The sequence below is a fragment of the Macrosteles quadrilineatus genome, unplaced genomic scaffold (genome assembly GCF_028750875.1).
Source record: "Macrosteles quadrilineatus isolate MER2022 unplaced genomic scaffold, UCM_ALF_1.0 Scaffold_7__1_contigs__length_78375512, whole genome shotgun sequence".
Classification (NCBI taxonomy): Eukaryota; Metazoa; Arthropoda; class Insecta; order Hemiptera; family Cicadellidae; genus Macrosteles; species Macrosteles quadrilineatus.
In genome coordinates, this window is record NW_026542600.1 from 77,107,842 (window position 1) to 77,396,199 (window position 288,358).

The 288,358-nt window shown below is 35.4% G+C and overlaps 5 protein-coding genes across 7 annotated transcripts in view; 3 read left to right on the top strand and 2 right to left on the bottom strand.

The window, feature by feature from the left end:
• Positions 1-2,205: 2,205 nt before the first annotated feature.
• On the top strand, positions 2,206-162,886 carry LOC128998208 (E3 ubiquitin-protein ligase RNF220-like). 2 transcript variants are annotated; one of them, XM_054424230.1, is made up of 10 exons: positions 2,206-2,290; positions 3,011-3,124; positions 3,752-4,205; positions 152,015-152,217; positions 153,492-153,644; positions 155,735-155,867; positions 156,595-156,778; positions 158,926-159,124; positions 160,967-161,041; positions 162,295-162,886. In XM_054424230.1, the coding sequence occupies exons 2-10, from the start codon at positions 3,011-3,013 to the stop codon at positions 162,364-162,366; spliced, it is 1,587 nt and encodes a 528-aa protein (XP_054280205.1). In that variant the 5' UTR covers positions 2,206-2,290; the 3' UTR covers positions 162,367-162,886. The 2 variants fall into 2 exon arrangements, with proteins under 2 accessions (XP_054280205.1, XP_054280204.1); XM_054424229.1 differs by lacking the exon at positions 2,206-2,290 and adding an exon at positions 2,312-2,487.
• Positions 162,887-167,139: 4,253 nt separating this feature from the next.
• LOC128998693 (transcriptional adapter 2-alpha-like) lies at positions 167,140-187,177 on the bottom strand. Of its 2 annotated transcripts, none has more exons than XM_054424937.1 (6): positions 186,971-187,177; positions 179,716-179,812; positions 175,286-177,033; positions 173,461-173,759; positions 170,896-171,116; positions 167,140-168,237 (listed from the first exon to the last, which is right to left on the bottom strand). In XM_054424937.1, exons 3-6 carry the CDS (start codon positions 175,907-175,909, stop codon positions 168,221-168,223), a joined length of 1,161 nt encoding a protein of 386 aa, XP_054280912.1. In that variant the 5' UTR covers positions 175,910-177,033; positions 179,716-179,812; positions 186,971-187,177; the 3' UTR covers positions 167,140-168,220. Both variants share the same exon structure in this region, with proteins under 2 accessions (XP_054280912.1, XP_054280913.1).
• A 6,529-nt stretch (positions 187,178-193,706) lies between these two features.
• LOC128998229 (OTU domain-containing protein 5-A-like) lies at positions 193,707-219,665 on the top strand. The gene is made up of 9 exons (XM_054424268.1): positions 193,707-193,974; positions 203,898-204,043; positions 204,391-204,547; positions 204,988-205,143; positions 206,472-206,628; positions 208,771-208,982; positions 212,130-212,261; positions 216,065-216,227; positions 217,876-219,665. Exons 1-9 carry the CDS (start codon positions 193,846-193,848, stop codon positions 218,031-218,033), a joined length of 1,410 nt encoding a protein of 469 aa, XP_054280243.1. The 5' UTR covers positions 193,707-193,845; the 3' UTR covers positions 218,034-219,665.
• Positions 219,666-239,205: 19,540 nt separating this feature from the next.
• On the bottom strand, positions 239,206-253,447 carry LOC128998098 (dual specificity tyrosine-phosphorylation-regulated kinase 2-like). The gene is made up of 3 exons (XM_054424093.1): positions 252,269-253,447; positions 247,854-248,136; positions 239,206-240,601 (listed from the first exon to the last, which is right to left on the bottom strand). Exons 1-3 carry the CDS (start codon positions 253,295-253,297, stop codon positions 240,165-240,167), a joined length of 1,749 nt encoding a protein of 582 aa, XP_054280068.1. The 5' UTR covers positions 253,298-253,447; the 3' UTR covers positions 239,206-240,164.
• Positions 253,448-266,460: 13,013 nt separating this feature from the next.
• LOC128998062 (membrane-associated protein Hem-like) overlaps positions 266,461-288,358 on the top strand; it is a 45,292-nt gene continuing 23,394 nt past the window's right edge. Inside the window, exons 1-9 of the mRNA XM_054424030.1 lie at positions 266,461-266,925; positions 272,743-272,847; positions 276,938-277,081; positions 280,165-280,307; positions 281,237-281,398; positions 282,235-282,350; positions 283,422-283,632; positions 285,474-285,570; positions 287,394-287,556. Coding sequence (XP_054280005.1) covers positions 266,821-266,925; positions 272,743-272,847; positions 276,938-277,081; positions 280,165-280,307; positions 281,237-281,398; positions 282,235-282,350; positions 283,422-283,632; positions 285,474-285,570; positions 287,394-287,556 — 1,246 coding nt within the window. The 5' untranslated portion in view covers positions 266,461-266,820. The remainder of the gene's footprint in view (positions 266,926-272,742; positions 272,848-276,937; positions 277,082-280,164; positions 280,308-281,236; positions 281,399-282,234; positions 282,351-283,421; positions 283,633-285,473; positions 285,571-287,393; positions 287,557-288,358) is intronic.

Genomic DNA, 288,358 nt, shown 5'->3' on the forward strand with positions numbered 1-288,358 from the left:
AACAGACCTCCCCAAATGCGCATTGGCAGATACCCGTTCCTGTTATGAAGCTGCGACTTTAGGCGGTCGACACACGGGAAGACTGAAACCCAACTAAAGTTGAATCATAGATTAAACATACTCTATGTTTTATTTATGGTTGAACCATTGAGATAAATAGATTATACAGTAACTGGGGCCCATTTCATAATAAAGTACAAACTAATATTATTAGTAAATCAGCTGATCGCCCAATGCAAATCTAATGGAAATTACAAGTTACAAGTTGTAACTTGTAACTCGTAGTTTATTATGAAACGGGCCCCAGGAGTCACTACTCTTTTGTTAAACATCAGAGCAAAACGTGCCACTATTTTTACAGGTTTGATTACAGTGTTTCGTGTTGTTTGGTTGGCTGTGTGGTTATTTGTTGGGTGTTGGGATGCTGTCAAATTCCAATTCATTCTAACCCAACCATACTATTTATTTGGGGCTATCCGTTATTTCAAGGACTTGTATCAAAAACTTATTTAAGTTATTGCCCGTTAAAACCTGTGTATTTAAAGTTATTTTGAAACATTATAAATTGTTTTTGGTAGTAAAAAAATACATTATATTAGAACATCAGTATTTCACTTTAATACAAGCAAGAAAGAACAATTATAGAAAAACTGGGCGTTGATTCGACGAGTGAAACAATATAAGTTTTACCCAGTAATAGGCCTACCTCCACTCTTTCTAAAAAAAGCACCATCATTGTTTATTTTTCAAACATTTCAGTCCTTGAACACCCCAATAACAACTCCCAGACCTGCCTCCCAAATCCCTTCCTGATTACCCCCCTAAGGCACATTTTTTCACCCCGACCCCTTGCCTTTTGTTCCTCGTAACATTTGCCAAACTTTGGTAAAATCTTTTAAATAAAGACAAGAAAATTTGTTTTGCAGTTTTAGTTGTTTTTTTAGTTTTACTGAAGAAAAATATGAATGTTCAAGCGAATTTCTCATAGAGGGAAACACCAATAACTACCCCGGTTAACTATTACCGGTACCGTACAGTAGGTCTCGTGGTAAAACTAGGATGTAAATATATTTAAGAACGAGTTTGCGAAAAAGTATGTTTGGGAACGGTGTTTTTGGTGGATTTTCATGGGTAAGCAATTGGGGTTACTTATGTATTCCCTTTAAACTATAAACTTTTGCAGTTTAATTTACTGTATTTCCAAACGATTTAGTAGATCTTAATAGAAAAGAAGAATGTGGTAAATTGAGGCATTGTTTCGCACTTAATGATCATGAAGACAGTAAAAAAATATATAAATTTAAAATTCCTATGTTATTGTTTTGGACAAAAGGCAAACCGTTGTAGTTTCTATGCTTATGTTTAGTTTAAATTTGGCAAAATAATTCATTTCATATTATTCTAATTGAATTTAACTAAATATTATCTTAATTCCTCTGTATCCGAAAACTAGGTAATCAATAATGTTATTTAAATACAGAATAAATCTGACATGTTTAACGAAATGTGTTTGTGAAATTCCAATCAAGCAAATGAAAATTTGCTTAGTCTAGTACTAGTGCAGCGGGGGTATTTATTATTGTCTCATTAACAGTAGCTGCAACGCTGCAAGAGACAAACAAAAGTCGTTCCTCCAGGTTTTCAGTTTTAATAAAACCGAGATAACACTTGCTTTAATTAACTAAACGCATATTTCTTCCTTATTTTCTTTCTAATAATGAGTGATGGTAGACTGGTGGTGAAGAAAAATATGTGGATTGGTGAGATAAGGTCATGAGCTCAGCAAGAGGCGAGCAGGCTATGATAATACTCTTATGCATTCTGAGCGGTTCCTTGGTATATAGATTATTCTGTGAGTTTAGTACCATTAGAATAATCATGAATAAAATTATATTTTCATTGTGGCTTTTATAAAATTGAAATCACAAACTAAAATAAACATTGGAAAAAAAAATTGACAGGTAAAATTGACACAGTCTGAAAGGTTCTACTAGTATCACTACAAGTTTTTCACTGTATTCGTATTGGTTATTACCGTTTGAATGAATAAATAAATAGAGTCCCACAGTTGAACTTTAATCTACGAATATACATAACAATTAATTATGCCTTGCTATAAATTGGCATGTACTGTGAATTCAAACGGTTGCCAGAGTTTACTTTGGTTCCCAATAGAATGCGTTGTTATGCCAACTTTAGCTGAACGTCTGTACACCATGTTTAACCTTCTCCCGCTCTCGCTCCTGTCAAAATTACCCAGAATGCACCACGAAACAACATGAGGGAGTAGGTAAGTACTCATGGAGTTTAGTGTTGTTTTGGTTGATTCCGAGGACGGAAACCCTCGTAATAATATTAGTTCTTGCCGGTCACAAGATTCTTGTGCTTTTAATAATATCTTAAAATTGTTTTTACTCTATCATAATGATATACATACCCTATTTATAAATACTCGCCTGTTGTCACCCTTGGGGAATTCGGTTAGCTGTACGTATGTTACATATTTTTAAATACTTAATTAAACCCTCTTGTCATACATTACTATTTGAATATAATTTACCTAATTTTTTGTAGATTCAAATTCAATCCACAGTTTTTAACCTTCTTACTCCGTAATCTTATGTTTTAATTCCGGCATCTGTTAGCAAACATAACCTCCAAACTGCCATAACCTCTTTTGTAATATATTTCTGTTTTTAGATATATCTGCTGATTTAAAATTTAAATCATGTAATATTCGTAATTTTTCTTTAGAAAGCCATTATTGAAAATAATGTTACATTCATACTCTTTACTCTTCATAATTCTGTGTTGCTATACCTTATATTGTAATGTTATGATTTTTGATGAGGTTAAGTTGTCAAACAATATAAGTTATGCATTGCAGGGATTAGTTTTATTTTGCAATTTTTAGGATAAAAGTAAAACTCGATCTTATACTTCTAATTATAAAATTGCCTTTTTATTTTAAAGTGTCTGCAACTCAAATTGTTTAAACCTTATTTTTCAGATGGAAAATTCGGCTTATGCCCCTAACCCTTTACCGCCTCCCGCTTTAGTAGTCTTCTCTCAGGCCGGTAATCTGCCTGAGGCCCTTAGAATGCAAAGACCCTTCAACACACAGGTTAGTAAATTTATATTTAATTTATTAGTTTAGAAAAAAATATCACCAATGTTAATCAATATAAAAATCTTAAGCTATTAATTTAAGAATCCCCTTGGATGTCATACAGATGCAATTCTGAATGTTACTTATTTCTCAAATTTAAATCTAAAATGTCTACTTTTGCTATTTAATTGGTGATACATAATTATAATTTACAGTAGAGTAAGTTTTTGAAGCAATTCATAATTTAGGAATTTTGACGTTGGCAAATTTAATATAGGCTAATTAATTTTAAAAGGAAAATTGACACTTAATTATTTGTCAGTATATTTTAAACTTGTATTTTATTTAAGAATATGTTTTGCAAATAAAATAATAAAACATGTATTGTCACTTTTGTCATGAATAAGTTAGTCCTTTTTTATTTTAGTGTGCAGTAATGCATTCTACAGTTGCCTAGAAACAAATTAAGATGGTTGTATAAAAAACTTACTATTGAGTACAACCATTTCACTGGCGAAATGTAGAGGGATATATCAGCAATGCCCTTACATTTGCTCAGTTAAGTTTACTTATACTTTGTGTTTTGACAGTTGTTATGTAGGTATGCAGAAAATTATTTTAAATTTAATTAATTTTTTGCAGGCACAAGAAGCTAAGGATATTCAAGTGCCATTCAGTACTACAGGGTTCGGGCTACGGCTTATGGACAGTTATCCTGGGTTGCCAGCCCATCTTTTGCACCACTTGCAACCTCAGTTTCATCTCCATCCGGCTTTGGACCCTCGCTCAGTTCCTTTCAGTCCCGCTTTTCAGCCGATAACTTCGGAAAATAACAAGGCTTTTCCTTCCGCGTTCGCTCCTCCGCCTTCTAAGTGTTTAAAAATGGAAAGTGGTGAAAATAATTCAGAAATGTTCTATCAAAGAGACAGAGCAGAATCAAGTTCTCCGGCCAGTGCTTCAATTTCCCCCACTCCCCCTGTGTCAAATAATACTAAGGAGGAAGTAGACAACAGCACCCCAGAGGAGCGTGATACAGCTACTCCGAGTTCGGAAGTAACAGAGCGGTCAACTCCAGATGAAGGCAGAGGTTTCAGACGTAAGTTATGAATATTTTTTTTAAGCATGGCAAATTTGTAGTGGTTTCAAGATGTATAGACTAAGGCCTACAATTTATCTACAAATTCATTGGTTTTAACAAGTTTTTATGGTTTTTTAACCAGATTGAAAACATGCAGTATGGAGACAGATTTTTCAAAGTTGTCCTACTGCAAAAATAATGTAGCGTAGTTGAAAAGCTTGTCAATTTTACTTTGCATTTTTTTCATGGTGGGATGTAATTCACAGCCATATCCATCCAACTACCTACCGGTGCCTGTAGTTTAAATACTTTTTGTATCTTTTTACTTCTTTACCTTTTTAAATACCTATGTTACAAATGAAAGTGACTGATATAATATATAACTTGATATTTAATGTATTTAAAAATATATTTTTAGATTAATATTTTTAAGTAGTTTGCTATAGCCTAGTATAATTTATTTGCGATTTGGGCTTAATAACAAACTTAAAATGTTAAAAGTGCACATTCATAATGCTATTCAAAGTCTCATTGATAAGGATTAGGCCCCTAATCATTGATGTTATACAAATGTATGCCGTCTTAGTATAAATTACTGGTACCTATCAATATCACAGTAAAAAAGTAAAAAGAAATTTTAAATTAGGTCCAGGTAAGTTATTGACCAAAAGAACCAAATAAAATTTTAAATTTACAGTTTTCCAGTATTTGAATTATTCAATAGATCTAGGCCTAATGTTTTAAAATTTTGTTAGTTTAAATTTTATCTAATTTGAGGACTTAAACAAACCAATATTTTATTCATACAACATAATTGAGTTAACCAAATATTCCGCTAAATTTGTAATTTAACAAAGGTATTGTAAGTTATGCGCCATTTAAGTTTTGTGTTTGTAGGCAATATGACGCTCCTAAATGAAGTCAAGTAAGAAAACATACAATTACTCTAAGATGCATTGTATCATCTTAAAATGCAGAAATAATATAATACCCAGCTTAGAGTGTCTAACCATTATCTGATACTTGAATTCTTGAATTCAGTTCATATTTATTTGTTTTGTTCATTTTGACATATTTCATTATTTTCTCTTTGCTTGAAGACGTTTGTATTAAAGAAAAATTAGCAATGTTTCATGTCTTATTTATCATAACTCCTCAAAAAAAAAAAAAAAAAAAATCTCAAAAATTATATATATATACCCCTATTACATAATATTTACAGAATTTATACATTTATAGGTACTTTAAAAACTTTGCCGTTTAACGGATAGGCATGGCGGACATTATTTTTATCCTACCATGTCCACACCTGATGTGAAATAAGGCCATAAACTTTAAACTCTTATACTCCATTTTAATTTCTTAAAGTGACCTTGTAGCAGAAAATGGCCTAAGAAATTATATTAACTTTTAAATGAAAAGATTGGAAACAGGCTCATTTAAAATAATGATTACCGGTAAAACTGTATTCCCTCATTTTATAATATTTTTACAGTCTTTTAAGTAGCCATCTGATCTGTAAATTACTTAATCTTTATAACTAATCTAGCTTTTAATAAAGTTTTATATGTTTTAATTAAAATGCATAATACTAATTAATAAAGCAATTAAATTTCTTGGTTTTGTATCAATTAAATTTTGAATCCAAGTTTCATATAATAAACTGGGCAACTTACTTATACACAACTACCGTACTTTGAGATCTTAAAATAGTATGTGAATATAAGTAACAACTTACATCAAAATAATTCATTAGGCTTGATCATTAATAGCCTTCACCATACTAAACCCTTTAAAATAAATTCTAAAATACATGTCTATTTTGTCAAGGCCTATTAGTTTTTTTATTTTTTATTTTATATTAATAAATAAAACAGTTTATAATAGAACTTGTACCTATATCATTATAAAAGCCTTAATGATTTGAGCATCAAGTATAATAAATTTGGATGGTAATTGATTAATTAAATATTAAGTATATATTAAGATAGGCTTACAATTTAATATTTTATAAGTTTTTTGTTTTAAAATTGATGAAGAAATACCTAACAATTTAAAATATTGTTTGTAAATATCCATGACCAAAATACCATTATTTTATGGCTTTAATGTGAGGCATTGTTACATGTATGATTAGTACTTTTTAGGCATTTTTAAAAGTAATATTGATTCATGAATCTATTTAAAAAAATATCTATTATTTTAAAATAAAAGTGTCTTTTATTTTAAAATAATGATTAAAGTTTGTGTTAATTGTGTAAGATTTTCGGCCAAAATTGCATACCATAATTATTTAGCTTATTAGGTACCACCAAGCTTATCTATTCAACCTAAAGTTAATTTTTACTGCCCACAACTGGTCAGAATATTTTTAACCATTGGCTAATTTGAACAAGTGCGAGTTAAAATATTGCCTTAAATTTGCTATTTTAGATTAGGAAACATAAACCTTAGTACCACTACCAGTGTTGTATTGTCATATAAATTATAAAATAACTTATACCTAGAATTGAACTCTTAAGTAACAATTTATAGACGATCACTTAGTCTGTAAAGTTTAACTGATAGTTTAATTAATTGTTCATGATTATAAACGACTTATTATTGGTTCTGTTTTATCCTGCTTTATTAAACCAAGTTAATGGCAATTTTTAGCTCCAACATTCTTTTGTCTAGGCCTATGCGTTACCAATGTTTGTGGTCAGTAGCATAAATTATTAGATTTGATGGTAAAAATAAATAGAAACTAGGCTTTATAATGTATTTAGAAATCCACATTGCTCTTTTCCATGCTCTAAACTCAAAAGTTCACTTGTGATTTCTCGTGTTCAAAGTCTTTGTTAAAATAAAATGTTAAATATCACCTATAATGTTTGTTTAGTAAATCAGTTTTTTTATAAACATTTGTTATGAAAGTAAAACAAACAGGAATTTGATTCCTTCCTCATAAACAATTGCATATTAGGAAATCATTTAAAGTCTTAGTTTAACAAGTTTAATAAGTAATTAGCGGTAACTTATTAACAGTATTGGATATTTTTATCTCGTTAAGAATTTGCAAATAATGATTGTATTTTCTTATAAAGACACTTTGCGGTTCCTTATATAAATATTCCAGTTGTTACTTTAACTAACTAAAAGATCCATTTTCTTTGTTTTCTTTATTATTTAAAATTAAAATCTATATTAATATATAAATATCCTCAAACTTTTATTGTATTGGACTATAGAAATGTACTGTAATAAAGCAGGCTAAACAGATTTTTAAATATTTCTTATTATTATTTAGTTAAATGTTGCCAGTAAGCAAGATAAATATCGAGTTAAACATGATAAAAGATTTGAAATAATAAGAACAAAATAATGTACCCCGTTGTTGTTTAATTTTTATAAATTAAAAGCTGTAGGGTATGAAAAGAAAAAAATATCAAAACACATTTAGGTAGGTAATATTTTTATTTTATTATTTTACGTTATTCAGTTTGACGCATCAATGTAATATCTGCGATTGTAATTATTAATACATAATTATCATATACAATAACTTTTCTGAATAATAAAATACACGTTTATGTTCTTGGTTGAATTTCGTATTCATTCGTATTTAATATGATAACTCGGTACACAGCGATAGCGGCGGGTTGAATACGCCATTTTTGCGACGGCGGCGCTAGTAGGAAAGTAATACAAATTACAGAAAATTAATTTCGATTGATTAATTTAATTTAATTCAAACTGTTTGGTCAAAACCTTTTATGAGATGAGCTTGAGTACTGTATAGAGATGTTTTATATCTAATACATAAAATCTTAATATCATAATATCTTAGGATCGTTTTTAAATGCTTTGTTTATTTTCCACTGCTCAGTGTTTAGTATTAAATAATCAAATGGAACACAAGTTCTAAAAGTTTTTTTTTTCTTTGTCCGGCGAGGAATTAAATATGCTCTGGCTGGATGACGGATCACAAACAAAATGCTGATTCGGGAATTAAGTTTTTGCAGTAGAAGAATCTACACTCGCAAATAAATAGAGTTCAATAAAATAGTTGCTTTAAAATTGTAGGTACGGCGGTATTTAAACTTTACGGTAGTTTGAAGGTACGAATGTTTTCGAAAAAGACGACCACGAGTTTCAAAACGCGCTTGATGTATAGTTTTTAGACGAATCAGAAATCAGAAAATCTTATTACAGAGCTTACACACAGAGTATGGTCACGCATATGGTAAAACTTGACTTAAACTTACGAAAATTTATAATTTTTTTTTTAAAGAGGTTGGCGGCCTCTTTTAACCGTGGATCGTTAACAGCAAGGCAAGGAGTGAGCCGGTAAAGGTGAACTGTACTGATAAAATGTTATCTGCAGTGACCAGGATCCGAACCCACGACATCGCTGCCTTGGGCCCGAAGTCCACGACGCTACCGACTGAGCCACCGACTCACTAAAACAAAAAAAAAACACAGCAAAACAATTTTTTATTTGTACCGGTACTACGATTTGTTTAAAGTAATACTGCATGGAGCAACGCTGTTAAAGAAATCCTGTTATTTGACCCGCCTCTCGCTGTATCGATACTGTTCGCTCAATTAGATTTCTAAAGTTTTCGCGTCTAAAATGGTGCTGAAAAAATAAAATACGTTTTAAGTTTGATACATATTGTTCCTTAGTTGTTTCTACAAAATTGCCTGTTGATAGAAAATAAAAATGGACAACGAATAGTTTAACAGTGCATGTATTTCAATGTATTCGTAATAGAATAATTTCTTAGATTTCTTAGATTCTTCTTCTTAGACATCGTAGTTTATGTTCGAAATTTACTTGACGCATAAACTGATTTTATAATTCAACCAAAGTGATCTATTCCTCAAAATGTAGTTTAATTAATAGGTATGCCCTGCCGTATTAAAAAGTTTAATTTTCATAATATCAACTGCGCAAATAATGTATTTAATATAGCAGAAAATGACATATGTTTCAATAAAAATAAATATTCATACACAAGATGCCTCTTAGAAATTGAAAATGCACTAGAAATAATAAAATACCCTTTGCGAAATGGTTAAAATATGCCTATAGTTAGCCTACTTTAGGCAGTTTGTAAAAAAGATCTGTGAGACCCCTAAGTTTTTATTTGCGTAGTTTCTTCCTTGGTTCATGCACGGATAACCTAATACTTATTAATTGATGTACCGGTAGAATATATGTAAAACCATAATGCTGCTTTATTAACCACTTCCGTGAGCGCAAAATTTACGAAAATTACTAATGTGTATTTTTAGTCGTCACAGCTATACGCCACAAAAGTGAATTTAGCACATGACACATCAAGAAACCTATTGATTTAAAATATCAAATGCTTAAAAAAAAGGTTGTCTATTATCCATTCCGTGTGCATTGTACCACACAACATGACTCTTCCTTAAGTATGTAGGGATGCGGAAAGTTTTGTCTAAAACAGTTACATTTTCTCGACGGTTGCATATAGTTGACGCATCCTTTATTTTTTTGTCATTAATATTGTTTAATCTGTAATAAAATATTGACCAGTGTTAAATAAATATAATACGCCACACATTTGAATTGCGAAGTTATATTGATGTAATAAAAAAAGAGCTCCCCATAGATTTGAATTCGTACAAATAAAAATAGTACTGCAAGTAAAAATCGTCTTAGTTTGTTTGTTTCTCACATCTTACGTTAATGTTGATTGTTCCAACAGGGCAAAGAGCGTGTAATCAGGATTTGTATTTCAAAGTTCCGAGGCTTGAACAGAACAAGTTTAAGAGGCTGATTGATTTTAATTAATTACTACGATCAGCTTCCACAGAATCGGGCGTCTTAACGTATTAAAATCTTGTTCAGTTCTCTTGTACTTCAGTTTAAGAACCTTTTGTTGTTGAATCCAGTATCAGTGTGAGGTAAATTTATAATACTTTGGGCTTAGAAATTTGCATAGTCCAACATTTGTAGCAAATACACTAAAACGGCATGAGTTTGCAATGAGCTGTAACGGAAATGCGAATAGTTTTGTAAACACTATCCCTTAATTTTTCGAATGATTAGCGCAATTTTAATACAGTTTATAGCACAGTTAGATCGTAAATATTTCTGCAGGTAAGTTTAGGACCCTAGAAGCTGTATTTCATCATTTGGAAATGCGTTAACGTGAGGCATTGCTACGTGTATGATTAGTATTTATAGTAATTTTTAAAAGTAATATTGATTCATTAATCAGTTTTTTAAACCTCATACATTCGATTAGTTACCTGACAGCTCTAAGGGTAAGATCTGTGGTCTAAGTATTTTGTATATCACATTCAGAAACAAATGATTGAGCTGATGATGAAATATATATTATATACAAATAATTTATTTACAAATGTTTTCATTTATAATTTTCATAAAATACAAATGAAATGCATTTATTTTTATTGAATAGACATTTTAGGTTTATTGACATTAATTAAACCCCAATTTAAAATTCATACGAATATTGAGACTTTTTATTCATGATTTGAACAAAACCTAGTAGTGTGACATTTCAAATACAACACATCAATTATAAACAACTTTAAACAAAGATTTTTACCATATGCTTGTAGCACATGCTAGGATATCGAATTAAACTTTTAATCCTAATCATTGCATTACGAATTGCATTTGTACCATGTTATAATACAGGGTTATTCAAAGATATAGACCCTACTGTTTCTACTTCATGACTTTGTATCTCAAAAGGTATAAATCTAATAGACATAAACTTAACACTATTAAAATGTGGAAATTTCAAAGTTTTTTCAAACCATGGTTTTTTAAGTAACAGAAAATGTTATCGTAACAATGGGCAGCCATTTTGTTTTTCCATCTGTCTTTAGTAAGATACCTACCACCATTGACTATACACCTCTACCAGAGGTATATAGGTAGTCAATGGTGTGTATTGTAGAAATGGTGGTCGCCGGAATTTTACCCCCTTGGGCAAAGCTGACGTCACTATGACGTAGTAACCTTAGCGCTCAAAAGTTTGTTCGTGGCCGGAATTTTACCCCCGCGGATTTGGAAGTCTAATGAAAATAGGCAGAGCGTGATTAGTTAGATTAGCAATAAAACCGGAATTTTACCCCCTGTCCATATAACTAGCGGTTAGACAACTGAAGATGTACGGGCCGGATTTTTACCCCCCGGAATTTTACCCCCTGGCCGGATATTTAAATTATTAAGAATGGTTGATTTTCCTATTTCTGTTTTTATTTAATTGTAAACATTTTATTATTAAGTAGCTTATCTTAATGTATATGTAACATCTTTATTTATTTATTTTGTAATCTATTCTAAGTAAACATAATTTGCTGTTTAATTTTGATGTAAAATAAACTGAGTAGCTTATTTAAATGATAATTGGGTGAACACTTCGTGGTTAAGAAACGATAAGGCAACTTTTTGTTATTATTACAATACAAACGAAAAACATTGTTTACCACGGTTGTATAATAAATCGTTAAATAAATCTTCGAATCAATTACCATTCTGATGGCTGTTTATACGTCATATTAACCAACAGTTAGTTTCAAACATCGAATCCTGATAGGCCTACTCGAATCTCAAAATTAAAATTAAAAACCTGTTCGATTAGTTGATGTTACAAATAAATTAAGATAGGCTACTTAATAATGAAATATTTACTATTAAATTAAAACTGATGAAGATAATTAACCATTGTCACTAATTTATATATCTGGCCAGGGGGTAAAATTCCGGGTTAAAAATGAGCGGGGTAAAAATCCGGCCCGTACACTCAAGGTTTTTATAATTATAGTTTGATGTGTTCTGATTAAATTCACAACCGTGAAAATATACGTTTAATTCCGCGTTTAATCCATAAAACAATTTTTGTTACACTGACTACCACCCTGTATATTTACTTATAATGTGCCTGGTAACACGACAACTCGAGTAAAACCTTTCGATTCGAAAAAAAATTGGTACAAACGTGTAAACCTACGTTTATGGGAAAGAGTACTCGAACCGGTATGATCGCACCATGAGAACGGTATTTAACGGGGGATTTTATGGCATAGAAAATTGAGCTTTGCCATGTCCGCTCCTCAAAACGTAAACTTTGAAATTTTTCATAACCTAAGTATACAAATAATTTTGTATACTTAATCGTTTTTGTGCGCTTAGTGGGGATAACGTTCCAAATAAATTTAAATTTATAACTTTATTGTTGTTCTTATGAAGGATAAGTAAATGGTTGTAGTTTGCTTGTTTCTCATTAAACTGTATTTTGGAGAGCGAGCTGGCGTAGTGGTTAGAGCACAGGACTTCAGTCCCTGAGGTCCCGGGTTCGATCCCCGCCAAGTCAGCAATGGATTTGATCTAAGTGATGATGCCGCAACCTCTAGGTCTAGCCTGAAGTAATGTGAAAAACAATCCCAGGCTCGTGCCTAGCGTCCTAGGACAAAAAAATAAACCTTATCAAATTTGACAAATGTATTTGTTTAATACTTAAGCTATTAACATCTTACTAAAATTATCCTCATTAGGTTCCCTGCAGCAGCAAACCTAAGTACTTATTAAACATAATGCTATTTAAATAGGGGATCAATTTGATATTTTTATGGCATTTTCGAATCAGGCAAATGTGTTATGGCTTGGTCTGCAGGTTTGCTGTTGTGTGTGAGGGTCGGTGCCGGTAGTGAGGGTGCGATACCCGTGGGACGACCGACTGTGGTCAACGGTCAGTCAAGGTCCGGAAACTGCGGCTACTCGATGGTCACTTCACCTCCACACCTGACACCTCCACCCCCTACCCCCTACCCCCTACCCTACCACTCTCGGACGCGACAAATTGAAATGTCAACTGCGATAGACAGTGCGGTCACACCGTTAATCATCCAACTGTCAAAAACGTCACCGATCTCAGCGTGTTGCCCGATTAATTCCTACTTTCTAAATACGGCAAGATTTTAATCATCTGGGATTCATGGTGTTTAAATCTGCCATTGTGCTGTACGAAACAGAATTTTAATTCAGCAAGTGCGCCGACTTTGATCACAAACCAATAGTTCGCTCGATTTCGAGCAACATGCGTACTATTTGCTTGTAGAAGCTCATCACGTGTACATGGGACTATGATTACCAAGTGCACCGATATTGATCACAATCCAACGAGCATCAGGTGTAGCTTGCTCTTTTTGTATAGAACCTACACGTTACAGTTGTCTCTTAATGACCAAGATCACCGACTTTGATAACAAACCAATATTTCGCTCGATTTCGAGCAACATGCGTACTATTTGCTTGTAGAAGCTCATCACGTGTACATGGGACTATATTACCAAGTTCACCGATATTGATCACAATCCAACGAGCATCAGGTGTAGCTTGCTCTTTTTGTATAGAACCTACACGTTACAGTTGTCTTTTAATGACCAAGTTCACCGGCGTCGATCACTAAACAAATATTTCGCTCGATTTCGAGCACCAGGTGTAGGCCTACTATTTGTCGTGGTGAATGAGACCTAGCGGTGAGTGGTTTTGGGCGTGGATTGTTGTCTAATAGCCCATAAAGCGTAAAGTGCAGCAAGCAAGCAGCAATCCGTGCATTTATGTTCCCTCTCCACCGTAAAATCACCTACCAACTCTTGCCATTTTATTCCTTAACATGCATACAAAGTGTTGGATTGTTTTAGAGTGAAATGAACATCTTAAGTTGTATTACTGTATTTCTTTATCATATTTATTCAGTCATAGATATATTTTATTATACTCTTTTTCAGTATCAAACACTTTCATGTGTGTCGAGAAAACATTGCAGTTGAGATTAATTTTAGTCTAACGAAAATAATTGTTGCAATACACTCCAATTTTAACTATGAATTCTCCTACAATATATCTAAATACTACAAGAAAATACAATTTAGAAAATAATTTTTTGAGCTTTGAGAAATTACGTAATCGTACTTAACCAGGAAATTGAAAGCAATACAATCTTCCAAGAAGAATCTATCAACACAATGTGTGATGAAGTGAAAATATTATTTTTATGTTATTTGGAATATATACGACTGTATCTACTATCTCCACGACCGCGACCTTTTGAAATGGAAAATCGTTAGTCATTCTTAAATATGTAGATTAGGCAGTGGATTGATAAAAAGCCAACTATGTGTATTACAACCGGATACATCACACCCTCTTACTCTTTGACAGATTCTTGGTTGTACTGTAAATCGTATTGGAACATGGAACTGCGGCTTTAAACCCAAATTCAAACCCCAAAACGAATGATTCCTGTGTTGATGATGATTATCTTTAACACCCCCTATCTTTATAATTATGACCCACGACTCATGGTATGCTTCGAGTTCTATCTTGGTATGCGATAAACAATAATTTGCTGTATTTCGGGATCAGGTATTGTCATTTTTGCCATTGTATATTGTTAACTCTTAAGATGGACAATATGTTTGTTAATCTCTGTTGATAGTAGGTTTACTATTTCATTTTCAAATCTTTCAAAACCCGTTCACTAGATTTATGCAAAATTTATTCGTAGTGGTGTAATTTCATCGTAGTCACAACTACAATTTATCGAAGTTCCCCGAAAGTCATAAATATTCGACTTTCCATTCGTTTGCGGTCCCATTGTACTCGGGCGGTTTCCAATTTCGAACTCGGGGGAAAGGTTAAAGCGGCAGACCGCAATGGAGGCCGAAAGTAAATTCCGGAATTGGCTGTTTGAGCTTAACAAATGGGGGCGCCACAGCTTAGGTGTGAATAGAAGCGTACAATTAGTACAATTGTTGGCTACCGAACCTTGGGACCATTAATCTTACCTTGGGGGACAAATTGTCGGGGTGACCTACAGTCTAATCTGGGCCCAGATAACAGGATAACTGGAGTGTGATTGGGATTCGAGCACCCTTCAATGAATTATGCAACGAGCGCCTTGTCCGTCCACTTTTTGCGAAACCCAAACTTACTGTCTGGCTTTTGTGACGAATACAAGATGTTTTCCAAATCATAAAACATACGGGGATGTTTTTCGTGGAAAAAACTGTTTTATAAGAATCATCAGATTTGAGCGAATTTTCTATATGGGAAGTAAGCTATTATCGCAGGTCTCATGGTAAGACACATGGGACCACTTTACTTTTTTTGTTTTGACCAAAATCACCGTCCGTTCAAATTCATACAACAGGGTGAATCTCGTCAGGTGTCCACTATCTATTTCAGACATAGCGTTGGTCCTAAATGATGAAATTAAAATGTTTTCTACTAAGCACACTCCAAGGATAACTTGTAATTATTTTAAATGTTTCCATATACACGATGTACCAAAACAAGGGGTTCACTAGTTCAAATCTAACAATTAATTATCAAATACAATCATATTCCGTATTGTACATAATTTTAAAGCTCTTGTGAATACAAACATTTTGGTGGGATCAGAATTTGAATATATTTTTTCATAAAAAAAATGGCGCCTCTTTATGTAAAAAATTTGGTAAGTACTATTTTGAATACCCAAATTGTTTCTTGAAAATTCAGATGCCTCTACTCGGATTAAAATGTTGCATTCGTTATGAGCCAAGCTGTATTTTTTTCTATGCAATATTACAATAATATCACAAAATATATTTTTTTAATATTATGACTTTTTAGTAAATAGTTAAACTAGATATAATAGTCAAAACTAAAAAATTTCAAATCTTTTCATATGTCAAGTTGCATAAAATGACAAAGGTTTTGCAATTCTATGAAACATTTAAACGTTATCCGATTATCTCTTATAGTTTTCGAGTTGTCAAATAAAAACAAGGTTTCCCCCTATGAAACGTTTGCAGAGCCGTTGGTATCTCTTTGGGCATTATGACACATTATTTTTATAATTATCAACATGCGTTTTATATGGGAAAACATGTTTTTATTTGATAACTCGTTAAAGTAAGAGTTACGGATAAGGTTTAAATTTGAAAGTTGCTTGGAATTGCAATACATTTACAATGATATGCTCTTTGTAATATGACACTATTTGCAATTTTTAGGTTTTGACTAAGTAAATATTTAAAAAAATATTTGTAAACATTTTTGTTTTGTGCTATTATTGTGAAATATTTCATAAAAAAAAATTTAGGTTATAATGCAGAAATGCAAAATTTTAATCAGGAGCCGAGTTACCAGCATTTTAAGCAATATATAGGGTATTCAAAATAGTACTTAAATTTTCACATTAGGAGACACCATTTTTTAACTATTAAAATCGAGTTCGCAGACCAGCATGATCGGACCAAGGAAACTTGAGTTATATGGGGTAAAAATTGGGGTTTCCCATTTTAAACCCTCAAAACATAAAACTTTCTATTTTCTCTCTAAACTATTTTGAAGAGCTTAAAAAAATTTTTCATCAGCTTAAAGTGTTTTTGTTACGAAGAAAATTCAAAAAGTTGTTACTTAAAATTACCATGATCTTATGAAGAATAAGTAAACTGTTGTAGTATGCTTGTTTATGCATATATTTTGATCTTGGCAAATTAATTTATTTCATACTAAGGTATTAAAATGTTGCTATAAAACACACTTCAAAACCGTCACTATAGCAGCAAACCTAGGTACTCATTAAACCTGATGTTATTTAAATAGATTTAAGTTAAAATCAAACAAGGAAAACGGAAGTTCGCTTAATCTGCAATTTCCATATTATTGTTGGTCCCATTTTTACCTTACCCACCCACATGGGCCTCGCCTGCCTGTATTATAAAACGAATCAAGGGGTGAGCTGATACAGTACGAGGTGAACTGTACCGATAAAACAATTACAGTACTTCCTCCTGTGGCTGTCTTTCAAACCCACCACACTGCTGCCGGTTTCGAAAGCCAGAGCTACGCCAATGACCCAGCTAATCTATTAATTTATTGCTAGCAAGGCAATTGTGCAAGTAAAATCCGTGTTTGTCCGTTAAATGTTGAATACTCTTTTCGGCTCAAAAATCAATTCATACTGTAATTGAAGAGTTTAATGACAGAGACAGCTTCTCATGATGTTGGGAAGCTTTCGAGATGGGAGGCGGGATGTTTTGTTAAATCCTTCTAAACACTTCATAGATATTACTTGCATTTTGGTGGTCTTTGAACAACCAAAATCTCCTACGAGACCTTGTCAACACAAATCAAAGCTACACTAACGCCACAGAATATAGATCTATATTCTGTGCTAACGCTAAGAAGAAGGCGATAGGAAGGCAACGAAATCGGTTAACCACTGAAGCGCATAATCTATGTTCAAGAATTGGTCAATTTCTAATACACTTTTTCGGAATAAGATCTTCGCTAGTGGGCAAAGTTTATAATATATCAACAATGTATTAAAGTTTTTTCGTTCATTTCCACCATTTCCCTTTTTACATTTTATTCGTGAAAAGAACGGGACGAATCCTGGTGACGTTTGTATCCAGCGTTGTTCTTTTGTCATACCGCATCATTAACTTATAAAACAACAATAAATTGCGTCTGAATCTATTTCTCTTGAAATCAAACCTTCAAATTGAAGACATGCACGACAGCTACTCTGCTACTCTGACCATTTATGAATCGCTAGTATATTTCGGTTCCGTTAGCGTAATTGATTCTCTACTCTAAACAACATTACATTCGTAACATACAATTTCCATAGGACGATATTAAATGCATATACTGTAATTGCTTATAGTGTAGATGACGTTTGCTGGCGCAAGACCGGTTTTTAATTTTTGTCTCTGAGTTGTTTTAGTTTTTCTTGTTAGTTGTTTGAGTCTTTGTGTTGTTTTCTGGGTAACGGAGTCCGTCTAAGTTAACGATTTTAAACTGGGTTAGCGAATTTCCAGATGAGCCAATTCCGCCTTTCCCGCAGAAGCCCATTGGATCAGTGCTTCAATAGCTGTTTAGTAGGGCACCTACATCCCATTTGGCATTTGTAATGCCATTTAGTAGCTATTTGATCGCAGATCGTACTACATTAACTCTCACAGCTAGTTTGATGGTTTACGAAATTACCACTGTCGCCTCATATTTGGTTTACTTAGTTTACATAAGTAGCTAGGCTGAACATCACATAAAGAACTCAGCTAACAGCGCCCTGTCAGGACGAACCTAAAGGCGAGACTGGAGACTGAAGCGTATTCGTGACACCAAGTGCGACCACTGTTCTCAGATCTTCTCAAGTACCTACACTCTACGTCTACACCCTGTACGTCGTGAAGGATAGGTTGCCATCGCAAGTCGGGAGCTAACAAGGTGTTACTGCCACCCCGCTATTGTATGCTAATCTATTGCTCGCAAATTCCCTCAATCCTACAACCTATCATATAGTTCAATCTTCTACAGTCCGCGGGAGCTTTCGGCATTTGAATACATTATTTAAATAGTGCTTCGCGTGTGATGTTATCGGAGCATGCATCAGGTGTTGCTTTGTTACACCGTTTATTCAATTCCCTCGGTGATCTCGCGTATTTATCGTGTTACTTACAATGGGGCCTTGTTCTACTCCGTGTCGACCATTTACTTTGTAGCCTATCGTGATTGTTCCGAATGTACACATGTTTCTCAGATCACATTAGCCAGCAGAAGTTTTAAGTTGTAGCTCCGTAAGAATTGAACTTGTATAGAAGCACCTGTGCTTGATCATGTTTGGCTGTAGAATGAATACGATTGTTTCGTTATGTCTCCGATTGGGTCTGATGAATACTGGTGTTAGTGTTCGCAATCGATAGCCAATGTAACATGTTTTAAGTATAGGTTTGCGGTTTCAAACAATAATTACAGTATAGATTATGCCGCTGAGGCTTTCCACGATGTGGTGTCCTGTGATAGTAGGATCGACCATTTCCGCCCGAGGAGACTGAGCGAATGCTTCCAGGTACCCTTCTTTTGATGGCACTAACCCGTATTCAAACCAAGCAATTAATTATTCGAGTATACTGGTTTCTAAATTATATGGAGCAAATCTAAAGTAGTAATTGAAGCCGATACATCGAAACTGGACCGGCTATATCCAAACTGCAAACTTAAAAAAACTATATTATTTATTATATCGCCCTAGATTGAAACTTCTTGGTCCCATCTTCGACGCCTATCAATGTCTTCACTAAGGACAGCGCTAAGTATGTACCAAAGACAAGTCAAAAATCACTATTCCGTACACAAACCTTGCATTCTTACTTGGTGTCGACTATAGCATGATTACATCGACTGTTTAGTTAAACAAAGTTTTGTAGTATTACAGTTTACTTACAGTACAGCTATTCATGATTGTATTGACTCTCGATCCTGCATCGATTAACTCTTATTATATCAACTAACATAAGTAAACCGTAACACCTTTGTGCAGCATTGTGGTAGTCATCTACTGTTAATTCGGCAATTCTTTCGAAATATGGATGATGTTGACGTGTTCCTACATAAATACCCTTTGTAGTTATTGGGCTTAATGGATACACTGTGTCGAAGGTTGCACCTTTATCTCGGAAGAGTCCTTGGGGTAAGATAAGAAAATATAAAATAAAAGGAGCTTTGTACCCATAATTTTAATTCCAAGCACCTAACAAGGATAGTTCTAGATTGAGTACTTTTTCTCGAAGAACTATTGTATTGTTTTATAAATATCTTAAGCATTCGTCGTTTATTAGTTTACCATTTTAAGTCACAGACTAAGAAAAGAATTATTCTTTTTGAAGTTTTCCAGTGTACGCGTCTAGTGGACCTCAAAATAGTTGTATCAGATTAGTTTATACAACGCCGATATGAGGTGAAGATGAGTGAATGATGAGTGTTGAATGGATGACACGATAGCTTTGTTACTTGCCAAGATCAGCTGGGTTTTCAGCCAGGATCAGTTATTAAATAAAAGCCTAATTTAGAGGACAGCTGGGTCCAGTTTTGAACCATCAAGAAGCTTTTTTTATATATATAAAAGAGGTTGGCGGCCTCTTTTAACCTTGCATTTGCCCGTCCACATAGACTAACCGCCCGTGCGTGGAACGTTTATAGCAAAGCAAGAAGAGAGCCAGTACAGTACAAAGGTGAACTGTACTGATAAATCTTTTGTGCTTCTGACTATTCTTAAGATCGAGCTAGCGACGTTCTTATACAAGGAGACCACCATATCCACTTAAGAAGAACCCTGCTTTTACCTCGAACCCAACTTTCCGCTGGAGTTATGATCACCAGAGATACAATGCAGTATCCCCTGAACTGTTTCGTCCACTGCAGAGTCGGCCGATTCGACTGTCCCGAGTCCCGAGCCGCTATTATATGTTAAACAGATTAGAAGCGAGCCGCAGCAGCCAACAAGCTCTCGGAATGTGCAGTAGCAGTCATCGAATATTTTTGGCGTTACAAAGCAGCATTGTGTGATAAATCAGACGTGGTAATTGAGTTATTAGGAAGGGTTGAGCACGGAACCGGTTTGCATGGTGTTGAATTCGCACTATATATTGCCCAGTGCAAAGCGCAGCTGCCCGCCACGCCGCGCACCGCCTGCGCCACCAATGCTTTGCTTACCGATTACGAACATGACGCGAAAAGTGAGTGATTTTGAGGTTAATTTTTGAAAGAAGTTTGGTTAACTAACAACACGGAAAAATGTTCTGACTACGGTTTAACAATGTGATGGCTTCTGAAGTAACCATATATTACATGTATCCATAGTTTTTTTGGCGTTTACGTCGTCAGATGAATTTCTCTGCCAGCCTCTCGAATCTACCCAGCGCTGATGATGATCTTACTCACAGCAAGGGCCAAACGTCTGGCAATGATTCTCATCGCAGAAAGAGTCGATTATTTTTTAACATCGCCCGCAAAAACCTCCTATATGCATGGAAATTATTTTGTACTTCGTCGTACTAACTAAGACGATCTAAATTATTACGATTGCGATTCCTGTCATGCGTTGCAAGCTGTAAGTTGAACACGATTGTATAAAAAGTCTTAAGATCAAGACAAAAGATTAAGATTACTAACAGTCCTTTCTTGAGGTTCATCATTTAGCAAGTCTATTGCCTAATCACAGTTGAGGCCCAGTTATCATTCCTCAAAACTTGTTTTTTAATTTGGATTGGCCAGGCTGAGGCAGTAAGTCGAATATGAGTCCCATACAAAGAAAGAACAGACGTGATTCTCGAGGACACCCTTATGATTGTTTCCAGCTGGATCAAGTTTTTAACTCTCAAATGGTGATTAAAACGTACCAAAGATCAGAGATAAATACCCCCGCCGCAACAAACCTGCAGACTAAGCAAAATTCTGATCATTGTAAATTGATATATAATAGAAAATTAAGCTCAAGTTGGTTTCAAATAATAATAGGCTGTTAGTCATTAAAAATATATTTTTTATAATTTTTTACAGTCTTAACTTGCGTGGTATTTATCATTTTCGACCTTTTGAGGGTGATGCATAGTGAGTTGTTGCACACAATCATATAAATGTACTTATTTACACTTTCGCCCAAGTTTTGGATTTTAAGTGCTTATTATTAAGTGCTCTTATTATCGTTAAATATTGGCTGGAATGTCCATTACCATAACCGTGCATTTTAGAAAATCTAATCTAACATAATTTCTTCTCAGCAAACCATTTAATTGAGTTTCCGGAGGCCATACACTGTATTTCCTTTGAAAAACTGTAGTATTTACAACTTATGTAGACTGAAAAACTCTCGAAGCCGTGGAATAGTCCATTCGAGACGTCTTTATCTCCTTCTAATGGATGTACCAGACACTTGGCCGAGAATGGGCTGATTAAGATAGAATGCTCTCGCTGTCTTGCTAATTATATCGCAGATTTAAAATCAGAAACACAAATGAGCCATTTAATCAGTAAAATGATTCATTGGAGTGTCTGTTTTCTTGTAACTGCATGGATTGTGTTAAATGAGAAATATTGGACGAACCTGATTTAAATACACGTAGTTTCGATTATTAAAAAAAAAACATACACGGGATATTGATACTACATTTTTACAAAATAATGAAATACTGTATAAATTTGAAGGAGAGTTTTTAGTGTCGACGCCAGTGAAAGTTTGTTTGACAGTAACGCTTTTTAAGGGAAAGTGGTCAAAACCTGTCCCAATTTTGTATACTTAAATAAATACTGACGTTTACCATTCCAACTTAGAACGTTAACATATATAATCTATTGGTATTGTTATAAATCGTTGTTGGACAGTCCCGAAGAAGCTTTTTGCGCTTGAAGATGATTTTCAGTGTGCATGCAGTACATACAGTTTATTACTTTTGGAACACTTGAATATTTCTTATGTAAATTCCTTTCATGTCAACTAGGGATTTGTCTAACAAATCAGTGATATTTTCTAATTAGCTACATTAGTGGGTTTATACTTCAACGTATGCAGAGGTCGTTACAGTTCGGTTTATTCTACCAACAGCTACAAAGTGTTAAATTTATCTTCTCTAAAGATTACATTTTTCTAGTTGTGTAGCCTACTCTATATTCTGAGTAAATAATTGACAAGTTCATATATAATTATGACTGTAGTTTCAAATTACTAATATGTATATTATACAAGTGCGCCAGTTGTTTTATTCGAAAACTATAAGATATATCAAAATAAGTTAAAATGGTAAGTGCTTTGGATTGTTTATTTAAAAAATTGTAGTCAAGTCGAAAAAAATATTTTAGCCGCCATTTTTCCAATATGGCCGCCAACTTTGATTTTTCTTATGGAACACCCTGTATTTTATGATGTATTCCGGTAGAAAATGTAATTTTAAGACAATTTTACTCTTGTGGTTTTTTTCATAAACCTAACCGTTTCAAAGATAATAATGGTTAAAGTTTTGAAATTTCGGCATGAGAAAGAGTTTCGATAAAGGCCTAAGCAAGCATGCCAGCTGTTTTATTCGAAATTTCAAAACTTTAACCATTATTATCTTTGAAACGGTTAGGTTTATGAAAAAAAAACCACAAGAGCAAAATTGTCTTAAAATTACATTTTCTACCGGAATACATCATACATAAAATACAGGGTGTTCCATAAGAAAAATCAAAGTTGGCGGCCATATTGGAAAAATGGCGGCTAAAATATTTTTTTCGACTAATTTTTAAAATAAAAAATCCAAGGCACTTACCATTTAACTTATTTTGATATATCTTATAGTTTTCGAATAAAACAGTTGACACACTTGTATCAATCACCCTGTATATTATGTCCAAATGATGACGCTCATATGTCGTACAGCACTCGGTCGTTTGGTGACACAGTATTGTACTGTGTAGTCGTACGTTTTGTGAAAAGAACCGCCGGACAATTAAGATCTGCACATCGCATAGTGGTGCGTTTGCACGCTTGCATCATTTTATAGTAAGGCGCTCCCCTTGCAGTGTTCCGTTGAGGCATGTTGATTTTTAAAGCTTAGTCAAAACTATAAGAGGAGAAAAATTATATTTATACATATTTTATATTATAAATCCCATATTTTACGATGTTTTGGTTGGTATCACGTACACGGATATAATATACAGTACCGTAAACTATATATATGTAGTCGATGACAGAATTCGTAAATAGAAAGTCTAATTTATAGTCTTAAAATATTCTTTACCAAAACCACGAGAACCGCAATTAAATGTTTGCTCTTTCTAAAAGAGGAGATTAAAATTTTAATTATAGTTGTATGCCATCTCATAGGCCTAAAGTCATATTTTCATTTCAAAGACAAAACATGTAAAATCCCCTGCAAATCCAATTTCATATATATACTTGAAATAGGTTCCTTATAAATAAAACCGTAATATCATTTAAATGAAGAATAAATCTGACATGTTATTTATATCATGTGACATAAATCTGACATCCAAGCAGACGAATGGAAATTCGTTTAGTCTGCAGGTTTGCTGCGGCGGGGTATGTTACTGACCAACACAAGTCATGTCAATCATTGCAATCAATCAATAATCAATCAATCAATCAATCAATCATGACATGTCAATGTCATGTCATGTCATGGTAAGTTATGTCTTTTAAGCCAGGGTCAGATATTAAAAACCCCATGCTCAAGGACAGACGGGTCCAGTTTTGAACAATCAAAACCCACTTTTAAAAGAGTCAGCTGTTTAGTTGAACCAAAGTGTCCTGTTTTGATACTGAGAAGAGTGTTATTTGTCATTGTGCTATACATTACAACATTTTTGTTCGTTAGAAACTGGACCCAGCTACAGACTCAAAATTTGCCAGTTGTGTGTGTATGTGTGTATATGTATATAAGGAAGCATCATCTCATTCATTCAACACTTAACCTTTACTCGTCATCACCGTCAAATACGCACCCAGTCTAATCCGATCAATGGTAGCGACCAAATACCGACAGCATTGTACCCCAATGGTTCGTGTTCAATTTACCATTTACGATCTACAGCCCCGAGTCCCAGACACTCGCTAGACAAGTGTAAGGTGCTTTTAATTTTAGATTTACGGCGCTATCTTGTCGCATTTTATTCAGGTTTTATTCTTGTGATTTTGTTCGCCGGGTTATGTCCCAAACCGTCTGTCTACATTTACGATGTCTCCCCGTCGCCTGCAGGATTGATATTTTGTTTCTTCATATCTGGAATTTCATTAAACCTACGCGAGTTTTATCGCTGTTTCATTTAATGAGCGTTATACAGTTTTACAGTTAGTGTTCGCAACCGCCCACATATTAGACAGTTAAGCTTACAGCTTCGGAAGAATGTTATAACATCGTTGTGGGTGAGTTTTTTTCTTGAACTTTAGATTAAAATGTCGTGTGTAAATTTGCAACTCCAATAACCATCGTTGTTTAGTTTATAAAACAAGTGTGTGGCAATAATATGTTTTTCGCCACACTAAACTGTCTAGACTTTCCACGCATGAAATTAGTCCGGAAAACAGCTGTTTGCCGCTTGTAAATGGGGTTTCATTACGTGCTACTGTGTACTGTAATAGTATTTTACGCAACGATTGCGTAATAGTATATTACGTTACTAGTCCGGAAAATAGGTGTTTACTGGACGAGTGTGGTCGTTCCCGTGCGAGACGGAGTCGAGTGTGGGATTCGAGTCCAATAAACACATTTTGGACGAGTGACTTACGATATTTTACGCCCTACACAACTACCACTACTACTCTAACCCCCCCCCCCCCCCACTACTCTAGTTTTACTATTTTACTCGAAACTAACTAAACAATGAAAGCTGTACAAATCCTTATGTATTCACAAAAAGACTAACAATCGCTACTCATAACTAGAAGTTATGTATTTTTTCTATAACCACTCATTGCCATATACAATATAATCAACTGGTTGGTGTCCGGTAAAAATCATTACATTACAGTAGTACCGTACGTAATGAAACTCCATTTGATTTTGATTACGCTGGCGGCAACAGTGTAGTGTGGCGTAAAGATATCGTTAGCACTATTTACGTTAGTTGCGTACACTACTTTACCTACGACAGTGTTTTTATTACTAAATAATAGATATCAGTACTCATAACTTCTAAGAGAGGTTATGTTTAGTTTAGATACTCTAATTTTCACTGACAGTGATGCAACGAAACATTGTACAAACACTAATTACACCACTCAACAATTAAATTGGCCCGAACAGCTGATTAGTAGAAGTTAGAATCATTACAATTTTACTTCTTCCCTCTCAATCCTTGAATCTCATTGGTCCGTTACCTGTGTTGTTATGAGTGAAACTATGCTGTTATGAAAGTAAACAATGCTGTTATGTAACACTTTTCAATTCTAAGAACTGAACCGAAGCGTCTACTGTACTTTAAAAAACTGTCGTAGGTATTTAATTTAATAGTATTTAATAATATTTATAAATTTAGTTATAATTTATAATCTATTTAATAGTTTTAATTTGTTTTGCCAGAAACATGAATTTTGAACAGGGTTGTTTAAAGCCTTTAAGTATGCAAAAATGGTGTAAATACCTGCATTCATGCCATTTACATAGCTGCAGTAAGTATCATTAAGTGTGGTATCATTATAGATATTTTGAAGGATCTGACTTCAATTATAAGTCGATTTAAATAGCGGGGTTTAATACCATAATCCCTTTGGGAGTCTTGATAAGAGGTTATACTGTGCCTTCTTATTTATTTGAAATAACTTTGGGTGTATGTAGTGAACATCTGTTGATTTAAACTTAATATCGAAAATAATTTGTGTTCGTATAACCAGTGACATCTATGTGATATAATAGTAGACGTAGAGATTCCAAACCAATAGAAAAGTTGTTATGGTAAAAAATGTAAAACTCGAATAACGTTTCATTTGTGAAGATTCGCATTGGTTAGGTGTCCAAACTAAGTATTTCCCCCAACTTCTACAAGAATATATAAGCGTTAACACGATTTGAAGTTGAATCGGACTTTAGCTTCACCACAGAGAAGTGGTTTCCTTGTCTTAAAATATGGGCTTTGTATTTGAATGCCATCAGTAAACGTTTTCATATCAATATCCATAACTAGAAAGAAGTAAAAAGGAAAGTACTAATAATAATAGCTTTGAAATAATAGCTTCACACTTGAAGAAAAAATCTGTTGCGTAGATAGTTAACAGTTAAGTTTGTTATGCTTGGCTCCTTATCGAAATGTATTAAATATTCGTTGGGATATTTTTGTAGACACTGCACTACTACACACAGTGGCACCACAGAGGTATTGTAGTGGCAGGGTGGGATCGTGGCACCCTCCTGTTTGCTTGTCATCCCGCTACAGATATGTGTCAGTCTCCTCATGAGCCATTTCCAGGATCCCGTAATCCCCCATCCCCCCGGCTCACCACCCTCGTATCAGATTATCACCTCGATCTGATCGAACTCTTCTACCCCTGAATCGCGACAATTTATACCGTAATCTGGTTTGTTTTGAGCTGGCTGTTTCCCTCGTGCGGGCTGCCGCGTGTTAAAATATCCCAATTTGGCCCTTTTGTTGTAAACGATACGTTTAGCTCTTTATCGGTTGAACGTGTTTACGTTATAAGAGTGGGGTAGTTAAATTACTTTTAACAGTTACAAAATTCTCTTGGAAATACTACTGCATGTAACACTTGTGTCGTCCATAAATAGAGTTTAATTCCCCAAGTTTCTTTAACTAGTTAGGCTTATATTATTGAAGGGATTATTTCGTATTTTAACAGCCCAGAGCAGAGGCAGTATTTGAAATATTTCGCCGTGAATATCGATCTTCTATGTCCGATGGATCACCGAAGGTATTAAGAGATGGTATTAAGGTATTAAGGTACAGCAGGTATTTAACCTTTTTATTTGTTTTTGCTGCACTTACGAGATCTCGCGATAATTTACCCTCGACGTTTGACATTTGATGTCATTAAAACTAATATCTTTATTTCAGTAACTAAAAACTATGCCTAAACATTGTCAAAATCGTAATTAATTTAGTAACAGTGTATTAAAGATTTGATTACTCTTGCAGAAGACACTATACAGTGCTATAGTCCTATTATAAATAACTCACAAAACACTATTTAAACTAACTAACATTGTTTGATCAATATCTTATTCTGGAGGTGCACTAAGAGAAATGGCTAGAGCCGTTAAATTTTGTTATTCCGGTCTATTTAAATCCGTTACCGTGGAGTATAACAGTAAATTATTTACTTTGAATTTTAAAAGGAATGGTCGTAGGAATGCTTATGTATAAAATTATCGCGACTGCAGTTGTCACGTAAAGATCAATTGAACTAGGAACTAGCAAACAATACAGCTGATTACTCGACAGATTGCTAAACAACTGATATTTTAAGATTTTACTTTGTCCACTACTGTAAATGATAACTGAAGAAAACAAATTTATGCGAAGTGTATTTTAGTTGAGTTTTAATCTGCAGGAAATATTCCTAATCTTTATGATCCCACAAAATTCATTTTAGAAAAATACAGTTCAAGGATAAAACTTTTAGATTGTTTGTCTAAATGTCATTAAATTAATGTTTGGTTAAATTTTGTAATATTGAAGTATTTTTTTTTTCCTCCTATAACAACAACTGTTGATAAAGTATAATGTGCAATTTGTGTGCCAAAAGTTTTTGAAAGCTCGATCAACATTTTTCTCTCGTTGGAAAAAACCACTTAGCTCACTAGTTGTACAACGATAACGATACTACTGCTTCAAAAATGATTGTTTACGTATACTCGCTCAGAATATTTACCCACATACCAATTCTAAGTACATTTCCTAGGCAATCTCTAGCACCCCTCACTGACCCTCTTAATCAATATGTCGTCAATTTACTCTTGGAAGTAATCAGTACACGAACAGAGCAGATTTCGTCCCAAGTCCACACGCCGTTGTTGTGTCGAGTGAGTTATGTGAGTAATTAGAATGATTCTGCAGATTGAAACATTTATTTAACAACCCTTCTGCTAGGGTGAGGGACAGAGATCGCAGCTAATGTGTGGTGAGGCGAGCAGATGTCGAGGGATGCTGTGTCACGGTCGTGTGTCAATCATTTCTTTGTAGAAGATTGTAGCAATGTCATAGTTGAATTTAACTAAATGTTATCTTTGTCTAAATTGTAGTATCAATCGAAAACTGTGCTTTATGTACGGGTATTTTCAAAACGAGAACCACTCCTTTACGGTGCGTTGCGGCGGTTAGGTTAGTTTAGCTGATAAAAACAAATAAGATAGTATTCGATAAAATAATAGTTGTGTGTAATTCGGGACAAATTTAGAAAGACGTCAACTAAGATTCGTGTCCTCATTTTATAAACGCTCCTTACCTTTAGAAAAAAGGAAAAACTTTTGCTAAATCATTTGTCATTAACACAAACTAAACTAACCCAACCTAACCTAGCCTATTACCGTTAGAAAAAGGCAAATATAGTAAATACTACCTTGTTTGTTATTGTCTTAAAATAAATTATCCCAACAAAACCTAGCCTATTGCGTTTAGAAAAGGCAAATTTTGAAAATTCCACCTCTGTTGTCATTTATTATAATCTAAAATATACCAACCCAACCTAGCTTTGCCTAACCTAACCGCCGTAGCACACTGTATCATAGCGGCGGCCTTCTTCTTGAAAACCCCCTATGCTCTAAAATGATTTCCCCCGAAAAATTATTAATTAAAATATGTTCTGCTTGGGAAATTAATGGTTGTTTTAAAACATTTCATTTCGGCCACTAAGTAGACACCATATGTATATTGACCACCTGTAGCACAGTTATATTTCGCCCACAGAGTCGTATCGCTTTTCAGTACTACCTATTTCGAATCTTGAGCATTTTCATCATTAAACATTTTACTCGAAGTTCACACAATTATTGTCAGAACTTCAAACTGAAAAGTCCAAGCTGCATTTGTAAATCTGCCTTCTAACATCTCACATCCCTGGAATACAATTAATTACAACCAACATGGTACGTCTATTACCTTTTGGGTGCCGAAGTATTAGAATTACCATCCTTTATGGACCACGCTGTAGCCTATTTTTGATTAACAAAAGCAGAGTTGATTGATCTACTTAGAGAGTCTAAATGTACGACCTAAAATTAAATTTTCCCCCATAGTTTGTGTTACTGTGTTGGTCAATGTAACATAAAAGATGCAACTTACAATAGTTGTGCAACTTAAGCTTGGTTTCGTCAATAATTTGGCATATTTGACAACAATCAGATTTTACATAGCCCACTCTGCCGGTGGATCAGTTCAAGTTTATTTTCATTTTAACCCCCTCTAACGTTAGGCCCAACTTTAGCTGTACTTTCTCTAGAGACCTGAGCACTAGGAACACTGTGTGTAATGCAAAGGTCAATTATTGGTATGTGGATGTCATATTTTCGTAATTAATAGTATATTCACAGTTTCTTTGGTTTAAACCCTCATAGCTATATCAGAATATTAAGCTACAATTACACTGATGATGTCAAATGATTCTAAAGCTTGAGAATATTTGTGATAAAAATGTTTAAGAATTGGACATGTATTTATAGACACTACAATATCAGCTTGTATAATATTGTTTGACGGATTACAACCTGATTAAGCCTTGACGCTGTTTGAAAATTTTACTAAAATAATAATCAATAACAGAGTTTAAAGCGTTTAATTAATTTAAACCTTATGATTTTCCATGCAAATTTGTTCTAGCATAACAATTGTTTACGTCAATATATTATTTTATATGTATGCATACACTATATACACTTCGTTGTAAAAACAAATAAAATGTCAAATTCTATGGTTTTAAACCAAATACATTGCATACCAAGTGATAATACGAAAGGGAAGCAATAAATATAAACTTTACATTTATTTTATCAAAGTAATCAATGTTACTTTTATTTGAAAATATTTTCAATTAAATATTGATGGATATGCAATGGCATTAACTATGATGGTTTTCTAGGATTTTGTTCTCCCAGTGAAGCTACATGAACAAATTATCATACGCGGCTAATCGCCGAGCCATGGAAAAACAGTTCTATATACGAAATCGTTTAGACAGCTGTAGCTGAGTGGAATATTGTTCCCCTAACCTAAACGTCGCCGGTTCGTTGTCGAGAAAAGTTACTAGCTTTTTGATTGCTCGAAACTGGATCCAGCTGTCGTTAGATCATAGGAAAAAGGTCCTGTTTAAAAACCAGTTGATCTGAGCTATTAACAAAGCTGTATATCAATAATCCAACATTCATCCTTCACTCATCTTCACCCTGTCGTGAAAATCTAATCTAATTGTTACTATTTCGATCCTAAACACCTGATTGTGGTCTACAACAACGTTTACGGTTGACATGTTAACACATACATAATTTATGTTTTCACATTATATTATATATTACTATATCGCAGTCCGATGTCTGAAGCGTGGTTATTGTTATGCATTTCCAGATATGAATTTCAAGTCCCAAGAGCCCAACAAGACAGCTGTTCAATATCGGGCCACTTTATTCGCAGGCAAAGCCCGGATGAAAGGACGGGATAGTCCAAGATTTAACTTGTCACCCCGGCAATAGCGCATTCAAATATTTCTCGCTGACAGCCAGATCCTCCCCCTCTGTTGTGTTAAACAGATCTCCCCTCGTCCGACACTTCCCTTGTTTTGCTAACTACTTTAAGTGGCTTGAAACTCAGGTGGTTCTTTCAAAAGGTGCCTGCGTTAAGCCGCGTTTTCAAACTGGAAAAGGACTGGGAAATGGTTATAGTAAAGTTGTGTGCTGCGTTTAGGTCAATTTAATTGATTTTATACAGGGTGTCCCGGAACTCTCTACCAATATTTTAGGGCATTGCTCCTGGGTAAGAAACATACCTAAATATCATATTTAAATTGTCCGGAAGTCCTTAGTTACTCACACAGCCGCCATTTTGTTTTTTCCAGTTATTAATTTTTTTCTAAAGAATGGTTAAACATACGAAATGGAAACTTTGCACAAACATTAATGACAACTAGACAAAGCTACAAAAAAATTATGAAGATTTTTCAAATTCATAAAACAAAATGGCGACCATTTAAAATGTTGTTTCTTAAATGGCTCAAAAACCGTTGATTTTTAAAAAATTTTAAATGGCCACCATTTTGTTTTATGAATTTGAAAAATCGTCATAGTTTTTTCCACCTATTGGTGGAAGACAATCAACTTGGTAGATGCATCTATTTTAAGTATTTTTGAAGTATCGGTAGTCAATACTTTAAATAATTGTGTAATATGGTAAAATCGTTGGCAAAAATGTACAAGATTTAAGGTGAACCGTGTGCACTATGGTGGTGACTACATTATAGAGAATTCGCAATAGTGTTAAAATATGTACGGAATTTACATAACACTCACTTAGACGAGAAATTGCCTTCAAAATTAACATATTAAAAGACAGAAGTGAAATCAAAAATTTCTGTTAGCTTGACAACTCGAGTAAAATTCGGCCGAAACAAAAAAACGTAAAATTTTGCAAAAACGTGTTACTCACACTAGTGTTGTCTATGTTTATTCGAACGAATTGGCGAACTAGCATGATCGGAGTATTGGGGTTTATGGAAATCATCAGTTTTATAGAACGTGGTTTTATAGTGAAGAAATAGGTGTTTCCATTTTTGACCCTCAAAATCTATTATAATTTCGTAATTTATTTCCAAACAATATTGTTTAGCAATAATTTTGCATACTTAAGCGGGCTGTGCGCTTAAGATTACGTAGGGAATTCAAATAGACTGCAAATTTTAAAATTCCTATGTTAATCCTAAGTAAACTGTTTACTCTTGTTTATTGATACGTTATGAATAAATATGGTGGATCAATTTATTTCATACTAAGCTATTAACATTTAAATAAAAAAATATATATTACCTTCCCTCTAGCATAAAGCTTAAATAGGTACCCATTAATTATAATGTTATTTTAATAAGGAAACATCTGCCTATTAAAGACACTATTTTAGAGAAAATGCAATCAAGTAAATATAAATTATAGTTGCGGCTGAGTTTTCAATGAATACTGCTTATTTTACTGTAAACGCAACTTGTCAATTACAATTTGTGGAACCAAGTGTTGTACCTTGAAAACAATTGTCAATACAGTACATCTTGCGACAATAGATACAACTGTGTTAATAGTAAGACTTTCAATCCTTCTGAAGATCCGAGATTCATAACAAAGAATGAAATGTCTTTCTTACTCCGCCCGCCACAATCGTCTTAGGAAATGCTCCGTCTAAAAGCAAATGCGCAGATAAGACCAGAGGCCATTTACACGTAATTACCAGTCGCTTGTATCAGACCTATACAGCATATGCCTGCCCCAGTCTCATTAACACAGTTACAAGTCTTCTTTATCCGATTCTGACAGAATTTCCGTCCCATTTCCACCCCGACACTCTTAATATTATCTCGCTTTTTTAATTCCAGACGACAGTCTTCCTCCCCCTTTACGGCCGAATCTCGGCGACTCCTTAACGAAATTAAACGCCGTGTGTTTATGCACGCCGTCCGGAAAAGTTGATATCGCGAGGAGTGCTACCTCGCCACTCTTTATCGGAGAGAATTTAATTAAGCGAAATACGTCGCTTGTCCCTTAATTATTTTAGTCGTAGATAAAAGGTGAATCTCGCTACTAACGAGGTTATGCCGCTTTGATTTCCGCCAGTCTAGCCTTAATCCTGTTACCTCAGCCGGTAAAAGAAATCTTATTTCGCATTGCTTATTTTTAAATTTCGACGCTTGCCTCGTTAGCAGTGTTTACTCGCGAACGTTCCATGTACACGGATCACTTTGGTGTTTCAGGGCCAGCGCGGTCTCTACACTGTACACACGTCCGTTTGTAGACTCAGTTATTTGCTTATCAATGGGTTTTGTATGCATGCACACCAATATACTTTGATCACTAATTCGGATAAATAATACTTTTTTATTACTTTCCGAGATTTTTATATTTTACTTCAAAAGCTAACAATAACAACTTTTATTTAAACATCCGTATTTTTTTCTAAGGGAAGGGGGGAATTTTTTTCTCTTACGTATACATTGAATGACTTTTATGTCATTTTTTCATGCCACTTTTTTATTTACAAACAAACATTTTGGTTAGTTTTTATGTATAATCATTTAAACGTGTGTCCTCAATCCGAATTAAAATACTTTAAATCTATTCTGTGATAAAAGGTCAGGAAAAAATAAAAATGTTTTTTCCATATCCATTGGTAAATACATATAAATATACATGTTTTATAAACCTCTAGTGGTAACAGAAATTAGCTAACTTAAAATTACTTTTTAATAGGTATACATTTTTATGACCTATGATATTTTAGTTGTAAATTATAATACAATAGGTATGAATAACAACGTGTATGTAATTGTAAAGTTTTATAAAGAAATCGCAATCTATGTTTGGTACATTTACAGTAAATACATTATAAGTTCGCTTTAATAATTCCTTTAAAATCCTTTCAATATGTTTTTCAAATGTTATTTTGAGTTATGAGAATAGATATGAAAAAAAGATCGATGTAATTTTCGTTTGGTAAATATTTTTACAGCTATATGTGTGTAATGAAATTGAGTAAGTAAAATATTGGGCTAGATTTAATAATTCATTCCATTTTATTTCTTTTATCTATTCACTTGAAACAGTTGAAACTCTTTTGTGTAAATAAATATAACACAATTAACAGGAAAAAAATATTGATACAACAGTTTTTAAATAAAGATTATCCGCTTTGGTTCATTTAGTGCGGTTACAATTTGAATAAACCTTGAATCATTTCTTAAACTAATATGTTTTCCTCTCGATAATTACTTTCAATTTTTACCCTTGTTAATTACCAAGACCATATAAAACTAATATTACAGTCCAAAAAGGTTAACACTAAACCTTTACGTGACAACTGATAAACCTTGAATAATTTCTTTAGACTACACTTTTTTACTAATTACTGAAACCCTCAATTATTTTTCAGAAAATATAAATAAATGGTACCAGCAACACATACACATACTTGCTCCCATTAGCATGCCAACAACCGCTAATATGGGTAAGCGGTGGGAGTAACTATGGTATTTTTTGGGTAATATCACAAAAGTTGCAATAACTTTTGAACCGTAATTTTTACAGCATTAGGGTTTGTCCCATTTATTAAATTATATATTATAATAGAGGACCATGAGATACTAAAACTTAATCAAAAGTGTTCGAGCCATTTTCGTGAAATTGTATGGTAAAGAAAGTAAAAACTAGTTCACTAAAAAATCGGCAATCACCAAACTCTTCTTGGCTAACGATGAACTTTAATAATTTTATAGACTTTTTTTACTAATTATTTATACCCACAATAAGTACGTAGACTGTATGATACTACTACTTTACTCCAAAAATCGAACAACAACCGATAAACCTTAGATAATTTCACTGAACTGAGTACGCAGGTCGGCTGTGAGCGGGTAAAGTGCGCCAGTTGTCACTTGTTGGCAGACAACAGCCATTGTGGATAATCTAGCGCCTCTCCAGCGAGATTTTAACTAATGTCTGTTGCACCCCACTTTAAGTGACACCAATAACTTAGCCCCAATGTTGTCCGACCCTTACGACTCACGGCTTGTCCACCTAAATGTCAGTTTCCAACACGTGCACTGCTTCGTTCACTTATTTTGAGAACTATATTTAGCGTTGATTATTTTTTATATTAGTGTTTACGCCAGTGGTATTTTGGTTTATGTGACCTGTAAATAACATACATGTAATCAAAAATGTAAGATTACGCACCGAAATCCAAGATGCTAACCTTTTAGATTAGAATCACTCCTATGATGATATTTTAGTCATAATATTCGTCTGATATAGACCTATTTGATTATTATAGTTACTTACAATATTTTCGATCGGCTTCTTTAACAAAACTCGATAATAGCGTAAAATTCTCGGTTTGAAAATTATAATTTTTTTGTTAAATCAGTTGGTTTTTAAACTAGAAAATATAAACATCCGAATTGGAACGCAGATGAGCAGCAAGACAAGGGAAATTACCAACAAAAGGCTACAGAATCTGAAGAAAAATAAGAGAAAAAACATTTTCCAATCAAAAATCCTGCATTTGGCACGCCAAATTAACATTTATCGATTTTACCTGTGTATTAACCAAACTTTCCAGAGAAATAATTAAGAATTTGATGTGTGTTCACTCAATTCTTTCTATTTAAGAAAATTTACACGATTTTGGTGGTTTTCTAGACGAACACTATTAATTTTGCATTTTTACTGTGCATCCATAGGTTATAGGTTTCTCAAGTTTCATACAACGCATACTTACCTGATTTACCTGATTTGATGTGAATAATTAAAATAGTTCTAATACTTGACATAAAATTAAATGCGAGCGATATTTTAAGCTTACATATATGCTCCCAAAGTCTCTAATTCGTTCCTTTAACGTGTTTTACGCTCTACAAGTATCCTACATAATCACTACACTACGACCACTTTTTTGAACGGTATTTTAACCTCCCTTTTATAATATAACCGTAACCATTCTAGGGATGAACATCGTGAAAGTGAAACGCTTTAGGTATAAGAGGGTGTTAGGCGTAAGGAGCAAAGGGTAATATGTGGGTGAAAGGTGGTGTTAGACTCGCATACTGATGGAACCCTTAGCCCTTAGACCCTACAAATTGAGATTGGATAAGAATGATAGCATGTAGCCCGCATCATGCTCGGATTAGGCTAAATAATGGCTGGATCATCACCTCTGTGGGAGGGGGTACTCAGTGTCTTCCCCTGCCTCCAGAGATTTCAAATTTAAAATCCTGGGATACCTAGATTTATATATCTGTGTCACAAACGTTTTTGCAATCTATGAAATCGGTGAAATGGGAGATTGGAAAAACTATGTTTTCTAGCTTCATAAAACTACAGAAATTTTAACCTCATTGAGCAAACTTAGGAAATGAGGATTAAATAAACCGTTACTGACTAAGAAATGCAAATCCCACTGTAGTTATTTCAGTTAAACGTTCTTTATTTGTGTTGATATGTTTTTATATTTACTTTTACTGTGGAAATTTTTAGACAACTCTTTGTCAACTTATCCTGAACACATGTTAGCATTTGATTTCCTTACATTCAGTAATACCTACTCTCTTGACTTCTGGTCTGGCAATCTTCTTCAGCTAAAACATAATAAACAATGAATCGTCTTAGATATTTTGGCAGCTGTTTGTAAAAATTCAGATAACCAAAGGTTAAAATCATACTTTAAAACCCCCTTAGTTTGTTACAATAAAAACACCTGCACCTAACCCTTGTTGGATACAATATTTTAAAACTTAATACATTTTTGAAAACTGTAGGCCTGCTAAAAACTAATAAAATTCAACAAAATAATATAATTGTCAAAGTAATGCAAACAAATTGTCATTGAAATTAACCAGCTGTTGCACAGTATTAGAAGAAATCATTGCTAATTACGATTGAAAAGACTTATTGTCATTTCTAATAATTTGTTCTTATAACCACAGACGATTGTAATGTTTATACAATACTAGTCAGGGTATATTTGTTGATTAGATCTTATGTAACTATATTACCTGTTAGTTCATAGACAAAGTGTTCGCAGTATCCCAATAGAGAAATTGTGCATTCTATGGCATAACATTTCAAATTCTTCACCACGTTTTCTCCTACCTTCATGTCTCGATTGTTTGCATTTCACTCCTCCAGAAACAATCTGGAATAAATCCCTTCTCCCGTTGAAACAAGCCCCGTCAACCCACCATTTTAGATAAGATATTGTGATAAGATAATCTCCTCGAAACCACTTTTCAGAAATTCCATCGCACTTCACTGCCCATTTGCGAAGTTGTTGCGCCAAAGATCGTTGACAATATATTTATATTTAGTCTAAAACACCAACCCATGAAGTTCCCTGTGATATCATGAATACTTTGCGATTTTAGAGGACAAAACGTATCTCATAATATTAATGGATTTTAGGTTTATTGCAATTCGAAATGAATGTAATTAAGTTATCGACTTCGATGAAGATGTTTTGTTTCTATACCTTTTAAAGTCTGTTTAAATTGTCTATGTTTAGGTAAATTAATGTGTGTAAGCCACGCGGTTTTTGCCCCCTTTCATTATTCAACTTAATATCTATATAATCTAAATGTGATAAAAGTACGTTTGCAAAAGGTTTTAAAAACACACCACGTCCAGTTGACTTCTTTACTAAATTAAATGACATGTTTCTTTCCTAATTAAGTATTAAATTCGTATTTTTGCCACTTCTCTGCGTCCGAAGTTCCAATTTATTATTTTATTTGGTTAAATGCCTTGGTATTGTACACGTGTTTACGTTTATTGAACCCGGTTGCAATAATGTCAACTTGTTTTAAGAAGTATTAGTTAGCTCTCCTTAAACATTGCAACAAAGTTAAAACTTGGCCTTTTTTTGGGATCGAACCTGTTACTTTCAGATTATATACGAGTGGAAAGCTAATACTGCAGCTATTCATTAACAATTCAACCGAGGCATTAAAATTCACTGCAATCACCAGGCCTACTCTGGGGCTTTATGATTCTTTACCCTCCTAGAGTATGAGTGGCCGAACCTCGAACTCAATCCATGGATAACTTTTGTGGAAATATGAATATTTTAGTCTCCCAAATACATACTGTAGATTTAAAAAAATACATATAATCTATGAAAGCTATGTCATAAAATTATTGTTTTGATCTACTAAACACAATTTTTCTTAATGTTACAATTCGATTTCAACTAAAACCTGTATTGGTCCAAAAAGCCTCTTATTCTTGCAACCATTTTGGCAGAAAATGTTTTACTTATAGCACATGATTCTTTGCACAAATAGGCAAATACTTGACGGGAATAGCTGACCATTATTATTCTTCTCCTCTAATGTCATAAAACAAGAGTTTGTCTGACCAAGTTGCTCAGATTGTTGATTTCTTAAACATGTATTTCTTCAAAGTATTCAATTTCCAGCTTTCATATGAGCATGTTTGCGTCTATAATTCCGTGAATATAATTGATCTTCAGCTTCTTGAATGAATCTTCTAAAGAGCTAATAATCACGTTGGAATAACACGATTAAAAAGTTTTGATTAGTCTACAAAAATTAATCAATATATATTTAGTTAATTTATTACAGAGACATTGCGTTGCCATAAAAGTTATTGCTGAGACTTGTGTACTCATATAAGCTGTTTACATCAAAGTGCGTAAAAAACAATTAGATCCTGAGTCTTCATTTGTCATATAAACATCTGGGGATACATTAGCAATGTATTTGTTCTTTAACTTATCGAAACGAGTTACAACTTACTTGAAAAATAAAATCATCAATTCTCAATGTTTATGTTTGTTCACACCAAAACATATGTTTAGTTATAAATAAAAAATATAAAATAGGTACCATGCTTAGGTAATGCTGCAACATATACACATTATGAAATTCTCTGTGGAAATAGGCACGCAATTTACTAAAATTTCCAGCGAAACGTGGTCTTCCTATATACGATTGAAAGTATATATTTTTTCACCTAAAATTCAAATGTGTCATATTTACGTACGGATAGTAATTGTTGTTACTTCACTCCATTGACAAGTATGAATAGAAAAATCCCGTGTTGCTTAGACTCGAAATGCATTGATTCGATTCGAAAATTCTTTGAATCGAGTCGTTGCAACGAATTGAAAACTTTTTGAATCGAGTCGTTGCAACGAATTGAAAACTTTTTGAATCGAGTCGTTGCAACGGATTGAACACTTTTTGAATCGAGTCGTTGCAACGAATTGAAAACTTTTTGAATCGAGTCGTTGCAACGAATTGAAAACTTTTTGAATCGAGTCGTTGCAACGAATTGAAATCTTTTTGCTGCTTCGCACACGCCTAGTAATTATTGTTAAGCAAGTCATGTATAGTTTGCATTTAATCTTCCCTTTACTTCTAGCTACATGGCATCGTATATTACTCACGTTTTCTCTCATGTTCCAGGTGAGTTTCGACGGTTTCCTATTGTGAGTAAGCATGCTGTTTAGTTTAACAACCTTCTAAATGCTAAAACCAACTTTTAAATATAAAATTGATTTAAAATTCGATTTAAAAAATTTAACATGGATGATGACTGTTTTCCGTTCCTAATTAATGTAGTATTAAGTTTGAGCGCTTTAAAATTATTTTGAAAAGTATCCAATAAGACTTCTTAACTCCCAGAGAAACGTAAAATAATAAAATGTATCAAACGGTTCGTGTAATTTTTTATTTTGGTGGTGCATCAATGAACATAATTATAATTCGAATCAAAGCCCGTGCTTTTTTAAAATTTTTATGTGAAGTGATGGTATCACTACGTTTTTATTCTTATTTATACGAGGGTTGATAGCAAAACTCCCAATTTTCATCGTAAATTTGATAAATAATCCGAAAATATATAGCCTAAAGACTAAGAATATTAAGACGTCATCGTGTACGCTTTAATAGAGGTTCCCTTTTGTATAATGTCTTCTTCCTAAAATTATTTGGAAATTTCATTGCGACGTTAGCATGTTCCAATTGTGAGAAAAGTTACGATGGATTTTAAAAAAGAAATCCTCATGCTTAAAGTTGTCTGTTTCATTTGAATCGCGTTTTGCCAATGTCCATGCTGTATATCCCATGGCGTTTCGTGTTAAGTTGTGTAGGATGAACTATCAAAATAAGACAGATTAGTTGAGATAAGGCCGAGTTATAAAGTCGTATGTGGATTCTTGTTAAAAAAAAAAAAAAAAAAAACAGGTAGGATAGCCTTTTTAGAATGGGGATTCTTTCAAAACTTCAGCCCTCGTAGTGCTGTAATGTAATTAAATGTTGCCGATCAATTATTAAAAACGAGTAATGTCCAGTGGTCGAAACTCGACCAAAAATATGTAATGTACTCACTTATGTTAATGTTTCACCCCACACTGTAAATAAAACATGTGATTTGAGTTTCTTCCATTTGTTTTCATTTTCTGTTTATATTTCGTTGTTATTTCGTCACCAGCATGGCAACGCATAAGATCCATGTAAATTTTTTCAAATTTTTAAACTCATTTTTTGCGCTTATCTTTGAGCCTATTTAAATTTATAAAGGGATTCTGCACACCTACAGGAAAATAGCTTTCTAACGGTATGCGTAGATTTTCCCTACGATGCACACGAGCTGAGAAAAAAGGTTTTAAAGAAACATGCTTGCCTATTAATATATAGATTGTCCAATGAACTTTTGGAGGTTATTTCGAAAGAAAGTTTTAAATAAACTATAAAAACGTTAAATTTATAATACAAATTTGTTTAAAGTTTATTCTATTTCAACTGTTTTGGCCATATTTCCCTGGTGTTGGTGGTTGGTTGTCTTAATAACAACATATCTGTGTTTCGATTAGAAAAAATCATGATATTTCAACTAAAAATATAAAATTATTACACATTTGGGTCAAATGCAAAACACAGCGTTGATTAAACAAATGCATTCGCATCTTTTACTAAATTAAACTGTTCTTGAAATTGGAATCATAATTTGAAATGTGAGTCCTTAATCCTTAGACTCACTGAAATTATTTAATTTCAAGATAAATAATCACATAGATATCATTATTCTTAAAAAAAGAAATAAATTATATGACTGTGTTGCTAGCCCAGTAGTTCGGTTTTGGTGCTAGGGGCGGCGGGTTGGATGCCCAACATATCCACGAAAATTGTAGGCATACGGTGCGTTTTCTCGGTAACCCGGACGTCCCTACCCCGCCCATGTTAAATTCTATAACTTCAGGTGCAGTTATTTTCCCACAAATATTTCTCAATCATCACTGAGCTTTTATATCACTATATTGTAGAAGTATGTTGAATCTCTAATATTTGTGTTTAGGTGTGTTGTAATTTTGTTTTACCATTCTTTTTAAAAAACAATCTTTTACGAATTTTTTATAAATTAAATTGTTATTTTCTTATAAAGTAATACTCTAAGATTTATGGAAGTTCACAATGTTCCTATGTACATATGGAATAATTTTGCAAAATGTGGTTAAGATCAGCAAATAGGGCAAAAAAGGGTGCCAATACATAAACAATGTTGTTTTCGGAAACATTGGAAAAACTTGCCATTTACAGAAATTTATCTACTTACAAGTAATCGAATATCCTCAGTTAGAACATGCCAGCTCTATAGCTAAGGTAATCTTCATCTAGTTCCACATCCTCTAGCCTTCTTTTCGGATTGCTTCATGCTTGTCGAGCTTTTTCTATCTCTCTCTTCGCCATCTCTACAACGCGGACTCACTCATAATCCACTTGAAGACCAAACACAGTATTTCCTCCAACACGCTCTTTCCCCAACACACCATCGTTGAAACTCAATACAGCAAAACAGCATCCATAACTCCTACTAGAGTCTCGTGATTTACAAACGTTGTTTTGGGAAGTCGAGTCCAAAGGCTATTGAATGCTTCATTGCAGTTATGAGTTCTGCCATGCACACATCTCATCAGTAAACTAGGTTCAGATAAAGCTTGGTAGACTGGTTTTATTACTTTCATGACAGCCTCAGGTAGAGAATTGCTATGGTCTGGACAAGGTAGTCTTCTGGGTGCAACACTGTTGTACTTGCACCACGAATCAGCCTCAATAGGACAACGCCATGCTGGGGCTCAGAGTCTGTGGATATTTGTGAAAGTATGTGGCCCGTACAGCTTGTATCATTGTTTCTAAGGATGAGAACTTCTTATTGCAATACCGTAATACTGCTGAAGATTATGGATGGTATCTAAGAGTATCGGTGGTATCAACTAACTGTGAGTCTACCACGTCCCGATAAGTACTTGCCGTCACTGAGTTGTTGCTTTTTGTAGGCCTTACGTAAATCCGTAAGCTGTGTGCCCTTTCTCTTTTGAATATATCCAACACATTCTAATTTAGATATCTGGAGACAATATCCATAGGGTTTATTGCTTTAGACCATAAACTTTGCTGTCACCATCACCCAAAAAGTTTACCTACCGCACAGGAATCATATTTTTTTGTTAGGAGACCAGCAACTTCCATGCCTCCACTTGGACCCTCGTAGTTAGCTGAACAATCAGCATGACCCCCTTCATAAATAATTTTATTGTACCTAAAAAAATTAGCAGGAGGTTGCGGAAGGTTCATTACTTAGCAAAACGATGCTTGCGTTTCCGATACTCCTAAGACCATAGACAAATCTTAGGTTATTTTTCAAATGTTTTCTCTCTGTTTTATGGAATTTCATAAATGATGACTGATGAGAGCATTTATTACAACTAATAACTAATTTATAGGCTATACCTTTCCGCTCTGCAGTATCTTCAAATTTACCTATCGAATCCTACGCTTTACAATTTCTACAGGACAGAAAGTTTGTATTTCTTTATTCAAGTCTACAATACCATTACCTTCTTCCATTATATCTTTTACATAGTCCATATTACTGGCCAAAGAACTTAAATACTTTAACTTTTCTTTTGACGAACTTGGCTTGTTTTCTCGAGTTGTAGCCTTCTTCATTTGAAGGAGTAAGGTTAGACTTTATACTTCCAGGTGGACTGTTGTTAGTGAACTAGTTGCTACGGTATTTTCTTTTACCAAAACGTTTTATTCGCACCGTTATTAGTACTAATATATGTACAAAATATTATATCAAAACCCAGATGAATAATTTCTTTTTAATTTTCACGTCATGTTGCCAAGCGTTTGCCATAGATTAATACCAACATAAATCTCGTTTCGTTGTTACCCCCAAGAGCACATATTTTGTGCTGTGAATATACTTAGTATTCACGATTATTTGGCCGTAATATTTTGTTTATTGTAATTACCATAGTAAATAAGCTCTAACATTATGGTTAAAGGTTAAGGGTTTACAGTAGTTTGGTTAGTGGTTGGTAATAGTTATGCAAAAAATAACCGAGCATGCGGGTTGCTACATCTGATGTGATCTTGGATATCTTATTCATGTTTGAATTCTTATATTTGTGTGTTCAAATCTGTGTTTGTCTCAATGTTAAAACCCTAGTTTGAATTTATTTTGTAACAAAGCAGTTTGTCCACACGTTTAGTTATTCGATGGTACATATATATTTTTATTTATTATAATCGTTTCTGGTTACATTCCTCCACATCTAATCACCAAAGTCAATAGTAGTTTTGACTATTAGTATGAGATATGCAATCCCAAATAAAAATTGCTAATGGTGTTAGAATATACTAAAACTATGTTTAATTGAGCCATCGGCTGTAAATTACTAAATAACTAGTGAATTGACAACTCGTTGAAATCTGTAACATCGAAAAAGGTTATTTTAATAACTGCTTTGTGGGGCTTAAGACATCATTGGGAGAAAATGAGTCAGCTGTGAAAGAGGAGCTTAAAATTCGTCCGCTGATTTTTCCAATGGAAATAGTCTCAATTAACAGATGTACTATTGCATCATTATTATGTGTTGATTGTGTTTTTGGATTTCACTACAAATTTACCACTTTATCGTCATTCACATAAATATATAAACAAGAGAATTCAAGTGATAAACAATTGTGATGGCGTAGTAATACACATTGCATCTAAATAACAGTAATGACTGTTCGTATGTAATAGCACAAACGATAAAGAACCACTTTTAGTAGCCAAGTTAACAAAGTAAACAATGTTTAAAATTTACATAATTCCATCTTAGAAAATTGTGCAGTGTGTCGACAAAAATTTTGTGTGAAACGGCCCGAAATTGTAGTTTTCGACCTTCGTTCATTTACTTTGTTAAACTTGGGTTAACTTTGGACTCTAGAGGCAAAATCTACTGTTTTGTCACAATAAATATCTTGGTGTCAAAACTTTTTGCAATAGTTCACGTATGTTCTAACGTAAACATGGGCTACAGCTGATCATTTATTTATTTATTTATTTATTTATTTATTTATTTATACCAACGGTCAAACCAATACATAAATATGACAAAACTTATATAAGACTAAAAAAAAAATAGACATTTTTGATGAAATTTTAGCCAACTTGAAGTACATTCAATAAATAGATTAACAATGATAACAGGAAGATATAAGATATAAAAAGATATAAGAAATAACAAGGTATAGATATAACAAAATATAGATATAACAAGATGATATAACGATATAACAAGCAACAACAGTGTAAATAGGAAATAAATATAACAAAATATAGTAAATAACAATATAAATATAAATATAAAAGTAACAATGAAGCATAACACGGACAAGAACAACAAAACAATAATGATAAATCTACGAGGAACGCAAGCTGCTAACGAGTTTTTTTTAAACGTTTCATTGTTCATGCTGAACAAGTCCAATTGACCAGGTAGGTTGTTTGCCAGACGTTGCAGACGAGGAAGTGCACTGTGGTACATGTACTGTGTTGAGTACTGCCGCCTCGCAAACAGCTGGGTATGGCGAAGGCTACGTGATGTGCGGAAGTCTAGTTCCAAGAGCAGGTCGGGAGCATCAATGGAGGATGTGATCAATTTCTTCAGGAATAAGACATCATTTACCTCACGTCTGGTAGAAAGAGGCAACAGGTTCAACTGGAGTTGCAGATCATGAACAGGAACAGCACGGTATTGCATCCCCAAACGTAGACCAACCAGGCGAACAAAACGGCTTTGAGTGTTTTCCAGCCTGGCGATCTGACCAGACTGGTACGGATTCCAAACTGTGGAGGAAAACTCAAGTATGGGTCTGACAAGATGGATATAAAGAGTTACCAGTGCCGATACTGAAAATCTGTCATGACTGACCCTGGTGATGAAATTAAGTGCTGAGTTGGCCTTCTTGCAAATGTAGTTAATGTGCTCTTGAGGATTGAGGTCAGGAGAGAGTATGATGCCTAAGTCTTTGACCTTTGAAGAACGTTGAAGTTGCTGATCTGCTAGTTTATACGGATGAATAATAGGATTATTAGATCTGGTGAAGGTTACCACAGAGCACTTTGAGACATTCAAAGACATTTCATTCATCTGGCACCACACTGACAGTAAATCAATACTATTCTGTAGAGCCTCGCAGTCTCTCACATGTGAAATCTCTCTGAAGATCTTGGCATCATCAGCAAAAAGCAGTACATTTGAATCCAAATGCTGAACCAAATCATTGATAAATATGGTGAACAAGGCCGGGCCCAGAAGCGATCCCTGAGGAACCCCGGAAATAGCAGGAAATGGTTGAGACAACGAGCCAGCCACTCGCACCTGAAGAAACCGATCCTGGAGGTAGCTCTCTAACCACATTAGAAGGGGTCCATTTATTCCAATGGCTCTAAGTTTAGCAATCAGATGTTTGTGGCTAACTCGATCGAAGGCCTTGGAGAAATCCGTGTAAACAGCGTCAATCTGGTGGGAATTTAAGAAGGCAGTAGTAACATTACTCTGGAAGGACAAGAGGTTCGTAGTGGTTGAGCGTCCCTTCATAAATCCATGTTGTTCTGCATTAATCACACTCTTCAGAGCGAACGACAATCTCTTCAGCACAAGCGATTCAAAAATCTTTGCTAACGTGGACTGGATAACAATAGGGCGATAGTTCCTGACATCAGCAGGAGATCCGGACTTAAAAATTGGAGTTACATAACCATTCTTAAGATTTGAGGGAAAGACACCAGCAGCCATGAGTGAGTTGAAATATATGGTGATATGAGGTGATAAAACACTGCTACAGAACCTCAAGACCAGTGGTGATATGTCGTCGGGTCCTGCACCTTTGCTTGTATCAAGTGAATTCAGCTCATCCTCCACCTCCGAACAGCTAACATAACATGATGAGATTGAGGTGATTGCGTTAAGCTCATAATCTGGTGGGGTAGATGACGGGGACTTATAAACAGAGGCGAAAAATTTGGCAAAAAGATTGGAGATATCCTGGTGACTATCAGCAACTTCAGCATCCAACTTCACTCTTGACGGCAGGGAGGGCAGTTTCTTAGTAGAATTCACATAACTCCAGAAGGCACGAATATTGGTTTTTATAGATGAATCAACAGTCTCGATGTAAGCTGAGTAGCATTCCCTCGTCATCCTCTTGCATATAGTTCGAACACCGCAAAACTGGAGATATATTCGGTCATCGAGACTCTGCTTGAAGCGCTTGTGTAGTTCCTTTTTCTTGATAATCATCAATTTGAGTTCTGAAGAAAACCATATGGGGAAGGATCTTTTTCCTATATACTTTGAAGGACAAGCATTTCTTATAGTATGACTTAGTTTGGAGCAGAAGTCGGAAAAGTATAACTCAGCATGCGTATAGTTGTCAAGTATTGGATAACTAATGCCCTGTACCCAGTCAAAAACATGGTGAAGATCACATTGTTTGAGATTAGGAAAGACGGCACTATAATTAAGATCATCAAGAGGGCAAACAGGGAGTTCCATTTCCAAGGCAGGGTGATGGTGTTCCACAGCAAGAAGAGGATCAATTGCATTTTGCACACGCAAATCTTCAGAGGAAAAGACCAAGTCGAGGAGAACACCACGCTCATTCACGATGCTGTTACACTGTCTTAGCTTCAGGAAGCTCATAGCATCACAAATAGGTTGAGCAGAAGTATCAACTTGACAAGTTGTAGGATCCAGCCAATTAACATTTGGTAAGTTGAAGTCACCAACAACCAACATTGGGTTTGAGTTCGGATTAGCGACAAACAATTCCTCAAGTATTGAAGAAAATTCAACATATTGAGATGAATTTTGATTAGGTGGTAAATAGACTGCACTCAGTACGAACAAAGAGTTTTTGAGCCTTACGGCAGTGAAGACAGACTCAACGCTCTGCGTAGATGGTAGGAGTTCCCAAGACTCAAAATCATTCCTTATTGCAACAATAACACCTCCACCACTTGATTTAAGACTTGATAAAGGCGATCTGTCACATCTATATACTCTATAGTTTTGGAAACCAAGTTCAGAATTACTTATATCATTAGTAAGGTTTGTTTCAACCAGTATAATAACATCATAAGTTGAGTTACTTAAAGATTGACGAAGGGCAGTGAGTTTAGTTCGTAGGCCATTGACATTCTGAAAATATAAGCTTAGTTTGGTTTGACCGTTGGACTTTCCCCGTTTTTTGACTTAATGACTTAAATCTAACGGTAGCAGCTGATAGTTGTGATTTTCGTTCAAGTCCTGTAAATCATTTAACTACGATAATTTTTTTTTAATTGTGATTTTTCATATAGTTGATTGTGATTGTTCATACTGATATCTCATGTTGGTAACAGAAAGACTGTATTCCCCTTTATTGAGGTATCTACTCATGACATACATAGCAGTGACAGGTTGACTGTATCAAACAGCCTAGTTAGGAACGTTATAGGAACGTTTTAGGGTACGCAGGGTAAATGATTATACAGGGTGTCCCGGAACTCTCTACCAATATTTTAGGGCATTGCTCCTGGGTAACAAACATACCTAAATATCATATTTAAATTGTCCGGAAGTCCTTACTTACTCACACAGCCGCCATTTTGTTTTTTCAGTTATTATTTTTTTTCTAAAGAATGGTTAAACATACGAAATGGAAACTTTGCACAAACATTTAGGACAACTAGACAAAGCTATAAAAAAATTATGACGATTTTTCAAATTCATAAAACAAAATTTAAAACTTTGTTTCTTAATTAACTCAAAAACCGTTGATTTAAAAAAAATGTTAAATGGCCGCCATTTTGTTTTATGAATTTGAAAAATCGTCATAATTTTTTTGTAGCTTTGTCTAGTTGTCCTAAATGTTTGTGAAAAGTTTCCATTTCGTATGTTTAACCATTCTTTAGAAAAAATAATAATAACTGAAAAAAAAACAAAATGGCGGCTGTGTGAGTAACTAAGGACTTCCGGACAATTTAAATATGATATTTAGGTATGTTTCTTACCCAGGAGCAATGCCCTAAAATATTGGTAGAGAGTTCCGGGACACCCTGTATAATACGTTAACTCAAATCTATGTTCTGCACTCCATTCTCCCGCGTCTTTCATTCTACAACCTGCTGGTTGTATTGCATTTTTCAAAGTCTCTAGACAAAGATGATTGAACTGAAATAGGAAAATTATTAAACATGCCTGAAATCAATTAAAAGTGTGCGAATTTGCTCAAAACTGAGTTTGCTCTTCTAAGTTGCAAACTAGCTACAAAATAACAAAAATGAGTTGTTACAACGCGAGACCAATATGTGGATGTCCAAAAACCGTGAATCGCCATTGGCTGTAATATCGTGGACCAGTGGTTCGGAGCCCACCTATCTAGAAAACAAAAATTATACCTATCAGAACGAGCAGAAACAATACGATGATAATAATTTAAACGTAAGGGGATCCGCTACTATCTACAACTTTATCTTTCACTTTTGTACGACTTTTTGTTCCTCTTTAAATGAATACTTGGCTAATTAGAAAGTTTTATAAGAAAAGTAGGATATATGTAAATACGGAAGGTAAATAAAAGATACGTCTTATAACACTTAAAACATATATTTACGCTTATACTGTTAGTACTGTTACTCACAAGACGGTAAATATACAAAAAAGATGGTAAGTGGTGATCGATTTCGATTGGACACTCTAATCACCATCAGACCCAATAAGCGAATGTTATCAATCATTCCTATTTTCAAATTCCCCTGCCATTTTGGAAAATGGTGGTCATTTTTGGAACAATGGAATCAATATATTTTCGATATATGTGTTAAAATATGGCCACCTATCTTCAGAATAAATCGGTAATGTGATTTTAGTACATTAGTGGTTTCATAGTCTTTTTAGAATCTAGATGCAATTTTAAAACTTGTTAACTCCACGTATTTTTGCTCCCAACAATCTCGTTTAGGAGCTACATTTTGCAGAATGTACACAGCAAGTCATTTTTTCTTATTTGTATCACGTTGTAACTCCTAAACGAGTAGCTCTAGAGAAAAAGTATTCCAAGAATTAAAACGTAAAGTTGGCGGCCTAACTTGACCAAATTTTTTTAAATAAAAAATCCAAGGCAATTACAATTTAACATTTTTTATATCTCTTATAAGTGTTGAATAAAACAGTTGTCAAACTTATATCAATCACTCTGTATATGCGAGTGACAGAGTTAGAAAAACACAAAATCCTGAGTTGACAGCGGACAAACAACTTCATCAATGCTGCAGCCAACGATTGAAAAATCAGAAAAATAGTTTGCTAAGATGTTATAATATTTCAAATAAATTGTATTTTTAGCCAACACTACATTACATTACATTAGTAATTTATACTATAACTTGAACCCACAAAATAAAAAACAATTAGTTGTCAATGGCCTTGTTTTATATTTACATGTATTTTCATGTAAAAATGTTCAGATTGGCATAAAAATTACATACAAATGTTTAAAACTGAATTCTGAATCTAAAAATATAATTTTTGATAAAAGTAAAAATTCATTAAATCATCCTATCATCATCCAATAAATCATTAATGGTGGCGGATCCCCTTAATATCTGTTTAAATATTTCAATCAAAACCCCACAGCAGGTAATTAAATGTAATTTTAGCTATCACCGGGGGGACGAACTGTTCCATTGGTAATGCGCAAAACTTCTGTCCCCTTGATCTTAGGTTCAAATCCCGCGAATCACTAATAGCTTAGCTATCCGATGATTCTGCTACCTAGACCTAGCCTGAAGTAATATGTAAAATGATTCCATTTAAAGGTTGGACAAAACATTTTCTCCGATGTCTCTATACACAATTTATAACAAAATAAAATAAAACATCTGTGTTTACCTCCAAATAATCTACGGTCCAGAAAAACAGAGAAAGAATGACATAAGGGGACGTGCAAATATGTGTATCACGGGCGAATGCACAAATATGACGATCAGAGTAAACGGACGGACAGACATCGGTTTTACAACCGGACTTTCTATTTGATGGTTACGTTTACGACCACTTTACACGACCCCCATCTCTCCCTCCAAAAACAACATTGTACATTCAACCGGCCTGTCTTTCTTCCCCAATACTTGTGTCATACAAAGGCCTCTGGTCTTGATGTATGCGAACAAACACAACACGTGTTTACATAGGTCGTTCGCAAAGGACCAAAATCAATGAGTTATTAAAGCAATTCTACACTGAGAAGTATTGTTTTTCTTCTTTGATAGTTTTCGTTTTCAAATACCAGTTTTTGGGCTCTCCGAGTGGTTATCCGCCTTCAAATCTGAAGGTAGCTAGTTCAGTTAAAAGCGAGATTGATTCTGGATGGAGACAAGCTACTAGAAGGGCTTGATGTTTGTTAAGTAATAAACATAAATCAATATTGTGCTCAGAACACAACTAAAGAACTATGAACTGGCTGTAACTTATAAATGAGGCGTTTGTATCAAAGTATATACCAATATACCTTTTGTGGAATTACACCTGGGACTGATTATCTTTTTCTTATTTATGTTCCCATAGGCCACGTGTCAGTTAGCACGCTGACTCTAGAAAAAGCATCCTAATTTTGATTAAATGACGTAAAAAATTATTGTAAATCTACGTGTATTCAAACAAGTTCGGGAATCAACATGATCAGACAATGGGAACGGGAACGGGGTGAAAGTGGGGGTTTTCCATTTTTGACACTCACAACATCAATTTTACAATTTCTTTCCTACCCATTTTGTTGAGCAAACAAATAATCTAGTATATTGAAGCATTGTTGTACGTTTAATTGTTAGAGAGAATTCCATTGAACTGTAAATATAAAATGTCTAAGTTAATCTTATTAATCTAATGAGTAAACTGCTTGTATTTAGCTTGTTTATGAATATATTCTGACCGAATTTAGCAATTTATTTTTATTTAATTCCTCTCACCAACATTTGCATTTGGCAAGAAATTTGGTAACATTTCCAAAACAAAACTCACCTTATTACCTCCCCTGTAGCAGCAAACCTAAGTACTAGTTTACCCTTACTTACGTACTTCCGCAGCTCTACAGGTTTTGGAGGCCTTTGGCTTCTGCTACAGTTCGCCTCCAATCGCCTCGATCTTGCGCCATCTCTTTCCAATTCCTCACTCTCAACATCCTCCACTTCATCAAGCATCTTTTTCTCGGCCTACCCCTTCTCCTAGTACTCGTTTACCCTAATGTTTGTATAGTGGGAATGAATCAGAGATATTTAAGGAATTATAAGTGAAAATCCAATTAGGCAAATGGAAATTCACCTAATCTGTACGTTTGCTGCGACAGGGGAATTTTAATAATCAACCTTTTGAACGAGTTAAATAAAGTTTTGTGACCAAGACTTTGGGTACACTAAGGTTCATCTTTCTTCTGGGGTTGGATCCAGTTTCATCTTTAGTTCATTCATCTACTTTATCAAGAGCTTGTATGGCGCAAATCTCTGAGTATCGTAGCAAAATACTTGAAGATGAAACGATGTATTCAAACGTGTTTATTATAAATATAAATGTACCCCAAGAACAACAACTGGCATAGTTAAGACATTTCGACAATGAGTAGGCCTACTTAGGTTAGCTAATTCAAGAATCCTAAACTCTTTAGGGTAAAATGAGATGAATAAGATTGCGAACTTTAATATCTGAAGAAGCGATTTGCAGAAATTAATTTATTCCGGAGAAACTTGGTATAAAACTTTTAATATATATCGGCAATCAATATGCGTTTAAGTAATGTACTAAATTGTCTCTCTTAAACTGAAGAATATTATAATCAGAAAGGAAATATATGATTTTTTACTCCTAACAAATACACAAGTTTAAAAATAGATTTTGGAAGTACAAACTCCTCCCAGCAGCACAAAAAGAAAGCAATGAAGCAATAAAACGGTTGCTCTTTCAAACTTTTTCAACACAAGCACTCAACTAATTATACTACGTATGTATAAAACTGTTTATAAGGAGTAATGCAATTATCTCTCCAAACCTTATATTAGTGTTTATGTGTCTACTTTTAATCTTAAATTATAACTATTAATATAAATATTTTAAAAGTTTTTAATTTTAATTTATTCTTTTAACAATTATTTTTATATTTAATACCTGGTTCTGATTAGTTTCCAGTTTTAACTTGAATATTTTAAAGTTGTGTTTAAAATTGAAGTTTTTACCGGGATCATATAATTAATTAACGAATTATAAATCCATTTGGTCGGAAAATATATATTTTTTTTAAGAATCGAATGAACATTATTTTATGTCTCATTTTCTATATTTTGCGGCTGCTGCTCCAACCTAAACTGAAATAATTTTCGATTTGATACAACGCAAAATTTAAAACATTAAAATCATGAAAGAACATCGACTTATATATGTTCAGTTATGACAAAGATAATTCATAATCAAACTAGTATCTTTAACCATCGATGTAGACAATTTGTATTTTAAAGACGTAATCAAATTAATGTTACATATTTTTATAAATTGTCAAACTTTATAGTTGCCAATTTAACATGTAAATCTATCGAATCAACCAAATTTGGTCTCAGATCTTTAATTGATACAATCTGAAAACATGTTATTGAATATTGTAATACACACATTAATTTCTAATGGCGTAACTAAATGTGATAATAATAGTTTGTCAAAGATAAGGGGCAATAATTAACAGATTTTTGCGGGTTTTTCAGATGGTGTCGAGACGGGCCTGAGACGGACGCCGTTCCAAATATATGCATTCTCCCGGACTCTATGTTAGTTACTACACTTTCAATAAATTTAATTTTTATACTCGCATTTTGCTTCAACCTAACTATTTCTGCTCTATTTTTGCATTTGTTTGTGTATTTAAACCGCTTATGTATATTACACTTACCCCACTTCGTGTTCCCTTGCCTCTTTAAACTTTAAAATATTAGTCGTTAACTATTGAAATACAAATTTAATCGTAAATTAAAATAATCATTAATACAGTACAACAAGCAGTTAACTCAAATTGGAAAACCATCTTAACACCTTAATCTATAAAAAATATTGTAAAATTGTTCATACATAGTACATTTTATTGTCAGATATTGTATTATTTTAGTTTAATATGTCGACATTAATTTATGACTATATGTTATTCAGAAACACAATTTTTATTGTCTTAATGAATTGTAGAGTATTCTATTTTTTTATATTTCACAACATACTGATAATTGCGTATGCTTTTGAAAGTCAAAATACAATTTTAAAACTTGAGACACATCTCATTATCAATGAATGTGTATATTCGGTGACACATATAGAAGAAGTTTTTAGTCAAACGATTTAATAATTTTAAACCTCACATTTTTGCACATTTCTTATACTGTTTTCATGTACGTACTTTTACTCCAGACCGTGTAAACCTGTTTTAGAAAATCAGTTTTAACTTGTAAAACATTAGTTGAGGTATATTATTTGTAGAAGCCTGTTTAACGTTGTGGTTAAATTCCAAATTATCAACACTGTAATTTTTTTACATTGTTTTAGTGTTCTTTATTTGGTAGGGATTTCATTTCGTAGTTAATACACTATTGGAATCAAGTGAGTATGTCATTGGGATTTTGAAGGTAGGAGTTTTTTCCTCGAATCAGTGTGAAGCTATCACTCTATAAATAGCCGGTTAAGTTCAGATTTTTAAAATTAGTGTATCTACTTGAATTGGATTTTTACAGAGACAGATAGGTGTATCATGTATTATGATGAGTTAACAGTGCAATAGGAATATAATCCACGTTTTCTACACTACGTACATACATTACTAATATATACACATTTTTAATATTATAAAATACTTTTAAAAAGTATTAACATTAGTGCTACTCAAATAAAAAAAATGTAAAAATACGTCGTCCTTGGTTTTTTTGTGTGTGTGTACGGCAAGCCAATCACGTGATGCAGATAGAAATGGATAGATCAACACTAAGCAGACAGTGTTAATAAATCGTAATGGTTAGTAATGCACAGTAATGGGTGGTAATAAATCAAAGTGTTTAGTTATGGATAGTAATAAACCGTAATGGCTAGTAATCGGTAGTAATAAATCATATTGGTTAGTTATGGATAGTAATAAACCGTAATGGCTAGTAATCGGTAGTAAAAAAATCATATTGGTTAGTTATGGATAGTAATAAACCGTAATGGCTAGTAATCGGTAGTAAAAAAATCAAAGTGTTTAGTTATGGATAGTAATAAACCGTAATGGCTAGTAATCGGTAGTAAAAAAATCATATTGGTTAGTTATGGATAGTAATAAACCGTAATGGCTAGTAATCGGTAGTAATAAATCATATTTGTTAGTTATGGATAGTAATAAACCGTAATGGTTAGTAATCGGTAGTAATAAATCATATTGGTTAGTTATGGATAGTAATAAACCGTAATGGTTCGTAATCGGTCGTAATAAATCATATTGGTTGGTTATGGATAGTAATAAACCGTAATGGCTAGTAATCGGTAGTAGTAAATCATATCGGTTAGTTATGGATAGTAATAAACCGTAATGGTTTGTAATCGGTCGTAATAAATCATTATGGATAGTAATGGTTAGTAATCGGTAGTAATAAATCATATTGGTTAGTTATGGATAGTATACACCGTAATGGTTAGTAATCGGTAGTAATAAATCATATTGGATAGTTATGGATAGTAATACACCGTAATGGTTAGTAATCGGTAGTTATAAATCATATTGGATAGTTATGGATAGTAATACACCGTAATGGTTAGTAATCGGTAGTTATAAATCATATTGGTTAGTTATGGATAGTATACACCGTAATGGTTAGTAATCGGTAGTAATAAATCATAGTGGTTAGTTATGGATAGTATACACCGTAATGGTTAGTAATCGGTAGTAATAAATCATATTGGATAGTTATGGATAGTAATTAATCGTAATGGTCAGTAATAGTGGTAATAAATCGTAATAAAATCCAAAGCAACAAGTTATTCGCGGTAGTCTTAGCACCAGAGGACCGATAAAAAAAGTGCAGCTTATGCAGTTATATGTTTACAGTTTTTATGTATGTGTTCAAACTTTTTTTATGTCAAAATTTACTGTAATAGAAATGGAGAATATGATTTTATTTATATTTTAAAGGGAAAAAACCCCTACATTTATTTTACTATATTATATATTATTCTACTAAACTTGATATTTTTAGTTAATAAAAACCAAACGTCCAATTAATGTATTTCTTATCCAAGGATGCAAGAACAGGTATTCAACGTGTGATTGATTATGGTCATAGAGTAGCCTACTTTTCTTTGATTGAACCAATGTTATCCAAATACACAGTTAGCCGTCGAATATTGAGATTAAAATCCTTTACAGGTCTGTTAAGAAATGAAGAAAATGTAGGCATTTGTATTTGAAGACTATTAGAATTCCTAGTTTTTTTTTTATCTTAATGTTTAGTTTAATTGGTTCATACATTTGAATTACAGATGCCACTTCTTTAGTTTTTTTTTTTTTTTTTTAAATGGTCCGGCATCAGATCCAAAATGTTACAAAACGTAACCCACTTAAATGGCGGAAAATACACTTTATAAATGTGGACAGGGTTAAAACAATTCAAATTATAGATTTTCCATTGTTTTATTGTGTGTTAAAGAGCACAAATTCCCAGTAATCTTTGAGGGTCTTGAACCTTCATCATAAGACCCTGACTCGATGTAGCTCGCGATCATGTTTTTCAGGGCCGACCTATATTTTCCACGCATACAAATCCTACAAATATTTTGTGTAAACTTGACAATCTTAAAACAGGTGGGGTTGCTGGAATTCTACCCCCGGAAATTCACCCCCATGAAAAAACGCCTACGTCATTTTAACCTCACAGGTCGATTCCGTATCCCGAACGCCGCGTCTCCCCAGCGCCGAGCAGGCTATCTGGCATAATCTGACAGTTTTGACAGCCGAATTGGAATTAACAAAAGCCACGAACTGCGGTAAGGTGTGTGCCCAATTGAGCATTGTAAACAATCAGCACTGGAATGGCGTGAATTTTACTTACATTTCATTGCAGACATGAGACGTTTAGAATTCTAAATTAACATTTAATGAATATTTTTTAGTTCAGCTTACCGACTTTCGTGCTTCTCGCACTAAATCTTGAATGATTAACCTAACCTAACCTAACTTAACCTAACCTTTACTGGTTCACAGATTAAACTGATTGATACAATTTTTAAATAAAAGGTATTAACCCTCGTCACTTCTGCATCACTGAGCAGAACCTTTGGTAATTTATGGCCTCGGCGCTGGGGATACTCATTTGCCCTCGGCGCTCGGGAGACTCGGCGCTCGGGAGACGCAACGCACAGGTCTGGGGGTAGATTAACGGCCGCGAACTTTTAGGACGGGTAAATTATTATTTATATCAATCAACTCACATTTCACGGTTTACTTAACAGATATATTTAATCAATATCCCAATAAACCTGACACCGGAATTTTACCCCCGGAAATCTTCCCCTTGGTCGGCTACGCTACGTATCGGCCAAGGTTCATTGTCGTAGTTGATTTTATTTTGGTAACCTAACCAACCTTACCTAACTTAACCTAACCTAATACTGGATATTAGAAGGTAATGATTAAGCAAAGAGCCGTTGATTTACATAAACTAATTAATAAAATCAACTAGCCTACAACAATTAATCTTGGCTGATACGTAGCTTAGGCGACCATGGGGGGTAGATTTCCGGGGGTAAGACAAATCACTTTATAAGCAAACAATTACATGTTGATTATTAAACAATATATTGGGGAAATTTTCCAGTCGCGGGCTGTTATTCGAGAGTGTATAGGCCCCGCCCCTAGTGACGTCAAAATGACGTAGGTGGTTTGTTTTTCATGGGGGTAAATTTCCGGGGGTAGAATTCCGCAACCCTGTTAGGCTGGCTAAAATGTGTTATCCTACCACCGAGGGAGTATTTCTAATTGTAGTTAAAGTATTTAGAGGTCGGGTTGTAATAGTTTTGTGTCACACAACCAAAGTGATATTCTCTTTTTGTCGCGGAAAGTAGGATCAATCGCTTTGAGTAATTCAAATCGCAGTTGCTACAGTATATAGAGGCAATATAAGGTTAGCTACAACTAAACCACATAATCTGAAGCAAGCCTGTTGAGATTTTTCACACAGCAAATATGTGACACTGTCGCGTAAAGTAGGACCAATCGTTTGAGCGAGCAAAGCACGTTTACACGGACCGAGTGTTTATGGCCGGATTTGCGGTTTCAATTGCGTCGTGCGGGCCTATTGCCTATCTGCGTGTTAAATCACCTCCGCCATCTGCGTGTAGCGCCACTTTGTTCCACAGGTTATTAGAGCGAGTGAGTTATCACAGTGCCACCCTACCGAAGGAATTTAGATGATAAATTCCTCTTCTGTCCAGTAATATCCTTTCTTTTTCGTATATACGACGAAATAAAAGGCCTTTACAAATGTTATCACTGCCAGTATTTATGAGAGTCACCCCCTTCCGGCCACTAACCGCCTCGGCGTCGTCTTACCCCCCGCACTCTTTCGCGTAATATTCTGCGAATTTATGTGCACCAAATATTAGGTGGTGGCGGGGCAGCATTGTCGCGCTCTTATTAAAATCACCACTTGATGGATAGTCCGTGCTATTGATGTACCCCTCTTTGTTGCGGTGTTATTGGAAAAGTGCACAAATAATCAATACGTTATGTAATACGATAATTTATATGACATCCGTGCCTCTGTTGGGGAACCTAGGAAATAATATCATAGATAATAGATACGACATGTTATACGATAATTTATATGACATCCATGCCTCTGTTGACCAAGGAAATGATATCATAGATAATAGATACACGACATGTTATACGATAATTTATATGACATCCATGCCTCTGTTGGGAACCTAGGAAATAATATAGGTAATAGATACGACATGTTATACAATAATTTATATGACATCCATGCCTCTGTTGGGAACCTAGGAAATAATATCATAGATAATAGATACGACATGTTATACGATAATTTATATGACATCCATGCCTCTGTTGGGGAACCTAGGAAATAATATCATAGATAATAGATACGACATGTTGTACGATAATTTATATGGCATCCATGCCTCTGTTAGGAACCTAGGAAATAATATCATAGATAATAGATACGACATGTTATACGATGATTTATATGACATTCATGCCTCTGTTGGGGAACCTAGGAAATAATATCATAGATAATAGATACGACATGTTGTACGATAATTTATATGGCATCCGTGCCTCTGTTAGGAACCTATGAAATAATATCATAGATAATAGATACGACATGTTGTACGATAATTTATATGGCATCCATGCCTCTGTTAGGAACCTAGGAAATAATATCATAGATAATAGATACGACATGTTATACGATAATTTTTATGAGCTCTCGATGCTTTTGTAGGCTACGTTATTGGGGGACCTAGGAAATAATGTTATTGATGATAGTAGGGACGACATTTTATACGATAATTTATAAGAGCTCTTCATGTTCTTGAAGACTCTTTATTGGGAAACCTAGCAAATAATATTATAGCTGATAGTAGATTCGATATGTTATACGATTTGTTATATGAGTTCTCCTTGTACTCCACGTTTTTGGGGAACCTATGCAATAATATTATAGGCAGTTCAATAACTACATAGGCTTTTAAAAACTACCATTTGTTGGTTTTTTTGTATTTATTTATTTGTGTCTTGACGCCTTTGTGATCGTCTTTTGTTTTTAATAAATACAAGCACTTGTAACATGCATAACTATTTATTTATAACTGAAAAGTAAATATTATGATAGGAACAATGTAAATTATTAACATATGAAATAAATATAAGAAGTACAAAAGGGAAATATATAAGTTTTTTTGCAAGGGAACGGCCCAACCCCTGGCCTCTTCCTATCAAACGTAGAATCTAAGTTTTATATAACTATTAATAGACCAATTACAAATGGGAAATGAGTTGAGAATCGAGCTAGCATGGAATCTAGCCAGCTACATTCATATTTGAAGGTGAGCACCGTAACCACTTGGCCGGATAGACAATTGGTTTTATGATGTATTAATCAGAAAATAAACTATATGACATATGCTATAGAGACATAAGTAATTTAAATATTTTAAATGTAAACTCCCTTCAAGTAACACCTCATTTTGAAGTGTTTACAAAAACTTAAAGAATGGTGAAAACTAGAGGTCGCTATCTCTTCTCTATCCAAAATGGTAGCCCGTCAAATGTTGTGGAAAATCAATGGTAATATTGGCCACCATTTTTGGATAGAGAAGAGATAGCGAACTCTGGTTTTCACCATTCTGTAAGTTTTTGTAAGCACTTCAAAATAAGGTGTCATTTGATGGGGGTTTACGTTGACAAATTTTTAGTTGTCCCCCAAATCCCTCCTTTTGGGGGACAGTTTCATTTTATGATTTTGAAAATTGTGTATGTCCCCCAAAAGGGGGGATTTGAGGGGAAACTCAAATATTTTAAATGTAAACCCCCTTCAAGTGAACACCCACCTCATTTTGAAGTGTTTACAAAAACTTACAGAATGGTGAAAACTAGAGTTCGCTATCTCTTCTCTATCCAAAATGGTGGCCAATATTACCATTACGAACCAATATTACCATTGATTTTCCACAACATTTGACGGGCTACCATTTTGGATAGAGAAGAGATAGCGACCTCTAGTTTTCACCATTCTGTAAGTTTTTGTAAACACTTCAAAATGAGGTGGGTGTTCACTTGAAGGGGGTTTACATTTAAATTATTTGAGTTTCCCCTCAAATCCCCCCTTTTGGGGGACATACACAATTTTCAAAATCATAAAATGAAACTTCCTGCTAAAATTGCACGACTACCAAAAGGATATCTCTGTATATTTACTTGGAAAAATATTAGAGGGGGGTCTTGACTTTTTATTCACTCTGTATAAACATAAACTGTTTGTTTGAACAGGCGTTGAAAATATTCTGTTTATTTGAAAATGCGTTAAAAATATTCGATACATTTTATGTTTGGTGCTAGAACTTACAAGTTAGCGATTGATTTTAAAATACAATGTACAGAAGAGGCGGTATTTTAAGTGTAAGTGATTCTATTTGCAATTCAGTGGTCGGATCATTCGTTGATTCATTGTAGAGTTGTAACTGATTGGAACGTCGGTATTCCAAGAACACCAGTTGTCAAGAGTCAAGCTGCAATTGGTATACTACTTGTACTCACTCGGTATACGTTTTAGTAAATATCCTTTTACAAGAATGCAATTAAAATTTGATTGATTTTGCTATAAAATCCCCGAACAGCAATACATTTATTTTAGGTTACGTCGCGTCGTTGACGTTTTAAAATAAAACTTGTGTACCTGTCGCTCGAATTCGAGCAATTGCGAAGTATTAAAGGCTTTATTTTAAAACGAATAACAGTTATAATTTCCGATGACTTTTAAAGAGTCGCACCAAAGGTTATGGAAATACTCACGATTTCCATAACAGTTGGATATAATCAACAATTCTTGTAAATATCTTATCATCTTTCTAAAGTTGATCTTGTTTTTTTAGTGTTTTCTACATATGTTTCCCACTCATATATATGCATTAGGTTGTCCATAAAAACTATTATAAATTGGAAAAAAAAACATTAACTCTATTTCTTCTTCTTGGTGATGTTCTGTGACTTTGCTATGGCTCGATAGTTTTCAAATCGGTTATTTCAATGATTGCTCAAGAAATGCAGCACAGTGTTAATTCAGTTTTCTTTTTAGTATATCAAATTGTCCAGGCTTTCTCGCTTTTTTCAATAGTAATATTTACGCCAACCCAAATTCAAATAGTAAATATTTTATTTCAACCTAGCTATTGAATGTTTGTAGCACACATTTCCTTAAATTGCAACTAAAATATTAACAGCAATTAAACTATCCAGCTGATCATAATGTAAACAAATATGTTGTGCATAAGTATAACATGGGAACCTTAAAAGCCACTAGGGCAGTGCCCAAGGGACTTTTTCAAAAATGTAAGGTCAGTTTTCAAATCTACACACCTAGACGAACATTATCAAATCTTAAAGCAAAAAGCCTTATTGTTCACAAAGTTTCATGTAGCGTATTAATAATATAGATATAGCCTAAGTTATCTTTGTCGTTTTACAGACATTAAACAGTTAAAATGTTAAACTTACTTTTTGTAGGCATATATTTATACACAGCTGTTTAACAAATAAAATTTGATAAGAGTATATTACACCATTACATATGTTTCATTATATTGTAAATTCAATATTGATCGATATAGGTAGATTCAAACACAGTTTTTAATGTTGCTGGGAAGGTATTGATATACTATTGGTTATGAGTATACATTTTATGTCTTTTCAATGTTCCATATATCTTATTGTGATATTTTTATTGAATACTTTTTCATTAGTTACAAAGAGTGTGAAGAAAACTGAAGAAAAGAAAGTGAATAAAATATTATAAAATATTATAGAAATAACATGCATCGCAATCGTCAAAATAACTTAAAATATAAAATAAGTAGCATATATTATCTCTATGATTAGTATGGATTTTTGTATATTTTAGATTTGTTATATCGCATAGATCACATTAAAATACTAACATAATAGTTATATACATAATAATACAATAAAAAAAATAATTCTCAGCTGTATATAATTGTGTTCCTAAAATAACTGCAAACCAGTGCTCGAAGAGATAGATCTTGTCTGCAGAAAAGACAGGGTTTTGCAATACGTGTTCATTTTAACTGTTTCCACATTTCCCCATTTGAACACCCAAACAACAGCCAAAAACTACATATCGTAGGTACATCTTATTATTCGAGTACAGTATCAGGAGCTAACGATTTATTGTCTCTTTCTGGACTCAGTTTCTAGAAGAATACTAAGCAACAATTAATTACCTTAACGTTTGCCCATGTTCTTGATTGGAGTTTTAGACCTAATTTATTTCGCCGTGTGGTGTGGCAAGCAAAGGGTCCCACTACACTAAATATTATCACTAATCAATATGTATTATGTGTCTATCTACAAATTACGTGCACTTATTCTACATCAATTGTCTTAATTTTTGTCTGATTTCGTAAATAGACCAATTCACATGATTCGTATCTCTTTTTAGTGGCAAGATTTAGTGTAGAAGACACTGCCTGTGCTTGTCGCTCCACGCGGTGAAATACATATAGGCTTACAACTACCATCAAGAACATAGGTAATCATTAAGTAAAATATTGGTCCCTCGCTAGTCTGCTATTTTTGACATCTAAAGAAAATCAATGTGGCAGATTTTTGTATTCTCTACTACCAATTTGCCAAAAAGGAGTAATGTCTACTTCTTTTATCAATGATTATACTAACGTTGTGTTTCCATTTTTCACGTGTTACCGTTACCAGTTACCGTTGTTTCAGTCTTAAAAGTTTGTACTGTAAATCATATGTATCGAGTAGTTTACCAGGAGCTAATCCCTAGTTATTTTTGACGATTGTACAGAATTATTGTTAGACAAATATTATCTGCAACCATTTACCATTACCAATCCAGTTACCGCTTGTTACCAGTTACCGTTGTGCCAGTCAGTGGTCAGTGATGGATTGACCAGTGATATCAGTGCGGTCGGGCTAATGCTACTCTGATATCAGGCTGACCTGTCCACTCTCGACACCCCCCTCACCCCCTTCTCTGCTGTCCACGCCAGATTAATAGCCATTTACACTGTTTGATAGGGGCTCTGCGCGACCGCCCTGTTAATCCCAGATTTGTTACGGGCTTAGTTACCGCATTCCCCTAATTAGTTTGAGTTTTACCAGGTTTTGCCACAATCCGGACCGCGTCGGTAAAAAGTAAGGTCTGTGATTTATGCACAGAAGGGGTTAGGATGCTTTGTTGATTATTTTGATAAACTCGATTCTGTATTGCTTTTTTTGGATTGAGGTTTTTCAAGTTGATGAGTGTGTATACTGTACTTCAGTTTTTTCGTATATATTTTTAACTTTGATTTTTCGGTAATTTCTGTGAAAATAAGAACAATGACCAAAAATGGGTGGGTTTATAGTTTTAACCGACGATTATCATTAATACTATAAATAAAAACGAAAATTTTCAAGTGGCTTTGAGAGATCTCAAAACATAATAAAAATAAAATAAAAATTTGTAGCTAGTCACTAGTGATGTGTCAAACCAAAACTTAAACGAGTTTCGGTTTAGACAAATGACCACGGTACTGACTATGAGTATATTTAATTGTTGTACCGTGTTCCTTTCCCCAAATCTTTATACTTAACATTATGATAGTATTTGTATAAACTTTATGCTAAGGAAATCATTGCTAAAAAAATATGGGTATTAGATGAAATGATCATTTAAATTCCTTTTTCTAAACATTAACGTGATTTTACTGCAATATTCTTTTGCTATTGTTAGGGCTTACCTTAGCAATCCTAATATTGTTGATCCGATATTATTTTCAAACCCGAAGGCTCATCTTCAGTCGGATAGTAGGTCAATCAAACTTCTATAGTAGTATCCACCCAATGGGTTTCGTAGAAAATATAACATTTATCACAATACAAATCATAGATGACACGAAAATGGTAATCCTACTATAGAAGTTTGGTTGACCTAATCCGACTGAAGATGAACTAATATCGAAACATATCGAAACTAATATCGGATCAACAAAATTAGGATTGCTAATGTAAGCCCTTACGATAGCAATTATATATCAGCAATCCTTAGGCGAAAATGACTGATGGGCTATTCTTTACTAATGCTGCATCCAATCTAACTTAATTTATACTCAGAAAACTTACATTTTCCAAAAATCAAACGAAAACCAGTTGGTAGTTTGAGATTATGCCAAGTTTGTAAGATAGCTTGTGCAGAATATAAGTGCAAAACAAGTATATTTATTGTATTTTTATAGAGAACTGAGAATCTTTGGTCTTAAAAGTAAAAAGAAATATTTTAATTATTCACTTTATCATTTTTTCATTACTAATAAAGTTCAGACGAATTTTCTTTAAGAAAGGTGATCTAAGTCTCACCCTCTCGATAAAAAATACACCGCACGTTTAAACTTTTGATTTATTTTATAAATAAGAAATCTATGGTATTACAGACCAATTCAGCTTCAAAAACCAAACTCTTTGTACAGCACACCATACCGAAATATTGTAAGTGCCAAACGCAGTACGATGTCTCCATATCATTTTTTAAGATAACAAACTCGTCATTGTTGAACGAGTGAATTGAAGAATAAACTAGTAAAGTTGTACTAATGAATTGTATTATAAACTAATGACTATAAACTAATTGTATGTTGAACTAATGAATTGAATAATAAACTAGTAATGTTGAACTAATGAATTGAATAATAAACTAGGAATGTTGAACGAGTTAATTGAATAATACACTAGTAATGTTTAACTAATGAATTGTATAATAAACTAGTAATGTTAAACTAATGAATTGAATAATAAGCTAGGAATGTTGAACGAGTTAATTGAATAATACACTAGTAATGTTGAACTAATGAATTGAATAATAAACTAGGAATGTTGAACAAGTTAATTGAATAATACACTAGTAATGTTTAACTAATGAATTGTATAATAAACTAGTAATGTTGTGAATTGAACAATAAACTAATAATGTTGAACGAGTGAATTGAAGAATAAACTAGTTATGTTTGACGAGGGTATTTAAGTTTATTAAATGAACTGAAATTGCAGGTTTGCTGCAACGGGGGCTTAAAAAATTATCTTATGAAGGGTGTTCTGTATTGTAAAATTGACTTTGAAAAGAGCGTTCCGTTACTAACTAAAATCACATTTCTGAATCCCCACAACATATTAAATCAATATATTTATTTTTATCAAATTATGGGTGTCAATATTTACTAAGAATCTTTAAAAAATATTTTTTAGAATAGGCATCATAAGGGTATTTATTACAAATTATTATTAACACTGTAGCAATCTTAGGGTATATAGATTTTTGATTCTAGAACTTTGTAATCATGAAATCATCGGTCCGCGTGGAAAAGGTTAGTTAAACGACTAAAAAACACTAACAGTTTAGTAAATCATTACTAGCAGCAACTTATAACAGAATTTTTACATATCTAATACAACTTTCAAAATCTTACCACGATATTTCAAATCCTTATAAGCAATTATTCGAATTCATAGATTCAGACGATAAAAGTTAGTGATGTCTGATAGCAAGTATTGAGGGGAGGTGAGCTTGTGTAAACGAAGGTATTTTATGTCTAAGCGTAAAATTCATTCGGAGTTGGGGAAGCGAGCTCATGTCTGCTTATTGCCCTCTATATATCACTGCAAACAATTACCAATTCGCGATCCGTCGCTCGAAATCCTTTCGTAAAGCGGTGGAATATTCCGGTAGTTGTCGCGATTCACCCCTCATTCTCTCCTCACAGTGTAAAAACTGCAAAGATCCCCTTGTAACGGTCTCATAAAATGTTTCGTGTCTCAGGGTTCTCTTGGTCCTTATTCCTGACCCTGGACAAGGCTGCGACAGTCAAGTGCCTAAGGTGTGATAGATCCATGCTTAAGATTCTTTTAAAATCATGGGAGAACCCATTCTGTTCTAATATTTTACGAATCCCTTCTTCAATTCGAATGGTCATGGCGCTCCTTCTCACGTTTTACCATCCCCACATGACAGCCTCGTGTACTACGCACGTAAAACATCGCCTCATTGTCTTTCCATTACACAGCGTATCCCCTCCTGGAAAATCACCGTTTACTGCTTCATACAAAAAGCCAGATCCGCGACTGTCACTGTTTAGGCTCCACTTATGTATTTACCCGCTCACAGACAAATCAGCCCACTTTGCCTTTATGTGGCTTTCGTCACGTTGCGGCGGCTTTTTGCTGACGACCATTTTAGCTTTTTCCGCAGTCACTTGCAGCCAATTGCAGTGCTGGACCCCCAATTAGCCTATAAGCTGCGTGGTTGCACCGCGCCAATCTTTACCTTTATGGCGCGCTTCTCTTATGACATTCGCACCTTGTCCTCTAGTACTACCTGGTGTTCGGCGTTTAGACGACTGAACACTTCTTGCTACTTTGAAAAGGCATAATTGTTACCTTGAGTTTTAGCTTTCTTTCACCATAAGACTGGAAACAACGGTAAAATTAATTTAATTGATTTGTTTTGGCGAATTTCTGTCAAGGAAAATAGTTGTTGACGTGTTAGTCGAAAATAAACTCGTTAAAAACTAGGTATGGAATTACTGTAGTTTTTGTTTTGTTTTGGGGTCCGCTAAGCCAAAACTAAGATTGTTTAACTTGCATACAAGCACATTGTAGGCACGATAACTATCAGAAACGTTCTCAGATTTTATGGAATTTGCATGAATGGGTAAAATATTCCCGTCGCAGTAAACCTACAGACTAAGAGAATTTCCATTTTCCTGGGTAGATTTACTCTAAAATATTCCCATAAAATGTTCAGATTTATTTAAGATTTAAATAACAATTATTTTAATGAGTACTTAGGTTGCTGCTGCAGGGGAGGTAATAAGGTTTGTTTTATTGAAATGTTGTTATAACCAAGCATGAAATAAACTCATTTGCTAAAATTAATTTATTTTTCATACGAATAACTTAATAAAATTTTAATTTACAGTTTTTTTATTTTGTTTCGTAACCGTTAGGCATACAACAGTTGTTGCATTCGTATTGTTGTATATATTTTGAGTTCAAATTTTTATGTTTTAGGGAGAAACCCCCAAAAGATTTACGAAAATGGGAAAACCTGATGTTTTATCCCATAAAAATCCCCCGGTACAACCCCGGTCCCATAGCCCGATCATGCTAGTTCGCGAACTTGGTTGAATAAACGTAGATTTACACGTTTTGTATCAAATGTAATTAAAATCGGATCATTTTACGCGATGTTATCGTGCTAACGGACACATATATAAATAGGCCTATAGATAAGAATTTAAACAGTGATTGTGTTCTGCCCTCTGAACACATGGGAACGACAAAGTAAATCGGTCCGGGTCTAGGTCGTACCATGAGCCATGCGGCAATAGTTTGTTCCCTGTATGGGAAATCTATAGAATAGCTTATTCATTATCTATAGAAGTTAATGAATTTTCGAACCAGCCCGATCCACCTGTAAGAATAGGGCGTTTCAGGGGTTGGTTTTACTCCTTTACAAATCAGTTTTAGACTATTTTAACAAAAATTTTTGAAAGTATAAACAACTAATTTAATCTTATTTTAGTAATGGATAAACCCCGAGGTATTGTCGTTGCGGTTATTCTGTTGTACGAAAATCGTGCCAAGTGGAAATCGACTGAGGCATGTGTGCAAATCGCGCCCGGTCTAGAAATTGTCTACCTCTCGGGACTGGCACAACAAGATTAACAAACAATGGGAAACCAAACCCTAAAATCAAAGATGTTATCGACTGTATGAAAAAGAAGCAGATAACTTAATGAGTGTGTTTATGAGGGATAGCGGATTTTTATCCCCCTTGAATTTTACCCCCTGGGCAAACGTGACGTCACAAACCAGGGGGTAAAATTCCGGCCGCGAACTTTTGAGTTTTGCGACATCAGCTCGATGGATTAAACGCGGAATTAAACATATATTTTCATGGTTGTGAATTTAATCAGAACACATCAAATTATAAAATTATAAAACCTAGAGTGTACGGCCCGGATTTTTATCCCCGGATTTTTACCCCCTGGCCTATAAATTAGTGAGAATTATAATTATCTACATTCTGTTTAAATTTAATAGTAAACATTTTATTATTACGTAGCCTATCTTAATCTATTTTTAACATCAACTAAATTTTTAGATTTTAATTTTGAGATTCGAGTATCAGGATTCGACCTTTGAAGCCAACTGTTGATTAATATGACGTATAAACAAACATCAGAATGGTAATTGTTTCAAAGATTTCTTTAACGATTTATTATGCAACCGTGGTAAAGATAGGCTAAATAAATAATAAAATGTTAAGAATTAAATCAAAACGGAAATAAAAAATAAATCATTCTTAATAATTTCTATATCCGGCCAGGGGGTAAAATTTCAGGGGGTAAAAATCCGGGGGTAAAATTCCGGGGGTAAAAATCCGGCCCGTACATATTCAGTTGTCTAAACGCTAGTTATATGGACAGGGGGTAAAATTCCGGTTTTTATCGCTAATCTAATTAATCACGCTCTGTCTATTTTCATTTTACTTCCAAATCCGCGGGGGTAAAATTCCGCCCGCGAACAAACTTTTGAGCGCTCAGGTCACTACGTCATAGTGACGTCAGCTTTAACAAGAGGGTAAAGTTCCAGGGGATAAAATTCCGGCGACCCACTTTGACCTCCCCGGAGGTTTATTCTTGAGAAAAGGTTAAAGACGCACCATGACGACGTATGTTGAAATTATTTCGAAATAACCGCCGAGTTACTATCACAGACTAGTTATGTTTTAAATAGGCTTTAATGCAAAAGGCACGGCGTAGTACCGTCCAACAATTCATGATTACTCAAAATGCATGACATTTGTTGTTGTTTAATACAACATTGAAAATTCCACGCGTAACAACAGCTGATAGACATTTATTTTTAAACATGATCCGTTATTTACGGACCACCCTTTATTAAGGTAAAACGTGTAACAAAATGTAAAAAAAAAATAAACCCGAAAAACAAAAAATATTGACGATGATTTTAAGCTGATTTTAAACACGCCTAAATGTCATTTAGCCAGACCAAAGCCTGAAAGTGTGATAGGAATCAGTTTGTTCGTTTAGCTTGTTTAGCGCACTCAAAAATGTTCATGAAAAAATCGATTTATATTCTTAGGGGTTTAAATTTTTTACATATGTTAAGTGTATTGGAACTTTTTGAACTCCAGGTAGAGGCTGTGCTGGGCGCGATTTACAGGACACAGTTTATTCTGGGGCAATGTGAGTCAACTTAGTCGGAATATGGTTTAGATTAATCCACCAAAACCTTGTGTAGCCTTCTAATATCAAAGCAACACATTCCTCACCTAAGTCTTAATTTACGGAGAAGTTCAAATGTTTTTCTGCAGGTAAAATCTCGAGTTGTGTCGCAGCGAGTTTTTCTGGGCAGTTTTATTTCAAGGTGAAGTCAAACTGTTTACAATGTGTCATGTCGCTGCGGTTTTTTCTGGGCCAATGTGTGTCATACCTGCATCAGAAGCTCACGCGCTCCGCAGCTGCCGCCGTTTCGCTCCCCCAATTTTATACTCGTGTAATATTCCTAATGACGGTCGGGATGGCTGGCTACAGATGCTTCATACTTGTTCAGATTAATGTGCTATGCATGTTTCCCCGCTCCCCGTTACGGACGTTCGTTTCATTTGCTTTCTGAATTACTAATTTGGTCTGGAGATGATCCTCTTATTATCGATGCCGTGCTGTGTGTTCCTTAACAATAATGTTAATGCAGCTTCTGTATTTTGGGTTTAGATGGGTTTGATTTAGATGAATTTATGTGGATTGAAAAATGTTTATGCAGGTTCTGTATGGGTCTTATTAAAAACTAAACATTCTAAAACAGATTGGGTTATATTGGGTGTATGGTCATAATTGTTGAATAAAACTATTTGGCAAACTACTCAATAATGGTGATTGATTGATGCATAGTTTAATTTCCTAACTTAAACAGTAAAAGGGTAAAAAATAAGATTAAAAAATATATAGGTAGTTGTTATAAGCAACTAATATTACTGTATAAAAGGTACATTTATTTTAACATAGCGGTCATTTTTTAAATCATTACAAAATCTACAATAATAATAAGAACAAACGTTGGGGTGTTAAATGGGATTCAACTTAAGCTCCATCGTAAAAGTTAAAATGTTCAACAAAGACAACAATTTAATAAATATTAATAACTTTGTTTTCTAGTTTGCAAAGGTATCAAACTATTATCAACAACTTTCTCATCAAATAAGCTTTAAAATTAATTAACAACCTTTAATTACTCTCTTATTTCACATTGAAATTTATACATCATTGTGAAATACATGGTCTTTTTTAGTCACTAAGATCATATCAGATAAGTTGGTGGATTAAGTTTAAAGCACTTTCTGTACAATGAAACTTCAAATTTCTAACGGCTGACTTGGCAATACAATTTTTAACGGGCAATACAAATTTAGGTAAAGACTTTTTACACGTTTCAAAATTAAATACAGTACTCCCAAACTCCTTATGTAAATCCGTGAAATAAACATGACTCTAACCATGGCTCCGGGGTTGAAGTTTATTATCATTGCGTTGCAAATTATTAAAAATGACAAATCAGTCAGCTTTACTTATAAAATAGTTTAATAAAATGAAATCAAATATGCCTAGTGCATATTATTATAAAACTAATATAATACAGAAGTATGAATTGTCAAGTAAACTTACAGCAATTAGATTTTTTCTTATAAGTTTGCCAATGTAATACTAATCTAAACTGCCCAAAAAATTTAAATTTACAAAATAAAACAGTTGGAAATGTTTTTAGAATAACCTGGCACCTCTTAAAGTAGGATTGAGGCCTCTTATATCGTAGTTTAGGAACAACTGACTTTGAAGCGTTTTTAGATCCTTCCCTAGTAAAAATAGAATAATGTTAACCAGGAAATTGCTCTTAATGTCTCAATAAAAATTTCCCTCAACCATCACTTTGTTACACAAGGATTTATTCATTCCACAACACCTAAACAGTTACAAAGTCCACTCAATATTAGCAAACACTCGAAATTAGTCAACAGACCGTTTTGTCATAATCGGAATGCGACAATCCCGTGATCGTTTTTGATAAAACAATTCGCAAAACTCCATTTTTGATGTCGTAAATATGAAAAAGGAGCGGATTGATATTTAGACCGCTTCATCAAACGCCGATGGCTGGGGCAGTTATTGTCTTTATTGCCATTAGTATTGATTTTAAAGCCGCATTATTGGATACGTTTGGTTCTGTGTTTTTATTGAGTGTGTGATAATTCTGTATTCATTGTTATTTTGCTTGTTTTGAGTTAGCATGAGTCCAGTAAGCAGTTTTGTCGACCGTTTATTAATTGCGCATTTCATTTTTCGCACATTGCTACGGATTGGTTAACATCCATTTGTATGTTTCGTAAAGCGATTATTGTTTTGAATGTGCAATCAGTAAGTTAGTTTAGTTGTGAAGTAGTATAATTTATGTAGTTAGTAAGCATTTAGTTTCTCACGTTGGATGTACTATTTTTGGTCAACACCCAAAATTAAACATCCCATATACATCCCATTTGTATGTTTCGCAAAGAGATTTATGTATTTGGAGTATTTGAGTTACGAGTATTCTAGTTTTATTTTAGTCTAGTGTATATAGTTTATTATAAATAATGCAATTTTCAGTTTTGTCAATAATTCACGTTAACTTTGAGACATCACGTGTAATATGCATGGAAGTCTATCTTAGTTCACTCAGAAATGTTTTTTCATTCAGACCAAACTTAACGTTAATTTAGCGTTTTTTATTACAAACTCCGCTGTGCATTATCATTCATGCGTTGGTCAATTGTTATATTAAAAGGCAGGCGTGAAAGGAATCATGTTTCAAACTCTATTTTAGATTATGCTCGACGTTTGGTTTAGGTATAGTATAGGAGAGCAGACTAGAAAACTACAAATATGATCAAATTCTTCTAAAGTTATAAATATAGGTCATATTTGATTACATCGCATTAGCTGAGGCATTGTCTACGATAAATACAAATTGCATGTTAAGTCTTATTGTACATCTTAAAATACATCAAGCAATGAAGCTGCAAAACAATCCACATTTTAATGTTCGCATCAAATATACACATGTGACATACTTTCGTGGGACTGTCCCACACCTACAGATTTATTTAGTGCTAAAATTATTCTTGAAACTTAAGTACGTATTTACATATCTACCTTGTGTTCACTCAATCTACTAAACGACGTATATATTATTGACAGACCAGCAAGAGGTGACCGGTTAGGGCGACCACCGGCCATCAAATATGCTCTCAGCGGCCCATCAAAGTTATGGAATTGCCCATAAATACGACATTCGGTAGTTAGTTGGCTAATCGTTGTCTACGGCACTATGTCCCACATGTTGCGCCTTTGACTCCCTCGTCTATTCTATTGATTTGATTGACCCCCGCCCCCACCTACCCCTACTTACATGATGTATGGGACTTAGATTTGGACACTGTGTGTTGACATACGTCAATATCGTTAACATTAGCCGGATGGACATATGGTCACCGGCATGCCATGTATATAGAGGAGTGATGGTTTGGAGCTTAGCATGTGGATTGGACCAGTTTAATGTGGTCGAATTCTAGGATAACGATCCCAAGTTAAAGAAGCACTGAGATTTTTATTGACTGCATATTTTTACTCAAACATTTGCTCGGTTGGAGTGTATTTTTGCGTGCAGGTTTTTGATATGTTTGGTATCATTTAGTTTCATTTCGTGTTTGTTTTTAGACATAGATGCAAGAATGTAATTCAGACATTCACACGAACTGTTTAAAGAGGGATAGAACACAATACCAAAGGCAGACAAAAACCTAACAACAAATCAGTGTCATAAAAAAAAATATTTTACGGACTAGTCAGCATTATTAATTAAGTTTCGCCTTTGTGAACTGGCATCTTCGCATACATTTTCGCGTCAGTTGAAACTTAACGCTTATGCTGGATGATGTATAATTTTTCAATTGGTGAGAAATATCGAGGCATATTTTTACGAGGCTGTGCTGTATTTTTTATCTTTTTTGCTTGGCAGATTCAACAAATCTCATCATTACTCAGTTAACTTATCTTTTTGCAACAATTTGTACGTAAATTGTTGAAATTCAGTGACTATTTTTACTGAGACACTGTGACTATAAGAGTTACATGGCAACTTTAATGTTTAAATAAGCTAATTAAATGTTACAGGGAAGAATATTTCTTAAATTAAATCACAGAGAAGGCTAGATACATTAACGATCTCTTAAGAAATTGTGCACTACATACCAGTTTTCTAATTCATAAGTTCACAAGGAGTGGTTGACATGATATACAAACTGACGCGATGGCAGTAAAACATTCGCCGGACTCCACCTATGAAGGCAAATAAAGTCGTAAGTTTAAGTTCATTCCTCGCCTGCGACTTATACGAGCGAACCTAAAGATTGTATCACAAAGAGCGCAAATTGTTGTAAACCGTCGTTTCATACTACTTTACGGCTCAATCTGCTCGCGATATTCAAAGTTGTTCGGAGACATGTCAAATAACAATGTCAGTTAAGAGGTAAAATATCGACCGGTAATCGGGCTTAACACAAACACGGCCATGTAAATGGAGAGGCCGGGAATAGATAAGTGCGCGGAAACCAGCACAATATATCGCCGATAAAAATCCAGTTCATCAGGTTATATAGCGCCATAAAGCGGGAACTGCGATCTCCGACAGCCGTCATTCTGGCCCGGTTGAGAAATATACGATATTAAACGGTGCAATCGTGTTGCCGAGAAGTCGTAAGTACAGCTGCGATTGGGCGCCGAAGAGGGAATCGTTCGTTTTGCTGACCAAATAACTGGACAAAGATAAATGTTCCGGGTAGGTTAAACAAAAGAATAATTTGCAGACGTCATATTGTCAATGTGTATAATTTGTGCATAATTAGTTATCCTTAGCGTCAATGATAATAGAAACGCTATTGGTTGGTGTTTCGTAATGGAATGGAGAAAAATAGAATTAATATATTGCCTGTGATTTATGAGAAGGAAGGTTTAAAACAGAACATTTGTTCAGTAAAATGACAATAACAAGAGCACTTTTGATATTCATTAAAATTGTCAATATAAAATTGGATTCTTTGATAGTACTGTACAATTATCGATACAAATTTTGCCTTAACATGACGTGTGTGTTAACTCATCATCACTCCTACTTTGTTTCCATAATAACAGTAAAAGATGCTTTTCGGTATTTCTAAGTTTGCTTTTTAATCCATAACTTAATATAAGAATGTTATTAATCCATTGTAAGTTTCTAATTTCAATTTCAAAAATTAAAATAAATTTTAATTTTGTATTTGTGCCGCATACACTTTCACTTTTTATAGGAGTACTGCAAGTAGAAAAACATACATATGACCAGTTGGTCATGACGGCTTAATTATAAATTATTTGTTAACTGCAGGTAACATAAATTGGTCTGTTTCATGCAGTAAAATTCCTATCAGGTCAAATAATGAATATCTGTATCATTAGATCATAAAGCGATGTCAAAAGCTTTTACAGAAACTATGTTTAAGCTCTTACTTTATTTCTCATCTAATGACAATTTGACCAAACGCTAAAGAAATCTAATGAGCCAGATAATTTATTTAATTATACATTCTTATATTTGACCCAAAAAGAACCGGACTTATTGAAACACTTGCTCAATTAGTCGGAATTTATTGTACACAGCATTGCTGGATGAATTCTGTGATTATAATATATTTCGTTGTTACAGGTAAGTTGCTGGCCTGAAATCTTGGTTAGAGTGAGTAGTAATGTTTTATAGCGATATAATTACAGTGGTTATGTTTTGGTAGTTAAGTATTGTAGGTTTAGATATAGAATAGTTTTATATGTTGTGGGAGGGCTTGTATTACGACATCAACTTGTATACTCGTATGGTCCAATAAACAAGTATAAATGTAATAATTTATACTACAGAACTATATAACTTCAGTAGGATTTAGCCTAAGTTAAAAAGAAGCCATTTCATTTCCATGTACATCACTGACATTTTATTAATAAAATAAATGAAATCATATCAAATATATACTTTTCATTTAGTTAAATTATACCTCTGTATCTCGGTCCTAAATAATTATTTTATTGAAACCTTCCGTAGAGCTCTATTTTAATACAGGAACTCGTCTGTAAAAAAATATACAAATACATAAATATTAATAATATAACTATTCTAAATATAAATTGCAATTACATTTTCTTTCGTACAATGTGCTTTTTGCAAGTTAACATACTTATAACCTAATTTAACATATTTTAGAATTTGAGGTTAACCAACAGTGAATATTATTTTCCCATATCCATGTTCAATAGTATTTTTAATACAAATTTTAATTTCAGATTTAACTTTCCTACATTATAATGGATAATGATATTTTGTACTTACAACGTCTACGAGATTTGCCTGCCATTTAATCTAATTTAAAATATTGAAAATATATCAGCTGTTGGATTAGTTTTGATTTACCGTTTGTTGGCTTAATTTTTCCCTTTAGTTACTCTTTTGATTCTCATTATAGATTTTTAAATTAATATTAATACGATAAAAAGATTGGTTTTGATTTTGCCACACAGTTTCATGCAAATGCACAAGAGATGTTCATTAAACTAAGCAATAATACGATTGAAATTTGCCCGTATGATTTGCATGGTAGGTGTGTGTAACTGGCTTTTTACGGTATATTCAGATACCCTAATTTTATCTTAAGTATTCCCTTTACGAAGCATGGGCAGAACAACTAGTATTTAATAAATAGGGACAGCATTTAATTTCCTTACTAGCCTATTAAAATTTTTTACTATTTCAATAAATCCTTACCCAATGAGAGTAATTCCAGTATTTAATGGACCTTATTAATTCAATTAATATTTTACGACGCCATATAAGTATTTATAATTAACATAACAATTTTATATTTACAATAATTTGTTGAATCTTCCCTTGATGGGTCATAAATATCGTCTGAGCATATCCAGTCATCTGCATTGTGCATACCATGAATACACTATTTTCTCTGTGTTTGTACATTTAAAGTATATTTACTGTCGTTCTCTAAAATATAAATTAAATACTATTACGAATATATGAATCTTAGGTTAGGATTTACAATTGACTGTTCAGAAAAATGTAACTCCATGGATGTAACTCCCATGGACAATTACTATATGAAATACAGCTTATAACATTATTTTCTTTCTTGAGCTCTAAAAATGGTTTATATGCATTTAGTTTGTTATTAGACTTCCAAAAATATATTAAATATAAAAATTCTCAATAAAAATCTTTAAAAAAATCATGGGCGGAAATGCCACTTAATTTCAGAATGGTTTATAAGCAAAATATATAATTTGTTTTGTTTTAAGATCACAAAGATAATTTTTACAAAGCATACAAACCAGAGGTGACTTGTTTTAGCTTTTTGTTCACTATGTAAATCCAACTTAAGTTGCTACTCATTTTTTGTGTTAGTTATTGGAGATATTTATTTTTATTTAGCGTAATTGAGATGGGATTTAATTTATTACTTTTATTGTTGGCGCTGTTTGACATTAAATTAGTTTTTGAAATATTGAGCAATAGTTGATGATCACTAAAGGAAGTTGTTTGTATCACTTAGATTTTCGCTAATAGATTGTTCTATTTCTATGGCTGATTTGCCACCTATTTTCCAATTGGCATCGTCTACATGGATGCAAATTTTGTTTCCCTTATTACCAGAAACGATTTGAGGTAATCCATTTATATATATATTAAAAATAAAAGTTCAAAATTGAGCGTTAATGCACCCCAATGGTGATTTAGTTTCATCTCTGATTTTTGCACAGCTAAATTATTTTGATTATTGTAAACTAGCTCAACATACTGTTTTCTGTTTTCAAGTAACTTTTAAGCCAGGATAAAACATGTTCTTAAATTTTTAGTTTTGATAATTTATTAATAAGTAAAGATTGTGGGCCACTGTCAAAAGCCTTAGTTGCATCTAAGAAAACTCCTACAACCTCTTAGTGAATCACTGTGAAAGTGGGGGAGTTTGGTAGTGTCCACTCCAGTGTAATCACTAAGTGAAGGACACAAGTGATTAGAGGACAAGAAGTGACAAATCGGACACAACAGGCGGGTAATGGCCAAGCGATGACGTCGGGATCAATCTCTTGACAAGGCTTTTTGCGCCTTGCCTTCAGCCTAATCTGTCCCATGGTAATCGTTCACTTTAACACCTCGGCGAACATAAGTAAACCAAACAAATCAGTTTATATTTATTGTACTGTTTACGCTAATCGGAGTCTTCTGGATATTGATTGATCGGTTGATTATTGTTCCAAGAATATTAAATTTTTTCTAGGTTTACAACACATTTAGACATACAATTACTTGAATCTCGGATTTCTATAGGATAAGGATAAGGATTTATAGAAATAAAAATGTAAATAGTTTTAATGCGATTTTTAAGTCTGGGAAGAAACACTTTTTCTCTTCACCTTCGACTGTTCACAGTATTTTAGGGTTGTCTAGAAATTTAGCTATAACAATCTTATAAATTATATGTTTCCTACTACGATTCGCAAAATATTTTAGAATATTTTCTTTTAATAACTGATGAGGCCTGGAAACTGATGTTTCTTTAAATTGATGTTAAGTGGTGGTGTGTTTCCAACGAGAACAGTAAATTGTTTTGTAAATCAAACCAGTAGCATACTGTACCATAATGTAGTCTAAACTAACACATTTTGAACCCAAAACTACCATAATCACCACAAGCCTATTGTATATCATATCTTCGTTGGGAACTCTGTAAGTAGATTTCTTATCATTTTGCAAAATCTGAAGGGTATATTTAGTATATATCTTATATCCAGGTGTGCCAAGTGTGGTTCTGTTTATGTCGTCGATCTTTCTCTTTTAATTATTTATAATACATTTTATGCTTGCTTTTTACTCAACTACTCCTAATGATGATAAATCTATAAGTGGGGGGGGGGGGATTTTATATCAAACATAATTCTACATATTGTTGATATTATGTCCACTCTTAATTTTCTGATCTCACCTTCACTTTTATACACACCTAATACACTGAACTAGTGTATATCATAGCTGAAACGTTTAAAAACTAATAATTAATAACAATACATTTGATAAAACTTAGTTAGCGATTGAGTCTACTTTATGTATGGAAAGGTTAAACAGATGTTTAAATGAGCACACATAATGATTGTGGATATCATCGGCCACAAGGGAGTAGAAGGGGCTCGAAACACAAATATCAAGGACGGGTAGAATATTAAATGATCCTCGCGTTAAAAGTTGCGAAAAGCAGTCCTGTTTTGCGGTTAGTTAGACTCCATTTGGATTGTTGAACACCTGAAAACTTAAATATAACTTATTTAAATCAGGTGCTGGTGAATGAGTTCGTTAAAGAAGTGCAAATGTTAGTCTATTGTAAATATAAGGTGCTTTGTTTAATTCATATAACTGTCTTAGCTGCCAGAGCTACAAACAATAAATGCAAATTTGTAAATCTGAAATATTGCACTACCTTAGGTAAATTTCTTGTCTACATTTTTTTATGGTTATGTTGGTAATTTGATAGATTTGTTAAGTAAGAACCTATCTGTGCATTTTTGAGTGGGTATTGAAATAGTGTGCCTAATTTGCTATGGGTTTAGTAATTGACCAATTCGTACCGTATTGATGTATAGTTTGTTCGATAGGGAAGTCAAAAACAACACATTACATATTTTTTCCTTTCGTATTCCTAAGACTTTTACATAATTTGTAAACATCATCAGAAAAATTACATATTTACAAATTCAAGACAACAATATTTCTTTATAAATACCTCGGTCTATAGAAGACCCAGGTTCAGTTAGTTTAACTGAACTTATTTACAAGCGTGCACGTATTACGTACCGAATAAAAGCATACTGTTTATTTGTCGTTTGGTAGGAATACTGGAGTGTGGCAAAAGTAAGTAAATGGAGCAATTAGCTACTTTGCGTGCTATAATCAGTACAAGAAAGCTCAATTTGTCAGGTAACTGTAGGAAAACTATATTGTAGTGCAAACGTTTGTGAGATTAAATACCCTTCGGCGAGTACATTCTAAAGCTCTCAGTATATCTTCAATATAACTAGAGGTTGGCTTTTGGGTTTTTTCTAAAATGTTTGCTCTTGAAACTCTTGAAAAGTAGTGAGGATCTCACGACAAATATCTTTATTACATTGGTATAATCGACTTAAAAATATGCCTACATGCCTATGTAATGTATAATGCCTACATTACTATGATGATAACAATAAAGTAGATATACTTATCTTTCTCTGACTATGCAAGGGATTTTTTAATCCGATTGGTAATCGACCCAATAATCAATTTAAATCGCAGTTTCTCCTCGTCATTTGATGCATTACTCCAATTTTCTGTTGACACCTCAACAGATCCATCTCAATAATCTGTGAAACTGAACTTATGATGGACCACACCTCGGCCAGATGACGAGAGAGGTCCTCGGTAGGGGCTCCTTGTCACCCCCGGCTCAGCTCTCGGCGTATCGCAAAGTGAATCGCTTGTAAAGAACGAGAGACGGGCCAAAGATTCTATCTCGACACGGAACAAGTGGCTTTTGAAATAAAGCTTCTCTGAGTCGTTGCTACTTTTCTGCCCCGAGATCAAACGTCACTCCCGCCGCCCCTAATTGCATTAAGCTACCTCCCCCGAGGTGAATTTTAATCTTTTCACATGCTTCTCATGAACCCGAATATTGTTTTCTGAAGGATTCTCTTTGCCTTTCGAGGTTTCTTTCAACCTTTATTCCTCTTCTTCGTTTCAAAGTAGTGCAGTGGCTCGAAATTCTAAATTAGCCCGTTTTTCCAGAAGGAGAGCTCTTCGTTTGAACATTTCCCTTTTGAACGATGTAATCCAGCTGATAAATATCTCTTTGCGTTCAACTCAACATAACTCGATTCAAATTTTATCTCTTGACTCGTCTTGGAAATTAATTGAGTTGACTTTGGAACTCGCATGTCAAAAACATAATAGTGAATATTGCCCTAAAAATGCGAAAACTATCAAATATTTTGTTTTTAACATGTATAACCTTAAATGCCTTTGGCAACGTACAGTATTTATAAAGTCCACTTCCGATTCTCTCGTGCTAAAGAGTGTTAAATTATAGCTAAATAAAATATTCAATTTTATATTTACATTGAACGGTATATCTTAACGGTTTTGCGACTGGTTTGGCACTTTTTAAATAATGACTTTTTATGACTTTCAAATTCTAAATAGTTTTCGAATTACTTTAATGGTGCCTCAATTTTCATGTACCTCAATTATCTGTGGTAAATATTGATTTACAGTCCTCTAGGTGTGGCAAACGCAGGTTTGCTGCGACGGGGAGCTACAACGCCACAAGAGGTGCTGGCTGATGCCCTGATAATCGATACGTCCGATTTCAAATTAATCACTTTACAAACATCAGTGTAGCTATGCAATCTGTTGCACTTGCACAGTGTTACATTTGATCCCGAAATTGAGCTGCTATGCTGGCCAATGTTCCCGTGTTGAAGCTGATTTTGCAATAATGGGCAAGGACGGGGAAGTGAAAACCGTATGAATGAAAAAAGTTTATAGGTTAACCTCATTGTTCTATTGTCAGTAATGTCACTTCTTCATTGTTATAATTACATTTTCCCCGCATTTGATTGAGTTTTTTCAGTTGAGAATCGTGAACACATACGACGTATTTGAAATGTTATACAATTAGTGTTTGAAATTATAAACTATTTGAAACCAAATATAAATAATTAAGCGTTTTATAAATCTTTAAGCGAATTCCATACTTGACTCGTGATTTAATAAAAATATTTTGTTCTCTTGTTATAAGTAAGTGTGGTCAAAACTAGTATTATTTTATAATCCATATGAACACTGTGCTACTTGCTAAGGGGGTTTCATGTGCAACAACTACTTTGACATTCTTTAAAATGTATACATAGCGCGAATGAATTTATCAATTATATTCTCAGTTGATTATCTATGAATCTATGCTAATGGAGAACCATAGTACTGAATTGGTGATTAAAAATATTTAAAAAATGGGGTGCGTTCTCTTTTTTGTTATCTAAATCGATTACCAATTAACTGTAAGCCTTGTATTGTATGCGAATAATTTAAAAGTGTAATAATTTCCTCGAAAGATTATCAATAACCTTATACTTTTTTTAGTATTAAAAAATAAAGAATAATGAATCATGATAACGTGTTAAATGATGTACAAATATAATATAATGTCTCCTAATGTGTTTAATATTCGTCCGGCATATTGGAGTAATCTGTTTAACTTAATATATATATATATATATATATATATAAACCCGTTTTCCTATAAGATAACTTAAATTCTTTAACAATTAGATATTGTTAACTTAGGATATGTAAATAAATAACCTAAAAACGAATTCTAATCCCTACGGTGAATATATGACCGATATGCTTTGCTATACAATGTTAACTACACTGTACAATCAGAAAACATTCAACAACAGTACTTTAAAAATCTTCACGAACAGGATGTGCGTCAGTTTGCGAATACGTAAACACTTCTGCATCGTTTACCCAGGGAGATTGGTTCTATAGTTAGAGTCCGGTAAGGTGTCGGATGCGTAGCCTAAGGTGTGTCACAATTTCACACCTTCCTTGGTCCCACAATTATTCGCCCCCCGAGCAAGATGTCAAAGAGCGCTCCGTCGCCGCCGCTGCCGCTTCAGAAAGCATTACACGATTCGCCAATGCTTCAGTTGACGTCGTGATTGAAATTTTTCCCGGGAGCCCGGGAACCGTTTTCGGCGGGATTAAGCGTTCGACATTCTTTTGACGCCGTGTTGAAACCGGCAATAAAGAGGGAAATAATACTGTTACGTCGCTTCGACCCCTTTCTCTCGAGTCGATATTCTTTAGCTCGGACGAGATAATTCAAACAAACTCTTTGTGAAAAATAATTACGCCGTTAATGCCCCGTTATGAGCCTTATCTCCGTCACCTTATCGTCTTGGAATTAATTATGCCGCAGTGACTACTCCTTCGAAAATAACCTTTTGTTTGTGACTAATTTTGTGGCTTTGCTGGTGGGGCTTAGAACCTCCGCGTCTTTAATTACGATATAAGGATAATGGAGTACAAAAGGAAAAGGAATATTATAAGGAGGTAAGCTGCTTCGGTTTGTAGAGATGGTTTGTCAACGCAACAAGTGGCTTGTGCCTATTGATTGAATGCAATATGTTCTCTTTATAGTCGTTAAAAACAATCAATCTGTGTTATTGAATTGTGTGTTTGAATTTTAAGAAATTGAATATATATACAGGGTGTTTGGTAGTCAGTGTCAAATATTTTAAGGCATTATTAAGCATGTAAATTGCGATAAACATACGCAATTTGGATAGTTATTTTTCACTCCTACTTCCGGCAACAGCAATTTTTATATTTTTCAAAATTTCATGACATTATCTAATAAAATCTCATATTTCTCAACTTTTAACCTACATAATGATAATTTCAATTGCATGTTTAGAATCGTCATTAAGTTTTGTATCAGAACACGTATGATATGGGACAGCTTAACCCATTCACAAGTTTGTTAATTCGACTTAAATAAAAATAAAAAATCAATAAAAGGGTGCAACAACTCTCTTAAGAAATTATTTTATCAAGTCGTGTTAAAAAATATAAAATAGTACAAAAAAACATCACGGCATTTTAAGCTCTAAAATGATATGCAATTTGTGACACGTTATGTCAGCTTCAGACTAAGGAGAGAAATATTGCATTAAACATAAAATTAATAATTTTTCATTAATTGCACTCACTAATTACCGTACAAAAACGTAGGGAAAGTTGTGTGCAAAAGGTATCTGTATAATTAAGTATACCCTAAGTAAACTTATAAAATCTAATATTTTAGTACATATTGAATGTCATAGTACATAGTCAAAGGGCTTTGAATTATTGAATACCAGGTTAGTATAGAGTATTTTTAAATGCACAAGTCAAAATTAATTAAAATACGAGAAATAATAAACGTTATGTTTGCAATTTAAGTTATTTATGACAGAATAAATTTTGAAAAGGTAATATTATTTAGTTTAATTGGAAAAACAACAGAAACATGGAAAAGCTGCACCTTAAGAATTTTAAATATATGTGGTTAAAACAACCTGACTTTACGTGTTCACCAGCTTTTCTTTATTGCTGCAACTGTATTCTTATAGGAAAGGGTTCCTCTCAACTTTTGTACAACTACTGTCAATTATACAGCTTTCTCAAGTCCTTTTCGCTGTATACATCTATAGTATTAAGATAGGCATAAGATCAGGGAATCTGGCTGCCCATGCAAAGGGTCTGCCGATGGGTCTGCCTCGTCAAAAAAATCCAGATGACTAAGTCTCTTACCTCACTTGCCTTCAGGTTGCAAATTAGCTGTTGTGATAAATTAAAAAATAAAAAATAATAGTGCTGCACCTTGTTGGTAAACCTATTAACTTTTTAATGCTATTAAACATCACAGAATCAAATTGTTTTGTTGAACCAGCTGTTAAGATTCTTTAATTTAATTTAAATATGAGTACTCATAAGGTTAACGTGGGAAACTCCAGAGCCTCTGGGGCTGGACCCTTTTGACGGATCTGCACCAAACTTCACACAAACCATCCTTGAATAATGCTTAATAATGCCTGAAAGTTTCATTAGAATCAGTCGAGCGGGTTCGGAGTCCATAAAGGACAAACAAACATACATACATACATTGGAGTTTATATATATAGACGATTCATCACAAACAACTGCAAACACGTTTACGGTCAGTGGGCGAACCCGGACGAAATCCGTCACAACGTATCGTCTTCGCCGCTGACTGATCAAGTTAGGCAGTGCGGCAGAAAAATGAAAATCAAATCGCATTAGCGATGTTATCCCGTAGGGCGGATATCGCTTCTCTCGCTGCCTCTTTGAAGACGGTAACCTCTCGAACAAAGGTTTCCAAACTGTGAAACCACCCTTCAATCGTTCCACTTGAGTCGAGCAGCAATAATCTCGTCATTGCTTTACACGTTTACAACATTGCGCTTAACCTATTTCATCTTGTGTAAACTGTGTGAGTCTTGACTTCAAAAACTTTGCAAGTTTCTTTTCGGGAACAAACCTTTCAGAAATATAATATGGTTACTAGCCCACATTTTGATAGTCCATTGCATTCCCGTTTCAAAAGTGTTACGAATTTGTGAGATAGAAATAAACTACTGTAGTAACACGTATCGAGTTTTTAACTGACGTGACCACAAAAGGACGAGTATTCCTTGTCTGTGCTAAAATCAACATAATTATATACATATTTTTATGAAACAATTTGTCTATGATCGTCATTTTTATAACCTCAACGGACATTATGGTCGTTAGGCAGGGTCAATAAAATTTCTTCGACAACTTTCCACAATATGGCTCTGCTCATTGATCGACGTACTCTTAAAAAGCGCAAGCCCAGTAAAATAACCTTAACATTTATAATTTTTCTGTGCTTTAGAACTGTATTGAAAGTCATAAATAACACTCTTTTTAGACATTTAAGTGCAATACAATACGAAAAAAATAGGGTTATTATATAATTGTAGTTTTGTCGGTTCATTCTCGGTTTGGTTTTTTGTAAGTATTATGAGTTTGTTAGTGGGAAATAAAATTTTAGTTACATGGTTAGTAATTTTTATGTTTTAGACTAACATAACACAATTACTCGTATCGGAATTTTGATGATACATGCATCTGGCTAAGATAATATTTTATAATCTCAAGAACCCTTGGGGCTAAGGACGGAAAAAAACTTCTTCAGTAACTTCCGACGTTATTGTTGTACATAATTGACCAATGTCTACACTACGAAACTGTATCCAAGTGCCATGGCTAATGACAATGTTAGCTATCCCAAGATTATGGCAATGTCTACACTACGAAACTGTATCCAAGTGCCATGGCTAATAAAAATGTCGGCTATAACAAGATTATGGCAATGTCTACACTACGAAACTGTATCCAAGTGCCATGGCTAATGACAATGTCGGCTATCCCAAGATTATGGCAATGTCTACACTACGAAACTGTATCCAAGTGCCATGGCTAATGACAATGTCGGCAATCCCAAGATTATGGCAATGTCTACACTACGAAACTGTATCCAAGTGCCATAGCTAATGACAATGTCGGCTATCCCAAGATTATGGCAATGTCTACACTACGAAACTGTATCCAAGTGCCATGGCTAATGACAATGTCGGCTATCCCAAGATTATGGCAATGTCTACACTACGAAACTGTATCCAAGTGCCATGGCTAATGACAATGTCGGCTATCCCAAGATTATGGCAATGTCTACACTACGAAACTGTATCCAAGTGCCATGGCTAATGACAATGTCGGCTATCCCAAGATTATGGCAATGTCTACACTACGAAACTGTATCCAAGTGCCATGGCTAATGACAATGTCGGCTATCCCAAGATTATGGCAATGTCAACACTACGAAACTGTATCCAAGTGCTATGGCTAATGACAATGTTAGCCATCCCAAGATTATGGATGGAGTGCGCCTACTCGTCTGTATTCAGAGCCGAGGTAGTGGGATCAGGAGACGTAAGCCAGCTAATATAAGAACCCTTCATCCAACAACATGTTTTATCGCGGTCAGTCCTAGTCTGGACACGTATTGTGTGTAGGGCGGATATCTGGGGAGGGAGGTCAGCGCTGCGCCGCTCCGCCCCTATCATCTTTTATTATTATTCTAGCTCGTTAATCTTGTCTCCTCTGCTCGGACCTCGACGGAAGTGTCTTTTACAGTAAACAACCCGTTGACAAAGCGGTTGCTGGATGGACAATCCTGAAATATGATGAGTTTTATGGAAATATACCGGATTGTCGAAAATACAAAGTTTTTTTGGCGGATTCCCCAATTCCCCCTATATAAGGGGGATATCGTATATTTCGTGGTGAGACGTATATCCGATTCCAATGCACTTTTTCGTTCGCCAAAAAATAACTTTTATGAATCACAATTTTTTATTTTATAATCTTTAAGAGTGAACATTCTTTTAAGCTCATAGCTAGTAGCATAATTCATAATTAGTGTTCTTATTACTTTAATAGGTGGTCTACAAAGGTTGTCTATTTTCTAACTTTAACTCTATGATAAAACTCTATAGTTCTGTAAGGGTGTTGTGTTGTGTTAAATTTGGATATAATTGAAACATAAGAAAATATGTATTATTATGTGAGTTGACTGCGATAAAACATTTTATTAGGCTCTAAATCGGGATTCTTTTTCCCATTACTTGATTTAGGCTAGGCATAGAGGTTGCGGAATTATCGCTTATTTAAAATCCATTTGTGATTGGCGGGATTTGAACTCGTGACTTCCCGGACCAAACTCCCACGCTGTACCACAACACCAGCTCGCTCCCCACAGTATAAATTCGTTTAAGCGCCACTTTAATTTAATGAAGGGTATACAAATTTGGGGGTTTACGTTAGGTTTGTAAGCCATTCACCGTCTGCTCTCATCACCAGGTCGGAAACGTGTTAAAAACTGTTAAAATTATCATTTTGGACTTCTAAGGTTGATAAGAAAAATTTTAATATTAATCCATTTAGACACATGAATACACTCGGTTCAAATAATCTAAACATACGATTCCTTGACTGATGACGACAGGGAAGTATTTAGTTTAGAAAGGTAGCAAATAAATCGAGATAACGCTTTTTTGACTTAACTTCAGATGGAAAAAACAAAACCTGGAGTATTTTATTTTGTACATTCAACGCAATAAAAGTCGCTTCTGCAATAAAGTTTTGAATGTAACATACTAGATTTATTTATTTGGCCATTTATACGTGTCAATGGCTAAATCCAATACAATCATGTCTGTGTTCGTTAGTTGACAAAAATGTTACGATTCTTGTTCCGTTTGATGGTACACAATCTGACCCAAGCTCTAGATCTGACATGAGTTACAACGTGCGAATTAGCTGGCTTAGCCGTGCGGTAGGGGAGGGGTGAGCAATATGCTAAAAGCGGTGGGATCAGTCGGCGGGCAGGTTGGCGGCGGAGGCAGGATGGGATATTGATAGTTCCCGGGCTCTCTCGCCATCTGAACCAATTATGTGGCGGCTAGCCCGGCCTTACTGCCGATATCGACATCGACGTATAAAAATGTAGCAAGAAACAAATTCCAAATGTATGAAACCTCAGATCGATGCATCGTTCGACGAAATGTTACGGTGAAATTGTACCGCAATAGTTTACAAACAATGTTAGTCTTATGAAAAATCTCGCCGATTTGCCGTTTTGTATTTAGATGTCACATTCAGAATAACGTTGGTTCCTTATCGACAATGGATAGTAATTTCGCTTAAATAAAATCGAACCGCTGACTGTATCGGTCGTTGTACAAAATTTAGTGCTCGCCAATAATTGTGTCAGAAGCTTTTACATAGGCTACGGGTAGGTCTAGGCAACCCCTAGGTCTAGCCTGAAGTAATGTGAAAAACAATTCCGGGCTCGTCCCAAGCGTCCTAGGACAAAAAAAACTTTCATAAAGGAACTTTCTGAGCTTTGTAAAGGAGCTTTTTTCCGCTTTGTATTTAGACGAAGTTCATAATAGTGTTGTAGATCAAATACATAATGACAATAATAATTTTAGTTCTTCATTGACATTCCCATCTGATAAAAACACCCCAAAAAACTAACTCAAAATGTATGAAACTACTGATTTATTTATATATTGTTCGACGAAAATTAGTGACATCAATTCGTAGCGGAAACCTTTTGGTGGTACAAGTTACTATGATATACTACAATCTGTACCAGTAGTAACAAAGCAATGTCTGCGTCTACCAGCTACCACCTCCATGGCGTTGCATTCTCTTCCTCGACCTGTAGCTGTAGCATACTCCCACTGTAGAACAGGTAGTTAATCAATAGCTCAGTAACTAGATGGTGATGGTACAAGTTACTATGATTTACTACAATCTGTACCAGTAGTAACAAAGCAACATCTGTATCTACCAGCTACCACCTCCATGGCGTTGCATTCTCTTCCTCAACCTGTAGCTGTAGCATACTCCCACTGTAGAACAGGTAGTTAATCAATAGCTCAGTAACTAGATGGTGATGGTACAAGTTACTATGATATACTACAATCTGTACCAGTAGTAACAAAGCAACATCTGTGTCTACCAGCTACCACCTCCATGGCGTTGCATTCTCTTCCTCGACCTGTAGCTGTAGCATACTCCCACTGTAGAACAGGTAGTTAATCAATAGCTCAGTAACTAGATGGTGATGGTACAAGTTACTATGATATACAACAATCTGTACCAGTAGTAACAAGGCAACATCTGTGTCTACCAGCTACCACCTCCATGGCGTTGCATTCTCTTCCTCGACCTGTAGCTGTAGCATACTCCCACTGTAGAACAGGTAGTTAATCAATCCTTCAGTAACTAGATGGTGATGGTACAAGTTACTATGATATACAACAATCTGTACCAGTAGTAACAAAGCAACATCTGTGTCTACCAGCTACCATCTCCATGGCGTTGCATTCTCTTCCTCGACCTGTAGCTGTAGCATACTCCCACTGTAGAACAGGTAGTTAATCAATAGCTCAGTAACTAGATGGTGATGGTACAAGTTACTATGATATACAACAATCTGTACCAGTAGTAACAAAGCAACATCTGTGGCTACCAGCTACCACCTCCATGGCGTTGCATTCTCTTCCTCGACCTGTAGCTGTAGCATACTCCCACTGTAGAACAGGTAGTTAATCAATCCTTCAGTAACTAGATGGTGATGGTACAAGTTACTATGATATACAACAATCTGTACCAGTAGTAACAAAGCAACATCTGTGTCTACCAGCTACCACCTCCATGGCGTTGCATTCTCTTCCTCGACCTGTAGCTGTAGCATACTCCCACTGTAGAACAGGTAGTTAATCAATAGCTCAGTAACTAGATGGTGATGGTACAAGTTACTATGATATACTACAATCTGTACCAGTAGTAACAAAGCAACATCTGTGTCTACCAGCTACCACCTCCATGGCGTTGCATTCTCTTCCTCGACCTGTAGCTGTAGCATACTCCCACTGTAGAACAGGTAGTTAATCAATAGCTCAGTAACTAGATGGTGATGGTACAAGTTACTATGATATACTACAATCTGTACCAGTAGTAACAAAGCAACATCTGTGTCTACCAGCTACCACTTCCATGGCGTTGCATTCTCTTCCTCGACCTGTAGCTGTAGCATACTCCCACTGTAGAACAGGTAGTTAATCAATCCTTCAGTAACTAGATGGTGATGGTACAAGTTACTATGATATACAACAATCTGTACCAGTAGTAACAAAGCAACATCTGTGTCTACCAGCTACCATCTCCATGGCGTTGCATTCTCTTCCTCGACCTGTAGCTGTAGCATACTCCCACTGTAGAACAGGTAGTTAATCAATCCTTCAGTAACTAGATGGTGATGGTACAAGTTACTATGATATACAACAATCTGTACCAGTAGTAACAAAGCAACATCTGTGTCTACCAGCTACCACCTCCATGGCGTTGCATTCTCTTCCTCGACCTGTAGCTGTAGCATACTCCCACTGTAGAACAGGTAGTTAATCAATAGCTCAGTAACTAGATGGTGATGGTACAAGTTACTATGATATACAACAATCTGTACCAGTAGTAACAAAGCAACATCTGTGTCTACCAGCTACCACCTCCATGGCGTTGCATTCTCTTCCTCGACCTGTAGCTGTAGCATACTCCCAGTGTAGAACAGGTAGTTAATCAATCCTTCAGTAACTAGATGGTGATGGTACAAGTTACTATGATATACTACAATCTGTACCAGTAGTAACAAAGCAACATCTGTGTCTACCAGCTACCACCTCCATGGCGTTGCATTCTCTTCCTCAACCTGTAGCTGTAGCATACTCCCACTGTAGAACAGGTAGTTAATCAATCCTTCAGTAACTAGATGGTGATGGTACAAGTTACTATGATATACTACAATCTGTACCAGTAGTAACAAAGCAACATCTGTGTCTACCAGCTACCACCTCCATGGCGTTGCATTCTCTTCCTCAAGCTGTAGCTGTAGCATACTCCCACTGTAGAACAGGTAGTTAATCAATAGCTCAGTAACTAGATGGTGATGGTACAAGTTACTATGATATACAACAATCTGTACCAGTAGTAACAAAGCAACATCTGTGTCTACCAGCTACCACCTCCATGGCGTTGCATTCTCTTCCTCGACCTGTAGCTGTAGCATACTCCCACTGTAGAACAGGTAGTTAATCAATAGCTCAGTAACTAGATGGTGATGGTACAAGTTACTATGATATACAACAATCTGTACCAGTAGTAACAAAGCAACATCTGTGTCTACCAGCTACCACCTCCATGGCGTTGCATTCTCTTCCTCGACCTGTAGCTGTAGCATACTCCCACTGTAGAACAGGTAGTTAATCAATAGCTCAGTAACTAGATGGTGATGGTACAAGTTACTATGATATACTACAATCTGTACCAGTAGTAACAAAGCAACATCTGTGTCTACCAGCTACCATCTCCATGGCGTTGCATTCTCTTCCTCGACCTGTAGCTGTAATATACTCCCACTGTAGAACAGGTAGTTAATCAATCCTTCAGTAACTAGATGGTGATGGTACAAGTTACTATGATATACTACAATCTGTACCAGTAGTAACAAAGCATCATCTGTGTCTACCAGCTACCACCTCCATGTTGTTGCATTCTCTTCCTCGACCTGTAGCTGTAGCATACTCCCACTGTAGAACAGGTAGTTAATCAATAGCTCAGTAACTAGATGGTGATGGTACAAGTTACTATGATATACTACAATCTGTACCAGTAGTAACAAAGCAACATCTGTATCTACCAGCTACCACCTCCATGGTGTTGCATTCTCTTCCTCGACCTGTAGCTGTAATATACTCCCACTGTAGAACAGGTAGTTAATCAATCCTTCAGTAACTAGATGGTGATGGTACAAGTTACTATGATATACTACAATCTGTACCAGTAGTAACAAAGCAACATCTGTGTCTACCAGCTACCACCTCCATGGTGTTGCATTCTCTTCCTCGACCTGTAGCTGTAGCATACTCCCACTGTAGAACAGGTAGTTAATCAATAGCTCAGTAACTAGATGGTGATGGTACAAGTTACTATGATATACAACAATCTGTACCAGTAGTAACAAAGCAACATCTGTGTCTACCAGCTACCACCTCCATGGCGTTGCATTCTCTTCCTCGACCTGTAGCTGTAGCATACTCCCACTGTAGAACAGGTAGTTAATCAATAGCTCAGTAACTAGATGGTGATGGTACAAGTTACTATGATATACTACAATCTGTACCAGTAGTAACAAAGCAACATCTGTGTCTACCAGCTACCACCTCCATTGCGTTGCATTCTCTTCCTCGACCTGTAGCTGTAGCATACTCCCACTGTAGAACAGGTAGTTAATCAATAGCTCAGTAACTAGATGGTGATGGTACAAGTTACTATGATATACAACAATCTGTACCAGTAGTAACAAAGCAACATCTGTGTCTACCAGCTACCACCTCCATGGCGTTGCATTCTCTTCCTCGACCTGTAGCTGTAGCATACTCCCACTGTAGAACAGGTAGTTAATCAATAGCTCAGTAACTAGATGGTGATGGTACAAGTTACTATGATATACAACAATCTGTACCAGTAGTAACAAAGCAACATCTGCGTCTACCAGCTACCACCTCCATGGTGTTGCATTCTCTTCCTCGACCTGTAGCTGTAGCATACTCCCACTGTAGAACAGGTATTTAATCAATCCTTCAGTAACTAGATGGTGATGGTACAAGTTACTATGATATACTACAATCTGTACCAGTAGTAACAAAGCAACATCTGTGTCTACCAGCTACCACCTCCATGGCGTTGCATTCTCTTCCTCGACCTGTAGCTGTAGCATACTCCCACTGTAGAACAGGTAGTTAATCAATAGCTCAGTAACTAGATGGTGATGGTACAAGTTACTATGATATACAACAATCTGTACCAGTAGTAACAAAGCAACATCTGTGTCTACCAGCTACCACCTCCATGGCGTTGCATTCTCTTCCTCGACCTGTAGCTGTAGCATACTCCCACTGTAGAACAGGTAGTTAATCAATAGCTCAGTAACTAGATGGTGATGGTACAAGTTACTATGATATACAACAATCTGTACCAGTAGTAACAAAGCAACATCTGTGTCTACCAGCTACCACCTCCATGGCGTTGCATTCTCTTCCTCGACCTGTAGCTGTAGCATACTCCCACTGTAGAACAGGTAGTTAATCAATAGCTCAGTAACTAGATGGTGATGGTACAAGTTACTATGATATACAACAATCTGTACCAGTAGTAACAAAGCAACATCTGTGTCTACCAGCTACCACCTCCATGGCGTTGCATTCTCTTCCTCGACCTGTAGCTGTAGCATACTCCCACTGTAGAACAGGTAGTTAATCAATAGCTCAGTAACTAGATGGTGATGGTACAAGTTACTATGATATACAACAATCTGTACCAGTTGTAACAAAGCAACATCTGTGTCTACCAGCTACCACCTCCATGGCGTTGCATTCTCTTCCTCGACCTGTAGCTGTAGCATACTCCCACTGTAGAACAGGTAGTTAATCAATAGTTCAGTAACTAGATGGTGATGGTACAAGTTACTATGATATACTACAATCTGTACCAGTAGTAACAAGGCAACATCTGTGTCTACCAGCTACCACCTCCATGGCGTTGCATTCTCTTCCTCGACCTGTAGCTGCAGCATACTCCCACTGTAGAACAGGTAGTTAATCAATAGCTCAGTAACTAGATGGTGATGGTACAAGTTACTATGATATACTACAATCTGTACCAGTAGTAACAAAGCAACATCTGTGTCTACCAGCTACCATCTCCATGGCGTTGCATTCTCTTCCTCGACCTGTAGCTGTAGCATACTCCCACTGTAGAACAGGTAGTTAATCAATAGCTCAGTAACTAGATGGTGATGGTACAAGTTACTATGATATACTACAATCTGTACCAGTAGTAACAAAGCAACATCTGTGTCTACCAGCTACCACCTCCATGGCGTTGCATTCTCTTCCTCGACCTGTAGCTGTAGCATACTCCCACTGTAGAACAGGTAGTTAATCAATAGCTCAGTAACTAGATGGTGATGGTACAAGTTACTATGATATACAACAATCTGTACCAGTAGTAACAAAGCAACATCTGTGTCTACCAGCTACCACCTCCATGGCGTTGCATTCTCTTCCTCGACCTGTAGCTGTAGCATACTCCCACTGTAGAACAGGTAGTTAATCAATCCTTCAGTAACCAGATGGTGATGGTACAAGTTACTATGATATACTACAATCTGTACCAGTAGTAACAAAGCAACATCTGTGTCTACCAGCTACCACCTCCATGGCGTTGCATTCTCTTCCTCGACCTGTAGCTGTAGCATACTCCCACTGTAGAACAGGTAGTTAATCAATCCTTCAGTAACTAGATGGTGATGGTACAAGTTACTATGATATACAACAATCTGTACCAGTAGTAACAAAGCAACATCTGTGTCTACCAGCTACCACCTCCATGGCGTTGCATTCTCTTCCTCGACCTGTAGCTGTAGCATACTCCCACTGTAGAACAGGTAGTTAATCAATAGCTCAGTAACTAGATGGTGATGGTACAAGTTACTATGATATACAACAATCTGTACCAGTAGTAACAAAGCAACATCTGCGTCTACCAGCTACCACCTCCATGGCGTTGCATTCTCTTCCTCGACCTGTAGCTGTAGCATACTCCCACTGTAGAACAGGTAGTTAATCAATAGCTCAGTAACTAGATGGTGATGGTACAAGTTACTATGATATACTACAATCTGTACCAGTAGTAACAAAGCAACATCTGTGTCTACCAGCTACCACCTCCATGGCGTTGCATTCTCTTCCTCGACCTGTAGCTGTAGCATACTCCCACTGTAGAACAGGTAGTTAATCAATAGCTCAGTAACTAGATGGTGATGGTACAAGTTACTATGATATACAACAATCTGTACCAGTAGTAACAAAGCAACATCTGTGTCTACCAGCTACCACCTCCATGGCGTTGCATTCTCTTCCTCGACCTGTAGCTGTAGCATACTCCCACTGTAGAACAGGTAGTTAATCAATAGCTCAGTAACTAGATGGTGATGGTACAAGTTACTATGATATACAACAATCTGTACCAGTAGTAACAAAGCAACATCTGCGTCTACCAGCTACCACCTCCATGGTGTTGCATTCTCTTCCTCGACCTGTAGCTGTAGCATACTCCCACTGTAGAACAGGTAGTTAATCAATTCTTCAGTAACTAGATGGTGATGGTACAAGTTACTATGATATACTACAATCTGTACCAGTAGTAACAAAGCAACATCTGTGTCTACCAGCTACCACCTCCATGGCGTTGCATTCTCTTCCTCGACCTGTAGCTGTAGCATACTCCCACTGTAGAACAGGTAGTTAATCAATAGCTCAGTAACTAGATGGTGATGGTACAAGTTACTATGATATACAACAATCTGTACCAGTAGTAACAAAGCAACATCTGTGTCTACCAGCTACCACCTCCATGGCGTTGCATTCTCTTCCTCGACCTGTAGCTGTAGCATACTCCCACTGTAGAACAGGTAGTTAATCAATAGCTCAGTAACTAGATGGTGATGGTACAAGTTACTATGATATACAACAATCTGTACCAGTAGTAACAAAGCAACATCTGTGTCTACCAGCTACCACCTCCATGGCGTTGCATTCTCTTCCTCGACCTGTAGCTGTAGCATACTCCCACTGTAGAACAGGTAGTTAATCAATAGCTCAGTAACTAGATGGTGATGGTACAAGTTACTATGATATACAACAATCTGTACCAGAAGTAACAAAGCAACATCTGTGTCTACCAGCTACCACCTCCATGGCGTTGCATTCTCTTCCTCGACCTGTAGCTGTAGCATACTCCCACTGTAGAACAGGTAGTTAATCAATAGCTCAGTAACTAGATGGTGATGGTACAAGTTACTATGATATACAACAATCTGTACCAGTAGTAACAAAGCAACATCTGTGTCTACCAGCTACCACCTCCATGGCGTTGCATTCTCTTCCTCGACCTGTAGCTGTAGCATACTCCCACTGTAGAACAGGTAGTTAATCAATAGTTCAGTAACTAGATGGTGATGGTACAAGTTACTATGATATACTACAATCTGTACCAGTAGTAACAAGGCAACATCTGTGTCTACCAGCTACCACCTCCATGGCGTTGCATTCTCTTCCTCGACCTGTAGCTGTAGCATACTCCCACTGTAGAACAGGTAGTTAATCAATAGCTCAGTAACTAGATGGTGATGGTACAAGTTACTATGATATACTACAATCTGTACCAGTAGTAACAAAGCAACATCTGTGTCTACCAGCTACCATCTCCATGGCGTTGCATTCTCTTCCTCGACCTGTAGCTGTAGCATACTCCCACTGTAGAACAGGTAGTTAATCAATAGCTCAGTAACTAGATGGTGATGGTACAAGTTACTATGATATACTACAATCTGTACCAGTAGTAACAAAGCAACATCTGTGTCTACCAGCTACCACCTCCATGGCGTTGCATTCTCTTCCTCGACCTGTAGCTGTAGTATACTCCCACTGTAGAACAGGTAGTTAATCAATAGCTCAGTAACTAGATGGTGATGGTACAAGTTACTATGATATACTACAATCTGTACCAGTAGTAACAAAGCAACATCTGTGTCTACCAGCTACCACCTCCATGGCGTTGCATTCTCTTCCTCGACCTGTAGCTGTAGCATACTCCCACTGTAGAACAGGTAGTTAATCAATCCTTCAGTAACTAGATGGTGATGGTACAAGTTACTATGATATACTACAATCTGTACCAGTAGTAACAAAGCAACATCTGTGTCTACCAGCTACCACCTCCATGGCGTTGCATTCTCTTCCTCGACCTGTAGCTGTAGCATACTCCCACTGTAGAACAGGTAGTTAATCAATCCTTCAGTAACTAGATGGTGATGGTACAAGTTACTATGATATACAACAATCTGTACCAGTAGTAACAAAGCAACATCTGTGTCTACCAGCTACCACCTCCATGGCGTTGCATTCTCTTCCTCGACCTGTAGCTGTAGCATACTCCCACTGTAGAACAGGTAGTTAATCAATAGCTCAGTAACTAGATGGTGATGGTACAAGTTACTATGATATACAACAATCTGTACCAGTAGTAACAAAGCAACATCTGCGTCTACCAGCTACCACCTCCATGGCGTTGCATTCTCTTCCTCGACCTGTAGCTGTAGCATACTCCCACTGTAGAACAGGTAGTTAATCAATCCTTCAGTAACTAGATGGTGATGGTACAAGTTACTATGATATACAACAATCTGTACCAGTAGTAACAAAGCAACATCTGTGTCTACCAGCTACCACCTCCATGGCGTTGCATTCTCTTCCTCGACCTGTAGCTGTAGCATACTCCCACTGTAGAACAGGTAGTTAATCAATAGCTCAGTAACTAGATGGTGATGGTACAAGTTACTATGATATACTACAATCTGTACCAGTAGTAACAAAGCAACGTCTGCGTCTACCAGCTACCACTTCCATGGCGTTGCATTCTCTTCCTCGACCTGTAGCTGTAGCATACTCCCACTGTAGAACAGGTAGTTAATCAATAGCTCAGTAACTAGATGGTGATGGTACAAGTTACTATGATATACTACAATCTGTACCAGTAGTAACAAAGCAACGTCTGCGTCTACCAGCTACCACTTCCATGGCGTTGCATTCTCTTCCTCGACCTGTAGCTGTAGCATACTCCCACTGTAGAACAGGTAGTTAATCAATAGCTCAGTAACTAGATGGTGATGGTACAAGTTACTATGATATACTACAATCTGTACCAGTAGTAACAAAGCAACATCTGTGTCTACCAGCTACCACCTCCATGGCGTTGCATTCTCTTCCTCGACCTGTAGCTGTAGCATACTCCCACTGTAGAACAGGTAGTTAATCAATAGCTCAGTAACTAGATGGTGATGGTACAAGTTACTATGATATACAACAATCTGTACCAGTAGTAACAAGGCAACATCTGTGTCTACCAGCTACCACCTCCATGGCGTTGCATTCTCTTCCTCGACCTGTAGCTGTAGCATACTCCCACTGTAGAACAGGTAGTTAATCAATCCTTCAGTAACTAGATGGTGATGGTACAAGTTACTATGATATACAACAATCTGTACCAGTAGTAACAAAGCAACATCTGTGTCTACCAGCTACCATCTCCATGGCGTTGCATTCTCTTCCTCGACCTGTAGCTGTAGCATACTCCCACTGTAGAACAGGTAGTTAATCAATAGCTCAGTAACTAGATGGTGATGGTACAAGTTACTATGATATACAACAATCTGTACCAGTAGTAACAAAGCAACATCTGTGTCTACCAGCTACCACCTCCATGGCGTTGCATTCTCTTCCTCGACCTGTAGCTGTAGCATACTCCCACTGTAGAACAGGTAGTTAATCAATCCTTCAGTAACTAGATGGTGATGGTACAAGTTACTATGATATACAACAATCTGTACCAGTAGTAACAAAGCAACATCTGTGTCTACCAGCTACCACCTCCATGGCGTTGCATTCTCTTCCTCGACCTGTAGCTGTAGCATACTCCCACTGTAGAACAGGTAGTTAATCAATAGCTCAGTAACTAGATGGTGATGGTACAAGTTACTATGATATACAACAATCTGTACCAGTAGTAACAAAGCAACATCTGTGTCTACCAGCTACCACCTCCATGGCGTTGCATTCTCTTCCTCGACCTGTAGCTGTAGCATACTCCCAGTGTAGAACAGGTAGTTAATCAATCCTTCAGTAACTAGATGGTGATGGTACAAGTTACTATGATATACTACAATCTGTACCAGTAGTAACAAAGCAACATCTGTGTCTACCAGCTACCACCTCCATGGCGTTGCATTCTCTTCCTCAACCTGTAGCTGTAGCATACTCCCACTGTAGAACAGGTAGTTAATCAATCCTTCAGTAACTAGATGGTGATGGTACAAGTTACTATGATATACTACAATCTGTACCAGTAGTAACAAAGCAACATCTGTGTCTACCAGCTACCACCTCCATGGCGTTGCATTCTCTTCCTCAAGCTGTAGCTGTAGCATACTCCCACTGTAGAACAGGTAGTTAATCAATAGCTCAGTAACTAGATGGTGATGGTACAAGTTACTATGATATACAACAATCTGTACCAGTAGTAACAAAGCAACATCTGTGTCTACCAGCTACCACCTCCATGGCGTTGCATTCTCTTCCTCGACCTGTAGCTGTAGCATACTCCCACTGTAGAACAGGTAGTTAATCAATAGCTCAGTAACTAGATGGTGATGGTACAAGTTACTATGATATACAACAATCTGTACCAGTAGTAACAAAGCAACATCTGTGTCTACCAGCTACCACCTCCATGGCGTTGCATTCTCTTCCTCGACCTGTAGCTGTAGCATACTCCCACTGTAGAACAGGTAGTTAATCAATAGCTCAGTAACTAGATGGTGATGGTACAAGTTACTATGATATACTACAATCTGTACCAGTAGTAACAAAGCAACATCTGTGTCTACCAGCTACCATCTCCATGGCGTTGCATTCTCTTCCTCGACCTGTAGCTGTAATATACTCCCACTGTAGAACAGGTAGTTAATCAATCCTTCAGTAACTAGATGGTGATGGTACAAGTTACTATGATATACTACAATCTGTACCAGTAGTAACAAAGCATCATCTGTGTCTACCAGCTACCACCTCCATGGTGTTGCATTCTCTTCCTCGACCTGTAGCTGTAGCATACTCCCACTGTAGAACAGGTAGTTAATCAATAGCTCAGTAACTAGATGGTGATGGTACAAGTTACTATGATATACTACAATCTGTACCAGTAGTAACAAAGCAACATCTGTATCTACCAGCTACCACCTCCATGGTGTTGCATTCTCTTCCTCGACCTGTAGCTGTAATATACTCCCACTGTAGAACAGGTAGTTAATCAATCCTTCAGTAACTAGATGGTGATGGTACAAGTTACTATGATATACTACAATCTGTACCAGTAGTAACAAAGCAACATCTGTGTCTACCAGCTACCACCTCCATGGTGTTGCATTCTCTTCCTCGACCTGTAGCTGTAGCATACTCCCACTGTAGAACAGATAGTTAATCAATAGCTCAGTAACTAGATGGTGATGGTACAAGTTACTATGATATACAACAATCTGTACCAGTAGTAACAAAGCAACATCTGTGTCTACCAGCTACCACCTCCATGGCGTTGCATTCTCTTCCTCGACCTGTAGCTGTAGCATACTCCCACTGTAGAACAGGTAGTTAATCAATAGCTCAGTAACTAGATGGTGATGGTACAAGTTACTATGATATACTACAATCTGTACCAGTAGTAACAAAGCAACATCTGTGTCTACCAGCTACCACCTCCATTGCGTTGCATTCTCTTCCTCGACCTGTAGCTGTAGCATACTCCCACTGTAGAACAGGTAGTTAATCAATAGCTCAGTAACTAGATGGTGATGGTACAAGTTACTATGATATACAACAATCTGTACCAGTAGTAACAAAGCAACATCTGTGTCTACCAGCTACCACCTCCATGGCGTTGCATTCTCTTCCTCGACCTGTAGCTGTAGCATACTCCCACTGTAGAACAGGTAGTTAATCAATAGCTCAGTAACTAGATGGTGATGGTACAAGTTACTATGATATACAACAATCTGTACCAGTAGTAACAAAGCAACATCTGCGTCTACCAGCTACCACCTCCATGGTGTTGCATTCTCTTCCTCGACCTGTAGCTGTAGCATACTCCCACTGTAGAACAGGTATTTAATCAATCCTTCAGTAACTAGATGGTGATGGTACAAGTTACTATGATATACTACAATCTGTACCAGTAGTAACAAAGCAACATCTGTGTCTACCAGCTACCACCTCCATGGCGTTGCATTCTCTTCCTCGACCTGTAGCTGTAGCATACTCCCACTGTAGAACAGGTAGTTAATCAATAGCTCAGTAACTAGATGGTGATGGTACAAGTTACTATGATATACAACAATCTGTACCAGTAGTAACAAAGCAACATCTGTGTCTACCAGCTACCACCTCCATGGCGTTGCATTCTCTTCCTCGACCTGTAGCTGTAGCATACTCCCACTGTAGAACAGGTAGTTAATCAATAGCTCAGTAACTAGATGGTGATGGTACAAGTTACTATGATATACAACAATCTGTACCAGTAGTAACAAAGCAACATCTGTGTCTACCAGCTACCACCTCCATGGCGTTGCATTCTCTTCCTCGACCTGTAGCTGTAGCATACTCCCACTGTAGAACAGGTAGTTAATCAATAGCTCAGTAACTAGATGGTGATGGTACAAGTTACTATGATATACAACAATCTGTACCAGTAGTAACAAAGCAACATCTGTGTCTACCAGCTACCACCTCCATGGCGTTGCATTCTCTTCCTCGACCTGTAGCTGTAGCATACTCCCACTGTAGAACAGGTAGTTAATCAATAGCTCAGTAACTAGATGGTGATGGTACAAGTTACTATGATATACAACAATCTGTACCAGTTGTAACAAAGCAACATCTGTGTCTACCAGCTACCACCTCCATGGCGTTGCATTCTCTTCCTCGACCTGTAGCTGTAGCATACTCCCACTGTAGAACAGGTAGTTAATCAATAGTTCAGTAACTAGATGGTGATGGTACAAGTTACTATGATATACTACAATCTGTACCAGTAGTAACAAGGCAACATCTGTGTCTACCAGCTACCACCTCCATGGCGTTGCATTCTCTTCCTCGACCTGTAGCTGTAGCATACTCCCACTGTAGAACAGGTAGTTAATCAATAGCTCAGTAACTAGATGGTGATGGTACAAGTTACTATGATATACTACAATCTGTACCAGTAGTAACAAAGCAACATCTGTGTCTACCAGCTACCATCTCCATGGCGTTGCATTCTCTTCCTCGACCTGTAGCTGTAGCATACTCCCACTGTAGAACAGGTAGTTAATCAATAGCTCAGTAACTAGATGGTGATGGTACAAGTTACTATGATATACTACAATCTGTACCAGTAGTAACAAAGCAACATCTGTGTCTACCAGCTACCACCTCCATGGCGTTGCATTCTCTTCCTCGACCTGTAGCTGTAGTATACTCCCACTGTAGAACAGGTAGTTAATCAATAGCTCAGTAACTAGATGGTGATGGTACAAGTTACTATGATAAACTACAATCTGTACCAGTAGTAACAAAGCAACATCTGTGTCTACCAGCTACCACCTCCATGGCGTTGCATTCTCTTCCTCGACCTGTAGCTGTAGCATACTCCCACTGTAGAACAGGTAGTTAATCAATCCTTCAGTAACTAGATGGTGATGGTACAAGTTACTATGATATACTACAATCTGTACCAGTAGTAACAAAGCAACATCTGTGTCTACCAGCTACCACCTCCATGGCGTTGCATTCTCCTCCTCGACCTGTAGCTGTAGCATACTCCCACTGTAGAACAGGTAGTTAATCAATCCTTCAGTAACTAGATGGTGATGGTACAAGTTACTATGATATACAACAATCTGTACCAGTAGTAACAAAGCAACATCTGTGTCTACCAGCTACCACCTCCATGGCGTTGCATTCTCTTCCTCGACCTGTAGCTGTAGCATACTCCCACTGTAGAACAGGTAGTTAATCAATAGCTCAGTAACTAGATGGTGATGGTACAAGTTACTATGATATACAACAATCTGTACCAGTAGTAACAAAGCAACATCTGCGTCTACCAGCTACCACCTCCATGGCGTTGCATTCTCTTCCTCGACCTGTAGCTGTAGCATACTCCCACTGTAGAACAGGTAGTTAATCAATCCTTCAGTAACTAGATGGTGATGGTACAAGTTACTATGATATACAACAATCTGTACCAGTAGTAACAAAGCAACATCTGTGTCTACCAGCTACCACCTCCATGGCGTTGCATTCTCTTCCTCGACCTGTAGCTGTAGCATACTCCCACTGTAGAACAGGTAGTTAATCAATAGCTCAGTAACTAGATGGTGATGGTACAAGTTACTATGATATACTACAATCTGTACCAGTAGTAACAAAGCAACATCTGTGTCTACCAGCTACCATCTCCATGGCGTTGCATTCTCTTCCTCGACCTGTAGCTGTAATATACTCCCACTGTAGAACAGGTAGTTAATCAATCCTTCAGTAACTAGATGGTGATGGTACAAGTTACTATGATATACTACAATCTGTACCAGTAGTAACAAAGCATCATCTGTGTCTACCAGCTACCACCTCCATGGTGTTGCATTCTCTTCCTCGACCTGTAGCTGTAGCATACTCCCACTGTAGAACAGGTAGTTAATCAATAGCTCAGTAACTAGATGGTGATGGTACAAGTTACTATGATATACTACAATCTGTACCAGTAGTAACAAAGCAACATCTGTATCTACCAGCTACCACCTCCATGGTGTTGCATTCTCTTCCTCGACCTGTAGCTGTAATATACTCCCACTGTAGAACAGGTAGTTAATCAATCCTTCAGTAACTAGATGGTGATGGTACAAGTTACTATGATATACTACAATCTGTACCAGTAGTAACAAAGCAACATCTGTGTCTACCAGCTACCACCTCCATGGTGTTGCATTCTCTTCCTCGACCTGTAGCTGTAGCATACTCCCACTGTAGAACAGATAGTTAATCAATAGCTCAGTAACTAGATGGTGATGGTACAAGTTACTATGATATACAACAATCTGTACCAGTAGTAACAAAGCAACATCTGTGTCTACCAGCTACCACCTCCATGGCGTTGCATTCTCTTCCTCGACCTGTAGCTGTAGCATACTCCCACTGTAGAACAGGTAGTTAATCAATAGCTCAGTAACTAGATGGTGATGGTACAAGTTACTATGATATACTACAATCTGTACCAGTAGTAACAAAGCAACATCTGTGTCTACCAGCTACCACCTCCATTGCGTTGCATTCTCTTCCTCGACCTGTAGCTGTAGCATACTCCCACTGTAGAACAGGTAGTTAATCAATAGCTCAGTAACTAGATGGTGATGGTACAAGTTACTATGATATACAACAATCTGTACCAGTAGTAACAAAGCAACATCTGTGTCTACCAGCTACCACCTCCATGGCGTTGCATTCTCTTCCTCGACCTGTAGCTGTAGCATACTCCCACTGTAGAACAGGTAGTTAATCAATAGCTCAGTAACTAGATGGTGATGGTACAAGTTACTATGATATACAACAATCTGTACCAGTAGTAACAAAGCAACATCTGCGTCTACCAGCTACCACCTCCATGGTGTTGCATTCTCTTCCTCGACCTGTAGCTGTAGCATACTCCCACTGTAGAACAGGTATTTAATCAATCCTTCAGTAACTAGATGGTGATGGTACAAGTTACTATGATATACTACAATCTGTACCAGTAGTAACAAAGCAACATCTGTGTCTACCAGCTACCACCTCCATGGCGTTGCATTCTCTTCCTCGACCTGTAGCTGTAGCATACTCCCACTGTAGAACAGGTAGTTAATCAATAGCTCAGTAACTAGATGGTGATGGTACAAGTTACTATGATATACAACAATCTGTACCAGTAGTAACAAAGCAACATCTGTGTCTACCAGCTACCACCTCCATGGCGTTGCATTCTCTTCCTCGACCTGTAGCTGTAGCATACTCCCACTGTAGAACAGGTAGTTAATCAATAGCTCAGTAACTAGATGGTGATGGTACAAGTTACTATGATATACAACAATCTGTACCAGTAGTAACAAAGCAACATCTGTGTCTACCAGCTACCACCTCCATGGCGTTGCATTCTCTTCCTCGACCTGTAGCTGTAGCATACTCCCACTGTAGAACAGGTAGTTAATCAATAGCTCAGTAACTAGATGGTGATGGTACAAGTTACTATGATATACAACAATCTGTACCAGTAGTAACAAAGCAACATCTGTGTCTACCAGCTACCACCTCCATGGCGTTGCATTCTCTTCCTCGACCTGTAGCTGTAGCATACTCCCACTGTAGAACAGGTAGTTAATCAATAGCTCAGTAACTAGATGGTGATGGTACAAGTTACTATGATATACAACAATCTGTACCAGTTGTAACAAAGCAACATCTGTGTCTACCAGCTACCACCTCCATGGCGTTGCATTCTCTTCCTCGACCTGTAGCTGTAGCATACTCCCACTGTAGAACAGGTAGTTAATCAATAGTTCAGTAACTAGATGGTGATGGTACAAGTTACTATGATATACTACAATCTGTACCAGTAGTAACAAGGCAACATCTGTGTCTACCAGCTACCACCTCCATGGCGTTGCATTCTCTTCCTCGACCTGTAGCTGTAGCATACTCCCACTGTAGAACAGGTAGTTAATCAATAGCTCAGTAACTAGATGGTGATGGTACAAGTTACTATGATATACTACAATCTGTACCAGTAGTAACAAAGCAACATCTGTGTCTACCAGCTACCATCTCCATGGCGTTGCATTCTCTTCCTCGACCTGTAGCTGTAGCATACTCCCACTGTAGAACAGGTAGTTAATCAATAGCTCAGTAACTAGATGGTGATGGTACAAGTTACTATGATATACTACAATCTGTACCAGTAGTAACAAAGCAACATCTGTGTCTACCAGCTACCACCTCCATGGCGTTGCATTCTCTTCCTCGACCTGTAGCTGTAGTATACTCCCACTGTAGAACAGGTAGTTAATCAATAGCTCAGTAACTAGATGGTGATGGTACAAGTTACTATGATAAACTACAATCTGTACCAGTAGTAACAAAGCAACATCTGTGTCTACCAGCTACCACCTCCATGGCGTTGCATTCTCTTCCTCGACCTGTAGCTGTAGCATACTCCCACTGTAGAACAGGTAGTTAATCAATCCTTCAGTAACTAGATGGTGATGGTACAAGTTACTATGATATACTACAATCTGTACCAGTAGTAACAAAGCAACATCTGTGTCTACCAGCTACCACCTCCATGGCGTTGCATTCTCCTCCTCGACCTGTAGCTGTAGCATACTCCCACTGTAGAACAGGTAGTTAATCAATCCTTCAGTAACTAGATGGTGATGGTACAAGTTACTATGATATACAACAATCTGTACCAGTAGTAACAAAGCAACATCTGTGTCTACCAGCTACCACCTCCATGGCGTTGCATTCTCTTCCTCGACCTGTAGCTGTAGCATACTCCCACTGTAGAACAGGTAGTTAATCAATAGCTCAGTAACTAGATGGTGATGGTACAAGTTACTATGATATACAACAATCTGTACCAGTAGTAACAAAGCAACATCTGCGTCTACCAGCTACCACCTCCATGGCGTTGCATTCTCTTCCTCGACCTGTAGCTGTAGCATACTCCCACTGTAGAACAGGTAGTTAATCAATCCTTCAGTAACTAGATGGTGATGGTACAAGTTACTATGATATACAACAATCTGTACCAGTAGTAACAAAGCAACATCTGTGTCTACCAGCTACCACCTCCATGGCGTTGCATTCTCTTCCTCGACCTGTAGCTGTAGCATACTCCCACTGTAGAACAGGTAGTTAATCAATAGCTCAGTAACTAGATGGTGATGGTACAAGTTACTATGATATACTACAATCTGTACCAGTAGTAACAAAGCAACGTCTGCGTCTACCAGCTACCACTTCCATGGCGTTGCATTCTCTTCCTCGACCTGTAGCTGTAGCATACTCCCACTGTAGAACAGGTAGTTAATCAATAGCTCAGTAACTAGATGGTGATGGTACAAGTTACTATGATATACTACAATCTGTACCAGTAGTAACAAAGCAACGTCTGCGTCTACCAGCTACCACTTCCATGGCGTTGCATTCTCTTCCTCGACCTGTAGCTGTAGCATACTCCCACTGTAGAACAGGTAGTTAATCAATAGCTCAGTAACTAGATGGTGATGGTACAAGTTACTATGATATACAACAATCTGTACCAGTAGTAACAAAGCAACATCTGTGTCTACCAGCTTCCACCTCCATGGCGTTGCATTCTCTTCCTCGACCTGTAGCTGTAGCATACTCCCACTGTAGAACAGGTAGTTAATCAATAGCTCAGTAACTAGATGGTGATGGTACAAGTTACTATGATATACAACAATCTGTACCAGTAGTAACAAAGCAACATCTGTGTCTACCAGCTACCACCTCCATGGCGTTGCATTCTCTTCCTCGACCTGTAGCTGTAGCATACTCCCACTGTAGAACAGGTAGTTAATCAATAGTTCAGTAACTAGATGGTGATGGTACAAGTTACTATGATATACTACAATCTGTACCAGTAGTAACAAGGCAACATCTGTGTCTACCAGCTACCACCTCCATGGCGTTGCATTCTCTTCCTCGACCTGTAGCTGTAGCATACTCCCACTGTAGAACAGGTAGTTAATCAATAGCTCAGTAACTAGATGGTGATGGTACAAGTTACTATGATATACTACAATCTGTACCAGTAGTAACAAAGCAACATCTGTGTCTACCAGCTACCACCTCCATGGCGTTGCATTCTCTTCCTCGACCTGTAGCTGTAGTATACTCCCACTGTAGAACAGGTAGTTAATCAATAGCTCAGTAACTAGATGGTGATGGTACAAGTTACTATGATAAACTACAATCTGTACCAGTAGTAACAAAGCAACATCTGTGTCTACCAGCTACCACCTCCATGGCGTTGCATTCTCTTCCTCGACCTGTAGCTGTAGCATACTCCCACTGTAGAACAGGTAGTTAATCAATCCTTCAGTAACTAGATGGTGATGGTACAAGTTACTATGATATACTACAATCTGTACCAGTAGTAACAAAGCAACATCTGTGTCTACCAGCTACCACCTCCATGGCGTTGCATTCTCCTCCTCGACCTGTAGCTGTAGCATACTCCCACTGTAGAACAGGTAGTTAATCAATCCTTCAGTAACTAGATGGTGATGGTACAAGTTACTATGATATACAACAATCTGTACCAGTAGTAACAAAGCAACATCTGTGTCTACCAGCTACCACCTCCATGGCGTTGCATTCTCTTCCTCGACCTGTAGCTGTAGCATACTCCCACTGTAGAACAGGTAGTTAATCAATAGCTCAGTAACTAGATGGTGATGGTACAAGTTACTATGATATACAACAATCTGTACCAGTAGTAACAAAGCAACATCTGCGTCTACCAGCTACCACCTCCATGGCGTTGCATTCTCTTCCTCGACCTGTAGCTGTAGCATACTCCCACTGTAGAACAGGTAGTTAATCAATCCTTCAGTAACTAGATGGTGATGGTACAAGTTACTATGATATACAACAATCTGTACCAGTAGTAACAAAGCAACATCTGTGTCTACCAGCTACCACCTCCATGGCGTTGCATTCTCTTCCTCGACCTGTAGCTGTAGCATACTCCCACTGTAGAACAGGTAGTTAATCAATAGCTCAGTAACTAGATGGTGATGGTACAAGTTACTATGATATACTACAATCTGTACCAGTAGTAACAAAGCAACGTCTGCGTCTACCAGCTACCACTTCCATGGCGTTGCATTCTCTTCCTCGACCTGTAGCTGTAGCATACTCCCACTGTAGAACAGGTAGTTAATCAATAGCTCAGTAACTAGATGGTGATGGTACAAGTTACTATGATATACTACAATCTGTACCAGTAGTAACAAAGCAACGTCTGCGTCTACCAGCTACCACTTCCATGGCGTTGCATTCTCTTCCTCGACCTGTAGCTGTAGCATACTCCCACTGTAGAACAGGTAGTTAATCAATAGCTCAGTAACTAGATGGTGATGATACAAGTTACTATGATATACTACAATCTGTACCAGTAGTAACAAAGCAACATCTGTGTCTACCAGCTACCACCGCCATGGCGTTGCATTCTCTTCCTCGACCTGTAGCTGTAGCATACTCCCACTGTAGAACAGGTAGTTAATCAATAGCTCAGTAACTAGATGGTGATGGTACAAGTTACTATGATATACAACAATCTGTACCAGTAGTAACAAAGCAACATCTGTGTCTACCAGCTACCACCTCCATGGCGTTGCATTCTCTTCCTCGACCTGTAGCTGTAGCATACTCCCACTGTAGAACAGGTAGTTAATCAATAGCTCAGTAACTAGATGGTGATGGTACAAGTTACTATGATATACATACAATCTGTACCAGTAGTAACAAAGCAACATCTGTGTCTACCAGCTACCACCTCCATGTGGCGTTGCAGTTCTCTTGCGTCTTCAGACTCTGGTAGCTGGTAGGGCATACTCCCAGACTGGTAGAGACAGGTTATGTTGTGAATCAATTAGCTCATGATAGCTAGATGGTGATCGGTACTAGAGTTACTATTGATATACATTAGCAGCATGCTGTTAGCCAGTAGTAACATAAGCTACATCTGTGGTCTACCAGCTACCACCTCTACTCCCACTGTAGAACAGGTAGTTAATCAATAGCTCAGTAACTAGATGGTGATGGTACAAGTTACTATGATATACAACAATCTGTACCAGTAGTAACAAAGCAACATCTGTGTCTACCAGCTACCACCTCCATGGCGTTGCATTCTCTTCCTCGACCTGTAGCTGTAGCATACTCCCACTGTAGAACAGGTAGTTAATCAATAGCTCAGTAACTAGATGGTGATGGTACAAGTTACTATGATATACAACAATCTGTACCAGTAGTAACAAAGCAACATCTGTGTCTACCAGCTACCACCTCCATGGCGTTGCATTCTCTTCCTCGACCTGTAGCTGTAGCATACTCCCACTGTAGAACAGGTAGTTAATCAATCGTTCAGTAACTAGATGGTGATGGTACAAGTTACTATGATATACTACAATCTGTACCAGTAGTAACAAAGCAACATCTGTGTCTACCAGCTACCACCTCCATGGCGTTGCATTCTCTTCCTCGACCTGTAGCTGTAGCATACTCCCACTGTAGAACAGGTAGTTAATCAATAGTTCAGTAACTAGATGGTGATGGTACAAGTTACTATGATATACAACAATCTGTACCAGTAGTAACAAAGCAACATCTGCGTCTACCAGCTACCACCTCCATGGCGTTGCATTCTCTTCCTCGACCTGTAGCTGTAGCATACTCCCACTGTAGAACAGGTAGTTAATCAATCCTTCAGTAACTAGATGGTGATGGTACAAGTTACTATGATATACAACAATCTGTACCAGTAGTAACAAAGCAACATCTGTGTCTACCAGCTACCACCTCCATGGCGTTGCATTCTCTTCCTCGACCTGTAGCTGTAGCATACTCCCACTGTAGAACAGGTAGTTAATCAATAGCTCAGTAACTAGATGGTGATGGTACAAGTTACTATGATATACTACAATCTGTACCAGTAGTAACAAAGCAACGTCTGCGTCTACCAGCTACCACTTCCATGGCGTTGCATTCTCTTCCTCGACCTGTAGCTGTAGCATACTCCCACTGTAGAACAGGTAGTTAATCAATAGCTCAGTAACTAGATGGTGATGGTACAAGTTACTATGATATACAACAATCTGTACCAGTAGTAACAAAGCAACGTCTGCGTCTACCAGCTACCACCTCCATGGCGTTGCATTCTCTTCCTCGACCTGTAGCTGTAGCATACTCCCACTGTAGAACAGGTAGTTAATCAATAGCTCAGTAACTAGATGGTGATGGTACAAGTTACTATGATATACAACAATCTGTACCAGTAGTAACAAAGCAACATCTGTGTCTACCAGCTACCACCTCCATGGCGTTGCATTCTCTTCCTCGACCTGTAGCTGTAGCATACTCCCACTGTAGAACAGGTAGTTAATCAATAGCTCAGTAACTAGATGGTGATGGTACAAGTTACTATGATATACAACAATCTGTACCAGTAGTAACAAAGCAACATCTGTGTCTACCAGCTACCACCTCCATGGCGTTGCATTCTCTTCCTCGACCTGTAGCTGTAGCATACTCCCACTGTAGAACAGGTAGTTAATCAATAGCTCAGTAACTAGATGGTGATGGTACAAGTTACTATGATATACTACAATCTGTACCAGTAGTAACAAAGCAACATCTGTGTCTACCAGCTACCACCTCCATGGCGTTGCATTCTCTTCCTCGACCTGTAGCTGTAGCATACTCCCACTGTAGAACAGGTAGTTAATCAATAGCTCAGTAACTAGATGGTGATGGTACAAGTTACTATGATATACTACAATCTGTACCAGTAGTAACAAAGCAACATCTGTGTCTACCAGCTACCACCTCCATGGCGTTGCATTCTCTTCCTCGACCTGTAGCTGTAGTATACTCCCACTGTAGAACAGGTAGTTAATCAATAGCTCAGTAACTAGATGGTGATGGTACAAGTTACTATGATAAACTACAATCTGTACCAGTAGTAACAAAGCAACATCTGTGTCTACCAGCTACCACCTCCATGGCGTTGCATTCTCTTCCTCGACCTGTAGCTGTAGCATACTCCCACTGTAGAACAGGTAGTTAATCAATCCTTCAGTAACTAGATGGTGATGGTACAAGTTACTATGATATACTACAATCTGTACCAGTAGTAACAAAGCAACATCTGTGTCTACCAGCTACCACCTCCATGGCGTTGCATTCTCTCCTCGACCTGTAGCTGTAGCATACTCCCACTGTAGAACAGGTAGTTAATCAATCTTCAGTAACTAGATGGTGATGGTACAAGTTACTATGATATACAACAATCTGTACCAGTAGTAACAAAGCAACATCTGTGTCTACCAGCTACCACCTCCATGGCGTTGCATTCTCTTCCTCGACCTGTAGCTGTAGCATACTCCCACTGTAGAACAGGTAGTTAATCAATCGCTCAGTAACTAGATGGTGATGGTACAAGTTACTATGATATACAACAATCTGTACCAGTAGTAACAAAGCAACATCTGTGTCTACCAGCTACCACCTCCATGGCGTTGCATTCTCTTCCTCGACCTGTAGCTGTAGCATACTCCCACTGTAGAACAGGTAGTTAATCAATAGCTCAGTAACTAGATGGTGATGGTACAAGTTACTATGATATACAACAATCTGTACCAGTAGTAACAAAGCAACGTCTGCGTCTACCAGCTACCACTTCCATGGCGTTGCATTCTCTTCCTCGACCTGTAGCTGTAGCATACTCCCACTGTAGAACAGGTAGTTAATCAATAGCTCAGTAACTAGATGGTGATGGTACAAGTTACTATGATATACTACAATCTGTACCAGTAGTAACAAAGCAACGTCTGCGTCTACCAGCTACCACTTCCATGGCGTTGCATTCTCTTCCTCGACCTGTAGCTGTAGCATACTCCCACTGTAGAACAGGTAGTTAATCAATAGCTCAGTAACTAGATGGTGATGGATACAAGTTACTATGATATACTACAATCTGTACCAGTAGTAACAAAGCAACATCTGCGTCTACCAGCTACCACCTCCATGGCGTTGCATTCTCTTCCTCGACCTGTAGCTGTAGCATACTCCCACTGTAGAACAGGTAGTTAATCAATAGCTCAGTAACTAGATGGTGATGGTACAAGTTACTATGATATACAACAATCTGTACCAGTAGTAACAAAGCAACATCTGTGTCTACCAGCTACCACCTCCATGGCGTTGCATTCTCTTCCTCGACCTGTAGCTGTAGCATACTCCCACTGTAGAACAGGTAGTTAATCAATAGCTCAGTAACTAGATGGTGATGGTACAAGTTACTATGATATACTACAATCTGTACCAGTAGTAACAAAGCAACATCTGTGTCTACCAGCTACCACCTCCATGGCGTTGCATTCTCTTCCTCGACCTGTAGCTGTAGCATACTCCCACTGTAGAACAGGTAGTTAATCAATAGCTCAGTAACTAGATGGTGATGGTACAAGTTACTATGATATACAACAATCTGTACCAGTAGTAACAAAGCAACATCTGTGTCTACCAGCTACCACCTCCATGGCGTTGCATTCTCTTCCTCGACCTGTAGCTGTAGCATACTCCCACTGTAGAACAGGTAGTTAATCAATAGCTCAGTAACTAGATGGTGATGGTACAAGTTACTATGATATACAACAATCTGTACCAGTAGTAACAAAGCAACATCTGTGTCTACCAGCTACCACCTCCATGGCGTTGCATTCTCTTCCTCGACCTGTAGCTGTAGCATACTCCCACTGTAGAACAGGTAGTTAATCAATAGCTCAGTAACTAGATGGTGATAGGTACAAGTTTACTATGATATACAACAATCTGTACCAGTAGTAACAAAGCAACATCTGTGTCTACCAGCTACCACCTCCATGGCGTTGCATTCTCTTCCTCGACCTGTAGCTGTAGCATACTCCCACTGTAGAACAGGTAGTTAATCAATGCCTTCAGTAACTAGATGGTGATAGTACAAGTTACTATGATATACAACAATCTGTACCAGTAGTAACAAAGCAACATCTGTGTCTACCAGCTACCACCTCCATGGCGTTGCATTCTCTTCCTCGACCTGTAGCTGTAGCATACTCCCACTGTAGAACAGGTAGTTAATCAATAGTTCAGTAACTAGATGGTGATGGTACAAGTTACTATGTTATACTACAATCTGTACCAGTAGCTAACAAAGCAACATCTGGGTCTACCAGCTACCACCTCCATGGCGTTGCATTCTCTTCCTCGACCTGTAGCTGTAGCATACTCCCACTGTAGAACAGGTAGTTAATCAATAGTTCAGTAACTAGATGGTGATGGTACAAGTTACTATGATATACTACAATCTGTACCAGTAGCAACAAAGCAACATCTGGGTCTACCAGCTACCACCTCCATGGTGTTGCATTCTCTTCCTCGACCTGTAGCTGTAGCATACTCCCACTGTAGAACAGGTAGTTAATCAATAGTTCAGTAACTAGATGGTGATGGTACAAGTTACTATGATATACTACAATCTGTACCAGTAGCAACAAAGCAACATCTGGGTCTACCAGCTACCACCTCCATGGTAGTGCATTCTCTTCCTCGAACCTGTAGCTGTAGCATACTCCCACTGTAGAACAGGTAGTTAATCAATAGTTCAGTAACTAGATGGTGATGGTACAAGTTACTATGATATACTACAATCTGTACCAGTAGCAACAAAGCAACATCTGTGTCTACCAGCTACCACCTCCATGGTCGTTGCATTCTCTTCCTCAACCTGTAGCTGTAGCATACTCCCACTGTAGAACAGGTAGTTAATCAATCGCTTCAGTAACTAGATGGTGATGGTACAAGTTACTATGATATACTACAATCTGTACCAGTAGCAACAAAGCAACATCTGTGTCTACCAGCTACCACCTCCATGGCGTTGCATTCTCTTCCTCGACCTGTAGCTGTAGCATACTCCCACTGTAGAACAGGTAGTTAATCAATCCTTCAGTAACTAGATGGTGATGGTACAAGTTACTATGATATACTACAATCTGTACCAGTAGTAACAAAGCAACATCTGTGTCTACCAGCTACCACCTCCATGGCGTTGCATTCTCTTCCTCGACCTGTAGCTGTAGCATACTCCCACTGTAGAACAGGTAGTTAATCAATAGTTCAGTAACTAGATGGTGATGGTACAAGTTACTATGTTATACTACAATCTGTACCAGTAGCAACAAAGCAACATCTGGGTCTACCAGCTACCACCTCCATGGTGTTGCATTCTCTTCCTCGACCTGTAGCTGTAGCATACTCCCACTGTAGAACAGGTAGTTAATCAATAGTTCAGTAACTAGATGGTGATGGTACAAGTTACTATGATATACTACAATCTGTACCAGTAGCAACAAAGCAACATCTGGGTCTACCAGCTACCACCTCCATGGTGTTGCATTCTCTTCCTCGACCTGTAGCTGTAGCATACTCCCACTGTAGAACAGGTAGTTAATCAATAGTTCAGTAACTAGATGGTGATGGTACAAGTTACTATGATATACTACAATCTGTACCAGTAGCAACAAAGCAACATCTGTGTCTACCAGCTACCACCTCCATGGTAGTGCATTCTCTTCCTCAACCTGTAGCTGTAGCATACTCCCACTGTAGAACAGGTAGTTAATCAATAGTTCAGTAACTAGATGGTGATGGTACAAGTTACTATGATATACTACAATCTGTACCAGTAGCAACAAAGCAACATCTGTGTCTACCAGCTACCACCTCCATGGCGTTGCATTCTCTTCCTCAACCTGTAGCTGTAGCATACTCCCACTGTAGAACAGGTAGTTAATCAATCCCTCAGTAACTAGATGGTGATGGTACAAGTTACTATGATATACTACAATCTGTACCAGTAGTAACAAAGCAACATCTGTGTCTACCAGCTACCACCTCCATGGCGTTGCATTCTCTTCCTCGACCTGTAGCTGTAGCATACTCCCACTGTAGAACAGGTAGTTAATCAATAGTTCAGTAACTAGATGGTGATGGTACAAGTTACTATGATATACTACAATCTGTACCAGTAGCAACAAAGCAACATCTGGGTCTACCAGCTACCACCTCCATGGTGTTGCATTCTCTTCCTCGACCTGTAGCTGTAGCATACTCCCACTGTAGAACAGGTAGTTAATCAATAGCTCAGTAACTAGATGGTGATGGTACAAGTTACTATGATATACTACAATCTGTACCAGTAGTAACAAAGCAACATCTGTGTCTACCAGCTACCATCTCCATGGTAGTGCATTCTCTTCCTCAACCTGTAGCTGTAGCATACTCCCACTGTAGAACAGGTAGTTAATCAATAGCTCAGTAACTAGATGGTGATGGTACAAGTTACTATGATATACTACAATCTGTACCAGTAGTAACAAAGCAACATCTGTGTCTACCAGCTACCACCTCCATGGCGTTGCATTCTCTTCCTCAACCTGTAGCTGTAGCATACTCCCACTGTAGAACAGGTAGTTAATCAATCCCCGAGTAACAAGATACCCTTGTAAAACGCAGATGGCTTGCCCCAATTTTATTACTAGTATAACAGGAGACCGGATTGAGCTTTAAACGACCGGCAATAACACCGAATTTATACTTGCACTAGTAGCTTCCACATTTTAAAAACAGTTATCTATTTAATTGCCTTTTTATTTTCTCGTCTGGCAACATTGTAATATTCTTTTTGAAATTGTTAAATAAGGTTTAAGGTGTAAACTAAAGAGGTAGAGTTAATAATTGCGTTCCGTCCATGTTCGGTTCTGTAAGATATTCTAGATATAGCAACCAATGATGAATTCCGGAATTTGAGATAACATAAAGTCCTTCGATTGAGGTGAATCGTTTGTATATTAAAGGCAACAAACCAATAATGTTTAATATTTAAACCATTAGTATATCCCGACTAAGTATTTGCATGCAATAAGACTTTGAACCAACCTAACCAAAAACATTGGAGTATTGTATAAGTTGGGCAAATGTACCCAACTAAAAGATGTCCTTAGGGTATGTTTACAAAATTACAGCAAAGGAACTATTCAATTTTCAAAGAGAGGAAATTTGAAAAATACATGGTGTATTTCTTTCATTGTATTTCGAGGTAATTTTTCAGCCAACTTTACTTCTTCAATCGGATGTGGTCAATTATTTTTGGGCGCTTGGTTTTTCTGCCTCATGTTATTAATTAAAACATAAATTTGCTTTAACAGTTTGGGCGTGCGCTAGCCTACTTCATACACTTTTCTGTTGGTTATTAAATCACCCTTTTTATAGTTTAAGGGATTTTTTTTAATGTCTTGGGCTGGAAAATGGACGGGTTAAATGCCCGAGATGTCCATAAACAATAATTGGGTTTGAACTGTTTCCCTTAAAAGAGTTTGTGATTCCTTACCTAAAATGCCACTCACTGGATTGACACCTAACAAATATTCTATAGTTGAATAGGTTTAAATAAATAACACTACAATTTGATAAGTGATCTATTTTCAAGCTGTCATACATGTTTTTGTTTAAACATTTTATAAAATACTTTATTGGAACGTATGAAAATAAACAGTTACATAGATAGATCTACATACCAAATAGGTAAAATCCACCTCACTAATGCCACTTAAAAACGAGTTTATTTTCCTTTTGTGAGTCAAACTAGTTCTCAAATTCTTTGAATCTGGATATTTAACCCAGTTCTATTTATGTTCTTTATTATTTATGAAAAGTTCTGTTACGTAGATCGCACTAGTGTATTATAAATGAAGATTCATGAGTTAAGCTACACCTTCTAGAGGAGCGATCGGTTGCGACAACAGACGATACAAGAGCTATTAGTACCCTCCAAGTTGAGGGGCTAACCGCAACTTTGCCAATAACTGTTGTCGTGACTTGGAAGTTAACTTCACATGGTATTTTTGTTTTACAACCTCTTCTCCCAAGTAATATACACCAGGATATATATCTTAGTATTACTGTACTTAACTTCATGCAACAAAAAACGGCTTAGTTATTTATAGACTATCCATAGAGTAAAAATAATAAGCCGGTGTCGAAAACAACAGTTGTACATTCAATTTGAACTGACCTTGACGAAACGATTTACTAGGCCTATACTATTCGTTTTGTGTTTCTTACTGATGATTGCAATGTATATTTTACAACTACAAATAGGCTAAAATAATTCCTTTATCGATATTTAATGTAATGTATTGCTGGATTTGAGCTTTTTGCCCTGTTTGTGTAGTAAGCCTAATCCATAATTAATCCAAATAGCTGAGTCAGCTGTTGATATTGAATAGCAAAACTAGATGGAATCCATTTTAAGTGCTAACATACAAAGGGAAAATATAAACGAATTATCTCATAGGCCACAATGTATATTAGAACCTCGGTTATCTTCTAATAAGTCACAAACACAAGTGATGACGTACATTTTATGTTATTGAGTATATATACAGAGTCTATGTTTGTACTATGAATCAGTCGGAACATAATCTATAATTTTTAAGTGGTAAATGATAAATGATTTAATAATATGTTATATATTGTATGTGTTATCTGTTTAGTCTGAAGATATTATGAATATAACATTTTTCATGTATTTGAAGACCTAAAGCTGGCTCGAATAGCTGTTTGATGTCCCATATTTTTTGTTTCTTTGATAGTTTTTCACATATAATATCCTATAGCTTACAATAAGTTGTCCAACCAGTTTGATTTAATTTTAAAATATTGTGTATTCTATTACATCAGCGCACTTTTTAGGTGGTTGAAAGCAAATATGTCCATTCTTAAAACTGGCTACAGCTTTAACACGAATGTAATGTCTAGTTCCCATAGTATTCCATAGCCCACGGTTATATATATATATATACAGTAATACGGAGTTTCCGTAAACTCGTGATTTAACATTGCTTGTTCCTTGGTTTGATTTTCATCTGTCTGGTCACCTTTGAATTTGAAGGTCGACGGTTCGATTCCAAGTGGGTATAAGACACCAAAATATATATCCATAAACAAGCAAAATACAACAGTTTACAATATTCTCCATAAGAATAACATGGGAATTTTAAATTTACAATTTTTTGAATTTTCTCCGTTACCAATAACCGTACAAAAACACTTTAATATACTAAAAGTGAAATATACTTTACATATAAATTATTTGTTTTTTGAGCTCTTTAAAAAGGTCGATAGATAAAATGGGAAATTTTGTGTTTTGAGGGTCAAAAATGAGAAAACCCATTTTTACCCCATAAAACCCCCCGTAAAACCCCGTTCCCATGGTCCGATCGTGCTGGTTCGCAAACTCATTCAAGTTTATCCCGCCTTACACCTTTCATCAAAATCGGAAAAAGATCACTCAAGTTACCTATCGCGTTCACGCATCAAAATGAAAAAGTAAATCGGTCCCGGGCCTAGGTCTTACCGTGCCACCTACGGTAATAGCTACTTTTCTATAGGGAAATTCGCTAAAACTTACAAAGATAGAAATTAAAATAAAATTCTGCTGTAAAACTAATAGTTCGCCGGTTGCAAATGCCGTGTGTGTGAGAGTGGTGTGAAGGGGGGGGGGGGGTGTTGAGGCCCGCCCGTCCACACTTGGGTACATGTTTACACTGTAGTTTACACCCGTAAACACCCAGACACGCCCCATATTGGCCCGATGTAAATCTCTCTCTGTTTGTTCAACTGTTACTGCTTCTGTACAACCAACACGTTTATACTATACTAAATGTATCGTTTCCTCCAGTTGACTGTTGATTAGAATCTTGTGTTTGCTCACTTGGCTTGGACATGTTTAGAAAAGTAGATAAATTATATTCCTTCAGCAATACACATGTATTGTAATTTAACTACATCAATTTAGGTAGGCAACATATAAAATACTCGTTCGGTTAAAATACAAGTCGCGCAATGAGTGCCACAAACCTCATGCTTTTATGTTTTCATAATCATCATCTTCATATGGCCACAAATACTCACAGTTCATAAACTCTTTTATAATATAAATACCCCCGCCGCATTAGAAGCGAATATTTGTCTGATTGGATTGTTGTTCAAATAATTTCTTGTCAGATTTATTCTCTGATAAATTATCAATAGATTTAACTAGTACTTAGGTTTGCTGCTACTGGAGAGGGGGGAAGTTTTTTACTATTATTTTTATTAATATTAATAGTATAGGATCAAATAAATAAAATTGTCAAATTTAATCAAGATATATCCATAAACAAGCAAACTACGACAGTTTACATTTTCTCCCTAAGAATAACATGGGAATTTTAAATTTACAAATTTTCCTCCGTAAACTGTAATCCTTCAACAACGCTTCAGTGTACAAAATTATTTGTTCTTAAACTCTACCCGATAGTTGTAATGAAAATTTGTAATTTTTTTGTTTCAAGCCTAAAAAAGTGAAAAACTATTTTTGAAAATGTACAAAACTCCATAAACTCCTTTGCCTCCATAAACTTAAATTAACTCCATAAACCTTATCTTGTTGATTTACAAACTCATTCCATTTGCATGCAAAATGTCATCAAAATCGGACGAAAATGACTAGAGTTATCGTGTTCAAGGACGTATACATAATATATATCTCAACGAATAGTATTTTTGGCCTCTGGGAACATCAAAATGAAAAAGTAAATCGGTCCCTGGTTTAGGTCTTACCTTGCCACTCTAAAAGGTTCGCTGAAATGATTGTTTACTAACCAGGAATATATTCAAAGTGATCAGAGAATTTGTTAGAAAATGTTACTTGAATTGTGAAATTTAGCGAAATAGTACTTCCAAATTTTTAAGTTTAGTTCAAGGGTTAGCTAGATATAGATATAGATGCTTTGGTAACATACTCACAATGGCTTATGGTGTCGAATAAGTATTAACTTTGATGTGGTCTATCATATAATGCCACATAACTTATTTAAATATTTAGTTATAACTTCCAGTTTTTACTTTTGCTCTAAAAACTGTGTCTAAGCTTTATGTTTATAGAGAGTCACTTATTGCCTTATTTCATGTTTAGTGGAATACGAGAAAGATCTTATTCTTGATTCTCTTATAATTTTCAACCCGCCCGTAGTCCAAGTATGATCGCAGATTGAGACTTGCCCGCCGCATGGCTGCTACCGCCGCGTTTTTGTCCGCCAGATCATTCTAAATTATGACATTCTTTATGTTGATTTATCCTGTTATCATGCTGCAGATCGCCCGCTCGCATCATTGTCCCACCGCGCGGTTTTTAGCCGTGACAGGCGACGCGAAATGAGCCAATTTAAGCTTAACGTCACCTCTCAAGCCCCGAGTATGAATTCCAAACACTTGTCACATTTAGGTTTTTGTCCGCGATTCGACGTATCGCCGTCCAGCGTCCGCCGTGGTGCCTGTGGGAATAATCCTTCTGGAACTTTGGGAAATTTGATCTGATAATTGCATAAATAAATACCCCCGCCACAGCAGACCTGCAGACTCAGGAATTCTCCATTTACCTAGCTATTTTCACTCAAATATTCCCTCAAAGTTTGACATCTTAAGTTGTCATGCTTAAATAACATTCATTTTGATGAGGACTTAGGTTGTTGTTACAGGGAATGTAATGATATGTGTGTTTTTTTTTTATTAAAATGTCTATAGATTAGTATGATATAGACAAATTTGCCGGATTTTATAAAAAATATATAATATACAATCTATACTAATATATGTACTAATACTAAATATATACCAATAGTTTCACGTTTTTATTAGTGTAACATTTTATTTTCCATGACGCTCATGGTGTTTCCAAACCGTAATCCAACCATGAGTTCATTATTGTATGATACATCTAATGGATTCATTTTAACCCTTTTTACAACCACAGCACTGCAAACATGAACTACGATTGATATTAACAATCAATGTCTACTTTTGACTCAATCGAAATCTATCTACTCTTACAATCGTGTCGTGATACAAGTTTACAGCTTCAACTGCTGATTATCTTTACACCGGCTGGAAATTGTTTTATTTCGGCAAAAAACACTGCAATTCATGTATATAAAATGAGTTACTGTTTTGGCATCACTAGGACGATACATTTATGCATGCATACATTTAGTATATATTTTGTTATTAGTGGTCCGATTTTTATTTTTTGATGTCGATTGTTTTGTAACATCTTAAGGGGGATGCAAGTTATTTTTAACTCTAGGAGTGGCGAGGCCAATTTTTTAAGCCACCCTGTATACATATCTCTTATTTTTATCATCATAAATCTTTAATTTTCAACACTCTTTCACCTTACAATTTATCATCCAATCATATAAGTAGTTTAACTGCAAACAAAACTTACTATACATATAAAATGTCAAGCTACATTTTTACTAGTTTATGTAAATGTGACAGGGTCATTATAAATCCGACGTAAAGTCCGGTCGTTATGTCCCAGCTGGTCAGCGGCAAATGTGTTTAGAATAATTAATTAATTAACCGTCCGGTCACTGGGTGGGGGTGGGGTGGCAAAAACCCGGTGACAAGCGAAACATGTGCCGCCCAGGTGCCCGCCCGCGCTGCGACACGTTTTTTGCCGCCCTAAGTTAATTGGTAAAAGATACAAGTTCAAAAAGAAATTATCCCGTTCGTGTTCATGTCCACTTGTGGACGTCCTCGTTAAATTCTCCTTACCCAGTTTGGGATTTAATTTTTGTATTTTTAAATCCAAACTTGGAACATTAACCTTAAGTACAGTACTCTTTAAAAAAATGTTTGTGCTTGCTTTTTATTTGTATTTGTTTGTAACAAGGGGTGCTGATATGTGAAACGAGAAGATGTACCGACTCACAATCGCGAAAATATTTATAACCGGTTTGGGATTTGAATTTTGTAATTATCCAACCTTGGAACATAACAAAAGTTATGTATACCCTATAGATGGATCTTTTGTAAATTCTGATCCTTTGGGTTATTTCTATATGTAGACTGATATAAAAATCTAGATTAAGAGAGTGTTCATGACTGACAATCGAAAAAGTTTATTAAATTGACAAAGGTTAGTTTGAAGTGAAATATGTATCCTCGACGAGATACAGCATTAATAATCCAGGGAAAATCGGTCATAATCCTAATTTTGTTTTATTAGTGACCGTATTGCGTTAATTTACACATTGAATATTCATTTATCTTCTTATCTGTAACGTAACTAGTGTTCAATCCTCTTTTCAGTTGTAATCTATTTTAACTTATTCTTTCTTTTATCAGTTGTAGAAAGTAAACCGAAAAACCCCAGTAGCGTATTCCTCATGTCCTTGTCGTCGCCAGATACGTGTAATACACATTATTGTGTATGCAACTGACACCAAAGAAACACAATTGGACACCAATAATTTAATTTCAAGTCTGAAGAAAGAAAAGTTTAAGGATCCGTGATATAATAAAACAGTTTGAGTAAGCATGTGTGGAGGGTGTAGGGATTGATATACAGTATATATTGCTGCATGTACGTTATACATTGATACATATAGAGTTGATGGATAGTCCTCGCTCAGTACTCAAAGATTATAGGTTCGATCCTGAGAATAACCAAACGTTTTGTAATGGTTTCAGATTCAGATTCAGATTCAGATTCAGATACACTTTATTCAAGATTTACATTTTACAAATATAAATGCAGAATGGCGTCAATAAATACAATTAATTCTATAAAATATTATCAAAATGCTCACTAAATGAGTAGTAACATTTGCTTAATATAAATATTTTCAATTTCTTTTTAAATGTCTTAATATTATTAATTTCCATTAAATCTTTAGGCAGAGCATAAAAAAACCTAGTACCTGCAGCAGTGGGTTTTTTATTATAAAACTCTAAATTATGCCTCTGGATGGCTGGTTCGAAACTGGACTATCCAAAAACGACCCTTTGTATTGACTACCCCGTATCAAACCATTTTGACTCGAACTACTATATATTTTAATTCTTTCTAAATGTTTTAATGTTTTACTTAAAATTATCTCACTTGAGACGTTGATTAAAGTTTGAGAAAATGTTTGAGGTCTGCGAATGAACAAAACAGAAGTGAGTTTTAAGCATGAATGGAGTGTGTATGGTGTGTGATAACTTACATTAACAGTACACATATTTCTTCTCGATGTCTCCATTTATATTTTTTTCGCGGGAAAGTACTTCAATTTAGAATTGAGAAGTTGTTTTCAAGTCTGAGAAAGAAAAATTAAGATTTGAAATTCTACCGAACAGAAGCAAGTAAGCATGTAGGGTGTAGGGTGTTAGCGGAAATGTTTGTGGTGTGTGGTGGGTAATGATACATACAATATAGGGCCTACGTGTTTGTGCCAACGCATTATGCACCGGTCGACCATGTAACAGGGCTAGTGGCCCGTGCCGACATATAGCTCCACCAACTACAAGTATTCATCCAACAAAATAAAAACCCACGCCGAGATCCAAAGTACTTTGTTTCCAAACCAGTAGCCTAATTCAAGTGTATCTTTCAAATGTTTTTGCTCCTGACTATAAATATCCCTTCAAAATTTGAAAACCCACAATTCACTCCCCGAACACCAAAGTACCTTCTTCATTGATAGGCTTCCACGGTCGTCACATATATATACAGTCTTGGTCTTCGGGGTTCGACCGCGTCCTTAGGTTATGTACACTATGTACAGAAACTACTACAAAGAATATGGTAGAATATGGTATAGAATATGGTACCACATACAGAAACTGTACATAGTGTACATAACCTAAGGACGCGGTCGAACCCCGAAGACGAAGACTGTATACGAAATTACCTTGTTTACAAACCAATAGGCTTCCTATAGATTATATCATTAAGTGTTTGGACATAAACAATGTTATGTTACACGTAGGCTATGTTAAATTCACAAACTATTAGAATTCCTAAAAAAAATAAATACCCCGCCGCTGCAAACCTGCCGACTAAGCGAATTTCTATTTACCTAGCTAGATTTCTCCTAAAATATTCCATTAAAATGGTCAAATTTGTGTCCTATTTAAATATTATTAATTTTAATGAGTACTTAAGTTTGCTGATACTAGTTAGGAAGGTGATGTGTGTGTTTCTTTTTTATTGAAATGTTGATAGCTTAGTATGAAATAAACTTAATTGCCAAATTTGATTAAATATATCTATAAACACTACAACAGTTAATTTATTATCCATAATCATGTTTAATTTCAACGAATATAGCTTGGAATTTGCATAATACTTTAAGAATTTTTATAAATATTAAATTATACTATAACTATCAATAAACCGTTTTAATATCACTCAATCTTATTTTATTTGTGTTAATGTTGGTACAGTAATGTTTGAATAATTTTTCGACCTGATCGGAACGAGATAGACAAAAACGTAAAACAGACGAGTTTTAGTTCACAAAATTTCCGTTGCTATGTTACTCTTGTTTTTGTCAGAGAATTCTATCATTTTCTATCAACCAATGAAAACTGCTGTTTTTTTGCCGATTGCACAACTTTTGTCTCCCGCCAGTATGCAATTTCAAATCACTAGTTTTTTAGAATACTGTTTTTGGCTAAATAATAATCGCCGGATAATGTTTTATATATGAAAATTAATCCTGAGAACCCCCTCTTTCCAATGGTATAAGTTTGATTGCAGTTTACTGATCGTAAAATTAAGTTGAAACACACCATGTCCTAAACGTCAATTTTTTGACGCTGCCAGATCACACTTCAATTTCCAACGTCAAAAAATTGACGGATACCAGATATAGGGTTAAATCTGTTTCTGTAATAGTTCCGATTTTTAAAATCTTTTTCCAACCTCAATGCCAAATGGTTATAAAATTGGATCAACAATTGTACTTGGTAGGAATGTATTTATTTGTATTGTTATGCAAAGTATAAATAAGGCGAAAAACGATCGTTATTCACAAGTAATACCCCATGGTCTTCGCATGGTTATGATCACTTGACGACCGTGGTAACATGTAAACAGTGCAACATTGGCTGGGCGCGGCGGGGTGCTATGGTGCTATAATCGCATAATGCCGTTGAGATGCGTTGATTAAGGCGGTGTCAACGGTCTGATTTACGTGCCACCGAGACCCAATTAACGACTCCTCTAAGCTCGGCGCTCACGCCGCTCAGGTGCCGCGTATTTACGCGACTTTGCATATTTCATCGGGCGCTGATCCATTTGAGCCAGAAATATTTTTCGTCGTTCATCATGTTAATGTGCGCGAGGCGGAGTTCGCACCTCCTATTTACAATTTTCTTTTATCACCTCGACAAACAGTGTTCCTCGTCGACTCGGCTAATTGTTAGCCTCAGTAATCCGGCTAGGATATAAAGTTCGTGTTTTCAAATTTTTCCAAAGTTTTGGAATAATACGGAACAAATAAATTCGATGAAAATGCTAAAATGATCTGCCATTATAAAATCTTCAAACTAGAAATTTGGGACAAACTATCAAACCCGTAGGCGAACTTAGTATTGTTATAATATTTTAAATTATAATACGACCGGGACGGGTGGCGTCGTCCTGTAATCCAGGTACTAGTAGGACACGAATTGTGGATATTTATTGGCATGCACTGTGGATGTGATACTCCCTGGTGTGGATTAACGTCCGCATGAGTGAATACTACGACTATCCGCATATTATCCTGAAAATTAGACCAATTCGTATATACCAAGACAAAAATGTGGTTCGGATTCCACTATAAACTGTAGGTCCCTTATGTTGCCATTAGCTGTATGGGCTATTAATTAACAGCTGTGTCTAAGGAATGTCGGCCTTAGTCACTAACAAGACTACAAGAACGCGCCACTCATCCTACACTCATCTCCATTCATACTTGGCTTAAAATACCTACTTCGTATGGTCGCCATTTAATAGGAAAGTATTAAAGTAAAGTTTTAAAGAATTGCAAGGTATTTATTTAATCTTGTATATTAACGCTATTGGTTGTCCCAAACCCTGGTCTTATCGACCTTTGTTAATGGCTACATAAATTGGTAACCTGGAATGGAATCTGGGTCCAGAACCCAACATGTGATCGAGTTTGGAAGGAGAACATTATAACCACTCGGTGAACTGAGTCCGATTCCGATCCATATTTGCAAATGGTTCCACATTACCAGATTAATATACAAACTCAGTTGTAGTTGGAAAAGCCTTTTAAAACCACTCAAATAACAGTATTCTATAACAGGAATTCTTATAACAGGAATTTTGTTCGTACTATTTCACACGGAGACGCCATCCCAGGTTCTGTAGGTCATGAAAACCTTTTTTGCATCGCGATAGAAAATAGTCACCATAATTTCGAAAGCAACACAAACTCTCCTTCACACACACGGGACATAAAAAAACACAATTTGTGTAAGGTTTATACACATCTATTGGTATGGGGTTCATATATTTTACTGCATGTTTGCGAGCTGGTCTAGTGGTAGAGCTAGGTGCTTCGGAGTCCGAGGTCCCGGGTTAAAATCCCGCCAATCAACAAGACTAGCCTGAAGTAATGTGTTAAACAGACCCGACCAGAACCTAGAGTCCTAGGATGTGAAAATAGGACATCAAAACCCCGGTATGTTTGAAGCAAAGACTCGTATTGAATTATCCACAAAACAATCAAGAAATAACTTGATGTGGTTAAAGTTAAATTATTTTTCAAATACATGTTAAAACACTTCTCTTGATGTTTTGTAAACGTTACAAGGTCAAGAAGTATTGATTTGCCATGTAGCTGTGCGGTCATTAGGTCGTGATGTGGTCGCCCCAGTAAGGGAGAGCCCCTGCTAGGGGTTGTATAGTGGCAACACGTGATAACTACCCTGACTTGCACTGCTATGTTAGTCACCTACTGTACTGTGGAGTAAACTCTTGGTTCTTGGCTGTATAATAATAATATTGTCCATTAAATATCAGATTAATTGTTACAAAGGGTGTTGAACCAGGAACCATTGTGCTCAGGAAGTTTGCTCTTTAACTTAAGATTAAGAGTGCAAAGCGTAACATAGAAAAATCTACTTTAACTTGTTAATTTGTGATACATATTTGCCTTCCCTAAATCAGCATTCCTATAGGAAATAACTTGACATTTTCAGGGAAAATTATGTTGAAAATCAAATCAAGTAACTGGAAATTTCCTTAATCAGCAGGTTTGCTGTGGCGGGGGTATTATTAACTTTATAGTATAATGCTGTATTCTTGTCTAGTTTTTCTATTCACATCTCAAACACTTTGGTAATCGAATTCAATATTCTTCACTAGTGGTAAAATAAAAAAGTACACATAGATTCATTCCTCTGTGATAAAACTCATGGTTGTCCCTAGAGAGGTCCGGGCTTTAAAATGATCGTAGTTAATAATCTTAATCATGTGTCATTTCTAATGGGATAATTTCATATATTTTTAACGTGCAAACTGAACGCGTGATATATGCGTGCATTAATTGTTCATACACTGTATCGTTTTGTATATATTTATCTCGTAAACTAGTTTTTTTTTTATTTATCTTTTCTTGTAAACAAAATTCTGTGTACAATATATATTTCCCCTTTTTAAAAGTAGCCTAAGTTTATTGTCTTATTGTGCGGATGATGGACTCAATCCCCAACCACAGGCATTAGCCCATTTGGGGATTATATTTCAGAAATCGTTGTTTGTACCATTGTAACTGATGTACAGTAATGAAATAATAAAGGATCCATTCATTCATTTGTCTCGCGCTTTTATTATATTATCATCGATAACATATGTTTATTGAATTTGAAACAGCTGATTAGAATCCAATTTTTTAGCAAGTGTTCCTAGTCTTGTGGTTAATGTCTTGGGCTTCAGTACTAGAGGGACGGGTTCGAATCCCGGCATATCTACAAAGGTTTGATGGGCTTGGCACGTTTTTCCCTAAGCGTTTGTATGATACCTTCTTCAAAAATTCCCCTGAAAAGATCAAATGGCCACACAATAAGACCTTAACATAGTCTTAACAAGATTTTTCCCCTCGATAGCCTTTACACTTAATTATAATAGTCTGACGTAACACGACCAGACCAGACCAGTCAGTTTCTTGGACTACAGTATTGTGTTTGTACAATTAGACGGTTTCAGTTGTCGGTCATTTCCCTCAATAGCTCCACAAGCATTTACACCTCTTGTGTTTTTACGCCCCAGAACACCTCTTGTTAAAGTGTCTAAGTACTGTTTCCGTGCCACTTTTTCCCATACATTCTATGAAATTATAAAAAATACACTAACATTATCTTTTCTAAGCCTGAATAATTGGCTTGGGTTGGGTAACCGGGATTTTTAGTTCCGTTTCGTTCCTAGATTTCTTATAAATTTAAATTGCATTCAATTTTGTATGCGTTTTGATAACCAGTAATAGATAGGTGAAACTTGTTAGCTTTATAAAGGGTGGAATTGATCGTATTCTCGTTAGGGGATTTTCAGTTAAAGATTGTGGTTCGGTTAAGATTACTTTTTATACTGTGTTTTTTTTAGTATTTCTAATTTTTATTTCCGTTATTTGTATTTAGATGTTTGTACTTGCGTAGATATATAATACATCCAATGAGCCGTATTAATAAAAAGAAGGATATGCTCAAAAGGAAAAGGTATGAAGTAAAAGCATTTGCTTCTAGTAAAAGGTGAAAGTAAAAGCATATCCTTCAAACCGTATTAATAATGATTGCCTTTTACTTCCGAGCAAATCCTTCTGCTCGGAAGTAAATGGTTCTTTAGGAACATCACATGTTACACGTCTGATCCTGTCTATTTTTGTCTACTGATATCCCTCGAAGGCTTAACTGTGCCAACTCCGTGTAATGGTTTTGCATCTGGCTTTAAATTTAATCATAACAAACTAAATGATAAAATCTAGAGTGTGTGGGCCGGAATTTTACCCCGGATTTTACCCCTAGAATCTTAACCCCTTTCTAGACATAGAATTTGGTTGATGATAATAGTTAGTCGGGTACATAATAAATTTGTTTATAGAAATCATCATATATGCTTTGTGATTAGTTTTATAAATATTTACAAACACAACATAAACAAATGAATACTAAACATATGTTATTTGTCACTTTGTAGATAGCATGCAGTACTGTATAACCACAGAAACCCTCGCCGCAGCTGCAGACTAAATAAATTTCCTTTTCTGGCTGGATTTCTTCTAAAATATTCCCTGAAAATTGTCAGATTTATTTCCTATTTAAATAATATTAATTTTAATGAGTACCTAGGTTTGCTGATTCAAAGAAGGTGTTGAGGTGTGTTTTTATTGAAATGTTGATAGCTTTGTAGGAGGTAAACAAAATACTCCCGCCACAGCAAACCTGCAGACTAAGTAAATTTCCATTTGCCTGATTGGATGTACTCTAAAATGTCTCCAATATCACATCCATTCCCTATTTAAATAGCTTTAGTTTAACTGAGTACTTAGGTTTACTGCTACAGGGAGGGTAAAAAGGTTTTTTTTTTATAAAATGTAATAGTTTAGTATGATAGAATGCAAATTTGATCAAAAATGCTCATAAACAAGAAAACTACAACAGTTTAAAAATATCTCCATAAAAATAACATGAAAATTTTAAATTTACATTTTTTTTATATTTTCTCCGTAGCCATTAGGCGCATAATATCGCTTTGATATACTAAATTAATAGTTTTTTTAAACTCTACAAAATGGCGTGGAAAGAAGTTGCTAAAATCTATGTTTTTAGGGTAAAAAATGTTAAAATCCAATTACCCTATAAAACCGCTCATAAACCATCGTTTCCATATCCTATTATGCTGATTCGCGAATCCCTTAGAATAAACGTAGGTTTACACGTTTGCACCAAATTTAATCAAAATCGGATCACCTTTGCTCGAGTTATTTTGCTAACGGGCAAACATGTATATGAATTTGAACGGAGGAGGTTTTTGGCCTCTGGGGACCTGAAAACGGAAAAGTAAATGGGCCATGGGTCTTACCATGAGACCTACAGAATAGCTTTTGCCCTATTTAGGAAATTCGCTAAAATTTAGCACCACACTAAAACCACCACACACCTTTTACTTAAACGTATAATCTGCTACTGATCAGATGCATCATTTTTGAAGGATTTACTTCAAAGAAAAAGTAAATGGTGAGTTTTATTAATAACCATTTACTCAAGTCATGAGCAAAACCTCAAATTTCTATAGATTACCTTTTACTTCTAAAGCAAAAGGTTTTGCTTTAGTTTTTATTAATACAGATAGAAGGATTTGCTCGAATTTTCGCAAGTAAAAGGTTTACCTCATCTTTATTAATACGGCTCATTATTACTTCATCGATTTAACATGTATCTACCATTTTAATTATAATATTGTAATTTACAATATATATAATATAATTATAAATATAAAAATATTATAATATAATATAAAGGATATTAATTAATATATATTATAGTAATATAAAATATAATATAATTTACAGGGTGGTCCAAAGAGAACTGACACATTTTACCATAAATTTTTATTTACAAAATTCTAATTGTACATGGTAACATTTATCTGTACATATGTAAATGTTGCCATGTAGTTGCAAATACAAATTTATCTTAAAATGTGTCAGTTCTTTTTTGGATCACCCTGAATAATATTATTTATAATATTGTAATTATAATGATATAATAATATAAAAATATTGTAATATAATATTATATTAATTATAATATAATATTAATTAATAATCTACAATTTAATTATAATACTATGCATATCAAATGTTGAACTGAAATTAAGTAATCCACAAATATATTCGTCAACTTGCTATTTAAACGTAGTACATGAATCATAAACATTCGTGATTTTCGTTATTGAGGTGTGTACTATTTTTTGTCTAATATATTGACATAGTAGCCTAAATCACGTATAGTGTTTGAAATTTGATAAATAATCAATGTCTTCTTTTAAAACCCTGTTGATTAAACTTACAGTTAATTACAATATGGACACTTTTAATTGGTTAAAATCATAACCACATTATAGTAAAACTTTGAATACGCATTAACAAAACCTGGAAAGAAAAGCTATACATGGAGTGTTTAGTGTTTGAAATCAACAATCAAACATTGTTGGATTCCCCTTTCTTGCTAGTTAATTTTTTTTTGTCTGTAGCAATGTATTCGAGTGTATTGTGTTTGTGCATCCTTTCAACACAATAAAAAACTCAACATCAAAAATAAAGAACTGTAAAGCGGTGTTGAAATCCAAACGAGAATATAAACCTCGAAATGATAAGCCACTGAGTGTCGGGGTGTCGGCAGGCAAAGAGGAGTACTCGAGTTAGAATTAGCAATTAGGTTGAGGGGAGAGGGCTTGCATACTGCTCTAATTAAATGCAACTGAAATAAATCGTGCAATGAGCACTCGAGTGGTTATCGATCCTGTGTTTGAGGTTTCTGACTTCCTTGGATATTAGTGGTCGAATTTTGTTGTTTTAGAATACAGTAACGGGGGAAGTGGTTAATTGGTAGTTAAAACAATATAAAACATACTCATATTATAATTTACTAGAAATGTTTGTTCGCATACCGAAAACAATTAATCACTGAAATAATAACTCTGCAATGTAAAAATTTGAGATAAAACTAAATTGAGATAACATATTTGAACATATGTGATTTGATTTTTTGTTTAGTTAAAGTGTTACTTGTACATAATGTTTTTCACCCCAAGTCATTGGAAACCGTTGTTATAAAATAAACAAATTCGTATTAGTACGAAATCGCTCTCATTAATTTTCATCGGGTAACCCAAGTTCTCATATCACGTTGATCCATTTGTTTTTACGTTAGGGTTTATCTAGGTTTGCTGATACTAGCAGAAAACTGCTTCCGTAGGATTTTAGTGTAGTTTATCGTAATAAGTTTTTATGAATTTTCTTACACCAAAAAAACGATTTGTCATTAAAGGTTCCTAAAAACTCTGTGTTTAAACTCTCAAGATTATTTCACTTATTCGTTGTAAAGAATTTCTATCTTGCGTTGCAGTAAAACTAAAATAACAGAGACCTTGTTAACTGAAGTCGGAGCTGCAAATACCAGGAATATCTTGCAAATTGAAGCAGTAAAATACAAGATATCACCTGCGCTTTCAATAGACACCTGCACTCGTCATTACACATCATTGCCTATTGTGCCTGGTTGCGTGCTGCGCAGTGGTGACAAGCAGTGCTTCTGCAGGTGCTGCAGTGGTCACTGTGGTAGCTGTAACGAGCAGTGCTTCTGCAGTTGCTGCTGTGGCGACAAGCAGTGCTTCTGCAGGTGCTGCAGTGGTCACTGGTCGCTGTCACAAACAGTGCTTCTGCAGTTGCTGCTGTGGTCACTGTGGTCGCTGTCACTAGCAGTGCTTCTGCAGGTGCTGCAGTGGTCACTGTGGTCGCTGTCACTAGCAGTGCTTCTGCAGGTGCTGCAGTGGTCACTGTGATCGCTTTCACAAACAGTGCTTCTGCAGTTGTTGCAGTGGAGCAGTGGCGACAAGCAGTGCTTCTGCAGTTGCTGCAGTGGCGACAAGCAGTGCTTCTGCAGTTGCTGCAGTGGCGACAAGCAGTGCTTCTGCAGTTGCTGCAGTGGCGACAAGCAGTGCTTCTGCAGTTGCTGCAGTGGCGACAAGCAGTGCTTCTGCAGTTGTTGCAGTTACTGCAGTGGTGACAAGCAGTGGTCTGCAGTTGATGCAGTACCTACATCTCGCTGCCGCAGTTCGATGTGCTAATTCAATTGGATACAACCTCGTCGCACAGTCGCTCAGTGCCCCTCTACCACTTTATATGGCTTAATTTGAAAAACCTGTAGTAGGGTTTACAGCTGGACGATTAGGAGGCTTTTATTTTCCAAACATCTTTACAAGTGGTTAAGAAGAGGCAGACGGTGCTCACGATTGTGACTGCATTCCGGCTAGCGATTACAACAGCCAGTTTGGCCGCGTCATTGGTACTCAGTTTACTATTACTATTACAATTGTTGATTCAATAGTTTAACCTCAGTTTTTGAAAATAGTGCAAACTACTGATGTGGATGTGAAAATTCCCAGATAGAACTCTTACACCAAATACTATATTGGGTTCCTTTAATTAAAAAAAAAACCAACGTATAAAAAAAGTATATTCCAAACCACGGAAGGTATGATTGTAAGCTGTTGGTAGTGATCGGGCTTTGGACAATTATCTGTTCAAGCTATGAAATCCGATCGGAAACGATAGGACGTGACGAATTGGAAAATTTTAAACTTTCAGAAACCAGTGTGTGGGCCAGGGTGCAGTTTTAAATTGAACAGTAATATAGACAGTGTTGTACATTAAAATTCATTGTAGTATACATAGCTATCAATCTCAGATATACGGATGGATACCTACTAGCAGACTTGTTTTTGGTCTGTTGTTACCTAGATGACAAACGTGTTATAAATTCTATAAATTCATCATATCGCACCAAAGACGCTGTTAGCCACATTGGAAAGCGCAAAATAATGCAGATTTCAATTACATTTTCATTTGTGCATTATCGAAATGCCCAACATATTTTATTTTGTCTATGTTCATATGGGTTAAGGTTGGTAATATATGAGTTTTCATTTGCGAACAAATCATTCACATATCAAACTAATATTCTTAACCACCACTACTTGGATCGTGATTGTGGTAACTCCAGATATATATGAGATAATATTTATTATAAATCAAAATATTAGTTTCAAATCGAATTCTCTATACATTAAATCATGACATATCAAGTTAAAGGTGAATCCTGACATTAAAATATAACCGTTGTTATTTTCTAACCTGTATGCTTCTGGGATAATGCATGCAGTTTAGAGGCTTAATCGTAATTTCTTATTTATATTAAATTTATTAACTGGGTGAATTTACTTATTCACACAGGAAATCGTATCTTTTCGACACGGTTGACAAGTCTCCAGTCTTCAGTTCCTCCTCAGTATGGTATGGTTTTACGTGGCTGTAGACAATTAACCTAGGAATTACAAATTGTACAACACACTCTGTCATAAAAAAAACTCATTATCTTTTTTTAATTTCCATAGAGATTTCTTCACAGGGATCGTCGCAATAATTAAACAGGTTAGATAAGGCTCAATTACTACGGAATCGCACTGTAAACAAAGACTCGTTTACCTCTTTCTCGAGCTATTAAACGTCGCCGTGTTTAAATGAAAAAAGGAAGAAAGTGCGCATTAACGATCTACTTTCTTACAAAGACTTTTTGTTTGTAAAGTTTTAATAAGAAGGGAAGAAATACCCCTTTGAGCAGCGTCCGGCGATTATATCTTTATTCGGTTTTTGAAATGCTGCAAAGTGGGGCGGCACTTATCACTTAGTGGTTGGCAATAGCGAGCATATGGCTCGGAAACAAAGGGGAGGGTTATTGCCCCCCCCCCCCTCTCGCGCAGTCTTTAATTATTCCTCTGATTACATTTTAGACACGGCCACTTTTCTGTCTGCAGAAATCTTTTCACCGCCCCCGCTTCTTGCCGTTAACTGTTATTAAATTTTAAGTAGATGTTGTACACCACTTGAGACCGTGTTATTGTTGTCACAGTCTCAGCTTAAGATCAATTACACTTGGCACAAGTTGACTGCGAAATTGCACTAGATAGTATGTTTTTATATCCTACATTTTAAGGATACCAGTGGTGGTTTCGTCATTCGCAAGAAGCTTGTAACAATGTGAATTAACTTATTAATTAAATTATTCAGTTAAGGATACACTTGGTTGTGATCAACATAGTTAACCAAATTTATACGATCAGTTTTCAAAATCAAACTCATCCATTCAGTCGGTGTAATTTATAACCTAACCTCATTAATATTTTAAAATAACATATTATGAATTTTTTTTTATTAGGGGAATTTTCTAAATTTTTCATTGTCATTAGGCCTACCTAATAAATTGATAACTTATCACCCCATTTGATTTCACAGTTCTCTTGTAAATAAAAAAACCCTATTACTAACTTGTTCAAATTATTTTTCTTTTTTCATTAAAACTGTTAAACTCGTTGGTTACCAGTCACTCAACTCGTCATCTAGTTAAGTAAGGCTTATTGCTTAAACTGAATGTAAAACATTACCCATTGCGTGTTCAATTTAGAGCATTCATAATTTTATAATACAAAACTGTTAGTTTCCGTTTTTAAGACTATTCCCAAGGGGTTGCCATACAAATTTATAACACGATAATTTTTTATCTATAAATTGGTGTCTGAACTAAAAATTTCCCAATTTATTTTACCAATAATTAATTATTAGTTTTAGCGCAATTTCAATATATTACGAACCTATTTTTGTTTGGGCTTGTGTGAACGTCGTACAGGGATCTATACTATATTAACTTGCATTACATAATTATTATATTTATCTATATAATATTTCATCAAAATATATTTTATATTTGTATTGTTTTACCTCAGTAGTTTGATTGGGAGTTTACTAGTGGTAGCCTTCTTCCCAGTATGTTTCTGCTGCATACAAATGCCCACCGCCTATCTCACATCTCCTTGACGAACGTTGCACAAGACACATAAATAAATTCTGTTTTATTCTCGAGTTAGAAAATCTCCATCACCCTCATTTACAATTGTAAAATGTGTGACCGTATAATGAGTATTCATGATTGTTCTTTCACCGTGTAAGCATTGCGATTTATTTTTTTTATGTGAAGGAAACTTTTACGTTTGATTACAAAAACGATGTGATTCCATGGTAAAATTTGAGCTTTGAATCAAAAAGGTTGACCTTAGTCCTTTTTCAGTTACGCCAGGATTTACAAATACATTATACATCTTTTATGCTCGTACATGGGTGTACGTTTATTACGTCTTTGGTACGATAATTCCATTTTACAATTGTTCTATAAAGGAAGTTTACGGTGTAAAATAAGTAGCACATCCTAAACATGCTTAAAAATTGGGACAGATTTTAATATAGGAATGGCAACCAACTGGGGTGGACACGCGGGAACTATAACATGTCTGCACTGGGCTTAGACCTTACCGTAGGCAAGGTTGCTCTGCTCTCCTAGGTCTCAGAACAAATATTTTTATTTTACAGGCATGCCAGTCCCCCTATCAATTATTGAGTTGTATCGTGAACACGAAAATCGTTGGACTATGTTTAACCAAGATTACCGAAATCGTGATGTGAAAGCCATAGGACAGGCATTGGATATATGCCAAATTTCACTGTAAAGGATTTACATTTGCTAAAAAAACATAATATATAGCAATTGAATACATCTATAATTATTTTCGAAATAGAAGCTTTCGGAACACGGAACATAATCAACAGAATTCTTGAATTTGTTCCTGCTAAATACTCTAGTACGCTAGTGTTACTGTATCTCTCTTTTCAGCCTAGAGATTTGCACATCAAATTGTCATTGCAGGTAATAATTGGGCTAATCATACATAAAAGTTTATCAAACTGATCTGTTGTCAGTCTAATAACCGCATTAAATTCTTATGGATCATTAACATGAAGCTCTCTACTCTAATTATTGTCTCCGACGCCCCTAAATTCTTCTTATTCATCCATCTCGTATCCGTACAGGTATCTATGGTTTTCTTTGTCAAATCGTGGGTAGACTAGGCCTACATATTTCCAAAAACTCTTGACACAAATTTAGGATATCGAACACACTGATTTTTAATTAAAATTGTTGTGGCGTTTCAGACATAATTTGCTAACTAATGCAAATAGACCACAAGCATCCGCAAAAAAATGGAAAAAACACTATCATATTCCAGTAGCTGTCAACGTGTAAACGGTAAAAGGCCAGTAAGTTGGCATTCCAGTCACTCCTAGCCAGTGACCTTCCAGTCAAATCTCAACTAGAATGCCAGCCACTGGCAACGTGTAAACGGTAAAGTGCCAGTAAGTTGGCATTCCAGTCAAATCTCAACTAGAATGCCAGCTACTGGCAACGTGTACAACGTTTATAAATGGGCCTTCAGGATCAACCGCAACAAAAAAGTGTAGCTTACTGATAAACCAAGCAGCAAACAGCCAAAGCTGTGTTTTTGGCGTTTAAACGAATTTCCAATTGCCTGATTACCACTAAAATATTTCCTTAAACATGTTACAATTATTCCCTTTTGTAATAACATAAGATTAAACGTTAGGTTTGCTGTTACAGGGAAGGTAAATAGGGCGTTTTGTTTAGTGAAATTGCATAGTATTAAAAAATAGGTAAAATTTGTCATATTGTATAAACTGTATCCCTAAAGAAGCAAACTTGAAATTTTCTCCGTAATTATTTACTTACAACAACCCTTTAATATACTAAATTATTTGTTTTAATATCTAAAGAAAGAAATGCAAAGTTGTATGTTTTGAAGGTTATAGTAGAAAACAAGGTAAAGATCGGATCCCCACTCCGCCAGAACAGAGCTCTTTAACAGTTCTGTGGAAAATGTTGTATAGTTTGCTATGGATTATATGCATTTCTTATATGTATAATTACACGAAAACTAGAAGATTAGAAATTTATTCTTAAATAATGTATATATATGTATAAAAATAAATTTAAAAATACAAATAATGCGAAAGTGAATAAAACTTATACCGGTAATTTTAATTCGATAAGGTAACATGCAATAACGTGATATTAGAAAAATAATGCAATGATACTTAATATACAAATGGTAACTTTTAGCACTGGAGCGTTCAATTTGAGCAGTCAAACGGTCCATAAAATCTGAGCATCTGACCGTAGCCTCTGTATCGCCGCAATGATAACTGCTACTGTTGAATTAAACCTCGTAAAAATCGAAGACGTAATAAAACAAATGGTTCCGTGAGAATGTGTAATGTGTGCGGCGTTGCCGCGGTACTGATGGAATCGTAACCACCACGATAAACACGCCAAATGAATAAGGAAACAAACGACGAGGGCTGAGCGGAGCGGCGAGGCGCATTCATCTGTCAACAAGAGCCAAGAATGTCGCCACTCTGCTCCACGCTCTGACCAGGGACTACTTTATGACGAGCGGATACTTGTGTTCGTAAATACTACCCGGTGTCACTCTTGTCGCGGCTTCTTCTACTGTTTAACTACCTAGCGGTTATCTGGTTTTGATTTCTTTGCCTCGCCCTCGAGCTTTATATCTCTTTCAACTTCCCGCGAGTGCATACAATCAGCTGATAGGAAAGTGTAACGCGGAGAAAAGTTTTTTACGCCACACTACATTATTTTGACGAACTTCCCATGCAAGGATTTAATTCAGGAAACAGCTGTTTTACGCCAGCCTAATCAAATGGGGTTTCATTGCGTACTACTGTAATGTAACGAGTTTTACCGGACACCTATCAGCTGATTATACTCTATACTGCATTTGGCAATGATTGTTACTAAACAAAAACATAACCTCTCTTAGAGGTTATTACTAGTGATTGTTAGTCCAACAGTTGGTGGTAGCCTAATATATAAGGATTTGTACAGATTTAGTAGTATGGCGTAAATTATCGTACGTAACTCGTCCAAAATGTGTTTACCGGACTCGTATGGTAATCACGTAGTCGACTTCGTCTCGCACGGGAACGACCACACTCGTCCGGTAAACACTTATTTTCAGGACTAGTAACGTAGTATACTATTGCAGATCAAGTTTCTTCACAATGTCCTGTTATCTTGGTGACTAGTATTTTATATTATAGGATATATACTTGTAAAATAGTTTTTCCCAGGTAGTATAGTAGGTAAAGTGTCTCCTAGAAAGGTTTTACATCGAAAAGCTCTGTATTTTACTGGTTAAGGTTATTGTAATGACTAAATTATTAAGTTCCCTTTTTATTTTTTATTTTTACTTTCTAAAGTCAATCAGATTGGGCAACGTGTTTGTTATTAGAGAGTTTTTGCATCTTCGTGAAAATCCCGTTAAACGCAAACGCTAAATGTTAAAAATTGCGTTTTGCGTTAACGTAATAGCACCGAATTTAGAGTTTTTTGCATCTCCGTAAAAAATACGCTTAAGGCTAACACTAAACGTAAAATGGAGCTGAAATTTTGTATTTATCATTACTTAGAGGTTAGGATTGTTTAATATACTTGGTTGCGATTGCTTTTGTAATTATGGATTACATTTTAACTTTATCAGCTTTAGGAGCAATCATTTTGGGTGAATCTCAAACGTTTATTATCAATATTGAATTAAAATCCAAGAAAAAAATATAATCACGCTTTAAAAATAAACTCAGCATACATTTCCAACATAGGTTAATGTTAATTGTTTGCACTCAACAGCTGGCTTTAACGTTACGATAAATCCCGTGAAAGCGGGCGTGCTATACGTTGTTGAGCCCGGTAAACGCTAAAAATTTAAGTTCAAAGTTTAGCTTATTTAGTTAACGTAAGGTGCAAAAACTCTCCATTGACATTTACTTACATCATAATACATACATTAACAAGCCCTTTATGTTTTCGTTACATCATGCACTCGAGGTTAACGCAGTATTACATTAACTAATTGTACAGTAACTAATTGTAAACTATCAGTTACAAGTATTAAACATTGTTTACAAACGAGAAATACGAAATACATGTTATTTGAAGGATTGTGCGTGCGTCACGATCAGTTAACAAGTTTTCACGTTTTGTGAGCTTTGATTAAATCCTGTTCTCAGCGACAACACCGACCACCTTTGACAGGGGTTGTGACCTTGTGTACTAATTTTGTTTCACCTGAGGATGGGATCAGGAATCGTAGTATAGAAACGCCCGCAATAACATAAGCGGTAACCAAAAGAGATACATTTTTTACTCGCCCACTTGTTTACTTTCCTCTCTTTCCTTGCACCGACGAATTGTTGACCTTGTCTATAGGGTGGCCTGAGCTGTGGCAGTCAAGTGCTGTAGTGGCCTTTGTGGGGACCTTCCTGGAAAGTCTTAAGGTTGGGTCCGATTTCTGAATGGACTGACGCCTTTCATTCATCTCTTGCCACCTTGCATTCTCCTACAAACAAACTTTGAATGAGTTTCAGCCTGAACCTCAGCCTTGGCCAAACGCCGGAGTATATTACTGTGTCACTCAATCGCTTTGGGAAAAATGGACAATTTTTTTTGCCGTTTATACAATTATATATTTTTACGATAGTTGTAGTATTCAGATAATCATGTATCGAACAAATTTATGTTAGTGAGTAGGTTTGCAACAAACTATCAAAACGTGCTCAAGAGGTGTATTCCTAAAATAAATATAAACAATGCAAAGAGTTTGCGAAATTCGTGTAGGCCTACCCATTGCCTCTTGTGACAGTTTCAAATATTTGCCAAGCAATTATTGCAATATCTCACGATCTTTGGGAATATGGTTTTTGTCTTCTTCTACAACATCCATTCATTCCAAAATTTGCAAATGCATACAACAAATGTTCATGCATTAGTCATTTTGGAATAAACGACTATAATATATCTATCTAAAAGCTGGGATTTTACCTAATAGAAAAACAACAAACAACATGTACCCATATCATTCCTATCACAAACTACAATAAATAATGCATTGCTAATGAAGTTTCATTTTGCAACACTCATTAACCATATTCAGCAGAACTTTGTATCCAAACTGTTGCTTTAAACATTTACCAAAGCCTTGTTGTTCCTTGATCCGTGAACTACTGCAACAACAATTGAACTACATATTTTTTATATACGACGATGTTTGCGGCTTACCTCGTTCCTGTAAAATAGTTAACTTCTTTCATACATTAAAGTGGCTGGTAAATTATTCTGACATATGCCTTAAATTATACACTTGGATATTGTTTAGTAAACTTTGATTCCGTAAGTAAAATGTAAATGTTATTTTCTCTATATTTTCATATTGTTACCAGATAGAAGTAACATACTGTAATTGCATCCTATCACAGTAACTATTGCTCGGCTGTCTAGACAAAACATGTGTCCCTATGTTACTTCCAAACCATTTATTTTTCTACTTTTGTTTTGTTTTATTAATTCGTCAACATGGTTCTTGTTTTAATCTATAAAGGGTTGCTATGGTGAATACATTTTGAACATATTCGACTACAGTGTTTAGCCGTGAGGACAACGACGTTTCAGTATAATTGTGTATTTTTATTGTATTATTTAGTAAATAGTAAGCCTCCGTTATGAGTGGTGGGGGTTCGATCCCCAACAAAGCCACATGCTACATGCTGCACGCGAATACATTTATTATATCCACTAGACTGATGAAAGCAAAGCCCTTGCCCCACCCGCAATATCACATTCCTCGTGGGTAACGCTTGTTATGATTATCATTTCCAGCCAAATTGATAATAGCCCCAGTGCTAATTTCGAGCAGAGTTTTGCCACAATAACAGCGGTCGCTTTGACCGGCGGGCGGGGCAGAGGGAGGGACTTCGATATTTCATTTTTAATTCTACTCGTGAAGAATTGCAATATCGTTTACACGAGCTTATGCCTTCCTTTCCGCTTCAGTTGTAGCGTCGACTGACGAATGGATTGATATGTTAAAAATTATCTAAAAAAACATTTAGAGCGGATTTTCCATATAGGGAATAAGCCATTACCGTAGGTCTCATGGTAAGACCGATTTACTTTAGTTTTGATGTCCCCAGTGGCCAAAAACACCATCCGTTTAAAGTTGAGGACAAGTATCATTGAATTTAAGAGTGTACAGTGTCCGTTAGCACGATAACTCGAGCATAAGATAATTAAATTTGGATGAAACTTGGTACAAACTTATGTTTATTCGAACGAGTTCGTGAACCAGCATTATCGGTCAATGGGAACGGGATTTAATGGGGCAAACTGGGGTTTTCTAATTTTTTACCCTTAAAATATAAAATTTCCCAAATTATTCCAAACAATTTTTAAGAGATTTAAAAACAAATATTTTAGTATATCGATGTGTTTCTTTTACAATTAGGTTATGTACAAATAGGTTATGTATAACATTCAAAAAGTGTTAAATTTACAATTCCCATTTTATTCTTAAGGAGAATAGGCAAACTGCGGTAGTTTGCTTGTTTATGGAAATATGTTGATCAAACTTGGCAAATTCATTTATTTTATATCAAGCTATTAAGTTATTATTAATACTTTACTAAAAAACCCAATCGATTACCATCCCTGTAGAAGCAAGCCTGTGCTCATTAAACCTAATTTTATTTAAATAGATTTAAGTAAAAATCCAATCATGCAAATAGAAACTCGCTTAGTCTGCAGGTTTGCTGCGGTGGGGGCATTTTCCCTCTTTTTCACGTACTTAAGCCTAGAAACTCACGATAGTATTACACTGTTCAAAATTAATTAACGCATAACTGGATTTAAACCAGTGGCTTTAGGAACCGATGCCCGCGCTCACCACACAAATTGCTTTATCGTTTTTAGCTTGAATAAAATTTAAATATATATATATATTGGCAATACTCGAGATTGACCAACGATGGATGTTAATGTCCTAAAGCTATATAATAAAACTAAAAAACCCCTCAGAGTACTCTATCTATTGTGCTTTTTTTTAACTTAAAACTATACAAATTGTTGATAAAAAACATCGACTTTTGAAAGTCTCGGGTTTGGCGTGTGTAATCTATAAGTAATTAGAATCCTTTGAAAAAAGTCGAAGCTAAAACAATATGTATCAGGAGCAATGAAAACTTTCACATAACCATCTGTAACATAAAATAAAACCTTAGCCCATCAACATTAGAAGTCACAAATGACCATAATGTTTAAAATAAACGTTATAATACAAATCATTTCAATAAAGTCTATAAAATCTTTAACTTTTAATTAAAGTATTTCCTATCAGCATAAAGAGGTTGAAATATGGAAACCGTTTGTTACAGACATTTTAAAATTAGTCAATTATTTAATAGTTACATATGAAGGACGTGTATGATATAATTTAAGTCCTATAATGTCAACCTCATGGACACCTAACTGATTTCATTTTTATGTATTTTGACAAACGTATAATTTGTAATAATTAATTATACGCTTGAAGGATAAGTGCAACAACGTTGTAAGTGTTTCTGTTTAAGTTCCAAAACCTTTCATTCAGGCGAAATTCTATGATGATATAAGTTCTTTATCCTTCAAATATTTCAGATTCTTTCTCCTCTGCAATATTCGGCTCTCGATCCAGTTTAGCCATTTCTAAGTGCAAAGGATTTCAAAAACGAGATATGAGATCTGCTCAACACATTTCCGTTGTCATTTTTATCAAAACGTTTCAACGCGATTTCTATCTCGCGGAAAATCTTCAAAAGAAGAAAAACAAGGCGGGACAGGAATCGATTCATACTGAGAACGAGAAGTACAATAAAAGCTCGAAGCTACGGAATGAAGGATAAACAGGAGTGGCTATAGGGTCACCTCCTCTTTGCCCCTCTCTCTTACACACACACACACAACTACACGCTCTGGGCGGATAAACATATCAGGGGTCAGGGGAATAAATCATAATAATCCTCGGTATACAAACAGTGATACTGACTGTCGAACATCCTACTGAACACTTGGGTACAGCGCCACAACTCAATAGTCTACATTAGTGTGTTCAATATCTACAAACAGCGATACTGGCTGCCAAACATCCTACTGAACACTTGGGTACAGCGCTACAACTCAATAGTCTATATAAGTGTGTTCAACATCTACAAACAGTGATACTGACTGTCGAACATCCTACTGAACACTTGGGTACATCGCTACAACTCAATAGTCTACATGAGTGTGTTCAATATCTACAAACAGCGATACTGGTTGCCAAACATCCTACTGAACACTTGGGTACAGTGCTACAACTCAATAGTCTACAAAAGTGTGTTCAATATCTACAAACAGCGATACTGGCTGCCAAACATCCTACTGAACACTTGTGTACATCGCTACAACTCAATAGTCTACATAAGTGTGTTCAATATCTACAAACAGCGATACTGGCTGTCAAACATCCTACTGAACACTTGGGTACAGCGCTACAACTCAATAGTCTACATAAGTGTGTTCAATATCTACAAACAGTGATACTGACTGCCAAACATCCTACTGAACACTTGGGTACAGCGCTACAACTCAATAGTCTACATGAGTGTGTTAAACATCTACAAACAGTGATACTGACTGTCGAACATCCTACTGAACACTTGGGTACATCGCTACAACTCAATAGTCTACATTAGTGTGTTCAATATCTACAAACAGCGATACTGGCTGTCAAACATCCTACTGAACACTTGGGTACAGCGCTACAACTCAATAGTCTACATAAGTGTGTTCAATATCTACAAACAGCGATACTGGCTGTCAAACATCCTACTGAACACTTGGGTACAGCGCTACAACTCAATAGTCTACATGAGTGTGTTCAATATCTACAAACAGCGATACTGGCTGCCAAACATCCTACTGAACACTTGGGTACAGCGCTACAACTCATTAGTCTACATGAGTGTGTTCAATATCTACAAACAGCGATACTGGCTGCCAAACATCCTACTGAACACTTGGGTACAGCGCCACAACTCAATAGTCTACATGAGTGTGTTCAATATCTACAAACAGCGATACTGGCTGTCCAACATCCTACTGAACACTTGGGTACAGCGCTACAACTCAATAGTCTACATAAGTGTGTTCAACATCTACAAACAGTGATACTGACTGTCGAACATCCTACTGAACACTTGGGTACATCGCTACAACTCAATAGTCTACATGAGTGTGTTCAATATCTACAAACAGCGATACTGGCTGCCAAACATCCTACTGAACACTTGGGTACAGTGCTACAACTCAATAGTCTACAAAAGTGTGTTCAATATCTACAAACAGCGATACTGGCTGCCAAACATCCTACTGAACACTTGTGTACATCGCTACAACTCAATAGTCTACATAAGTGTGTTCAATATCTACAAACAGCGATACTGGCTGTCAAACATCCTACTGAACACTTGGGTACAGCGCTACAACTCAATAGTCTACATAAGTGTGTTCAATATCTACAAACAGTGATACTGACTGCCAAACATCCTACTGAACACTTGGGTACAGCGCTACAACTCAATAGTCTACATGAGTGTGTTCAACATCTACAAACAGTGATACTGACTGTCGAACATCCTACTGAACACTTGGGTACATCGCTACAACTCAATAGTCTACATTAGTGTGTTCAATATCTACAAACAGCGATACTGGCTGTCAAACATCCTACTGAACACTTGGGTACAGCGCTACAACTCAATAGTCTACAAAAGTGTGTTCAATATCTACAAACAGCGATACTGGCTGTCAAACATCCTACTGAACACTTGGGTACAGCGCTACAACTCAATAGTCTACATGAGTGTGTTCAATATCTACAAACAGCGATACTGGCTGCCAAACATCCTACTGAACACTTGGGTACAGCGCTACAACTCAATAGTCTACATGAGTGTGTTCAATATCTACAAACAGCGATACTGGCTGCCAAACATCCTACTGAACACTTGGGTACAGCGCTACAACTCAATAGTCTACATTAGTGTGTTCAATATCTACAAACAGCGATACTGGCTGCCAAACATCCTACTGAACACTTGGGTACAGCGCTACAACTCAATAGTCTACATAAGTGTGTTCAATATCTACAAACAGCGATACTGGCTGCCAAACATCCTACTGAACACTTGGGTACAGTGCTACAACTCAATAGTCTACAAAAGTGTGTTCAACATCTACAAACAGTGATACTGACTGTCGAACATCCTACTGAACACTTGGGTACAGCGCTACAACTCAATAGTCTACATGAGTGTGTTCAAATAGCAACAATTTATCCTTCTATGTATTAGGGGGGAGTAAAAATTATATATCACCACTACACATAGTCTACTTCTTATTGGTTTGTTTGTCCTTATGGATCAGCTGAAGACAGTTGAAGGGTTAAACGGCCATTTATTGGTGTTGTTTCTTGTTATGTATCCTCTTCTAAGACTATTTAGAAAAAAAAAAACGATCTATTGATAAACTATTGTTTTCCCATTGTATCCTAACCAAATAGTAAAGCACAAATCGTAAATCCTACCAGGAGAATGGAATTTAATCTATATTAGTGCAATAACATGTGACCAACACAAAACACACAAAAACAGTCTTTTCGCACCATGAAGGTCTATATCAAGCCCAAGCTGATAAACATAAACTGGGGTTGTGGAGAACAGATTTAAAGGGCTTCTTGGAACAAAACTTTAGTATTGTCTAAATGTGAAACAATGTACATAACATGAATCATGGCTAAATCATTATATAACTAGAAAATCTCCTTTACATTTCATGCATAAACGTTTTCCATACTCTATGATAACATAGTGAGAAATGTTGAATTAACAAATGCTACAAATCTTTTGAGTGAAATTTTATAAACTATAAATGTAAACAGATGTTTCGAAATAGCTTTGTTATAACGTGTTCATAGTTCTTGCATTTTTCGTGATTCATACAGATTTTCAATACTGTAGTTCAACTGCACATCTTTACACGCTATAATGGTTTCACTTAATCAGAGTTCTTTAATAATTTCACGAGAAACAACTCCCCATTTATGTTCAACAACCGATAACACAATAAATTGTGAAGCTGAGCTTTAAATTTTGGACGGATTGTAAAATAGTACAAAAACATATCCAAAGATTAAGAGCTACACCATGCACTAAATTCGAGGTTTGCATTTCTCGAATCGGTCCAGGGAATTTCCAATGCAATAAATATCAATAAATAACTTAAAATAACAATATGGTTCTTAAATTGCATATCATAATAGTATACATCATTTAGTTCTATATTGAAATTAACGTTTTCTAACTATAATATCCTAATATCCTAGCTCAGTAAGGGTTTTCAAATTTTACAGGAAGCACAACTCCACATTTATATTAATCTACCCAGTACCCACAACACAACTTTGAAATTGTGATAAAGCTTTTGTAAATATTTTAATTACATAAGCGTATAAAAATAATAAAATCCACCTGCACATAGATCGTGGTTTGCATTGCATTTCCCAAATTAATCCAGGAATTCAAAATGCTGTACGTTGCAACAGATAACTGTAAAAAACAACTTGATTTTAGTTTTATAAAATTATATTTTGTTATAATTAAATATTTCAACTACTGTAAACAAAACTCCGATTATTTTTGACTGTACTTTTTACTGTACACGGCTTTTCTGAATATTTTTTGTGTGGGAAAACTGTATTTTTAGTGTAAAATATAAAAAGCTTTAAAACAGAAGAAAATTACATTTTATATAATTATATTTTATATAAGTTTAGGTTGAAATGAATTAAATCGTCGGTTACTTTTTATTGTACGTTTCTTCCACATTGCGTTGTCACACCTTTTGCCATGAACATACTGTAGTGGCAGTGTAGTGAGTGTAAAATACGAAAACAAAGTTTTATTGTAATAACTTAAATTACATTTTATACCATTTCATTCTAAAATAAATAGATTCCAAGTTACGTTTTACTGTACGTTACTCTTCACACTGCTGTGCTCGTTTTATTTTTTAAGAAACTGCATTGTAATTGTAAAAAATAAAAAGATAATTGCTTCGCTTTTATTTTACAAAATTGGATTCAACAAATGTTTTGTTTTAATTTAATAAATCGTCGGTTACTTTTTGCTGTATCTTTATCATATTGAACATGCTGTGTTGTCAGTGTGAAATTTGTTAAATAATATTTCCCGGTGAATTTCCCCAGGTGAAGGTATAGTAGGGGGTGCTGGTGGGGCGGAGTTGGAGGCGGTTCCCTTCGTACCGCCCCCAATGTTCCGCCAGTGCCGTCCCCGCCGACGAGTCTGCTCTTTAACATTCCTGCGCCTAGAAACTCTAGCACCTCTACCACCTCTCATAACCTCTCCTCTTCCCTCCGTCCAACTTAAATTAAACATTAAACTTAACAGTCCGACTTTTCTGGAAATTTAAATGAGGGGGTTAAATGTGGTTGCGCCGAATAATTTCGCGATATTGTGAAAGATAAATACGCCATGGAAAGTCGCAATACGAAGTAACTTTATTCCTCAAAATGTTACCGCGCTGTTTTATGGTGTATTTACCAGCGCAATATTCTCTACTCGTATTCCGGTATAAATTATTCCGATGAAATATTGCTTTAGACTTCACAAAACTGTTTAAGCCCTCGTTTAAGATTGTTTCAGTTTTAGGATTTTGAGTTTCTCCTCTAGTTATTTTACAGGGTTTTGATTTTGAAATTCTTTGGCTCACGTACATAAGTAAAAAATTGCCATAGTTTACTATCAAGTATAAATAACTTAATTTTACAAGTCCTATAAAAATATCGCTTATCTATAACCCTCCAAAACTGTGCATTCTTAGATTGGGAGGACAACTAACAGATCATCTCATAAAATACTGTACATTTAAATGTTATATGACCCTTCATAACACTATTGACTATGATTAAAGTAACTTAGTCGATGATAAGTAGGTAATCTCAAGGGCGTTCCATAACTTCTGTTAAATAGTTTCCCAAAAAGACTTGATGTTTCCTACCTTATTCCAGTTCAATATCATATCAGTTTAAATCATAGTGAAATAAATAAGGGTCACATAACATACAGAGGACGATAATGTACATGTATATTAAACATTAACACGTACGGACTTTTGTGTTTTCATTTTATGTTGGAGCAAGTGACCAGTTTAACATTTACATTGAAAAGACTCCAAAACAGGTTTTTTTTACATTTTAAACATAGCTAGTAGTCATGTATTCAGAAAACTTGTATTTTTGTTTCAGTTTGAACAGTAAAAACGTAGTGTTTTCTAGTATCCAAACCACTAAAACAAACAAAAGCAGATCTAAACCTCAATAGCAGTGGTGGTCCCAGGGGGGGATGGGAGGGATATAACCCCCCCCCCCCCTGAAATATTTTTTATATTTTATTAGCTAACATAAATACTATTACCGAGCATATTTTAGAGCTTAAATACGTATTAAAATACGTTTTTAGGCTTTAAATTCCAAAGTTTTTTCAGGGGGGACCCCCGAACTCCCCTTTTTCTGGGGGATATTCCATAGACCCCAGACCCGTGGTCAACCCCCCCCCCCCCCAATTAAATCCTGGGACCGCCACTGCTCAATGGTTCGGCAAATATTTCATTGTAAGCATTTCATTACAATGAAATATTTGACGAACCATGTATATTCTTTCGATGTTTTGTTAAGTACATCATTCTTCCAGAAATCACATCATAAGTTCCAGTTGCTAGAATTAATCGTTGAATTATATCGACCTGAGAAATCGGAGAGTTAACCGAATACAGCGCTAATTTTATTTTATCTGCGCGACGGATAAGTAGACATTATATTATTATACTTATGTTTTTATCGTTTTATTGAGACCATTAATTGTGATTTATTTCACTTTAAGCTGCATCATTTTGTATTTTGGAGCGTTTTGTGGAACCTCAACGAACAAATATTGTTCTAGGTTTAATGGGGGATGAAATAAACAATACCCCCGCCACAGCAAACCTGCCGACTAAGCGAATTTCCATTTGTCTGAATTGATTTTCAATTCAATATATTTAAACAACATTAGGTCTAACGAGTACCTAGGTTTGCTGCTACAAGGAAACTAATAAAAGTATTTTTTGGTAAAATATTAATAGCTTAGTACAAAATAAATATATTTGCCAAGTTTGATCAAAATATATCAATAAACAAGCAAACTACAACATTTTACAATATTCTCCATAAGAATAACATAGGAATTTTAAATTTACAATTTTTTAAATTTTATACGTTACCAATAACCGTACAAAAACACTTTGATATACAAAATTATTTATTTTTAAAGCTCTTTTAAAAGGTCTAGAGAGAAATTGGAAAATTTTGTGTTTTGAGGGTCAAAAATTAGGAAAACCACTATTTACCCCATAAAACCCTCCGTAAAACCCCGTTCCTATGGTCCGATCATGCTGGTTCGTGAACTTATTCAAGTTTATCCCGCCTTACACCTATAAACCAAATTTCTTCAAAATCGGACAAAATTACTCAAGTTATCGCGTCCACGGACGTATATATAAAATTTTGAACGAATTGTGTTTTTGGCCTCTGGGGACATCAAAATGAAAAAGTAAATCGGTCCCGGGATTAGGTCTTACCGTGCCACCTACGGTAATATTTACTTCCCTATGGGGAAATGCGCTAAAAGGAAAATATTATTGTAAAAACCCGTGCTTCTCAACAGAACACCTGTAAGCAATTTATTTAAATTGTATAATATATAATCTTATATTTGTAATCGATTTGAAAAGTTATCATGTTATAAAATCACTATGCATTGCTTAACGTAATTGTTCATTCAATACTCAGATCCAGATCGCACGTTAGAATCTATCATGAATGTTATCGAAGCTTTTCATCGGGAAGAAGCTCTACTAGGGCATCAAAATCAGATGTTCGTAATGTATTGTCTGCATTCGCACCCTGTAATTCGCACGGGCAAATGATTTAAATTAAGTATTTAGAGTAAAACTGAGTTGTAATTGTATTGAAACTAGTGTGTATGCTGTGCTGATTTTATTGTTCAGCTCAGTTGATGAGAGATATTTGTAGACTGGTTAACATTCTTTTGTTAAATTATGAAGGTGGACATAAACACAATGTCAGACTACAAAGACGCACGGACATGGACAAGCAATCCCAGGCTATTAGATTATAATACACAAGTAAATCTAGTCTTACTAAGAATATGTCTCACATTTAAAAATTGATAAAACTAAACATTCCCTCCCAGAAATGGCATAATCACCATTTAGTTTTGAATTCACTACACAGTTTTATTAAATTTTTCAACGTGTTAAAGTTGACGCCAGTTTTTGAATCAAAATGGACGTATAGTAAAGTGGTTAATTGTGCCACCAACAGTGCGTGGACGTAAATCACAGATTGTTGACGAAATACCGATACGCCAATTTGATAACAAATGCAATCTGATTGGACTACTTATTGTAAGCTAGAACACATCAACGTGCTCAATGACAAACACTCAGAGTTCAGAAGACTGTAGCAAACCCTACAAGTGTCTCGTTCAACTATGCTCCATATATATGGGATGTCTACTTCAGTATACAAAGGTCAATGTATACAGTATATCGAAATATTAATTAAAACAATCGATCTAGTCACATCCCCCCGGCCTAGCCCTATCTCCCCGATCAGCGACAGGAATGCAGGGGTGACGACAACCGAACAAACCTAATTTGCATATCCAAAGTGCGTTGTGTTTTAATGTAGTTATTAGTTGTAGCGACGAGGGCGAAGAGATACCAGTCGGGCGGGGTGGGGATGTGAAATCGGCCGTGGAGGGCTACAAAGGTAATCGGTGACAATAGCTGAATGGCCCGAGTCAGTCTGGGGTGCAGCTGTTCAGCTGTTCTTGTTTGCTTAGCGTTAGCAGCAGTCACAGTTAGTGTTAGTTCAGTGCGATGGGTGACACCGCCTTCTGTCTTAACAACATCCTGTGTTCTCCAGGCAAGAAGAAGTTCCAGGCAGATCCGTCGTGTTGTCCCGTGTGTGGTGTGACGCTCAGACCAGGAGAGTTGGATACCCACTTTGTCCAGGAGCTGGAGAGGTTGTACAAGCTCAGCGCCAACGTCAGGGTACGAAGGTTGTCCTCTCCGCACCCCCGGGAACATCTCTCCTCGTCCGACGGCTCTCTCGAGGCGAGATGGGAGGTAATCCACACTCTCTCAAACAAAACCAAGCTGTCTTTTATAATTGACCTTCAAATACATACTTATGGCTAAAGAAACAGATGGTGTCAAACAGCAACTAAGCTACATATACATATCACTCCATTCTACACGCATTTGCATTCAATTCACTTTCAATGAGTCAACTAAAATAAAAAGGGTTTTCTTTTTCACATTATTCTTTTATTAAAACTGTATGCCTTTTATCACAAATTACAAGATTTAATTTTATTTTTAAGCAGCCTACATTATGAAATTGGGTAAAGTATGAAATAGTTTGGAATGATCTTCACAAACATTTCCTGAGCGTGAAGTCATCATTTTCATTACAAATTTCAAACCTAGTTAAACCTGTTACGTTCAATAGCCTATTCATATTCTTTGTTTGAAATTCATTGTTGGTGATGGTGAGTTAATGTTGTTCAAAGGTTTATTGCGGACATTTTCCATCACGATTGTAAAAAACAATACACAACGTTTCGGGACCTGGAATCTGATCCCGTCATCAGGTGAAAAAACTTAACTAACACATTACAACTAACTACACTATACATACACTATATTAGCCTACACTATTCATATTGTTCAAATCTAGGTTTGGAAGTTTTTATGATTATGAACCAGTTGTAATAGTAAATTACAATATTAAATAATATTTTCAGATGACAACATTATAAGGTGCTGCTTTGGTTTCAGCACACTTATTGCCTTTTTACAAGTTTAGGATAAATTCAAATAGAAACCTGGGAAAATTAAAAAGAAATAGTTATAAATTACAAGCAACGATTCAAAAATATATTGGAGGTTTTAGAATTTGAGCTTTCTGGTTTTATGTTCAAACCCTTCCATGGAAGTTTACTTTGTGATGATGTTGTAGCCTAGTGGTTCAGATTCCACCTTAAGCTGAACTGCTGAAGGTCTACTTACTTAAGTAGTGAAGGATGCCTCTTTGAAACTCGATCTGTCTCTTTGTTTAGAATAACTGTGTCTGTGTTAAAGATATCCCTCAATAAAAAGCAAATGTGATTCGAATAAACCTTTTAATCGAGCTATTCGGCAATATCAAATTACATGTCTTGGAGATTTTTTCATTACATTTCTATTATAACCCTTTATTTTCAAGTAATCTAATCAGTGCATGCAAATTTATAAAATAATATGTTTCAATTCACAGTATAATCAGTTACCGTTTCCTGAAATTATTCCTGGTTGATGATACTTTTGCATTAAACTTGGTCCTCCATTATTAATTTCAGACATATCAGAGGATTCGGGCGAATAGACAAAGTAGGCTAAGGATAAAATACCGCAAGCGAAAACCTGATGAAGTAGCCTGCCCCGTGTGCAACGAGCCTATCCAGGGAACATTGGAAGAGGTTAACCATCATGTGGAGACCTGTCTGAGAAAGGTAAACACATTTGTACTAAACATACACAAAATACCAACATGTAGCTATTGTTGCCATTGTAAAAAGATCTTCAGCTTAAAGAGGATCAATTGTTGGCCGTAATGCACTATCTAGGATACTGGCCAACAACAGTAGAAGGTAGTGGGGTAGCCAGCTCCTGGTGGGGACTGTGTGGTTGTTACTCAGCATAGCCAGTATTAGGCAACACAGAACCAAGGGTCCCTTCCTTGTGTTTGGTGAAAAATACAAAATACTTTTAAAAATTCAGTTAATTTTCCGTCAATTATAAATAAATAAAAAGGGGGAGTATAAATACTGGCATTATACTTAATTATATTTATGTTAATAGTATTGTTGAGATACTACTATAGTATTTTTTGTAGTAAGCACCACCCAAAGCCGACTCTGGTACTCGGACAATGAGTGGTTTAGTGAATCCAGTACCAACTTTTATCAGACGGCTCGATTTGGATTTATAACAGCTCAGCAGTATTTACACAATTTGTTTTATTTTTTGTAAATTTCCCATATAGGGAATATGAGGGAATTTCCCATATAGGGAATAAGCTATTACCGTAATACTCATGGTAAGACATGGACCCAGGACCGATTTACTTTTTCGTTTTGAGGTCCTTAGAAGCCAAAAACACCATCCGTTCAATATCATATAAATATTGAATGTATGGATATAAATATATATATATGTGTGTGTCCATTAGCACAATAACTCGAGCAAAAATGATCCGATTTTGATGAAATTTGGTACAAACATGTAAACTCCCTCTTAGTAACTCCTCGGGACCGAGGCCAGTCCAGATAACGGTTTTTCCGGTTAAACCAACGTCCCCAAAAACTTGTTTAAATGGACTGTTTAATCATACTATATACAGTATTTGACTTAAATTTGGGAGAGCATTGTATTTAGACACGTAGTCACTGGTCTCAAATCTTTCTCACGAGAACAGTCGTTTCTGTATCGCCCACTTCCTGCCGATCTAGTCCGGTTAAACCGATGTGCTGATAAAAATTGTCCGGTTAAAGAGATGTCATTTCCACCGAGAGTAGTCCAGTTAAACCGATGACCGGTTAAAAGTTGTCCGGATGAGAGGGAGACTACTGTATATGAGTCTTTACAAATATAATATAACATTTTGTTTTTAAAAAAGTTCTATAAACTAATGAAAGTTGAAAAAATAATGAAACTCGCAATGGAGGAGTTTTTAGCGAATTTCCCTATAGGGAAGTAGCTATTACCGTAGGTGGCACGGTAAGACCTAGACCCGGGACCGATTTATTTTTTCATTTTGATGTCCCCAGAGGCCAAAAACACCATTCGTTCAAATTTTTATATATGTATATATATATATATAGACATATATATATATATATACGTCCGTGAACGCGATAACTTGAGTAATTTCTGTCCGATTTTGATGAAATTTGGTTTAAAGGTGTAAAGCGGGATAAACTTGAATGAGTTCGCGAACCAGCACGATCGGTTCATGGGAACGGGGCTTTACGGGGGGTTTTATGGGGTCAAAATTGGTTTTTCTCACTTTTGACCCTCAAAACACAAAATTTCCCGATTTATCTTTAGACCTTTATAAAGAGCTTAAAAAAACAAATAATTTAGTATATATAAGTATTTTTGTTTGATTATTAGTAACGGAGAAAATTTAAAAAATTGTAAATTTAAAATTCCCATGTTATTCTTATGGAGAATATTGTCAAATGTTGTAGTTTGCTTGTTTATGAATATATTTTGATCAAACTTGGCAAATTTATTTATTTTGTACTAAGCTATCAATATTTTACTCAAAAACACACTTTATTAGTTTCCTTGTAGCAGCAAACCTAGGTACTCGTTAAACCTAAAATTATTAAAATATATTTAACTGAAAATCAATTCAGACAAATGGAAATTCGCTTAGTCGGCAGGTTTGCTGCAGCGGGGGTATTTACTCTAATAGCCTACAAGAATCACCTCCTTGTTAAATAAAGTCTTAATTAATAAAAGTGTTCTTTACATTTTTTTCCTTTCTAAAGCAAAAGCAAACTGAGGAGACCTTGACATTTTTCCTGTGTTGCAGCATGGATCCATCAATGAAGAGGAGGAGAACGTAGATGTAGAGGGGGAAGGCAACTCCGAGGTCTATGAGGAGTATGAGTGGGCTGGACAACGTAGGATACGAGCTTCCACACTTCTTGTTGGGGGCTTTGCTGGTATGAATTTTAGTTTGTTAAAACTGATTGATAATTTTAGTTAGTTAATAATTTACCAATGAGGAATGATTCTAAAAATTTAAATATTGTGGAGTCTTGATTATACAACTGAAACCAGCTGCAACATGATCTGATAACCAGAAAGATCAGATAACACTGAAATTAATAAAGAACCAGTGTATTTAATCATTTGAGAATTACAGTTCCAACCCTGAGGGGTGGCAGAGAATGCAGGTATGAGGAGTTGACAAACTGTGTGGCGTGCAGCTTGCTAAAAGAATCAAGTGTAGGTGCCTAAAACCTAGGGCATATCTTCTAAGAACAGTTGAGGGTGACAAAAACTTTTGTTGTCATGAAACCGCTGTAGTTTACAGTCATACCACTGAAGTATAGACATACCAGAAACAAAAGAACCCTGGGCCATTTCGAGCCGCGCAGGTTTGAATGGTACGCCACACCTACCGGCGCGAACCACGTGATCTTTTCGTTTCTGCGCAGGTTGTTTTGTTCTTGGGATGTCTATAGCGTACGTTTTCACGGTACTCAATCATCCGCAGGGAGAGTCAGATAACACAAGAGCTCTGGTAACTGAAGATTGGATAACTGAGACTCTACTGTAATATTTTTGTCGTTTTAAGTATCAGAAAAAATTTAGTTGTAGAGGAAATATGTTAATTTCTTGCAGAGTCAATTTGGTGACAGTGCTTTATCAGTTGGTTTGTCACAGGCGCAGGGATGGCCAGTGGGAGTAGAGGAGGTGGTGACGAGGAGGAGGGTGATCTAGTAGTCGATGAGGATGATTCTGCCACCTTTGGGCCGACACAGTACTCAGAGGTCGACGTCGTAGTGCCCTCAACTGACAGTTCAACTGAGGACAAGGAACGGGAGGCTCTTAGAGATGCCATCATCAGGTACAATAATCCTGATGTTCAATATGACACATGAACCAACAATGCCAACAGGAACCCTTTAGGATCGGAAGAACTATTTGAGGTTGTCTTGATTTGTTGGGTGGCTAATTGAACTGGCCGTGGGTGTTTGAACAGCTTTTCTCATTGCTTTTCTTTGCTGTTAGGATTGAAAGTGGTACTAACAAACATAAAAACACTTAAAAATTCTGAAGACCATCAATACTGGCCTGGAAATAACTTTTTTTTACTCAGAACGTTGTTTGTTTTGTGGTGATACTGTACCTAGTTAACTGCTTAGAGACTAAACAAGATCTAAGGAGATGAGAAGAAGCTGCCTAGCCGACTCGCAGAAAAAGCAGCAAATGATATTAGCCATGTTAGCGACAAAAACAGCTGATGTTGAAATAATACAGCAATGAACTGGCAGACTGAACGCAAAAGGTTAATTCTATACAATCTGCTATTGACAATATTTATTTATATTCTGATCCTTTACAATAAAACACAGGCACCACTATTGGTTCCTGTTTGTATTTTTCTCTTCCCTGTTATGAGAATCTAAGAAAAAGAAAATCATATGAGGAACATTTGATATTTTCCCTACCTATGACCATTTTGATCATGTGTTTTGGTCTCAAATGTTGTAATGTCAAAAGCAAGTAAGCTTTTATTTCATGTTAATAGTAAAATACTCACGCCGCAGCAATCCTGCAGACTAAGCGATTTCCCTTTACTTGGCTGGATGTATACTAAAATATTCCTTTAAAATCGGCAGATTTATTTCCTATCAAAATAACATTATTTTTAATTAGTAGCTACTTATTAGGTTCGCTGCCACGGGGAAGCTAGTGAGGCGAGTTTTGAAATTTAATTGTTGATAACTTAGTATGAAATAAACAAAATTACCAAATGTGATTGAAATATATTCATAAACAAACAAACTACAACAGTTTATTCATTCTCCATAAAAATAACATGGGAATTTTAAATTTACAATTTTTTGAATTATCTGCGTAACTGTAACCCATACAACAACGCTTCAATATATGCCTGTTAATACATTTTTTTATGCTCTACAAAATGGTTTAGAAAATATTATGAAATTTTATGTTTTTAGGGTCAAAAATGGGAAGACCCATCTTTTACCCCATAAAACCCCCCATAAACCCCCGTTTTAGTAGTCCGAACGTGCTGGTTTGTGAACTCATTAGAATAAACGTAGATTTACACGATTGTACCAAATATCATCAAAATCAGATCTTTTTTGCTCAAGTTATGACGCTAACGGAAACACACATATACAGGGTGATCAATTCAAGGAGGCCATTGGGATTTTGGAAACGGTATGCATTAGAGAAAACTTTAATTGGGGGACATTCCTTTATTTTTTGTGGCAGTTGAAATTATGAATTTAGTTTTCCTAAATTCAGCCGCGATTTTCCAATATGGCGGCCAACTTTGAAATTTCTTATGGAACACCTATTTTATCATGTTTTTTGATACAACCTGCAATTTAAAAACTTATTTATTCCTGACATTTTTTATATAAATCCACTCGTTTAGGAGTTATACAGCCTATGAAAAAGTTATTTCCAGTGTACATTTTGCATCATGTAGCTCCTAAACGAGTAAGTTAAGAGCCTAAATGTGAAGAGTAAATAAATCTTAAAATTGCATCTACATAAAAAAACATAAAATACACAGTTTTCCATACCGAACACCGTTAGCATGATAACAATCAACAAAAACAACTAAACTAACTTTAACAAAAATTATATATGATATATAAATGATATGTATGATATATATATGAATTTGAATGGATGGTGTTTTTGGCCAAACAAAAAAGTAAATCGGTCCCGGATCCAGGCCTTACTATGAGATCTACGGTAATAGCTTATTCCCTATATGGGAAATTCGTTAAAAGTGACCTTTTTGCATCGCCTAAACATCTAATGCCTTGACTAAAAACATTATTTTCATCCAAATATTTATTCTTGACTTTGAAGGATTAAAAATGGCATGAGAAACACTCTTTATTGAATTGATTTTGAGACATGAGCAGGGAAATAACAAAGCATATCTGGTTTCACTCTCTATTTTGTATTGTTATTGCAATTAAGTTATTCACTATGATTTGTTGACAGTCCCAGCGGCAATGGGAGGATATCCAACTACTCTGCCAATGTAAAGGAGGAGCCAATGGCGGTGGATTGCTCCCGGAGTGATGAGCCCAAGACTGATGGAGACTCCCAAGTCATTGAGGCTCTCAAGAGGAGGATACGAGACCTCGAGTCCGAGTCCAAAGGAGTGTCAGAAGAAAAGTTCCTCTGCCTCATATGCATGGTTTGTACTTTGTAATTAGTCATAAATTTAAAAAACTGTATTAAGATAGAATCATTGCAACACATCAGAGTAAGTAAGAATTGATCAGATTTGTCGTAATCAAATACAAAATTACATTTTCAAAGTATTTGGTGCCAATCAATTTATTATTTGTTTTTAGTTTGTAGCTAACTGTGAATGTTGCTAATCTCAAGGTTTTCTATGTGTTCATCGTTGTTTATAGGGTATATTAGTTTTTGAATTACCCTTTTGTTATAGCCGAAGTCTACCTCGGTTAGTTATTTGCTGTACAGTAGAACGGTCCTCAGTTCATCCCGCCACTTTTCAGAAGCCAATATCATAATTTATTTCCCAAGGCTTACATGTACTTGCATGAATTAGTCTCTGTGTTTTGCGCACTCTCACAGTTTGTTTGTCTGTTGTTTAAATTTTACTGTGTTCAATACTCAGATGAGCTAGTTTGGCCTAACCACTGGTTGTACTTTTTCTAGTGCGGTTAATAAAGTATAGAATTGGTGACATTGGGCTCTAGTGCAATATGTGTGTTCTTATATTAGAGCTGTACATCATGATTTAAGCTTTACTTTTTGATGATAAAATGTTGTCTTGACTAAGATACTCATTTAAAAATCAGGAGTTAAGGAAAGGCCCCATCCTGGTACCCATGGCAGTCCCTTTTATCTACAAGTAAAACAAGTTGTAGTTTATACAAGTTGGTCCAGGAATGGAAAATTGTTTTTTTCAAGGATGAGTTTTGTGTATATAACCTTCGCCCTTGCAAGCTTGCACCAGTTAGTGCCTTCACCAGCTCTGAAGATGGCTATCTGCAACGAAGCCGAAACGTCAGCAACTAGTGTTTCTCCTAGTGTTCCGACGCGGTCGTAACCAGAAGACCAAGGACTTTGTGTTAATTTTAACTTGGTTTTATAATGGGAACCAACACAGAACCTTTGAATAATGAGAAAGCGAGTTCATCAACCTCTGTGTCAGCTATTAGTTGTGATTCATCTCAAGCTCTTCCTTGGCCTGCATACAAAGAGTCTGCTATCCTTTCCTATTATTTTAAATTTCTCTTTGGCTGAATAGTGAATACTTTCAAAATAACTTTCATAGAGTACACCATAAAGGTAATAAAAGGTTTGGCCTATATTTAAAATATATGTTTAGCCTAATATGTTTAAAAAAGCTTGGAGATGGAAATATTTTGGGTACGGTACTACAATTTATTTTCCTTGATATGTTCAATTAATTTTACAATTCGTTAATGTGCGTAGAATTGAAGTATATATTTGGAAAAGTAGCTAAAATGGTAGCTGTAGTTGTAGCAGTAATTGTATCTGGCTACATTTTGAAACTAGCTTCCCCAACACTGCCTACTAAGTGTTTGATTCCGAGCTCAGGGGTTTATTATTACATTACTGCTTGTCTAACTTGTTTAAAATTTTCTAATGTTATGAACAAAGTTTTGTTTTGTGGATTTTTAATGAAAAAGATGCACTGTTATAATCAAGTAATTGAAAAATAAGTCATAAGAATATGAGCACTCGTCATGTGCCACTGTATGTCCAATTATTAAAGGTTTTTTTTCTAGGACGCTAGGCACGAGCCCGGAATTGTTTTTCACATTACTTCAGGCTAGACCTAGGGGTACAGCAATATCACTTAGATAAACTCTATTGTTGATTTGGCGGTGTTTGAACCCGAGACCCCAGGAACCGGAGTCCCGCGCTCTAGCCAATAAACCAGCTCGCTCCACAATTATTAAACGTTAAAGATTTAAAAAAATATTCAACTGGAATTTACATAAATATCTTCTTTATATAATTCTTAATTTTTTTACAGGAGCATTACAAGAAACCAGTGATTTCCGTTTGTTGTTGGCATGTCCATTGTGAAGAATGCTGGCTTCACACATTGGTGAGTTTTGAAATGACAAATTTTTATTCCTTAGCGACTTTTTTTCTCACGACCTGTCATTTGCTACTGTTAAAGTGACAGAGTCCATGATTTCACTAGAGGTGGCCACACTAGGAGACAATTTCAACATTTCAGACTTTTTAACCGTGTCAGTAGTTTCAAGATGTTATATTTTATTTTCAAAATCGTGTCATAAAATTAATACTTAATGACCGTTCTTGCATGTTTTTTGATTAGGCCTAAGAATACATGGATGTTTTTACTATCCTTTGCATTATTATACAATCTTAAATTTTAATTAAAATGTAAATTTTAATTAAATTAAAATTTTAATTGTAATTAAATTAAAATTAATGTTAATGTTTTTTTAATTGAAATTTTATTTTAAATTTAATTTTTTTTTTGTGGATCTTAAATTTTAAATCATATAGTTACAGTATTTTGATACGTGCATCATCTCTCTATATTTAGTACCAGGTTACGTAATAGTTTTTAACCACTTACCTGAATTTAAAAAAAATAAACCTTTACCAAAATAAAAGTGGTACGGTTAAATATTGTTTCTAACCAATTGCAGACGTCTAATCACGGTCTTAATGTTTTCTTTTTCTATTTATTGAATATCTAAAAAGGAAGAGGACCGGCAGGTATGGAGTGAATTCCCTGCAATATCATTGTTTAGGGATGATGTAGGCTACTATAAAATTGTAAATTGTATTTGTATGTAATATTTTTGGATGAAAACAACTTTGACAAGCTAATGACATTGAAGACAACACAAGACATATATTTAAAATACAGATATTATCATCGACGAAATAAGTCTGCATATAAAAAACAGACACTTAACACAGACAGAGATGTAACACTTAAGGATCTTCTCTTCTCGTGCAATAGGAATCTGAAACCTTGTTAAATTGTATTTAAACAAGAGTTGAAGTACAAATACCTACTCAGTCATGAAACAGAGATTTACTATAGCCCACCATCATGAATTGAAATACCTATACTGGAAAACCGACCAGTGTAGGCTACCACGCTCGGTTCCTAAGAGCTTCAGTTTAGAGAAGAACACTATTATAGTTTGCTTTCAAAAACACAATATCATTATTATATGTAAGGTTGAGAATATGTTTATAGATAAATAAAACAAATTTAGAATATGTAAATAAATTTCAATAATATTCCCCAACCAGTTAACTAAAGAGAATTTTCAATGGTATAATGCCTAATTGATGTGTATATTGTTCCAGGGAGCAAAAAAGCTATGTCCGCAGTGCAACATGATAACTTCACCTTCTGACCTGCGCCGCATATACTTGTGATGAATTGATTAGTTTAAATATCAACCCTGCCTTGTTTAGCCTTGTACAGTCCTTGTAAATTTAACATGTATTTATGTATATACTGTAATTTTGCCACCTCAAGACTGAAAAGACAAAAATCAACAAAAGTGCGAATCTCGTTCGATGTATTTTTGTTGTTTTGTATATCGATATAAACATGGTGGTTACATTCAATTGTGATACTGAACTGGAACCAAATGTTCTTACCATCGATGTATTTACTATCTTTAGGGTACTACGGATTTGTTACTTACTGTTGTATATACTTTCAAAACGAGTATATACAATGGTATTCGTTGTTTTTAAAGTAAATATAATGCTGTCAATTTTTGTACATAACTACAATGTAAAAATATTATTTTAATAGTTTTTCGTTGTAAAGTATAGACATGTTTTTAAAGACTCTTGTCATTAGATAAGTTACAATTGCACAAGGTACGATTGATTTTAAATATAGCGATAACTGTTGTTTTTGTTGTACTTGCAATAAAAAATTAAAATTTTGCTCGTTACTAAGTCTTGTTTATTTTGCCATGTTTATAACAGTGATAATAACAATTAACAATGGAGATCTCCATTGATAAAGTAGGGTATCGATTATACGAAGCCCGGTTATCTGAAACATTGGCTACCGAAATGCTGATCATTGGTGTTGCCTCAATTACAGCAGACGATCCCCACTGTTGCCGAGACCACAACATAATCTAGGTATCTCATTTTTACTCTCAATGACAAACAACCCCAATCCCCAACAGTTAGATAATTTACTCCCTACTCATAAACTTAGAACAAAGTTTAAGAAAACTAGGCTAGATAAGGAATGGTCGGAGTATAAAGAGAATTAGGGCTAAATTGTTATTGTTATATGGACGGCAAAAAAATAAATATTTTGCTGATAACCTGGCAGACTGTAAAGATTCGAGAATATTTTGGAAATGTATAGTCATTGGAAAAATCTGATATTCAACTCCCAAACACTTTTTAAAGTCGATGACATGAATGATTACAGTTGTAAAAATAGGATGTTTTTTTAAATGCAGACACAGACTTAATTGATTTTTATATCGACGAAAGGAAAAAGGAGTAAACAATTTATTTAACTTAAAATCAGTCTCAGAAAAGGATGTGAAAACTTTGATAAATGAAATAACCTCCAGAGCAGTTGGAGTAGATGACTTGAGTATTTTGATGATTAAAGCAATTTGTCCTTCCTTAACAGTGGCAGATCTAGAACAGCTACAAGGGAGGGCGAACCAGGGGGTCTGGGCGGTTCGGGGGTACCCCCCCCAAAAAAATTTTGTAAACTAAGTCTCCAAAATGGCAGTTTTATACTATTTCTTTGTCCAAAGTTAGTGTGACAAATTATTTTACGCAATTTGTATGCACTACTGGGTTCATTAGGATCAGGCAAATTTCCTCAAACATGGAAAACTAGTATTGTCCATCCATTGCCAAAAAAAATCTAATCCTGCTGACTTCAGTGAGCTCAGGCCTATATCAGTCTTGCCAGCAATATCAAAAGTATTGGAAAAATAAGCTATAAAACAAATTTTAGAACATTTAGAAAAAGAACATATACCTCTAAAATTACAGTCAGGGTTTAGAAGGAACTACGGTACCTGCACTGCATTTGTAAATATGTTTGCAGACTTGTCTGAGGCAAGGGATCGGGGCAGGTGTAGCTCTGTAGTCATGCTTGACTACTCACAGGCGTTTTGACTCGATAAGCCACAGTTTATTCCTTGATAAATTGAGACATCTTGGTTTTATGGATAATGCAATTTCTTGGATGCAGTGCTACTTGGAAAAAAGAGAACAGGTGACTATAGAGTGGGAGCTGATGCTTCATTTCCCTTTGACAAAGTCAGGGGAGTACCGCAGGGGAGCTGTCTGGGTCCCATTTTATTCACTCTGTACACTGCAGACTTTTCCAGTTGCGAGCAGTTCTGCAATGTGCACGCCTATGCTGAAGACTGTCGGCTGCATTTATCCTATTATGTCAATTCAATTGACCAGGCTGTTGCGAGAGTGAACTTGGATTTGGCGAACATCAGTGAGTGGTCCAAAAATGCACTGTTCTTCATATTGGTCCACCCAACAATGTTCAATGGAACATTGATGGAGGCATGCAGGTAAAACTAGATGACGTGTTGAAGGTGAGCCACACTGCCAGGACTTTGGGCGTAATATTGGACAGAGGCCTTACTTTCTCTGAGCATATCACCCGTGTTTCCCAGCTGTTGTTGGGTAGATTGCAGGGTCTGTACAAATACCAAACCATCCTACCTGAGACAGCCAAGATTCAGCTGATTCAATCAATTATATTGTCAGTGCTCTACTACTGTTTTCCCGCATATGGCAACAGCATCACAAATGAGGGCATGGAAAGAATTCAAAAGCTTCAAAACACCGCAGTAAGATTTATATAAGGTTTGCGGGAACACGATTATATATCTGAAATAAATTATAAAATGAATAAATTAATAAATAAATGACAGATTTATATTCAAGTCAGCTTACATCTCAATAGTAACCATTATTAAATATCACTTGACAAAATAGTTCAGCCCATGCCGAGCTATCAAAGGTTTACTGTATTTTGATTGTCAAATTTACTGATTGGTTCATTGCAATTCCGTAGAACTATTTAGTCTTCCACCTTGACTGCAGGCCGAACAAGATCTAAAAAAGTTTATTACAGCGTCCGTGAATACTTACTTTAGTGGTCATTCACAATGTCATTTGCACATGTTTAGTTTATTTAGTTAAATAAATAGTTATTTATAGTAAGACTAAGACATTTTGTTGCATTAACACATACAGTGCGGCAGGCATTCCAACAGGCGACGCGGCACCATAACAGCGAACGCAATTGGCATTCAAATATTTCAATCTGACGAATAACAAAAGAGTAGTGGTGATTGTACTACGTTACCCCGAAATTGGACGTATTCCCTAAAACACCCAAAGGTAGCAGCACTGCCTGGATGAGTAGTCAGTGGCTTTGTAATGTGGCTTGGAGAGAAAATCCCCAAAATCGGGACAAAAAGCATTGTTAGACTGGATTTTACGGGAAATTTTAGTTCCAACCAACACCAAAATAAAGCTCACATTCTAAGCTACAGGCTAGCAATGATTTTAATGTTCCCCGGCAATGGCTGAGCTGTGAGCTCATACTAAAGTAGTGGGGGTTGAGCAACTACATCAATTGATGTAGGCCGATAGGAGCGCTCGTTGCGCGGTTACATAAATTGATATAGTCAGCACTGATTACTTTTTTTTTGTACAGTAGACCGCCTCTTATCCGGACTTTTCGGGACCGAGGCCAGTCCAGAGCGGGTTTTTCTAGATAAACCGACGTCTACAAAAACTCATAAAAACGGACCGTTTAAATGCTTATTTTACTTAAATTTAGGAGAGCATTGTATTTAGACACAAGATCACTGGTCTCAAATCTTTCCCACGAGAATGGTCGTTTCAGTACCGCCCACTTCCTGCCGATCAAGTCCAGTTAAACCGATGTGCTGATAAAAATTGTCCGGTTAAAGAGATGTATTTCTGCCGAGTGTAGTCTGGTTAAAGAGATGTTATTTCTGCCAAGTGTAGTCCAGTTAAACCGATGTCTGGTTAAACGGTGTCCGGATAAGAGGGAGTCTACTGTCTAAAGCCTCTATTAACAGTGGGCAATTGGTGGCGACACTGGTGTTCTTCAGCTTTTTGGAACCTGGAAACTAGTGGTGCAACCGGTCATAGCTCCCTCAAAACGCAGAATTCAGTACTGTGTACTTGATGTGTACATTGTGAGCAGTTTGGAGCTCCTTCTTCTTTGTCTCCAATTGAAAAAAAGAGGCAAAGAGTAGGGCAGTTTAGAAGAAATCCCATTGTAGTGCCTAGGCTTATTTTACACACTGTTTGAAATATGGCATACACAAACTAAAAACGGTAATAACTAAAAATTAAAGAATTAACTGTTAATAAAGACAATGGTATACAAAGTAATAAACAGAACAATATAAAAGGTTAGATTACATATCAGACACCGGTGTCACCACTAATTGCGCCACTTGTCTCGCTTTGTACAAGGGCTTAGAAGGAACTACGGTACCTGCACTGCATTTGTAAATATGTTTGCAGACTTGTCTGAGGCAAGGGATCGGGGCAGGTGTAGCTCTGTAGTCATGCTTGACTACTCACAGGCGTTTGTTAAAACAATCAAACTAATCTGGGTTGTTAACTTCTCAGCTTGTTCACTTGGACATAAAAAGCGACTGCCCGCTCTTTACCTCAACTTTAAGCATGAAACCCACAGTGGAGTCTGGCATAAACGCCCTCACCACAGATGTCAGCAAACTCATCTCCTTCATTGAACTCAAAGAAAGTATAATGAGCATAATCTTCCTCTTCTGGATGACCTTACGTTCTCCATTGGAAGGTACTTTCTAAAGTAGCCGTGAACCATCTTAAAAGTGAAACAGTATGTTAAAGGACTCAATTTAAAACTCATCATATGTGGAAAGTATTCAAATATTGAAGCTAATACTAATATTGATGAATACTGGCGGTAAATTAAAGAAAGGAGAGATTCAATTAACCGCTGTTCAGTTGGGAGTTTTCCTTATAACACTAATCTACATTTATGAGAAATAAAGATGACCTGTATTGCAACTAAATAATTGATTTTGTCCACAACAATCTGACAATAAGGATCAGATCTAAAAAAAGATGAAGGAGGATATTGATACAAAAAATAAGTATAAAAGTAGAAAACAGTTTATTACCTCTCTAGTAACACTTGTAAATCAGATGCAAAGCACCCATAAGACTGTGACAAGAGTTTTTAGTCCAATTTTAAAATATTACAACAAACAATTTTACAGTATATCTAGTTAAAAACCACTTCAGTATGCTCATTTAGTAACTATTATATTTCAAATGTATTTTTACAATTTTCTTAGTTTGTTCTGTCATTATGTTATCTTAGTTAATTAACATTTCATTATAGGCCTATTCTTTTTTTAGTGGATAAAAATAACAAAATTGCTTATATGATAATATTATTGTCTAAAATTTGTAGTTGATCAATTGAGAAGTAGTAGCTTAAAAATAATGTTTCTTTTACACATAAAAGGGCTATTAGGTACCTAACTAAAAACTCTAGTCTTTAATACAACAATACACCTAATTATGTAAACAGCCTGGAGGTAAACATGAGGTAGTACTTTCATAACACTATACAATGATAAAAATATATATACGATACGGTATATTTAAATATAACTTATATATAGTTTATGCATATAAAACTAATAGTTAGATATATAAAATGTAAAATGATGATAAGAAATCCCAAATACGTTCCAACCATCCCAAACTCTTATTTATTTTACGTTGTTTGGCGATCTACCACGGGAAAAACTGCCCTTCTTAATCAAACATCAATGGTAAATGATTTTAAAACATCAATTTACTTCTTTAGTTTACAGTTAACCATAAAAATGTGGTTCGAATTTTGAATTGTTTATCCAACCATGACAAAAAAGCTATTATTTATTCCCCTTTGGGCAATGGTTAGATTACTGAATAGTTAGAGGAAGTATCTCTAAGAATGGATGTATGTCAAATGAGTTGTATGCATAAACTATGATATATTACAATAATGGAACAACAAACACACACATCTTAATAACAAAATTGAGCAAAAAAAAATATATAAAAATCACAGCTTGGAAATTTTTGACCCAATTTACACAGATCAAAACAGACTTATGACTATGTAAATATCACAAAATTGCCAGTCTTCAGGTATTATGTAGTAATTGGTTAGCCCAAAACATCAATAAGCCCCATGGCCTGAAACATAAGATAACATATTTTTAGTTAGTATAAACAATTACAGTTAACAAAAGAAAGTATGTTCTTTGAAGTTGATTTACTGTAAATAGGCCTACTTCCCAACCAAGATCCCATGAATTGACTAATACAGTGTGTAGATTAAGTCTTGAAACAAATCTGTATTTTTAAAATCGAAATAGATATAAATATTCTGTTTGTAGCATTAATTTTTAACAAAGGTTCCGCAATTTTTTACACAAAAAAATTGTTTAACCCCCCTAACAGGGTAGGGGGTGACTTGTTTTTTTTTCAAATAGCAACCCCTCATTTTGAAGGGTTTTTCAAAAGAAACATAGTGACACAAACCCGAGGTGAATATCTCACCCCTAGCCAATATGGCGGCTATTTCAAAATGGGTGCTTTTTCACATATCAAATTTTTGAATACCCACCATTTAGGCTAGGGATGAAATATCTACCTAGGGTTTGCGTCATTGTATTTCTTTTAAACAAACCCTTCAAAATGAGGGGTCACTCAATAGGGGTTGTTATAAAAAAAAAAAATCACCCCCACCCCCTGCCCTGTTAAAGGGGTTAAAAAAATATTGTTGGTGTAAAAGATTGTGGAACCTATGTCAACAATCAATTTCACAAACAGAATATTTCTATTTATTTCAGTTTGAAAAATACAGATTTGTTTCCATATTTGTGAAATTGGTGATTTTTACATACAGTAAATCAAATTTTGGAAAACCTGCCATTTTGGTTAGAGGTGAGATATCCACCTCGGGTTTGCGTCATTGTGTTTATTTTGACAAATCCTTCAAAATGAGGGGTCACTCAATAGGGGTTTCTATTTGGAAAAAAATAGTCACCCCCTACCCTGTAAAAAATTACGGAACCTTTGTTAACAATCAAAGTCACAAACAGAATATTTCTTTCTATTCCGGTTTAAAAAATACTAATTTGTTTCAAGACTGAATTTACACTCTGTATGTGTAAAAGCAGAAAATATTAAATAATAACTAAGTTGTTCCAAGCCACAATTTTTAATTTTTTAACAAAACAAAATTTTTTAAGTTTTTATTTATTTTTTGACTAAGGCTTTGAGGGTAAATTAAATTGTAGACATTTTTATGAAAAAATTATAAGCTAATAAGATAACCCTGACATGATGTCAACTTAAACCTGTCTCCTAGCAGGTCTAACCATTGTTCCTGCGCCCAAGATTAGCCGGAATTACGCTCAAATTTTTCTCGTGAGCCCACACAGAGTTTATCTTTTAAAAGCGTGTTTATACTGTATATATGTATGTATTTGGACTCGTGAAAAGAAATTTTGAAGCGAGAGATTACACAATTGAGAGGAGTTTATTAGTTCACTTTTAGACTTTTGTAAACTGAGGATTGTGAAGAAGATTTTATAAGCTGCAGGGTAAATTTCAGTTAGGCCTATTAGTATTTTAGACTCACATTTGGAATTAAGACTTAAACTTGAGCTTGTGAACTGCCCTTAAGTCAATTAACAGGGAATGAACACACAACTGTTGGATTTATGATGACCTTTTCTCAGAACTTAATTTAAGATAGGTATAATAAATAAGTTAAAATTGATTTACATTAGTTTGGCTTTCAAAAAATAGTTGAAACCATATATATTACTAGTCCATCTAGATATTGTCACATTACTGAGAAATATAAATTATGTAGTTTATAGTAATAGTAGTAATTTTTTTCAGACGAAGGAAAGTTGTGAGCACTTGCTTATGAGTAGGCTACAATACACAGAATTAATCAGTTCCATTTATTTTCAAAGAAATATAATTTCAGCATATATAATATGACGCCGAAAAACATCTGAAAGGCCAGTATACAACAACAAACCTATTGAGAGTTTAGAGTAATAACACCAGGTTTGACCAATAAGACTGTCCGTGTGGACAGGAAATCTGTTAAATTGTATCAACAAACCAATGGGGTTTTGTAACTACCCAATAATCGCAACAAAAATTACTTTGTAATTGGATATCATGAATGAGAAGCTCTAAAAAAAAGACAGTCAATGCATGACATAGTTTTAAAATACGAGGGCTGTGTTTATGCCTATCATGAATCCGTAATTGGAGTTTGTGAGGCTCTTAGCCACTTACTGGCATCATTTGTGAACAAGATGACACCATTTGCAGCTCTGTAGCTGACATGATCTGTGTAGCTCTTTTCGTTTAAAAATTTTTTTCATGTGACATAAAATTCTAGGGGGGGAATAAACTTGTATTCGCAAAGTCAGGCTAGGCCTACCTCTAGAACCTGCCACACTCAAATTTCTTCCCCGAAGAGCTCAGAAGGAGCCGAGAACACTCCAGGGGTCGATACGAAGTTGTCACGGTTTTGACTGATCAATTATTTTAATTTAATTGAAGGCTCAGAGCTTAGTTCACTGACCTTAGTTTAAAAAGCGTTCATGTCAACTTCAGAGCAAATGGTGTAATTCTGTTCAGAAATTATGCCAGTAAGTGGTGAAGAGCCTTGTTTCGGCTTACAAGAAAAAATACGCAAAATGTATGTGCACATTGACAAGTTCGAATGTATAGTCAGGCGATTGATTAATCACTATTTATGAGTTAAGATACAATTATGACAGAATAATTATTACAATTCTTTGCAAGAATATTTCTCACCTGCACCTGGAAGCCAAATAAAGCCTTCTTCCAAAAGAAAATCAAAGATTTTCCTTGTCTTGTTGACATCTATTTTGATTAATTTTCTAGCTCTTTTTAACAAAAGTCCTTCGTTCTTTTTACAATCTGATATTAAAAAATCTTTAACATCCAGATAGAAGGCTGGTTCCAGGCCGATTTTACAGCAGAGTTCTGATTCTTTTGGGGATAAATCTTTAAATCTGAAAACAGTTTCATTCCAATTAAATCATTTGAAAACAACAAAGAGAGTTAGCAATAAACCCGCAGTATGTTAACATTACAAGAATGACCTCACCTGTAAAAATTTTAGTTATCAAGTTTTCTAGTAAGCGAGGTTTGAGTTATCAATATGTATATTGAAAATTCAAGATACTGAGGTGTTGAATTCTCACAATAATAATAAGTCACAACCGTCATAGCTATCTTTAACATGTCAACCCTTTGTAACTCGAGCTTCTTTGTTTCAAACACCTTATAAAATGCAAAACAACTAAGATTTTAGCATAGACACAGTAGTTTGAGTTAAACATGATAAAGAACTTTCTGACATATCTGTAAACAGGGTGCAACAGTTAACCTTCAGCATCATACTTTTGCTGGTTTCCAAAATTGCAGAACTCCACATTCCCAAACAATTTAAAAAATATTCTTTTACTGTCATTAACTGCCAAAATCACAATTTTTACATTCACACAGTACACATTTACAGTAAGTAACATGATGTCCGATGTTAACAAAATAATCTCAATAACTAACAGAGCTAAACAAACTAAACAAACACACAAACTAAAGCTAAACAAACAAAGAAGATGAATTTCACACTTCAACAATAATAAAAAAAATAACAGCTGACTTACACAGAGCAGCTCAAAACTTCCAGTAATTTAGGCACATCATGAAAACTTAGAGTTATTGAGGCTTGTGAACAAGAAACTTTGGGTAGGCCTAATCAAATTTTCAGTACAGTAGAACCCTTCATATCCGACCTAGTAGCCGACTGTCTACTTGTTTCCTGTCTGGGGCGGTAACGTCGGGTGAATCGATTAACCGAAAGGCCGATCACGGATGTTGCCGTAATCGTGGCAGTCGATCATCACTGTTGCCGATAATAGGTGGGAGACTATTACTGAAGTCGTGGAGACTGCTAGCTACTGAGGAGTAATAGCTCAGTAGTCGAGGAGTAGCTCACGGGTGTTGCTGCCGTTGCTAGAGACAATTACCTAAGTAGCGTAGGCTGCAAGTAACGCTGATGGGTATTGCCGCCGTTGCGAAAGACAATTACCGAAGTCGTGGAAACTGCACGTTACACTCACGGGTGTTGTCCCGGTCGCGTAAGGCGATTACCTAAGTCGCGGAGACTGCAAGTTATGCTCACAGGCGTTGTATCGGTCGCGCAAGAAGATAACCGACCATGGCCCAGGCCTGTCATGGTTGGATATGAAGGGTACAGACAGACACCACCTCATTTTTATTAATGTAGGCCTATAATATAGATTTGTCACAAATTCATGTTATTATGTCTGGGATAGGAGTTCAACTTCATTCAGTTTTGATTGAATAATAAACATTTCAGTATTAAGCAGCCTTAATTGATGAATAATCTAATAAGGTATTCTAGGGACTAATCAAAAAACATGCAAGAACGGTCATAGAGGCTTACTTTGTATTTTCATAATCAATGACTTGAATTTGAAAATGGAACATAACATCTCAAAACTGTAGGCCTACTTACTGGTATTGTTAATCTTGTGACATATGATTCTAGTTACCGTATTCTAAATAATAATGTAAGTTTTAAGTTAAGTCTTCATTTATCACGTTATTTCAACATTTTTACAAGTGATTGAATATAACTTAATAAAATGTTATGGATCAGCTGGAAGCAAAATTATTTTTTTTTTGTTTTTTATCATTTTGGATTTTATAGTTGAGACAGTAGGTGGATCTGATGAAAAAAAGATGATGGTTTAACATGAATATAAGTTGCAGTAACTTGTTGTTAACTGTTTAAAGGGCTTTCTCTAAAAAAGAGCATCTTATGCTCAAAATTAATTCTCACAAAATTCTCTATTTGATGATAGTAAAATATTGGGGGCAAAATTTTGGGAGTAAAATTTTGGGGGTAAAATTCTCGGAGTAAAATTTTGGCCTGTAGGCTACATCTATAGGTTTCTGTAACCCTAGTTATGTGGGCAGGGGGTAAATTTCCGGATTTTATTGCTAATCTAATTTATCACACTGTCATTTTCATTATACTCCTAACTTAAAGAGATATCTTTAAATATTTGATTTCTGAAGCAACCAGCAAAACTAAATTAACTGTAATTTTAAAACAGATCCTAAATGTGTTTTTAGTTTATTGTTCCAATCAAAATGTCTTGATAGACACAAGAAATAAATTCAGGTATAAAATAATTAGTAAATACTCAATAGAATAAGCTGGGTTTTAACATTTTTAAATTATATCCTCCAATTTAATTAAATGGGTCTAAAATATCTGAAGTTTCATAAAACTTTCCAACACATTATATAGTACTGACTTACCTTGGGAGATGAAAAATATCTATTTCTGGTTTTTTTCGTTTCACTGATACAGGCAAGGCTATGTTTCTAACATCAAATATTTCTCCATTTTGTTGTCTTTTAATTTTTTGATCTTCAAAGATTGTCAAATCCCATTTATGAGATATACCTCTTTGGGTGCGGTAGAAGGTTAGTTTATTTACTTCGGCTCTTTTCTCATTAATCAATTCAAAAGATGTTGTTAATGATTCCAATTCTTCAAATGATGTTAATGGACTCAACCGAATTATTCTTTTTGTTTGAATTTTGCCGATTGATGTCTGCAAAATAAAATAAAATCTATTCACACATTTGGATAGCAAAATTATTTTTTTTTGTAAAATACTAGTGGTAGTCAAAATGACCCTCTAAAGTAGCTTTGAAACCACTGTCTTAAAAAGGTTAAGAGATTAAGGTTTGTCTAGGACACAGTTTGGCAATAGTATTGGTATAAAAAAAACTAATAGGTACAGAGGAAAAATAATAAAAGCCACTTAAAGACAGCTTTGGACAAATACTGTTCATAAATACAAACTTACTATGGTCAAAGAAAATTAAATACTGAGCTTAAACTACGGATTCAAACTGGGACAAATCAAATATAATTATAAGAGACAGTATATGAGGAACTTGACTTTCCCTTGGTTTACAAATGCGATGCAGCATCAGTTGCTCTGTTTGGATGATAGCTTACATTAGAAGTTCCGTGAATAATTAGGCTCATTAAATCATGAGCAATTTGATCAAAAGTGTTGATTTAATATTATGCAACTATCTTTTATTGCATTGTTGGCTTATTAAAAAAAATAAAATGGTTCATTACATAATGCATTATATACACACACAGGGTTGGGGGTTGGGGTAGGGGTGGGTACAGGGTTGTAAAAAGTCCCGGGACAGTCAATGATTTAAAAAAGAAATAGAGCTTCAAAACTCATTACGTTAATGGGCATTAAAATCACTTTAACACTTTTTTAGATTCAATGTATCTTTGAATAGCTGTCATTTTGGACTCAGTTGTCTGTTGTCCCGACTCAGTTGAGTTCGGGTCTGAGGCATTTTATTTTACTTACTAAGACCCTTTAATTTGAGCCGCAATTAACCTCTGCTTATATTTAAGATTTTCTTGAGACTCATAGCGAGTAGAGGTTCCCCTGAAGAGGTAGTGCATCACTGAATTATGTGTTTAAATGATACTGCCCATTGGCTGTGCATCAAGTTTTGAAGCTCTATATTTACTTTTTTTTTAATTTAACGGTCTCAAAACTTGTTTTCCACTCTGCATATATATAAGGCTAGGCTGAAAACTAAACTCGGCATACCTCTACATGGCACAAAATTATACCCTACTTTGTGGTCGATATGAAAATTTTGCCCGTGTCCTCAAAATGGGGTATTTAAGGGACAGCTTAAAATGACTAGTATCAGTAAAAAGTAGAGGTCTATATCCCAACCCAGTGTGAAATTTTTAAACAATTTTTTGTGACATTTTTTAACGACCGACAGCCACTTTGTACTGGGTTTTTTCTCTGATGTTCTTCTTTATTGAAGACTTTTAAAATGAGATACTATTCTATGGGGCTTTACATTTAAAACTTTTGAGCTGTCCCTATCCGTTTTGTATACAAAAAAAAAATTGTCATACAGATTTTAAATTACAATTTTGTAGAGGTGTGAAGAGTAAGTTCTCCCAGTATAACCCAATGAAAAGTTAAAGGTGATATCCATACTTTTACCTAACCCTGTATACTGTAAATAAATATTGAGTAAACAGTATTAAACCTTAGGTTAGTTAAGTAGTTCTTACCTCCAATCTCGATAGCCATGTGGCAGTTCCTTTTCGATTGAATAAACCATGTTTTTTGACAATATCTTTTTTTCGCTCCTGTTCTTGTAGGTTGGAGTTGTACTGCTCAACAAGAGCTATCTGAAGATTTTCAATTAATTTTTTTTCTGAATTTTCTTTACTATTGCACCAGTACTTATGGGGGGAATAACAATCGCTTAACTGACTTGCCAACACTACTGACCCTACTTCCCTAACACAGCTACCTTCTACATCTCCCCTGTAAGTATTGTAGCTTTCAATCACATCTACCTTTGAACTGGCAATTTTCACTTTGGTAAAATTATCTAAACTTGGCTTTCCAAATTTGAAAAAAGGTGGTTGTTCGATTCTTGAACTATATAAAAGTCTCTTGTCCTTGATTTTGACATCTTTCAGAGAAGGAAATAGAAGCCTTTTTGAACTAACATTTTTAAATATGCTTCCTGTGCATCTGCGGCATATAAGTCTCTTGTCTTTGTTATTTTCATCTTCCAACAACGGAAATAAAAGACTTTTTGGATTGACGTTTTTCAATATGTAAGTTTTCAATACGCCTCCGGTACATCCGCGGCATTTGGAAATTTGACGATGTTTATAAGCCATAATTGATTATATGTTGTATAAAATATAAGTTTACTATATAAGTATCACAAGTTAATACAAAATTTCACTTGGTCTCATATATATACGCCGACTGTACTTATATATATTTAACATACATATCCTTTTTAACAAAAAAACATATAAAAAACACTAACACTTTGTCTCTTATACTCAATAGGTATTAATAATGTATAGTCTATTTAATTCATAAAGTAGATCAATAAGAATGTAGAAAACTGAAATAACACATAGTCTTTTAAACTAACAAACGAGGACTCCACACAAATTAGACACTAAAAATCAAGGTCGCTGAAAATTTCTATCCTCAAGAAATTTTCTGCGTTTTCCATCATTTCTATTTCGCTTTCAAGAAATAGAAATCCGTTTTCTGATTGAAAAAATCGTGGAACACTATCACTCTCGATTTCAAATACTTGATTACCGGTACTGATTTCACCCGACTGGGGTTGACTTAATTGATCACAGGGCTCAAAGTTAAGTTCTGGTTCTAGGGTTTGGGATTCCTCACGTTGTATGACTGGTGGTGGTGGTTCTCTGGATGAGATCTGTTCGTCATACTCTTCTGTATCTTCATCATCTTCCAAATAGTCTTCAATGTCATCATCCTCGTCCTCTGAATTGTCCTCAACGTTTAACTCCTCTTCACAGTCCTCAGATGAATTTTCAATATTGTTGTTAGGATCACAATCGTAAGATTCATGAGGGCTTAATCCTCGTGGTTTTGTTGCTCTAGTGTCTACTCCACTAGGCCCTGCTAGATGATCATCTGAAGTTGTTGACTCTGCAAAGTCTTTCTGCTGTTTGATCTCACTGTTTTTCTCTGATGATTCCTTGTGAATGTCCCGCCGATGAGGCCCTGACTGGTTTGAGTTAGCTGAGTTGTATATTACTTCCCAGGTCCTTTTAAAATATTTCTTTTTGAAACTGTTTGCTATTGCTAGCCGACGATCTTCACGAAAATTTGACTGCTTACGTCTTTGTTGTCTTTTACCTCGATACTTGTACTTTTTAATTACAAAGAGGGCACCATCAATCCCATTAAGACCTTCTCTTTGTTTTTCTTCCCAGCTTCTTATAAATCCTTTTCCTTCGAGAGCGAATATCTGAAAATATAATAAGGTTCAATCACTTCAATTGTTAGTCAACACTGTATATTTATTAAAATTCATTTTTCCTACACAACTAATAGGCTACATAGGCTATTAGCATATGACGGGTTACGACAAAATTGGTTTAATCTGAAACGGCTCTCCCCCTTTTGTTTTGGTTGTCCGGGATTCAACTGTGTTGTTATTTGAATCATTACAACATTTTTTTTCCAAATTTGTTACCGTAAATTTAAAACAGCTATCTGAACAAATTTACTACTACAAGACCCTAAAAGCTTACAAAATTTAAGAGCGTCGGGTATTTAAGGCCCAATTTCAATTTAAATTATTGGCTTAACCCCCTTTACTAATTAAAAACATAAATAAATATATTTTCTTTAACTTTAAATGAATTTGTAATTACTATTAAAAAATCAAATGGTAACAATTTTTGAGGTACGATCTGGATATCTACACTCTTAAAATTGAAATTGAAATTTAAAAAAACACTATTAAACATTTTCACTTCCGATATTTGTAACATAAACATCAACAACATACAAAACAACATATAGTGGGACAAGTGTGGCAGACTACAGGTTTGGCCTATAGGCGGGTTTACATGCTACAATAAAACATAACGACTTGTCTCAACGACTAACTTTGGCTCAAACAACTACCGTTTTTTATCAATACCAATAATTTCTTAAGTGCTTAAGTGCAATACTTCTTCTTTAGAAGTGGGTCTATAATTTTTCCCATTTCCTTTTTGTACACTGTTCTAAAAGAGTTAATTTTTTCACGCCAATTGCCCTGCCTGCAGCCGTGTTGATTCCTTTATATTCGTTGACCATTTCTACATAGGCCAGGTCTATCTTGTTCCTGTCGGAATAGTCTTTATTTTTTACTTGCCATAAGCAATGGAAACTCTTGTACAGTTCAATAAATTCTATGGGAAAATCACAAGAGGCTTGACGGTTGTCTGACATTTTAAGTGACAAATAAATGTTACAATGACACAAAACAGTAAAGCAACACTAACTATACTACAACAGTTAAAATATAACATCAACAGTAAACACAACATATAATACAGTATACTGGACCACAACAAACGTTGCGATTTCGGCAAGTGAGGGTCTACAGTATGCAACAATGACTGAGTCACCGTTAGGCGTTTACACGCAACGACTTGTCACTACATTCTACAGAAATTGGTGGAAATTTCCACCAACCTTCCAACCTCAATCCAACTCAGACAAAGCGTAACGATTTCTAGTTTACACGTTCCGTCTTGCATGCAATGTTTTGTCATTGCAGACAAATCATTACGTTTTATCGTAACGTGTAAACCGGGCTTATAGATAGTCGGCTAATAAAACCCACACACGTCACACTATGACCATGGGAATAGGGAAGGGGGTGGAATGCGGGTGCACTTGCCTTGGTAATACTGCAACTGTTACACAAACCTTCAACGCATGTGTGTTGATTCTGACATAGAAGTCGATTTATACCATCAATCTGTTGCTAAGTAGTGAGGGGTAATGGCAAACTAACCCAACCACAGTAAAAATGTACAACACATACCTTAACCTTAGACACAGTTCCTATAGTGTGAAATTGTGTAAAAAGCAAGTATTATGAAGTTTTGTAGGAGGATAATAACCTGGGGGGAAAGGGATATCGGTCCAAAAAATTTACCTGAATACTCGTATAATCAAACCTAATCTAACAAAAGTTTCTCCAATAAACAACATTTTTACAAATTAACACACACCCCAGGAATATCGGTTTCAGTAATAAAATCCTAAAAACAACAATAACAGTACTCGCAACAAAAATATCTGTTTGACAGATAGTTTACTGTAATTCAAAAAGAACCAAGCCAGCTACATGGGGAAGATATATCAGCACTGCGGATTGGATGCAGTGACAAAAACTAAACAAAAGATTCCTTCGTCCAGAAAATACGTATTTCCACATCTTATGAACACAACTCCCAGAACTAATAAAAGTAATCTGGTTCTCATCTTTAAACAAAATTGTTGTTTTGGTATAAACAATATCTATAATAGAAAAAGGGCACAATCTGACTTTTTGCTATAGAATCAGGACTGGACATTGATTTTTGCGACAGTGAAAATATGCTACCTTACGAGGTAATAGGCTACCTTACGAGGTACTAACAGGCTACATTTGTTCATACCAAGATATAATAGGAAAAAAATATTGTATTTATAGTTTTATTATATTTGAAAATAATCATTATTGAAGGCAATTTTATATAGAGTAAATAAACATAACTTGCTACCTTGTAACTTCAAAAATAAAATGTTTTATGAACTTATAAAGACAACCCTGCATTTTGGCTCATTTTAATAGGCTAACTCAGTGACTGCAGGGCACCTAAATATTCATAGGCCAATGGGTTGATTAAGCTAATGTATAATAAATGTTTGACATAATACTAGCAATATATAAATGTATTAAATATCTACAGGGAAACAACTACAGTGATTTATTTGACACTGGAGGGTAAATAAGCAGTGGAGGTTTCTGCCGGTAGGGAGTCAGGGGAGCCACACCAAAATCAGTTCCAACTGTGTCACTAAGAGTGCAATCCATTACAACATCATTGGTATAAACTGCTCAGTTACTCAAAATTTAAACATTGTTAATGAACCAGTTACTTACCCTCTGTTTTCTATAAAATTCTCTCTTAACCAAGTCAATGCCTTCTGCTCTGCTCATTAGGATGTTTTTCTTTGAATGTCTGCTCGAAAAAATTGGCCTGCAAAGAGGTAAGAAACGTCTCAATTAATATGTTTAAATTGGATATAACAAATTAAGAGGATCATGGACATAAGAGAAACAAGGAAGGAATAAAAGCAAGAAAGTATGAGTCAAAAGGCTTACAAAATAAATAAATACTGTAAAACATACGTAAAAACTAACTCAGATAATAAATTGAAACTGAATTGTTCAGGAGAAGATTGAAAAACGCAAAGAGTTAATATAACAATATTTATTAGCATATAATTACAAAAAGAAAACTAGTCAGAAACAATCCTTATCACTGGCAAGCGGAGGGAGTTAGTAGGCCTATATTGTATTTTATGGGCTATAAAATCACAAATGTTGCAATCAATACTTTTAGTATAAACTTAAGCTACTATATATTTTAAAACGGTAGGCCTAATGATTTCAATAACCTGTCACAAAGTAAGTGCAACGCCTTGGCCAACTGAGCTACCATGCCACCATCGGAAGAACGTGACAAGTGCGGCTATAAGCACACTAGCATTCGCAGGTGAGATTCAACGAACTTATACTCCGAGCTATTCTCGGGCTTAGGTTAAAAGTCTTAAAGATATGGTATATCCTCAAAATATGTAAAGAAGAAATTTAAAGAAATGTTTAGGAAGAACTTTGTATATAAAGAGTGTAAAAATAGGGACAAATTGAAAAGTGAACAAGCTAACTCTGATTCTGCTGGAACTTATTGGAGTTGGTTTCCAAAACGTCCCGCGACCAACAGTATTTAATCAAGGGTGCCATTTTGATTCTCACGGCCTCCAATATGGGCCTGATGATGACCATTTGCCCGTTTATAACTAACTCAATTGAAATCGATCGCCATTGTAGCTATCTTTTTATACACACCATTTACCGTCTTCTAAATTTTTACAGTAACTTATAGGCCCCCTACTTGTAAGGTCAAAATCCGTTACGTGCCCATACTTAACTCTATTTTTCCAATAACACTTCTATAACTTATTGAAACCTTTTATAGGTACAGTGATAAATAATGAAAAATACAATATTCAGGAAAGGTTTTTGATCACAGGCTATATAAATTTGGAGAAAACACACAACATAGTAGAATAACTAATGCAAATCTTAAGCTGTTTGAGAAGTTTGGTTGGTTAGGTTAGATGACACTGTTCTAACCTAACCAAACCCAATCAAACTTCTTGAACAGCTTAAAGTTCTTTTGTTGAGTAACTGAACTAGAAAAGTAATCGTTAGTTCATTGTTGCGACAAAGTCAACAGTAATTCATTACCACGGGCCGCTGTTGGCGACGCTACAGCGAACCGTTATCTCTCCCAGACAGATATACCGACAACAATGCATGAAATCACCCACGTATTTGCAACATGTCGTAAATACCTGGAAATGATTCCATTCTACTTAACAAAGTACTCGTCATTGAAAAACGCTTTGTACACTCTAATGTTCATATTAACAAGTTTTGGAGTTGTGGGCACATAACGGATTTTGACCTAATTATAAATATATCGCTGGATATTAAAGATAGAGCTAGAAGACATATTTTATTCAAATGTTCCTAATTTACTATCGTAATTTAATACAGTATATATTTCTCAAAGACAACATTTATTTTGAACAGTAATTTTTGTGGACTGTTGGGCTCTGTCTACTTTGAAGAAAACTCAAACAATAACTTTTCGTACTGTCCTTTACATGTAGGCCTAATGGAAACAATAGTTTTTGTATCACAAATAATAGTATCGTAGCTACATGATGCCTAGGAGTAAGCAGATGCCATAGCAGTATGGTTTGCCATGTTAAACCATAGCATATGAAATAGTTATAGGCTGAGCTAACTATACAACATGGTACTGAATTAGGGTTACAACTCAAACTTTAGTTAAAAAGGATAGGTATTCATGTTTTTTTACTGTCATACTTGTAGGTATATTAATACAACTAACGTACCCTGAGAAAGTTTATAGAAGAAAAGAAAACATCTGCAATATAAGATCTGCTTCGGTATTAAGGTGTTGGGTGTAGTGAGAGATAATAATACTGTATGATAATTAAAACGACACCTTCCATAAAGCAATAAATAATGCTACAGTGCTTGTACGCACTTCTCGATCAATCGTCAAATCAATTGAAGGGTGAATACTTCAAAAATAAAAGACCAAAATTGCTTCCATACAACACTTATTAAATGGGGATCATGTAGAATAGAGAGACCTTATTATCTGGTCAATCCCTCCCTCTAGTAAGCTGAGTGAAAAAATCTAAGAAAACAGCACTAACTTATTGTAGCCTTATTGTAGTATTGTATGTAGCCTAGTAGTCTATTGTGCTGTGCAAACAATACAGGGGCTAGGAAATCCCAGCTCTTCAGTAATCTAGATTTGCTCCAAGGCAACTTACTAAGAAATGAAAGTTTATTACCATTGACCAAGTTGTACAAAGGAACTAATGAGGTTTCTAGCAGACTTCAGCGAGCGCAGAATTTCTGTATCAGATTCATTTTTGGACGATATGACCATGTCACTCCCTATTTTAACCTGCTTTCATTAAACAGGCTAAGTGAACTTCGGGAATTTCACACCCTTCGTCTTCTACACTCCATTATTAACAGTAAAATTCCTAAGTATTTATCAGATAACTTCCATTTCATTTCTGACACCAGCACCCGTTCCACTTGTAGAGGCTCCCCTCTTTTATCTACACCAATTCACCGGTCAACAGTTTTTAATAAATCTTTCTTAGTATCTGCAATTTGAATGTGGAATTTTCTTCCTGACCATATAAAATCCATAGAGAACCGTGCAAGGTTTGGGGCAGAGATAAAATCTATGATTTTGAGCAGCAGGCATGAATGAGTCTCTGGCGCTGGTGTGGGGGGTTGTTGGCGGCTTGTGTTCAAATGGACTTTTTGGATTTAAATTTAATTTCAACATGTTTATAATATGGTACTTAGATTATTTAATTTTATTTATAAAGTGGATAGTTTTATTTATGTTTTAGAGGTTAAGTGGTAGAGAGGACTTGCTAGTCCTAACTTCGCCTCTTAAATAAAGACATTTTTCATTTCATTTCATTTTAACTGCACCATAAATGTGATTTAAAATTAGGCCTATGCCTAAGTTAAGCTTATCCAGCTGTCTAGACATAGCCTAGATGTACCACGAATGTGATACTATCACTTGGATGACTTAAATTAAATAGGTAAGTGTACATAAGCAAAATTTTGAAACTAATGGCAGTGAGTTGGCAATTTAGTTGAATGTGCAACTAAATTTCAGTGTAGCCTAAATAGTAAAATATTAGTAGTTTAAGCCTTTAATATATTCTTGAAATATATCACATTACTCCTTCCTTGGTTTGGTACGTACCTGAGACCTATGTGGATAAGTAGGCCTAGGCCTAAATTCTAGGACTGAGCCCTGAGGCTGCCCACATCATAGGTTAGCAAAAAGAAAATCTTGAGGCAATCTAAACTAACAAATTGCTAACACGTGATAGGCCCTAACCTTGGAAATACAGGCCCATTAAACTGAATATTTTAAATTTATATTAACCTTCACTAGGCCTAACTTATATCCCAAGAAACTTAACAATTTATTAGGCCTACAAAATTAAACATTTCTGCGCCCAGATCTGTATTTTTGCAAGGTTTGACAAATACAAATATAACTTTTAAGTTATTTTACCTATTCATTGACAATTGTAATGCATGTTTTCCATGTATAAAGCAAATAGACATTTATTCCAGACCTAGCCTGAGATGACTGTGGTGTAGCTCTCTAATGCTGGGTCCAGACTTTTTAACCTGCTCCCAATGGATATCAAAGCCGGCAACCCAGGGACAATGAAGAGAAGACTTCGGAAATGGATGCTCGAAGAGCCTGTTTACAGCATCGAGGAGTTTGAAGCCCGATGTAGAAGAATGCCACTTTTTTAAAAAAAGAAGCCAAAGACATAAAAAAAACAAAAAAAAACATGTATTTAATTTTTACTTTTGTGACACTATTTCTAAGCTCGATGCTTATATAATAAAGTTCTCTCTCTCTCTCTCTCTCTAAGTTTGAGTTATGGAAATGATTACTTTAGATTTAAATTAATTAAGTTAAATTGAAGGCCTACTAGCCTAGGCCTATATCCCAAGTAACAACTAAGTTAGGCCTAACATGTATCTCAAAACCTTCCTAACCTATTATTGTTAGCTAATGGCAAAACTTGTTATTTCCCTTATTGATTTTTATATGTACAACTTAAAACTCTTGTCAGGAATTATTGACTTTGAGTATAGGCTATATAAATTTGAATTTCTTTTTAAATTCCAAATCACTTAGTGAAAGTCCCATGCATCTACAATTTTTTTGGTTAAAGTTATAGGTTTTTGAAATATTGTTTTTGTATTTAAGAAACAATTTTGATATCAATCAAAATAAACCTTAACTCATTAAGTCCTGTTTAGAGGCAATACCATTTTCGTCGTTAGGGCATAGATTTCATTAAAATAATTATTATAACGAAGCATGTTGTAAAAATTACATTTCAGTAAAGGGACTTCTTGTTGGCCCTACATTTCTCCATAGCATAAAAAAAAGGTAGGGACTAAAAATATCCTGCCTCTTGTCGGGACTGCAAAATTTGTGAGATAGGCTAGACCTATTTTTTCCTTCATCAACTGAACTTTGTTGTAACTTAGTTCTTAATTCCACTAGAATGCAGGAAAATTAATTTGTTGGACTAAAGTCTGTTTAAAAAGTAAATGTTAAAAATGAGACCTATTGTCGTTATGGTGAAATAACATTGAGTGACAAAAGGTACTTTATCTCAGACCGTGCAGAGGCTAACATAATGATTTATTTCGACCTTTTAAATATTGGATTTGATATTTTAACCCTCCGAGTGTCCATAGTTTAGGCCTTAATGTCCGCCTATTTTTGGCCCATTTGCAAGGTTTTATTAAAACGGATCTGAGAAACTTAAAACAATGTTAATTCTACTGTTCTATTTTAGTAAAAAAAAATTTTGATAAATTTTCAAAAAAAAAAAATAAGTTCACGCTCAATGAAATTGTATAAATTATAGGCCTATAAATATTTGAAAATAGCCACTTTGTTCTAAATTTTATGAGGGTTACAAATATATAATAATATAAGGAAGTAGATTTGCAAATAAATAAGTTATGGGCAAAAAACAGATTTCAGTACATAGCGTTTAGCTAAGAATGCATAGCCTAACCATAGCTAGGAATCTGGCTGATAATTTACATCAATATCACTACCTACTTCTTCAGGATCATCAACCAGCCCTTCAAAATCACTTAAATCTTCTTATAATGCACCACGAATATCACTACTTTTGATTTTTAACACTAAAACAATGATAAACGTAATAAAACACATCAGTCATCGGTCCGAGGTTAACCAAGCTGTTTACAAATACGCACGTCAGCTGTCTGCTACAATATTTTCGGAACTAAAATGAAAAGCGCTTAGAGACAGACCTCCGGAGAAAGCTCTGAATCTAACAAAAAGAACGATACCTAGAGCCTTCGCCGTAAACGATGTTCGTGTGTCGAAAAATCGACAAGTGACACTATACACAAAGTGTGTCGTGAGTCGACTTTTCGACAAGTGACGCTCGGAGGGTTAACTGATACCGTCCTGTTCTATGTTAAACGAAATATTACTTAACAATCGATAATTTTTTTGGTAATTCTGAGCAATTACTTGGTCAACCCCAATTTTTTTCATATTTTACTAAGGTCATCAGGAGGTTCTCAAAAAGCAAGAAACATATAATTCAAGGCCCGCAAGGCCATCGTACAGGTTGCGGAGCGATAAGAAGGTTCAAAGTCCGAGCGATAACAGTGGCTTGCGGGAGACGCGCGGAAGGCCAGTTGTGACAGTACCGTTATGGCTATGGCTAGTGGTTCCTCCGACAATCCTCCCGGCGATTACTGAGGTAATTAATAACCTAACTTAACCTAACCTAACTTATTATGTTTTTTTTTAGTCTCATATACATCTCTAAGGCCAATTGTAACAGTACCGTTACGTTACGTTAGGTTAGGTTAGGTTAGGTTAGTTTAATTAATAACCTAACTTAACCTAACCTAACCTAACCTAACTTAACCTTGCGGGGCTTGAATTATATGTTTCTTACTTTCTGAGAACCTCCTGATGACCGTAGTAAAATATGAAAAAAATTCGGGTTGACCAAGTAATTGCTCAGAATTACCATTTTTTTTTTATAGCCTATTTGCGAGCTTAATCACTTTTATCAGCTGTACTGAAAATTTTGCATCACCGTCAAGAGGTCCCTTTTAACTTTCCACGTCATATATTGTTGTCGGTTGTAGCCTAACTTAGTAGGCCTATGATAATGATAGGTAAATGTTTACGCAGAGGATACGCGTCTGGTAATCGGGCGTAGATTAGGCATCAGGTAGTGACGTCACCAGGTTGTTGGGGCCCAGAACGATACGAAGTGCAGCCAATCGGTGTTCGTGGTGAAGTGGATAGAGTAACGGCTCATATCCAAGAGATATTCAGATCGAATCCCCTCGGTGACACTAAGTTAACTTTTTGTCAAAGATTCTGCTTAAAATTTGATATCTTCTTAAGTTAACTGTAGGCCTAGGCCTACATCATTTGTTGGAATTTGAAGCATTAGGCCTATAGCCTACCTAACTTAATAATTTTATTTTATGAACAGAATTTTTCATCAGTGAGTTTGTTTAGTTAGGGTTAGGTTGTGACAGTAACTGCCGGACGCCTAATCCACATCCAGTTACCGGACACGTATAACTTACTTTGCCAAATTTGTAGTGTAGGCCTTAAGTTATCTTCATGCATAACATGTAGGATATTAAGTCTGAACTCAACATTTTGCCATCTTTGTATGCCCGTTTGAAATGGAGTTTTCCGTCAATAAATGGGCCCTAAGTAAGCATGACCTATAAACTTAGCCTAGGCTGAGATGACTGTGTGGTGTAAGCCTAGCTCTCGCTGTCTAACCCTGAGTTCAAAACTACTTGGGTAGGCCTATGATGTAAACTGATGGATGAGCTGCAGAAAATCGATAGTTTAATTTGAATTAGAATTGATGAAACATGCAAGTCAAATGTAGCCTAGGTAGGCCTAATAAACGATGGGTGCTTCAATTACCTTTACCGGCGAATCCAGTTTAATGGCACCAGAAATAATATTTATGTCGTTAGTAGACATTAGATTCCTTTACTAAATTATATCGTGGGGTTTTTCTACTACCACGACCGTAAATTCTAGCCTATAACCAACTATCTTTAAAATAAAAAATTCTCTTGAGTGGATCGAAGTTAGTAAGGCTTAGAAGAAAGAAGCTTGACTTGAGAAGAGAAGAGAACACAGCACTGAAGGAAGAAAACGAACGACGAAGTACTGAAGTAGAGAGAATGAGAGAAGGAAGGAAGAGAGAAGAGAAGTCGAGTCGAGAAATTAGAATGATAATGAAAAATCAAATCAAGAGGAACTAGAGAAAAAGGAATGGAGTGGAGTGGAGTGTGGAGTGGAGATTGAGTAAAAGTAAAACTGACTGACTGAACTTGGATCACGGCCACCTTTAACTACAGGCCGCGTCCTGGGGCCCATTTCATAATAAACAGTGTTGCCAATTGCGGGGAAAATCCTCGTTTTTCGAGGATTTCCAGACCCTGCGAGGATTTATGCGAGGATTCAGATTTTGCGAGTATTTTCGAGGATTTTCAGGTAAAGCAACTAGGATTTTTCTGATAATCGAGTATTCTCAGTGCCTGGGTCTGTTTAAAAATATATTGAAAATCCCTCTGAATCTAAGCATTGAAAGAACAGTTTCCGCAACTGAAAAAAGTCAATCAATCAATAAATCAACCAATCAAGATCTAAGAACAAGTAGATGAAGAAGAAGAAGACGATGAAATGAGGGTGAACTTAGAACTAACTGCCGAACTGGAAACTGGACTGAGGTGAAGTGAAGTAATTCTATGCTCAGCTCCAGCTGTCGCTGTCATGTCAACTCAGCTGAGTGCGTGCTATAAGCCTGTAATCATGAAGCGAATGTGAATTCGAATTGATCTATTGTTATGAGGATATGACTGGGACCGATGTGTGTTAAACAACTAACTACCCCACCTTTTTTAGCTTTTTCACCTGTACAGAAACTTGTCGTTTGTTGGTTGCCTTCAGTTCAAATTTTCTTTCAATTAGGCCTACGTAGTGAAATTATTAAAACCTAACAAATTATGATTTATTACTCAGCTATTCATGATGATTGGGCTTTAAATCAATTATCCTGTCTGATGAAATAGCTTTGTCATCAATAACAAAGTTACCCAGATCATCTCACACCATTCTACACTCATCTTTCACTCAAATTTGTGTAAAAAAGTACCTAGGTGGCGTCCCCATCTGAATGATTTATAATGTAATTTTCAAAGCTAATAACTAATATATTATTATTAATGAAGGTTATAAGTATTATTTGATTTATAATGTATTTTTTCAGGTACCGTATAAACACAGGTTTTTTTTCTTATTTAGGTGGCCGTGATTTAATACAACCTTAAGTGAATTATCATACCCTAAAATAAAAAAATAAAAAATAGTTTATGATTTGTTAAAGAATTTCGACGTTGTCATAAGCACACCCACAAATTAACCAAGATGAACTACAAGTACTATTATTCAGATTTTACAAAGGATCAGGGTTCAGGGATGGAAAACCTACTTTTACCATTGATTATAATGCATGCGTTAAATCATAGATTATAATTCCATTGTGTTGGTTGGTCTATGGCTAGACCTCACTCATACTATTTACCAAAACCCATAATTTTTCAAGTACAATAGGTAATGCATGTATGTTCGGTTATATAGCACCTCTAGTAAAAAAAGAAAATTTGGAAACGTATATTATCATGTAAATATGGGAAATTTCAAATTATTTTAATCTTTGATGCTAACGAGGATTTTGCGAGTAATTTTAGAATCCTTGCGAGGAAAATCGAGGATTTCCGTCGTTTCGTGCGGGGAAAATCAAAGAGGTTGGTTGGCAACACTGATAATAAAGTACAAACTAATATTATTAGTAAATCAGCTGATCGCCCAATGCAAATCTAATGGAAATTACAAGTTACAAGTTGTAACTTGTAGCTTGTAGTTTATTGTGAAATGGACCCTTGGTAGAATTGGCAACGTCGCAAGTGATGTTGTTTTGTGACAGACGTCCCATAAGATAACATCAAGAATCAAAAATCAAGAATTTTTATTTCCATAAAATGCAGTTACATTGCTGGAAAACGTCAATCAACTATAGCTAAAATAAAAACTAAAATAAGACAAATAGTACAGGGTTTCTTACCAATATAAAGAATTACATTCCTGAAACTCTCCATGCAGAGAAAAAAAAACAGCACACAGCACTCGGTTAAAAAACTAAAAAAAAAATACTTACATATTCTTCTTACAGATAAAAAAATTCTTTATTTTTGTACAAAGGGTTTGCCAAAAGGAGCCCCCTAAACACCTTTTCTGAATTTTGGGTCCGGCAGGTTCCGAGCTACAAAAGGAAGTTTAAAAAAAACTTATAACTAAGAATATCAATCGACATCTGAACTTTACTTAATCTAACATGTGGTAAATTGAGATCATTTTTCCTACGTGTATGTGTATTATAGGGATGGATGTCGCCTCTCAGCTCAAGAGAATTCCATTCCTTCTTGATTTTGATCAAGAAAAATATAGAGGTTACAAACCGTCATTAAGCTCTCAGCTACAAATATGGGTTTACAATGATCCAAGTAATCAGCACCAGCTACTACTCTAACTGCTTTCTTTTGATAGCGCAGAACTCTCTTGACCCCAGAGGCGGCACCCAGAGCCTTAGGCCATACAATAAAATACTCTGAAAGAAAGCAATATAAGCAGTTTTCAGCCAGTCCTTTGGTACAAAATATCTCAATCTTCTGAGTAGACACACACAGAGCTCTGGAAAGTCTAGCACAAACATATGACTAATCTGGTCATTCCAGTTTACTTTATTGTCAAGATGTAAGCCTAGAAGTTTGACAGATTTCACACTATGTTCTAAGTTTCTTAGAATAAAGATTATTGACTTAGTCTTTGTCTCATCTAGAAACAAGTGATTTGCTCGGAACCAGGCCGATGCCACCTCAAGAGATCGTTTCATGGCTTCCTCAAGATCTCCCAGTTCATTACTAGTTTCAAAGAGTGTAGTATCATCTGCATAACAGACCCCAAACATCAGATAACCTTGCCCCAAACACAAAGCGAGATCATTAAGCATGACATTGAAAAGTAAGGGACCAAGAATTGAGCCCTGAGGTACACCATGGGTCAATTGCTGTACACTGGATTGTGTCTGCCATTTATACAAACCAGCTGCCCACGCCCAGTCAGGTATGATTCAAACAATTCAAAAAAGTTTCCCCTTAACCCAATAGAAATTTAACTTTCCCAGGAGGGTGTCATGAAGCACCATGTCAAAGGCCTTGCTGAGGTCACAAAGAGTGGCCCCAGCAAAGCCCCCTTCTCAAAAGACTGAAAAGCTGCTTTTATTAACTTGTCAACCGCATCAGTAGTGCTGCGGTGAGGCCTGAAACCAAAATACAGAGAGAGCTGTTCTTTAATAATAAATTCAAGGATCTTAGAGAAAGATGGCAGAATAGAAATTGGTCTAAAATTCTCTGGCAGGTTGGGATTGCCTTTCTTGTGAATAGGCACAACCCTAGCAATTTTTAAAACATCAGGGAAAATACCTTCTAAAATACAACAATTGGTACAGTAAGTTAATGGGCTAACTATAGAGAAAATGATCTGTTTCAGAAAACTAGTAGAGATATCATATATGTCTCTGCTAGAAGAATTCTTTAACCCTTGCACTACAGATATGACTTTATCACATGAAACTGGGGAAATTTGAAAGGTACTAGTAGGTGGATGATGTTTTCCCAGTAGTTCTAGGCCAGAGGTAGGGGGGATTCCAATAGCGTCACGGGTCTGTTGGACCGAGTTCACAAAAATCGTTGAACTCACTGGGTGTTAGGCTGGTCGACTGTAAAGGCTTTGTTGGGACCACTTCTCTCTTTATAATAGTCCAAGCTGCAGAAGGATTTTGTGCAGATTCAATGAATTTAACATTACTCTCAAATCTGGCAAGCTTAAGGCTTTCTTGGTATTCATTTTTGACTCGCAGATATCTTGCTTTAACTTCAGGAGTTTTGGATACCTTGTACATATCATAGGTTAAAAGTTTCCACTTTCTTAAGGTTAGTAAAGTGGGATTGTCTGTTTAGGGCTGGATGGAGTTTTTTAGATTCTTTCGGGGCCGGAGGGTTTTTTTGGGAAGCCACTCATTAACCAACATTAGAAAAATATTTAAAAACTGGTTAAATTTTTGGTTAGCATTACCACCTTGAAGTAGAACATACCAGTCTATGTTAAAAAGATCACCCAAAAAGCTATGTATTTTACTTACAGGAAAGGGCCTATACAACTTAGATATAGTACCATGCTTCGAGACGTTCCCATCTGCCTGCTTATCCCTTATGCTAAACTTAATTGCTTCATGGTCTGCAATGGCTTAGCTAAGGACCTCTGCCTTAAAACAGTCATTAGATAAATCGGTGGCTACATTGTCCAGGCAGGAAGTGCCTCGAGTAGGCTCCCACACAGAACAATAAAGGTCAAGGGACCTTATTAAAAGGTTTACAAAATCTTCGGAAAGTCTGTTTCTTACCAAGATGTTCACATTGAAGTCGCCACCTATGACGACACTGTTCGCAGATCTTCTCTTACTTAAAGAGAGGACAAACCTTTCAAGGCTATCTAAAAACCTATCCGGATCACCGTCAGGCGACCTATAAATGCCAATGAAAATAATTCTGCAACTATGCAAATGAACGCAAACATATTCATGATGCATGTCAACGCAAAACTCACTAACATCAATAACAGTGATTGAGTTCATTATATTAGGTGTCCTAAAAAGAACAACCCCACCGTGTTTCAGAGAAGTTCTGCAGGCTGAAATAAGGCAGAAGCCACTTATGTTTGTACAATTTATAAGTTCATCGGACTGCCAATGTTCTGAGAGACAAAGCAGTTTATAATCATTAAGAGCAAGTGTCCTTTCAAGGTCTAAAATACGAGCAGTGGAAAAGGCACTGTACATTAAGCAACAATATACAAAAGTTAAAAAGTCCTAGGCCAACACCTACATTATTTGGGCCTCTATGGCCGTTTTGGTTAACAGGTCTAGATGCACAAAAATTTACAGAGGAGTGATTTTCCCGCATCATGTTTAGTCCCATTTTTTCTGACGATCCCCTAAAAAGTACGAGAAGGAATGTAACTTTTAACGTTATTTTGTCTGCCTGAACGACATTCTTCAAACTCTTTTACGAAAATTCCCTCGGGCCAAAATTCAGGTTTCAATAAGTCCTACACAAAAGATTATCAGAGACGCTTACCTTGAAACTTGTATAGTCTGAAAACCTGGTAGGTAGTTTCTCACATTTGTTACAAATAACATTTTCACTTTTTAGATAGGATTCATATAAGGTGATTTCCTTACACGGAAAGTAAAGTAAGTAAGTAATTTAGTAGATTAATTTAAAATCAATCCGGCAAAATAGAAATTTGGTTAGTCAACAGGTTTGCTGCAGCGGGTGTATTATTTAGAATTTGTATTTTCCTATCAACAGTGGCGTAGCTAGGATTTCAAAATAGGGTGGGTCGACTGATTCAATACCCCCTAGGTAAAAGGGGGGTTCGGGATTTTTTATATTTTTATATAGGCCCTAAAACGGATTTTTAGCTCTCTTGGCATTGAAAATAATCAACCCCAACGTCAATACAGTATGATTATATAATTTTACATTTAATTTAACAAAATAAATATTATATTTAAGACCGGAAGGGGGGTCCGGACCCCCAGGACCCCCTCTAGCTACGTCACTGCTATCAAACGATACCGAGTTCAAAAACATCGTATTAGAAATAGCTGAAATATTACGACTTATATTTTTGTAAAATGGCGTAGAATAAGGCAGAGCTTTGTCAGGTTTGTCCCATTTTACAGCTAACATTCTTAATATTTCAGCTATTTATTATTCGATCTTTTTGAACTTGGTATAGTTTGATAGGGAAATAAAAATGCTATATAAATGTATTCTTGAATTTTTTTTCATAAAATCAGCCATTTCTGAGTAATTTAAGTTAGAAAATTTAAAATGGCCCATTTTGAAATTTTAAGTTGAATCGAGATGAATATTTTTCTAACATGGCTTAATATAACCTTAACATACCTACCAAGTTTCATAAAGACCAATTGAAAAAAATCAAAGATAAAAATGTCTATGTAAAAAAATACAAAATGGCAAATATCAGGTTAACGAAGTGATTTTGGAAAAAAACATTATTCTTGATTTTCTCTTTATTAAAACCCAAGGAATTACTGCGTAAATTATGTCCACGTTTTTGAACACCATGTACTTCTGCACGGGTGTATTATGTTTTTATTTATATCAACGGATACACCATTTACAAAATATTAAATATATGTATGAAATAAATGAGGGAATGATATACCTCAAAGAAGGTTAATTTACCTTTAACCACTTTCGCCGAGATATAGTATATACATGCCACGAGTTTCACTGTCTGCTAAAATACCAAATGCTCGTATGTCAAAGGCCAGGCCACTGGCCCAGCACTGCTACTGCTGCCCATAACAACACCATTCCATTCCATTCCATATCCATTCCATTCCATTACTTTACTTATTACTTTACTTATGGTCAGGCCAGTTTGTCAGTCAGTCTACTCTATTCTATTTAGTTAGTGGTTTTGGTTTTACATTCATCTGCCATCTGCATGGATCATGTCATGGTAGATGGACTTTAGTTTCATTTGTACCTATTTTTAAGTGTTGATAAAACTCTTGTGTATTCAGAAGAAATCTGTGTATTAATTTGTGGGATGTACATTCAGTTTAATGAATCAAGATGACGATTTTATCTAAGAAAAAGGCCATTCAGGGGAAATCAGAAGTAGAATCTCCAGAAACTACAACTCACCACAATGGATCTCATTCTCATGGAATTTCCCTAGGATCCTTACCCAGTCACCCACAAGTATGTATTCAGATTTCTACCTCATCTTATTGTATAACATAATGTGACTGTCTTGTGGTTTGAGGAGCAAATATAACTTAACCACAAATTGAATTCTTAACAACAGGAGGGTCTTAAAATTCCTAGGCCTAGCCTAGGTGTAGGTTCAGTTCGGTGGTAGTAGTTGTTAATAGGCCTAATTGAATTTTAAGTTGGATCCATCATTTTGCATTAGTAGGCCTAGGAAGGTTCATGACACTCAACCGACTTTTCCTTATGAGATGGTTGGGATGTACAGAGAAATAGCCTAGGGTAGGTTGAGAGCTGTATACCCTGTAGTATCAGAGATTATTCCTAGGCCTTAGTTAATGGGCCTGTTTTTATTAGTAATAGAAGGTAGCCTATGATTGGCACAGAAACTTCTAATAAGTTATATTATGTTTTATTAATTAATTGTTTTAAGTAGGCCTATTCCTTAAAAATCTGAAGTAGGCCTAGGCCTAGAGCTTGCTTACTTAGTAGGTAGCTTGTCTTAAACTGGTAAGTTGGTCTATCTTTAACTTTTTTATTCTTTATAATAAAAAAAAAACAACCAACTAGGCTATTTCAAACAACTAGAGTTTTTATTGTTCAATTAGAGTTACTCAATTAAAACCCTCTGCAATCATAATAACACAACGGTTAATTAAGTAAAAATTATGGACTAGGCTATTACTCTTATTTTTAAGACTGCATTCGCCTACCCTAATAGGATACATTTAACTTACTAGGCCTATTTTTAAACTTGATCACTAAGTTATGCCTTAAATAAATGTAAGTCAAATGTTCCGTACAGCTTAGTTACTACGATTGAACATTTAATGTTTATTTAAGTTATAGGCCTAGCCTAACTTACTGTATGTCAATTTACAGTTTTTGCATGGTGAATCCAAAAATGATATCAGTTTTGTTTTTATTATACCTGCAACAGGAAAAGAATTTAGAGTTTTGGTTAGTATAACCCTATGTCTATGTACCGTACATTAGAAGAGCTCCCGGTTGCATGCCCATACACTACTGTTCAGACACAAACTGTGTTTTCCTGAATCTTAATTTCTAATAGGTAACATTGATAAAGACATTAGGCTATAAGCTAAGTTAGATGTAATTTTCCATCAACAGACAATAAGAGGTTTGTGATCACTCTTAAGGATAAAATGCTTCCCATACAAATACTGGTGTAATTTCTTAACACCATAAACTACAGCTAATGCCTCCTTGTCGATTTGTGAATAGTTTTGGTCTGCGTGGTTCAATTTACGTGATGCAAAACTTCTTTTCAGCATCATCTTTGTCTATTATGCTGAGAATACAACCTAGATCATAGTTACTAGCATCTACTGTGAGTATTACTGGTACTTGGGGGTCATGTGTAGTGTGCTAGCATAGGAGCCGCACACAATAGCCCTTTTACTTTCTTGAACGATTTTATACATTCATCGTCAAAACAAAAGTCTACATTTTTCTTCAAAAGGTCATACAAAGGTCTCAAAATACCCGCAATTTGGGGACAAACTTACAGTAATAGTTGACTAAACCCACAAATGATTTTACTTCTGTCACATTTCTTGGTATAGGGGCATCGACAATCGCTTAAAAGCGATAAAATTGTCTTAGCTTGCGAAGGTGTAAAGCCCATGTTTGTCTATAGTAAACCCCAAAAACTCCAATTTTTATGCAAACAATTTATTCTTATCTTGTTTCAAACACTGTGGAACCTACAGCCTTGAGGCGTGAACAAACTTCCCTTAGTCTATTTAAATGTACTTCGTCGTTTGGTCCTGATACAAATATCATAAAAAAAAACATCTTCACACCTTGTAAAGCTTGTTCGATGACTCTTTGAAAAATACCTAACTGCTGAGGCTAGATACTATAAGGCAATCTATTGTACGAAAACAATCCCTTGTGTGTACTGATTGTACACAACTTTTGTGATGACTCATCTAACCTTAACAGCATATAGGTGTGATGTAATTTTCCTGGCGGGCGACAAGTGGGAAATTACGCCACCGATAAGAAAAACGAGATCCCAGGATTCGCCCTAGTCTGGTCGCGGGGAGTTTCCCAGGAGTCGATAGTGATTCAGATAGCCTAAATTTGATAGCCCTGGTTGTCAGAGCTCGAGACGAACGTTGCGGGTTACTAAACACCACACTTGAAATCACCACTCTAGTCTGGGGCTTGTGGGGAAATTAATAATTTTGACTTGACTCTGTGGGCAATTATCTAAATGACACACTATTAGCTAACTTAACGAGAGAACAAGTAAGCTAAGTAGTCACCCCGCTTACCTACGGAGTTAAGTCGTCAACCTGCAACAAACAAGGTTAGTACAAGATGGGCCTAACCTAGCCTAATTCCCACAGAGTCCGAATTTATTAAACGAAAAGAAAACAAGTTAGCTTAAGTTGTCCAAGTGAGACACAAAACGAGGAAAAACTAAAACTTCTACTTCCTCACGTGTTCACCTTGAACCAACTTCGACAGAACTTTTCCAGCTGGAACCTGTCTGCTGGAACAAGTTTTAGGACGTTAAGGGAACAATAAAAGGGTTTAAGAATTAAAAGAGAAAGTCCCAAGACGGATTACGAAACGTTAATCGAAAATATATTTCACCAACTGCAATACTTTGGTACCAAATTAGTTGGTTAAAATGTATGACTAGATCGGAGAGTCAGGCCTAGCCTACGAACTTCGACAAAGTTATCCCAACCAAAAACTGGTAAGGTAAGGTACGAAAACCTGAGTCGTTTATTTCAAAACTTACCAAGATGACTAAAATTATTGTTTCCTCAAAACACTTTCACCACACCACCTTTAAATTACCGACAAGCTTTCAGAGCTCGCGAAACTTAACCGATTAAAACGACAACGACGAAGTTAAACAAAAACTCTTCAAACCGAAGACGAACGATCGAATGCCTCAAAAGCCGGGAATACGAATGACAATCCTTATTCTTCTCTCGTAGCCCGCCCTCAGACGCAGTCTAACAACCAAACTGACACCAACGTCGTCTGCGATCTTGGAATTTGAGGTTAGGTGCGATGTCAGTTTAGTGTCGCGACTCGGGCACAACAACAGCTTACATTCAGCTGTTTAAGTTTCGTGGTTTAGCCGTTATTTTACCCCCTACACATTTGACCCGTTACATAGGCTTGACTTAGGTCAATCTTACTGAAAAATTAAGGGTGTAAGATAGTGATCTGGGTCGATGATATTTAGGTGCCTATAGCATTTTCCTTTACTACAAGTCTTACTGGCTTATAACTACACTGCCCTAATTGGTCAGAGAAAACTTAAAATTCAAATTCAAATTATTTATTAACTCATAACATCTTTTGGAGTACAATGTACATAGATAGGAGTTTTGTCAATATTTATAAAACTAATACTACACTGAAATATTTGATATAACTAATTACAATTATTCAAACTTTAAAAATGTAATAGTAATACTGTAAACTAACTAAAGCATTTCATTTCATTCATTTGTACAAAAAGAAAAAATATCTGTCAATTCTTAAAACTAAGCTCAAACTACATGACGAAATACCAGTCTGGTCTGTATCAGATCAGGATATAGGCTTTGTCCTGTATATAATTCTACTACAGCAAAAAAAAAAAATAATAATAATAATATTATTAATATTAATATTACTTCAGGAAACTCATTTATTTGTTACCGGTACTTTACTAAACCTTCATCAAATTAATCAGCCTTGACACCTTTATTATGTTTATTATAGATAATAATCTACTTACGTATGCCAGTAGGTGTCAATTGTAGATAATTATGCTGTACATGTTTCGAGCCTAGTACGGCTCATCTTCAGCAGCATTCTTGTATGTAAAAATATTTCACATCGAGAGATGATTGTCTACTATTTACAGAAACCACATAATATACACAAACACAGAACATTTTAGCATGCTATTTACACGTATTTTCGTAGCGTACACTCGTTTAGGTAAAACTCGACCGGACGACATTTGTAGGCCTACTGAGGAACACGGACACGGGAGGGGGAGAGTGACGTTACGTATCAGCTGACTGGTGGTTCTTATTTCCAGTTTTGTTATCTACATCGTAATACAGCTGATATGTGATCTTGTCCGAATATTCCTCTCTCATATTTAACATGGTTTCATTGCCGTGTTCTTTCATATGTTGGTAAATAAATAATTCCCCCCATACTTTGGCTTTGTTTTTCTGGCTACAACTTTTCAAAATTACTTAATGATTTTTCAAATTTGATTTTATGACCTATATTATCCTTGAGATGTTATGCAACAATCGACGTAGGGTTATTTTGTTTGGAGGCATTATGTTCCTTAAATCTCTGAGAAAACAATCTCAGGTCGAAAACGACAAATTTGGAAAATGCGTCCACCACAGATAGTTGATACGAGTGTCCTGATTTTGTCCTAGGAAGTGTGCCTACGTAATGTATACTTTTCTGGAATGGTTTGGTTGCTAGATCAGATAATAATTCGCCCACCCTGGTGTTCGGAGCCTGTTTGGATCTTTGGAAGGAGAGACACATTTTGACTTTGTCGGCTATTATTTTGTTTAAGTTAGATGACCAAAAAAATCATTTATTTTGTGTATTTTTAATATAGGTTTGATAATTTTACAATAAAACAGCAATTGTGTTGATTTTAAAAGCCTTGAAGTGAGATTGGCGGCTGGTGAATTTCAGCCTTAAGATTTCTGAGAAGATGGAGGACTCGAGATAACTTAGCACATACCTGCGAGATATGTTGGTTCCAACTTAGCCTGGTAACCACCATGAATTTTAGAAGCCTTGCCGCACCCTCTTTCTCTACTCCGTTTCAATTTGCAGAACAGTGACTGCGTTTTGTCATCGTTAATTTTAAGGCCATTTGCAACAAACCAATCCTTGGTTTTTTTTTCAAGCAGGTCTTCGGCCTCTGTTAGTGGTTGATGAATATTAGTACCCATGATCAGCAGCGTTGCATCATGTGCTGTAATGTTTTTCCATTCAATCATAGATCTATAATCATTATTGTAAAGAGGAGAGGACCAAGGACTGATCCTTTCGGCACGCCGTATGAGAGATGGCCAACGCTGGAAAGGGCTCCTTGCAGATATACAACTTGCTTGTGGGTCCTCAGATAGTTTGAGAGCTCTTGAGAACAACACTACCAACGCCATATTTGCCTAGCTTTAGCAGTCGGATATCATGAGGTACAACATCAAAAGCCTTACTTAAGTCACAGAGGCTAAGCTTCACAGACTCATTCTGCTCAAAAATGCTTCAGAGATGGTGTCAACCGGGCTCAGCAGGGCAGTGGTGGTAGAGCGGCCTTTTTTTAATCCGTGTTGAACATGTGAACAGGCTATCGTCCTCAAAAAACAACATGAGTTGCTTCTTCATCATGGTTTTGAGTGACTTTAAAAAATACAGGCAGAATCGAAATAAGCCTAAAGTTAGATAGGGTTAGAAGCATCACCCATTTTGTGGACAGGCTGTTTTTAATAATAAATCATTAAATGAGCCTTCACTGAGACATTGATTAATTTAATTAACCTAGTGAGATGCACAAGCACAACTAAGGTTTCTACAATAGTCTTCAGGGTCATGCAGGAAACTGCATACATATCTTGGTAGGATCTCATTAGTACCATTTTCCATGTTGTTAGTGTGAGTTTTTGTATTTATTGAGGTCAGGAGGTTCGTTTGTAAAACAGGTAGGTTAGAGACTATGAATGACCTGCTGAACACTATTTACAAAAAAATATTAAAATCATCAGGTGACGCTTCAGTTTTTAGTACAGGCCTCTGGATAGGATGCTTATTTATAAGATGCCAGACTGCTTTACATGCATTTGGAGACTGCATGATTATCCTAGCACTGCAGGCTCTCTTGGCCTTAGTGGCCTCAAAGCTGTACTATTTCTTAACCCTAGTGTACAGGTTCCTAAAGACCTGAGATAGGCTACATGTTCTGGCAGGTTAGCAGCCTTGTAGTGATCGTGGAAAAGTTCAAAAAAAAAAAGGATAGCATTTTGGCTAGTTCTGTAGTAAACCAGTTTTATTTATCCTACAGGGAGCTTTACTTTTATCTCCAAGCACTTTTTTGGGTTTTATGGTCTTAAGAGTAAAGACTGAGTCAAACTTATTGGTAAACAAGTACTGGAAGGTAGAAAAAGCAATTTCAGGGTCAGATAGCAGGAGTGATTCCCAATTTACCGCTTGTAAGGCACTACTAAGCAGAGATAGATCATTTTAATCAATCACTCTCTTTAGAACCTGACTAAATCTATTCGAGAGACGAGGAGTTGCTTACCAAGATCAGTTGAAACACTTAAGACAACTGCTCAGTCATGGTCGGCGACCATAGGATGGACTACTTGGTCCTCATAATCTCAGGAGTCGAGGTTTGTGGCAGCCATGTCAAGGCCTCTAGGTCTTCTAGTTGGTTGTCTGGTCGTAATGAACTGTCCGTAGCTCTGCAGTAGGTTGTTTCTTCACGAGATGGGGTGTACATTAAAGTCACCACAAACTAAAAGTTTTTTGTTCATCTGGTGAGGTAGATCAGATTTTGTTCGAGGTGTCCGGGGATCTATAAATGGCTACCAGTATAGTTGAAATTTTGGCAATCTCCACTGCTATCAGTTTATGGGTTAGCTTGACACAAAGCTTTTCAAGGTTCAGTTTACTGCAGCCACACTGGCTTGAAGCAAATATTTTATGGCTACACCACCATTTTTGTGGCTATTTTGAAAGAAGATAACTAGATCTAATGTGTTAGTTAATGTTTGACTACAAGCACTTTCTTCCTGCACCAGCCAGTGTTCAGCCACTCAAAGAAAATCACATTTGGTTTCCTTGACAAATAGTTCAAGCAAATTTATTTGTTCTAATTCACTGAGTATTCAATATTGCAATATCTACACGGTCTGACCTTTTTCCAGTTTCTGTTTTATGGTCGGGGATAGTTTGGTTGATAGCAGTTTCTTCAACGGGATAAACATTTTTAACCTAGGCCCAGTTTCACTTTCACAACGTAGCCAAAGAATAGGTCTAGGAGTCTAACGTTAAGGAGATGGCTTGCGTGATTAATGATTACACAGCTATCTTGAAGGCTTGAATGACTTATATATGATCCGAATCTTGAGCTAAGATCAACGCATTCACTCTCGACCACACCTTTGTATTTCAAATATTGGAACAGGCTATTTTAACTGTCATCTTTCTGTCCATGTACACCTTTCATTTTTGGCTCTACTCCTCCTACAGTATCATTTTTAGATGCAAGTATACCTCAAAATTGAACTGAAGTGGGTTTTGTAATCTTAATTTTGAGCAGTAACTACTAACTTCTTTCCTTTTCCCTTATTGTAACCGTATATATTGGTGATTTATGCATATTAACAGTTAAAAGTATTGTCCAATAATCCATGTCAACGTTTCTTAGATATATAGGCTAGTAGTGATATTTTTGTCATGGGTCAGAAATTTCAATTTTTGATGTTAAAGTTCTATAGGCTATTCTATGCATTTGGTCATCTTTCACGGTCCAAATCTTTTAAGTAATCTCTAGTGACCGCTTACATGGAAACACTAATGTAGGCCTATTTATTAATTTATTGTATTCATCATGAAAACATGAAAAATTGTATCCAGGTACGTAAGTCTAGTATAATATTATAAGTATAAATTTATTGAAGTCAGAACCTATAACTTGATAATAAGAATCACTTGTTGTCATTGAGCACCAAAGTGTATGACATAATCAACATGTAGACGTTAAGCTGATCAAGAAGTTATTTATAATCAACATTTATCATACCCTATATGAACAAAGATGAAAATACAACCCACAACATAGCTTGTAGGCTTTAATAGGAGGACAGGGTGAATGCGAGTGACGATGATTAATTCTCTGTGGAAGTTTACCACAAATTCAACTATTGCAGGAAATTTTGATGTGTTCTCAAATGCAGATGTTCACAAATCCCTTGGGCTCGCGGAAATGTCTACAATTTTTTTTTGTATGATGGGTAACAATGATTATCTCCCTGCAATTGTGTGAGATAATATTTAACGATAGTACTGCGATCTTGGATTACAGTCACAAAGACAATGAAGAGTTCAATAAAGACCGAAAGTTTCTGAACAATCTGTTTCCAAAATCTGGAAGAAAATGAAAACCCCGCCCCGAATTAAAATGGTGTTTGAATACCACCCCGCCAATTCCTGGTATTTTATGTTTGATTTGATAGATTATCGTAACTCTACAATTTGTCATTGTCAAGCTGTGAATGAGCATGTCAAATTGTAAAATGCCTATGACATTAGGGGATTTTTATTGCAAATATTTTTCAGGTCACACGCCAAACCGTGGACCTGATGATCCAGGCTACTCAACCTTCTGGTTCCTTCATGTGCTTTGTATCATTTGTTCAATTGTTTGTGTTAGGTTTAATGTTGGTTTTATAAGAGATTTTTTATTTGAATTTTAATTTCCATGTAGGCCAGATGTTTATACTCATCAAATTAATATTAACTCGTTTATCCTTTAGTGCCAAAAGGCTATACAGGGTCCGGTATGTAAACAGCCAAACTCCGGGAAATGGTTCTATGGGTCATAATAAAGAAAAAAATCAGGAATAAAATGTTTTCCAAAATCGCTTCGTTAACCAGATATCCGCCATTTTGTCTTTTTCACATTAACATTTTTATCTTTAAAGATTTTCAACCGATCATTATGAAACTTGGTATGTATGTTAAAGTAAAAGAGACCCATGTTAGAAAAATATTCACCTCGATTCAACTTAAAATTTCAAAATGGCGGCCATTTTAAATTTTCAAACTTTAATTAGGTACTCAAAAATGGCTGATTTAATGAAAAAAATGTCAAGAATACTTTTATTTAATTCCCTATCAAACGATACAAAGTTCAAAAACATTGAATAAGAAATAGCTTAAATATTACGACTTTTAGTTTTAAAATGGGGTAGAGTAGTCATTGAATAGTCATTGAATAGTCATAAGACATTCTATACCAGTACCAATTATAATACTTAAGGCAGAAGCTCAGGTTTGCCCCATTTTACAACTAACAATATTAATATTTCAGCTATTTATTATAATTATTCTATCTTTTTGAACTTGGTATTGTTTGATAGGGAAATAAAAATGCTAAATAATACTCCCGCTGCAGCAAACCTGCTGACTAAGCAAATTTCCATATTTCTGGCTTGATTTTAAATTAATCTATTAAATTAACATTTATGTTTAACGAGTAGGCCTACCTAGGTATGCTGCTACAGGGAAACTAATAATGTGTGTTTTCTTATTAAAATATTAATAGCTTAGTATAAAATAAATAAATCTGTCAAATTTGATTAAAATATATCCATAAACAAGCCAAATAAAACATTTAACAATATTCTCCATAAGAATAACATGGGTACTCACTTATTTTGTAAATAAAAACACTTTTTCATTCATTAATCTATTCATTCACTAGCCTGTATTATTATCTTTTTAGAGATGCACCAATCTGTTGTCACTTTCATCGTGAAAACAATGGAAAAAAAAACATCACTCTACACTAAAAAAAAATAACAAAACGACTAAATGAGTTTTAGGGCAAAGGTGATAATCAGCAAAAGGCGTTTATAGCATTTGCAGCATTTTAGGACTGGTGTGTAGCGGATCCAAAGTCACTGGACGGCTGGTGCTCAAAGGGTCAAACGAGGGCTAGTATGAAGTTATTACCATATATTTCAAACGTCCATTCCATGGAACCAGCTGTTCTTAGTAATCAGGAAATTATTCATCCTACACATATTTTATCTGTCTATATCCCTCAGTACGCATAGTGGTTAATTGGAGTTGTAGTTGGTTGAATATAATCTTTCTTGCAGATAAATGAAAGAAATCGAGAAGAGCGATTGAACTCACCTCATAGTTGGCCTAGAGAAGAAAAAAGAGCTTCTCATGTACAAGACTATGATAGCCATGAAAGTGGGCCCAGCCACAGTAAGAGGCGCCACCGTTCCAGCCCACACAGGTAACCGGGTCATCTATACTGTCCAGATTTTACTTTTTACTATTACTCCAGACTCTGGGAGTATTTGGAAAAGTCAAGTAATTGCTCTTAAGTAGAGTACTCGCCCACCCCTACTAAATACTCCTCCCCTTCTTAATAATTATAATGTACAAATAAAAATAACTGAAATGAGCTCAAAAATTTTTGATTTTTAGAAATTTTTGTACCCACATAATTGAAGTAGAATATTTAAAATCCAACTTAATACCTTCACATGCAAAGCCAAAATAACCTTACAAAGTGTGTGTTAATGATTAATTTTGTTTGTGGCTATATGGTATCTCTGAGAGTGTTTTATCTGTACGCAGGACTACTCGTAGCAGCAAGTTGCGAGAGAGAGAAAGAGCATCTCCTGGTAGCTCCCCTAAAGCAGGCCCCTCCTGTGACGACAACTCTGGCTACAACAGTGGAGATGAGTATGACTCTCGTCGGCTTGGTGAGATTACCGAAGCTGAATGGGTGGAGGTAAGAGAGCAATAGTACAGGGTGAGGCAGTGAAACCGTCATGATGGGGTTATGCGAGCACGGGGGAAATTATATATTTTATCCAAACTATGAACAGTGTGTAGACCATAACAAATTTAGTTCTTGTATAAAGTGGTAGAACTAAAGTGCAAGTTGTTACAAAGCAATATTTAAATTTTGAGAACTGACTTATAAGTAGAAAATTATGGTTTTACAATACCAACTAGTCTTCAATGTGCTCGATCACGTGGCAGCCAACAGTTTTTGTTCTACAGTAGAGTTTCTACTGTACTCTATTAGCCCTGTCATAAGAGTATGAAATAAATTTCATGTTTTTGCCTTTACTAAAAAAACCTATGTATTTTGGAATGAGAATATTATATATTTTGTTAATTTGTTTTGAAAAGGCTGAAGTCTGAAATATTGATCAACAATTGCAGAAAGATAGACTGTTTGAGAAGAAGATGCGCAAACGAGGACTGATTGTGAAGGCTATGGGAGAAGATGGAGCTTGCTTGTTCAGAGCAGTTGCAGATCAGGTCTATGGAGATCAGGAGATGCACGCAGTTGTTCGTAAACATTGTATGGACTATATCGTAAGTCTTGCTTGTAATTATATTATTTTGGGTACTTCAGTATTAAACGGAGGCCACATTTTGTCAGCGCGCTGCGGCGGTTATGTTAGGTTGGGTTATCGTAAATATTATGTGTGTAGGACTTTCCTCGCTTCGTTATGAATCGAACGATACTTTCTATTATGATAACCCAACCTAACATAACCGCCGCAGCGCGCTGACAAAATGTAGCCTCCGTTTAATACTGAAGTACCTTATTTTGTAATAAAGTTAACTTTTGACGAATAATTTCTCTAGAACCCCTAACATTAATAAAAATCAACTATTTGGAAAGTTAAAATACTACTATATTCAGGAAAATTTATTATGCACAGCCTTTTATTAAACCATAACCTGTAATGCAAACCTTTTAGTGAATTTCCCATATAGGGAATAAGCTATTATCCCCTCATAGCCTCATGAGTCATTGGTCTCATGGTAAGACCTGGGCCTGAGACCGATTTGCTTTTTCGTTTTGAGGTCCCCAGAGGCCAAAAACACCATCCGTTCAAATTCATATATTTATATATGTGTCCGTTAGCACGATAACTTGAGCAAAAATGATCCGATTTTGATGATCGGATAAGGGCCAAGCGGTGTCCGGGTCCTGCGGTAACCGATCGGATACGCTCGACAATGCCTTTTGTATCTTCGTTTTTGCTCCAGCGTCGGTCGAAGGCGGACCCATACCACGTTAGCCTGTAGAGAGTGACTTGCTTTTTGTTGTGGTGTAGTTTGGTAGTTTAATTTCTCTGTAAAATCCCCGTCTGGCAAGCTTAAATTCAACTTGTTGTCCCGTCTTTTCCCCTCCAATTAACAATACAATGGGACCAGCTACATTCCTAGCAGTGCTGCTATCTGTGGGTGTTTAGCAAACTATGTCGACTCTCGTCGTAAAGCAGGACATCACCGCACGTTATTTGCTATTTGTCAGACCGAAATTTGAAAGCCAATCACCCGGCAATCAGGTTTGTTCGACGCTGCGGGATGTTGGCAGGATTTGTTGGTACGCCTGCCATTAGATGGGCCGCAGTGAACGTGTTAAACAGAAACGCGACCCTAGCAGCACCCGATGGAACTATCATTAAAATTGTCTCAGCTGTCGTCCCTTAAGGATGACAAATCTACTAAGAGGATGCACGTTTGATCTATATTATTATTTTTCAACAAATTATAGCTACAGATTGTGAAATACATAAGTGATTAAAAACTTGAAACCATTTGGCTACTTCAGCTTTTTTTCAAGATGCAATAAAAAACATTGAATAATTTACTCTGACATATAATATTTTTACTGCAATATGTTCTAGGCTGCCAATGGTGACTACTTTTCTCAATATGTAACAGAAGACTTCTCTAACTACGTCAATAGGAAACGCATGGATTGTACCCATGGAAACCACATAGAAATGCAAGCCATGAGCGAAATGTACAACCGTACTATCGAAGTATTTTGCTATGGAAAAGGTATGTGTAGACCATATTTAAAAACTATTTTGCCTTTCACACATTAAACACTATGCCCGAATATAGGTCGGGGTGCCGCGAATGCAGTTGTGAGCAAAGCCCGAGTATGGATCGGGCATAGCCTAAATATTTCTTTTTTACAAATTTGTTATTTTAGGCCTAGTATTATTATGTTTTATGCTATATATTATTATTGTTGAATTAAATATTATGCTTTAATTCTTTAATACTTTTAATACTTTATACTGAAATGGTGACCATATGTATAATATATACAGGATATGCATTATATAAAAAAATAATAAATTTTTTGAAAATTTAATTCGGTAGTAAAGTTTAATTTGATCTAATAATAAATTAAAATATTGTGGCCAGTTTTATATGAACTCTGTCATAACTTAGCTATTTTTCTTTTTAGAATATTTATTGCTTTTTATAAAAAATTAAAAATACATTTTTTTATTACCCTATAACATATTATATTTTCTCAAAGCTCTTGATTTCCTATTTAACCCTTCAACGCGTTACTTTTTATATGGCTGACCGCCCCCTCCCGCGGGACTTTTCCAAAGCTTTCACTGGGACCGTTACATGCTTACATAAACCGTCAATAATTAACTTATTTATACATATATTTTATTATTCTTGCACCAAGTTAAAGAGCAGATTATAGGCTTTAAAAATATACGATTGAAATAAAAGTTTGTATGTGATACAATAGTTACATACCTCTTAGAAGTTAATTTTTGAATGGTAGTCTTTGAAGCATGCTCCAAGACACAGTCCTGCTTCACACTTGGGACATCAATATCTGCTATCTCTTCTTACTCTCGGTTTTTGCACATACACAGTACCTCTTTTGTGCATTTACTTTACTTCCTGTAGGTGGTATCAGGTAAATGAAGTGCCTTTCTCTTTCTGTTAGTCTAGGAGGTCTCGGCTGAACTGAAGGTCTTCCGAAAACAGGTCTTGGTACTTCAGGGCCATGGGTCTCAAAAAGCATCTTTATAAGATCTAATCGAAAGGCTAGGTGGTCAATTTTCTGGTTAATAGATTTCCAGATTATAAAGGAATTCAATATAGAAATAATTCAAAAGGCGTTTGAATATTTGTACGTACCATTTCAGGCCCCTTTTTCTCTCCAGCTGATATGCATGCAGCATTTGGTCCCTCATATCAACTCCTCCCATTTGCTTGTTATATTCATCTGGCTTCATTTCTTGCCTCCCATCATTGCTAAGTCTTTTCGCGCCACTTCATGACCATCACATCTCCACTGTGCTTTACTACAACTTCTCCTTTTTCTAATTTTTGACTTTTGATTTCATCTGGAACATTTTTCGCTCAGGTTCTCGCGGAGGGCGCTTGGTACGCGTTAGTATTGTGTCTGTAACACCAGCCTATAATTGTAGTGTAGGTTGGTAGTAAATTTCCCTGTAAAATTCCTGTCTGGGTAGCTCAAGAATTCAACTTGTTCCGTCTTTTTCCCTCCAATTGGCAATACAATGGGACCGGCTACGTTCCAAGCAGTGCTGCTATCTGTGGGTAGGAACTAGGAACTACGTCGACTCTCGTCGTAACGCAGCACATCACCGCAGGTTATTTGCTATTCGTCAGGCCGAAATATTTGAAAGTCAATCGCCCGGCAATCGGGCTCGTTTGACACCAGGGTTACGCCTGCCATTAATAGGCCTTAGCGATTGTGTGTTAATTCTATAACATTTAAGCTTCTCAAACAAAATATCATGATAATGAGTTATATATTCCTGAAAAACAAGGCACCCACAGTAGATTCTCTTTTATGATGTCCAATAATTTATCAAGCTGTCTTCCACTGATTTCTCCTGAAAATTATATTGTAGCTTCTCGTCTGTTCTATTAATTTGAGTCGCCTTAACTGCCCTTCTTGCCAATTTTGACATTACAGTTTTCTTTTATTTACCTGCAACACCGTTGTTTGTTATCAACATTTGCCTATTACATGAACATTTTTTAATTGAGCAAATAATAGTATGTTACTTTAAAAAGTAATGGAAAATCCAGAGTTGTTTTGAATACAAATTGTAAACTAATAAACATAAACATTTTCTAGTTATGCATGTTCTTTAACTGCTAAATACTGATTTTTAATATCTGTTCAAGATCCCATTAACATTTTCCATGGAGTTAATAAGACGGACAACGAGCCAATCCGTCTGTCATATCAACGTAACAGCCACTACAACAGTATTGTAGATCCTCACAAAGCCACCATCGGTGTAGGCCTCGGACTGCCAAACTTCAGTCCAGGAGGAGCTGAGAAGAGTCTCATCAAAGATGCCATACGTCAGAGTGAAGACTTCCATATTGAACAGGTTAACATCTTATTCATTTTTCCTGTCTGACTCTCTTGTATTATTTACTCAATTTATAGAACTATTCAGGAAGTAAGATTTGTGTTTAACCCTCGAGGAGGCGCTTTACCAGTAAAACAGGAGCGGGCGTATGCAGAGTTTTATTCCGCAACACTAAATAGCATATATTTTACCCATTTTACTTATTATAATGAAATATTATATGTAAATGTTGAATAATCTAATCAGAAACTTAATTTCTTTGTGAATAACATTATTTGTTTAACTTTATATAATTAATATTTCAAATAATTATATTGAGCAAATTTCTAGTATAAAAGTATGTTACGAGAGAGGGCGCGTGCGGAGTTTTGTTCCGCGATAATGCAATTATACATACATGCAAACAAAATAGATTTGATAATAACTATAAATTAAATGGTAATACATTTAAACATGTTTATAATTTTGTATGTATGAAGTATAAACACAGTTTGACAATAGCGCATGAGGAAATAAACTCTGCGCTAAGGACTTACGCGATAGGGCGCACGCGGAGTAAACCTCCGCAAACTGACACCGCGTCACTGAATTGCATCTGACAACAAAATGAGGATGAGTTCAGGGGTAAAAATAGCTTAGGGGCATTCCCAGGATGAGGTACGTGAAGTGTAGAGCCAGACATGACTGCCAACACCCATTATACATATTTATATTAACAAAAACTACAAGTGCGGAGGAAAACTCCGCAAGCGCCCGCTCGATGGTTAATTTAGTAGTGCAGTAGATTCTTCCCTCTTCTTATTTTCAACCGTCTATACAAAAGTTTTGCAGGTTTTAAACTATAACGGTATTTAAAAAAAAAAAAAATTTCAAAGCAAAAGTCGCTCTCTATAAAATAAAACCTTTCCCTATAACCGCTAGGATGACTATTGGTATTGAGAATATTCTTGAATTTTCTGATATATTGAAATATTGAAACAATACATTTATTTGACCCTTCAAAAACTTTGAAAACTACACATCCTTGATCTATACCCTGAAGAGTTTTCTTACTTATTATTTTAAAATAATTACTTGCTCTTCACAATAAAACAAATTATTATTAACACAAAATTACAAAATCAAATGCTTTCTATGTCTAGATGCCTATTTTACTGTTTTTCAATTCATTCTTCATTGTTGCATTGATGTACTAATAAGATTAACTCTAACATTCTTCCATTGTAGGCAGGCTTAACTAACAATTCTATGTTACACGAACATATTTTATTCTTATATAACTAGTACTGTTATGATAACACTTATAAATTTACATTTAACATATCCTTGATCTACTATAATAAATACATTACTAAGCTTCAGACATGTACACTCATTTATTATTACGTTTTCTTACGACCAATAAATGTTCAACAAAATAAATGCTGTAGTAGATTTATGTATGGTATATAGCTCTCTATACTGAATTTTATTTGGCCTTTTTACATTTACATTTTAGCCCTTGAGCAAAAAAGGTTGGAGACCCCACTGTAGATTTTTTACTTTTGTTTATTAAAGTAGACATCCCATCTATATGGGATATCGATAGAATAGGATGATGGACCGGCTGTAGCGAATTTTTTACTAAGAAAGAATTTTTTACTGTTGTAGTTAAATGAGCCAGTCGCAGATTGTGCTTCAAAATTCTATTCCTACAGTCACTAAGTGGGCTTCCTTGCACAGATAATAGTACAGAAAGCCTTACTTTGGCGCACATTTTTTACTTTGGCACACACCAGTATTCCAACCAAACAACACAAAACAGCGTGCTTTTATTATGCACGTACGCTTGAAAATAAGTTGGTAACACTTAAAGATATTACGACTACGATCAGCTGGTGCAGCGTTTCCCATTTCGTTCAGTGTTTGGATTTAACCTAACCTACAAACGAATTGTTCAGTGTTTGAAAGACTAATTATTTATATGATTTATAGTACAGTAGAACCCTGGTTAACCGAACTCTGGTTAACCGAAACCCGGGTTATCCGAAACGGTTCCATAAAATAATACAGTGCTAAAATATAAGTACAGTAATACATAATTTAAAATGCTTATTAGTAACTTAAGTTGTTTAGTTTAAAGTATTTTCTAGCCCATTGTAACATTTCTGTAGCTGAAATAAAAAACTGTATTACATAGACATTGTTTAAAATTCATTTTTCCGACTCACCGTGGTAATACATAGGCTATTTTTAGCATATGGCGGGTTAACCAAAAAATTTGCTATCTGAAACGGCTCTCCCCCCTATATTTCGGTTAACCGGGCTTCTACTGTAACTGTAGGAAAAATATATTGTCTAACACGAATACTGCCTTTGTTGCACTCGAGAAACTTTCCACACTCGCCTACGCTTGTGCGTGAACATTTCTCTGGTGTGCAGCAAAGTGCCACTTGTGTAACTAGTGGGCGAAGTGGCACTTTGCTGCACACCAGAGAAATGTTGTTTGGTTGGAATACTGGTGTGCGCCAAAGTAAGGCTTTCTGTACTATTATCTGTGCAAAGAAGCCCACTTTGTCGGGTGACTGTAGGAAAATAACTATTATCTACCATTCTTGTAGTTACTGTAAACTTAATGTGACATAACAGATGCTATAGTTTACAATACCAAGTCTTTCCAGTTTGGCTTGGTTTAAAAGTTGACTTATTCAACACAAATCAGTAATTAACATTAGTGCACTACGTCAATGGCTTAGTTCAACTGTGTTCATTTCAAGCCATTCTAAAACATTTACAAAGTTGACATGAGGGTAGAATTTGTAGTTATATTCATACAATGTGGTGTTCTAGGTAGCTGTATTAGGAGTGTGATCAGTGATAATGATTCCATCTTAAACAAAGCAAATATGGTCATTTGTCATCCAATGAAACATCCTCTCCTTATCTATTTAATTTCACTATAATATTTTGGACAGGTTATAATCACAGTAACAAATAAATCAAATAGGGTAAAGTAATCTGATCAATTCAGATCCAAAACGTAATTAAATGCAGATGTCTTATGAACATAATTTTTTTTAACCTTTTGATTTTAAATTTATAATACTGTTCAGATCCAGATGTGGTGTTTTGTATTTTGAATCTGTTTATCCTTCATGTTTGATAGGTGTTGTGTCAATGTTACAGGCTATGTTGGAAGACAAGCTACGAGCTACTGACTGGGAAGCTACCAATGAGGCTATAGAAGAGCAAGTAGCACGTGACAGCTACCTACAGTGGCTGCGGGATTCTGAGAAACGAGACAAAGCTCTAGCCAGAGTATGCTTACCACCTAATACTTTTAGTAGACCACAAAGTCTAAAACACAAATTTTGTGTTAGTTGTACTGAAATCTAAAATGTTAAAAACCTTCATTTTAATTCGCCTTTTCTTGGTCTGGCCCGTGTTTATGAAAAGCACGTTACTATTATTGCCATTGCCATTTAAGCCATTGCTATTATTGTTACTGTTAGTGATGTGTCGATATCAAAATTGATCGATTCTTGATACCGATAAAATTTTTTATTGTTCAACCAAATTTTCTGAATGGATTGGTTATACTACACCAACCCCTGTCTTAATGTCCTTCCATCAGGTATTTTGGAGGTATTGGGGTGTTTTTCACGTGAAGAAAAAAAAGCAGCAATGATACATTCCATCTAGCCAATTAAAGTTCAAACCATTCTAAACTCATTAAAAAACTAGCTATTTTAAAGATAAATTAAGATCTTACTACAAAAATCAAAATAAAAATCATATTTTAAAGGTGTGCTAGACTGAAAATCTTTGTCCAAACTCGAGATAATATCAAGATCGTCATTAGCGGTCGAAAAGAGATCTCATCTTCGTCTTTTGGGACACTGCAAAATTTGAAATATCTTCCTCAATTACAAAAACATCTTCACTGTCTTTCGCGGTTGCGGAAAGATCATGAACATCTCCCGCATTATAGACATCATCATCATCAACTCCTGCGGTCGCAGAAACGTCATTGTCATCTTGCGTGATCGCGGTGAAATCATGAAAATGTTCTGCAGCCGTGTAGACATCATAATTGACTCTCGCGGTTATGGAAACGTCATTGTAGTCGTCCGGTATCGCGTCAAAATCATGAAAATTTCCCTCGGTTGTGTAGTCGTCATCGTCGTCTCCCGCAGTCACGGAAACGTCATCTTTGTTTTGCGTGATCGCTGCAGGATCATGAACATCTCATTCAGAAACCACCAACGTTAGGCCTAATCAAAAAAGAAACTCCCTACAAAACCTGCAGCTTATCACGCACGACCTATCACCACGGCCTCCAATCATTAAAGACAATCTTAAAAGACAGTTTCAAAATCCTCAGAGCATCCCCACACATTAAAGACTTCTTGGAAAACCTTCCACAACTACATTCCGACAACTAGCCAAATTAAAGATGTTAGTTCTCCCGAAACTACCAAAGCCTAACAAAGGCCAAGATAAACCCATAGAAGGCTCATTCCCATGTGACATGGCAAGATGCAAAACCTGCCACATAAATAGGCCCAGCACCATTTACAAGCACATCAACAGGAGAAACCTTCAAAATAAAAGGACACAATACTTGTTGTAATGAATAATGTTGTATATCAACTTCATGCAACCATCGTCCATCTCAATATATTGGACTTACCACCACCAGTTTTAGAACAAGAATTAACAATCATGGGTCAGACATAAAAAACAACCAGATAAACCAGTGCCTATTCATGCTGCCAGCCACAATATGCAAGATGCACTTTTCGATTGAATATGTAAAGTATAACAGTTGTTTAAATTCAAAAATAATAATAAGATCCTTCTCCCCCCCCCTGTAACCCATCACAACTACCAGGGAGCAAAATCCTTGGTTCGCAAAATCCAGGGAGCCCCCAAACCTCAATCTCAGATAGGCCTAACATTTACCATTTCCCTTTCCACCCCTAAAAAGCAGGCTTAGACTAAGTATAAATAAAAATTTATGACTCATTTAACCTGTAAATATTCATTTGTAAATTCATAGTGTGTTGGCAACACTGCTTTCTTAGGCAGGGTGCACACTGGAGAAATCCGTTTCATGAAACCAATGTCATGAAACGTGAAACTTTAGTTGCTCGCAACAGATGGATTAGTTTAACACACGGCAGTGCACACTGCATTGCATGAAACTGTAATTTCATTTGTTTCTTGCAACTGGTTTACATGAAATCCAAAAAACAGATATCGTTCAGGCTTCAGATTCACGTTTCTATTGGTTTTATTGACTTGCCTCAGTGTATTGTTATTTTTTCCTCAGCACTCAGAACTAACCTCTGGTTGGTGTCCTTCTTTTTTATTAGTGGACTAAGTAATTCCACCAAACGTTCAAAAAGAGGCTTTGTCATTCTAAAAAATCTAAAAATTTTACAGGATCACTGCATAATTAACGAGTTACAATGTAAGTACTGTGTTGACCATCCCTAATCAATGGGTGAACCCAATACTTCCTTCTTTTCGTCTTCTTTAGCCACCACCAATATAGTCACATCATCATTATCCAAATTCATATCACGAAATCCCGTTTCTTCTGTGTGCATTTGTTAAAGAAGTGGTTTCCTTGAAACCAGTTTCCTGAAACGGGTTTCCTGAAACGGGTTTCTCCAGTGTGCCCCTGCCTTAGCAGTGGAAGAGTCCAAATATCTAATGTGACTCTCCATGTTGAGAAAGGGGCCAGTGGCCTCGAAATATCCAGTGTGTAATTTATTGGATTTTGTGTTTTCTTCTGTGTTCTGTAGTGAATGAAATGGGATGCCTGCATTTCTTAAAATAAGCCTGCTTATCCTATCCTTTCTCTCCCCTATTCTCAGGCAATAAGCCCTTTCTCTTCAAACCTAACCATGTAAGTAATAAATTGATACTTAACAATTTGTCTGATATGAATACATTTATTAAAACCCATTAAACATTTCAATGTTCTGGATAACTCGACAACCCCAAACTCCATAAGAATAACATGGGACTTTAGAGTTTCCAACTTTTAGAATTTTCTCCATACCAAAACACTCCAATATAACCTACAGTAATAGGTCATTCCCCATTCCTTGTAAAAATGTAGGCATCCCACTTCATTCACTACAGAACACAGAAGAACACAAACAAAACAAAATAAACACTGGATATTTCGAGGCCACTGATGTTGAGAAAGGGGCCAGTGGCCTCGAAATATCCAGTGTTTATTTTGTTTTGTTTGTGTTCTGTAGTGAATGAAGTGTGATGCCTACATTTTTTAAGGTAAGCCTGCTTATCCTATCCTTTCTCACACCTATTGTTTGTAAATTGATCTCTTTCTTTGTTCCATTCCATGTTTCCTACCCTACCTGTGGATTACTGAAATTGTAGATCAAGTTAATTGCAAGAGTAATGAAGTGAAGTGGATAGAACCCTTGGATGTAATCGGTATCATGAACTCTTACCACACAGAGACGCAAGTAGCTCTTGTAATACTTTTTACAACCATATTTTTAAGCTGTAGTTTTTAGCTTCGTAAAATAAAGTACTGTCAAATTTTGAAAATCTTGCCATGCGTTCGTCTGGGCGTTTTAGTAAACCAAGCAGTCTGAGATATTTTTTTCTATTAATAGTAATTTTTATGTCATGGTGTGTCTGCACTGTTCATCCAGTTGTATAAGGCCATTTTTTTTTTTCGGAACTAATCTTCCATTCACAGTAATGCTGCTATAATACTGTTATAAGAATTTGATGTTGAAACAGTATAATGCCCTATGTTATACTAGAGGTGTGTGAGCAGCTCAACTTTTATGCCGAGCCTAGCCTAAAAGCTCAAGTGCACTAAGCCAAAAAATCACTTAGTGCAAAAGCACTAAGTCAGAAAATCAAGCATTTATTCTTGCAACCGCAGAACTCTGGGAAATTGCACTTATGAAAATTAACAATGTCTTCACAATGGGGGGGAACAATGGTGATATCTCCAGGATTGTGGGCTGCTTGGTGATAGTCCACTGTACAATTCAATTTGATTTGCTGTTTCAGTTTAATCTAATATTAGCTTATTTGATGGTAAAATTGTATTTATGTTTGTCCAGTCCTCCACGGCCACATCTACATCGGCTACAGTCACTTGTCCCTCGCCTCGCAGTCCTCGCTCCCGTCACAACAGTCCTAAACATGACGGTGGAGAGTGCAGTCAGTCTTTCAATCTCATAGAGTCTGCCTCCTTTCTTAACATTGTACCCCCGAGCATGTTTGGTAAGAGTTGTGTCTGTGTTAATAGTACATTTTACGATTGTTTAGTTAAAACATTTGTGCTGCTCTGTAGCAGCCTATCACATTAAAATGTTTAATCCGTGTTTGACTCTTGTCCCATGATATGCTGGTTCTTTGATTTACGTTTTGATAAGGTTCTCTAATGACCTTCATAAGGTTCCTAAATAGGCTGTGCTGACTCTGAAACCTAAGTCACAGTATTCCTTTACATTTATTTTACTAGCGAGAAATATTTAGTAACTTGCTGGTTGGTAAGGAATTTGTTGGCCTACTTCCACTGATGATAATGTACTATACAGTAAAATAATAAATAAAATATTAAAGACCATAAAATACACAGTTTTCCACTTTTCAAGTTTGCCACCATTTTGGAAAATGGCCGCCATTTTTTAAATAATAGAATTAATATTTTTAACAAATTTTATGATCTTTTTTGAATGTGGATGCCATTTTAAGACTTATTTGACTTAGTTACTCTTCACATTTTTACTATAAACCTACTTGTTTGGGAGCTACATGATGTAAAATGTACACCGGAAGTCATTTTTCCATAGGCTGTAACTCCTAAACGAGTGGGTTTATCGGAAAAATGTCAAAAATGTCGGAAAACATGATAAAGTATAGGGTGTTCCATAAGAAATTTCAAAGTTGACCGCCATATTGGAAAATGGCGGCCATTTACAAAAATTTTATTTAATTATTTTTTAACCTCTTTAAAAACAAGGGAATGTTTCCCATTTAAAGTTTGCTGTAAAATCATTAGTTACTGAGATCCCAATGGTGGCACACTAAAAAAAAAACACCCTGTATGACAAAACTCATCACCCTCTTGACCAATGAAACCTCATTGCCTTAACAATGTACCCACTCTGCTTAGTCATACGAATTAATACTTGAAATTATCATTAAGTATTAATTTGACGTAAAAATGATCAGCAGTAACCTAGAAAATGATAATCACGCAGTACTAGGTTGGATGCCAACCACTAGCAAGCTGGACGAGCTATCTGCAGAACATAAACAACGGCAGTTGTTGGCAGTAGTGTCAGTCTTTGTCATTACGATGTTTTAATGTAGACATGACTGTTCGGGTCGAAGCACAGCTTAAACAAAATGCAATTTTATGCCTTTCAAACTAGAAAGATCCACCTTATGTTTTGAAGTACTACTGCAGTGTACTATGGTTTGGCATAATTCGAACAATACAGCGTTATATGTTTTTCAAGACAATTGAAGAAGTGATGAGCATGTTTGTATTTTTCCTTTAAAAACACTACCTTATTTAAAAAAAATTGCTGCATGAAAATTCTGTTTGATAATTTTTTATGTATTGTTAAAATTTATATTTTACAAGTACTTTATACGACTTCCTAATGTGGACCATAACCCGTAACCTCAAAATCTATGCAACCTCTAAGTTATCCGAGATTCTTTTAACCGAGGTAGTCTAGGTCACAACAACCTCGGTTAATCGGGATTGTACGGTAGTTTTACTCTGTTTATAGTCTGTCATTGTTGTTTAATTAAATGTGAGATGTTATGATAGGATGATAGGAATAAGGTTTTAAGCAAATGTAGATAATGATTTAAGTGTTTTAGAGCTGTGATATAATTTGCAAACCGTTATCAGGACTGTCAGAGTGGGAGGACGCTGGTATTGTCGCGCAGGTATTGGCTGCATCACAACAAGAATACCTGGACAATCTCAAGAAAGCCAGGGACGCCAACAACGCACAAGAGGCAGGCACGAGTGTCGTTGACCACCTTCAACCCTCCACTTCCAGTTAACCAACCACCTAACATACCTTTGTCAGTCGCAATAATTTGTTTTCAACTTCTTTATGAAATTGCCATTTGAAAAATATTTTAAATAACTATGGCAGTTAGGATCATATCAAAAATATGGAAATTGCCATTTTTTTACTTTAAGTGTGTGAAACAAGTAATCCAGGTTTCTTTCCAGTCGGTCCTTTGTAAAGTTATAAATACACCTTCCAGTGGGTGTAAAAGTGAATTGTGGAAAATGTTTTAAACATAGTTACTTATGTTAGTGTTTTATGTTTACAATTTTTTAAACATGTTGGATGCTTCAAAATAATTTAATTTGGTTTTCAGAGGTGAGAAGTTATTGGGTTTTTAATAACTCTAAATTTCAAATTAGTAACTGAAATGTCGAGTTGGTAAAAGCTATGAGTGTAGATAAAAACATGATTTTCCAAAATAAGATAATCTAGAACTACAGGACTCTGTAAATATGTAAATATAGGAGTACAAAACACCAAATTAATGTTTAAAACATAACCCTAACCAATTTAGTCAATAAGAACATTCAAACAGTGGCAGTAAAGTTTTCATACTATAGTATAATGTAAAGTCCATTTTGTTCTTAGAATATTTAAAACAATTACACAAAACTTATTATTCTTGTTTTGTAAGTTCTGATCTGTTTTGAGGTTATCAAGCTTATCCCACTACTTTCTCGCCTCTACCTTTATTCAATACTTCAATTGCTTTTGTGTTAGTTTAAGATTACCTATCTCATCTGGATAGAAAAGAGATTTTTTTAAGTGTATCAATGGGTTTTATGTGTTTCTCACTTGTGATATAGCTATAATCATTTTCTTAGACTGTTCAGCCAGGGCCGGATCTCCCAATAGGCCCGGGCCTAGGGTGCAAGCTCCCTGGGGGCGCATCCCTGGACTCCTCATCCCATTTTAAACTTTGAAGCTTGTTTTTCGTGTCTAGTTCATGTACGTCCACACTGGATCACTGGGGGTTAGATGAAATTTTGTTTCTTTTATTTTAGAGTTATTTTCATGATTTGTGCTAGACTATTAATTTGGTTATATAACTAGGAGATTAGTTATTGTTTATGATTATATTGTTTTATTTGGTTAAATGAGGTTTTAAATGACTGAAATAACAAGAAACAAATTGTAAACAAAACATGACCTCTATAGTTGGACGTACAGAGACAATAAAATTGGCTTCAGCTGTTCCATAAGGATGATAAATCTACTAAGGTAGTATGTTTTATCCATGCTAAAACGTTCCAATTTTGAAGCTCCTTTGAACAAATAATTAATGAGAAATAATTAATTAATTAATAATTAATTGATGGTTAAGTTAATCAATTTTTCAACGTACTTTACAACATTGTTTTTAAACACAGGAGAAGGCTGTAGTAGGATGTTGTCTAGTATTACGTATCGTCTTGCTACTGCTACTCTGCTGGCACGGCTCTGGTGCTACTGCTAAAAAAGTGAGTAGGGGCGCTTGCGCGGGACAATGTGTTATTGTATCTAGACAGACACTGTTACCAACCTTGACCTAGCAAAACGAAAGTTATCAAGAAATATTTTGATTAGCTTAAAATAACCTGCAGTATCAAGCTAAAATACTGTATATAATACAGATTTTTTAGATCCTTTAAAATTAACGAAAAAATAGATTGAGATTGCAATAGGTTTTAGACAGATTCAATACCCTCCAAAAGCGCCATTTAATTCTGCCTTTCTTTCCTCAGGCAGAATCGGTGTGGTTAGCCGGAGGATATTGCTTTGTTTTGCATGGTGAATATAATTTAGTTGCAGTATCACGATTGACTTAACCAACACAAGTGTAGACTTCTCATTACATTGTAAAATCTAAACATTATTTTTCATGTCTAGTTCATGTTGGTGACATTGGGCGCTTGTGTCGACGAAATTTTGTTTATATTATTTTATGATTTGTTTTTGATTTTCTTGTAATAGGGGACAACCTGTTGTTTTTGATTAGGCCTAAATAGCTTTATTTGGTAAAACAAGGTTTTAAATAACATCTGAAATAACAAGAATTGTCTTCAACTGATGCATAAGTATGACAAATCTACTAAGAGCGGGTGTTTAATCTATGTTATCACATACTATATGGAGTTTATGTTTGTGCCTGAAATTTGAAGAAACTACGGCAGCAGCAATGGTCAAGCTTTGTTGCAGCTGGTTAGATAGTTTTGTTTCAGTCCCACAAACGTGAGCTCACTGTTTGATACATAAAACTGCTAAACGTGATTAAGGCGACATTTTGTGAAAGCCAGAACCAAGTAAATTCTTCAAAGAGCTTGCAATGTGAAAATTGTATTGTGGAATGGTGTTTTGGAAAGTAAATTTAACTAGATTTAGAGGCGGAAAAACTATTGGGCCTATGGGCACCAAAACGCTATATCCGGCCCTGTTTTCAGCAGTACATTAGTTCAATTTGATCAAGATATTTTGTGATACTTTTAAAGCAACTATTTTTTTTTATCTGATCAATTTAGGAGTTGAATATTGAACGTGTTGGTAACTGCACAATCAAAATGTGGTTTTATATAATTATAGTCTGATACATGCTTGTCAGTCTGGTATGTCTTATTAGTTTTCTTTGTTAACTAAGTCAAAATATTTAATTTTGTTAGACACATTTTAGTTTTATAGCTTTTTTCGTGCATGTACACAAATCAACTTGTTTCTTAGTTTCAAATCTGGATTAAAGATCCTTGGAATTGTTACACGCAAATAATTTTACAGACTTCTAAGATGTATTAAGAAAGTATGACAGCTGTGATTGTTTTATCTTTGTGTTGTTGTTAAGTGTTTTGTAAATATTAAATGAATCAATTTGTATGAAATTACAAATCAAATTGTAAATTCTATTATAAGTGTGTGAGATACATATTTCATGATTAAGTTACATGCAATATGAGGTTTAATTAATGATTTGAAGTAAAAAGTGCTTGTGTTGAGACTTCCTCGGAATTTACATCTTTTGTGTAGTCATTCAAGAAAATATATTCATTCCTATGACAACTATGGTAAACGATTGAGGTACTTTTTATTGATGCGTTTTTATTTGTTATTTTAAAAAAATGTTTATTATTTGGCTATTGTCCTTAAAACTGCAGACAAATTTTATAATATTAGGTAGGCCTAGTTGTCATGATCAGTAAATGAAAAAGCTTATCACAATAAGAGTTATTCTTGCTGAACTTTTCTTGTCTGTTATTATTACATATTGTTATACTAATAAACCATCTCCTTGAGTGCAATATGATTCTTAATTGTCTCAACTACTTTTAATATGTAGTACAGACTAACTTTGGTAGGCATCCATAACAGGTGGTCCATAACAACCACTAACATTTTGTTCCGTGACAGCTCGACTAATTCATGGGTTAGAGAGATGATTTTTGTGTTGAATGGCTCCTTAATTAATATCATTTTTTGTAATTATAAGTTGGTCAAACAGTTCAACGTTTCTAATGGAGGTGGCATAAAAAATAAATAATAAGGGAAATCTAAGCAATGTTTGTTTTGCGGGGTTAATCAAACCATTTTTACTTATGGAATATGACATCCTCATATGATGTCCACCGAAATCCAAGCATGCAACCAATCTTCTTTGGAAACTCGCAATCACCCTTTGTATCATGGGCCTAGGGTTTTGGCAATTTCTTAAGGATGCTGTTCATCAGATCTGCAATAGTTTGGGGTTTTGTGGCGAAAACCTTGCTCTTCAAGTAGCCCCACAACCAGAAATCACAAGACCAAGGACCTGGAGACCGGGGAGGTGCAACCGGGTGATGGTGAGTTGACGCTAACCGAGGATAGTTCGTCATTGCATAGATTTCACTCATTGTTTACTTTTGTGTCACCTCCAATAGAAAAGTTGAATAGTTTGAACAACTTATAATTACAACAAATGCTATTAATTAAGGAATTATTCAAGGCAAAAATCATCTCTCTAACCCATGAACTAGCTGAACTCACAAAACAAAATATGTTACCGAAAATTTGAACGAATAGTGTTTTTGGCCGATACCCACTCCATGAACTGGATGAGCTGTTGGGGAAGACGATGGAGGTACAATGTCCAGACGTGTGATGGGAAGAGAAGAGAATGTCCAATCTAAACACTTTTCTTAATGTCGAAACGACGGGTTAGTTTATATGAGCTCAAGAAAATGTTATTGTAGGTAATGTTCACACGCGTTCACGGAAGCCGCACAAGAAGTTCACGTTGAATAGGTGCTATCACTTTTCAGGGAGCTAATACACAATTAAAAATATAATTTAAAAACATAGAATACAATTATGTGTGACACGAAATAAAGAATATGGGGCCTAAGTAGGCTACAATACACTGTTAATAGGGAACTGTCCTGAATCAACCGACCAAAAAATAGAGACTTGATGAACGGGAGTGTTACATCAAGATCAAGGAGCTTTTCCGAAAGACTGATGCTTGTGGGTTTCGGGAATGGACGCGTCCAGTGGCCACATGACCGTCTCGACCAATAAATTTATTGCTATATTTTAGTTTACCAATGAGGGAATACTTAGACCCCTCTAAGCAAGTAATGTTATAGAATAATGGGACCTCTCTCTATCTCTGTGGAAGGGATAACGATAGAAAATTGAAATAAAGCAGTGCTGAGTTGCCTGACAAATAATATTACATCAGAGACTTATACGAAATACTGAACAGTGATATTTTTAATTATGTTACTAATATGTGAACCAAAAATTGCTAAGAATTAGGTTTTCTTTTCTATCCATTGACTTAATTTGTGGTTTATTTCAACAGTTTAAAAACCAATTTGTGTACTAAACTGGTTTGAAAACCATTTTCAACTGCTATGTACTTGATCGTGTTTAGGTAAACACATTTTGGACGAGTGATGAACAATATTTTTCACCATATTACTCTAAACTAACCTAACTGTATAAAACGGTACAAATCCGTTATTTATTCCTACCAACGTAGGACTTGTCTAATTAAAAAACTTTTATAATTATGCTGGTGGTAATCAGTTGTTTTCCGGACCAAATCCTTACGTGAAAAGACCTTTAAATCAGTGTAATGTGGCGGTTGCGAAAAAGTATTAAATCTTAACTTACACTTGATCCTAACTTTTTTACATTTGAAAAATAAGTAGGTTATCTATTTCAGTCACACTTTTTTATTACAATTAAGAAAATTATTAAATTCTATCCTTTTTATGGTTTAATTATATAACATGTTGATGGACAAATAACTGACACAAATATATTAAAAACTATTATTTATGTTCAAAGTCATATGGCAATATAAACAATTATTTATGTTCAAAGTCTTATAGCAATATAAACAATTATTTATGTTCAAAGTCTTATAGCAATATACACAAAAATACTTTACACTTCCAACAATAAAAAGAGACATTTGCCATTTTTACATCGTTGTCCATCCTTGCTGTCATCAAACTCGGGAAGATGGTCGACCCTGTCCGCACATCAACAATGGGAAGTGGTTCTGCATTTAATTCAAGCCTTGGTGGACAAGGATAAGGAGTTGGTGGTTTTTGTTATGATGGTCGTGTCCTCTTTTTTGTTGCTCAGCTCTGGTTACACAGAATTTAGGCTTGGGAAACATGTTGCCTGAAGTGTAGATCAAGAGTATCTTTCTTCAGCAAGTTTATTGCTTTGGCATCTTTCATGTACTCTAACCAACTGTGGTAATTGCCAAGTCAACAGTATGATCATAATCATTCTTAAGGTCCATTTCCTTGTTCTGATAAAAGTTCTGTAAATAGAATTTAAATAATCAAGCTTATCGACACCACCCAAACTTTCATTAAAGCTTGATTGCCTCTGTGAGGCACTTTGATAAACTGTTTTATATTTTCATCCCATCCTCTGCAAGCTGGATATTCCCTGCTGCGACAAAGCTACAACTCATTTATTGTCATACCATTTAGTTATGGTGACTTTAAAAAACCAAACGGCAAAAGAAACCAAATCAAACCCATGTTAAAGCTGTCGCCAGTTTTAGGATCAAAATGGATGAATGTAGTTGGATTGAGCCAGCAACAGAATGCACTGATGTAAATTTTACTGATTTTTCTCCAATATACCCTACTTTTTAACTTGATATGAATCCATTTTTCTATGGATGCTAACTTTAACATTTCTTATGGAACATCCTGTACTTTATGATATTGTTAGAAGTAGATGCAATTTTAAAAGACTTATTTACTCTTAGCATTTCTTCTCCAAACTTACTTGTTCAGGGACTCCAGAATGTACAAAGCTCTGAAGTAGCATAAGAGAAAAAAAATGTGATGAATGAAAACGTTTTAAAATTGCATTTACATTCTAAAACCATCATAAAGTTTAAGGTGTTCAATAAAAGATGTCTAAGCTAGTCGCCATATTGGAAAATGGTGGCCATTTTAATTAATTAAATATGTACAATAATATGTCTTTTTTTTATTATGTAATTAAGACAGACACTGTGAAATTTTATGGACATAGGATGCAGCCATGCAGCTGACATGTTACTTGTTCCAAGCTATTAAATTTTACAGGTTTAACCATATGAACTCAAATTAATTATATTACTAAACCCCAGCACCAACCTAGGTATAGTGTCATGATTGGAAATTCAACAGAGGAATGACAGAGAATCAGTCATATGGGTGTGGAGTAGTCTCAAACTATGGAGTCTTTAGCATTTCCTGGAGGATTAACTGGGCTGCACAACACAGAGAATCAGGACTTCAACCCCGGCTTTGTATTTGGGGGTGTACTTGGGTGCCATACTTGGATTTGTATTTGGCTCTATGGCAGGAGATCTATTTTTGCAATATTGAGTTCCATATTATTTATTTGATGGTTTCAACTAAACTCTTTATCAGGTAATATGAACCTATTACCATACCTAATTGATATGAAAGCCAAACCATATCTGATAAATATGGGGTCCACGAGTCTAAATTATGTTTATGACATGCTCTTAAAAGCAAATTCTATTAATACCACTGTTTTTCCCCTAAACCATAGTATATGGAGAAAGTATTGTTTTTGTCAATTTTTTTTTAGTTTCAGTGGATATAGGCCCATAAAATAAAGGAAAATCGTATTCCGGTTTTGATTAAAATTAGATTTTTATGGTCCTTCCCTAATTCCAAACAAAATAGTGTTCCCTATAAAATACTCCCACCGCTTACAGTAGTCGCAGTTAGTCTGGGCGCGGACCCTAGTGTACTACCCGTCCTGAGAATTACGGCTCACTCACCCCCACAGCCCACAACCCTCAGCCGCTGCACTGACAGCTTGCCGTGTGGGCCAGATGTTTTTGGAAATGAGCAATAGACACCCCCAACCATAGTGCGGCCGCACGCCCAGACTAGCTGCGAATACTGTACCCATGATAAAGGTTGTTTACTAGCTAATGGGAAAAAGTATGAGTCAGATTGCTGATACCGTTTATTTTAGACTAAATGCAGAATCTGAGGTGTGAATATAAAAATAAAATTTGAATAGCCTCCAAATATAATTTGCCGGAGTAGGCCCTCTGTTAACCGACTCAAGGCAAATAAACCATCTAACCAGACAACTAGAAGAGGTTTATTTACCCCAAACTCTACCTAGAATTTTAAACTGGTTGTCTTAAACCATTTTAAACAACTTTTTCTGGGAATCTGGAGACTTCTGTTCCAATCCTTATTGCAGTAATAAAATATAACAGTGTCTGTGTTACCTGTACAGGCTAGTAACCGCATGAAAAAATTAAGTAGGGAGAAATTAATGACTTGATTTTCCTAATATCCAAAGCTTTTAACATACCATTTCCATTATATGCATTGGAGATTCTCTTTGGTTGGTAATGTTGATCTAATAGTAAGTAATGTAGTAAGTAGTTAAGATGTTAGTAAGTTAACAATAAGTGATTTGAGGATTATAAAATAAAGAGATTCAAAGTACAGTACATTATATCTTAATTAGCAAAAGATAATAATTTCATTTTTGGTTAATATTTTGCCTTTTTATTTCATGGAAGTCTGCGCTACTAATTCATGTAAGAAATAATGAAACTACTAACAGCAGTTTGTTAATAGTAAAAATGTGTTTTATCCATAGCTAAAATCAAAATGTTATTGAATATTCCGTGGTAAATCCAAACACTTAAAATACCTATTTGTTATGAAAGTTTGTAATTGAGTTTGTATTTCTTGTGAGTTACACATAACAAAGAACTTAGTGACCTGTTAAAATTACAAATTTTGTGTATTTTCCACAGTTGTTACAACATTTCCTTCTGATTTGAAAAGTGTTTGTTCTCGTATCGAAAGAATTTAAATGAATACTACAAATGTGTCATGTAAACTAGGTATTTGTTTGTTAGTCTAAATTTTAAAATTTATTTTTAATAAAAATGAATCTTAATAATGATAAAGCTTGGTTTCTTACCTTACAACGAAATGGGAAAATAGGGAATGATAAAAAATACCAGCATCAGTTGAAAAAAAATTAAAATCACAATTTTATGTCAACCATAAGAGCACAAGTTTTTATGACACCATACAGTCATTTTTTAATAATTTATATGAAAAATACAAGATACCAAGTCTCATAAAATGAAATTACTAGCAGAGTTAATCTTGCAAAAGGCAAGTGCTGAGTTCAGTTGTATCTGAACAAATCATAAATAAATGCATGAACAAAATCAGATATGTGTTAGTTTGTGTGTTTTAATTTTATACTAATGTATAAAGTGGAAGCATGATTTGTTTTAAGCTTGTTCCCAAAGTATCAGTTCATAAAGTGGAAAAGACAAAGTAAAACATTTCACTGATTACTATCTTAAATTAGCATCACAAAGTAAGAAGGCAGGCAAAATAAGTGTTTTCATGTTTGATTGCCATAATAGAGAATGGAGAACTGAATTATATTTTGAACATTCTATGAGATTTTCTATGAAAGTACTTTTGTTTAAAAAACAATCCCAGACAATGAGAGAAACAGAGTTTATATCGAGAGACAAAATACCTACAAGACCTGATGTATATCTATTTTTCTATGCAACCATGAAATCTCTCATCTTGATATACATGCACTTGTGATGATTAGATGCTCTTGTTACAGGTATAAGGCTGGCATTGGCAACCAGCTAGAAATTGACGGTCACCTTTTTGAAGAAAAAAACAAGTTACATTTTGTTCTAAATATTAATTATTATACAAAATGACTCAAATGACATTGCTTTTACATACTTAAGAATTAAATTTCATATTAAATTGTGTAGAAGTTGTGCAACAATTGAAAATGAACAAAACTAATAGCTGTTATAAACAAAGGAAAATCAAAGCTTAATAAATGTTTGAACTCTATCTAAGTTTAAAGAGTTGTTGAGCAATGTAGAACCTGAACTGTCCAGTAAAAAGAATATTTTACAAGAATAAAATAGTGTTTGGAATTAAAAACTCTTGGCAGATTGTATTATTTGGGATTCGAACGTCAAACCATCTATTATTTACTCTAAAATCTCTGAATTAATAAAATCAAACGTATTAAAGAAGACATGAACTTTAAACTATTGCAACGATTGTTGGGGCATTATCAATTCTGTTATTCACAATTTGTGATGTGGAAAGCGAAAAGGGACCTCTTGTCGTAAATTTTTAATTTTATATATACATATTTGAATTCCTTATCAATTCGAATAACTTGGCGGAAATCCCATGCATCTATATATATATATATTTTTATTTATTTATTATTTGTTAAAGTTATAGGACTTTGAAATTTTTTTAATAGAAAAGGGTCATTTAAAAAACGATTTTGGTATCTAAAGAAAGCTCATAGTGTCCAGGCAATACCAATTTTTGTCTCAACTCACGGCAGTTTCTTTTATCGAAGAATGTTGTGAAAATCACATTTCAGAAAAGGGACCTCTTGTCAGCACTATGTTATTTTTCCAAAACATAAAAACGGGTACCTCTTGTTGGGACCGCAAAATTTGTGAGTTATTTTGTTCTCTGTAAACTGAACTATGTTTTAGTTTTTTAAATTTCCACTAGAATGCAGGACAATTCATTTTTTTGGACTAAAATCTGTTTATAAAGTGAATATTAGAAATGTTACCTCTTGTTGTTATTGCGAAATAACATTGAGCGACAAGAGGTACCTTTTCTCAGACCATGCAGAGGTTAACAAAATGATTTACTTCTACCCTTTACATCATCAATTCCATATTTTAACCAATACTGTCCTATTTTATGTTAAATGAGGTATAACAATCAATATTTTGATTATAACCAAATTTCAATATTTTCGACCTTAATTACTTATATGGGCTGTACTAAACATTTTGCATTGCCGACAAGAGGCCCTTTTCGCTTTCCACATCACATTTATTGAATTCAAGTAGGTAAAAAATTCATAAAACAATTTCTTCATATATTATTTTGTTTTACTAACAGGGTGGAAAACAAAATCCCGGGACGGTTAAATATTTCAAAAATTATTAGAGATAGAGCTTCAAAACTTGGTTCACAGTTACTGAGTATTAGAATAATTTTAACACATTCAAAGATGCACTACTTCTTCAGGGGGACGGCCCGCTGGGAGTCAGAATAGAATCTTCAATGTAAGCAAAGGTTAATATGCCTATAAAATTAAAGGTCTTTGTTTGTAAAATAAAATGCTGCAAACCCGAACTCCAATGGATAACCGAGTCCAAAATGACAGCTATTCAAAGATGCATTGCATTTTCTATGCTATTAACATTACGGCTCACGGTAGTTCCCCTCTAAAAGTTGGGAGAAAGTCATAAACGTATGCATATGACTGCCATTTTTGACTCGGTTGTTTGAGTTTAAATTTGCGGCTTTATATTCTAATAATAAAGGCCTTTAATTTGATGTGCATATCAACCTATGCTTACATTTAAGATTCCTTCCGACTCCTAGCGGGCCGTTTCCTGAGGAGGTAAGCACATCACTGAATAATGTGTGAAGATCATTTTGATGCCCAGTAACTGTGTACCAAAGTTTGAAGCTCTATCTTGATTACTTTCTTAAATATTACACTGTCCCTCGACTTTTTTTTCACCCCGTATATACTCGTATAAGTGTTAATTTGTAGTCTAAACTAATTGTAATTGTGATTTTTGTTGTATGTAAGAAACTGATTTTTTGTTGAATGTAAGAAACAAAAGAAACTGATTATATAGACATCACATTCTTAGCCGAAATTTTTTGCTACATAGCTTGAACTGATAATCAGGAAATATATTTACATCATACTACACACAGAAAAATGTACTTTTCCATCAGTATTGATAGGCTGGAAAGTTTCCCTTTGCCGTGCCTACACACGGAAAAGTAACACAATGTACAAATAAAACAGTACACCGTAAAAAAAACCATACACTTAGTCAGCTGATGAAATAAACAGCTAATTGCAACTGTCTATTTTGTTTTCTGAAATATAAAAATACTATAATTTATGCTATGTCTTAAATAAATTGTGTTATGAGTTTAAAATGTACTAATTTTTCTGTGTAGTGTGATATGTTAAGTATCGTACGTTACTCGCCCGGTAAGCTTTACCGTACACTCACGAAAATCCTGCACCCTGCATACGGTAAAACACCACTTACTAGGCTAGTAACGTAATATACCATTATAAATGTCATAGGGTGGTGGTAAAATATTCCTTTTAATTTTTATCATAAAAATGATTAACGAGTTTAAGACATTATGCGCTCGATTGGGTCATTAATGTTTTTTTTATTAATGTGTACCCAAAAGGGTACATTCCTAAAGTGTGTGGTAGACACTCTCTGTGTTTCATGACCAACACGGTTGCATTTATAATCGTTTAAATGTGTTTCCGCACTAGAAGAATAAAAGAATACCTTTAGTAAATATAAGATTTAAAAAACCAGCAAAAAAAGAGTATTGTTTGCTTCATACCTATCAAATCAAAATATGAAATCAATTTTAAAAAAAGTTTATTTTAACAATCTGTTTATGGTAAGATTTTACTATTGCATTTAATAAACCAGTAACTTATAATTACTATGAAAGTACATTATTGTCAACTTTGCAAATGACCGTTCATTACTGATGTTTCTTATGGAAACACAAGTACATGCATCGTGTACCCAGTCGCAAAAATCTTAATTTTTTACTTGAATTAAATGTACTAATGTAAATTGGCCCTGCCAAGAAAGAAAAACAAGATTCTCCCCTCCGTCGCAAACGTCACGCAATGAGGCATATCAGTGCTCTTTTGATCACACACGTCTTACCAAACCATTTACTATGTAAGTAGAACTAATAAATTGAAATATTCTAAAATACTATCACAAGTTAGTATTAATCTTAGCCCAGAATGTAAATGTGTTTAACGTTGATTATGATTGGTATATGCCAAAAGCTCTGACCAGTTAAACAGAAACTAGATTTACATTGGTTCAATTTCATTTTTATAATTTTATTTTCAAAGTACGTACAGATGGATCAGAATATGTAGTCCAACATATTTTAAGTAGGTATCATAACAACAAAAATAAATGAAATGTTGGGTACTTTGGCATTACACCAGTATTTGTTTAAGACAGTCAGTTTATCATGTCTTAAATACATTTTATGATTAAATAACATTAGGAAATAAGATTATAATCATTATACAATAATGTACTAATGACACTGGTCAGGTTCATGGCCCCCAAAAGAATACATCACAAAGAAGTTTAAGATCAAAAAACAAAAATGTATCTTTGTCACATTTTAAATAAACTGACCCAGCCTAGCCCACTACAGATTAATGAACAAAATTGGTACCTGTATAACACCAAAGTCAAAACATTTGAATAAACTATTTATTCAGATTATTTGAAGCGAATTAGGTAAATTTTGTTTGTCTATTTTGTTTTCTGAAATATAAAAATACTATAATTTATGCTATGTCTTAAATAAATTGTGTTATGAGTTTAAAATGTACTAATTTTTCTGTGTAGTGTGATATGTTAAGTATCGTACGTTACTCGCCCGGTAAGCTTTACCGTACACTCACGAAAATCCTGCACCCTGCATACGGTAAAACACCACTTACTAGGCTAGTAACGTAATATACCATTATAAATGTCATAGGGTGGTGGTAAAATATTCCTTTTAATTTTTATCATAAAAATGATTAACGAGTTTAAGACATTATGCGCTCGATTGGGTCATTAATGTTTTTTTTATTAATGTGTACCCAAAAGGGTACATTCCTAAAGTGTGTGGTAGACACTCTCTGTGTTTCATGACCAACACGGTTGCATTTATAATCGTTTAAATGTGTTTCCGCACTAGAAGAATAAAAGAATACCTTTAGTAAATATAAGATTTAAAAAACCAGCAAAAAAAGAGTATTGTTTGCTTCATACCTATCAAATCAAAATATGAAATCAATTTTAAAAAAAGTTTATTTTAACAATCTGTTTATGGTAAGATTTTACTATTGCATTTAATAAACCAGTAACTTATAATTACTATGAAAGTACATTATTGTCAACTTTGCAAATGACCGTTCATTACTGATGTTTCTTATGGAAACACAAGTACATGCATCGTGTACCCAGTCGCAAAAATCTTAATTTTTTACTTGAATTAAATGTACTAATGTAAATTGGCCCTGCCAAGAAAGAAAAACAAGATTCTCCCCTCCGTCGCAAACGTCACGCAATGAGGCATATCAGTGCTCTTTTGATCACACACGTCTTACCAAACCATTTACTATGTAAGTAGAACTAATAAATTGAAATATTCTAAAATACTATCACAAGTTAGTATTAATCTTAGCCCAGAATGTAAATGTGTTTAACGTTGATTATGATTGGTATATGCCAAAAGCTCTGACCAGTTAAACAGAAACTAGATTTACATTGGTTCAATTTCATTTTTATAATTTTATTTTCAAAGTACGTACAGATGGATCAGAATATGTAGTCCAACATATTTTAAGTAGGTATCATAACAACAAAAATAAATGAAATGTTGGGTACTTTGGCATTACACCAGTATTTGTTTAAGACAGTCAGTTTATCATGTCTTAAATACATTTTATGATTAAATAACATTAGGAAATAAGATTATAATCATTATACAATAATGTACTAATGACACTGGTCAGGTTCATGGCCCCCAAAAGAATACATCACAAAGAAGTTTAAGATCAAAAAACAAAAATGTATCTTTGTCACATTTTAAATAAACTGACCCAGCCTAGCCCACTACAGATTAATGAACAAAATTGGTACCTGTATAACACCAAAGTCAAAACATTTGAATAAACTATTTATTCAGATTATTTGAAGCGAATTAGGTAAATTTTGTTTGTGGGTTGACAGCAGTCTTCCAAATTCTTATCAGTCACAGTTTCTGGTAATGTAACGTTAACGACTAACAACTCTTCTCCAGCCAAACACTCTTTCCTCTGGCTTTGAAAATTTATTTCATTTTTAGGTTCCTCTCCAATATTTGAGGATTGACGAAGTAATTAAAAATGTATTTGTAAAATTGAATAAAGAGAAATAAAACTGTGATCTCTCAGACATCATTGAAGCATAAAACAATTCTATTTTTAACACATTACATTATTAGGTTTTATTCAAAAACAGTACCCTCCTGATTAACCGAAGTTGTAGGGACTAAGACTATATTGGTTATCAAGGCCGAACCTAGCATAAGATGGGGGTTGAATAGATTTTGTGGTTACAAAACCACATTAGGAAGTCAAATACATGTAAAATTTATGTTTTAATAATAAGCGAATGAAAAATTATCAAATGGATTTTTCATGTAAACTTTTTTTATGAAGGCGGTGTTGTTAAAGAAAAAAATAATACAAACATGATTTAACACTTCTTCTATCGTCTTGAAAAAATTCAAACATAGCATTATTAGAATAGTTATGTCAAACTATAATTAGTTAATAATGGTAGTTAATAATTTACTTAGTGAATAATCATATTCACAACAGTATTTGAAACAGAATAATGTGGATCTATCTAGTTTAAATTTTCTGTGTGTTTAACTTGAGCTGTAACTTGACACAATCATGTCTACATCAAAGACTGAAACTGCTTTTTTTATGTTCTGTTCATCCAGCCTAGCAACGTTGGCGATTTAAATTTTAATCTATTGTAGAAAGTAAACTGACATTCTGATATTCTATCACTAATGGAAATAAAAAAATGCCAATTTGTTTAAGCTTCTAAAAACTGTATTGATCAACTTTAGTTCATTATCAATGTTGTAGGTACCAATATATTATTAGTTCATATAGGTGTTATTAGAAAAATTAATTAATAGTCCAACAAAAAAATTACTTAAGTTGTTTCAAGAAAAAAAATGTGTGATAATTTTCAATTGTAAAATTGCCTTGGCAATTATAACTTTGAACTCTTGAACTGTATGTGTTGATACGTCAAAAATTGTAAAATCTCGACTTTACATATTAGATTTTTTTAACATTAATGCATCATCGAAGATCAGGTGTAAAATATAAGTATATTCTGACAGTAAGTTAAACCTGTTTGGATTTAGAAAGGGAAATGAACCGAAATATGTTTTGATGTAAAAATCACACCATACAAGTGATTGATAGATTTTAGTTGGAAACAAGATTGTATAAATCGTCGTCGCCACGTTTATTTTTAATATTTTCTTATACTTTATCGAGACAGAACCACTCAACTTTGACTTGAAGCATTTCTTACAGACTAAATAATGACATGTGAATGTTGATAAGTGCGACGGTTAGGCCTACCATACACGTTCCGGTTTTCCTTCAGTCCCGGACTGTACAGTCCTGGACTGAAGGAAAAACTGAACGTGTATGTCGATTCCTTCAGGCAGAACGTTGGCCGGACGGCCGGATGTGAAACACATCCGGCCAGGCCCGGCCTTGAGGCCGATTTGAACGTGTATGGCGAATCCCGCAGTCCAAGACAGTGCTGCTTCCCCCCTCCCACCACATTTTCAGCATTATCGCACGTGCACATGACTTTTTTACTTCAATAAGCAAAGAATACCACAACAGGTACATGAGGGAAGCAGCTTATAAAGAGTTATTAGATTTATGAACAAATCTGACACAAAAAGAACAAAGGACACTGTGGTGAAAAAATAAACAACTTACGGAGTGCATTTAGAAAAGAGTTAAAAAGTAAAATCTTCACAAAAGTGGTACTTCAGTGAGCTTAACTTTCTGTTAGACCAAGAGGAGGCAAGACAACTCCTGCCAAACTGTGCAGTTCCGGACTGAGCGTGTGTGGGGAGGTCACGACTCCGGCCAAACTGTGCAGTTCCGGTCTCAAGGCTCGGCCTTCAGTCCGGGACGGAACGTGTATGGTAGGCCTTAGGATTATGGATAATTAGAAGGAATGGAAATGTATTTGGATGAAACCCAGATGACAAACATATTTCTTGGTCGCCAAGTTAAAGAAACCAAAAATTTGTATGAGTTTCTATTAATAGTTCTAACAACTAATATGCGCAACGGGTTGCCACCAAGATCAATCTATTTGAAATGTTAAAAATTTATCAACTGATTAGTCAAATAAAAATGTATTAGACAACATTTAAGTATTGAAGGCTAGATTAATATTTTGGATTTTTGTTCAAAAAAGTTTTCTATTCAAATTTCTGCCTCATTTATACTTCACCAGAAAGTGAACAAGACTTGTAAGGTGTAGTGTGATTTAGACAAATAAAAATGTGCTACCTCCTAAAATACAATGTTAGGATAAAATATTTGTTAGAATAAAACTATACAAATTACAATTATACGAACGTAATTCAGGTTCTACAAGGGAAAACTGGACTGATAGTCCAATGCCACTAAATATTTCAATTAATTAATCAGATTTAATACCAATTTTGCATTTACATATTTTTATAGATATTTAACAAACCATACCATAAAGTAAACATAGTGACCTGATAGGCATCCATCAAAAAGTAACTAGTCTTAATACAGTAAATTAAGTTGCAAAAGAGACAAATGCACAGAGGTTTTGAGCTTATCTGGTATCTTTACGCTTAGTACCTTTTACCAAGGTCAATTTTGTTTTATACTTTGCCACAAACACGACTGAAAACAAGAAAACAAAATGCCGTAACACATAAGTTGAAACTAGATCTGAGTTGAGCAACAAATCGTCAGTCCTAACATGAAATGAGATTAATTAAAATAGTCAAAATATTTAAAATGAGACACGGTCATGTTTATGCTACAAGTTAAAAATTAAAATAGGAAATGAAAAGACATAATCTCGAGACTTACTCGACTGAACACGTTTAAAAAGCTTAAAGAATACTATATCGACAAACTAAAACAATGAGAACAGTAATCAAAAAAATCTTTAAACAGTACTACTATTTTCAGTCAACTTCAAGCTCAGGACATAAAGAACATTGACACTAAAATCTAAACCATTCTTAAAATACTTTTAAATTAATGCAAAATAAACATCAAAAGGCAACAAATTAAACCTAATAAGGGAGATTTGAAACAATCTTAAACTTAAACAGTCTTTCAGCAAAACATTTCAAAATGCACACTGAAAAATACACAGATTTCGAGGGACACATTTATTGCTTGTCAAATTTTGGGAGGTTTTAAAATCTTGCATAAATGAAGCAAATGTTACACATTTTCAGAGGAAAACAGCCAAAATATTCATAGAAAAGACAGCAAACATTCCAATAAAAAAATAGATGTAAAGGGTGACCAAAAAAACCAGACTATTTAAATAAGCATTATTTTTTTGTTTTTGTGTCAATAACTTAGGTTAAATGAAATGTTTGTAAATTCTTGCCGTTTAAGAAATACACTATTTACCTTGGCTACACTTGTCAGACACACTTTACTTATAGAAACCAATGCAAGTAAGGTGGTGTCCACTTTAATATGCGCAAGTTTCAATCACTTGCTTAGATTCTTTCTTTATATGTCACAGCATTTTACGATCACAATTAATTGTCGCAACTTCCAGGTTAATTGCGTCCTCGAAATCCACTAGCGTTCCGGGTTTGTAACAGTAAACTTAAGAGTGTGGGTCTTATTGAAAATGAATATAGGTATTGTTTATCAAACGTTGCCGTCTCAGTGCTTGAGCAATCACCACTTACAAATCAAAGCTTGCCTAACTGTTTCAACAGTAGTGTGATACCAGTTTTTTTTTTCTGGCAAGCAGCTTATTGTTTTAGATGGACCCTGTTGTCTTAAAATTTGTTAATCTAACTGAAAATGTTATTTGGCTGGAAAAGATATCATGGCGTCTAAGATGAAAGTGAACTAAAAAAGATCACTATGCTGCTGTGGTAAAATCACCATTTTGCACATAGTTATCATAGGCAAACATACGGTGTTGTCTCCTTATGTTACATGGCTACTAAAATGGCATAATATACAATAATGAAAGACACCCTCTCCCCTCACGACAGTAAGTCTGACACCTATTCTATCCGTTTAAAAAACATCTGGTTCCTGTTGGTCACCCTGTACAGTGCTTTTATGGCCATGAGAGTCTGCAGAAGTTGAGGGAGGAGCCTATTTAACACGTGACTTCGAAGGAGCCAATGAGGATCGAGCGTTGTTGCCAAATCTAATAATTGATTGATAAATGTTTACATTAATATATTTTAAGTACCTTATATAATCAAGCTTTGCCCTGGTTATTTTGTAATATATTATATACTTATATAATAAAAAAACATAAGAATAAAAAACATTCTTAAGTCAAGTGGCCTACTCCAGTGTTGATGAGATATATGTCTAGGCCATGTACAATCTTGAAGAGGAAATGAATCCATCTATATAAATATATATGAAGAAATGTATAAAAACCTGACGACCACGTCGCTGATGCGATACCAGTGGGAATTCTCCAAGTAAGCAAGTAAGCAAGTACTTTAGTTTGAAAATTCTTTTTCTACGGTGGAAATTTATATCAGCTGATTTGAAAATATTGTTAAGTATTTTAATTAGTGTCGCCAAGGCCCGCGATGGTGGCCAAGTGGTAGTAGACGGGCGATGTTGCAACGTCGTGCTAGCCCGGTCTTGGTATTAGCTGCCGCCAACTGCAGACTCTCGTGGCTCGTACAATAAAACTTTGCAGAAAAATATGATCATCTTGTGTTCAGTTCATCTACTGTAACCGGAATTATCTTGTACTAACAAAAAGTAAATCAAAATTACAATGTACTTATAGGTATGAAAAAAACACATTTTTAGCTGTGATTCAAAACAACATTATTTTTGAAAAAATAACATATTTGAATGAATTTTTAGAACTTTTGATAAGGAAACAGTACGAGCATTCAAGATATTTTAAAGATGTACAAAAGTTCTGGACAAGTTTTCTTTAATTTTATAGTCCTATAGCTCACACAGCGATAACATTATTCATTTTTATATCTTTTTACTTTAAAATTAAAACATGTTGATTCTTACAGGATTATGTATGATTTTTGTTCTCTATGGTGGCACAATAAAAGCCAATCCACATTATGTTAAAATTAAAGTAAAAATATTCTGTTGGGGAACACTTTTTTAATAAACAGGAATGAAGACCATCCCCTCAGCTACATTTAGCATAGCTGAGCATGCATTTAGCCAGCTCATTTAGGCGAGTAGCTGCATTTAGTTGGCATACATTATTCAAACTAATTAACACCATTCAGTGCTAAACGTACGTTATGAATAAATTTATTTAGATTGATTTAATACACATTTATAAAGATATAACTCCGTACAGAAAGTAGCTGTTTTGTCGACAGCTAATATCAAAGAAAATATTTGGTTCCCAAGCTCTAATTAAGAGCACCCTAATTAACGATCAGCTGATATTTCCCTTTGATCTCAATAACTTCTACATTTGCCCACTACGCACACAATGAAGAGACAATTTTACATGACATAATGTACTATATGAATATTGTAATTTTTGAAAATAACGGTACAGTATTTTATCAACATAGTGATTTGATATTTGCTGATTGTATTGATAAAAACACCATATAAAAATTGATATTGGATTTTTTTTTTGGTGAAACATGTTGATCTATAATTCCAGGTACAGTATAACACCTTTGTCTCACACAACTTTATGTACAACAATAAAATGAGGTTTCATAATTATAAAATTAGGAACAAAACTAGGTTGTGTACATAATTGCTTAAAGGTTGACTGAAAAAGCATTAAATCTTAAAATGTAAACCAACAATAGAAAATTGAGGAATCATCGTCCTTAACAACATGAACACAATATTTCAAACAATATTGAAAATTAAGAACAGTCAAAAAGTATTCATTTCCTCTGGAAATATAAAGTGTAAAATCTCAAATGCCACTTTTCACTAACCTTTTTTGTAATTAGTTAAATTTTAAATTTTATGCAGTACTTTTTAACGCTTAATAGATCATTAAAATATGATCTAAAATATTATTTTAAACCAAGATCCTCTGCAAATCTCAAAATGTAAAAAAACAAACGAGCACAAAAATAGGGCAGTATTTAGCAACAGGCCCGGCTCTGGTTGGTTCACTTTCCAGGCAAATCTCACACTTGTATCAAAACCCAAACATGTTCATTTGCCTCTCACCAAATCACTCCATAGCATAGTGGATTTCAGAAGTACTTGTGAAGGTCAACTGTGAATGTAAACCTCCGAGATTGAATAGTTAAATGTATCATTGTTGTGTGTTTCATTTGTTAGCATCTATCTGTTCATGAGATCAGACCTATGCTCTCAATTTGTTTTAATTGATTTGAATTGAAGTAATTGTATTAAAGTTAAATGCTTTTTGTGTGTAACTAAGGATATTTTAATGAGTTTTGAAAACTCAATTTTCATTGGCTGCTAAATAAACAATTTATATCCCTACAATCCCAAAGTTAATGAGATGTATAGTTATTGTCTTGGATTAAAAATACCCCCGCCGCAGCAAACCTGCCGACTAAGCGAATTTCCATTTCTCTGATTGGTTTTCAATTAAATCTATTTAAATAACATTAGGTTTAACGAGTACCCAGATTTGCTCCTACAAGGAAACTGAAACTAATAAAGTGTATTTTAGCAAAATATTAATAGCGTAGTATAAAATAAATAAATTTGCCAAGTTTGATCAAAATATATCCATAAACAAGCAAACTACGACATTTTACAATATTCTCCATGAGAATAACATTGGAATTTTAAATTTACAATTTTTTGAACTTTCTCTGTTACCAATAACCGTACAAAAGCACTTTGATATAGGGACTAAATTATTTGTTTTTTAAGCTTCTTAATAAGGTCTAAAGATAAATCAGGAAATTTTGTGTTTTGAGTGTCAACCATTTTTTAACCCATAAAATCCCCCGTAAAACCCCGTTCCCATGGTCCAATCATGCTGGTACGCGAACTCATCTAAGTTTATCCGGCCTTACATCTTTAAACCAAATTTCATCAAAATCGGACAAAAATTACTCAAGTTATCGCATTCACGGATATATATATAAAAATTTGAACGAATGGTGTTTATGGCCTCTGGGGACATCAAAAAGAAAAAGTAAATCGGTCCTAGGCCTAGGTCTTACCGTGCCACTAACGGTAATAGCTACTTCCCTATAGGGAAATTCGCTAAAAGAAACTATAGAGATGATATAATTAGAGACCGCGGATGGAGGAACACTACACAAAGACATCTGGTAGAGAGAATTTCTGATTGAAACATGGCTTTTGCCCTCTTTGCCCTAGAGCCAGGCCTGTTTAGCAACCTCAGTGTCCTAAAGCTGATGGCTTCTAAAGGCTAAACTCATATTTTACATATTTAGACAGTGTCCGAACTCAGTATTACAGAGTTTCCAACATATATTTAGCATATCTAATTATTTTACAATACATCCTCTCTCGAAAGCTCTTTATAAAATTACACTATTAAGTTACACATCGTTGACAAATAAAAAGTACGACTGTCAACAGTTAATACACACTAGGATCGTAATTTAAAACTAAATCAGACAATTGGGTCATCGAGATCAATGTGGTCTATATCACTCTAAGGCAACGTATTCACAGGGGCGGGGGACCGCTACGTGGGGGGTAAGGCGTTGCTAGAGAGCTGGGGGAACTTTCCCGAGAAAAATGATTGGGAGTGTCGGGAATGTATAGTGTTAGCTCGATCATCAGAGAGCACTGCACGAGTCTTGTTGACAGAAGTGAGGGTGTTGTTGCGGGGGCCAGGTGTGCGCAGACCGAGGGATGCAGAGTCACTGGCGGGGGGACGCGGCAGTCTGCGGCGCAGCCAAGCATGACGAAGAGCTGCACTGGGAGTCATACGCAGATCTGGATCCCATTCCAAACATCTGCTGACAAAGTCCAAGAACAGCGGATCGTCGCAGCCCTTGAGGGCTGAAGAGAGGGACTTGGAGCCTGGTGTGCCGCGGTGTTTGCCTCTCCGTGACTGACCACCATTGAGTACTGTCTTGCCATCAGGCAGAGTCAGGGCAGTGCAGTAGCGGGGGTAACCTACAAAAAACAAGGGATGGTAAAAAATCTCCAACTTAAAAAATTTCAGAAGCTTTTAAGTCTTTGGAATATAAAATAAGTAGTGTTCTATTTAAATACAGACGCATTTCTTGAAGTAGGCTATAGTTATTTGGGCTAGTGAGCAAAGTGGCACTTTTTAAACGTGCGTCAATATTGATTGAGTTTAAAAAAGACACTATGCACACAAATTGTACATGATCATATTACCACACTTTTAAACATTACGCATATTAGCTTACTTCTGCTCTAGAGCGGGAATGATTATTGCTACTCACTAAATCAGCTGACTTCACAATTGGGGTTTCTATAAGACACTAACAACCGGTAAGAAAATAACATAGCCTAAATTACATATTACATACAACTAAAAAATTAATCTGTGTGTTATGAGTTAATTATGGTGGTAGCAAAAAACTGGTGTGTATTACAAGCACAAACAGTCATTGCCGCTTTTGAAATATCATCTACAGTTCTCGAGTGGCAATGAAGTATCCCTTTTAATACACAAATAGCTAGTACATACAGTTGGTATGATTTAAAAAATAAAAACCTTTTTTTGGTAGGAACAAAATATAGGCTACTAAACCATTAATATGAGGTTACTATGTTTGAAAACTATTGAGGCGACAAAATAAACTATGTAACTTTAACTGCTGACTTAAAAACTCCACAAACAGAGATTACCTTTTGTTAACGTAGTACTGTAACGTGGTACTTTTTAAACGTAGGACTGTAGTACCGGTACTGTAAATCTCCATTGATAATAATACATGATTTATGATTTTAATGAAAAACATTGTTTTTGTTGATTCATAAATAAGCCTTATCATTTGATACTAGCCTATCTACACAGAAGACAATCTCCTATGGCTATGGATTACAATTCAATAAAAATAAACAGCCATTTTTTGTTGTGTACTGTTTGTTGTTTACTGCATTTATAGAAAAGCATTTGATACTGCACAATGTAAAGTAAAACAGTAAAATAGCACTGAAGAAAATATTATGCTGCTATAGGAAAAGAAATTTTACTTAGTTACGTAAAGGAGGGTAGCCTAGGCAAGCTAGGTTGATGACCTGTGGTCAGGCCTTGCTTGCTGTGAAGCGTGCTGGAGGTGTTTTATAAACACTGAGGGCTTTGCACTCAGTAGCTATCGGATCAATAAATAGGCCACCTGAGGTACAGAAAGGGGTCAGTCGCCCAGGGCAAGGTGCCCAGAAGAGTTGGGTGAGTACTGGTTTCTCTGTCTTGGGTTAGGCCCTTCAGTCGCTAGATTTCGCATGGGGAAGTTCAGTTTAATTTCAGTCGGAAGTTATAGCTGCCTCCAGAATGGTTCCTACCAGGTATTTATTAGTGGGCTATTTGGAAATAACTGTTACTGTGTTGTATAGGATATTTGATTGCTTAAAGACAATAAAAGATTCAGTACTGTGAATACAATCTGGTCCTCTCATTGAACAGCTACCCAGCTCATAACAAAAGTTATATAATATTAAAGATTCAGGTTCACTAAAGCTACTGTTCCATGTGCATATGCAGAATAACCTATGAAGCGTGCGTGAGGGGGTTTCCTGCATACAGTAGACTCCCTCTAGTTCGGCTTTGGTTGAATCAGCCGCCGGATGGTCCGGTCCAGTTTCAGGGGAACAAGTCATATCGTCACGGGCGAATGACCTTAGACAGGATTTAACTTGACCTCAAAAATACCAAGAACAGAATGGACAAAGACGGCTACAAGGATTTCAAGAATGTCATTGATAATATAATCTTGTCCTAGGTCCCTAAACAGGCCCTTCTTCTGTAGACATGGTGAATACCACACTTTTTAGGTTTAGAATCCCGACCAAGAAACACTAACCTAGTAACAATAGGCTGCTATTCAGATAAACGAGCAGCCTCCTTCCGTGAAGCCATTTTATCATTTGGCGCATAGTCTGCTGGGGTTTCGCTTGTCCCATGAATTACACAGTTCACACATTTGACCAGTCTTGTTTAGTAAGTGGCTAGTTACATTAGTAATGCAATTGAATAAATTGTTTAAAATCTTTTTAATTACTAAACAAACCATCATTTGAAAAAAAAAATCTGTTTATAAAACAGAAATATACTGCTCAAATCGAAACAAAACCTTAACCCTCTGAGTGTCCCTTGTTTTGGCCTTAATGTCTGCCTATTTTTTGCTCATTTGCAAGGTTTTATTAAAACGGATCTGAGAAGCTTGAAAACAATGTTAATTATACTGTTCTATATACCATTTTGTTTGGAAAATCATGGCCTTCAATATTATACATAGAACATATGGAATATTTGTTTCAAAAAATTTTTAGGTAAAAAAAAATTTTTGGAAAATTTTCAAAAAAAAAATAAGTTTGCGCTCAATGAAATTGTATAAATTATAGGCCTATAAATATTTGAAAATAGCCACTTTGTTCTAAATTTTATGAGGATTACAAATATATAATAATATAAGGAAGTAGATTTGCAAATAAATAAGTTATGGGCAAAAAACAGATTTCAGTACATAGCGTTTAGCTAAGAATGCATAGCCTAACCATAACTAGGAATCTGATAATTTACATCAATATCACTACCTACTTCCTCAGGATCATCAACCAGCCCTTCAAAATCACTTAAATCTTCTTGTAATGCACCACTTTATGTGCACTTTATGATGTATATCACTACTTTTGATTTTTAACACTAAAACAATGATAAACGTAATAAAACACATCAGTCATCGGTCCGAGTCTAACCAAGCTGTTTACAAATACGCACGTCAGCTGTCTGCTACAATATTTTCGGAACTAAAATGAATAGCGCTTAGAGACAGACCTCCGGAGAAAGCTCTGAATCTGTCAAATAAAACGATACCTAACTCGATCCAGTTCAATCCGATTTTGTCAGTCATAGAGCCTTTGCCGTAAACAGTGTTTGTGAGTCGCTGCAGCGACACAAAACACTACACAAAGTGCGACAAATAACACTCAGAGGGTTAAAAGATTATAAAAATATATATTTATATCTGTATTCATAAATTTTAGTTTCTAAAAAATTTAAATATTATTATTGAGATTTTGTAAAACGATTTTCTCTGGGGTCGGGTGATGATCCTCGTCATTCTGCAGCACCGTACTGCAATACTGTATTTGCATTGTGGGGACAGAGATGATTAGTTTTTGTCTCCCTTTGACATAAGTAAATCAGATAAGTTTGAGGATATCAGCTGTAGACTAAATTTTTCTAGCTATAAAAGTAGTCTTCAGGTTTCACTGAAGAAAATAGGCTTGATTAACATAAATATATTATCATATTATTATTACCATTAGCTTGTTTTTATCATTGTGTTATTTCACAACAAACATAGCCCTTTATCGACATAAATGTTAAAAAATTCAAGTAATAAAATAAGAATGTATTACTTTGTTGGCAGAGTAAAACGTATTGCATCTAAATGACAGTACAGTAACAGCTGTTTGTAAAATCTTTGTCGGAATAATTCTTTTAGGCCCTATTGACAAAGTATAGTCAATAGTTTCTATCAATCAACTAAGTCCCTTAGTTGCCATTAGCTGTATGGGCTATTAGTTAACTGCTTTGTCTAAGGAATATGTCGGCCTTAGTCAACAACAACAACAAGAATACAAGATCGCGCCACTCATTTCCATTCATACTTAATACAGGGTGGTAAAAAAGTCCCTGGACAGTTAAATATTTTAAAAAATAATGCAGATAGAGCTACAGTACTTGGTACAAAGTTACAGGGCATAAAACTCTATTTTAACACATATTCAGTGATCCAATAACTCTTCAGGGGGACGGCCCACAAGGAGTCGGAAGAAAATCTTAAATAGAAGCATAGGTCAATATGCACATCAAATTAAAGGTCTTTTTTAGTAGAATACAATGTCGCAAACCGCACTTCAAAAGGTTGATCCTGCGCAAAATGACAGTTGTTCAAAGATTCATTTAATTTACATTGCTATTATACGCTTACTCCTCAGGGGGCACAGCCTTAGGAATCGGAAGAAAATTTTTAACGTAAGCATAGGTCGATATGCACATCAAATTAAAGGTCTTCACTAGTAGATTACGATGCCGTAAATTAAAGCTCAAAAGAATGCCTGAGTAAAAAATGACAGTCGTTCAAAGATTCAAAATGGCGGATTCAAGAAATCTTTGAACATCTGCCATTTTGCGCAGGAACAACTTTTTGAAGTGCGGTTTGCGGCATTGTATTCTACTAAAAAAGACCTTTAATTTGATGTACATATTGACCTATGCTTCTATTTAAGATTTTCTTCCGACTCCTTGTGGGCCGTCCCCCTGAAGAGTTATTGGATCACTGAATATGTGTTAAAATAGAGTTTTATGCCCTGTAACTTTGTACCAAGTATTGTAGCTCTATCTGCATTATTTTTTAAAATATTTAACTGTCCAGGGACTTTTTTACCACCCTGTATACCTACTTTGTATGGTCGCCATATCACTGAAAAGTATAAAGTATTTTATCTAGTTACTGGCCCATATCTCTCATACCTGTGTTTGCAAAGGTTCTTGAATCAGTAATGTTGGAGCAGCTGTGTGTCTACTTCCAGACTTGCCGTCTCTTAGTTCAGGCACAGTACAGCTTTAGGAGGGGCAGAACCACTATTTCGGCAGTGGACTCCCTCCTCCAGGTCGTTTTGGGTTCCTTTGAGCAGAAGTGTTCCATATCGGTTCTCCTATGTGATCTTTCACTCACATTTGACTGCGTTTCTCATAAAATTTTGGCTGAAAAGCTTGAGAGATATGGGATCAGAGGAACTGCCTTGAATCTATTAAAATCATTTGTGTCAGACTGCAGGTAGTAGATTGAAATGGTCGTTTTTCATTCTCTTCAAATGTAATTCATGGAGTGTCTCAAGGTTCAATACTTGGCCTTTTCTTGTTTATTGGAGCCATAAATTATGTATACTACAAGGTATCAGGCAATGTTCTATTTTATGCTGATGATACAACTCTTTTTTCAAGTCATTCAGACTGGGTGACAGCCTCATCCCAAGTCTCAGCTCAGCCTCAGTCAGGCCTCAGGCTCAGTTTCAGCCTCAGTCTGTAACTTGCTTGATACTTCTTCATCATGGTTTTGAGTCTCACCAATGATGATTGGACTTGAATAAAGTGTAATATGGCAGCCTGTTCTTGCATGTTGTGTTTGGTATCAATCTTTTTTACTTATTTATTTTTACTTATTTTATTGTTTTCTGCATGGTGTTGTTTTTCTTTTTTATTAACTTGGACTGACTATTTATTGTGCGTCAAGAGGACCCAAGAGGATCGCTATTTGTTAATTTTGTGACCTAGCCTATTACTTAAATGTTGAATAGCCCAATAAAAATTTTTATTTTTGATTTTGAAGTATACATACAACACATCAGTATATCACACAGCACACACACATCAGCACATCAGTAGGCCTATACATTTCAAATCAGTTACAAATTACATAATAATAATATAGATGTACTGTATACAGTATATTTTGGAACTCAATCTTCAGACTGTATCTCAGTATTTTTAGATTCGGTCTGAAGATGGCAACATAGAGCGCGGATATATATGAACTAGGGTAACTATACTATTATGTAATTTGTAATTTGTAGTGAATCGAAAAATTAATTTGATGTTTTAATGACAAACGTCTGCAAAGACCAAGAAATTTACAATACATATATGTATGGTGATTGATGTTTGGGACGGTTAAGCAATTTCTGCTCCAAACCTGGCTACACCACTGATGATAAACTGCGTAATCAGCCAATTCTCAATAAATTTTAACAAAGATTAGATCATAACAGCTGATCAGATGTTTTGTTTACATTTTTGCTCATAAAACAAAATATTATATTTATTTTTTTCGCAATGATGTGTTGCTTCCTTTTCCTACAATCTCTTCCACAACTTCTAATAATGTAATAATGTAAATGAATGCAAAAGCTAATAGCCCGTAGTGAAGTGACGGCTTCAGTGGGTTTATAGTATAGTAGATAGTAGTAGTTTAATAACGGAACTGGTCATAATGGCAAATAAGAAGGATGACCTTAGAGAATTAGTTAAAATATTAATTGAAGAAACAGGAAAAGAAGGCCTAAAAATTAATGACACCAAAACAAAATTCAGGAAGTGCGGAAAATGAGATGTCCAAGAAGCAGATGATGATGAAGATGATATCTTGCAGATAGAAGACCAATCTTTTCAAAATGTAAACAGTATTTATGAGTACTATTACAGATGATAAAAATGAACTAATTAGAAACAATAAACAGGTTAAATTCAGCTAACAGAGCCCTTTATGCATGTAACAAATTGTTAAGCTCAAAAATACTATTCCACAATACCAATTTACGTATTTACAAAACAATATTAAGACCGGTTATACTATATGGATCAGAAACGTGGGTAGTGAGCAAAAAGACAGAACAGAAAATAATATTTGAAAACAAAGTCCTTAGAAAGATATTTTGCCCGATGATCGAGGATGGAGTATGGAGGATAAGACATAACAAGCGAGATTAGGGAGCGCTACAAAGACCCAGACATCGTAGCGGAGGACAATAGTAGATGGTTCAGATGGTTTGGACATGCTATAAGAAGAGAGGAAAACTCTACAGTGAGGAACATACCTGATAGATACCTCGAAGGCAGAAGACCATCAGAATGGCCTAAGCTAAGATGGAGGGATCAATTTCAAAAAGATATTTAGAAGATTGGGAAGAAGTAAAGATGAAGCTCAAGAGACACCTGGAGGCAGTGCGTGGGCGAGGCCAAGTACCTCTTAAGGTACCAGTGCCAACTCCAGTAAGTAAGTAGGCTAGGTAAGTAAGTAGTTTAATAAAACACAAAGCCATGTTGAGCTAAGCATATGAGTAACAGCTAAGATTGTATAAAACTGTTGCATAATTACTAGTTAGTCAGAAGTAATCTTTGAATTTATAGAACTGTCTAGCACATGTCTAAAAACTTAGTACCCCCCTCAAGTTCTCTTCTTTTGTACAATTCGGATCACAGCTTACGCAGTCAGAAACCAATAAAAAAAATTCTGCTGTGTTCTACCAACGACTAGGACACAAGTGTTTTTAAGTCACAGTGCATTTATTACACGTCTAGCAAACCACAGCCTTACATAGATAATATAAGAGAATTAATATTCTATTGTATGTATATTTTTAACAATTCTAGCAAAAATAGACATACCCTTAGAACTTATGAAGTGTTTAGCTCGTTTTGAATTGTCCAGTAGTTTCTGTGGTGGCATGCCAAGCAGTTCGATGATGCAGGCCAGCTGATCGGCTTCGTCTTCACCCGGTAACAATGGGAATCCCGTCAAGAGCTCAGCTAAGATACATCCAAGACTCCACATGTCTATTGGCATTCCGTACCGAGCTCCCAAGATCACTTCTGGTGCGCGATAGAACCGAGACTGGATATAGGTGTACACTCGCTGATTCTCGTAACAGCTTGATCCAAAGTCTATCACCTACAACAGAAAAATATAGTTGGTGAAACAATAACTAAGATCTGTACTAAGGGAAATTAAAACATGTTTTCAATTAGTACTCAAATTAAATTACAATGTCAAAATATAAAATACCCATGAATAGACATTAGCATTTTTCACTTAAATTACATACAGTAAACCCTCGTCAATATCTAGGCTCATGGGAGTTCCCGATTATTCAAAGTCTGAGTTAGTGAAAGTAATTTTAATTAATATGTTATTTGTCTTGAAGGTATTTATTCATTGCTATATGATCGGGGAGAACTAGCTTAAGCAAACATAAGTGCTTAAAATTGTCAAAAAAAGATCATTGTCAGTTATACAGTATAACCCCTAATATCCAGCCTTGGAATTTTTGGTCCTCAGTTTATCCGGTCACTTCCTAGAATCGATACAAAAAATATTTCTCACGGCTGTACACGTAGTCTCCATTATTTGAGCGTTCTGACGGTTTTATCTGTTTCCTGTTCATATAGGCCTAGGCCTACATTTTTACCAGTTTCACGACTCAGTTGAGCTTGTAGATTCCATAAAGAGAATTAAACACTATTTAACAAATCACGAATGTTATTAGATACAAATTATCGTTTTAATAATAGGTTGGCTTATACGGCCAAAATGTTATCTGGCCAGGGGCTCGGTCCCCCAATAGCTGTTGAAATAATGGGGAAACTACTTTGCCTTAATGTAAGGAACACCAATGTTAGAGCCAGACCATTTTAAACTTTCAGTTTGAATGCAACTTAAGAATTAAAGAGCCTAAAACATCTTTGTGTGATGTACATGGAATCAGCTCAACGAATCTGACAATGAAAATGTTATTAACTTACTTAGCCACAACACAAATTTGAATAAATGTGTCCAATACAGTAGAACCCCTCATATACGGCCACCACAGGACTGAGGCATCATCGACCGCCTATGGCCGGATAAACAAACCTATTATCAAACCGATAATTCATACCTAGGCATAAATAACAATGAGTAAATACAAATCAATGTAGTCAAAAGTAGTGTTTAAATATCTTTTTGGACTATTTTTTACAAAAAAAAATATAGTTTCCAAAATCAACAAAAAGTTTGTTCATAGGAAAAAGTAATAATTAGGCCTAGGCCTAAGTAGGCCCTAATAATAAAAAATACTATGTATATAATGAATTTAGATAGAAAACATACATTAATTTTAAGTATAGATGGAGGTAAAATTATTCACGATAAATTTGTTTTAAAAGGTATTAGGCCTTAAAATGGTCTGTTATTTTCTGCTAAACAGTTGTCTTGAAAATATAAAGTAGCTATATTTATGATAGGCTACTACTGTAAACTTTGAAGTCCGTTTTTATGCTTGTTTCGTGTTGGTGATGTTTAGTGATTAGGCCTAAGCTCAACTAAGTAGATAAAGAACACAGTAACATGTAACAAACAGATAAACGTGAGAGCGTTTGACATGCAGAAACCACATGGAGAATCTGGGATGATGATTATATTAACATAATATGGGAATGTTACAGTTATGGTTTTACATGTCTATGTAGGTCTAGTACTATATTATGTAAGCAAAAAAGTATCTCTGTAAAAAATAAGTAGGCCTATGACCGTAAAAGTAAAACAATATCCCTACCCAAAATATCCCACATAGACAATGTTCAGACAACTGCACTAATGAAAACGAATTGTTTTCTATGTTATCTTGCTTGTTGTCTACTCATAGCATTTAGTGTTTGCAACTATGCACAATAAGTCAATAATTTATTTATTGGGCCAGACTGACAATAACGTGCATTAGCCAAGTCAATACAGCAAAAAATAAATTAAGTTCATCTTAATGCAACCAAATTTCTTACTATAAATAGCTATATAACTAAATAAACTAAACATGTGCACATGACATTGTGAATGACCACTAAAGTAAGTATTCACGGACGCTATAGAATGATGTATCTAGCAATATGGACTTTAGACCTGTTCTACGCTTTTTTAAATCTTTTACGGCCTTCAGTCGAGGTGGAAGATTATTAAATACCTAGTTTTACGGAATTGTAATGAAAGTTTCTTTGAAAGAAAGAAGTGGAATGTCGAGGGATTGGTTGATTTTAAGTACCTATTGCGAAATGGATACGTGGAGTTTATTGCAGATGAGAAAACGAAGTATTTTTGTTGTGGAAAGAGGAGTTTCAAGGATGTAAATAGATGGGAAGGTTAACATTTAAATGCTCTGAAATAATCTTCTGCATAATTGTTGTTTGGGAATGGAAAACACAGTTCGGTTTGCTCTTCTCTGAAGCCTAAACAAGAATCTAGTCCTCTCACTTTCGCATCCCCAAGCAGGAACAGCATAAGTCAGATGAGGGTAAACAAGCGAAAGTTGTTTTATGAGTTGTTAGGCCTAGATGAGTTGTTTTATAGGCTGATAACAAGACATCAGCGGTATCTGTTTGGATAAGAACTCTCAGCATGAATATAGACCGAGGAATTTTGCTTCTGAAGAAGGAGAGATAGTGTCGAGGAGTAAGTAGCCTAAGTACTTGTAACAAGAAGACATAAGTTAGGCTAGGCAACTATATTAGCCTATGTAGGCCTAGGGCATGATTTATAGAATTGTTGTTTGTAAGCAAATTAGTTTCATATTTGATTCCAGCCTACCCTTAACTTCAACCCTCAATATATAAATGGGCCTATGATTTAGGCCTATTTATAGTCTAGCTTAATGAACGACACTAACTTACTGAACGTTAGTTTACCCAATGTACATTTTTGCAAAGATAATCAGACATCTTGGGATAAACACACTCAATCGGTTGGTAAAAGACTGTCCAGGTTGGTTCATCTACTTCAGAAGTTGACTAGGCTTGTCAGTAAACCTTATTTGATTATAGTGTACCACGCTCTGTTTCATAGTATTTTAAGGTATGGTCTCCTTCTCTGGAGCCATGCACCATCATGTCATGAAATTCTCAAATTGCAGAAGAAAGCAGTACGTATTTTAACTTCTAGTAAAAGAAATGACCATTGCAAACCTCTGTTTGTCAGCACCGGTATTTTAACTATTGTCAGTCATTACATTTTTTTGTCAGCCGACCATGTGAAGGCAAACCTACATTTAAATTCCCTACAAGAAATACTGTTCATAGCCATGGTACAAGACATCGCTCCAAACATTGGACATACCTTTCTGCCGGCTGTCTAAAACCAAAAACTCTTTCCCAATGCTTGCCCTGAAGATTTACAACCACCTGCCTACGTCAATCAAAAACCAATGCATCAATGCCGTGGACGATTTTGTGTTGTATATATGTGTGTTTATGTGTTTTGACGAGTCCCGGACATCACAAACAAAAATAAAGGTGAGTGAAGCCCACAAAAATCTACGTCAATAATAACACCTCGCCTAAAAGCATGTCGTTCAAAAAGAGAAACTTTAAGTCAATAAGCCTGCGGCAAAATCATCCACCGCCAAAGTACTTTTAATATAGTTCATACTTCAATCCATGGAAGTTATGTATATACTGTAATGTAAATAGAAAATTGATGCAACCTATCCGGCTCTGCTGGTCTCGGTCAAGGAGGAGGTAGTTAGGGTAATTAAGGTAAATGTCTAGACACAAGTTAAATAAAACAGATTTCCAAAGTCCTGTAAGTTTTTGTAACGTTACTGAAAACTTCCAGGCAATTATTGAACGAATGCTAAGTAAAGATTATATGCAACTAAATTTCCACAAGGTGAAAGGAACTCGAAATTACAAACTCCACAAAGCCGACCAAATTCAGGGACATTTAGCACCTTTATTTAATTAATTGGGCTTTTAAAGTTGTCTGGATGAATTAGATTCCCAATTACAAATAACTTAAAGTAGATAATGGCTCTTATAAAAAGAGGTGTTGGAAAGGTTTAACTTAAGCCCCGGCTAAGGCAAGGTTTAGCTGAAAAAATTAATTGCTGGTTCTACAAGATAAGAAATGGGCTAACTTAACTTAAGTTAGTTAAGTTGGTCAAGTTTTGTCTAATAAGCCTAGAAAAACTCCCACAAATTTTCTTTCTTAGAGCTTAGAGCCTTCCAGTCTCAGAAAAAAACCATGATAAAACAAAGACTTAATACACAGTGTAGCCTACCTTGATTCCACTTCTTCCTTGTTGCTTTAAGAGGACATTCTCCGGTTTCATATCACAATGAATGATTTTGTTTCTGTGAAGTGCATTTAAGCACTGCAGAAGGGAGTGTGAAAATTTGCGCACCAAAGTAAGGCTGAAACCTTGAAACTTGTTCTTTTTTATGAGTTCATAGAGGTTGATTGATAGGAGTTCGAAGGTAATGCACATGTGACTCCTGAAAGTAAAACTATTGTACATATGAATTATGTTCATTGTATTATCTTTGTCTTGCTTTCTCAGATGATCTAGAATCCTGATTTCCTCTTGAGCTTGACGATGAAACCTTTTTTCATTTCTAACCATTTTCAGCGCCACATGCTCATGAAATTTGTGATCATATGCTTTAACAACCTGCCCAAAGCTTCCTTTTCCAATCACTTTTAACACTTCATACCTGTACCCCACATGATCATGAGGAATATGAATATATGAACCTTGTTCATTATCAAATCCACAGTTGAATGGAGCACTTGCGATTCCGGGTCTCTTTTTTGCATTTGCACCAATGAAATAAATTTCGGGATAGGTAAATATTTCATGCACTTCATATGGTGTTAGTTTACTGAAATAAAGTTTTACAACCTGGTCCGGAGTGGCTACCATAGCCTTAGGTTTGGTAGAGCCATTCTTTGTTTGATTGGGACTATGTGGGGTGAAAAGTCCCAAATCTGACTGTGGAATGACTGCTGGTAAAACTTGATTGGGTATGCTACCTGCACTACTAATGTTACTACTAGTGGTTTGTTTAGCAGACTTGTTTTGCTGTTGCTGTAAGTTATGTCCATTGATGGAAGCTTCCTCCAAGGTTTGGCCAGTTTTCAAGGGTGGCAAATGATTACTATTTTCTTGAACCTGAACTTGCAGAAGATAAGATTCATTTGGAGCACTTGTTGATGCTCCGTTGATATTACTCATCAGAGAACGTGTGCGGGATAAAGACATATCGATATCCTGAGGTGTAGGATTTAGAGCAGCTAGAATAGAATTCATACTAAAGGATAAAGGAACGAAAATATATCGTCACCAAAACACTTTAACTTGAGAACCAAAACTAAAAAACATAATTTACATCACGAGGCACAAGTTTCGTTGTAAAAATAATAAACTATAAATATTTTCACAGTCATTGTTTAACTTTAACATAAAGATCGAGCTGATAGAATGCTAACCAACCACTATCGTCTTACAAACAAATTCATAGGTTAGCTCAAAAAACAAATTAAACCTTATAAGTACCAAATGAAAGGCAGTGCAATGTACTATAAAAAATCACTTCACTCGTTCCATTTTGTTAACACAAAACGGCTGTATCTTCCAATCACGTAAAATTGTGTACATTTCTTTAGAGAAAATACAGAGATGCGTATAAAATATTATGAATAACATGTATACAATTTAAAGTAGTTGGTTTAATTTGTCCAGATAAACTAAATAAAAACAATTGCAATAATTGTATTCCATTTCAAATTGTACCATTGATTATATGTCTTCCACATAATCAATGATTGAACCATACGTACCTAGCTAGAATTTATTTATTTTATTTTAACGGCAACCACAATTTTACAAAAAATGCAAGATATGGCATACATACATAAAAACACATCATTTAAATAAATCACATTATTTTGTGTTATTTTTTGTGGCATACATGCGACAAGATGCAGAAGAAACCATAATATGCGTAAGAAGCTGACTTTATGATGACACTACAATACAATGATAGTGCTTTGCATATTGTGAAGTGACATTATAAATTAGAGCAATGTAAATTGATAACACTATATAATAACGACAATATAAATTAACAACAGTGTGAACAACAACTCAATACTTGACTACCTACAATAATTGACAACAGATATAGCCTAGAACAACAATGTAAATAGATTAAACTACAATAAAATTTGACTATAAACAACAAACTATGTCAAAGGTAACCTTGATGAAATATGACGAAAGCCAACGTTACATATGAAAACAAAAACAGTATGGATTTCGAAAAAATATTTTTGTAAAATGCCAACACGCAATAACAACATTTCCAGCGTCATGCGTGGCCCCTTAAAAGCGCCACCAAGACCAAGCCACCATGAACCACAAAACCGCAAATCCCACCACGGGACACGGCAGAGGGCAGACGACATGGCACTACCTAAGGGACTATGTTTTATCAATGGCACTACCCACCATCGAGCGTGTGGCTTTTTGAAGGCACCAACAAGTAACCGAACATCCAGCACGAGAGAGCGGCAAGGTGTCAGAAGAGCAGCCTCTGGACAATACGCTTGAAATATGCTGGTGATGGCTCAAAGAAGTCTAGGTATGGGCGTGGGCAGACATCTTCGCTAAATCTCAGCAGTATCTGGAGATTCCGTGGTTAAGGGTATAATTTGTGGGCTGATAACTCCATGCACCATTTGCTGATGTTGAGATCGAATGTTAGAATTTTCTAAGTGTCGAGGCTACTTTGTTGAACATCTTAATGTCATCAGCAAATAAGAGAAACTTTCTGGGAAGATGTCGTTGATGAACGGAACAGCAGTGGTCTGAGAATTGGCAAAGAAGGGACGAGGCTCTCCATCACATCTATAACAATGGGGATGTGGTCCGTGAAGTAACTTTTCACCAAGGAAAGTGGCAGGCCCCAGGTGCCATAGCCCTCAAGTTTAACAATCAACATATACGATGTTATATTCAGTCGAAGGCTTTGCTGAACTCCAGATGGACACAATCTACTTGGGAATGCTCAGTGCTGAGTAAACGCTGACATGGTTGTATTTTGGAAAACTAGGAGGTTTGTGCAAGAGGGGTGACCCTGGATGAAGCCATGTTTGTTCTGGAGCGATATATTTGCCAAGTTGAAAGCTCAAAACAGTCAAGTTTAAGACTTTAAAAATTGTTGAACAGGGCGGAAGGAATGGCAATTGGTCTATAGTTCATGAAATGAATTTTGCAACCAGATTTAAAAATAGGAACGTTGCCTCTGTGAGTAGTTTTACAAATAAAATTTGGAGTTTGGGTGCGAGAACAGGGGCGCAATACTTCAGTACAGCAGGCTGGATGTCATCTGGGACGGCCCCTTTTGTTCAGGTCGAATGCTTCCAACTTTCTCTGCACATCCAAAGCTTGAAATTTACAGTTGCTTGATAGGGTCAATATCCGTGCGGTGCCTCATCCGGATTAGAATAGGACCACAACCTCCCTCGGCTTGTCGTAAAAGGCGACTAACAAGGGGTGGGAGATCCTTCTCTTTATGCTCCCAACTTTCTCTGAGGCCAAATTTGCTTCTTACCTTTGGCTCGGGCATCGAAACCTTTCATCTTTCCTTTTACTCTTCTTTTTTTACCCCGTTTCGGGTGTTTTCTTTCTTCTTTTTCAACCGGCGCGCACTATTGAGCCTTGGGAGTGCCCTTTCTGTGCAAAAAGGCTGTTTTGTGCTTTACACTGCCGATGGGACCTCTCTGGTGTGAGTCGTCAGGAACCAGCCGCTTCGGGCCCTAGTCAGGGCGTGCGGCATGGGTGCAGAGATTGGGCTCTGCACTGCCACGGGCGATCCCCAGTACGTCAGAATTCTCGGTATTAGGCAAACGGAGGCTGGGCCCCGTGCGTGTTTCTATAGGTCAACCCCTTTGACGGTGCAAAATATATTGTTGGCACCTTGGCTGGTAAAGGGAGCGTCTGTCTCCCCCCTACCGGTGCCAGCATTTAATTCTGGTGAAGGGCTTCGGAGGAACCCCTTACACCAAAGTTGTAGTCGGTGAGTTCAGGGATGGTGCTTCTGCGTCAGGAATATCTTGACGCAGAGAGTAGCATCGAAACTCGGCTTCGATACATGGAGGAGACAATTAAAAGCTATGCTGGACAGCTTTCGGACCCAGAAAGCTGTAAACAAAGTGGTAGTTGAGGCCCTAAAGGAAGAAGTCCCTGAACTTGCCTGAAAAATGAAGATCGACTGTTCTTAGGTTTTGACAAAACCAAAAATTGAAGCCAGCAGCGGAAACTGCAAAGGGCCCGACCGAGGCAGGTACTGCCTCCGGTGCGGAGGAGTGGGTCACGCTCGTAGGGACTGCCAAGTCAAGTCTTCCTTTCTTTGTAAGGATATGGGCTCGCGGACAAAACATATAGCTGGGTCTGGGCAGTGCAGTGCTTTTAAAACTGCGCTCCAGCAAGCAAAAGCTCACCCACGAAAATAAGAATACTTTAATGCAATCTTGGGCGATCCAGGACAGCTGACACGCTTCTCAGTCAGCTTGCACTTGAACAAGGTGTCGACACGCTCTTAGTCAGCGAACAGTACCAGTACCGGAATAGGGTCCCACCGTTTCGGTTCCCCGATAGTCTTGATACTGCTGCTTTCTGGGTGCGTAATACAGCTCAAATGCAAGTGAGGGGTCATGGAAAGGGCCGTTGATTTTTGTTGGGTTCAGTCGAAGGACGTGACCTACTACAGTGTCTACCTCACCCCTAACGAGGTTATCCGTGACTTCTAAACTAACGACTATTATATAGATATAGGCATTTATAGTCAGAAAACTGTGTCCACTGGAAATTCTATAATTGTGAAGTTAGAGTACCCAGTTTGTATTCCTTATAACCTTTTTGTTTTTTAGAGATCTAACATCAATATTAGAGAACTATTGAGAACTAATGAAGAACTAACAATTGATATATAGATATAAGCATTTTTATTCAGAAAACTGTGTCCGCTGGAAATTCTATAATTGTGAAGTTAGCTTACCCACTTTGTATGCCTCGTAACTTTTTTATTTTTGAGAACTAACGAAAATATTGGAGAACTATCGAGAACTAACGAAGAACTAACGATTGGTATATAGATATAAGAATTTATAGTCAGAAAACTGTGCCCGCTGGAAATTGTATAGTTGAAGTTAGCGTACCCACTTTGTATACCTCGTAACTTTTTTTATTTTTGAGAACTAACGTAAATATTGGAGAACTATCGAGAACTAACGAAGAACTAACGATTTGTATATAGATATAAGCATTTATAGTCAAAAAACCGTGCCCGCTGGAAATTCTATAATTTTGAAGTTAGCCCACTTATTATCGGCTATAACTTTTTTATTTTTTGAGAACTAACGAAAGAATTTGGGAACTATCGAGAACTAACAAAAAACAAACGATTGGTATATGGATATAAGGATTTTCAGTCAGAAAACGGTGCCCGCTGGAAATTCTATAATTGTGAAGTTAGCGTACCCACTTTGTATGCCTCGTAACATTTTTATTTTTGAGAATTAACGAGAATATTGGAGAACTATCGAGAACTAACTATGAACTAACGATTGGTATGAACAAAAGTGGATACGCTAATATGGGTACGCAAAATTCACGGACCTCTCTTACCGTGTCTAATAGCATCCAAACACAGGAACCTTGCCTAAAATGGTACATATCTTGACAAATTATTTGCAGTGACCTATATTACGGACCGTGGCCCACTGGGTTGGTAACATTATTGAAAATAACACATTTTGGCTGTAAAAAATGGCCCAATGAGTAAATACTATACAAGCAGCTACTGTCATTACAGAAAGACCATATTCCTTTTAAACTAGATCACATCATCCTTTATAGGATACAGTGTTTAACAATGCATGTAAACGTCAATTTTTACGTAATAGCCAATTTACAATATTTTTTGCTTTTTGGAAATGCTACATTGCTATGTCATTTGCATTATTTGTTGCCAATGAAGTCGCACGACCATATAAACGACGAGACCCCTAACAGTTCAAGAATAAAAGCAAACTTCACTTCAAGTATATTCCACGACACCTAACATTTCGTAGAGAGATTATATTGACAACTTTATGTAATTGTGGTAAGGCTGATACAACTAAATGACACCCCCCGTGTCAAGGAATTCCAGTTTTAACAGTAACCCCACAACCAATTTCTCAAAACTGTGCTAGAGGGTTATTCATTGACACAGAAGTATGATATGAACTGAGGCGACGTGATGAAGGAAAAATAATCAAACTTACACTGTAACGGATATACCTCCCTTTGAAGTTAGAACATGTCTTCCCAACAACCTCAAACACATATTTTTTTCAAATAAAATCATAGATTAATCTGCATTACACTGATGAAATCACATAAGTGTTTAACTACAAAAGATCCACCAATACGATTTTAATACTAATAATACTATTTAAAGGTTCTTCCAAAGGAAGAGGTACCAGATAACATACTAATAATAACTCCGATGACGTACGGTATGGGAAATATTTTATTCATTGAATGGTCAACCATTTTTGGTAACTAGTGCAATTAATATCATTATTGTTTTTACACTTTATTACTCTTTAAACAATGCTAAATGCTCAAAATATGTATAATTTCACTCAATTTATCGCAGTAGATGAATTAGCGTAAGCCTTGAAAGTAACCGTCGATTTCGACGGGTTTCACCTAGTCTATATATATAATACGCTAAGCCGATTTTTGTTAACAGAACTCCTCCCTCATTTTTGGACCTATTTTGATGATTGAAGTGTCAAAAAATGGCCCTGATCTGCAGTTTTGCAAAGTTTTTTTTTTCATTTTTTGAAATCTTTATTAGTTTGGGCAGGATATTCCATCAAAGTTGGGTTTTATCCCATAAGATTAACATGGGGAATTAAAATATTTAATTGGAAACTTTGTCTCCACTAATTTTACAGAACGGCTGGGCGTAGAATCTTGGTAGAGGTGTCCAAAGAAAGATCTCGGTCTGTAGATGAGCCATCAAAAGAAAAACGAAGTAAATTCCCTTAGGACTCTGCCCCAGAAACCTCTAGGGTTCCCTTCCCAGATTTGTTTACATTATTGTCATATGGATAATTTTTCACTACATTTTAATGAAACAGCTGTTAGTATTTAAATTGTATTTAAAACAACACACATAGGGAGTTGCTAAATTTGTCAAAAAGAAGTATTTTTGCAATGTTATATTCTGATTTTAAAATTTATTTTCTTCTGCATCATGTCATGTTTTGCAATATAACGTGCCATTAAGAAATTAGTGGAAAAATCTTAATATCACAGAAACTCTTAAGATTATTTCTTATTAAATTGTCTTATATCTATTCCTATTGTACGGGTTGGTGTCTACCTTTTTGACCACTTTTGCCTATATTTTATTATATTATTCAAGACAGATCAAACTCAATACTACAAAAAAGTTCAGGCGAGAGCCATTGTAATGCGCTTGGATTGTGACATTTATAATTTGGCTTTATATTTAGGCTTTATTATTTGGCTTTCTCTTAACCAACAGATTATTCATCTGCAGAAGAAGTTCATTGTGCTTTTATCGTGTCTAATAACATCCAAACACAGAAACCCTGCCTAAAATAGTACCTATCTTGACAGATGATTTGCAGTGGCCTATTTCGCACCGTGGCCCACTTGCACGTGAGATTTTTTTAAATAACATAACACACTTCGAGTGTAAAAAAAATGGCACAAAGAGTAATTACTATTTAAGCTGCTACTGTCATGACAGAAAGGTTATGCTCCTTTTAAAATAGATCTTATCATCCTATATAAGATACGTTGATTAACAATAATGCATGTAAACGTTGCTAACTATGTAGACTAACATAGAGATAGAGATTATATTGACAACTTTAACTTTATGTAATTGATAAGACTGATGAGCTAACTGATATCCGCATGTCAAGTAATTTCATCTTTTACAGTAACCCCACGACCAATTAATTTCTCAAAACTATGCTAGAGGGTTATATTCATTTGCATTGTAATACGGTATGATGACCGACGTGACAAAGGAAAAAATCAAACTTACACAGCTTAAAGGTGGACCTCCCTTTGAAGTAAGAACGTGCCTTCTCGACAAACATATTTTTTCTCAAATAAAGCATGGATTTAATCTGCATTACGCTGAAGAAATCACAGAAGTGTTTACCACTAAAGATCGATCAATATGATTTTAATACTATTTAAAAGGTTCTTCCAAAAGAAGAGAAACCAGTTAACATTGTAATAATAACTCCTATGATCAACCATATTTTGTAACTAACGCAATAGTGCCAATAGTCATTATTTTTTTACACTTATTACTTAAACAATGCTAAATGCTCAAAATTTGTATAATTTCACTCTATTTATCACAGATAAATGAATTAGTGTAAGCCTTGAAAGTAACCGTTGATTTCGACGGGTTTCACCTAGTTTATTATAATTAACTTAATTCATAAAATTTATAAACTCAAGTTATTTTGCATTTCCAAAGATGTTTTTGTTTGATTTTTAATTAGGCCTACTGTATAATTAGTTCTTCCTTGTACTTGATTTAAGTCAGCTGTTATTGATTTGTCATCTATAGCTAGAACTCAGCTATTTGAACTCAGCTATTGATTGTTGAGTAATTTGTAGTTTTAATTTTGTGATTCCAAGTTAATTAAGAGTTTTTCACATTGATACTGGAACCTTTTACCAATCAAGAGTATGTTGATACTCCTGATATCATGATCAGTACTTGATTGGAAGGGGAGGGACGGTTTCTTGGCGCGATCCCCAGACCTTACGTCTATAGATTTATATGTCTGGGGATTTCGGATTTCTCAAAGCGGAAGTCTACCGTTCCCTTGTACACAATGTCGAAGAGTTATGACAGGGGATTGTAACAGCAGCCAATCGTCTTCAGGAAGAAGTAAACTTGAGAGCTTGTGTGAGAGAGCTAAGGAAGAGAGTTTGTGCATTTAAACTAATGGTGGATATTTTGAAAATCTATTAAAGTAAAATGTAAATATGCTTACCAGCCTTATCCCAAAGTGTACGTAGACTGTTAATGAAACAATAGATATCATATCAAACTTGCTAGTTTCTATAAATTTTCAAAAGGTAAATAGATTTTTTACATCTTCTTTTTTACATAATTTTAATAACAACACCATAGTAAACATTTTGGTTTTAAATACTATTATTTTAGGAGTATTAAATAAGGGTATAGGGGCTTTGTAAGCGTTTTATCAACTTTACATCAATCGAGACTAGTTTTGGTAGTGGATTAAACCATCAATATTAAAGTATTTGATGTATTTTTTTATTTATTTCCATCACAACATAGCATTTCAAACTATTCAATTACAAAAATTTATGAATAAAATTAGATTCATTACAATTAAATTAAACGAAAATTAATTTCAGCTATAGTCGGCATGAAAATGTCAGGTAAACTTAAAATTAGCATTTAAAATTCCCTACTAACGACACCAAGTTAAAAAAAGATTGAATAAAAAATAACTTAAATACCTCGATTTTTAGTTGTAAAATTAGGTAAAATAGGGCTAAGCTGGTCAGGTTAGCATTTTACTTCTACCAGTACATATTTAAATTAGTAATAGTCTATTGTCTGTGCTCCAACATACCTGTACCTGGTTTACTCCACAAGCAACCAATCAAGCAGCCGGCAGTGGGGTACTAATTGCAGTCTGTGACCGTATTTCATGGTTTACTCCCTGGACAGTCTAGGCTTCCATGTACTCCGCATTATGTGATACCGTTGATGAGATCATGAGTTTAACCAAAGATCTAACCTTTATTTTTGTTATTGGTGACTTCAACCTCCCAGATACCATCTGCACTGACCCAGATCCTCAAAGGATAACGTTATCTTCATGCTACGTCAAGGAAAATTTTGTCATATGAACTCTCTCAGGTGAACAGAGTCTTAAACCATAGGGGAGTTAGCCACAACTTGATCTTCTCAAACGACGAGGATCTCGACGTAAGAAACACTGAGGATGTATTGCTACCAGAAGATACGCAATATTTCACATATCGAAACAGGACGTACATACAAAAACACTTAGAGCGCGTGCACGGCTTGAAAATGGTCGGAAGTCAGTTTTCAAGCCGTGCACACGCTCTAAATGTATTTGTGTTTTCGTATGTCCGTCCTGCTTCGATATGTGTAATATTTATTCAACCCCTGATTAATATTATTATGTAATATTCGATTACACATATGGAAAAAGGACGGACATACGAAAACACAAATACATTTAGAGCGTGTGCACGGCTTGAAAACTGACGACCGACCATTTTCAAGCCGTGCACGCGCTCTAAATGTTTTCGTGTATTCGTATGTACGTCCTGTTTCGATATGTGTAGTATTTATTCTACCCTGACGCAATGCAAATGAAGACTTTTCTTATTAAATGTGACAGGACTATAGTTTAGTGTACCACTACGCACCTGACGATGGATTTATCTCCGAAACGGCGGTAGTGGAATATCACCCCTGATTGCGAAGACGGTAAGAATCATATAAATTATTATAATATTTTCATGCAATCTGCCACACTCAAGAAGATGTCTGCCTATTGTACATGTGAGTGCTTCCAAATAATTTCTTAACCCTTTTAGCTTACTCTTCAGCCACATATAGGCCTACTCTAGCTGGAGCTTGCAACCTAAGTCTTAAACTTTTACGTTTTACAGACTATGAATCACCAGTGCAATTCATCAGTATAGGCTATATTTCATCAATATGGCCTAAAGTGTTCCTTTTGGATTCACGCTCATTGGAAAGTGGGGACAATCAAATTTGTGGTTATATTTATCAAAAGTATTGGATTAAGATGCTTGCTCCACACTCAATATTACAAGCAGACAACTGCATTATACATATAGTTGTTTATGTATGATACAAAAGATGTTAGAATATGTTATACAGTATAGTTTTCTTTAATTTGGCATTTCACATTACACTTTGGCTTGCTTAGAAACTCTGTATAGTCCATACAACAGAAATTCACAATTTACAGAAACACACACCTGGGGCTCAACTATACCTTGTTCATTTATATTCTGAAACTGGCAACACATTCAACATGAGAATGGAAGATATATTTACTATAAAATTTACTGTAAAATATATTAAACTTAATAATATAGGCCTACAATAAATTTTTACTTCATATTAAACGACAATCATGGATCATGGTTGAAAAAAATTAAAACTGATGTTTTGTTTTCAACAAATTAGTACTAAATAAAAACAAAACATCAGTTTTAAATTTTTTCAAGACGAAGGCGCCTAACCATAGCCCTCTCTTAAAATTAAAAAATCAAAACTTAAAAATAAATGATAACGTAAACTATCTTGGAATCAAATCAAGCAATCACCTTAGATGGAATATACATATTGATCATATAACCTCAAGACTTGCGGTAGTATGCTGTCTTATGCGCAGACTACAAAATATAGTGGATCATCTTATCTTGATGAAGGTTTATTATGGCTGCTTTCATAGTGTATTAAGTTATGGCATAGTACTTTGGGGCAACAGCAGTGAAGCAAGCAGAGTCTTTCTACTACAAAAGAGAATTATTAGAATAATATGTAAAACCCATTTTTTAGAACATTGCAGACCACTTTTTATTAATCTTAAAGTTCCCACCCTTACCTCCGTTTATATATGGGAATCAGCCATGATGATATGGAAATTTCCGAAAGTCTTCAAACGCAACCACGAAATACATAATTATAACACCAGAGGCCTACTACAAATTGGAAGAATTTTTGGAGGGTTAAGAGAAGATAGGCCCTACCTGAAAATGAAACACCTTTAACGACCACGGCTGGAAAGCTACTAGTGGGATCATCACAAGTATACAAGTAAGTAAGATCAAATTAATTTAATTTAGTAATCAAGCACCTTATCTTACATATAGGCCTATCTTACATCATACGTCACACGTGTGGATAAAAATTACATAGTGTTATGGGTCTGAAATAAATTTCTAATCCAACTTTGAACAAAGCATTAATATTTAATTAATTATTTTAATGTTAAACAAATACACATAGCCTAATAACATTTTGCCTACAAACAATTAGGCCCTATACATAATAAAAACGCATGAATCATAGGAGTTTACTTATAAGGAACTAATACTATCACGATGTCTTTTTCCATTGTAATTTTACTGATCGATAGATTAAAATAAGTCATACAGTGTTAGCTTACCTAAAATAAAGAGCTAAGTTTAGGCCTACCTAGTATTGACTACTATGTCCACTTATTTAAGAGGTGAAGCGTTTTTCCTTGTTTATCGTTAAAACACAGCAAATAGAGAGACTATGGCATTATTAAATTTCAATTACTTATCATAAAAATGCCCACCCATCATTATTCCCCAAAAATGTTTATGAAACACACATTGAAATATCTTTCTTGTCTGTGTGTTAGCAATAAAATTAAACGTTTAACAGTTATTAATAATCTTTAGATCTTTTTATCGTATCATCACGTATTATCACAAAATCATTCAAGAGAGAACGATGAAATGGTGAATGATATTTGCTAAAACTTTAATGTCATCAGAGGATATATTTGTTAAACTAGAAACTTCTTCGTAAATTTCCTCACTTGATCCACTGGAAGCAAAGGTAATAGATAATACAACCACTGCTGCGGCTCTATACATCAAATTGCATCCAGCTTTTGTGAAAGTTTCTTTCTCATTCAGTGTCAAATCCATTCTTCCTGTACACAAGTAAGACAGCTTACGGAAAATCTCTTGATGATGAAGATAATCTACATCTGTGAAGAGGTTCACACGTCCACCAATATTGTCCAGATTTAAATCAAAATTAATCTTTAATTGCTCCAAAAGAAGGCTAACGTAAGTATATACAGTGGGAATGAAAGCTCGAAAGTTTAACGTTTTCCACACTCTCATTTCTGATCTTTTGATTGAAGCTAATGTCATCAATTTGTTTTCGGCTTCTAAGTATCTTTGAATAGCTTTTGCACTTATTCTGGTCGGTTGAAAAACAACTTTAGAAGCAATTTGAATGCATGATAACATTGCCAAAGACGTCTTAGTACACACTTCTTTTTCAACAGAAGACCATTTTCGATGAAATGAGGTTTCATTTCCATCCCAAACTTTCTCAAATAGATCTTTGAACTGAAGCCGAACAAATCTGTCGAACAGCTCAACTGATAAACAACGAACCTCGTTTTGTTGCTTGAAATATGAACATATGAGAAATATTAACTCAACAACAGGAGTGGTAAGTACTAAACCTGGCTCCATGAACAACTTTTCTTCTACACATATTTTATTCCACAATATCAAGTCCTTCGTCCAATCTGATAGTAAATCCATAGTTGAGGTGGTATTGCATTAATTAGTATCACTGTCTATTGAAGTGATGGTGCTAATTTGTAAAACTTTTTATTTGTTTGTGTGCAATCATTATTGACAACTTTAACCCACAATAATAATGATCAATGGAATCGATCAGTTCCAGTTGTAGGTTATGTTTCACAGGAAGTCATTGTTAGTTAATATCACTGCTACCTAAATTGAGCTTCATACAGATCTAATTGTACTATTGTACTATATTGACATTAACATTAGCCAGAAAAACAATAACGAAAGCAGTAATAAACTATTATTTGAATTGTTAATCATTTCATGGTGTCTATAATCTAACAACCACTACTTAATAATTGACAACTGAATCGACACACTTCCGTTTTTGTTAGTAACTTTCAGTGTTCTATAGGATTATGGTGGTTGATACCAGTGTGTTTTAAATACTGATTCCTTAAATACTGTATGCAAACGAGTAGTTAGGGGTTTATAAAATACCTCCGTTGCAGAAAACACGTATACCGACAGAATTCCCGGTTGACTTATTGAATTTTTATCCTAATAGTCCTAATAACAGAATAACATTTACACTTAAATCAACCCCTAATGAATTAAATTATGCTAATTACTCTTTTTGATTAGCTACAATAAGAATTACTTTAAATACATTTAAAATATGATTCGATTTGAGAAATTCACCAAATTTGAATAACTTATTATATATTTTCTAGAAATAAAAATTTGACCGAAGGGTGTTTTATAGACGTATTTTAATTTTAAGGCTTGGTTTATAACTTATTTTAACAATATTGAATACACAGGAGATAAATAAACAAATACCTAAACCTGTACGATAGATTTATTTTACATTAGAACGTTTCAAATATGTAGTACATCTAATTCGACAGCTGATGTTGGCAAGACTGTTTGGGAGGGGATTAATAGTTATAAAAAAAATGAAGTAATGAAGTAAAGTTAGTTTAGTTTTAGTAGTTAACTAGTTAACTAACCAGCCAAACTACACACTCTGACACTAGATAACGTTTAATATCTTAACCTCAATGAAGTAAATGTTTTAACAATTAAATAATTTAGCAGTCACAACCTCATCGATTTTTTAAATAAAAAAAAACTAGTAATCGCTGAGTTGAGTTGGTATCGTATCTGTGATTGATGTTGGTATTTCAACTAACCTACCATCACGTATTTTCCAGATGAGTTATGAAGTCAGTCTGGGGTTACTAAGTTTAGTTTGTTTACATTTATCAGTCAAATGATTCATAACATAATATCAAGTATTATACTCTATACATTCTTGAAAGCTGTTTTTTTGCTTAAATATTGAATATTAGTACTATTACATCATGGCAAGATCTTTAATTCCAAGTCAACAAAAACTTGCTGAAAAGCTTACCATTCTAAATGACAGAGGAATTGGAATGTTAACTAGGATATACAATATTAAAAAGGTTAGTATTCCTTACTGTTACAATATCATGCTATAGGCCTAGACCTAGTTTTTATCATTGGTAGGCTAATAGTAGCCTATTTTCACTATAACAAAAGAAGGAACAGAGTGCCCTTGGTTTCATTAAAGGCTTATTTAATTCCATTTACTAACCACCTGTTATACTTTTTTAAATTGCAGAGGATACGCGTCCGGTAACCGGACGTGGATTAGGCGTCCGGCAGTTACTGTCATAACCTAACCTAACCAACCAAACTTGCTGATAATTAAAAAATCAAATGAAGGTTCAATTCTCTTTATAACATAAAATTATAAATGCCAAAAATTCTAACAAAAGATGTACAGTTATGAAGAAATTACATTCAAAGCAAAATCTGTGACAAAAAGTTAAAGTTACCGATGTGATTCGAACCAGGGACCTGTAGGATATCAGCCGAGCACTCTATCCACTACACCACGAACAACGCTGACCAAACATCGTATCGTTGTGGTAATGGCGTTCCGGGACCCCACAACCCGGTGACGTCACTACCGGACGCCTAATCCACGTCTGGTTACCGGACGCGTATCCTCTGTGTTTTTAAATTCATTTTATTGAAATGGTGACCATACAAAGTACCGGCAGGTATTTTAAGCCAAGTATGAATGTAGGATGAGTGGCGCGATCTTGTAGTTTTGTTAGTCACTATTCCTACTAGGCCACTAGGCCGACATATTCCTTAGACAAAGCTGTTAATTAATAGCCCATACAGCTAATGGCAACTAAGGGACCTAGGCCTACACTTTATAATGGTATCCAAATTACATTTTTTCCTTGGTATTATCAATTAGTCTAATTATCAGGATAGTACTGCGGATAGTCATAGTTCTCATTAACTTAGTGTGGATGTTAATCCACACCAGGGAGTATCAAAGATCCAAAGATTTTATTAGGCCATTGAGTTTGTAGCCTACAATAGGCTTTGCGAACTACAAAAATGCACTAAAACTAAATATAAATATGGTTACAGTTTCTTAACTGGGATAACTTACGCTAATATTGATTGAAACTATTGATTTGATTCGTAAACCTTAATGCGATTTTTTCACCATCAGCAAGTTTGGTTGGTTAGGTTAGGTTATGATAGTTTTATTTTATATTTAGATAGGCTACATTAAAAAATATTGATTACTAATCATTATTTTCAATTCTATAGTTTCAATCAATATTAGTGTAGCCCAGTTAAGAAACTGTACCCATAAATACCCTCGCCACAGCAAACCTGCAGACTAAGCGGATTTCCATTTGCCTGATTGAATTTACACTAAAATGTTTCCTTAAAAATAACTGAGGCTATCACATTTATTCCCTATTTGAATACAGTATAGGCTAATTAATTTAACGAGTAAGTTATTTAGGTTTGCTGCAACAGGGATTATACCTAAAACTCTTTTTTAAATGTTAATAATTTAACTTAGTAAGGAATAAATCCATTGTCCTATTCCAAATTTTATCAAAATACCTATGTTCATAAACCAGCAAACTAAACTTACAACAGTTTACTTAAAAGTTATTCTCCAAAAGAATAACATGGGAATTTTGAATTTAAATTTTGTTGGAATTCTCTCCGTAACCATTAGGCGCATAATAACGCTTCAATATACTAAATTATTTGATTTTTTAAGCGCTACAAAATGGGTTGGAAAGAAATAACTAGCCTAAATTTTATGTTTTTTGGGTTGAAAATGGGAAAAACCAATTTTTACCCTATAAAACCCCCCATAAATCCCCGTTCCCATAGTTCGATCATGCTTGTTCGCAAAATCGTTAGAATAAATGTAGGTTTACACGTTTAACCCTCCGAGTGTTATTTGTCGATGCTTCGACACATAACACACTTTGTGTAGTGTTTTGTGTCGATGCATCGACTCACAAACACTGTTTACGGCGAAGACTCTATGACTGACAAAATCGGATTGAACTGGATCGAGTTAGGTATCGTTTTATTTGGCAGATTCAGAGCTTTCTCTGGAGGTCTGTCTCTAAGCGCTTTTCATTTTAGTTCCGAAAATATTGTAGCCAGACAGCTGACGTGCGTATTTGTAAACAGCTTGGTTAACCTCGGACCGATGACTGATGTGTTTTATTACGTTTATCATTGTTTTAGTGTTAAAAATCAAAAGTAGTGATATACGTGGTGCATTATAAGAAGATTTAAGTGATTTTGAAGGGCTGGTTGATGATCCTGAAGAACTAGGTAGTGATATTGATGTAAATTAATAACCAGATTCGTAGCTATGGTTAGGCTATGCATTCTTAGCTATACGCTATGTACTGAAATCTGTTTTTTGCCCATAAGTTATTTATTTGCAAATCTACTTCCTTATCTATACTATTATATAAAAATCTAATGGTGTCTGTATGTGTATTACTAATAGGTGCAATAACTACTGAACCAACTGGGCTTAAATTATACAAAAATATAGTTACCATACCAAGGACCATTATAGGACTATTCACATTTCGATACTGACCGTAGGCTTTGCCCCTTTGGCTTTAAAAGTTCTGAGGTGAACATTTTAAAAGTAAATATTGATTGGTCTCCATGGCTGTGATGAGAACACTAACAATGTTTGTTTACATTTGCTTTGACATTTAAATGTAAACAAGAAGAACTGCTAAACTGCATTTTTCACAACTTCAGACAGCTGATACAAAGAAATTAAATATAATATTTTCCATAACTATGAGGTAGGTTTATTTTAATCTAACCTTTTATCATGGATTATTTATGCTAAAACTATGTCAATGATTATAGAAAACAAATTCTATAACCGTTGCTGTATCAACTCCGGCTCTGCTTTGGATTTTTCAAAGCGTCTAAGTTATGAAAATAATGTTATTGATATGTTTTCATGGAAACAGTATTAAAATTACAAAGTATAGATGTTTTATATGAATTTGGAGGCTACTTTAAATAAATTATAACTGCTTAACATGTGTTAGATTAACTTAACATAACTTGCACATCACATTGTTTTTTGTATATGTAGGTAAATTAAGTTATTGTGTTTTGCTAAACCTATGCTTAAATTAAACTAAAGAATATCATCAATAACTAAATTGTACGTTGATTTTTGTTTTCTAAAATCTGTTGTATATATGTAACTATATTTAATTATCAAATGCTAATACAAAATACTCTTATTTTATCTTAACATAGCTTTCAGTTCACATTTACTTTATTTGATACATTTATTATTTGTGTTTTGCCACACCACTGATTAAATTAAACCAAGGAAAATATCATAAAACTAAGCAGTAGGCCTACACAGTGTTCTTTTGTTTATAAAATCAATGAAATATATGTTACTATGTTTACTTAATGGTAAGTGTGAAAATGTAAAGTCAATGGAAACTGATTAAAAGAACGAGTTTGTATATTAAGTTGTTTGTTGATATTTTTGTAGAGTAGAATCAGAGATGCAATGAAATATACTGTATTTGCTATTACATTTTTTAGTCCTTGATGCTTTGATAATCATATTAGTTTTTTCTGCTGTCTTTAATGCTAAATTAGTTGCTTAACATCTTTTATAGTACCTATAGATATAGTTTCTTTAATATTTCAAAAAACTGTATTGATAAGGCACAGCAATATTTCTAAAGTTTATAAAAGCTGACTTAGTTTTGCTAATGATTAATTGTGAGTGGAGTGAAGAAACTGAAGATGGGAAGGATTTGTGATTTAATATAAAGAAGAGTAAAATTTTAAAAAATCTTCATTTCAATTTAATAATTAGTAATTTTGCAACTTCAAAATTGAAATTTAAAATGTCAATAACAAATTAAAAGATATGTCAGATGAAGGTAAATCATGTATGTCAATGTTTTATTCGAAGATTTGGTAAGTTTTTCTCATATCAGCCTACACAAAATTTAAAATTAATCAAAACCAAAATGGTGGTATCCACTACTTACCAGATTTTAAATTCATATAACTTAAACGTTTCTATTAAGGCTATAAAAGTTGAATTTTGTTTCTAAAAGGGTTTGCGGATGTGTAACTATTATATGTAACAGATGTACAGATTAAAATGTTTCTATTTTGTGTCCTCTTCCCGTTGCAAAGCACGGGTACAACAGCTAGTATTATTATATATTTGTAATCCTCGTAAACTTTAGAACAAAGTGGCTATTTTCAAATATTTATAGGCCTATAATTTATACAATTTCATTGAGCGCAAACTTATTTTTTTTTTTTTTGAAAATTTTCCAAAATATTTTTTTTTACCTAAAAAATTTTTTTGAAACAAATGTTCCTTATGTTTTATGTATAATATTGAAGCCCATGATTTTCCAAACAAAATGGTATATAGAACAGTATAATTAACATTGTTTTCAAGCTTCTCAGATCCGTTTTAATAAAACCTTGCAAATGAGCAAAAAATAGGCAGACATTAAGGCCAAAACAAGGGACACTCGGAGGGTCAAACCAAATGTCATCAAAATCGAATAATTTTTGCTTGAGTTATCGTGCTAACGGACACATATAATATAATACCTGTAGCTACAAAGGACAGAGACAGGACAAAGGTCAACTCTGCAAGTAATGTCTGACCCCAGTCGAGACTCGACACACGACCGACGCACGTCTACATGTCCGTAATAGCTCAAATAAAAGTAGGCCTACCGCGTATTTTTATGCTTTAATCGTGATGTATCCAAGTGTAAAGTTCGTGTACGTGTTTCAAAACTTCAAAGACACACCCAATAGGGAAGATCTAGAACTTTTATTAGGACTGATGATGGCAATTTATTCTGCCAAAATGCATCTCCTGTAATAGGATACAGCTTTATTAGGACCGACCGGCGGACACAGGTAATTTAACCTTTTATTGAATGTCAATCCGATCCGGAACAACAACAAACAACTTAAAATGAACTAATGTTTAAAAAATGTGACTTTCAGTTCAATTTTTCTACGTAATTAGATATTTGTTGGCAGTTCTAACTGCAGTAAACTCGTTTTTAGGCCCGAAATAAACTATTTACAAAATTTGAAGAAAATCGTCGGAGCCGTTCTCGAGATCTTCGTGCAAGCAAGCATACATACATACATACATACAAGCAAACATTGCTCATATTAGAGTATAGGATATGAATAAATCCGAGGTTAAAGCAGTAGCTAGCAGAAAAGACACCAGTCCCATTTCCATTAGCCTACCTTAAAAAGCCTAAATCAGACATCATTAGTATTAGCGCTCATTATATTTGACTGTTCTATCTATGTATGTACTACCTTGTGTTACTACTTTGTGTTACTTGTGTTAGCCGTGTCACCCGACTGCATATACTGCCCAGGCATTCTCGATAACGTGGAACATACATTTTTCCACTGCCAGCGTTGGGAAAGGCCCCGCCTGGAGGCTCAACAATTAATAGGACTGCTGTCGGTGGACACGGTCATACCGATTATGACGGAGGGTGAGGACAATTGGACCTGTGTGTCACATTATATCCAGGGTATTCTCCACGCCAAGAAGATCGACCTTGACCGGGATGCGGTGTAGGTCATTAAGAATCTAAATGCCAGAAACGGTGCGAGCCCTGAGGGCTTAGGTCACACGTTGACCTGACCTGAAGTAATGTGACAAACAATCCCAGGTCTGTGTCCAACAGAGTAGAGGGGGTTTTTTAGTGAGTAGTCTGACAAGCTCAGGAGTCTCACACTACAGGCTGGCTACCTGTGTGCGTAAAAGCATTTTTACCTCCTCTCCCTTAAAAAAAAAAAAAAACCTTGTGTTACTGGTTTAACTCTCAACATGTTGATTTCAGGCTTGTGGGGATGCAAAATCAAAACCTGGCTTTTTATCAGACAAAACACTTGAATCATCTATAAAATATATTGTCAGAAGATTTCCAAATATTGACACCAAAGGGGTAAGTTTTAAAAATATTTCAATAAATTTAAATTAAGATAGTAGACATTTATAGATTTATTTAGACCAGTCTAATTCAGTTATGCCTATATTTGTGCATTCTCAGTGTTCGCCAGACAATTTTGTAGTTTGTAACATGTTAAATTTTGCCATGAGATTTTTTTTTGAGTGTAAGGGGCCGATTTGGCTCCAATGCAGTGACACAAATGTCAATTTGTAAATCCCGCTAACGTTTGAGTCGGAGGCTTCCATTCGCTCAGCGCCGGGTACTCTGTACATGCCCGACTGGACCTGTGCACAAGCGCCATTCCCGACTGTTGTCCCATCCGCAGCTCCTAGAGACAGTCGAGTCCACGACAACGGTCAAAGGGATTCGGTCGGAAGCAGTTGTCTGTTAACTACGTGTGCATGAGACAGACGATTGTCAACCACGCACGGTTTCATGAGGACTAAGGACCACGTTTCTGTATAAGGTATTCATCACCTTGCTTTGAATTAGACATTTGTCGTACAGTTCGTTCAAGTCTAGTACAAGTTCAAGTTTCATTGAAGGTTCTGATAAAGTCAGCTTAAGGTCAATCTTGCTTGCGCTAATTTGTCTGTATATTTAATATTCATCATTGCAGGCATACATTAACATTTTGTTTCTCACATAATTTGATACTTTTACTTGTAATCATTTATTGAACTTTATTGAACAATAATTACGTTCTAAGATATTTACCGTTACTCTCATCCCCCCACAGAGGACGAAACAATTTAACTGTTGTAATCATATTAACTTAACGGCTATAATCAGAGCTAGCTATCCAACGTTTTGTGTTACGAATTATCTGTAAGTAAACAGGTAAATACTGTGCAACATCAAGACGTGTGATTCAATTTAGTTAGCTTTAGTTCTCTGTGGTTTGCCGACAGCATTTAGTTATAGTTAGCGATAGTTCCCTGTGATTCGCCCACAGCATTTAGCTATAGTTAGCGACATTTCCCTGTGGTTCGCCCACACCATTTAGCTATAGTTAGCGACATTTCCCTGTGATTCGCCCACAGCATTTAGCTATAGTTAGCGACATTTCCCTGTGGTTCGCCCACACCATTTAGCTATAGTTAACGATAGTTCCCTGTGGTTTGCCCACAGCACTTACAAATAATAGATCCTGAACTGTGGTCCGCCCACAGCACTCAGTGCCTGATTTAAGGTACTTGCGGCCCTAGGCCAAATTACTTGAGCGGCCCTCGCCCTGTGGTGGAAATTACTTGCGATTGCGGAAGAAATCGTGAATATCTCCTATGCATCAAGGGGACATCATAATCGACACCCATGATCGTGGATGAAATCTTGGGCATCTCTCCTAAATCATGTCAAAACCATCATAGGTATCCGTGACCGCGGCAAAATCATAAACATTCCCTGCGAGCTGCAACGGTGCATCATCTTTGACACTCGCAACTGCGGCGAAATCGTCATCATATCCCGTGATTTGTAACCTTGAGGACATCATCACTGTCACCCGAGACAGCAGTGAAATCGTGAACACCTCCCGCGGGCCGCAATCACGGGGACATCATCATCGATACCCGCGGCCGTGGTGAAATCTTGAACATCTCCCTCGGTCCACAATCACGGAGACATCATTATCATCACCTGCAATCAAGGCAAACTAAGGGTTTTAAAGAAAGATTTTTTTATATATAAAAATGTTTTTTCAATCCTCTGCGGCCTAATGGGCCTAGTGGTAAATCCGGCACTGACAGCACTTGTCGATCCCAAACTGTGGTTCGCCCACAGCATCAAATGTAAGTAGGTTACTACGCTTGTGTTTTTATATAAATATATTTTAGGTGCTGCAGTTTTAGTAGTGACTAATACGTGTGTGTCTTGAATAACGATATTTCAGGTGTTGTAGTTTTAGCAGTTAGGTACTCGTGTGTGCGTGTCTTATATAACTGTATGGTAAGTTGTGTAGGTTTAATGCTTACTAATACTTGCATGTTTTTATTTAACTGTATTGTAGGTGTTGGTATAGTCGTATTTAGCAGATTAGCTTCTTCCCTTTCCCCAAGATCGACGCATCTGTCCCCCACCACTACTGCACCTACCTCCGGACCTGTATTCTATCCTAACTGTGGTTTGCCCACAGCACTCTGTCCCGAACTGTGGTTTGCCTGCAGCACACCTTTCTTTCCATATAGAGAACAAATTTGGCAATGATGATAGCGTGGGTTTCATTGTTTAAGATTTTATATCTTATATTCTTTGTCTGAGCCATGCGTTCAGAATATTAGTTCGCCCTTTACTTTCGATTCGTTAAACATTTTAACCCCTGGAACCGCAACCCAGCGCGAATAGCTATCCGGCAACCGGGTCAAAACCGGGCTTGCATATCTTCCAACGACTTTCGGGAAAATACATCGTAATTTGTAAATAACAATCACGTTTTAATATATATACCATTATAATGACCATTTGTATGTTTTACTTAGTAGGTGCTGAATGGTATAACACTTGTAACATACTTGATTGAGATAACCTAGTTAGTACTTATTCACCCTGGGTGTTTGTAATGTGTATGAGAAAATAATAAGAAGTTTATATCTGGCAACTTCCAATATCAGGTCTTGAAATTTTGCAGAATCTAAGGTTTTCTGTTAGAAGAGCACCGTCCTTTAGGTATATTTTTAGTTTAAGCTGTTGTCTTTTTTTAATTATTTCAAGACATTATTATGCCTCAATGTAAGCCTGATAATATTAAGATAAATATGCCATCATAGGATAATAAAAAAAAATTAAAAATCATTGAGCACTCAGGGATTGAGCTAAGGTAGCTAACATCTTAAATCCAGTATGCTGCAATTCACCTTACTTCCTCCCTCTACATACATACGCATAGTTTATATGGAGAAAGTATTGTTTTGTCAACATTTTTTAGTTTTGGTTTTGTGTGGATGGGTGAAACAATTTTTTTTGGGACAGTTCCAAAAATAATTTATAAGATTTTTTACTTTGTATTTTTGTACATGATTAACTCTAAGTTATATAAGATTTATAGATGTATTACATTTATTGTATGACTTACTTACCGCAACATCAGTTACAAAAGTAGCGCCGGTTACTTGTTTATTTGACCGTCGCTAAGTTGTGATGAAAAATTATCATATACGAGATATAACCTAAAATGCCAGTATTGGTTTCTAGCAAACCTGTCCACCAGCATTTTTTATTGAAGCAATATCAACATTTGACTGTTAATCATTGTGCCTTTACTTCTCGCGACCTTTGCTACAGTATAAAAAAATAAAACATCTAGGTTTATTTAAGTATTTTATAAATTATTACTTACCGGTACATAGCTGAATTTCGAGCACACGCACAATGGACCTCACTGACATCCCCTTCACAACTGACAAGGAACTGGCGCTCGACTTGCCATATAACGGCTAGAAACATAAATATCGAACCTTGCGCTACTCAACATGTTTAGCTACCTACTCAACATGGAGACCAAGTTTTAAAGCGTTATATATAAGTTTACAGATTATCTATGGTGTAGTACTCATGTTTATACGTTAGGATACGTTGTTTGGATTAATAATAAGCAACTAAAGTTGATTTTTTAACATTAAATTAGGACAAACAGATTTTTAAAGTGGAACAAGACCGTACTGGGGACGTGTTACCAGCGCTACAATTCCGGAAGTTATATTTATTATACATATAAAAAAAATTATTTTACTCAAAATAAGATATCCAGTTACAATGAACAGTGTATTTTGCCTTGTTTTCAATTAAAAACAAATAGTTGAAACCAGATTCAATTCATTTCTCAAACAAGGACAGTGATTGTCCCTAAAAAAAAGTTCACCTATATACCCGTTTTGGGTCACACTGAACACAAAAAGTGGCTTTCAAAGTGATGTTTGTGGGTTGTGTGTGTGGATGTGTACAGAGCTATAAACTTCACCTTTGGTCTGATTTTGATGAAATTTTGTGGGTGCGTACTAATCTATAGTATCTCGAGGTGTTTTTTTAACTGTGATTTTTAGTGGGGATTTTTCCATAAAACCCCATAAAATATCTTTTTATTTTTCAGCTTCAAGCCATCACACAGATTCGAAGTGAGATCATAAAGTCTTTGTCTCTTTACTATTACACATTTGTAGATCTCTTGGATTTCAAAGATGCCGTTTGTGAACTTCTCACAACAATGGATGCATGTCAAGTGCACCTGGACATTGTAAGTATGTTTTTTTAATATTTGATCAACATGTATTGTTTACATCAATTCATATATTCAGATGTACGTAATAGAAACAGGTAAACATTTTTTTTCAAGAGGTTGGCGGCCTCTCTTAACCTTGCATTTGTCCATCCACATAGGCTAACTGCCCATGCGTAGAACGTATCCAGCAAAGCAAGGGGTGAGCCAGTACAACACGAAGGTGGACTGTAATGATAAAATGTTTGCAGCAGTGACCAGGATCCGAACCCACGACATCGCTGCCTTGGGCCCGAAGTCTGTGACACTACCGACCCCACACAATTATATGATATTTATCTATTCTACCATTCCTTTGTTTGGAGGGTCACTTTTTATCCAGAAAATAAATCACAATACCCCCCTCTAAGCCAAACCTGTAGACTAAGTCAATTTCCATTTGCCTGACTCAAATATTTCCTTAAAACATTAATTGTAATTTGAGTACCAAGGTTTGATGCTACAGGGTAGGCAATAAAAATGTCTTTTATTGAAATGTAATAAAGCTTAGCATTAAATCTAATTACTAAGCTAAATTTGATCAAAATTCATCCATAAACAAGCTTACTACAATAGCTTATTTAACCTCCATAAGAAAAACTTAAATTTAAATTTAGTTTTTAGAAATGTTCTTCGTATTCTCATTAGGTATACAACAATGATCAATAGGCTATACTAAATTATTTGTTTTAAGCTCTACAAAATAGTTAAGAAAGAAGGTGAAAAATTTTATGATTTTGTGTTGAAAAATGGGACCCTATAAAACCCTATTTCTGTAGTCTGGTCATGCTAGTTTGCAAACTTGTTCGGATACAATTAGGTTTACTCGAGTTATTGTTCCAACAGTATCTGAACGGAATGTGTTTTTGGTCTCTGGGGATATCAAAACGAAAAAGCATATTGGTCTTGGGTCTAGTTCTTACGTTGAGACCTACATTAATAGCTTATTCCCAGGGCCGATTTGCCAAATAGGCACCGTAGGCACGTGCTTAGGGCACGAGACAATTGGCTTTTTTAAGGGGGCCAATCAAATTTTAAAATACAAGAAAATGGTGGTGGTTGTATTTGCATGCGGTCGTGGTAAACTTCTGATAATCCCCCATGTAAACATCGTAATCGTCTCCCGCGATCGCGGCAAAATTCTGACTATTTCCCGCGGTCGTGTAGACATGATCGTCCTCCATGATCGCGGCAATATACGAACATATCCCGCGGTCATGAGGAGATTATCATCGTCTACCGTGAATGAGACAAAAATATGATTTTACCCGCAGTCATGTGGACATGATCATTGTCTTGCGTGATCGCGGTAAAATTCTGATCATCCCTCGCAGCAGTGTGTAGACAATAGACATAGTATCGTCTCCCGAAGTCACGGAAACATCACTGTTGTCATGCGCGATCGTGGCAAATTGAATACTCCAGGTAGAAATTCCAAATTCACGCATAATTCCCGGTTCAATAACACTCAAACATAATTTCCGGCTTTCTCGGTCAGTGGACATTGTGTTATAGGCCTATACGCAATACATTGTATATCGCAATGGGGCGCTACTATTACTTCATACTGTGGCTAGGGCGCTGAGAGGGTCAAAAACGGGCCTGCTTATTCCTCATATGGAAAATTTGCTGAAACCTTAATTTGATCCAAACATGGCTTAACTACATAATCCTCTTGTGAACATTCTTGAGTGGGAAATCTGTTGGTACATATAATTTTAAAATTCTATTTAAATGTGATGTTGGTTTTTAGATAATTTTTTGTGATGATTTTCAACCCTTTTTGTGTTTGGAGTTACTTGCCATGCCATTAATGATACTAAACAGTAGTTTGATTTTATAATAAGCTAACATAAAATGTTACAGTGAACAAACTGTTTTAATCTATAGTAAAAAAAAGATTCAACATATAATGTTGATGTGTAAAACCCCTACAAAGGGCACTCGCTGATCAACATTGTACAGCATACACCTAATAACTTCTCTCCTTGTGTTGTATGTACACTGAACTATATGAAACACTGGAACAAACACCGAATATAAATAGAATTATAAGCAAAAACATGGCAGTAACTTTAGTTCACTAACCAATTGATAAAATGTTTCTCCTCAAATTTGACAAAAGGAACTCACATTGGTGGGTAATGAAAAAATTACATACAAAGTGAATAGCCTACAAATAAAGATCAGGGGTAACAAGTAGCGATGTAATATGCAAGCAGTGGAAGTTTGATGAGTCATGCGTGGGGACCAAAGTGATGAGGATTATACCTTCGCGCAATTTCAGATATTTTCCAAATATTGTCTGTTGCTTGCGCCCAGAACAAAATAAAAAACTCTTGCGCCCCTGACTATAGCCGTGGTACTGACTATCTTGTCTAAATACTAGATATGTTAAATAAATATGTTAAACAGCCAAGATAGATATTTCCTCATATCTTTGGTTTGAAAAATCTATTCTCGTATTGAAATAAAACAATTGAACAATAATGCTAATCCACTCATTTCACTGAAAACACACGTTATTACCTTCCTTGTAGCAAACCTAAATACAGTACTTGTTAACATTAATTATGTTTGAATAGAAAAAAATGTGATATTATTAAGGAAATATTTGAGTGAAAATCCAATTGGATGTATGGAAATTCGCTTAGTCTGCAGGTTTGCTGCAGTGGAGATATTTATTTATAATCAATATTCTCAGTCTCATATCGTACAATTTTAAGAAAATTTTGAATTTAGAAATTATGAAATGATTCAGATAAGACAATATTTATTTTGAACTCAGTTCTTTGTTTCGTATATATTGTTTTAAAATGTTATTTGATTATAGACACCAAAAACCAAAATGAATTTTGAAAAAAAGAGTGAACTTATTGTAAAAACATAATTCATCACAGAAGCTTAACTGCAATAAGCTAGAGGCTCACACTTGTTTCTAAAAACTTTCCATCTCTATTTTATCTATAAAAATTAAGTACTCTGTTTAGCAAATATACAATATTTTTACAAACTGTGGTTCTACAATATTGATTCATATTACATTGTAATTTGGTTTCCAGACCTTAAATTTCGAGCTTACCAAAGCTTATTTGGACCTAGTTGTTGCCTATGTCACTTTAATGATCCTGCTGTCTAAAGTCGAAGATAGGAAAGCAGTCCTAGGACTCTTCAATGCAGCGCATGAAATGGTTCACAATCAAAAGTAAGCCTAAAATGTGTATAGCCTGATAAAAATAGATAAGATTTGTTGAGGTTTCCTGTAAGTATATCTTTTGCAGTTTTTTACTCAGGTTTTATATTTTTAATTCCTACCATGCAGTTGATGTAGAAACTATTTTGATGTAATTGTGATAGCTTTAATTTTGTGTGTAGCTTTAAATAACATACTTCTTTTTAGTAAGAGTTAGCTTAAGATTTAGAAGTTTGCTATCTAGTTAGACATTCAAACCAAGTAAGCCTGCAAAGAGGTAAATAAGTAAGAGAATCTGGCCTAAAAGTGGCTTTGATTAAAGGTTAGGCAAGTATTAGTGATATTAGTGATTCTCTCATTTTTCAAACACAAACCCACAAATACATCCTTAGTAGAGTTTCTTTGTATATTTTTTAAAATAAGAAAATAAAAATAAAATACTTGTGTTTTACCAATTTTGCAGTGAGTAGTGAATTAATTAATTTAATTTTATTTTATTAATTATTTGTGAGCTATAGCTTTGTTACTCTACACCGCAAATAAAATGTGTACAAGAGCAAAGTCTGATTCTTTTAAATAAGCAAATGAAAGTCATGGATGAATGAAAATGAGGAGTTAAGTCTGGTTTTTAAATAAAAAAAATCTACTTAAAACATTGAAACTGACTCAGCCTCTTATTTTCTACTCTTCATTTTTTATATGCAAAATACAAAATAGCTTCAACACCAAAGAAACCTTGTAGGCTTATTAATTGGTAGCCTAGTTGGTATGAATTTTAAACACCATAAAAAATATGACAGTTGATATGATGAAATAGCTTTGTCACATAAAGCGGATACATTACCCCTCCACTTTCCTCTGCCAGTTTGATTACGCTTATAGCTTCAAGGGATTTTCTATGTTTATCATGTTACTTATCATCTGTTTTTGTTATTTTACAGTGACTTGAGCTTTCCTCGGCTAGGCCAGATGATCATGGACTATGATCCTCCGTTAAAGAGGCTCTCAGAGGAGTTTGTTCCTCATGCCAAACTTCTCTACTCCGCCCTCATCTCTCTCTGGCCCATATTTCACTCACATAACCTCTCGGCAGACAAGTGGAGGTAAGCGCTATACCTCATTCTATAATTTCTCTAACGATAAGATTTATTTTTATAGCCTATTATGTTTTGTAGTTATGTTCAGATTCAAAAATGTATAATCTCAAATTCAAATATTAATAATCTGAATCTTAAATTTTTACAACCTTTACTGGAGTATTTGATTTATAAATCTCTCTTATTATATTTGATAATAATCTCTGCTCTATTCTTTCTGATGCTACTTGGCTGTTGATGTTCTATTCAGAACCCCTTCCCCCCTCATTAGCTCAAGATGTGACCTTCACTGTTTCTTACCCAAAACCTCCATTAGTTTCAATCAACGAAATGGTTTTTTTAGTAAAATAACTAAATAACTGACACCCTTTTTAATTGTAAAAGAAGGAGGATAGCAACTAGCTTACCTTAAAAGTGTAGGTAGGCCACAGAACATCTAAAAGATACACTGTGCACACAATATTTCGTCCCCTGAGGGACTTTGTCAAGTGTAGAGAAAGAGTTTACAAATCCCCCTCAGGGGACGAAATATTGTGTGCACAGTGTATCTTTTAGATGTTCTGTGGCCTACCTACACTTTCAAGATAAGCTGCTATCCTCCTTTTTCTACAATTAAAAATCCTGGCCTAGAGCCTTTCCTTGGAACAAAACTAACACACTCTTTTAAAAAGCCTTCTTTCAAGTCTCCTTAAAAGCCTTTGTTATCAATACAAAAAACGATTGGTGTATTGGGATTCTCTATGGATACTATTTCTTATGTAATACATTTTATATATTATTTACCAAAAGTGTATTTGATGGTTGAATTGCGTGACATCAATATGACCCCATTTTATTTGCAGATCTGACCAAAAGTTGAGTTTAGTTGGAAATCCTGGACAGCTGTTGAAACCTTCTCAAACAGAAACAATATCTTGTGAATATCTTTCAATGGAGAACATGGAGAGGTGGATTATATGTAAGTGTACCTGTTGTAAACAATCAACTAGATTTGATGCTCTTTTTCTTACATCAGAAGTAGAGAGAATTTGTGATGTTGAATAGAATTCACCAGAATCCAGAAAGTCTCATGGAAGCCAATATTTAAAAAAATTGCATTTCTAGATTGAACTACAAACATACTATTAATAACCCTGTCTAAGTTTGATCTTTACATGATCAAAATTTCAATCATACTTACAAAACAAGGTTTAAATAATTTTCAGTTTTCCCACACCATCAAAAAATGGAGGGATAACAATAATTAAATAACTTCTTGATCAGCATTGTACGTGTTATTCAATTTACGGAAAGTAAGTAAAAGAAACGTCTTTTAACACTTAAAACATTTGCCTTTTGCCTATTGGGTCTGATGATGATTGGAGTGTCCAATCGAAATTGATCACCACTAACCATCTTTTTGTATATTTACCGTCTTGTGAGTAACAGTATAAGAGTAAATATATGTTCTAAGTGTTATAAGATGTTTCTTATATTTACTTTCCGCAACAACAATTATTCCAGGTGGTACAAATAAACCAAATTAAAATATTTATGTATATTTAAAAATTATTTATACTTTAACCTTATCCCCTTCAAGGTATTCTCTGTTGGAAGCTATGCACTTGTCCCAACGGTTTTTCCAGTATAACATTAGTAAGGCCAGTTTAAACATTAAAGGATTCCATGGCACTCCACACTCATTTATAGTGTCTGAAAAGTAAAAATAATAAAACATCATAATCCCAGGATTGATCCCGGGATCATCTTGGACAAGTCCTGAAATCCCAGGATTGGGTTAAAGCCCCAGGATTGGCTAAAACACATACTATGTAAGCTCGACCAAGGCTATTCGGGTTATTTTTGGGTACCGATACCCCCTCGTATGGAAGAAAAATGTATACCAAACTGTCTCTAAATATGGGCAGATGCCTGCGGGTAGGCCTGGATCCAACAATTGTTATCTTTAAGTGAATACTTACTAAGAGTAAATTAATTTAAGTAAATTACCATTTCAAGAGTTATTTCTATGTGTTGTGGTATATTACAGTTGGATTCATGTTGTGCCACCAAGCTCTACAGCAAGAACAGCCCAATAAACTGTGGCTAAGTGCATTGGAAAACAGCTGGGTTCTTGCCCTTTTCCGCGATGAGGTCATCTACATCCATGCCTACATACAAGGGTTTTTTGACACCATCAAGGGCTATGGCAAAAGAATCTCAGAAGTGAAAGACTGCTACAATCAAGCTATTCAGAAAGCGTAAGCTTTTGTTACCTACCCAATTTGAGATTGTTTGTGTGTAACCCAATGAAAAAAAAAACAAAAAAATCCAACAGCTTTTGTTTTTTTGTTGTTGTAGAAATTAAAAAAAAATTTGCAGCCCGTGTTAATCTTAGGTTAACAAAGAGTCTTGTTGATAGGCCTAAAGGTATACAGTGTAATTGAAAAGTCCCGGAACGGTGTAATATAATTTTTACCTTTATTGATAAAGTATTAAAACTTTGTATATCAATAATAACCATAAATGTCTACTCTTTGAAGCTATAATTACATTTTTACCTCTTGAGGGGGATGACCCACGAGGAGTAAAACGAAATTCTCAAATAGCAGCAGAGGTCAAGTTTGGTATCAAATTAAAGGCCTTATTTAGTAAAACACAATGCCACAAACCCAAACTCAAATGGACAACCAAGTGAAAAATGGCAGCCGTTCAAATATTTCTTTAATCTGCAATTTTGAATCTTTTAACGGCTGCCATTTTTAACCCTGCTGATATTTTCAGCTCAAATTTGCGGCATTGTATTCTACTAATAAAGACCTTTAATGTGATATGCATATCGTACCTTTGCTTAAATTTATGATTTTTTCCGACTTGTAGCGGGCGCCTCACAGTCAGGGCCGCCCCGAGGGTAATAGACACCTGGGTGAGATAAAAATTTTTGCCCCCTCCCCAAAAAAAGTATTTGGGGGGTTTGTGTTAATAGACCCAACGTCCGATATATCGGTATCGAACGTTTGGCAAGTATTTTTTATAAACGTAACAACTACACTAAACTAAATTACTAAAACATTGAATTTATGACTCACAACGGACATCACGAAACTACTATGAGTTGACGTAAGAGTTTGAGCTTTGAGGTTAGAAACAAGCAAGTGTAGGTGGTGCGTGTGGGCGAATGCGCAGTGTGTGTGTCCCGGACTCGCAACATTGCCAACAAGTCACATGCCAGACGTTTGTAGTAATTACGAGTTGTATATTAAATAACGTTGTTTCCCGTAAAATATTTGTTTGCGGTTTGCCGATAAATTTTTATCTTCCAAAGCCTCGGCGCCCCCCTAGCTGCGGCGCCCAGGGCGGTCGCCCTGCTCACAGCATTATAAGCACTGCAAATTCAAGGAATCTTTGATCAGCTTTAATTTTTTACTCCATTGTCCGTTTGAGTTTGTGGCATTGTATTATGTATTTTACTAACGGAGACCTTTAATTTGATACCAAACTTGACCTATGCTGCTATTTAAGAATTTCGTCTGACTCCTCGTGGGCAGTCCCCCTTAAGGGATAAAAAAGTAATAATAACTTAAAAGCGTAGACATTTATGGCTATATTTGATTTACCAAGTTTCATTCCTTTATCTATAATAGTATAAAATATATTATACTGTTCCGGGACTTTTCAATCGCACTGTGCAGTATACTGTATTAGTGTAGATATCACTTGTAATATGAATAAAAACCAGGTAATATTGGGGAATATTGCCCACTATCTCTTGATATCCAAAACTTTAAATTAAGAAAACAAGCTAATGTGATTGTTATTGTACAACATTCTATTTATTTAAAAACTAGCTCAATTCAAGAGGCTATATTTGCTTACAACTGTAAAGCTGTTGTTGTTCCATTTAATGGAAACTGCTTCAACATCACCTTATGGGTCATTTTCAAGTGTAGAAAGTAGGGTTTTCTCTATGAGGAGGCTATATAATTTCTTACAAATTCAAAATAGCTCACAAACAAAAATTGTATAACCATACAATAAATATAACTTGTATATGTAATAATATATCAGCTTGGCATTTTAACAACTTGTCAATATTTTCCAGTACCTACAAACATAGAGAACGAAGAAAGTTCCTACGCACCGCTTTGAAAGAACTTGGACTGATTTTGACAGACCAGCCAGGCCTTTTGGGACCAAAGGTATGATATTCGTCATACAAATTATGTATCAGGGTGTCCACACAACGGAAATCCCGCGAATTCCGGAAATAATAAGGAAAATTTATGGCGCCGTGGATTTTCTAGGAATTATACAGGAATATCAGCAAAATGTGAGGCGTTTTATTTCATGTAATTAATTAATGTGATACGGAAATAACTAACTGTAAAATTGACAATAGACTATATCAACAAAATGTAATATTGTGCACAATCATAATATTGCGTTATCATAATATTTTATGATTCATTAAATTGTTTGTTTGAAGTTCATTGTTGGTGATGGTGAGTTAATGTTGTTCAAAGGTTCATTCAATTGGTTTTAAACCCAGAAGATACTCAATCTCAGTAAAAACCAGCCATACTGTGGACAACATTAAATAGCTTTAAACAAAAAAGTATAACGTGTCTGCTAGAGATAGACAACATGTTGTGTAACCATTGGGAAAAGGAAGTATTGAAATTAAATTAAAACAGAGTGAGGTGATTAAAAATAATATCAACAAGCGTTGATGTTCGCTTGATTGATAACAATAAGACATTTCATATCTTTGTAAAAAGATTATACCAACTTGTACATAAACATTACAAGACTGATAAAAAAATTGAATTTTACATAAAGAGAACATTCAAATTGTCATTCTATTCATCCATACAAGATTTTCTTCGGACACAGGTTTTCTTCAATACATTAAACAAATTCTAGGCTATTACTTGTGTTTTTTTATATATTATTTTCCCATTCATCTGTTAGTAGCTCATCCTATGTGTCTAGGTTATTATAAAATAGGAAATAAAGTTACCATTTTTGTTATTTATTTAAAACGTTGTCATACTTTTACCAATTAATCATAACAGGGGTATTGTTGTTTTGAAAATAGATTCACTTACTGAAGAAGTACGAGCCTAATCTTGTAGGCTATTGCCATTGTATTCTGATAATTAACAACAATCTTGGTGTGTACCGGTATTGCCTTCTAACAACATTGACAACATCATGACCATCACAAGCATTGTTGTTTGCCATTATGCAGTCCTACTTGGTCTCAAATTATTTAATTTGTCTGATATTTATTGTTGTTTATGATTAAATATGTTTTTATACAATCTAAATCTTAAGTACTAGAATTATGATAGCGACTTTGCTACTGTTATAACCTTGTTGTTTGTAACTCAAGCAATGTACATAGGCCCTACTTTTGACATAGCCTATTGTACTATTATGTAATTAATGACTGAATAAACTACTATTTTGACTATTACTAAATAATTATGAATAGTCTTTTGATGCTTTGGAAGAGCTGTAAAATTGACCAAGAAAATGTTATTGTGCCTAAGATAAACTAAAGGTTGATAGATGTTGATGTTAACTTTGCACCTAAAAATACAATAATCTTATTCTGTACTAATCAAATTATGTTTGTCATATTGAAGTTCCTTTATTAATTAATTACTAACTTCCTTTTCAGAAAAATCTTAGTGCATGGTCAAATTTACAGTGATTTCTGTAGGTTCTCTCATGACAAATTTTGTTACCATAAAATTTCTGCAATAATAAACAGATAAGCAACTCTCAAACAACTGAATAAAATGAAATAAATTGTTACACAAGTTGGAGGGATAGTGTCTGGTACTAAACGTATCCAACAGTATGTATTGTTATATTCTTGACATTATATTGAGACTGTATGTGTAATTATTTGTAATGAGCATTCTTTCAGCTTTTCTCTTAACAGCCTTGGGTTTGTGAAGTTTGCATTGTCTTACAATTTATTGATTGTAATAAGTTATCTTTGGGTTTACAGGCCTTGCTCATATACATTGCCCTCTGTTTTGCTCGAGACGAAGTCTATTGGCTTCTCAGACACAATGACAATCCACCTCAACAGAAGAGCAAAGGCAAATCTGCTGAAGACTTGGTGGACAGGCAGCTTCCGGAGTTGCTCTTCCACATGGAGGAACTGAGAGGTGAGCAATTCAAGTACAGGAAAGTGACAATTACCCAAAGCCGGGTCATCTGAAACGTCAGTTAACTGAAAGGAAGAGAGAAACAAATCTTAATTAAATTGCGTACCTATTTAGAAACGGCTGCTTAATTATTTCCTACGAGAATAAATTCTCACCCTGAATACCCAGTTTCCACTCAGTTGCCTATGGACATTTACCAGTGACAGTTTGCCTGCTATGTACAAATACATAAATGTTGATTCTAACTTACTTTGCTATCTAAGCGTTAGGGGTCTGCGGGTCAGACTTTTTTGGTTCGGGTCGGGTCAGGTCGGGCCGATAATTTTGGTCCTCGGGTTTCGGGCCAAAATCGGGTCGGGCCAAAAATTATTAATTACCGGATTTTTTATATTTTTTTAACTCCTATCTGTGTTTTTAATATTACTTGAAAATAACATATGGGAAAAAAATGTATTTATGTATATTATTTCATGTTCATAACTTATTTACAGCTTAGAAGTTGCCTCAACTGCAAGAAAGAAGAAAATAATTTTTTTTATCAAGCCATTCTTTCCCATTTTCATAACTGTTGAAATATCTAAACAGCTATATTACAACAAGTTTGTAATGGAACTTAATATAAAAGGATCATAAACAAATCAATTAACCTTATCACAAGTTTAGGGCCTGTGGACTGGCTTCAAGACTGCAAGCAAGAAGAAAATAAAAATTCTATGTTTCCACCATGCAATATGAATCATTCATTCCCTGCCTCCTAACCTCCTAAGTACAAAAACCTCACACTTACAATAGCATTATTAGT

What these genes read in the sequence shown, in the direction of transcription:
- LOC128998693 (XM_054424937.1), bottom strand. Translation starts at nt 175,909, where the DNA reads ATGGCTTATAAACATCGTCAAATTTCCAAATGCCGCGGATGTACCGGA. An exon ending in CATGGCTATCGAGATTGGAG is followed by an intron (nt 173,760 to 175,285) that starts GTAAGAACTACT and finishes TTTATTTTGCAG; the next exon opens with ACATCAATCGGCAAAATTCA. An exon ending in GATATTTTTCATCTCCCAAG is followed by an intron (nt 171,117 to 173,460) that starts GTAAGTCAGTAC and finishes AACTGTTTTCAG; the next exon opens with ATTTAAAGATTTATCCCCAA.
- LOC128998229 (XM_054424268.1), top strand. Translation starts at nt 193,846, where the DNA reads ATGACGATTTTATCTAAGAAAAAGGCCATTCAGGGGAAATCAGAAGTA. An exon ending in AACATTGTATGGACTATATC is followed by an intron (nt 205,144 to 206,471) that starts GTAAGTCTTGCT and finishes AATATGTTCTAG; the next exon opens with GCTGCCAATGGTGACTACTT. An exon ending in AGTATTTTGCTATGGAAAAG is followed by an intron (nt 206,629 to 208,770) that starts GTATGTGTAGAC and finishes TATCTGTTCAAG; the next exon opens with ATCCCATTAACATTTTCCAT.
- LOC128998098 (XM_054424093.1), bottom strand. Translation starts at nt 253,297, where the DNA reads ATGAATTCTATTCTAGCTGCTCTAAATCCTACACCTCAGGATATCGAT. An exon ending in AAGGAAGAAGTGGAATCAAG is followed by an intron (nt 248,137 to 252,268) that starts GTAGGCTACACT and finishes TTTCTGTTGTAG; the next exon opens with GTGATAGACTTTGGATCAAG. An exon ending in ACACTTCATAAGTTCTAAGG is followed by an intron (nt 240,602 to 247,853) that starts GTATGTCTATTT and finishes TGTTTTTTGTAG; the next exon opens with GTTACCCCCGCTACTGCACT.
- LOC128998208 (XM_054424230.1), top strand. Translation starts at nt 3,011, where the DNA reads ATGGAAAATTCGGCTTATGCCCCTAACCCTTTACCGCCTCCCGCTTTA. An exon ending in AAAGACCCTTCAACACACAG is followed by an intron (nt 3,125 to 3,751) that starts GTTAGTAAATTT and finishes AATTTTTTGCAG; the next exon opens with GCACAAGAAGCTAAGGATAT. An exon ending in TCTTGTTGGGGGCTTTGCTG is followed by an intron (nt 155,868 to 156,594) that starts GTATGAATTTTA and finishes GGTTTGTCACAG; the next exon opens with GCGCAGGGATGGCCAGTGGG.